A 277,900-nucleotide genomic window follows, 5' to 3' on the forward strand; every position below is an offset into this window, starting at 1 on the left:
GACATGTTAGGTTGGACTTGTTATATTCTCGATTTTGATTTTTAAATTCTGAACTGGTTGTGTTAGTTGGGATTTGTTATTTTCTCGATTCTGAACTGATCGTGTTAGTTTGGACTTGTTATATTCTCGATTTTGAATTTTGAATTCTGAACTGGTCGTGTTAGGTTGGATTTGTTATTTTCTCGATTCTGAACTGATCGTGTTAGGTTGGACTTGTTATATTCTCGATTTTGATTTTTAAATTCTGAACTGGTTGTGTTAGTTGGGATTTGTTATTTTCTCGATTCTGAACTGATCGTGTTAGTTTGGACTTGTTATATTCTCGATTTTGAATTTTAAATTCTGAACTGGTTGTGTTAGTTGGGATTTGCCATTTTCTCGATTCTGAACTCTGAACTGATCGTGTTAGGTTGGACTTGTTATTTTCTCGATTTTGAATTTTGAATTCTGAACTGGTCGTGTTGGGTTGGACTTGTTATTTTCTCAATTTTGAATTCTCGAACTGGTCGTGTTAGGTTGAATTTGTCATTTTCTCGATTCTGAACTGGTCGTGTTAGTTTGGACATTTGCCATTTTCGAATGAAATTTTATTGTGGCACGTTACATATTTAAATAGGAATTTTTATGAATTTGTGGCACGGACATCAAAAAAGGTTCGCCATCCCTGTCGTATATGATATAAAAGCACTATTTAAGTTATATTTGAATATGCGGCCCACATAAAAAAATTTTATTTTGAAAATGGCCCGCTGTCCGAAAAAGGTTGCCGACCCCTGTTCTACACGATCAACCTGATTCAGGCAGTAGCCGCCAAATTCTACTATAAAGCCCATCGTCATATGTTGGCCAAGATAAAAGACTTTGATCAATTAGTCAGCTATATTGATAAGCTATACGATGAAGCTCTTTGTTATGATTACAATAAGATTCGTAAAGATAGTCCATTGAAGAAACAAGAGCCACCGATGATATCGAATAGCACAGCCGCCATCACGACTAATTGCTGTTTCATTTGTGATAAATTGCATCGAAATAATTTTGAATGTTTGAAAAATTATGATGTCAAAACAGTAGCCAATCTTATCAAATCAAAAGGATTGTGCTTTAGATGTTTGAAAAGAGGACATTTAAGTAAGAATTGTCAAATGTCATCGAAACTTAAATGTGATAAATGTCCACGTCTTCATGCTACCGAAATGCCTGAAGTGATTATTGAATTGTTTCAAACGAAACCCAAAGTGATCGACGAATCTAGTCCAGCTACGGAAGAATTAACGGTTGGAAATACAGCAGCGATATCAGTGGTTGATCAATCGAAAAATGTTTTTGAGATCAAAAAGAATTCTAAGTCAGAAAGTCGACCGTTATTGTATGGGTCATGTAATGGAATTCAGAGTCGTATGCTGTTTGGTTATGGTTCGGATGTTTCGTTGATCGACAAAGAATTGGTAAAAGACAAATCAAATGATTCTGACAAAAATCGTATCGTCTATTCGTCGTCACCACTAGTAGGAACGGAAGCAAGTCGACGAAAAGTATCGTTGGAAAAACATAAAGCCAATTTATGTAATGTAAATATTTGTACCAGACCAATCATCGATTTGCCAGAAAATGAAAATATTGATGAACCAATTATTGAAAATGATAAAATTATTGATCATTCTATGAATGAATTATTTTTGAAATCTGATCCTGAATTATTGAAGTTTGAAATTGAAAATGATTTGAACGTTAACGACGAAGACGTTGACGATGATTTGAAAATTGTACGAAAAGAGAATGGACGATATGAGGCTCGATTGCCTTTTCTTTCAGATATTCGTCCAGCCAATGATTTTGATAAGGCTCTTATTGTATGGAATAAATCGTTCAAACAATCAGAAAATAAGAGCATGAAAAACGAATATGAAAAACAATTATTGGCTTATGTTGCTAACGATCAAGCAATGGTAACGGACGATCCAAACGGCTATTTGTTGCCGTACCATCCGATTTATCGAGAATCCGCGTCCGCACCGTTGTGTATTGTTTTCAACGGATCGTTTGGATTTGACGTTTCGAATCAGTTGCTATGGAAAGGCCATGCACACGGTCTTAACATTTTTGATCATCTCATGAAATTCCGCAAAGGAAAATTCGCCGTATCTGCCGATCTGTCAAAGGCGTTTCTGCAAATGAAAGTTTCAACATTCGGGTTAGTGTCTTCACCCGTGATATTGACATCGGTTACTAAAAAATTATTGTGTGAACAAAATTTTGGAACTATTGCTAAATCCCGAATCAAACAGCATCATGAAATGTTATTGCATGATGGTATTGAAACTACCATTCCTAATTTGTATCATATTGAAAAGAAATCTGTTTATTATAGTAAATTTTGTCAAATTGAAAAGCGAAAACCTGTCGATCAACCATTTACTCAATTACCATCAACCCGAACAAGTTTTGTTGCTATTCTTGAAGCTGTATGTATTGTTTTCTTTGATCTATTGCGATATCGGAACAGAAAAAAGTTTTTTGGTTTGTTGGTCATCGGTCTTGGTTCTTGTAATCATGATCTCTTAATGAAAATCGAAAAACTATGGAAGCAAAAGTATTTCGATTCATTGATTCAACGTAGACGTTGTGATTGGCCATTGAAATTCAAATTCTTTGAAATCTTCTACGATCGGTTACGGACATATCCTTTTGGAATCGGCGGGGGAGTGTCGTGAAGCGGGTCGTCCTCGATGAACGGGCCTTGCTTTTGGCGGCTAATCCTACAGAAAAAGAGCGAGCAAGTGTGTGTTCAGCCTGAAAAATTGTACATGTGCTTTGTTTTTGAAGTTTTTTGTATTTATTGTATTTATTTTGATTTTTGAATTGTATTAAGATACAATCATTTAATAAACTACGTTTATTTAACTAAGAAGTTTGTCTTGGTTATTTTTTCACAATTATCTTTATCTAAGTACAGTTAATTTGATCTTGATTGTCGAAAAGTCGGATTTTCTGAATGACTAGAATTCAAAGTGTTGTAAGACCATTTTATAATCCGAAAATGATAACAATTTATATTAGAAAAATGTAAAATGATCTTCAAATAACATTTTTAATTAGGAGTTATCAAATTAAAATTAGATCTAATTACCGCAATGATGATTTTCCGGTGATCCTATATATAGGATCATGGGCATTCAAAGTACTAAAATATCAACTTCTGTTATTATTGAAACCTATGTATTACATCGTAGTATCTCTTGTTTTCTATGTAGGACTAGCATATTTTTTCAAACAAAAATCTGTTTAATCTATTTATCAGTGTTTCTCAACCATAGGGTCACCATCAATACAAGACAAGACAATCAATACAAGATTATTACAAAAATTCCGGATATTTCCGGACTAAATCCAGACGTATGGTAACCCTAAGAATTTCTATGCCAAATTGTTAGAGTGCTATTCTTTTTATTAGTGAGAGAAACAAATTATTCAAACTCCACACCAGCAATAAGAATCGCATTTTATTCTGAATCTGGCCATTGAAGATCGACAAAGAAAGTGAAAAATTAGATTATAGTTATAATAAACTACGATGTTCCATAACATCGTAGTGATCGTATATCGATAATACGTTCGCAGTCATGATTGGGAATTGAACACTATTGAAATATTTGTGGATAAAATAAAGCTTTATTGATCAAGTATACGCAGATCATAGATCCCAGATACTCGATGGATAATGATAATTTGGGATGGGTTTATATACTAGATTACAATCAATTAGAAACATTAATTAGGTTATAACATTCATTAAATCAAAGTCGAACATTCCATTTAAAATATTCAAACATCACAACTTTGATCATTAACATTCCAAAACAATCATGTTTTGGATTTCCAACGTTACATAGTTTTGATAAGAAAAATGAACTGTTTCTTGTAGGTTGAAAAGATAATAAAACAGTATATGTTATTTCGAACAAGAGGATTATTCCGAACACAGAATTGACAAACTGCTGGCCAACGAACTGAAATCTATGTATGAAAGTAAAGTGACCACAGTGCTAATTGTATTGACGTGGGATGGTTTGGTCACAGGATACTTCAGAAAGGCCTGGGGTTAACAGAGAAATTCCAAGCGTATATCCAAGGTCAGGTGTTAAAGAGAACCATGGATAGCTCCCAGGAATAAACATGATAAAATAAACTGAATGTGTATTGGACCAAACTCTTTTATATGTAATTATTTGTATATATTCGTAATTTTAAGATTTAATAATATTGTAATGCTATTCAATTAGATGTAAATATTTTCAATGCTCAAATAAAAAGATATTCAGGCTTTCGAACAATACTGGAATCGATTCACAAATCAGTCTAAAACGATGGTCGTAACAACAACAAAAAAAACATGACCATCAAACAACCAAAGTTGATTGAGGATTATTTGAGTAATATGGGATATGTTGTTTAGTAAAATATTTCTAATTACCATTTATCAATATAATCGAGGAAGTAGTATTTTTTGCTATTCACTAATTCAATCGATTTAACCATTCATTCACCAATTCATACATTTTATTGTATTGTAGACCCAAGAGAAAAAAAATTTCTTGAATATAAAAGGTCAATTTCAAAAATTTATTTATCATTGGATTCATTTTCAAAATTAAAAATCTTGGTCGACCAAGACATTTTAGCCTCGGTGATGAATTATTAAATACAGGGAATCATTTCATCATCAAGATACAAGATCACAAACAATGGACATGCCATGTTTGTAAAAAAAAATCACCGTATCAATGGATCTTGTACAATAAAAGTTTCTGCTTAAATGATTTTAAATAATATAATAGTAAATTATAAAATAAATACACTACAAATTGATGTATTTCCAATTTGTAAAATGATTTCGAAGAGAAAAACCGAATATATCAATTGTATTTGATAAAATAACAATAATATCCAATATATCCAATATATGCAATTTTTGTTGTCTGTGTGCCCATCATCCTATATACACAGAAAAGAAAGTGCGCGAGTACTCGCGATTTTGGCGAGTATTTCGGCTATTTTTTGGTGACTATTTGAGTGTATATAGCCGAACAATCGAAATTTTGCGAGTACTCGCATTTTTCGCGAGTACTCCGACTATATCCACACAAAAAGTCGCTAAAAAATAGCCGAATACTCGCAAAAATCGCGAGTACTCACAAAGTTTCGATTGTTTGGCTACATACACTCAATTAGTCCAGCAAAATAAAGTGTAAATAGCCTGTTTACACGCAAAAATCGCGAGTACTCGCGGTAATCGTGTGTAAACAAAAGTTTTCGATTGTTTAATTTGATTTCGATGTTTAACATTTTAATTTTTGTTTGGATACGGAATTATTTCGAATCATAAACTAATGGATTAGAATTATGTCGATAAAAATGGTAATTTGGTACAAAACGATCCAACTATTCCAATTCAAAAAGGTCTTCAATGTGATGGAAAAAAGATTTCACATTTCATTTTTCTGTAAGTTGAATATGATATTTTCGTGCAGACATTTATGTTAATAATAATGTTGAATTTTATTTTATTTTAGTATTACGAAGGAAATCTTATAAATTCAAATGGCACATTTGTGCCGGATAATTATGAATTCCCGGTATTTGATGATGACTTAAACGTATTTTTGCTGAATCCGAATTCGATTGCCAGCTTTAAGATATTGAATTCAATTATTCTTTCGATTATCAGATCAATCGTTAAACATATTTGCGGAACAAGTAACGACTGCTTGTATATGACAAGCATTCCTAAAAATACGATGCTCATCATTTTAAATAAAATAGACGCCAATTACCCAATTTTACCCAAAAAATATAATGAACTAAATTGTGATGCAAAAAAATGGAATTTGTATTTCATGTATTTTTTCAGAAATTTGTATGGTACACTTATAAAAATATCAAACGGTCTAATGACCAAAAAAAGAAAGACAAATGAAAAAGAATCCTTTATAAATTAAATTGTATTTTTATAAGTCAATTATAAATAAAATGGTTACATTGTTTGAGCTTAATCGTTCATGACTATCATGATTAAGATAGAACAAGAAAAAGCGATGAGTGTCATACGATATTTTGTCCGAGGTCGACTATAAATTTATTTAATTCTAAGGAAGAACAAAGTGATAACTCTTGGTCATCTGTTGATCAATTCTGTTGTTTTTGCTTTTTGTTTTTAAAACACTCAGAATTCAAAATAAAGAAAATGACAAATTTCCAAACTAACACGACCTGTTCAGAATCGAGAAAATGACAAATTTCCAAACTAACACGACCAGTTCAGAATCGAGAAAATGGCGAATCCAATCTAACACGACCAGTTCAGAATTCAAAATTCAAAATCGAGAAAATAGCAAGTCCAACCTAACACGACCAGTTCAGAATCGAGAAAATGACAAGTCCAACCTAACACGACCAGTTCAGAATTGGTTGGCGATGCTTTATTGATTACTTTCCCAATGATTGTAGTGGTTTCGATTTGCTCATCGCTGTCCACAGTGATATTATGGTCCCACACCACGGCATTTTCTTTTGTCACTTCATCTTGTTCGTTTATTACTGCTGCTGGTGATTTGTCATTTTCACAATTCTAAACTGGTCGTGTTAGTTTGGACATTTGCCATTTTCTCGATTTTGAATTTTGAATTCTGAACTGGTCGTGTTAGTTTGGGAATTTGTCATTTTCTTGATTTTGAATTCTGAACTGTTCGTGTTAGGTTGGATTTGTCATTTTCTCGATTGTCACTGGATAGATTTCAACATCACACATATAATTCAACTTTGATTCAATTTTGTTGGTCATTATTTCGGTCTCATAAAAACCAAACATTTTTCAGAATCGATATATTTGTTTTCACTGGGTACAATCTCATTCTCATTCATTTCATTATATCTTTTGAAAAATATCATGATCATGATTTATAATATAAGATGGATAATGAGTGAAGATGGCAAAGTTACTAAAAAATTTTTCCATCTGTATATGGTCGTAAAATAATTGTTATTGATCTACATTTTGTGTTCACTCAATTTTTATCGGGACATGTAAAATTCAATGTTTACCTGCATTGGCTAAATTGGCTATCGTTATAAGACGTCTTGTTTTTGTGGTAATACTGCTCAAAGTTCTATTCATCTGATTTGTTTATTTGTGCGGAACGAACTTTAATTGAAAATCAATGTGATGTAAATCTACAAGATCGACATGAAGAGAATTTATGTATTTGGCTATAATTCTTTAAATATGATTTTAAAAATTTATAATTTATTTTCTTCCCCCATTTTTGAGGTATAGGGGTTTTTATTGAATAAATAAATAAATAGCTCGACTTTGAATGAAATAACTGTCCATCAATCAATTAATCCTGACAAATTGACACCAATTTATCAAACAGTGGCGAAAATTCTTTTGCTCAAATCACTAATCATCAACATGTGATAAAGAACAATTTTTACGTTCCATTGAAATTACATAATTTTTTTCATCAATTATGCATCTGATATGATAATATCTATCATATCATGAGTGGATTTTTTTATTCATTTTTCATGCTAAGTCTACAGCAAAAATAATGCATTCATTTTGCCGCCAAAAATTTCAACTCAAAGTACAACTAATGGGCAACTGCGCATAGTCAAATAGTGGTAGTGCAGCTAACTATTTTCAATGCAAATGTCGCGCGCTTCTTTTCCCCTTCTATTCTCCATACAAATTTGAATTTGATCGTTGGAAAATCGAACATTCGAACTCAACGGTCGTCGAAGACGGTTGTCCTCACTTCGAGCTATTTTTCGTGATCATGTCGTGATATTTTTTCATTTTTTTCTATTTTAATCGTGGATTTTTGCAGTAAATTTTGGAACAAAGAAATTAATCGATTCAAGATTATCGTTGTTAAAACATATTGCGGTCTAAGATCAAAAATTGGCCCCGAAATCGATGAAGATCGTTTGGTTCGGTCATCATGTAATTATGATTCAAGTTGGCGAACAAATCCCATTTTCGGTGACTTTCAAATGTATTTATGACATTTTGTTTTTCATCAAATTGTATTCAATCACATCCTTTTCAAGTTTTCTTTTTTCAGAGTCCATTATTATAATTGATGTATGATAATTGGAATTCGGATTAATATATGAAAACATGGTCAATGAGGTAATTTACATTTTGCCTTTGATTGAAAATGCTAACAATTTTCCTTGTCTTTTGAAGCATAAAATTTTCATTGATGATCAATGATCATTAGACATATAATTGGTGCCGTCTTTAGAAAAACGATCATGGTAATGATGCCGAGCATTACAAATTTATTGGTGGATATCTGGTCACTAACATGGTACGATGTCCAACGAAACATTATGTTCGTCGTCAGGTAACTTTGGAATTTCGTTATCAATCAATAATTCTAACACTTACATTTCTCAAAAGTCTATTCAGAACATGCCTGCATTGAATTGTCGGAACAACTTATTCGGTAAGTCGACATATTCATTCTTCATATCTAAAGATTGATAAAGATTGGTCTATCTTTTTTTATTAGGTTCGTTCCTGAAATTTTACAATCATCAAATTGAAATTCGATTGATGATTATGTTCGAGATCAATTCGGCGGTTCCATTGTTCATCAGCATCCAATTCAAGAATAGTTTGACCATGTTCAACACATGATATCAGGTTAGGCTAGGGTTAGATTAGGCTTTGAAACATGGTCTGAATTATTTCCTATTGAATTTTATGCTGATTGAATTTTTGGAATCAATGAAGCGATCGAAAACATTATTATAAGTCGAAGATTCATGGAATGGAACACATACTTGAAAATGATCATGGTAAGCAAATGAATAGATTAATTGAACAAACAATTAATATTTATTTTTACTTAGGATCGCCGGCGAACAATTGGGAAATTGAATCTCGAACCACGGATAGAATTTGGACATTGTCTTGGAACATGGACCGCGATTATGGATTTATTTATGTCAAACGGGACAATTAACGTTTTATGGCGCAATTTGGATGTGAAATATGCATGTATTTTTTTATTTAAAATTTTTAATAAATTAATATTTCAATAAAATCAATTAAATTTCAATATATATCGATTAAATTAATATGAGGGGTAAAGGGAATGAAAGGGGGGTCAAAATTGCTGCAACAATCGGTGAGCGACACCATCGATTATTTCGATATATCGAAAAAACAATCGGTCAGTCGGGTGGTCGCGAAAATCGCGAGTACTCGCGAAAATTGCGAGTAGACTATCGATATATCGATAGTCAGTCGGCTAGTCGTATGTCGTTTGCGAGTACTCGCGATTTTGGCGAGATTTCAGAACCACCCAAAATCGCGAGTACTCGCTGGCAACCACTTTTTTTTCTGTGTATAGGATGGAAGTTCAAAGTTCAATTTCTCGAAATATAAAAATTTTAAAAATAAATAAATGTCATATTTATTACTTGTAGCCATCAAATTTTTATAATTGATAACTTTTTTTCAAAAAAAAAATTTGGGCATTAATGGGTTAACCCAGGCGGCCGCGATGGGATTTGAACCGACGTCGAATGTGTTTATGCGTGTATATGTGTTAATGTGTGTAAATGGGGGGAGGCAAATTTATAAATGATGGGGTAAATTGATGGCACACTAAATTAAAGATAACATGAAATTTCGAGTAGATATTAACAAAATGAAATAATAAAAAAATCAATGTTCATCTGGCCGCCCGTTGTCGTCTTTTTTCGTCGTCCTCATCGTCGCTGCCCAGAAAACCAACTGCTGCTCTGTGATCACACCACGCTGCTTTCCATTATCTCGATCGCCCTCTCACGGGGTCCATTCATTGATGTCGTCACTCCTTACTATTTTCACCAATCACCGAGGCTAAAATGTCTTGGTCGACCAAGATTTTTAATTTTGAAAATGAGTCCAATGAGAAATAAATTTTTGCAATTGACCTTTTATGTTCTATAATAAAGTTGGATAGAGTACCGAGAGATTAATTAGCACGACATGAAAATAACGCAAGTTTATTTCATAAACGGAATAATTTTTATTTCAATTAAACACAAAGACAGAAAATATGAATATACTTCAATCAAGGCAAATCATTCAATGATCATATAATATATAAAAATTGGAGTGAGCTCAAAGAACATAATTTTAAACTATGAGCAAGAGAGTACATTCATAAATATCATTACACCCCCTTTTCAGATGGACTCTCTTGGTCTTTCACGAACTGGTACAGATCAGAATCAGAACAATCACCGATATACGATTTCATTTGATTAGCATGCACGATAATCTTTTTCTGATTATGACCAATAATTTCAAATAGCTTTCATCACTGCCGCCATAAAGCCTTTCTTCACTGCCGCCATTCAGCCTTAACCCGAATTGTCCTTGGGTTTGAAAAAGGGTTAGATTGTTTGTTCCAACAAAATTTTGCCCCATTTTGATTATGGTTGGCATTAGGAACTTTTCCCCGTGATTATAGGAAGTAAATTCTGCTGCCAAAGCAGCTAATTGTGCTACTTTTACTTCACGGTTAGCATCATCATCATTACGTTGAATGCAAAAATAAATTACTTTACGTTGACCGGGTTTAAACCCATCCGTCATTATAGATATTGATCGGATGTTATCTTCAATGTAATATTCAGAGTAATCTTTATAGATGAATTCTTTAAAAGAAATATCTTGTTTTTCAGGATTATAAAGAAAGTTTTGTTTTTCACCATTTTCCGGTTTAAGGTAACGTTCCTCCATTGCTTTTATTAACCATTGTTTTTTTGCCTTGAGCTTTTCCATACTAAATACCAATTCAATCGATTCATCATCTTCTTTATTATCATAACGGAATGTGATCCGATGGCGTTTCATGTCTAAAAAATATTCTTTGGCTTCGTGCGGAGAGGATCCAGCCAAAACTGTAGACAATCAAATGATGGTAAAAAATTAGAATATTAAAATAGAAAATCAAAATCGATAAAAAAATACCTTTATAATAACTGGTGTGGTATGAGTTAGAATTCCATGTTTTTTGTTTCCAATCTTTAAATTCGGCTAGCGAATAGAATGCATGATTGAAACTACTACCATTGCTCACCTTGATGACTGGTGTTATAAATCTCTCAATGAAATTTTGTTTGATCAATGTAGGCCAATAATAGTGGATGAAATTTATTATTAGACCTGTAATATGCGCACCGTCTGGATCTTGGTCTGTCATGATCATTAATCGACCGTATCGCAGTGATTTCATGCTTTCTTCTGTTGTATATTTGATGTTGTATTTTAGTCCAAGTATTTCCACTAAACATTTTATATCAACATTTCCCATTATTTGTTTTTTGTTAGCTTCTCGTACGTTTATGAATTTTCCATTCAAGGGGAAAATGCCAAATTTGTTGCGGTTAACAACACTGATTCCACTATTAACCATCGTATGCGCTGAATCCCCTTCGGTCACTATCAATGTACATTCAAGCGAATTCATTGATCCAGCATCATATGTATCTTCTAATTTTGGTATAGATATGATTTTGCTTCTTTTTTTTGGAATCAATTTCTCATCCATTTCAGTTTGTGGTTTAAAACGAATCCAGCTAAGGATTGAATCAAAAATACCAATTTTCATGGTTGATTGGAAAAATTTTTCACTTAGAACACATTTGAAAGCAAAATTTTCACTTTGCAAAATCATCATTTCTTTCGTTCGTGAATCGAATGTTTCATTTTCGATAAAACAATTTACAAAAACCCACAGACGATTACGTATTTGATCTGGTTTAAGTTTTTCTTTACCATTTTTCTTCGAGAACGTTTGGATAATTTTTTCAATAATTTGTTCCGTTATTTTATTGATGGCAAATATGAATTTTTCGAAATATTTTTAATAATTGGGATTCCATTTCCATTATTATAAATGGTTATTTCGTTGTTATCACTATATGCAACAAAAAAAAATCAATTTATCAATCAATCAATATACAAGACATAATCATACACTTACACATTAATATCGATTCTAATGCAATTCATTGATTTATCTCTTTGTTTATTATTGACAGCATTGACAAGTATTTCATCCAATATTTTTTATATAATCCCGGAACATATGTAATCTCCCGAAATATCATTTTTTCTTGGTCACTATCATAGACCCACATTTGCTAATGATAATAAGATTTATCAATTAAATGATTGAATTCTTAATGATCAAAAGATATCTTACCTTGGTGACTTTCTCAACGGATCCAATATTTGGACGTAACAAGATATGTTCTATCTGACATGGCTAATCTATTCGACTTTTTTGACTACTGCCTTGTGCCTGTGTGAATGGATGAAAAATTAGAAAATTAGCAGATTATCGAAGGATTTCATTACAATATTTCTGCAGACAAATTGTTGTTTATTTGATGCACTTCGAATAACGATCACAATTTAGTAATAATGAAATAGTTTATTAATAATGAAGAAAATAATGAAGATAACTGTTGGTTTTGTTATTGCAATTCTAATCGCACAATCACAGTTTAAAAGAAGATAGTTTTATTGATATCGAAGATTATAATAAAGATTAATAATGATAATGATAATCGTACAAAAATGAATGATAGATCACAAAAAGAATAAGCATTACAATTGGAGATCACGAGAGAGTGAGTGAGTTGATACTAAGACTAGAACACTCATGTTACGACCAAATCCAGCATGGTAGATCGAGCTTGTTCTTCTATACATGTGTCACCATGACCACACAGGCGCACTGACAGTTCATCGCATGATCAACGCTCAACGATTTACATTGTCGATGACTAATATGTTAACAATAACAATAATGAATCAATAGATGAAAGATAAATCACAAACATAAGCATAATAATACAATTAAGACAAGATAGAGAGATCAATCGAGAGCACAAAATCAATAAAGCCAAGAACAATCACTGAAAAAAATAGCACCCTCATTTGAGGATGAGGATTGTACAGCGATAGTTAGACGATGGGCCGAACTTAGAGCATTCCTCCTCATGTGGAGGAAAATTCATCCAAAAAACGTTTGATTCATACATTGAAAGTAATTTAAATTTCAAAAAATAACTTTGAATTGTGTAAATAATTTTTTCCCGTATCTTTTCATGCACAGTAACATATTTTTTGAACGATTAAAATTTTTTCAATCGAACTCACATTAATGAAAATTTTTCTAAGTCGAGCTCACAGCAATGAAAATTTTTCTAAGTCGAGCTCGACTTAGAAAAATTTTCTAAATCGAACTCACATTAATGAAAATTTTTCTAAGTCAGATTTTGACTTAGAAAAATTTTATCCGTGAAATATGAATTTTGCCGCTTTTTTTATTGTAGAAATAAACCCCTATACCTTTATAAATAGGGGAAAAAATTTATATACAAAAAATAACAAATCATAAACATTCATATATCAATAATAAAAATTCAATTAATTGCATAGGAAATTTAGTAATCCAAATCGACAAAGTTTCTTCATTTAAAGATAAACCACACCGGTTCTCAATCTGGAAACGAGAACACATAAAACGTGGACAATAACAAAATAAATGTATGGAATTTTGAGTATCCATTCCGCACCAACATGATGAGACAATAGAATACCCAATATTATATAAATATTGACGAATTTTGCCGCTATTATTAAATCCAATACTAAATTTTGTCATATCGTGATGATGATTCGGAAAGTAAATGGACTGCTAATTCACGGGCTTTTGGTTAACAACCTGAAGATTTTGTTTCAACATGTGAAATGGCCCTACAAACAAATTTGCTCCTACATACAAAAGAAAGTATTTGAATCAATTGGATCAATTATTGTTTTTGGAAAAATTGAACTTTTTTTGTTCACTTAAACTTTTAACAGCAAATCCTTTGTCACTAAAAATTTTAACTTTCATTCATTTTTTTTATAAATTTATAACTGGATTAAAACATAATCCAAAATTTATATGATAGTTGATAAAACTAACTAATTGTATTTTCCTTTGTTTTTTTATTAATATATATGTAACGAATTACGATGTTCCATAACATCGTAATGATCGTATTGATAAAAAATATAGTTCGCAGCTATGATTGGGAATTGAACACTATTGAAAATATTGGTTAAATATAAAGCTTTATTGATCAAGTATACGCATGGTATACAATCATGTTTTGGAATTCAAATATTTCATATATATTATATATGTAACACCAGCCCGAGAACAGGCGCTTCGCGCCTGTCCTGGTCTGGCCCTGCGGGGCTGACTCCTTGACGGTCAATATAACTGGATACCCGCAGGGGTGGCGGCTGCGCCGCCCCCCTGCTTGGTACCCAGTCAAAGGTATCAATCCTTGACGGTCAATATAGCTGGATACCCGCAGGTTGAAGGTGTCAATTTTATTGCACGGCGTGTTGCTTCCATTCGGTTTTGTACCGCAGGGTCAGCCATAACTTGTGCATTGCACCTGATATAAAGAACAGCTATTATTGCTAATCAAAATAATATATTTTTGGTATAGATAATTGTTGATATATTTCATGAACAAAAATCATAGGATTTTTATATCATTCCATACTGGTGTAGGAAGGTACACACTTATTGGAATTCAAATATTTAATTGTATATATTATATTTATGTAACATTATTTTTATATAAATTAAATGATAAAATTTAAAAGATAAAGTATTGCGACAATTTTGATTTGAATAACCTTGTGGGTTCAGACAAAATTATCGTATTTATATCGTAATATTATGAAAAAAGTATGTGTATGATAACAGCAATTATTTTCATACTCAAATGCAAAATGAAAAATCTACTATATAAGAGAGAAGAACTCTTTCTATGTTCTATTGACAATTGGATAAAGCTTTATTGATCAAGTATACGCATGGTATACAATCATGTTTTGGAATTCAAATATTTCATATATATTATATATGTAACATTATTATTATATAAATTAAATGATAAAATTTAAAAGATAAAGTCAATTTTGATTTGAATAAAGACAAAATTATTATATTTATTATATTATGTATGTGTATGTAACAGCAATTATTTTCATACTCTGCAAGTATGAAAAATCTACTATATACAGAGAGAAGAAATTACAAATGATTAACTAAATATCCATTCAATAAACAACGTCACCATACAAATATTATGAATAGTAAATAAAATTTACCGTTTTCGAACTTTAAAATCACATTGAAACGTGTTGATACATTTTCAATTGAAATTTTTTTTTTTGTTATTGTCATTATTATTATTAAAATTATATAATAATGAATAATAATAGAAATAACAAAATTGTAGGCCAAATGATCAAATCGATCATTGGCAAAATAAATCAGCAAACCGCCGATTGTAAGTATATTCGTTAATATAAGCTTTACTAATTACTTATAACAACTTAGTTATCACTTTGGTGCATTGTGTGGAAGCAATGACCAAACTTCGCGACATATCGTTGGCCGAAAAGTGGCTAAACTTTACTGTCTGCGAAGATAATTGGCGGCTTTTGCTTGGCCACATGGAAAGCCAGCTACCGAATGCTGGTGAATTATCAGCAAGATTGGCCGAATCATTGGAATTCGCAAAGGCCATTGAAAGCCGAATTTCATTGGTAAGTAGCTAGAGAATTAATATAAATTCATAATAACTATTATTTATTTTAGATTAAAAAAAACCGGCCATTCTTAAAAACCCATTCGCTTGTTTTATCCATGAACCGGTTGAAATCCAAGGCATCAAACCTGGAAGAATGCCTGGTTCATCGGAAAAAATTCAAGTCATTTCACACGATGGTTGAACATATCCGTGCCTTCCATCCGTAAGTTTTTGGTGTTGATAATTACAATGTAATATATATTTCTTTACTCGTATTAGTGAGGCCTACGAAGGATCATTGGATGAAAATATGCCAGGTCCGTCCAGGATGGAAGAGGTTCCTATCGTCGTCGTCGCTGATGACGACGATGTTATTGCAGTCCCCCCGACCGTTGTAGATTGGCCTTCTGCCATCGATGATAATGAGTCCAGGGGACAATCAAACGACCAAGAAGATGATGATGAACGAGATGATGATGATCGATCAGTAATTCTGATCGTTGTTGATGAAGATGATGATGATGATGATGTTGGCGTTCACGGAAATGATGATGATGATGATGAAAATCAATGCTGTAGTTCTGAATCAAGTTTATTCTTTGATTCAGTTGAAAAACTACGCATTATTAACATAAATCATTATGACAGGTTCCAGACATTCGCTCGTAAAATCGTGGAACGGCGGGTGAAAGGAACCAAGATTGATGATTTATACGAAATAACCATGGCCAGCGCTGATAATCCTGATGAAGAAGACTTCAACAAGTTGCGAATACAATTCGCAAAGTCGATGTATCTTCAGCGAAAGTTCATCAGGATGGGTCATGGATATATTCCACCTCGGGAGCTAACTGCTGAGTGTTTTGAAGGTAAGTTGAAATCGATCATGAAAACTAATTCTGATTCATAATTATTCTGCAGACAAAAGTTTGCATAAGTTTTATTATTCTCCGATAGAAGAATTAATAAAAACGCATCTTTTGTCGGAGGAAATACTCAGCAACATATTAAATGAACGCCCCGAGGACGCGTCACCATACATATTGGATTGCAATATGTTAAATACATTGCGATTAGTATTGTATGGTGACGATTTTGGATTCACAGGGCCACTAGGAACTGGAAGAAACACCCAAAAGATTTTTTCGTTGTATTTGGATACGGATAATAGTACCAAATACAGGAGTAAATCAGAAGATTTTCCAGCTGTCCTTTTGGCAAATAGAAAAACAATAAAAGCCACTTCGATCCAACAAATACTTTCGCCATTGGTTTCGGATCTGAAGCGGCTAGAGGTATGTTTTTTCAAACTTAATATAATTTTTACAATAACTTTGATTTCCAGGACCGAGGACTATTCGTCCTGGAGCGTGGCATCACAATAAAAGTCCGCTTGGCTTATGTGATAGGCGATAATTTGGGTGTGTCGGAACTTTTGGGTTTCAAACAAAATTTTTCCACCCATTTCGTCTGCCGGTAATTAATTTTTTTTCTTTTTTGTTTTTTGTTTTATCTGCATTAATTAATTATTATTTTAAAGATTTTGCGGCGCCACTTATCAAGAAAATCAGGATCTTCCAGTGATTTCCAGACCGCTGAACATAAATACCATGTAAATATTATATTAACATAAATATTAAATAGACATCTGTAATTTATTATGTAATTTCTTTAGCGAATACTCAGAAGCCAGACTTAGTCCTGGCCGATATGGTATTATGAGAAGCAGTGAGTTTTTTAAACTCAACTGCAATTTGTTCAAGTTGGCCCCTCCCGACCTCTTTCATGACATACAGGAGGGCATTTTGACTGATGTCACTCAATCAATTTTGATTGGGATGAAAGTAAGGAAGGGAGAAGTTAGGAGGAAGATTAAATCCATCCGGTGGGTCAACTACGCGGTAGAAATCGAGCCGAATTTTATAATAACGGGAAAGGCGATGCAAGTAAGTTTTTAAATGGTAAAGAAAATTAACTTATTCTAGTTTATTTCAGAAATTTGAATTTTTTTGCCGTCTTGTCGAACTCTTCCCGGCATTGATGAATGATCAGGACGAAGCATCACGAGCTTATCGTAACTTCCGTTACATGATCTTCTCAATGTATTCGGCTTCGAAAATGGAAGATCCTGAAAGAGTTCGGACAACAATTTTTGAAGTCCAACATGTAAGTGTCTTTTATCTTTTACTTTATATATATGTTCATTAAAATTAAAATTTTGATTTGATTTTTTAGTTTTGTTGGAACAAAAAAATCCGAACGGCCAAGTCACATTTCATAAGTCATTACTTAGATTTGTGGCTATATTATGGCCAATTATTCAAATATTCAACAGCGCGATTCGAAAGGCAGCACGCTTCCTTGAAACAGCACTACAAACAGAGCAAGAATTTCAGGAACGTTGCTAAAGCTTTGGCTCAACTACATCAGGAGTCATTGTTCATAAAAAAATTCTGGACTTCTGGTAAGTTAAGGAGTAATTAAATTTATTTACTAAAATTTATTTTCATTAGTCCAAGAATTACCTTTCGAATCGCCTAATTTGGCAAAAACGCTCCATCCGTTTTCATTGGGACATAACATCGTCCGAGCTGTTATGGGAGATGGACGTTCATTCATCAAAGCCACGAGCTTTTACACTCAACAAGGTGCCATCTTTGTTTCGGGACAAATTTATGAAGTTGAGTCCCAAACAGATGAGTTCATCTTTAGTAAGGCCGTGTGCAAAGGACCGATGTCAATTCCGGTCAATGAACTGTCCCATAACAATGGGTTTCTTTTTGAACATGATGGAGATTTTTTTATAAATTATATTATAAAAAAATAAATGTGAGTATTTGATCATCATTAATAGATTTATTGATTTTTAACTTTATTTTTTTTAACTATATTTTCACGCCACCACACATGAATAATATTAATCTGGTGTTTTCTTTCTGGATGTGAAACCAATTAATTTTAATTTGGATCTGTCATTACTGAATAATCTTGGATATCAATAATATGAATTAAAGCCATCATGTATCATAACCATCATCAATCAATCATTATAGCCATCATCATCGAACATTAAAGCCATCATCATCAAACAAGAAAATTATCATCAACATCATCATTGTCATTATCATCATCAATATCCCAATCAATATCATAACATTTTTTTTAAATATTTAAATTTTAATGTATATTTTAATTTTTAATTATTAATTAAAACAAATCAAATTTTAAGAAAAGTTCTAGAAAGCAATAGTATTGAAATGAAAGAAAGTTTCGGGAAAGCGCGCATTCAAGCCCGCATTTTTTAAAATTTAAAAAATTACGTACTATATGAACAAATCAATTGCATGCATCAATTTTTTTTTTATAATAAACTGCGCAGAATCTGCCTAGGAAGAAAAGGCGGAGCATTTTTTTCAGTGATTATGATCAACGTTCAACGATTTACATGGTCGATGACTAAAATGTCAACACAAATTGATAAGAATATTTTGTTTGCAAAAACAATCGCCATTGTTGTTGTTGTAGACATGAAAATAAACAATTCAATGACATCCTGAGATTTTATTAATCTAATTAATCGAATGGGATTCATTCGATCAGAATTTTTCTATACTAAATAATTAAAACAATGAAAAATTATATTGATGATGAAACTTCATCATCATCAACAGCATCATAAATGATATGATGCTAAATATGTTTTATATGGAAAATATTTGTATTTTGATTCCACTACCACTATCAACAATTTGATGATAAATTTATGATCAGTAATTTTCTATGAAACACACGCATACAAACCTTTGAAGGCGGACAATTTTTTACCAAAAAAAATATGTAACAAAAACGGTTTGGGAAAAATCACTTTTATTGAAAATCACGATGATGCGTGTTCAAATGTGTGTCGGTGAATGCGGACTCGGAATTTTCGGTTCACTCAAACAAGTAGACCCCATTTTTGGGGGAAAAATTAAGCTCCTCCCAAAATGTATTTGTGTTACTTCTTTTTGCGTACACAGAGAGAAAAGTGAGCAGGGTAAACTGGAAGGTTGAGTGCTAAAAACCCTCCAATTTTGCAGGTTACTATCCATGCTCACAGGCTACGCTTCTTATTATGAGGTTACGCTGCTTCGTTGCAATGTAAACTGCATATTTGCAGGTTATTTTGCAGGCTAAACTGCAAAGTTGCGGGGTTTTTTGCAGGCTAAACTGCAAAGTTGCATATTAACCTCCATCAAAGAATGGTAAATACACTTTCTAATAGGAGGTTAACCTCCAATTTTGAATTTCATTTTTAATCAGATTTACAATTTAATTATTGATAAATTCTAAAAAATAAATTTTTAAATCATGAAATATCAAAATATCACTTCACAAATGAATAACAAACAACCCATTATGGGAATAATCTTTGATTCATTCATTTTCAATGTAATTTTACAATTTTATGATTGTTGTTGTTTTAGTTGCCAAATATTATCGGATATTTTTTGTTTTTTTTGAGTTTTTATTCGTAACAGAGTCCTAATAATCTGAAGATTTTTGTTTAGGAAATTGAGGGGAAGATCAACAACGACCACAGTATTTATACCAAAAATATCGTATTTCTTCAACTTATCGATTAGCAATAATAAGTATGCTGTTCGGTGTACGCAACTTTTTCAAATCAGGTGCAATGCACAAGTGATGGCTGACCGGAAGCAACACGCCGTGCATAGAAACCCACCGTCAGGCACGAAGCGTTAAAATTGACACCTTTGACTGGATGCCAAGTAGGGGGGGCGGCGCAGCCGTCCCCACCTGCGGGTATCCAGTTATATTGACCGTCAAGGATTTATACCTTTGACTGGATACCAAGCAGGGGGCGGCGCAGCCGCCACCCCTGCGGGTATCCAGTTATATTGACCGTCAAGGAGTCAGCCCCGCAGGGCCAGACCAGGACAGGCGCGAAGCGCCTGTTCTCCGTCTGGTCAAAGTCTAAAATGCTATAAAATGACAATTTTGATAGCCTAGAAAAAATACCGATAGATGGCCGCAGCAGTACTATGAGAAAAAATAAAAATTTAGAATTCTAGACGCCAAACCAGAAATTGATTACGCCGGAAATATGCAAAAATTTTGTCGTGCCTACAGTGAGAATCGAACTCACGACCTTTGGTTTTCCTATTGGTTTCCTCCCCCCTTATTTAACCTTTGGAATTACCCAATCAAACAGGAAAATACAAGACCAACGTTCTGCCACTAAACTATGCAGGCGGATAGTTAACACTCTACCCGCTTCCGACTTTTGGGAGCCACTGACCAAATTGACAACTGTTTACAGACCGGAAACAATGAATCCACGTCAAACAGGATATTCACATTAACGATGAACAGAACGAAAAATTAGATCGTTTTGTTTTTCACTTAGTTAAATATTTCAATTCCTGGTCACTATGGTAACACATGAAATATTTACCTACTTTCTTTCAATTTTCAGATTGTAGTGTTTGTGATATGAAATAATAATAGCATTTACAGCGGAGTTTCTCAAACCAATAAAACACAATGATCAAAACAATGTCTTCAACTCGTGAACGAATTATAATGCTCAACGATGATGATGATGGTGATGATGATGATGACAATCACGGTGGTGATGATAATGAAGATCTATACAAAGGTTATAATGAATTTCATCCGGCGTTGGATACTCGTAATCTACAAGATGATGAAGAATTTCGTCAAACAGTGAATAAAAGCGGTTATGGTAGACAATTACAATCACGTTCATTACAATTACGTAGTGGTTTTCGTACAGCATTTTCCCGTTCACAAAATCATTCAAATTCATTGATTAAATCTCGTGGTACGGCTGGTGGTGGTGGTGGTGGTGGATTACGAACCGCTATTGGTACTGGTGGTACTGGACGTCCAGCAACAGCAGTTCGTGGTGCCGGTTATACATCACAATCCAGCCAGAATCGTATATTCGATCCACTTGGTCTGGCTAATGGCTCATCAGCAGGACAAAATTCGACTATTGGTAATGGATCAAAATCGGTATTTCATCTGCAGGATGAATCAACACCAGAATGGAAGATTAAACAGCTGGAAAAACAGATAATGCTTTTGTTGGATGAAAGTGTACAAGCAGCAGCTCAACGAAGACAAGATTTTGGCCAAGCATTAGATTTGGCCAAAGATTGTGTAGCCAAAGAACGGTAATTTCGATATTTTATTTGACTATACTCATATTAATACTCAAATTAATTTCATTTGTTTCAGATCGCTGAATCGTTTGAAAGAACAATCCGGTCTGATGGAAACATATGGACCAAATTCAGATCTAACATTGGCAACAATGTTCAATCTAGCCGAACGATATTCTGATGCTCAAATGTGGTCCGAAGCAATCAATACATATCATGCACTGTTGAAGAATCGATCATTCACTAATACCGGAAGATTTCGAATGAATATTGGTGAAATTTATTTCCGTCAACGACAATATCCAAAAGCGATAAAATTTTTCCGGATGGCATTGGATCAGATTCCACAGATACAGAATGAATTACGATTAAAATTAATGGCAAATATTGGCTTAGCATTCGTACGATTGACACAATATGCCGATGCAATTGCAGCATTCGAATTTATTTTGGCCGAACGTGGTGATTGGAATGATGCGGAAACCGTTTTTCATCTGATCGTTGCCTATTATGCACTTGGTGATGGTGATAAAATGAAATATTATTTCAATAAATTACTTCAGGTTAAAGTTGAAGATCAATTTGAAGAACGTTATGGCCATCACGAAATACTAACAAATGGCGGTATCATATTTGCTGGTGGCGGTGGCGGTGGTGGTGTTGGTCAAGTTGGTTCGACTGAGATTACCGAAACAATCGATAATCGAACATCCGCATCATCATCGATTAATCAGCGGCCAACATCTCCAATATTATTGATTCGTGATGAACAAGATCATTTCAATAATCTATTAATCGAAGCAATACGTAATGATCGTTTACGTCAATATGAAAAGGAAAGTATTCGTCATGTTGAATGGTGCATACTGACTGCGGCCAAACTGATTTCACCATTCATCCAAGTCGATCATGGTCCTACTGGTCCAAATGGATTGATGGTTATGCCTATCGATTCATTCAACCGAATTCAATTGACGAATGGTGAGCTATCGACAACAACAACAACAACTATAACATCCGGTTATGATTGGTGTTTGGAACAGATACGTCGTATGGCTTCAATCACATCAACCACATCGTTTGGTTTCAATTCTGGACTAAATTTTGTCCATTTAGCCGATGAACTTGAATTGTATAAAGCTACTAAACAATTACGATCACGTGAATTTGATCTAGCGATTTCTACATTAAAATCATTCGAATCAAAAGATCGATTACTTACAGCATCACGTACGGCTAGCGCTAATGATCCATCCAACCGGTTAAATATGATATCAACAATATCGTCATCGGCAACCTCTTCATCTTCGGTAGCACGAATGTCATCGGCTACGGCAAGAGTGACGGCAACGGCAGCTACAAATTTATCATTTTTATATTTACTACAACGTGATTATGAATCGGCCGGACGTTATGCAGATGAAGCGATTGCAATCGATCGTTATTGTTTAGGTGCCGTACTAAACAAAGGCAATATATTCTATCGACAAGGTGATTTTCAACGTGCAATCGAACATTATCAAGAAGTGATAGCAAATAATTCCACCATATTGGAAGCATATTTTAATCTTGCATTAGCTGAACGTAAACTTGGTAATTATGATCGTGCTTTGGACGCACTTTATCGTCTACGTACAGTGATTCGTATACCGAAAAATCGACCCAATATGTTGAATCAGAAAATAACCAATACAATCGAAGTGGATCTAATGTATCAAATTGGATTAATGTAAGTGATTCTATACATTTAACTAAGAAATCTAATGATTTTCGTTTGCTTTCATTTAGTTACGAATCAATGGGTAATCAAGACCAGGCAAGAGATTTTTTTCAAAAAGTTTTACAACTTGTGCCTACTGATGTTGGCCTTTTGATTAAAATGGCCGACATGGCTTCAGATGAGAATGATCGTAAACAATCATTGCATTATCTACTCGAATCATATCGTTATCTACCATCACATATACCGACCATTGAACGTTTAGCAGCTTATTATATTGAAATGAAAATGTATGATCAAACCATCAAATTCCTGGAACAATTGGCCATTATACAGTGAGTACATTGAATTTTCATGTGTGGAAAACTTTTAAATTGATATTGGAAAACTATCATTCAAACAGACCAAGTCAAATTAAATGGCAACTAATGATAGCTGCATCATATCGCCGATCGGGAAATTATCCACAAGCTCTATCTACCTATCAATCGATTCATCAACATTTTCCGGAAAATATTGATTGTTTAAAATTTTTGATTCGTCTTTGTTCGGAATTAGAATCAAATGAACCGAATGGATCATATGGGCAATTAGTTGAACAATATTCGGATCGCTTACGACGTTTGGAGAAAACGCGTGAATTACGTGAAGAACAAAAATTAACTTCCAGTCGTAGTGCATCACGAGCATCGACAGCTGCTGGTCGACAAACGGCAACTGCCGCTACTTATAGTAATCGTAATCTAAGTGGGGGTGGTGGATCGAGTTCACGGGAAGGATCAGCTGCAACAACATCATCAAATGGAAGTGGCAGTAGTGGTTATATGACCAAATCGATTACACCGACAAAATCAAGTCCACGATTGTTGATTGCAACAAACAATAATAATGCTGATGTGGTGAATGGTGGTTCATCTAAATCATCAACAGGTTCAATTAGTGCCATCGTTGATCAGGTGGTTGAACAATTCGATACGACCAATATGGAACGACCAACAACATCTTGGCGGGATCGTAATCTCAAATCATCACATGGACGTGCTGGCATGGGTCGAGGTGTTGGTGGTGGTGGTGATCTTGATGATGAAGATTTTCTGTTGGATGCCAATATCGATGAAATGTTACCCGATTAATAAATTATATTACAACAGATATATTCAATCAATTTTTTTTTTATTAATGTTATGATGAATGTTGTGACATTGCAATGAATTGGAAATATGCACTAATTTCTAAATAATTACACTTACAAATGATATACATTATTATATAGAATATATGAAATTGTTGTTATTGTTGTCTATAGACAAATATATATATAGAATGATTAATTTTCTTAAAAATTATCGGGAATAACTCCAACACCAACACCACCTTCATGTGCAACCATTGATGCAACCATTTCCCAGGAATCTTTTTCTATGTCATATGCTTCAACCGATGATAGATTCGATACACCATCATAGCCACCAATGGCAAATAAACGGCTACAATTAGCTACTAATGCAACTCTTGAACGTGTGGCACGCATTTTTGATATCTGTGACCATTTACCAGTTTGTGGATCAAAAACCTCAGCTGTTTGTAGAAATGTACAACCATCATATCCACCACAAACATAGATTTTTCCCCCGAAACAACAACAACCCACACGACAACGACGACTTAGCATGGATTCAACAAATTCCCATTGTTTAGTACGTGGATCATATCGTTCAACCGAATTGAATATCATCAGACCATCATGTCCACCAAGTGCATAAATATAGCCATCCAGTGATACCTACAAAGAAAAAATGGAAATATTTTAAATTGAATGATTATGATGATAACCGTGATTAAAATAACTTACCACACCAGCAGCCGAACGTTTAATATTCATAGGTGTCACCTCGGTCCATTCATTCGTGGTGGATGAATATCGTTCGACAACATTCAATGATATTGAACCATCATATCCACCACAAACATAAAGTTCATCACTTAGTGCAGCGGCACCAACAGCCGAACGACGATAATGCATTGATTTAACACGTTTCCATTGTTTTACTTTTGAATCATAAACTTCAACTGTATTTAGACGATCAAAACCATTATAGCCACCAATTGCATATAATTTTCGTTCCATAACGGCAACACCAACACGTGAACGCATCATACTCATTGCTTCGGCCATACGCCAACGTTTTGTTTGTGGATCATAAACCTCGACGGTTGACATTGAATCACCAGTTTTTGTTAGGCCACCAACAGCATAAATCGAACCTTGTACATGATGACCGGAACGTGGTCGGGTACGTTCACGTGCTATTGATTCACGACGTGCCGGTAATAGATGAAAATCTTTTGCTTCATCAATCAGATCACGACATTCCAATGATTGTCTGACTAGTTTATTTCCAAGTACCACATCGGTCAAATATTCGGGATATAATAATGGAAGACGAACTTGTCGCATTAGATCAGCAAGATTTTGTTGTCGCATTTTTTCGTCATGTGACGTCCATCGCATAACAGCTTCGAATACAATTTTTTCATTTGATACATTCAATTCATCACTACTGATAATATCAATCATTTCAGCTGAATCGAGTTGAAGGAAATCATCACTTTGTGCAATTTGTTCGAAATTTCGATGAATATAACGTTTGGATGCCTGCACAAGTGTATGGCAACCAAGTGCGAAAGCAAATGTTTTAATTTGTAATACATTTCCAACATTCAAACGGATTTTAAGATAATCCGAACATGCATGTTGAACATTTTCCAGACCCAAGAATGATGCACCAATCAATATGGACTGTACATTTTTTGAATTGATTGCAATCGTACCGGCGTAAGCATAATTGAGTAACGATTCGAATGCTTCACCATCCAATGAGAGACCATCATCACCATCATCATTGGATTTAATTTCAATTTCCATTTGATTACGTTCGGCTAGATCATTCGTAAACATTGCATAGAAATAAGGTATGGTTGCACATAAAACAATACGATGAGCAACAAAACGATGACCATCAATTTTGATGACAACATCACAAACTTGTCGGCGTTGCCATAGTTCACGAAATACCGGGAAAGAAGAATTCGCATGTTCCATTGATACATAGGTAAAATTATCGGCATTTACAATACATTTATTATTATTGTTCGTTACTTTTTCCATTGTTTCTGGTTGTTTGACATTGGTGGTCGTTTTGTTCATTTTGTCTTTATTATGTGATGTTGGTGTCGGTGATTTCAAATTATTATCCATATCGGACGAATGCATTTTTTGCAATTTAACCGTCCATGATCGTGGATGATTGTTATCATCACTCATTTTGATTATACTCGAATGTTCTGGATCGGTTAAACGACGATGAACTAAATTCGGATGTTTTTTCGATAAAATACCCATACTTTCATCATCATCATAATCATTTTCATCTTCCATCAATAATGATGATGTTGTAGCAGTAATAATAATGTCATTATTATTATCATCATAATTGTTATTGTTATGATTATTATGTACTTTTTCATCATTCGATAGTGATAAGCATGATTGATTATCACCACTCATATGATGATAACCGCCAACAATTAAACATGATTCAATGACCGGTGATGTGGCCAATGATGATGTAGTTGAATGAAAATTAACAGGGTCCAATTGTTGATGATTACAATTCGGATTTAAAGATGTTGATGATGATGATGATGATGATTGATCAGTCGATGATGATGTGCAAAGGAAAGACATTTAGCTTTCTTTTTTAGTTTTCAATTTAGAAAAACAAAAAAAAATTTAATAGAAACTTTCAATTAATCATCAAACTAACCAATTATTATTCGAAGAAAACAGATATGTAGGGAAGAGAAAATTATATGGTCACATGCCAATGCACTTTGATTTATTTTGCCTGATTTTTTTTTGCTGGTTTCCTGGTGATTAGATACTTTTACATTTACAGCCAACAGAAAAATATGCACATCAAACAGTTCAATATATGATCAATGGATTGCAATTGTTTGCATTGATCATCATCATGTTTATTATGGCGCCAGAATATGAAAATCCTTGAAAAGATAATGTGGAAAAAAAAATTTTTCTTTTCGATGGCCAATCCTGTCGTATTCGTACAATTTTTTTTCTTAATAGCGGCATGTAAAGGTAGTTGATGCACAATGATGGTAGGTACGTGCTAAGTGCAACAAATCATCAAGGACAATATATATTATCATCGATGATTCATTCAAAATTCACCTGTGTTTATGTTGATGAAAGAGAATTTGAAGAGAAAACATTTTAGATAGAAACTATTTAGATCCAACCACTTGTGTTGAAATATTTCACCAGACAGACTGACAATGATGATTTTGTTTCAAGCGCGTATTTTGAATATTCGAATTTTTTTATTTGGATTATATTTGGTGTGTTTTTTGTTTTGTTTTTTTTTTATTAAAATAAATTGCTATTTTCTAATGAAATTTTTTTTTCATTCTATTTATAATCCATATCAAATCAAATTAATAAAAATTTTATTTTGGTTGCCTGATTTATATGCAATTGTTATTTAACAATCAAATTCACTCATAAGATATGATATCAAAAAGCAGAAAAAAATTGGAAATAAACAAAAATTTAAAACAAAAAAAAGGCGTTATTCAAACAGCAGCAGCGGCAACAACAACAGCAACAACAAAACAACGGAACCAGTACATGGCCAATTATCATTTGATTGATCAATCAAATGATAATAATTGTAGACACGGCAGTAAGAAAATTACTATGACGACAAATAATGTATGAAAAACTGTTTTCTTTATGTTTTTGTTGTGATCAAGTGATGCAAATATATTATGATGCCATTAAAAACATTAGTTGCAACTATGACAATCGTATCCTATATTGAAAACGATGGCGACGTTGACGTTTTGGATATCATAATATATGTCTATGATGATGATGATGATGATGATAATAATGTAATTATCGATAGAAAGAAACATAAATGTGATTGAAATTGAAATATAAACCTAAACCATTTTGGGTGTGAGTAATATTGAGTAATGATTAATCTCGAATTTTTTTCATTTAATCATTAATTGAATTAAATTTATTATATTAAACAATAAATCTATATATTCCATCCATTCTGAATATAAAGGCATTAAAATTACAGAAACTTTTCTTTGTCAAAATTCGAGAAAATTCCAATTGAAAATGTCAAGTAAGTTTGAATTTATCATGAATAAATACAAAATTTTATTCGATAATTTTTTCACCACATTGTTTAGATCAACAATTTTATCCACAAGGACCGCCACCACCTGGTTATGGTTCTTATCAACAGCCACCTCCACCCCCTCCTGGATTTACACCTGGTGGACCACCTTATGGTCAACAAATGGGACCACCACCGCCACCGGGTCAACCAGTATTTCAACAGCAACCACAATATTATCAACCACAACCACAGGTTGTTGTTGTACATGATAATCAAAATAATAGAGGTGGTGGTGGTGGTGGAGTTTCCACATCCGAATGTTGTCTATTTGCATTATGTGCATTCTGTTGTGCTGCTTGTTGTTGTAATGATTGAAAAAAACAGAGCGTTGAAGACCGGTGTGTTTGTGAACCGAAAGAAAATAAAAATTTTATATTTGTTAAATCAATAGTGTGATTAAAAATACAGTAAACCCTGTAATGAATTATTAATCAAATTAAATTATCGAATTCGAATTAATCAATTATTAATCAATTTTTCTTAATCAACCGACATTGAAACATAATCAAATGATGAGTTGACAAAATCCACGAACCTAAAGACAAAGCGAAAACAATTCGAATGATGAGGGAGTGGAGATCAATTTTCAAATTGATCGACAACATGACGAATGACAAATTGAACTTGAATGAAAAAAAAGAAATAAAAAATACACATCAAAGTCAATCACAACAACAATAATAATATGATTAATCAGGTCGTATCACTGAATACAATGATTATTGATCAATCACTTAATGATTTTTTTCTTCAAATTTTTCTCCAACCATTCCACATTTATTTTTGATCGAATTTTTGTAATTCAATTTCATTTCAGTTTTTTTTTTTTTGATCTGTGATGTGTGTGTGTGTGCGTGTGTATTTCGAACAAAACTTTTAAATTTTGTCGTCATAACTTTTTCAATTGTTCGAAACGTATAAATAATTACTGTCCACTATAAACATTGTCCGTTTTCTGTGTCATTTAGTGTATGTTGTATGAATTGAAAATTCTGCTTCTATAGATCATCATCATAACAACAACAAAAGTAAATTTTCGATCAGGTTGGTAACAATTTTTTTCCTTGTTTTGTTTTTTTGTTGTTTATTGTTATTGTTAAATAGCAATACATTGTGTGTGATATATCGGTGTTTGATGATCCCGTTTTTTTTCCTTTTCATATTGTTCCACTCATTTCATTCTGCTGCTTAATTTTTGTTAAATTCCTATTAATAATTATGATGAAATGGATCTATGTTGATTCTCACGGGTGGGGAGAGATTAATGAAAAAAAAATTCAGAATGGGTTTAAATTCAATTTATTCATGTATCCAGAATTCTAAACTTTGTTAGAAATGTCCTATTTTTTCATTTACTTTTGTTCTGGAATTTTCTTTCACTTGGAATTGTCCAATTTGATATCCATTTCAAATCCTAATGATTTATCCATTTTTTCTATAGATAAAAAAAATTGACCATATAAATACGTCACGTACTTTTTGAACGTGTCGTGTCAAAAATAATATTTAACCAAATAATAATTTCATCATTGTTTAATGCTGCTAGCAATTAATGTGTGTTTTCGCGTCTCATCTGTGTGTGTGTGTGTGTGTGTGTGTATAACACCCATAAATGTTTTTGCTAATCCAATCAATCAGAAAAATTGGTTACAATATTCGTTGATTCTTTTACTACTACCCTTTACTAATTCCTCAATCAGTTAGTGCTACTACCTTTGAAAAAGAATAAGCGTTTTTTTCGTTGCCTATTTTCTATTACATTTGATTCACATTTTAACATTTTACCAGGGATAAAAACGCATAGAGACCACGCGTTATATTCATCCTTTCATTTTAGTTTGTGTTGACGACCGAATTTCATTGAATTGAAGAGTAAAAAACAAAAATTGAAACCATTTCGTTTCCGGTTAGTATCATGATTAATATATTGGTGATGATGAGAAATATGTCGTCATCGATGATGATTATTTTTAAGAGACGATATATATAATCTATAAGTAAAGAGCTAAGCCACATCGTCACCACACCAACTCCACGTGTTTTCTTTTTGGTGGCATTTATAAATTCAATAACTAATTTTCTCTTTGTTTAGTTATTTTTAGTTCTAATTTTATATTTGTTCATTGTTGTTGCTCGAAATCATACGGAATCATACTCATTTTTAATCATTCCTCTACGACCGTTGTATCCGTTGTTGATTGAATCATTATCGGCAACATATATATAAATAATAAAAAGAATCTTAAAATGGAAAAAAACGTCCAATTAGATGCAAGGTAATATTATTGTTTTCATCCTTGTTTTTGTTTATGTTGAATATTATATTAATATTTTCTCTAAAATACACAGCGGTCAAGATGCTGAAGTAATGGCACAGGCACCACCAAACACACGATTGGTATTGGCATTAAAAAAAATCACATTGGACCGTATTTCATTGGAGATTGAAATGCATAAAAAAATATTCCAAACTGAACTTGAATATCAACAACGTCTCAAAGAATTTGACGATAAACGACGAATGATTGTGGCTGGTGATTATATACCCACCGATGATGAATGCAAATATCAATATGCTGATCCTGAGGAGCCGGTTGTTGAAACCAATGAGAAAGGAATACCGAAATTTTGGTCAACCATATTTTCTAATCTTGATATATTAAGTGATATGGTGCAGCCACATGATCAGGAAGCCATATCATTGATTACAGATATTCGTTGTGTATTACTCGATAATCCAATGGTAAGAATATTTTCTTTTGCTTTATGTGTATTATAATTATTTTTTTTGGTCGATAAAAAAAAGGGATATCGTTTGGAATTTGAGTTTTCTGAGAATAAATACTTTAGTAATAAAGTTCTCACAAAAGAATATTATTTTGCTGATACTTTTGATCCAGAAGATCCGTTGAATTACGATTCGCTTTATGTTAATCGTTGTAAAGGTTGTAAAATCGACTGGAAATCACCACAAATGAATTTGACCGAGAAAAAAGTCGCGAAAAAGATGAAACATCGTAGCAGTAATCAAGTAAAAACGATTGAAAAGGTGGAAAAATGTGATTCATTTTTCAATTTTTTCCAACCACCAGAAGGTTCGTTTCTGTTTTTTATTTTGTTTTTTGTAATATTTCATTTCTTCTTTTAAAATTGTTTATTATTTTGTACGATAGAAAAAATTGAAGACGCTGATAATGACACCAAAGAGTTATTGGCAAGCGATTTTGATATTGGTGAAACGTTTCGATTGAATGTTGTACCTAGAGGAATTATCTATTATACTGGTGAAGGTATCGAAGATGAATATGATGATTTCGATGATGCAGATTTCGATGGCGATTTTGACGAATCAGATTTCGATGAAGATGATGATGATGATGAAGAAGAAGATGATGATGATGAAGATCTTGAAGGTGATGATGGCGTTAAACCTAAATCGAGCAGCCATAAACAGAATAAAAAATCACTAAAAGCTAAAGGTGCGCAAAATGGTCATCATGTTAGACATTCTAATAGACAACATAAAGGTCATAATGTTAAAGATAACAAAGAGGTTCCTCCGGAATGTAATACACAATAATAAACACTGATTGGTGTCATAGACAGAGAAAGAGAGAGTAGAAAGAAACGTTAACTTTATCACACCACCACCACACCACCATCTCATTCTTATTCAAACAACAAACTAAAAGATTTTTTTTTCAAATTTCTATCTGAAGCAGCATTTAAAACTTGAAAAAGATTTATAGCTTTATATCACTCGAATAGATATGACTAACATTTTTTTCCCCATCCACCCAATTTGTGTGTGTGTGTGCGTTACTTTTTTCAGAAAATTAAAACAATTTTTTTCATCTAAATATCTATTGTTTATTTATTTGAATCTTTTTTCACTTTGCAAATTTTCTTATCTGATGGTGATTTTTTTTCTCTTTTTCTTGTATTTTGAAAAATATTTAGGTAAAAAGTGAAATTTAATGATTGGACGATTTGAAGCTGTTCGAATTTTTTCCAATGATGATGAATTTATTATATCAAACAAATAAACAAAAACACATCAACAACTATCATATGATCCATTATTTTCTTTTTTTACAACATCCAATCAATGAAAATAGAAAAATCCATCACAACAACAAATGAAACAATATATATATATCTATGGCGGCTTCCACAATTCATAAAATAAATTGATCAAATGCCTTTTTTTAAAAACATTTTTCTGAATCATCACACAAAAGAAACGAATACGCATTTCCATGGATTCAAATCAAATCAAAAACATATTGGTCGCTATAATAATAAAATATATGTTGTCTGTGTCATCATCACATTGAAAATATTTAACTTGATTTTAGTTTATATTTTTTTTTTAAAATTTCCATTGTAAGGTTCCGTAAAACAAAACAAAAAAAATGTTTATTATATTTGCCCGAATAATTTAATTCTTTTCCTTTGCTTTCTTTTTTTTCATTCGCTTTGTGTGTGTGTGTGTGTGTGTGAGTAGTTGATCCAAATTTTGCTCCTTTTTCATTGATTGCTTGATCTTTCTCAAAAATTGATCGACCAATTGATCTTATTTTTAATGAATTTCAAATTATCAAACAAAACAATTATTTCCGTCATTGGCACGCACGCACACACACACACACACACAAGCATATACTTGATGTAACAATAATAATAAAATGCAGCTAAATTTTTGTTGAATTATAAGTGGTTGTTTTTTATATATATTATATATTATATTATTTAAATTAATATATCAGAAATAAACAAATCAATTTTTCTGACAACGTCATTTATGAATTTTTCCATTGATAATTTCCTAAAATCGAATTTTTAATTTTTCTGTCGCAGAATTTTGACTATTTGTTATTACGGCGATGATCATCATCATACATGTTTGTGATTCAGATTTTATTTTTATATATATAGAAAAACAGAAAAAAAAATTTACACAACCCAACATTTGTCATTGTCATCATCATCTGCCAAAGTATCAAAAAGATTCAATGTCTTTCTTCAATTAATTCAAACGCACACACACTCATTCTCAAATACTGATTTCGATAAGTCATAATTTGTATTGCATCTGTGATTGTTGGATGTATTTTGGTTTCTATTCTATAGATTCATCTTCTCAATTTCATTCATAACCTATTTACAGTTGGTGTCTGTGTTTGATATTTGTTTTGATATTTCCCATATACTTTTTTTCAAGAGGAAAAAGTTCAACAATGTTTCCGTCACATCAACAATATTATGCAACAAATTCATCACCATTTTATCCGGGTACAAGCTATGCTGTTGGACCACCACCACCATATGAAACAACACATGGTAATCATCAACCACCTGCTGCCGGTTTTAATCCAATTATCGTTACACAACAGCCATCAAGACCGGTAGTTGTTGTTGAAGAACCCGTATGTACACCAGCCGATTGTTGTCTATGTGCAATGTGTGCCATTTGTTGTGGCATGTGTATGGCAAGCCATCCATGTTGTTAATCCATAAACGTCATCATCATTATTATTGATTTTGTGGACGCTCAAAATCAACAAAAATCTTTAAAAATACAATAATCATATCCTTGATACACTCTTTTTTTATATAAATCTGTTTATAATTCGAATAATGGAAAAAATCAAAAAACATTTATTACAATAATCAATCAATAAATTTGCTAAAAAAAACAAAATGAAAATCAATTTTCTCTTCTTCACCGTTTGTAAAATCAATCAATCAATCAATCAGACAAACAAATTAATCCTAGGAATTTTTTCCCTTTATAAACAAAGAAAAAAACAAGTTACCAAAAAAGCTTAAAATGAACCGAATTTAAGAATTCAAAATATTTTCATATCACATCAGAATAAATGATGAAGAGCACATTGCGAATAATTCTAAAGTACAATTATATTTTGCATTGAAAAAAAATTTGCCCATCACATGAACAATGACTGAACAGAAAACCAAAAGAAAAAACGAAAATTCATCATCATTATTTCATCATTGTCACTTTATGATTGCAGCCAATTCGTTTTCTTCTTGGTGATTCTTTTATTCCATTAGCACCATTATTATTATCTAAAACAGCGGAAGAATTGATAGGAAGAACGGATGGATCAAATTCACAAATTCGAAATGGTTCTGTACGTATATTGCGTTCATAGAATGGACAAACTTGTAAATGATGAGCCATAACATTATCGGAATCCAGACGCCAACTACGTATCGGTTGCATTGCCGTGCTGAATAGCCATTTCTGTTTGGTTTAACGGAAAAATTTTAGAATTAAAATGTAATAACTGCAGATTTATCAAATCTTACCTTATAAACGACACGCCATTGAAATTTACCCTTTTCCATTTCGAAACGTTTCCATTGTAGTACGACATAACCTTTTTTCTTCACAAACGATTGTACAACCATTCGCATACGTTTCGACACGAATGACAGATTATTCAATGAGAATCCATCCAAATATTTGCAAATATTTTGTAACAACTATCAACAACAACAACAAAAAAATATTATAAATTCAAAAAACAAAGGCAAAAACTTCATACTTCAACTGGTAGATTATTCAATGAGAAATATAAAATATTGCTATCCGAGGATTTTCGTGATGATGTACATGATGATGAAGTATTGGCTGTTGTTGTTGATGTTGTTGTCGTTGTCGTCGTCGTTGTAACAGCAATACCGCCATTAATTCCACTTTTACCGGACATTAATAATAATGGAACGGATGAATTATTATTCGAATATAATAATGAATATGATGATGATGAATGTGATGTTGAATTGATACTATCACCACTAGTAGCAGCAGCATTTGCTCTACTTTTTCTTGCCGAAATAAATGGATGATGATTATTATCATCATCAAATGATGATGATTCTAATGAAATGGATGATGTTGATGATGGTTGTTGATGATTGAATAATAATTCATTTCGTCTATTATCATCATTCATCAATAGATCATCGTCATCACAACGATCCAATGAAACATTTGTTGTGCAATTCGAACGTACATCATCATGATCTTTGTTTATCGAGCAACAGGCAAACGTTTCTAATGATTCATTGTAAACAATGGTTGTTTGTTGTCGATTCCATTGATCAACATATGGTGGTTCATTCTGTGATAAACGTGGCCAAAGACGTCGATGTACAAATGTACAACCATTATAAAATAATGGGCAACGATATTCAATCCAACCATCTAGACCGCCATGAATATCACCATGTATATCTCGTGAATGAGCGGCTAATTCATCCTTACGGAAATCTAATCCACAACGAAATGTATACATTGCTCGAGGCTTCGGTTGATAGAATGCATACGAACGAATTGATATCTCCAATGATAATGTATTACATTTTGGTACAGGTGGTGGTACCGGCGGTGGTTGAGATTGAACTTTTTTCCTTTGATTCATACATTCTTTAGATTGGGCTTTTTCTGTTTTGGATTGTTCTTTTTCCGCTTTCATTTTAATCATTTCGGCCATAAATTGTTTATCTGCATCTGTTATTATGGGTAAATTGATGGATGATGAACTTGGATACGATTGTTGAATGGCCAATGTTGGTGATAATAATTGTGGGCTATTAGTGCTTGTAGTGGGGTGGTTACTTTCATCATCATTAATGTTATTATTCCCTTTAATTTGATTTGAATTGCATTTGGAAAACATCTGATGACTACAAATTGAATTTGATTTCTTTCTCGATTGTTCTTGCTGTTGTCGATAATCATGTGAACTTTCCATATAGATTCGGCGATAATATTGAGCCGTTTGTCGTAATATTTCTACCAATGATTCTTTATAGGCATGTTCAACCAATTTGGCAGCATAATTTAGATACTTTTCCTCTTCAATATTATTATCACAATAATAAGATAATTGATTGCTATTATTATTATTATTACTAATGTTGTTTATCGATGGATCATCGGTGGTTGTGGTTATAATGATATTGTTTGTTGTAGTCGAATTCTGTGCATTGTTGTTGGTTGTAGAACGAAATTCACGAAATGTTCGAATACCAATATAAGGCTGAAATTTAGATGACGAAATAAAATTCAGATTTAGATTTAGAATAAAAAATAAAAATTAGCAAGACAGATACCTTGATAGGAACAGCCGGATGTGTGGAAAGACGACCACGCATAATTCGTTTCATTTGTCTGGATGCTGACCATAATTGTTTGAGCATACGTTGATCACGTAATGCTAATGCTACGTCTAAATTATGAATATTCAAAGAATGTGGTGAACAAAATGACTGGGTTGTTGGACTTTTTTCACTGGAATACAGAGGCATTCGATTCCATTCAGCCGAACAATGTACAACATTGGCCGGACATTGATCCACAAGATGTTGTGACATCTGACCACGTAGTACTGTATATGGACATCCATAATGGCTATTTATACACGGAACCATTTGATAATGGCAAAGAAGAAAATGTTCTTTCATTTTACAATAATGCATTACCATTCCACATTGGCGATTTGTACATCGAACAACTGGACAGAATTCGATGGCATTATTTTCATCTTCATTTCTATCATAACCACCATTCGATAATTGTTGTAATCGTTGTTGTTGTCGATGATGATCCTTGATTCGATTATCATCATCATCACAATAGTAATCCACATCCAAAATCATTGAATATTTTTCCTCCATCGATAGCTGATAAGCTTCATTGAATGAAACCGGCATTCGAATACATTTTAGTGGCCGTATACAATGAAAACAATGGCTATGAATATGGCTGAACGATTTTAATCGATTACGATGTTTAAAAAGATTGAATGACGAACGATTCAATTGTTCTTGTTGTTGTAAATCCATGGATGATTGATTTATAATGGATTTAACATGATCAATTTGATCAGATGATGTAGCTACAACATCTATTGCTGTATTCGATGTTGAAGTTTTCATTGTGAATTTTGCGACAAATTTGGAAGATCGTAAAATTGATAATTATAATTAATGTCTTAATAAGTACAATAATCGATGATCAATCAAGTGTCACCAATGTTATTGTTATCATTGTCGTAGTAGATTGGAAAATTGGCCATTTAGAAAAAACCAAACATTTATAGCCGATAATTATTTAAGATTATGATGAAAACGATAATGTCCGTGGTGGATTTTCCACACAATGGATTGTAAATGATAAAAACGTTTCAATTATCAAAACAAGATCAATAACAACGACGAAGACGACATCAAACACAAACAAAACACTTGATGTATGTATCGTTGAATAATCGATTGTATCGCAATTTTAGAATCACATTGTAAATAATTATTGACTTGCATGCTCAAGCATTATTTGATTCGTTTTGATTTTTTTTCTATTTTCAAAGTAACTTTGTTTCACTTGATAAAAAAAATGATCCTTTCACCAGCCGCATCCGAAACTAAACAACAGATTGATGTTACAGCTGAAGATCAACAGATGATTAATCGTTTTGCGAGATTAAATCTAAAATCTGATGAATTACAGAATAAATATGGGGAATTAAAACGGCAGGAGGAGAATTTAGAAGAAGCTGAAAATGAATTGATGTTACAAGATGATTTTGGTGATGATGAAGATTTTGGCGATGATACGAATTCCGGCACAAAGCAGGATCAACAATCAATTAAACCAAGTTCTAATATTCAATTTGTTGTCGGTACGTCATTCATGGCCGTAAGCAAAACTGAATGCGAACGTCTTATCGACCAACGTAAAGCTGAAATTAAAAAAAAGATGAAAGACCTGGATGATCAATTGGCACCGATGAAAGAGGAAATGAATTCAATCAAATCAAAATTATATGCCAAATTCGGTAGCAATATTAATCTTGATTCAGAAGATTCATAATAATGATTTTAATTTCATTTCGAACATTTTGCAAACATTGGCTTTATTTTACAAAAGAATTAAAATAACTTGATTGATGATAATTCTAATTAACATTTTTTTTTTTGTCAAAACATTTTCACTGTTCTTCACCACATTCGATTCGAACGAAATCCAATACACTTGCACCAGAATTATTTAGAAATTGTTCAACGGTAATATCTTCGTTGAAGATGAATTTCTGCTTCAGCAACGCTTCAGGCTCTTCATCACCGGTCACTTGTTCTTCGAGAGATTGTTTTTGATTTTCGGTCGACAATGGTGCAACTATTTTAGGTGATAATCCAATAATATGTTGTCCAAGACGTGAGCCAAGTTCATCGATATTTTTTGACACTTGTGTAGTGTCCATTTCTTCATCTTCATTCATTAGAGGATTCGATTCTGGTGATTGTGTAACAGCCACTATGGTTCCATATTTTCCCAAAACAATATCTGGATCGTTTGATTCAATTTTACCAGCAACCGCATGTGCATATGGTAATAATCGAATCGCAGTGGATCTACCATTAGAAATCCTCATCAAACATCCACGTACAAATCGAATATTTTCCCCCAATTTTTGTATCATTTCCACCACTAAATGATCACCAATCTCTTTTAATCGTTCTTCATCTGTTATCCAGATTTTTTCAACGACACCATTCGATTGTTGTTGTTGACTAGCTTGTAGATTCGTTGTATAATTGTTCATCTTTTTAACTAGTTCCGATACAAGTCGAATGAAATGTTCATTACGGGCAACGAAATCGGTTTCACATTTGATTTCGACCATTGTTGCTTGTAATCGATTTGGATCCGTATAAATACCGATTAAACCTTGTCCAGTTGTACGTGACTATTGCAATTTTTTTTCTTAGATTAAGTTTTGAAGCATTCGTCATACAAACCTTGACTCGGTCAGCTTTTTCCCAACCTTGTTTAGCAGCTTCAGCTCTTAACCATTTCTCAGCTTTTATCACATCTTGTCCATTCTGCTCCAAAGCTTTACGACAAAGCGCAAAAGCATAACCGGTCTTTTTTCGTAATTTAGCTAGATCAGATTCAAAAACAATCGGACTTGTATGAATATTTCGAATGGCATTACGATTTGTGGCCATAGGAATGGGACCAATTCGAATCGTCCGAAAAATCGATCTTATGAATGACATTTTTTAAAAGATTAAGTTAACAAAAACCAATTCAAATAAAAAAAAATGATTAACATTCACATGTTTAATAGTTTTTTTTGCCGAGAAAGATTACGACCAAACATTGAAAAAATTTTTACGGAAATTTTTTTTGTCTTCGAATATGAGTACAAGCGTTCATTTGTTATTGAAAATTGTGAAAAAAAAAAATTTCTGGCATATTTTGTGATTGAATTTTTGGACGATAAACAAAAAAGTTGATTTTAAAGACAGAGAATAGGACAATATTGTTCCAATTCGACTTACAAATTAAAAAAAAAACATTACCAAGATGATGATCAAACGATGTTCAGTAATTTTAGCCAACCAATTGGCCAAATCAAATTCATCATCGGCAAATTTGCTCAAAAATATTCAGGTTTGATGATCGATAGAATCGAATGATTATGAAAACTAAAATAGTTCTCGAATTTTTCAGCCATTAAGCTGTAATGGTATTCGTTGGAATAGTACATTATTGATCGCCGATCATACGGAAGAAACACTTTCACCATTAACATTGAAAACAATAACCGCCGCAAAACAATTAGGTAATCCGATTACCTGTATGGTAGCTGGACCGAAAATTGGTCCAGCAGTTGATGCATTGAAGACAGTTGATGGTATTGAGAAAATATTGACAATCGAAAGTGATTCATTAAAAGGATGGCTACCTGAAGTGATGGTTAACGTTGTGATGGAAGCACACAAGAAAAATAATTATTCTCATATCTTGACAGGTGCTTCTTCCGTTGGAAAAGTAAATTATTGTTATTTTTGATGAATGATTTCTCATTAATTGATGGATTTTCATTTTTTTCTGTTGAAATTTATAGAATTTTCTACCTCGACTAGCCGCTCTACTTGATGTATCATTAATATCGGAAATTATTGGCATTAAAAGTCCTGATACCTTTGTACGAACAATTTACGCTGGAAACGCATTGATGGAATTGAAAGCATTAGATGCAATTAAATTGATTACTGTTCGTGGTACAGCATTCGATGCTACACCAATCGGTTCAGCTGATTGTCCTGTCGAAGCCTTTGCAGCCGAATCTGCTACAGCACCTGCTAATGTTAAATGGATTAAATCAGAGCTAACCAAATCAGAACGGCCAGAATTAACTGCAGCTAATCGTGTGATTGCCGGTGGCCGTGGCATGAAAAGTGGTGAAAATTTCAAAATGTTATTTGATCTTGCTGATAAATTAAATGCAGCTGTTGGTGCTTCACGTGCCGCTGTTGATGCTGGTTTCGTACCTAATGATCTACAAGTTGGCCAAACCGGTAAAATTGTTGCACCTGAACTATATGTTGCCATTGGTATTTCCGGTGCCATACAACATTTAGCCGGTATGAAGGATTCGAAAACAATCGTCGCGATCAACAAAGATCCGGATGCACCAATATTTCAAGTTGCCGATTTAGGTTTAGTCGCTGATCTTTTTCAAGCAGTTCCGGAAATCAATGAAAAAATCGATAAATACATTTCCAAATAGATAAGCTAATGATGATTTGATTGAAATTGTTTTAATCTAATATTTGTAAGATGATAACTGAATTAATAAATTTTTAATATTTGTTTAACCATTTTTGAATATGAATTATTCGCTGTTGACATTTTTGATGTAAATATTTAAAATATTCCTCTTCTTCTGATAGTCTTAATCGTCGATACGTATCGTCGTCATCATTGTCTGGATGTAATCGTTTAAATGTTTTTGGGAATAGCCAACCATTTTGGCTGATATCTTCATCGAAAATGGTCATTAACAACTGATTGATACGTTCGAATAGGCAGACAAATTTCGAACGTAAAATAAATCCACCATTTTCATCAGAATCTTGAGCACCGTTTTTAGAAAGTGGAAGAAAACGACCATTAAAATCAATTTGAGGTAAAAGTTTTTCGAATAATTGACAAAGAGATTCTAATGATTTAATGAGTAAAATGATATTGTCTTTGGAAATATATTTGGGAAAAATATCCATCAAATTCATATCGATTGTATCAATTAATTCGAATACTTTATATGGCATTCGAAAACGTTCATAAATGGCAACCATTATGATTGATAGATACAGTAGACGATAACTACCATGATATGCAATCTGACGATATTTTTCATATAATTGTTCAAGACGTTTGATTTTCTTCTCGGTTTGATTAGGTTTCAAATATGACGTGCGGTTTGATCGATATCGAATATAATAAACAATACGAGAAATTGGATTCTGTACATTTTCATTGTTCAAACTATCAAAAAGGCCAAAGAATTGTAATCTGATTGCATTAATTTTTTTCATTAATCCACATGCTTCATATAGATTTGATGGACGTTGACCACAAGATATACAAACGTTGTGTTTATTTAGCACTAATGGTCCTGAACATTGATCATCCAAACATTGAATAACATTTTTCATAAAGCAACACTCATTACGGCATGCCATACATTGACAATAGAAACAATAATTATAATGTAATTGCATTTGTCGTTTATCGATTGATTGTCTTGTAGCGTCTGTTCCATATGAAATGGTTAATTGTTCACCACGTTTTATCAACCGTTTTGCTTGTAAATGTATTCCTTTTGAAGAAAAACGCCAGAGTACATTCGGTGTACAGCTATGATTAAAAAATGATCCAATTGATTGTATACAATTGGCAATCATATTCGGTGTGGTCAGCCTTATAATTGATGATGATGATGATGATGAATTTGTTAAATCAAATCCAATTGGACCACTACTCCAACAGAAAGCGTTTGTTTGCATTCGCAATAAATCTCTAGCTAGATGTTCAGCACGATGGCTAAATTCTACCAAGTCATCAAGAATGTTTGCTTGAAGAATCTGTTTACGAACAAATAAATGTATCAAAACCCATGACATGAATATGGCGAAAGCTTCACGTAATGTTGCATGTTCATTTCGATGATGAAGAAATAATGTGATTAACTTGCAAGCTTGAAAACGTTCTTTATCCGACCATTCAGAAAGTGGTAATGATCTTAATCGTTGATTATGAATATAATCATTGCAAACTTTGTCATATTCATTTTGTTTACATTCATCGATCAATTGATGACCAAAAATTGCATAATATCTGTAAACATTACCGAATGAGAATATATCACCAGGACCGGCAATTAATCCATAGATACCACATTCAAAACTATGATATTGACGCCAACCCAGCTGTCGACAATTCGATGAACAATAATAGATTTCATCACATTTTTCACATGGCCATTGTTGTTGTTCACTATTATTGTTGTGATTCACATTCAATGAACAGTGACAGTAATGACAATAGGTTTTTCTATGGTCTTCATAGAATGTAAACAAAATTGGTCGTTCTTTAAGAAGAATTTCTCCTGGTAAAATTGAATCATTCGCTATGAAATGTCTACCAAATTGTTCGCTTTGAATTAGATGGCATTTTTTATTCAAATGAAAATTCATTGCAGACTTATTATCGTATCTGTTATCTGAACTGCCAACGATAGACGGCATCGATTCATCGGTTGATTGTTTACAATGTTTTTGTTCATATAAGTCACATTCTTTTTGAATTTTTTTGCCAAGTTTTCGAATTTGAACAGCATGTTTGCGAACAGATTCAAACATCATTTTAAATCCATCTTTTTCATTCGTCATCGGCGACGACTCTTTTCGATATTTTTCCTCATCATAAAGCTGTTGAAGTAAATTGACCGCATTTGAATCATTGGCCAGATTAAATTTGGGCATTTTTTCCATGGCAAAACAAATCAAAACAAAACTCTAATCTTGAATTGAGTGCTGGAAATTCGAATGAATTAGAATTTAGTTCAAAAATGGATCGATTGTTTGATTTGATTTCATTTTTGACCATATAAAATCGATTTCCAATGAATCATTCGAAAAAAGTTTTTTTTTATTTGTTCTTTTTGATTTATTGAACTTTATTATTTCTAATTTGAAGAAAGAATTCTCTCATGTCCTCCTCATCATCACCATCATCAAGTAATAATAATTCCATGTCGTCTAAACAACATCAATCATCGAGACATGGTGGTACTCCCAGTAATAATCGTAATAGACCTCGTCCTGTAACACCAACTGGTGTTGGAAGCAGTAGTAATAATGTAATACGGGGACCTGGTTGGCGTACAAAACCACCGGTTAAACCACGTGTACAACACGAATTTTGGCATCGACCATTTGCACAAGTTGGTACCAATCAACAACCACCACAATTTACACCTGTTGAAGAAGGTTATATGATTGGCTATATGGATAGTCGTGATTTTCATTTTCGAAAAATACAACGTAAGTGTGTGTACAAGTTACGAATCAAATCTTTAAATATTGTTGTATATGATTATCAGGTTTAATCAATTGGTTTCATCGCAATGGACCCGGTACATTTAGCTATGCACGTTATTTACATCGATTTAAAAATCTTCCCGAACCAGTACAAATCACGGTATCGTCTACACCACCATCACGAAAACGACAACAATCAAGAGGCGAAAGAGGTGTTGGTTTTAGAACTCGCGGTTATGCGCCACGACGTGGTTTCTATAGTGGTTTTAGACGTCAACGATTTGGCGGTGGTGGTGGGGGTGGCCGAATGATGATGCAACAACAACAACGTCCACGATTGCAACGTCGAAGTAATGGTTATTAAAATTGGAATTTTTTTGAATTTTTTTTATTCGTAGATGAAATTGAATTAAAAAATTGTTTGTTTGAAATTTGATTGTTTTTTTTTTGTGCAGTTATGAATATATAAATGTAGGATCGAAACATTGAACAATTGATTGATTGATTGGTGATGATGACAAAAGAGGAGGAACAAAAGTCAAAAACTGTTGCTGTTATTAAGATGAACGAATCGGAAGCTGAACAACAACAAAAACAACCAATTGTTGTTGTTGGTGATAATAGTGGTTTTCCTAAATTATGTTGTAAGACAACCGAAATTTCCGGACTAAGTTCACATTATAATCCTCATCACAAACAACAACTACAACGTCCACCGACAATGGTGAAGCAATCATTTTCTAATTATCATCATCATGATGATCATAAAACAATGGTGGCAAGAAATAACTCTAATTTATTACCATTAAATTTATGGACAACAAAGATAGCTCCTATATGTAAAAGTCGATTAATATCAAAGTTAGAGAAAACACCGCCCAAAGAAGCGGTTAAAAGCTTGCCAAATTCTCCATCTGGTAATAGTCGTCGTGAATTTGAAAGACGATTTAAGGAAACATTAGAAAAATTAGATCATTTTAAAGATGACGATGATGATAAGGATGAACATGATTATGATCCACAAGATCAATATGAAAAATTACGACCAATGTGGAAAGGAAAAGAATCCGAAAAGCAATGGAAATTCGTACCAAGATATTATAATGATATTATGGATGATGGTAAAGATGATGAACCGGATAACGATGATAATGATGATGATCAAGAGGCATGGCTTAAAGATTTAGTACGTTTAGTTATGCATTCTTCTACTGATCAACAACCGAAAGCACAACCAATTGTATGGTTACGATCATCACAACCGAAATCGGCTAATAAATCATTATTGAAACAAACAAAATCTGCACCAAAAATCATCATCACGCCAATTCAGGGGGAAGGAAAAATGATGAATTTCGATCGACAAACAACCACAACAAATCCAAATTTAACTACAGCAGTAATTCGTGGAACATTTTCTCGTGCATCTACGTTAACGGCAATGGTTGTATCATCCAATCAGAATAATGATAACAATAATCTAGCCAATCAAAATTCGAGATTAATGAACAAAGGACAATGGTCACCAATGAATCAGGCACCGCCTTTGAATAATGCATATAATTTGATTGCCGATTTTTTCCGTCGATCCTCACCATCTAGACGGCGACGACGACGACAACAACGTCAACAAAAACAACAACAACAGCCAAATGATGGAATACCAATGGATCGAAAACAACAACGTAATAATTATCGAGGAAATTATCGTCGATTTAATAGTTATTAGAATGGTTATAATATAATATAATCAATATATTAAAATTAATTAAAATCTGCATAATCCGATATGGATGGAAGAAAATGAAAATATATATGAAAAATGATGCAATCACACAATTCTCTTATCCAATTGCTTGTTTTTTGTGTATTTTTTTTTCTTCTAAAATCAATGCTATGTTGATAGCTAATCATTGGATTTATTGATAATAATAAATTTATTAAAGGTTAATAAATGAAAAAGCAGACGGATTTCCGATCTTTGTAAATTGTTTTTTTGGTTCTGTTATCAGTTGTTTTTGCGTTTTTCATTTGTTATTGGTATAATTATTTCTGAAGAATCAAATGATATGAAAAAAAATGAGAGAAAAAAAAGCCTATTAATAAATTTATATATTGAACTTTGGATCAAAATCGATCAAAACACACTAAAAACACACACTAAAATAAATTCTTATCATAAACAATTGAAATTAATCAAATCAATTCGAAAGAAATAAAAAACTATTTCACTGATAATGAAATTAATTGATGGATTAATTGTGAACAAAAACAACTCAACTGGATCATCATTATTTGCCCAATGTATCAGAGTAAAATGAGTAAATGATAATTGTTATTGATTCGATTAGAATTCTTATCAATATCATTTGTAATAATCTGAATAGAGTCAAGATATATAGTAGTTGATTAATCATCAACATAGGTTAAAAAAATCAAATAATCAAAAACATAAACGTCGAAATCATTATTGGATGATAATATCGTTGTTATTGTTGTTGATGACGATGACGATGAATGCTGAAATTGCGTCGTAATTTTCAATTTTTTTTTGTCTTTTTCTCTTTAGACTTTTGTGATGGAATTCTCTCTCTCTCTCGATTCATATGGTTCCTTTATTCGATAGATCGTAACAACAAAAACATTTACATTCCATTTGAATCTATAAAACGACCATTTATAGATGAAATAAAAATGAGATTTGCCAATTCTTCCATGTTTTAGCCTTTTAAATCTGAATTCAGATGAGTGTAACATTCATTTGCTAATTACATTTCTATGGTTACAAAATTTGATTTTTTTTTTGTTTTTGTTTTGGTTGTTGTTGTTCTGAAAAAATAAATCATTAATAAAATCAACAAGTGAAAATTTTTATCCTAAAACAACGTACATTAACCGGTTAAAAATTAATAAACTTTATTACTCATAACAAATTAGCGATGATGGAATTTTTTTTATATATATATTCTGATGACAACCACAGTTGATGGAATGTGTAATCAAACACAAATGGCTCATATTATTGTTATCACATATGAATGATGGTTGCTCATGGCAATTTTAAATAAATGGATTTTTTTTTTGATTGATGACCAGAATGAAATCGTCATAAAAAAACAACAACAACAAAACTAAAATGAACTTTAATCTGATAGGTTATCTATATAAACAATTCATGTCCATTGGTCAATGGTCATTGTATTCCGCTTTTGGTTATAAATACGTACTCGATTGTGATTAGCTGTAATGTAATAAGAGTTGTATATTTGCTCCGCCCATCCAAACTAAGGAATTATTCTGATGTTATGGATTCGATTTTTTTTTTTTTTTTTTTTGAAAATTCGTCTCATTATCAAAGTTACAAATGAAAAAAAATACGATAACAGAAAACAAAAAACAATTTTTTTCCTTTTTTTCAAATACCAAAAAGAATGTATCCAGGATATTCGATCATATAAAAGAAAACGCCCGATCATATTGTGTGTATATTTTGTCCTTCAAAAAAAAGGAGAAATGTTTGAAAAAAATACAATAAAAACAAGTAATCTAGATTAAAGTTTTTTTTTCATTGGATATGACTAAAAAACAACACGAAAATTGAAAATTTGAATGTAAATGTAATTGTCGATGGCGCCCAATTCATTATCAGTCGTCGTCATATTATACGTATATTCAAGTATTTAACGGCGCCAAATCATTCTAAATGATTTTTTTTACTGTAATTCTGTTATCTTGAATCTTTTATTTTTTGTTGTTGTTGTTGTTGTTGTGTTTGTATGAAATACCTGGGCGTCAAACAATACGATATATGATGATGATGACTATTGTTATCTTGAAAGAAATTTTTGGTTGCTATAATTTCAAAGTTTTTTCTCTCTCTCTCTCTCTCTCTCTCTCTCTCTCTCTCTGTGTATGTGTGTGTTTGTCCATGGAATTGTACCAATTTTTTTTTGCCTGTTGTTGCTTGAGTATTCAATACTGATGTAAAAAGCCATATGTAAATAATAGAGAGGTGAATGTGAATGAAAAAAAAAAATTGATAATAATGCCATAGCAGAAATTCATCCATAATCAGTCAATTTATTTCGATAGAAAATGGCATTGTATTTTTGTTCATTGTGGATTATTCTACTTTTTTTTTGTTTGTTTGTTTGTTTGTTTATTGATTTATGACTTGGGACTTCAATTATTCATTACAAACAAATATATTGTATTGTATGTATATGTTATTATTACCTACAGCCTATTTCACTCTTTCATTATAGTGTTTGATTGGTTGGTTCATCATTTATAATTATTATATTGAATGAAAAAAATGAATTGGTGCTCAAAAAAATTCAATTCGATTCAATCATGAAGCATATGATTCAATCGATTAATCTGTCTATATAGAACATGATCAAATACAAACACATCAATGATATCAATCAATCAAGAGTTGATAATATATATCGATCACTACTAGATTTTCCAAGAAATCCAAAGAAATCAAGCCAGAAATAGTTAATCCAATATTGCCTCATATCAATGGCTAGATGAATTTAAGTATAATCATCACCAATAATGGTAGCCATGGTAAATTTTTTGTTGTTGAAATTTTGATCTGAAATAAATCATAAAAAAATGGATAAAAAAAGATCCTTTTTCGTATCTAGGTTTTTGAGTAATTGAATGGTATCTGGAAATAATAATAATAATAAAAAAGAGAGAAAAAAAATGTCAAACACGTTATCATTCGAAAAGAAAAATTGTTCAGATAAAAACGCGTGCAATCAAATCAATTTCAATCATTAACAACCTGGATAGATATTTTCATTCCATATTTCTTTCTTTTTCTCTTTATTTTGGTTATCTAGTTATAAATATAATAGTCCGCTCAAGGTAAATATTGAATTAAAGATGGAAGAAGTAAAAAAAAACCAAAATCGATGTCGTTGTTGATAAGTGAATGTACAAACAAATAACAACAACAATTTGCTGAATTATCCTCATCATCAGCATCATATAGCCAAGTGTTGAGATTTTATTCAATTTTTTCGTATTCGCCATGTTTGTTCATGTATAGCCATTTCCGTATGTGAAAAAAAAACAACGAAGCTCCCTATATATATATTTACACAGAAAGTTCATTGAATTCGAGTATCTATGTGCTTACTTATACCTAATTCTATCTATTACATTATTGTGTGACATTAATTCAATGATTTAGATTATTTGCGAACTTTTTTTTTTTGGTTGTTCCGAAAAATTTCAACGAATACAAATACATTCATCCGAAAGTTGAAAATTGAATAAAAGAACATTTCAAATGTTTATGCTTTTGAGAGTGAGAAGACAAAAAAAAAATAATGATGATTATGATAATAACCAATGGTAACCATTCAGAATTGGTGCACAAAATCCATTATTAATTCAATAATGATAATAACCAATGTTTATCATCATATACATATGAAAAGGATCATCATATCGAACATTCATGCTATTTATATGAAATAATTTTGTTTATTACAAAATTTGAAATAGATGAACAAAATTAAAATTCTTTCCTTTTGAATAATAATCATATTATATTTACTAAAAAATGTAAATACATCATTCAATGGTTTTTTTTCCTGATTAGCTGCTGAAAATTGGATTTTTATTTAAGGATAGTCCATTTTTTTACTTGTAACATTGGCAGATGAATCATCAGATTATTTTATCGTATATATAATTAGCATAGACAAGTTGATTGGAATGATAAAAAAAAACTATTTACTCAATCATAATCATATTGCATGCATTTATACAAAAAAAAAAAAAAAAATACAGACAGATAAACACAATGTGACAATTAGTTTTTTTTTGGAAAACTTGGACTTTTTTTTACATTACATTAGCAGAGTTATTACATAAAATTTTTCTAATACACACCTGATGCAACCCGGTCACATAAGTTTGGAAATTATAAATTATACAGAGAAAAAATGATGTTTGAATTATAATAGAAAAAAAATTGAATGAAATTTTTCAAAAATTCAAATGATAAAAATGTTGATGATGATGTTTACTCATATCATTTCATTTCATTTTTTTTTTTTTTTGTTTGATTAATTTCTCAGTCAAATCCATACAAATTTATTCTACACCTGACATTGAGACAATGAAAAAAAAAGAAATGCTTGTTGAATATAATTAAGAGATTATTATAAAAAAAAACAATGGGGATGAAAATTTCCGAGAAAATATCAAAAAAAAATTTCTCTTAGATCTCTTGGATGATTTTTTTTTTCTTCTTCTTCTTCTTGTTGTTTATGATGGATAATAATCTACGTGAAATTTTATCGATTGTAACCATTGGTATATGAAATAGAGAGGAAAGAGAAATTTTTTTTTTTTTTTGATTGTCTAAAGCACATTGAAATCTCTTTTCTCTATTCATCGAATCTGTATACACAATATGACAAAAAAAAATTTTTCTGTACATCCGTAGCATTTGAACATTGGTTGTGTGTGTGTATGTTTGTGGTTACCATGATGATAATCGAAATGGAAAATTATTGCATCAATCCAAATCAAACCAGATAAAAAAAAATATATACCTTTTAAGAAAACGGCACACCTTTTTCATTTCAAAATTGAATTCAATTCAATCTAATCCATTGGTGTAACAAATTGAAATAACGAAAACACACACACACACATACACGATATATTTACGATTCTTCGTGTATGTATATGTTGTTGAATACTGAACACACCTGTACTGTACATCTATTCATATATATATATAGATATGTGAACACACCAATCCGAAGCCGTTATACCTGAACAACATCCTTAAAATGGGCGTGGCTTATGTTTATTAACACTTTTATTTCTTTTTCTCCTTTTGTTTAGTTATGTGCGTATTTGTTCGTTTTTTTTTTTGTTGTTTAGTACATGTATCGACATTTTTGATCAATTTTTTTTTGTTCTTATTATTGATGATGATGATGATTTTTTGTGCTTTTCCAATTTTCATCCATTTTTTGTTATATAAATGTTAGTGATTATTTCATTCATTCATTGTTTATCGTTATTTTTTTTTTTGAAGACTTTCTCCATATTGACTAAATTCGATTGAATGAATAGAAAAAAAATGAGTGCTAGAAAACGTAAATTGAAAAATTTCGAACAAATTATGGACAATTTAAAACAACAGAATTCAATGAATAATTATAATGGTGAAGATTATAATGATGATGATGCTGATGATGATGATGATGATGATGTTTATGATGTTGGAATGAAACATTTAAAATCAATGTCCGAACAATCAATATCATCACAAATGGCTGTTATACAATCCATTCAAGCTGATTTTCTTCAACAACAACAACAAATTGATACGAATAATAATATACAATTGATGACCATGAATGATGAACATCACCAACATCAACAACAACAACAACATCAACAACAACAACAACAATTGACAAATGATAATAATTCAATATATCGTGGCCTTTATCCAATCAATAATGTAAAACAATATTTTGAGAAAACAATAATTGATGGCAAAAAACGTTATAGATGTTTATGGAATGATTGTACATTCTGTACATGGAATTATTCACAACATATCTCCAGACATATTTATCTGAAACATATCGGTATTAAAAAATTACAATGCAATATCGATGGATGTGGTAAATTGTTTAAAAGACCAGAATCATTAGTACAACATATGAAGAATCATAATTGTGGTTTCGGTATTGATAATGATACGATGAAAAATCCGGATAATATTTGCGGTGTTCGTAATATACGGCGATATTTTTCTCGTACATTAGATAATGATATCTATGTATATCAATGTCGATTCGGTGATTGTAAATTTCATACACATAATTCCGGTAGTATACGACGACATGTACACAATCAACATGTTTGTCCATTTTCTGCATCCAATAATAATAGTAATAATAATAATAATAATATTGTTCAACAACAGCAAGAATATGGTGAAGCTAATCCAATTATTATTGATAATCATTCATATGATGATTCAAATGATCAATCATCATCACCATTATCATCGACACCGCCACCACCGGATGTTGAAGTGCAATTAAATGAATTTGACAATCAATTATATGATCCTGAACGACGACAGATTGTATTATCGGAACCCGAACAACAACAATTACCATCATCAAATGAAGATTCATCTGAAGAATTTCCTAGCGATTATTTCGATGATGATGATGATGATATTGATGATGGTGATGATGATGATAATCATTCAATTAATGGCCAAAATCAAATGATTGAACATTTACAACAATCATCGGCTATGATTAGTTTGCCAAATGTAGATGATGATGATGAAGTTGATAGTGAAATTGAATTGACCATTGATAATAATGATGATGATGACCAAATGCAAAACAGTAATAATAATGATGATCATGATCATGATAATGGCAATCATGAACAACAACAGCAACAGATAAAATCACCAACCAATCAACAGCCACCTAATGGTCTTTATAGTTTGAAAAATTTCAAAGGTCAATTCCGCAAAGAACGTAATGAATCGAATGGTGTCGAATTCATTTGTAATCGTTGTGGTTTTCGTGCACCATCTCAGATAACACTTGTACGACATCTATGGTCGGAGAATGGATATAAAAATTTCACATGTGATAATTGTGATCAGATTTTCGATAGTGAAGTTGCCCTATACAAACATCGTAAAACAATTCATCAACAAACGACGTCAACATCATCATTATCGCCACCACATCTTCCGGTTGTTATGGTTCCATCATCACATCCTACTTTATCTAATAATAATATTACTAACAATTCTGTTTGTTCATCTTATTCATCATCGCAAACAATTGTTCAACACATACCATCATTGAATAATGATAATTCAATGAATATTCCACAACAACGGCAACAACAATTTACAAATGATAATCAATTATCAGCGATTAATGATATGAATAATGGTGCTACATTAATGGCATTATTGATGATGCAATCACAGCTTCCTGATCCATTGTTGAAAACTAGAGAAAAATTGATGATGCTATTACAGCAACAGCAACAGCAGCAACAACAGCAACAACAGCAACAACAGCAACAGCAGCAACAGCAGCAACAGCAGCAACAACAGCAACAACAACAACAGCAACAATATCTGCATCAGATACAAAGGCAAACATTATGTCAATCATATTCATCAATGTTTGATAGGATCAAAAATTCGGATGGCTCTAATGAATTTCGTTGTCGAATATGTCCAACATATGTTGTACGTAGTCGACAATCGATAACGAAACATATGAAAAATTATCATCCCCTACACCAACAACAACAACAGCAGCAGCAAAATCATTTACAAATGTTAAAAATGGTATTACAAACACAAACACAAACACAAACATCATCAACATCATCATCACCACAACAGCAGCAAACAGATGAAGAAGAATCGGTTAATAATAATCTAGAAATTGATTCGAATCCCGATGATTCGACCGTTACTGCTGGACAACAAGTTGAACAACAACAACAACAACGTCAAAGTAGTGGACGTGATAGGAATGGTCTTTATTCATTGAAAAAATTTCCGGATTATTATCGTCGACAACGTATGCCTGATGGTTCACCCGGTTATCAATATGTCTGTCTCAAATGTATGGATGAACAGAGTTATGCAACCAAATCACAGGCATCAATGATACGTCATATTTGGCAACATAAACCACAGAATTTTCATTGCCCAATCTGCATGTTTCCATGTGAAAATGAATTTGCATTATATAAACATAAAAAACATAAGCACCCCGAATCAACTAGTCAACATAATCGAACCAAATCATCATCATCAAAATTAACTAATCGAAAATTGATGAATAATCAACAATCACCACCATCATCATCATCGTCGATTATATTTTCGGATAATATTATTCAACAGCAACAATGGATCAATCATCATCATCATCAACAACAACAACAACAACAAGAACAAATAAATCCAATCTCATTGGTAAAACATGCTGTTACAGGTGATGATGATGCACACACACAGCAGCTACAACAACAACAACAACCAGAAAAAACATCCAGACGAAGTCTTCAATTCAAGACGTATAAATATAATTGTCAATCATCATCCTCATTACAAATTGATGATGATTATAATGATGATGATGATGAATAATGCAAATTAACACTGATACATTAATTTATTTATTTATAACAATGTTTTTTAATTTTTTCAATTCTTGGCAATTTAATTCACCAAATCGAGTGCCTTAACAAATTTTTTTTCCATTTTTAATCCAAACATTGTGGTGGTGGCTAGTCATCATTGGGCTTGTTCATCTTTTATCTTTCATTTTTTTTTTTGTTTTTTTTCTGAAATTAAAATTATTTCTTTTTCTTGTTACTAAAATTATCATTCTTTTTAGCCATTGCTTTTGTTTTGATCAATCCATCAATACTATTTTTGACCAACGTCTTGGCTGCTGCTTGTTGTTTGATTCGCCGGCCAGATGATTTTTTCGATCTTCGTTTTTTATTTTTTGATATCTTTGACGATGAAGAAAATGGTGCCGAGGTTTTGGTTACCGTTTGATCGTCGTTGTTGGTCATCGTAATTTTGGTTGTTGATTCTTGTTTACCAGATTTTTCTTGTTGTTGTTGTGTGATCGATGGTGATCTAATCTTCAACGAACGAGCACTAGTTGACGATGGCATTTCCGATGGTGGCACAATTACTTTGACTTTTTGAATTGCTGATGGTGATCGTGGTTTTTTTCCCTGTTTCGTTTGTTCATGCTTTTTTCGTTTTGTTTTCGAGGATTTCGATGAAGATGATGTTAATGATGATCCGGATGGTGTACGTTTGATCACTTCGAATTTACTTTTTTCCAATTTCAAACGATCACCAGATGATCGTCGTCTATGACTTAATGATGGTGAGGATTTCTTCCGCAAAGCTGTTGTTGATTGATCCGTTTTCATTGTCTTTGATTTCGATTTCAATCGACTGGAAGATCTTGGTTTAACCTGTTCTATCTTTGTCTTTGGAGATATCTTAAACATCATCATTTTGCTAGCTACAAGGCTTAATGGTCCGGATTTTTTCCGATCTTTCGATCTATCATCGCTTGATTTTAATGCTTTGCGTTTTGACGATGTGGATGGAGATTTTTTCTTTTTTTTCTTCGATGATGATGATGATGATAATTTTCCTTCACTTTCGGTTGTTGTTGTTGTTGTTGTTGTCAAAGATGGCGATGATAATGTTTGTGATTTATGTCTTTGCAGCTGTAAACTCAACAATGGTTCATTCAATTTTGCTATAGATGTTGTTTGATGATGTTTGACATTAGTGACACCTGTTTTACCACCACCTTCTACACCAGTGATTTTAGATTCAGGATCATCAATTACATTTTTAACGAGGACTGGTTCAGATTTCTGTTCTTTCATCAGATCCAATGTTGATTTAATTTTGATTTTAAATTCATCCATTTTAATAGATGCAGATTTTTTCGGTAATTCTATCATTGGTTTTGATTTAACTCGTACAATTGGTTTAGATTTAGGTGGAATATTCGATTGGACCATATCATCGTTGTTGTTTTTAGAATCCTGTTTTTTTTGTTCCATTTTTTCTGGACCAGTTTTTTCATCGATAATTTTTTCTGCCGATGGTTTAGTACTTGTTCCCAATGATAATGCTCGATCAATCAATATCTGAATTGATTTTGGTTGTTTATCGAGCAATTTAATGGGTGGTGATGAAGTTGTTTTCATCGTTTTTTTCGGTGAGCTAAATCGATATACATCAACTGGTGCCGGAATCGGTTGTTGTTGTGGTTGTTGATGACGTTTTTGTCCATACAATTCTCGAATTCGATCTTTTGCTTGTTCAGTTTGTTTTGATAGTGGTGATATTGATATCGGTGTAACCAATGATGATGTTTCTGATTTGGTATTTGTACCTGTGGATGTGGATATGGTCATTGTTGTACGACTTGTATCTTGCGATCGTTTTTGTTGCCGTTGACTACGTTTTTGTTGCCGTTCAATCGATTTAAATGTTTCGGCAGCTGAAGCACGTTGTTGAAGTAAATCTAATCCAGAAATTTGAACTTCTGACATGCGACCAGCTTCTCTAATTTCGAATCCATCATCTTCGAACAATAATTTCATTGAAATTCGACAATTTAGGTCTGGAATCAATGCAATCCAGCGATAATCACAAATTATGACAGATAATGTTCCACACAACACTTCGACTATACAATCCGATGGAATACGATTCTCTTTGATTTCCCAACCATTTTGATCAGAATATTGACCAAGTAATAAATTACCCTTGACTTCTAAATGATTTTGATCATGATGAACATTATCCAATGTTTTAGCATCGAAACGAAATCCATAAAATGTTTCACCCAATACCGTCACTTGACCTGACTCTTTTGGTATGATTAATGCGGAAATCTGATTCGATTTATCAATCGTTTGAACAAGATAATTACGATCAGCAATCAGAAAACGATCATCAGAAATGAATGGTAACCATCCGATTTCACCGGTAGATCGTCGAATTCGATTATACGGTATGATTGAACGAAATTCATTAATCATTGTTCCATAGAAAATTCCCATTGGCCGTATAAACATTGTCGCCATCTTGTAGTAGACGATGAATTCACGATATAATGGCTTTTGATTGAAATGACTCATTTTATGTTTAATCATATCTAGATCAAATTTATTTTTCAATTGATAATAATAATCTTGTACACAGCGCTGTGGTGATGATTTTGATGATGATGATGGGATTGATGTTGTTGTTTGTGACATTTTTTTTTCTTTTGTTTCTATCGTTTTTTCACTCGTTTTCTAATCGCAATATAATAATTCAGTTAATACAAAAACTTATAAATCATTGGTCAACATTTATATTTCCGTTTGTTCGAATATAATCAAAAGTTTAATTTAATTTTTGACAATTAAAATCTGATTTTTAAATTATTCAAATTCATGGTTTTCATCAATTAATTAATTCGAAATTGCCTGATGAGATGACAACCGATTCGAACTGTTTTTGTCCTGAATTGTATCGAATCAAAATGATATTGAGCTTCGAATGTCGTTGGACGTTCTGGTCGGATATGACTATGTCATTAGAGAAAAGTATAAAATATGAAAAATCAATGATGAGAAAATAAATCTACTGTTTGCTTTTTCTTTCCAAAATTGTGTTGTGTTTATTTTTGGGTGCAAAGAATTTCTTGTTAAATTCACATTTTAATTCAATACACCATCCCTGTAACATCAATTCTATATCTAATCATGAAATCAATTTATTCGATATAATAATATTAATGTTGACCGTCATGTTGATCCAATTCGATAAATGTCGATCATGTTTATCACCTCATGGACAAATGACTTCGATTAAAACAACGGGATGTTCGAAACAAAAAACTTTTCATTCGAATTCATCAGTTTGCCATCTAAAAATGGTTGATACAGTTACTGTTCGAATGAAGTTTGTTCCAAGTAAGTATCTATAATTTTTTAAAATCAATTTAAATTTGTCCTTGTCAATCTGTTGAATGTGTAGACACTAGTGTTCATTCGTTGAAAGTTCGATGTACAGGTAATGCCATTTGTTTGATGTACCCATTCCACAAGAGTAAGTCAAGTTAATCATATAGATTCATTTGATGAATTGTTTCACATTCATTCTGATTTATCTATAGAAATGTATGCAGAAATCATGATAATTTCAATTGTCCAATAAATGCTGGTGAATCACGTGAGTTTACCATTAAAATTCCAGGACGATATGATGGTCAAATACCATCTAAAAACATGAAGAACGTACCGGTAACATTTCAATTGACATTGGAAGATGAATCCCACAATGTTGTTGCATGTAAAAAACTTCAAGCAAAAATTTGCGGATGAATTATTTGATAAATCAACGTCTCCTAATATCTTATTATATTATAGACGTAGACGTTAATCCAGTAGATGTGTTTTATTTAAGTTTTATGATGCCCGATAATAAATTTATAAAAAATTTATTTAAAAAAATGTCATCTTGTCAATGGATACTATATTGACTATTGTTTTCATTGTAATCATTGTTTTTGATTGCTGGACTTCATACCTTAAACCTATCTGTGTATGGAATTTTTTTTTCTTGTTAGCCTTTTGTTTGGACCAATAATAATTATTTGATATTTCAATCACAATGTTTATTTCCGTTGATCGTATTTTACGGATTAATTTCATAGCAAAAATATTCTCAATTAGCGGCCGTTCACCGATAATGAAATCAAATTCGATTGCAACAACAATCGATGATCAAACGGTAGTTGATGATGTAGAAAATGATGCAGCCGATTCTCTGCCAAACAAATCAAACTCATCGAAATCTTCTCGCCATCGTCCATTATTGATACCATATATGCCAAGACGTATTATTGTGTATAATTTTCTTCGACGGCCAAAAAATTTCCATGCAATCATGTATCATGTTTCTTTGATCGTTTTGATCATCATGGCATTACTTTGTTTTGCACTGGCTACCGTTCCAGGTACGTTAGTTGCTTATGATTCTATGATGAATAACAGATTGAAACATTTATATAGAATTTACCAGATCGATACGTCCTGGCCTAATCATAATTGATTCATTAATCTGTATGTTTGTTATTGGTGAATCAGTTGCCATTTATTGGTCATCAAGTTGTCAGCCAAAATATCAAGGCATATGGGGTCGTTTGCGATTTTTGCGTTCATTCTCAGGTTTATTCGATATAATGATATTATCCGTTACATTGGCTATTGTTTATTGCCATTTTTGCGATTATGGAAGTGGTTATTATCATCATGTGGATGTAGGTCATGGCACATTTTGGCTAAGACTTGGACAATGGTTTCATATATTACGCATGGGTGAGCGATTTAAACCATGGCGTGTGCTAACATCAGTAATATGGCAACAACGTTATCAATTTTTAATCACATTCTATATGTGCTTGGTATGGCTTATCTTTGTTACGTTTGTTATGTTTCTGGCTGAACAAAGTTATGATGAAACTGATTTCACATCCTTACCCAAAACATTCTGGTGGTCAATAGTCTCATTATTCACCATTGGTTATGGTGATATGACACCGGCCACCAATATTGGTAAAGTGTTGGCTTCCATTTTTTTCTTTCTTTTCATCTTTAAATTTGCGTTACCGGCCGGTGTTCTAAGTACCGGATTAGCACTCAAGGTATTTCATAACATTTCGATAATTGATTTCATTCCATTTGTTTGTCATAAATATAGATTCAAGATCAACGACGTGTTCGACATATAAGTCAAAGACGTTTAGCTGCTGCTCGTTTCATTAAATTAGCATGGCGTTATTTTCATTATCGTAATCACGAACCTGCCGTATGTCCACGTCGTCATCGTCATTCTCAATCTATGACGGTGAATGATGATTATCATCGACGTAGTTCAAGTATAAATCCACCGGAAATTGTTTGCATACGATTCATCATTTCCTTACAGTTTCTGTTGGCAAGACGACGATTTCGTCGTGCCATGCGACCATATGATTTTGGTGATATTATGGAACAATACAGTGTTGGACATGAAGAATTGATTGCACAAGTAGATCGACTCTATGTTTGCATAGATCGAATTGAAACACAATTGAAACAAAGTGGGCAAACGCTTCAACTTGTTGAACGGCAAACAAAGTGGATAACTAGAATTCTTGAGACTAAATTTATTGAAAAAAATACAGATTCTTCAATTTCGAAAATTTTCATTATAAAAGATGATCCAAATAAAATAGAATCCAATGAATGAATGTTTCGAATTTCGAATCGCTTAAATTTCAAGTCCAACATTCGAATCAATTTTATTCTGTCATACATTATCATTCGTTATCCATTCCATATATATGTTTTTATTGCATTAATGGTTATTACCAAAAGTTTATTCATAATTCACTTGAAGCAATTAGTTTAGTTCTATTTATCTGGCACTTTTGTTTTCATTAATGACTGGTTTAATGACAAGTTGATCTGTCGCACACAGCATTGAATAGATCAATGCTGATGATTCAAATGAGTAACGAAAGTAATAATCACGAAATATGAGCAAAATCGAAAAAGATCATACAATCAATCAATCGATGATTAAAATATATTAATTTCCATTTCACTAATAACCAAAGACATCATTCTCATCGTGAAAACAGAGAATAAAAGCGCGAACAAAGACATCCTTCTCAATCTATAAAACAATAATCATAATAATTGTCAACGACCACTACCACTACCATAATAAAATAATTTTATTATTTTCAGAATAAAAACAATTTACATTTATTGAAAAATAAACGATAAAATAAATCATACAATCATCAATTGTTCGGTATTCGAAACGGCGGTTTCACCACGTTCTGAAGTGCTCGAATAGCGAATCTTGGCAGCAAACAAAGAATCGGTATGACAACCAGAGCACGCAAAAATTCCACTTGGAACACTATGTTCTGTAACGAATCAAAAAAAAATCAATCAATGACTGTAAATGAACAAGCACATACATTAGACATTTACCATGAAAAGTTTGTAGTTGCGTCCACCCAGAATGAAGATTAAGGAATCTGAATAGTTGAAATCGAGAAAAAGCATTGATGAGGCAAAAAAGCCGATCGAAATGACCAAAGACAACAAAAAGTACCGGTTCCAGTATTTGTTTTCCATCGAAATCTGCAGCAGATTGGTCACAATAATTAGAATAAACTCAATGAGACCAAACTCGTAGACATCGATACTAGTCCCGTCAAACATTCCGTAAGCGGCAAAAAAGATAATACAACTCTGGTAGATTGAATCTATGGTGGTCACCCAAAATGATTGCGACGTATACACGGTCGAACGTCGGCCGCGTTCGTAAAGCGTTGGATGATCGATGAAAACTGATTCATGGCAGTCCTTCTCGAGAATACCACGTACGATCGCCGGTAATGTGGTGTAGAAAATGTTCACGGCCATCAGATAAACCTCGTCCAACAGCGATGTGCCGCTGAATCCACACAGAAATTGATAGAAAAAGAGTATAAATACGACCATAGTATTCTTGTAGAAAAAGTACTGTATGGTCAACGCCAATCTGTTGTAGCATAGATTTCCATGCAATAACAATAGTCTTTCGAGAAAATGAAATTTGGGAATAGCGAAATCGGAAGCCATGGCCGCTTGAGAACCTTCCAAGCCAACCACTCCAACGCCGATTGCGGCCGTCTGGATCATGGCTACGTCGTTGGCTCCATCGCCCACGGCCAAAGTAAGTACATTCAGTTTGTTCTTCACACATTTGACCACAAATGATTTTTGCGAGGGCGTCACTCGACAGCAAAGAACCGATCCACAGTATTGGGCTAACTGGATAAAGTAGTCAACGTTCTCCTTCTGTAGAACAAAATTCAACGACGGTCCATCAATGACCAATCCCCATCGTTGTCGGAAGTGACCACCACCATCTTCGGCACCAAAGTTACTATCTGCTCGAACTGCAGCAGATTCGGCATACGTTTTTTCTCGTTTCAGAAAGTGATAAAGACGTCTGAGCAACGTGAAACAACCATAATGGCGTTTATTGGTCATGCTGTTAAACGATTTCTCGGAAGACAAACTTCCGTTGAAAAGTTGGTCGTCTTCATCTCGACTATAATTTCTTACAATGTCCAGGTGTTTGAGCAGTTCAAACCGAGCAGTTTTCTGTTGTAAATGTAAACAACGTTTGTTAATCATTATCTGAACATTGAAAATTGGCTTACCTTGGATCGAACAGTGGTCAGATTGATGGTCAGCAGTCGCATGTTGACATTGAACAACAGACAAGACTTGGCGATACTGATGGCCGTTTCCATCTTGTCGCCGGTGAGTACCCAGACCATGATTCCAGCATGACGCATTGCACTGATAACTTGTGGTACTCGATGTTGAAGCCGATCTTCGATGGCTGTAGTTCCAAGCAGTTGCAATTCACTCTCTATTTGTTCATATAGGGCTTTCACTTGCTTGTCTCGATCATCGCTCGATTCAGCTCGATTCAATTTACCTAGCCAATCATCGTATTCTTGTCGACTTAACTTTCGTTTGGCAATGCAAAGGACACGTAACCCCTTGCTGCTATAATTGTGAAGGCATTGTTTGTTCAGTGTTAATTCATTTTCGGGATTGTCTTGCTGACATGTAGACAACTTCTGTAGGACAGTAAGATCCGATCCTTTCACGTATAGAATAATGTTTCCGGTAAAGGGACATTCGACAATCACAGACATTCGTTTTCGGTCAGAATCAAACGGTATGATGTGAAGCATTTTGTAACGAACGACCACATCGTTTGGCAGCGAAATAGTCACAAAATCTCTAGCACGTTTAACCAAACGATACTGATAATGGTAGGCAGCTGTGACCAAGGCCACTTCATCTGGACTTTCCGATTCATAGCAAGGTCCTTCCATTCGATTCTTGAGCGATGCAGCATCAGGTGATGATTTGGCAGGCGACGTTGGCATACTGCTTTGGAATACGTTGAACAAATCGAACGAATAACTTCGACTGCCAAGTTGCTGCAGCAGCAACGTTTTGCTCATTGGTGGTTTTGTCACCACAACCTGTTGTCCTTTTGCATTCAGATTATCTTGATGAACATTCTGACTGGTGGCCGAATTACAAATGGTAAGTGTGATGAAAAAATCGTGCATGGCCTGCTGTTCGCTATTGTTCAATTGGAATTTGTCGCTTTGATTGGGTTTAGTCCATTGTTCGTAATGATGGCCAATAGCTGTTACTTTATTCTGCAATTGGTTGTTCATTACTTTACGTTGTTGTTTATTGGCCTCTGGATGATCCAAACTTTCAACGGTGGATTTGTGTTCGTAGTTGATGCCTTTAATACAACAGCATTGAAATTCCATAATGTTCTCTGTCAGCGTACCGGTCTTGTCGCAAAACACGTATTCAATTTGACCCAGATCTTCGGTTATATTCCATGCTCGACATTCGCAGCGTTTTCCTGTGACCGGGTCGATGAGCTCTTCATCCCGGTTGATGAGATAAACCTGACCCAGTTTGACCATCTCGATACAAACGTACAACGAGATCGGTATGATCATCTGGTAGAGAATGAGAAATGTGGCAAACGTTTTCAATGGCCACACAAATTCCAACGATTCGATTGGGTTCTCGTAATCAGTATACGGTGGTCGTAAATGTAGTAGATCGGTAAATTGGTCCAACCAGAAATATTGGCCCATAAATCCGATGACGCACATGATAATCAATATGACTACACACATCACTATGTCTCGATTCATCATTTTCTCAAGCCGACTACGTTTATGGCGAGGACCTTTGTTGTTGAGCATCGCTTTGGTTTCGTGACCAGCGTAGATGACCAGGCCCTCGGCAAACCCGGTGTTTTTCAACGAACAATCACGCAGCAACAGGTTGTCCTTGTTGATGGCTATCTTTCGAGGTCGGCCATCATGATCATCATTGTAGACAAGTGAACCGTTGAATTTGTGCAACTTGAGATTGGGCTTTTCGCATTCGATCACGAATTCAAAGTTGGCCTCTTCCAATGGCTGATTCGGTTTGATAACATTGGCCACCACATAGCGTGGCTTTAGATTGCTTTCGCCATCCAGGTTAGAGGTCTCTACATAACATGTACCATAATCATCATTTTCGGCCGATTGAGAACGAAGCAGCAATATGTCTGCCGGTACAATCTCATTGCAGGAAAGATGGATAAGATCGCCTACTTGCACTTCTTGCCACTTGACACGTACAAACCGTTTAGTTCGAGCATCGTAACGACGTGTGGCCATGTTGTTGACTCGTTTATCGGACAAATGACGTCTGCGATCTTCGAACAAATCCTTGATGGCCGTCACAGACAATACAAACAACAGAGGCATCAGTTGTACTTCCCGCACAAACACTTCCATTCCTATCGATTCGTATGAAACAATTAGACACCAAATATCAACATAAATCCATGACATACCTGGAAGCCAGTTAAGTATCTGAATAAATAGAAAATAAAGGTTGGCAAATCGGTAGAATTGTTCAAACAAATTCTTCGGCAAGAATGTGATCCACGTGTATTTGGACGTATGAATACGATTTGTTTTGTATTGGTTTGTTTGCTTGCTTGGATCGACACTTGGTTCCACAACCAAGTTGGGCGTGACCAAACGGACATTCTTGGCGGGTGGTTCTTCACGTATAGGAGTTACATTAATTGTTTGAGCCATTGAAATTACACTGGAGACTGGTTAGACACTGGTTACAGATTGCTGAATCGAGAGGCCTTTATCAGCTTTTCGTTTCGAATAAATTCATAATTCATTTATCGAATTGTTGTTGCGAAACAATTGTTTGATTGTTGTGCAACTCAACAGTTGCCTTGATCTGGTTGTTCACGCTCGAATTCTGCTCGTAGCTGTCACCAATCATTTCATTGACATTGAAATCGGTCACTGAAATCAGATTGACCATTGGACAAGATAAATGGAAGCAAACACATTCATATAAAAGCTAGTCATTCATTCGAATAGGACATTCATTCGTTTAGTGGTCGCTCGACACGCAAGACACGATAACAACGACAATGCACCAAAATGTAAGTGTAAAATTGTGTCCAAAGGCTAATTGTTTATTTTGCTTTTTCATCAGTTACCGTCTCGAATGATAACGATGCTAACGATAGCCCTGATGCTGCTTATAATGATGACTTTGGACTCATCATCAAATCAGGTCCAAGCAACATTTTATCGACGATGGTATTCACCATATTATTTTGGCTATCCATGGTGGATTAGAGCGGGGGCTTACGGTTGGGGAGGTGGTTATGGCGGATATTATGGCTCTCCGTTTTATTTCGGCTGACACAAAAAAAACAATAATTTTTCAAAAATCACCTTTTAAATTTTTGAAATTTGATTTGACGTCCAACAGACAGCGCTGTTATTAAAAAAAAAGTTTTTTACCTGTTACAGGTGTGTTATCTTGATAATCTTTAAATATTCAAGTACAAGTATATATGTAAAAACACTTTCCTATTTGATTGAGACGTTGTGTGAAAATAACCGGTGAAGTACCCATTAAATACCAAAAACCATTTATATTTTTATTATTTATCCTCATCACATATCATTGATTGATTGTTTTTCAAAGGAAAATATAATTTACAAATGAAATTTCTGGATGTCACATTTAAAATGATGATGATGACAGCTAAATGATAAATTGATAAAAGGAAGGCAATATTGTGGTTGTTGCTATTGTGACTGTTGTTCAAATTTTTGTTCACTGTGAGGCATATTGATGATAACTGTCAGCAATGGAATCTCTTCCTTTATATGCGATATGTAAATCTTTTTGTACAAAAGACACAGATCAATTAGTAAGTAGAATAGACAGAAATAAATCTGGAAAACAAACCTTGATCGAGTCGGACACGTTCAACTGACTGATACAGGTCACTGGATTGCAGTAACGATAGGTCAAATTGGGCAACAAACAAGATATATGAATCACGTTCAAGTCCAGACGATAAATACTCGAATCGTAGTCAAATACCATCAACAGATCGGTGAGAAAATTGTTGTCAGCGTTGTTATTCTGTAGTTCCAACTGGATTTGAAACACAGGGCCAAGTCCAATTACCTGTTGATACAAAAAAAAATGATTTCACTTACACAATCTAAGAAAATAACATGCTCGAATGTTACTCACCTTGGCCGACAGTTTGATCGAGTCAAAATGCTTCAACGAGATCGGGTTGAGACTCGATTTGAATGCCTTAGCGTACGTCTTGAATGCCGACAATTTCAGTCGAATAAGTTCCTGTTCAAACGTCTTGTGGATGGCTGCAACAACCGGCTTATTAAAGACTGTAATTATGCACTTATGTTAGTCATACTCACACAGGAATTGTTCTCGTTCACGCATCGTCTGGTCGACAAAGAGTTTTGTCTTTTTCGGAATAACCAGTTTGGTCGTCGAACTATTCACCGTTGTGCCATATTTGTCCTGGTCATTCATCATTTGAAATTGAGCTGTTCGCTTGAGAATCTTGACTATAAGCGAGCCATTCTGAGTGACCATGACCAGAGTGTTGTCTTCACGCCCGAATCGACCATACTTCATGGCAACCACCACATCGTCAACATGAAGCATGTCCACGCATTTACGGTCCTGTGCATCAGTTTGAGAGATGATGATAATAATTAATGAAATAAAATAATCTTACGTTGTAAAACATGATCGTTTTGTTGGTAAGGGCGACGGCCACCAAGTTCAAAGCCTGCCGTTCCAACACAATCTCTTCCATGGTTGTTATGTTAGCTGCCTGTTTCATGTTCCAGGTGCGATTTCCTTTGTTCGTGTAGATACTCAACGTTTGATCCATGGCAGCCACGTAGATATTGGTCCCAATTCTGGCCAAGCCGACAGGCTGGGAATTGAGCTGGATACAGAGACGGCCACTATCGTACCCTCGTTTGATCAGATAAATGTGGGCATCACGACAGGCAAACAGAATCCTGTATTCGACGTCAAACAAGCCGCTGGCCTGAATAAATACCGGCACACTGGCAAGTGTTGCAGTACTGACCATGGTGAATGCTTCTATCTCAAGAATGTATACTTGTTGACTTTCCGTTCCAATGATCAAACAGGAAGGGGCGTTCGTCTCGGAAACGGTCTTTTTTAGAGAAGCCATACAAGTGATTACATTCAGCTTACGTAATACCTGATGCTTGTAGTGTTCGGCCAGACTGTTCTTTATGTCGGGCGAATGTGTGTTCAGAAACATCAATGTCCTGCATTATGAATCAATAATTATCAATCGCAATCACTCACTCACTCACTCAGTCACTCACTTACTCACTCACTTACTCACTCACTCACCTGGAAGTAAGTTGACGTCGGCCAATTTCGAGGCTGAGATTGTAGAGCATTTCTTCGAGTGTGGACAGGTTGATCTTACCTTCTTTGTATCTGGTCCATGCATCGAGCTCGACAGAATTGGTCTCAAGAGGAGGCAGTGAAAATTTGTAGAAAGGCTTCATGTTGCGATAGACGTAGAGATAGGAACTGGATGCCACAATCACAGAGGCAGTCAGCTCGGGTTTATCGTTGTGTACGACAACCACACCACACGGTAGATCGACCAACAGATTCTCTGATTGCAGGAATGTTCCATGATACACTTTCAACTTGGCCAATGCTTTTGTTCCAAAGAGTCCAAGGTCACCAATCAAGAGCCGGTAATCACCGTCATGATGGAGATCTGCCAGCGTCATGTTGACCGAAATGGTCGATATATGGGCCTGATCATCTTGGTTGGCCAACAACCATTTATCGGCTTTTTGCTCGCCACTTGTATCCGATGTCTTAAGAATCGATTTATGATTGCCTCCAGATGTTTCACTTCTATGGCTTCCAATTCTTTTTTTCAAAGTTGATTCGTTTGACTCATTGCCTACCGATTGCTGTCTGAAAATAAATCAAAATCAATAAGAACAAGTAGCGAAATCATAGAATAGGCTACCTCGAAATGTTGTCGTCCATCTGAACGATGATGATCACCATCAAACGATTCCTGTTTTGGTGACTGTGTCTATGTTTGACATTCACGAGATGGCTGTTTCTATGGCAACTAGCCAAAGCAGAAACAAACATAAACATAAATAACAAACAATTGATCGGAAACGCTAGTCGCCATTGTAATTCGATACTAGGATAATTTAGCAGTTTATCGTGAAAATTAACAAGATAGCGTCATTTGCCAAGTAAGCAATGAACAGTTTATTAGATTGGATTGTGTAATTGCATCAAAAATCATGGTCAATCAACACCGACCCTTACCATGTTGACGACCCATTTGTTCATTGTTTGAATGAGGTGGAAAAAACCATGAATGGCCAGTGGCAAAGACGTCATCAAAAACGAGTTTGTTTAGCATTGTTGATGCTGCAAAATGTAAGTGTTCATTATTATAAATGCTGTAACATTCAATAATTCCCCTCTATGTTGATAGTGTCGCGTGTTTAATAATTTTATTGACTGATAATAAAATATCATCATTCACTTGGATTGTTTACCATAATCACTGTTGGCTTCTAATTCTTCAGTTGTTGCAATTGTTTGTTTGTGCATAATGACTGTCATTGATAAGCACGTCATTCGACATGATTGCATTGCAATACCAACCAACATTTTCCTTGTTCATCAATCCGGTGTCCATGTCTTTCTCTCTCTGTACGTACTTGTATGGGGAATATTTGTCATAATGATCATGATGATGGCTGAGATTCTTTCTTTGTAATCAATCAATAGCAATCAGCTAGTGTGTAAGAAAACAGAGTTAGAAATTGTAAATTCGAACAAAGTAAAGCCTGCAATCACGATCCAAATGGATCATCGAGCATACTGGAGCAATGGTCACAGTCGAATGAACATGTCATTATGGATTATAATCATAACGCGGTTATGAAGTGAACACACAATCATGAGTATAGGGTCGACAAACCGGAAAATCTCTCGTTGTGTTTGTATTTTGTATTGAGAGTGGCATTCATTCATTCAGCTACCAAATATATGTCATTATTGTGTATCCATTAGACCAGTGAATTTCCGGCTCAGATCTGGCTCACACATGTAACTTGTATCGAGTCAAGGCAAATGTCTTTCATTACGAAACGTTTGGGAACATAGTTTGTTTGTGTGTGGATCTCACCTTGACTGAATGAATGAATGGAATGTGATTGTAGTCAACGGTCTTGTCCAGTGTTTTTTGCATTTGCATGTTTGATAAGCATCATGGTCACGAGTCTTTATTGACAGACCAGGGGCAATAAATCAACAATGAGGGAGACAATGCTATTAATTAGACATTATCGACAATGAAAATGCTCAGCAAGTAAACATTTACCAAATCACCATTGTTACGTCTCTCTCTCTCTCACTCACTCTCACTATCTATCTATCTATCTATCTCTGCATTCACACAGACTGTCCATTCGATCATAGTCTCATTGGCGTTGATGAATTCATTTAACGATCAATCTGGCAATCATCGATCATTGGCCAACGGTATCATCACCAAATTCAACTGTGAATTGATTGATTGTGTCAAGTGCATTGTCAAAGTGTGGATAACGAATTTCCTGGTAAGTTTATTCAAATCTCGAATGCAAATGTCGCTTATGCATGGCCACATTGTATGAGAAGAGTGGCACAGCAATAAACAATAGTGAACAGTGGTAGACATCAGCTATCAGCTATTAGCAATAAGCTATCATCCACACACACACACACACACACACACAAACATATCGATTGATTGATCATCATCCTGTTTCGAAGAAGGGAAAATGTTTTCGACCAAATATTACAATCGCTATTTGGACGATCACTTCGATCGACAGTACTACTCGGGACGGCTTAAACTGAAAAAGTTCGACACTGACGAATTTCAATCAATGATCAACGCCAATCAACCCAATTTGCTACCTATGGCACCTGAGCCAGGTCCACCGTGTATCGAGACACGAAATCTTTCGTTCCACTATAAGGCCAGCAATCCGGTTCTCAAAAACATCACAATCAACGTACCACAAGGCAGAATCTATGCTCTTCTTGGCTCGAGCGGATGTGGCAAGACCACATTATTGCGAATGATTCTCGGAATGCTCAAGCCGAAAACAGGCACAATTCGAGTGTTTGGAATGCAACCGGGAACTGCTGAGGTCAAAATACCGGGCCCTGGTGTCGGTTACATGCCACAAGACTTAGCACTGTTCCGTTTGTTCAACATAGAAGAAACGTTCGAATACTATGGCCGTCTTTACGGCATCCCGATTGAGACGATCAAAGAGAGAATCAAGTACTACATCGAATTTCTCAATCTTCCGGTCAAGACTCGTCTCATCACACAGTTAAGTGGTGGTCAGCAGCGTCGGGTCTCGTTAGCAGTAACTCTTATGCATCAGCCACCATTACTCATTCTAGACGAACCGACAGTGGGCGTCGATTCTGTGCTTCGGCTCAAGATATGGAACTACCTGGAAGAATTGTGTACCAAACTGGGTAAGTTACATTCATTCACAATGAATTGAAACACTCACTTGTAGTTATCGTTGAAACAGGCACCACTGTGATAATTACCACGCATTACACGGAAGAAGCTCGTAATTCATACAGGGTAAGTGTCAGAATGCTATTTGACCACTTTATTCACTTTATTCTGTACAAAAGGTAGGCTTTGTGGACTCTGGTATTATTCTGGCCGAGGACAACCCACAACGACTGCTGTTCAAATACAATTGTCGTTCTTTAGAGGATGTCTTTCTTGAATTATGCCTAGAACGTGCTCGTCAGCCAGAAATCAGCAACGAGAACAAACCACAAATCAGCCAACATTGTTCGATACCGGAAGTAACAGTGCAGATTATTGTTGAGGAAAGCAATGACAACCACCATGAATCAAGTGAGAATAGCAGCGACGGATCTATCGAACAAATCGAAATGAGCCAAATCCCCAGAGATATGAACAACAACAATAATAATAGCCAAACAAGTCAGGAGTTTAAGGCCACAGATGACACTCTCATTTCGCCAATATTACCAACACCACCCATACATCCAAATGCTCCACAAGCAAACATGGATGGGGCCACCAACACTAAATTGCCATGGCTTGATTATAGTCGTCTGCACGCACTACTGGCCAAGAATTATCTGCTTTATCGACGAAATCCAGTTTCCATCATCCTGATGAATATCATTCCATTGGTGCAGGTCACTCTCTTCTGTGTAACGTTCGCTCGTAATCCGGAAAATATACCGGTTGCCGTGGTCAATCATGAAAACCGAACTCAATCCCTGTCAAACGTAAGTATTATATCAAATAATAATAATATAATTCATTTTATAATCATAGTAATCATACCTCTCGTTGCACACAGTTGTTTATCGATCAATTAGACCAACAATCGTTGTCGCTTCACTATTTCGACAACTTGGACGATGCCATAAAATCAGTTCACGATTTACAAACACGAAATGTCATCACGTTTCCAAGCAATTTTTCTCGATTTTTCCGCAAAAGATTCTTGAAACCGGAACAGATTACTGACGAAATCATCGAACAGAGTCGAATCAGTCTCTATCCCGATACAACCCATGCCGTATTCTATCTTTACACTTACCAAAAAGTGCTCGAAGGGTTCGAGAAGTTTTTGACAACCGTAGGCAAAAGCATGGGATTCAATCCAAACTTCTTTGGCTCGCCTGTTGTGCTTACAGAGACCATGTATGGCCAGAACAGCCTTCAATATTTGGAATTCGTGACTCCTGGAATGATTATCGCCGTCGTACACGGTCTATCCATGCTGATCGGATCGTTTACAATCATCAGAGAACGGTTTGACGGCCACCTGGAGCGTGGTTTCGTTGCTGGAATTCGAACTACAGAGATCCTTCTCTCGCACATTATATTCTACTTGGTGCCACTGTTTACACAGGTGGTACTCGTCTTGTTTCTTACGTTTTACATATTCGACAGCCAATCACTGGGTTCCTTGTGGGAAGTGTTTCTCATGACCTTCGTAATGGCATCACAAGGCTTGATTTTCGGTATCACAATGTCGATCACATGCCAATCTCAAGTTGCATCATTGGTGAGTAATCACAATTATTGGCATTCATAATCAAATTCACCATATAATTACACACATATCTACACACAGTTGATGGTGTTCATCATGGAAATGCCAATGATATTTACGTCCGGTGTCCTGTGGCCATTGGAAAGCGTACCACCACTGGTGAAAACATTGGCCATGTTCAACCCGCTAACATTGCCTATCCGTTCTCTGCATTACATAATGTTACGTGGTTGGACTTTGATGCGTCCTGATGTTGCCGTCGGATTGATATCGGCAGTGTCCTACTTGTTTGTATCACTCATATCGGGCTTTGTCTGGTTCGAATTGTTTAAATAATGCACACCCTGAGAAAAAAAAGACATTAGGTTTATTTGCCAAAAATGAATTTTATGTAATGAGAACAATAAAGTATGCTTACATTTATTAACCATGTGGGTCCCATATATCCATAAACAATGGCTATAAATAGCCAGCCATTATTCTGATTGTCAAAGATGCACCTTTGTTCGGTTATAGCAGTCCTGCTGATTGCTTTTGCAATCGACGCCATCCATTCAAGCAATCTAAAAAGATTGTTCGACTTGAATCCAGACATATTTCGCACCACGGTTCGTGTTTCCTTTGATCAATTTCGCATCTGATGAATGACCCTTTGCTCATTGTATTGTGTAGCCAGAATTGATCACATCACGAGGTTTCGTCCCAGAGCAACATCTGGTCACTACTGATGACGGCTATGTTCTGGTAGTTTTTCGTATCATCAATCCATACGTCAAACAGGTTAAGCGTCCGATCATATTGTGGCATGGACTGGGCGTTTCATCCGATTCATGGCTCTTCTCCACTGAAGGTCGTATCAATGCTAGTGGAATCTATGTGGAAAACAGCTGGCTCATCAACGATTGTAATGAATCGGTAACCAACTCATTAGGATTTACTCTTGCATCATGTGGATGGGACGTATGTAAATAACTTCCAGTATAACTGTTATTTGTATCTGTATGTTAACTGTATTTTTGACTGTTAAAAGGTATGGCTGCCCAACAGTCGAAGTGGCCATTATTCAGTGGGACACGTCAAACTTGATCCAAACAGAGATCCATTGTACTGGAAGTTCAACCTAAACGAACTTGCACTGTATGACATTCCGGCAGTCGTAGAATTCGTGTTGCATACCACTGGTCACAGTAAATACAACATTAATAACAATATAACTAATCTCAACCGACATACTCACCGTTGTATCTTTGCGTTTCCGGTTAGAAACCGTTGGATACGTAGCACACTCGCTTGGAACAGATCAAATGTTTGCATTGCAATCACTGATACCAGAATCGGGCAAACTGTTCGAGCCATTTATTGCGTTAGCACCGGTTGCTTATTTGGGCGGAATTTGGAGTGTAGCCAGATTCGGTGTTCCTCTCGAACCATTGCTCAGGTTTGCTAATGCTTATGTATTCGTTCGATGCTGTAATTGAAGGTTTGATTGTTTCGGTTACCAGAGCATTTCCAGGTCCATTGGGCGTTCCAGCACCAATCATGCAGTTGATAGCAGTGGTCATTTGTGGAAACGAATACCTCAACGACATTTGTCTGGACACACTCAACCTGATCGACGGAGCTGATAATCCAAACTTTAACCGGGTAAGCACTGTTCATCATTGTGTCATCATAACATATAATATGTGCCAATAATGACAGTCGACAGTGACCGTAGAAGTGGCTCATTCGGCAGTCACATCGTCAACTTGGCTATTAGCTCATCTAGCTCAAATGGTTACTTCGAACCGATATCAGATGATGAACCATGGAAGAGTGGAGAATATACTTCGCTACGGTCAGAGTGAGCCTCCTGCATATCCGTTAGGAGATATAACTTCTCCCAACATAGCTTTATTTCGCGGACAAAATGACGCGTTGGCCGATGTTTACGATGTGCAACACCTGATCGACAGTCTTAAAGGTTAGTAGGTTAGTCTTGAATTGACGAGTCACTCATGACGAATGGAATGAATTACAGTGAAACTGTTGGACAACTACATCGTACCATATGAAAAGTGGGAACACCATGATTTTCAGGTGGCCATCACACAAGGATTCTACGTCAACCGACGTGTACTGCAGTTGTTGGCCAAGTTCGATCATGCTTCCTAGCTTTATTCATCATTCTTCAATAAATAAACAAATTGAACCAAATGCTTAATTATATTTATCAAATATGACAAATAATAATACTGTTAATGTTATATTCATTGATTACTTTGACTTGATATTTAATTCACCTATAGAACAACTTTTATCATTTTGGGTTACATTAGCGTTGATTAACCTGATCGAATGATGAGGGTCGTTTGATGATGGCAGCTAATGTTAGCTCATTCATTCAGTAATTGTGTTGTTCCGGTGCAACAAGAATGGCAGTCTATATAACCATCCATCATCAGTGTTCAACATGCGGGCGAGCTTTGCCCTGGTCGATTCATTATGCCCATATACATGTCTATATACATTGAACAATCGCTTAGAAAATACATGTACATACTGTCTGATATAAAGAATCAGAAAGAGATATAGAAAATTTTCTCCAAATCATCAGATCGGTTAGTGAATGAGTGGGCACCACTTTGCAAAATAGCACAAGCTATAGCACTATGAAACTCTGGGCATTGTGTTTGGCTTTGGCTTCTGCCATTTACGTCCTTATGTTGGCTCTGTCGTCATCAAGAATCGAGCACGAATGCCAAAAACAACATTAACAACGCAATTGAACATCGATTCTGTAAACCAGAAAGGCAGACATATCGTTTCTGATCAAATCTGAATCCGAATCAATAAATTCTGGCCGCCATAATCCTTTGCATACAATGACAATATATTATTCTTATTAAGTCAATAAAAGCTCAATAGCTGAATTGTCAACACCACCCACTCACCAGCCGTCAAACCTTCAACATTCAACCATTATCTATAGTCATGTCGAGTTCGTCGACAACATGCTAAGGAAATTCGTGCAAATACCATTTCTGCTGGTCATCGTTACGACCACAATATGCTATCAAACTGAACGATCACCATCTTTGACCATCAAGCAGCAGCAGCCATTTTCTCCGCAGTCATATCGTGACCAGGCCATCGGATGCCTCTATAGCGATTCCATATGTTCGCCAGAAGAGACCTGTTTTGATGGTGAGTAATTCTGATACAACATTCAAGTATAATCGTCTATTTTATCCAACGTATGTAGATCATGCATTCGGTCGTTGTGAACAATATGACCCCATCTCTGGCACAGTCAACAGTGATTACACCTACCGACTGGATAGAAAAACGTTCCAGCTACTCGAACAGGAAGTGACAAGACTTTCGTCACAAGGCTTTGATTGGCCTAATCCGTACACCCAATGTATACTCAAAACCATCCTCAATGATCGACCTCGTGTCGTCTACAATCCAGAAGCTTGCGATAACTACTTGCCTCTGGCTTCAACAACCAATGAACCAACAACTAGCGATGACTGGTTCCTAGAATTTCCTGTACTACTGACAACAACCAAGATAAGCCCACAATTCAAATCTGAACAACAACAACAACAACCTGGATCAAATAACAATCTGAACAAGGAGAACTTGCCACTGGTCATTGGACAATCACAACAATCGATCAGTTCAACTCATCAGCCAATTAGTGATACTAATTCCATCAATGATCGAGATTCAGATGACCATCAGCAATTGATGCAGCTGTCTCGGTTGCTTGCAGCAAACAGCAAACACAAGCGACAGCCCCAACTTCAAGACTACGACGATCAAGACGACAATATCAATCAACAATTTGTCGCCTTTCTCAAACGAATCATACAACAAGACAACCTTCAATTGGCTAAGGTAAGTTCACGATTTACTTACGAAACAATTAACCACCAATAACTTTTTAACAGTCACATGAAACCAACAACGACGATTTAGATGATGAAGACATACTGGCTAAATTACTGCGATTGAATGATCACATCTCTTACCGTGATGGCCAAGCAAATGTGGAGGAGGATGAACCACACGGCCATTATTCATGGTCATCATTTAGGACTAGGTCTGTACAACGGACACCGGAAATTCGTGTTTCTCGTGATACTAGCAATGATGACCATGATGATAATGATGAAAATATCGATTTGGCCGCTCTGTTTGGTACATTGCCACTAAATGAAGATGTGGTTGTCGTTAATCTCGACGACGATAGCGATGACAATGACCGGGATGATGACCAGAATGAACAAAAACATTTGCTAATAAATGAAGACGACGATGATGATCAGGACGATGGTGACCTGAGTGAGGAGGACAAAGAAGTACTGCTGGGCGACATTAACTACAGTAACAACTATTTAATGCCAAATTTCAACCGTAATCACCGTCATGATATCAAGAAACCAGGGCCAATCTACGTAGAACAATACTGGTTCCAAAGCGATGACCAACAGCCCAAGTCGACAACACGCCAATCAACCAATCTAAGTATGTCATCACTCAATGCTAGTTTCGTTATCAATTTCAACATTGTTCCGTTCTCACCACCCACACAAAGCCAAAAAAAACTTTAGCGTACAAGCAAATCAACCTGTGGCAGAAGGACCGGTCAAATTGGATTCCGAATCACATGACATGTTAATCATTCGATCGGCTGAACAAGGTGAACATACCAATCTAGAAGCAATAGATTCCACTCACACCTATGTCATCACTGACAAAATGTAAGTCAGTTACAGACATCAGTAAAAAAATCTAATGTCTATTTATTGATGATTATAGTCTTGGCGAAGAGGATTCCGATCGTTTCCTGCAAACCATTGAACAGGTGTTCAATTTACCTAGAGGGACATTCTCGAATCTAAGGTCAGTTGGGAATGTTATTCTCAATTGCATTGCTGTCATTTTGATTTAATGATCATATCTGTTGTTGTAGGAAAGAGAATTTTCAAATAACTTTCAAAGTGAATCCCAACTATCTTGAATTGAATGCTTCACAAGTAGCATCTCGAATAGGTTTGTATTACACACACACATGACGCTCACTCAATAAAAAAAAATTTCTTATCGACAGAGGACATGGCTCAACTCATACAGGATATTACTGGCTATTTGGTCAAGGAGGCGGGTATCGGTGACAAAAACAAATTGCCGGTATTATCGGACAAAGCAATCGCCCAGAACAACGAACAAATCAAGTTGATCACCATTCTGGTTTGCTCGCTGGTCGTATCGATAGTGTTGATTGCCTATGTGTTGATCGCCTACGTGTTTCGTGAACGAATCAAAGGACTAATGAAATTCTCAGGGGATTGGATCAATTTCGATTACCAGGATCTTTGTCGTCAACGATTTGGACAGAACAAGAGCTCAAAAACGGATGTTGAACAGGGTAAACAGTCCACAGACACGAAACCTATCAGTCAGCAGCAGCAGCAAGGAAGAGATGGCCAAAACAGCCCGGCCAGTCGATCATCGACGTCGTCATGGATAGAAGAGCCCGTCTCATCCAACATGGACATCACTACCGGACATATCATCTTGGTAAGTAAATCAAACTAAATTAATGATTGTCTTCACTAATTTCTACCAAACTAATTGAGCAGTCATACATGGAAGATCACTTGAAGAACAAATCTCGGTTACAACATGAATGGGAAGCTCTTTGTGCATACGAAGTTGACCCCTGTGCAACAAATGCAGCTCTACAAAAAAAGAATGCAAATAAGAATCGATATCCGACCATTTTGCCGTACGACCACTCACGTGTAATTCTCGACGACTCGGCCAACACAACCAATTCTGATTACATCAACGCCAATACGATTGTCAGTATCATAGTTTTATTTACTGAATCATATCAATCAATTAGATATTTATATTACATACAGACTGACCACGATCCTCGAAATCCAGCCTATATCGCTACACAAGGCCCATTGTCCAACACCAAAGCCGATTTCTGGCAGGTAAGAATATTATGTGTATAAATGTGAGAGTGAATAACCTACCATCATTCTCTCAGATGATTTGGGAACAAGGAAGTGTGTTGATCGTTATGTTGACTCGTCTTCGCGAGAATGGTCTCAACATGTGTGAACGGTACTGGCCAGAAGAAGGTTCTGAACTGTTCGACAATTATGAAGTTCATTTAGTGTCTGAACACATCTGGTGTGATGATTACCTGGTACGTAGTTTCTATTTGAAGAATCTCAAGACAGGTGAAACGCGTACGGTCACCCAATTCCATTATCTGTCGTGGCCAGAGAATGGGGTGCCGAGCAATATAAAATCGCTGCTCGAATTTCGCCGTAAAGTAAACAAGTCATACAAAGGTCGTAGCTGTCCAATCGTCGTCCACTGTTCGGATGGGGTGGGTCGAACTGGCACCTATATTCTAATCGACATGGTTCTCAATAGATTGGTCAAAGGTGCCAAAGAGATTGACATCGCGGCTTCCTTGGAACATGTACGCGATCAACGAATGGCAATGGTCAAAAGCAATTTTCAGTTTGAATTTGTTTTGTTGGCCGTTGCCGATGAAGTACAAGCCATACTCAAGGCACTATCCAACAACAACTGATCTAGACACACAAACAACAAACAATTATCCATCATGGTTGATAGACAAATTTCTATTTTTCTCACTCGATTACCAACATTAATTACAATCAATTATCAGTTATTGATTGAATCACACACACACCGACACACAATCCCCATCAACAAACCCATTATGTTATCATTTTATGATAAAAATAAATCAATTATCAATAAAAAAGACATGAAAATCCATTATTTCTCAACTTACCGTTTATCAATATTGATGAGAGAACTTGATAAATAGTTTGTCAAATTTGACCAAAGATTTTTCGTACATCTGATTCAAAGAATTCAAAAGTTTGCAGATTTTTTTCAAAATGATTTTCATCATCATTAATACCTAATTTCACATCTTATACGCACAAAAAAATCATTAAGAAACAATTACAAACAATCTATAGAAAAAGAAAGAGCAAACTTTTTTTATTTATATACCTTAATATCATCAAAATAAAATGTGTGTACATTAAAAATTAAAATGTGCAAATAAAATATTTTTAAGGGTTGTCACTATTTTAATTATCGCCATCTAGTGGTGATCACATGAGGAATTGCTAAATTGAACACGTGATATTTTGGGTACACAGAAAAGAAAGTAGGGTTAGTACTAACCAAAAAAGGTTAGCATTATAACCCAAATTGGTGAGTACTAACCTTAAAAGGCTAGCGTTGCAGGACGAATAACCCAAAAAGGTTAGTGCTAACCTTTGTGGGTTAGCAATCACCCGAATTGGTTAGCGCTATCCATTATTTTAAAAATTAATTTTTTTTGTATTATAAGATAAATTATTATTATTAATAATCAATAAATTAATATTTGTAGTGAAAAATAAATCAGAAAAATAATTTTCGAGCAAAACAACAGAGTAATCGATACATAATGAAATCAATTTATAACTAAATTATCCAGATTTATTATTATTTAATGAATATTATATCAAATACCGAAATGTAATTATCAAAATTTTAAAAAAGATGGTCATCATAAATCACTTTGGAGTGCGAAACAACGATGATGATAGCGATAATGATCAAGATGGTCATCCAATTCAACAATCAATGGCTACAAAAATGGCCATCATGAATCGTAATAATCCTGCTACAATGATTGATTCATCATCATCAATCGAATGATACACCAAATATGATGATAATGTCGCCACAATTACAGCATCATAATTTTCAACGCCATCAACAACAACAACGGAATAATGTACATGTGCCACCAAGTTTTTTAATCTGTAATCATTCATCCATGAATGCAAATATCCCACCACCATCATATCATTGAGATAATCAAACTATTGAAGTTAACATGTCAGCAAAATCTGAATTGAACTCGAATTAAATAATCAAATATATGCAGATTGACAATAGTAGTAACGTTATTGTTTTTGAATTCAACTTTGATTCAATTTTGTTGGTCATTATTTCGGTCTCATAAAAACCAAACATTTTTCAAAATTGATATATGTCAGGGTTTTGTTTTGTTTCTATGAAAATCATAACAATACCAAAAATGGAAATTGAAATGATCGATTAAACATCCGATCATCAGAGGATGTGGTGAACTCCAGTAAACATCGAAATGGAGAATTTCAATAAATGTAACAACATCCTATCATACAACAAATGATATATTACCAGAATGATAATGTGGCATTTGTACATCCAATTGTTAAATCAAAACAAATTATGAATCTAAAATTATTATAAAAGCGAATTTTAAATAATAATAAGGCACGATATTTTTTATATTTGAAAATTATGTGTTATTCTCGTCTATTTTAATAATCCAGCAAGATTATCAAGTATTTGATATATATTTGTTTTTACTGGGTGCCATTTCATTCTTGTATTATTGGCAATGAATTGGCTGACCAATATGTAAAAGATTTTTCTTATATTTCTCACAATCTTCGTCCAATTTCTTTGGCTTAATATCTATTGAAAAATATAGAATAAGATGGATAATGAGTGAAGATGGCAAAGTTACTAAAAAAATTCTTCCATCTGTATATGATCGTAAAATAATTCTTATTGATCTACATTTTGTGTTCACTCAGTTTTTATCGGGACATGGAAAATTCAATGTTTACCTGCATAAAATTGGCTATCGTTATAAGTCGTCTTGTTTTTGTGGTAATTTGTGTTCAAAGTTCTATTCATTTGATTTGTTTATTTGTTGCTGAACGAACTTTAATTGAAAATCAATGTGGTGTAAATCTACATGAAGAGAATTTATGTATTTGGCTATAATTCTTTAAATATGATTTTAAAAATTTATAATTTATTTTCTTCCACCATCTTTGAGGTATAGGGGTTTTTATTGAATAAATAAATAAATAGCTCGACTTTGAATGAAATAACAGTCCATCAATCAATCAATCCTGACAAATTGACACCAATTTATCAAACAGTGGTGAAAATTCTTTGGCTCAAATCACTAATCATCAACATGTGATAAAGGTCAATTTTTACGTTCCATTGAAATTACATTATAATTTTTTTCACCAATTATGTAGCTGATATGATAATATCTATCATATAAGTTGATTTTTTATTCATTTTTCATGCTAAATCTATGGCAAAAACAATGCATTCATTTTGCCGCCTAAAATTCTAAAGTCCAAATAATGAGAAACTGCGCATAGTCAAGCAGTGGTAGTGTAGCTAACTATTTTCAATGCAAATGCTGCGCGCTTCTTTTCCCCTTCTATTCCCATACAAATTTGAATTTGATCGTTGGAAAATCGAACATTAAAATTCAACGGTCGTCGAAGACGGTTGTCCTCACTCAACTTTTCGCTATTTTTCGTGATATTTTTTTCATTTTTTTCTATTTTAATCGTGGATTTTTGCGCTAACTTTTGGAACAAAGACTTTTATCGATTCAAGATTATCTTTGTTCATAGTTATTGTGGTCTAAGATCAAAAATTGGCTCCGAAATCGATGAAGATCGTTTGGTTCGGTCATCATGTAATCATGATACAAGTTGGCGAAAAAATCCCATTTTCGATGACTTTCAAATGTATTTATGACATTTTTTTTTCACCAAATTGTATTCATTCACATCCTTTTCAAGTTTTCTTTTTCAGAGTCCATTATTATAATTGATGTAGGATAATTGGAATCCAGATTAATATATGTGAAAACATGGTCAATGAGGTAATTTACATTTTGCCTTAGATTGAAAATGCTAACAATTTTCCTTGTCTTTTGAAGCATAAAATTTTCATTGATGATCAATGATCATCATTAGACATATAATTGGTGCCGTCTTTATAAAAACGATCATGGTAATGATGCCGAACATTACAAATTTATTGGTGGATATCTGGTCACTAACATGGTACGATGTCTAATGAAACTTTCAGGTAACTTTCTAATTTCGCTATCGATCAATGATTCTAACACTTACATTTCTCAAAGGCCTGAATTGGATTGGATTGTTGGAGCAATTATTCGGTAAGTCGGCATATTCATTCTTCATATCTAATAAAGACTGGTCTATCTTTTTTTATTAGGTTTGTTCCTGAAATTTTACAATCATCAAATTGAAATTCGATTGATGATTATGTTCGAGATCAATTCGGCGGTTCCATTGTTCATCAGCATTCAATTCAAGAATAGTTTGACCATGTTCAACACATGATAACAGGTTAGGCTAGGGTTAGATTAGGCTTAGGAACATGATCTGAGCTATTTCCTATTGAATTTGATGCTGATTGAATCTTTGGAATCAATGAAGCGATCGAAAACATAATTATAAGTCGAAGATTCATTGGATGGAACACATACTTGAAAGTGATCATGGTAAGAAAATGAATAGATTAATTAAACAAACAACTATATAATATTTATCTTCACTTAGGATCGTCGGCGAACAATTGGGAAATTGAATCTCGAATCACGGATAGAATTTGGACATTGTCTTGTAACATGGACCGCGAATATTGGATCTATTTCAAATGATCATGGTAAGCAAATGAATAGATTAATTAAACAAACAACTAATATTTATCTTCACTTAGGATCGTCGGCGAACAATTGGGAAATTGAATCTCGAACCACGGATAGAATTTGGACATTGTCTTGTAACATGGACCGCGAATATTGGATCTATTTCAAACGGGACAATTAACGTTGTATGGCGCAATTGGGATGTGAAATATGGATGTATTTTATTATTTCTAATATTTTAATAAATTAATATTTCAATAAAATCAATTAAATTTCAATATATATCGATTAAATTAATATGGGGGGTAAAGGGAATAAAAGGGGGTCAAAATTGCTGCAACAATCGTGTGATGAACGACACAATCGATGATTTCGATATATCGTTGCAACAATCGGCTGGCAAAATTGCTCATAACCCAAAAAGGTTAGTACTAACCGTAGAAGGTTATTTTTTGTCGATAAACCCAAATGGGTTAGTACTAACCTTTTTACTTTCTTTTCTGTGTAGTCGAAGAACATGATGATGGAGAAATTGTTTGCTGATGCGGAATGGAAATTATTGTTCCAAGGAGCCGAGTCACGTGTTTTTGAGGGTAACTATCAATCACAACGAGCCATTCTTAAGGAACGTTTTCCAAAACGATATCGACTGGTCGAACTTGACGAAAAGCTGACCAAGGAAAGAATTCGGGCTGAAATTAAAGCTTACACAAAACTATCTGCCAAATGTGATCCAGATCTATCGAATGTTTTGCCTTCAGTTCTCTTTTCGGATAATCGTCATATAATTCTCACTCGAATCGATAATGCCTGCACGCTCAACTTGTACATCAGTGAACGTCAACAGCAATCCGAATCGATTGAACGAGTATTGATAACATTGGCTAAATTAATTGCCAACATACATTCGATCGGGTTAATACATGGAGATCTCACCACATCCAACTTTATGGTCATCGACAGCCAGCCACCACAACCTAAACATCAAAGCTTAACCATAATTCCCATCGATTTTGGCCTTTCATATTCATCCAAAACTGACGAAGATCGAGCTGTCGATCTTTACGTGTTGGAACGAGCTATCCAGAGTACACATCCAAACGTCGATATTAATATCTTTTTACGAGAATACCAAACCCAAATGGGTACCGACAAAATTAACAAACGCTTAGATCAAGTTCGGTTGCGTGGTCGTAAACGTTCAATGATAGGTTAAATAAATAAATGAAATGTATGTATTCGTAACATTGTTTTTGTCAATCGCTACATTCATCATGGCGTGATAGAGATGATATTTCCATCCATCTCTGTACACATGTTCATTATGATAAACAATAGACAAAGCCAAAGAGGACCAAATAGCGCACCTTCCACACCATAGTATACAACTCCACAGGTAATCGCCAACCCCGTTAGGTAAGGATGTCCACCTCTGTTCCAAAACAAAACAGTTATTCCTCATTCATAAATTCATTGTGTATGTCAAATCACTTACTTGCCAATGTCTGAGTAGATGGAAGAATCGACCATGAATGATGGCAACATGGCCAGGCCAAACATTGACAATGATTTGACTAGAGCCAAATTACCCTCAAAGTAGTACAGGTATAGACAAGCCGGTAATGAAGCCCAGTACGCGTTGAGTAAAGGCACGGCTGCCAGAATAGCCGCAATCACTATAGTGAAAAATATAAAATCTCTTATGATTCGAGAATATTTCAAACACTAGACTCACCAGCCGGAATGTAACATATTCCTATCGAAAACAGGGAATGCAAGAGCCAAGTGTAGACGCCATAGAATGCTGATATCTTGATAGTGGCTGCAAAGATGCTGTTGACCACTTGTTCCACGTAATGACTGAATTTATTCTCCTCTTGATTCGATGTGACCAAACTGGCAGCCATATGATCCATCAATTCGATTGGTTTGTATTTATTTTGGCTGGATGACAACAGATAGAACAGAGCCAGTAAGAATATGATCTAAAAGCAATAAACAAACATTAAATTAAATTAAATTAAACTATTAAACTATATGGTTCACTTATAACTTAAGAATCTTACAAAATTAAACACAAAGCTCACAAGCATCGTACTGGAATCCAATATGACGAATACGAATGCATAGGAAACCGAAACAATAGACTTGACCATCGGCAGATAGGATGAAGCTTGCGTTCGTAACAGCTCGATTAGCTGACTGAAATTTTTGTAGTCGACTAATCTCCATAGTTTAGGCCATTGATTTAACGATAGCCATTCTAATCGGTCGGACGATTCTGACGTCAATGGAATGGATTGATGATCGTTGCTGCTGTTGTTCAACCATGGCAGGATGTTGTGTCTAAATTCGGCCAACATTTTGTTGATAAAAATCTTTTCATCGTCTTGCAGATTTAAACGGTCGTTGATCAGGTTATCCACGTAATGCGGTTCGCTTATCTGTTTGATTGTAATGTTAATGCTTTCCTGGATGAATTCGATGGTCTTTAATTCGTTTTGCAATAGGTATATCGTTTGGTAGCATTCTCCGTAGATCTATTCAAATGATTAAACACATTATACACAACAAACTGACCAAAAATAAACAAATACCTTGATCGATACGAACACGGTCGAAAATGTGACCATCAAGCCGACAATCACAAACAAACTGATGCTAGTCAACAAATCCAGACTATTTCTCAGGCCAACTTTAATCAAGCGATCACCTTGTCTAAAGAAATATGCTAGCATCCGGAAAAGAATGTCATCTTTGAATTTATTGGCCGTTTTTTCCATGACCAATTCTAGCCATCGCTTCCCGAACTCAATACAGGTCGACAATTGATCGCTAATGAGCATGGCCAACATTCGTTGAAGAATCAAATGAACAAGCACAATGGCCAACAGCAGATTCGATACGTTCATGTGTTCTGCTATGGCAAACGCAGAAACGGTAAACAATCGCGTTATGAATAGCTGGCCAATATTCATGTCCCTGCCATCAATGTGGTCGGTCGATTGTTGGTACTTATCGCGAATCCAAGTTACGTAATTTTCGACTTTGGTCCGAACATTCTCTCGAAAAACATTGACTAGGCCATCAAATGGTGGTGGCTCGGTTGAGCCATGAACAATGTTATAAATAGTGGCTATAAAACCGACTACAAACATACAGACAATCAACAGTAATGTGAGCTGACCAAAGATTCCCATATGATAGTGGAGAGCATAGACACAAGCCATCAACAAAACACTTGGCATCGATCGTGATAACTTCCGATGTTCAGGTGCCAAAGACATTGAGATCACAAAATGGACGATGATCACCACTAAAGCTATCACAATCGCTGCCAGGTGACCATCTTTGATGACCATCGGCAATAATTTCGAACTCAACCGTCTTACATGGCAGACAATTTGATATCGAAAATGAAACACAACGAACAAGACTAGATTGCTTGACATTAATTCTATGAAGCAATTGTAGAGCATCCAAGTTAACTGCATTGGCAACATCAGACACCCTAAACACAGCGATCGATTTGTCCGGTCAAGTTGATCCAGCCATTCGCTTAACAATTTTGCCAACCAAATCTTGAACGGGTACAGTGCTGAACCACACAATAAAGCCCACAACAATGCTTTTAGACATGGCAGAAAGATGTAGTACACTTGAGACAACAGAAACAATATGGTCACAGACAAGAGAATTGATAATGATTGTATGACAAGATTCTGTACGCCTTTTTGTCGATATGTGATCCAAGTGGACACCACATCCGACAGACGAGCCTTTACTCGAGGCGTTTTCACGAAAGATGGTGTCGATTCCATATGTACTAGCTTGAATTTCCTATAATCATTGATTGATCAATTGATTGATTTGGTCAGAGATTTAAACAACACAACAACAACATGAACAAATTTGATTTGAATCGATCGTAATCAAGTCACCATTCATAGAGAACGTACGAGTGCCGATTAAAAAATTGAGAAAATCATTTGTTGACAAGTCAACGCAACAGTTTGGCCATCGTTATCTGATATTCTTGAAACGACAATCAGAATGGATAAACTACGCAGAGTACTCAATGGCAATGACATGAGTGGCGATGAAGGCGAAGGTTTTGCCCAATTACCGGTATATGGACACTTGATGCTTAAGATTATTGATGATATTAAAAACTTTTCATGATGATGAACAGATTGGCGATTCTTCATCGCTTGATTGGTCCACCCGAATCAAAGGATTCATAATCTGTTTCGTGCTTGGTTTCATCATGTCCATAATCGGCACTGCGCTTATACCTTTACCTCGTGGATTGGCATTGTTCGCTTTGTTTTACACTCTCGGCAACGGCTGTAGCATTGCAAGGTAGGTGTTACTGGTTTGTTGTGTTACTATGAGATAATGATTCATATACTATTCATTGACATGCAGCACCATGTTCCTGATGGGACCTTGGCGACAAATGAAAAAGATGTTTAGCGAGAAACGAGTTATATCTACTGCCTTGGTCATTGTATTCATGGTTCTTACCTTATTGGCTGCTCTTGTTTGGAAAAAATCACTTTTGGCCATAATCTTTTGTTGTTTGCAGTTCTTTGCCTACATCTGGTATTCCATATCGTACATACCGTATGCACAGGAATCAGTTACCAAGGCATTCATGTCATGTATCTAATTTATGTCATTCAATCACCGAAAGCTTTGATTTATTCCATATGATCAATTAATTAATTGTTGTATTATAATGCAATTGAACCAACAATCGATAAATCGAAAATAACAATGGTGGCCAAAGTTTCCATATTTCATTGTCGAAATCATTTTACATTTTTAGATTTGATTGATTAATATATAGATAATAAATAGATAGATAGATAGATAATAAGATGGCCAAACAACAGGATAGAATACCTCGTCACGAATATCGGCATTGTCGACTGTGTCATAAACGTGGAAATGATTCGGAATTGATTCAACCATGCGACTGTATGACTGGATCAAATTACGTCCATGCACAATGTCTTGTTGAACATATGTTGTCCACTGATCGAATTCATTGTGAACAGTGTAAATCTCAATATCGTGGAATCAAGTACCGTTACACTCGAAAATCGTTGATCGAATGGCTATGGAAAGAACCGACAGCCCGTAACAGTCTATTATCTTGTATCAGTCTTTTGTGTTCAAGCCAGGTGTGTCTCTATTCGCTATGGCAGACATTGTTCACCAATGAACTTGACGAATTCCTCGACGACATAACTGACATCGATCTTAGCCTATGTATTGATGCTATTAAACACAATATGAGTATTGTGATGCTAATCCAGGTCAAAATCGTATTGCCGATCGTGTCCATTGTGTGCTCTATCAAACAACCGATGACAGTATGGAACGAATATCGCAAATATAGCCAAAACCATTACAACATCTACATCGAGGATGAAGCAATAACCGCAATCACATGAGAGTCAATACTTGACAATAAACAATTAATCATGCTCATATTTTGATCTAATCGCAAATCGATATCGCTTTATCACCATGCCAATGTCAGGGTGAGCGAACCAAATAGAGGATATACATTTGCCGATTATCATTTTGATTGATGACGAGTATCAATAATCACACGATTAATTAGCTTGCATTTTGCATTTATAGTTTGCTTGTTGTCAAATCAAATGAATCTTTAAATCATGCTTACTAAATGTTTGTTGTTACTTGTGTTTGTCACTGCGGTGGCCTGTTTTCCAAATGGAACTTTTACTGTTGACTACAAGAATAATCAGTTTCTCAAGAATGGTCAGCCATTTCGTTATGTTTCTGGATCGATTCATTACTTTCGAGTTCCACAACCGTATTGGCAGGATCGTCTTCACAAAATGCGTCTAGGTGGTCTGAATGCTATACAAACCTATGTTGAGTGGAGTTCGCATGAACCGTCGCCTGGCCATTATGATTTCGAAGGGCAAAATAATCTGGTCGAATTCATTAATCTAGCTCAGAAGGAAGACCTGTTGGTCATACTGCGAGTAGGTCCTTATATTTGCGCAGAACGTGATATGGGTGGTTTTCCATATTGGCTTCTACGGACGCCCAATATTAAACTACGAACATCGGATCCAAATTATCTGACACCAGTGGACCGTTGGCTTGAGATTCTGTTACCAAAGATAAGACCATTGCTTTATGAGAATGGAGGTCCAATCATTATGGTGCAGATTGAGAATGAATATGGCAGTTATGGTTGTGATCTCAACTACACGAGTCATTTGCGTGACAAATTCCGTGAAATGTTAGGCCATCAAGTGGTACTATTCACCACCGATGGCAATGGTGATGGATATCTTCGTTGTGGTCGAATTCCTGATGTGCTCACCACCATTGATTTTGGTTCAGGCACTAATGTAACTGAAGCCAAAGCCATATTGTATCGGCACCAGGAATTTGGTCCGTTTGTCAACTCTGAGTATTACAGTGGCTGGCTCGATTATTGGCAAAGTCCTTTCGTTCAAGTGGCCGTCAATCCATTTATTCAGACATTACAGCAATTGCTCGATCATAACGCATCGGTTAACATGTAAGTCATTCAATCATTCATTTATAGTCAGTCTTTAATCTCGTTGATCTAGATACATGTATCATGGTGGTACCAATTTCGACTTTAAAGCTTCTGGTAATGGTGGTAACAATTATCAACCAACATTGACAAGCTATGACTACGATGCACCCATCAATGAAGCAGGCGACCTTACCGACAAATATTATGCCATTCAAAAACTCATCAAACAGGTAAGTTGTTCAATTCACTTAAAACAGTCAGTTTCTTTTACTGTTTTTGTTTTTTGTGTTTTTTTCTGCTAGTACTTACCGGATACAATCGATGATAGAAATGTGAAAAATGTTAGCTCGAAAATGTCACTTCCTCCCGTTAACATGACCTTTTTGGCCACTATATTCGATATGCTACCATGGTTTGTCAAAATTCACAGCAAATATCCGTTAACGTTCGAACAGGCGAATCAGGCCTATGGTTTTATATTGTATCAGACCAACATAACATTCCAGCCAACAAATCCAGCCGTTCTGGCCATTCCAGGACTTAGAGATCGTGCCCACGTTTTCGTTGATAGGGTAAATGAATATTCTTTTTAGCAACAATCAATTCATCTAACTATTACTTGTTCATATACAGAGATTTGCCGGTATTCTTTCTCGAACCCAAAAATATTTCGATCTTTCCATATTGACTCATAATGGATCCGAATTGAGCATTCTGGTCGAGAATCAAGGCCGATGTTCGTTTAGCTGTTTCAGCGAGCAAAGAGGCATTATTGGCAATGTTACCATCAACAAAAAACATCTGCTTGTAAATTGGACTATTTACCGGATACCGTTCCAGGAACATTCGTTTACGGAGATCATTACACAGTTATCTCAACCAAAGACGAAATTTAGATTCGCCTCCAGCCATTATCGAATTCCCAGCATTTATTATGCTAACTTTACCTTACCAAATGTTCCAGAATATCCACTCGATACATTTCTACGAACAGACGGATGGGGCAAAGGAATAGCTGTTCTGAATGGCCATAATTTGGGAAGATATTGGCCGGTGGCTGGACCTCAGATCACCATATATGCACCCGGACCTTACTTTAATGAAGCGCCCGACTCAAATCAATTGTTTGTGTTTGAATTGGACGAAAGCCCATACTGGAATGATCCAAACAATAGCTGTCAGGTTCAATTTGTAAAACAACACATTGTAAATGGGGCATATGCCCATTGACATTGACATGAAAGTGAAAACACGTTGTTATTGATATAAACAAACAGAACACATTGAAAAAGTGGAATAATATAATATAATAATAAATAAATAAATGAATATATGAATATTTGAATGATTGTAATCAAATAGAATGTTGGGAAAGAGAGGGAGCATTCGGTTATATCACAGTGTGATGCGTGGCAATGGGCACACAATTCACAAATATGGCTGGTCTGTGTTTGTTGCTTTGCTTATAATCGAATAGGGCTGATCGTTGGCCGAAGTACATCCAGTTTGTTGCAAATGAACTTGCATCGATACCGGATGTTGTTGTTGTGGATGTCTCAAAGAATCATCGCTGTTGTTATTGTTGTTGTTGGCCATGGAAAGAGCCAACGCTTGGCAGTGTTGATTGTCAGCCAAACCTAACCCAGTAACGGAATTTTCGACGCTGTTGTTGACATTGGTATTATTGTCCACAACAAGCAATAAATCTCCCATACTACAACGAGCATTGTGGACTACTGTCGTTTGCAATGGTTCAGCGTATTCATGATCCAATCGGTGGAGATGGCTATGGCTGTTTGGATTAGTTAGCAGATTTTTTCGCTGAGGGGAAGAGTAGTAAGATTGTTCCATTGCGATAGATCCGTTTGCTTTGGCTTGTAGAAATTTCAATGTGGCAAAATTTGATGTTCCATGATCATTGTTCACGTTGCCATTCAACAGGTTTGATTTTGAATCACAGGAATTGGCACAGGATGACGACCCCATCACATTGTTGTTGACAGTGGTGGTGGTGGTGGTGACTCCATTGTTGAATTCTGTCATAGGATAGCACTCGAGGCTATCACGTCTACCATTGTTGACTAGCATTGTGGTGGCACCCTCTTTGCTACCATTATATCGGGCAAGATGCTTTGCACACAGATCTGGTGGTGGTATGGAACCATGACCTTCGACCGAATTGACCACATGATTGACATGTTGTCGTCGTAGACAACCGAACAATGTGGCCAATATTACAATCAACACCATCAACGATATCAACACAGGCAATAGGACAGTAAAGTTACGAAAGTGGACATTCGTATGACCACTGTGCATAGAGTCGATTCGATAAGGATCCATGGGCGATGCAGATAATCCAATACCACCACCACCATGAAGACGAACAACGGCCGAATCGTTGGGCGTATGGAATGTGTATTCTTGCTGAGTAACACCTGGTTCACAATGAGCACTCACCAGCAATTGGTAATCACGGTTTGGACTTAAATGATATACGTAAAAGTAATCTCGAACTTCCAAATATTCCACTAACGGTACCCACTGCTTCTGATGAATTGGTTTGTATTGTATGGTGAAAGCCTGTATTATACATCCACGAGCTTGCCATGATTTTAGCGACAAAATGGCTGTCGTCGAATTCGCCACAATGAATTCAGCTCGACTAGCCGCAATGGGAGTGTCTCCCTTGGTTCGAGCAATCACTGTTTCACCTGTTTTGCATTTATTCGATTCATTACACATTCGATTGTAGTGAGATTGTAATAAACTTACTTGGCTCTCCAGTGCCCAGACTGTTGGTGGCTGTCATGTACAGGTGATACTTTGTGCCACAACGAATACGACCCTGGCTATTTTCTTTATTCAAAACAAATTGGTTTGACTTTGCATAGATACGTTTCTGATGCCATTCGGTGGATGGTTTCTGGTCTTCACGGTAGTAGAGTACATACTCTTTTTCTTCAACGTCGTTCTCCATGTTATGACCGTGCGATTGCTGAAAACTAGAATCCCATTTGAGCATGATGCTATCGTAGGTGGTGGTAATAATTTCCAACAACGGCGATGTTGGTGGTTGAGAATCAAATGTCGATATTTTAATCTCGTCCGAACGAGGTCCTGGACCGACACTGTTGTAGGCCTGCAATATGACTATATAACTGGTCTTGCGTTTCAGATTCGTAATGTAGCTGACTTGCTGTGACTGATCGCTTATTGGCGATATGATTGGATCGTCGTTGACTACATCGACATTCTTGTACTGAAACGGATCATCAGAGGCGGCGACTTTGTATCCAATGTAATAGCCTCGAATACGGCCAAATTGTACGGAACGAAGCGGTGGCCGCCATTTAATTTTGAGCGATGTTGATGAAGTTGTTTCCACCTGTACATCGGTCGGTGGACCACCGGGCACTTCTTCTAACGTCTTCGTAATGATTGGATTCGTGCTATGTTCGGATCGACCGATTTGATTTTCCGAACTGACTTTGACCTCGTAGTAGCAATTGGGCATCAATCCTTTGACGATGAGTCTCAGTTCTGTGCCGCTATGTGTGGATTCCTCATTCCAAAAGGATTCCTCCTGCTTCATATAGCTACAATTCACTCGACGGTATTGCACATAGAACCTAATCAATGGCGAATTGCCTGAATAAGGTGATTTCCATTGTAGTTGGATACTTCTGCTGGAAACCTCGACTAATTCAACACCTGGAGGTGCATCGGGAACCTCTGTGATAAACAGAATGAATACGATTACTTAGTGATTGAATCGAAAACAAACAAACAAACCTTGAACAATGAGTTGTACTGAAGTGTTGTCATTGCCGTACTTGTTGTGGGCCACACAAGTGTAAATTGTTGAATCTTGCCTGTCTACGGCGACAATCTGCAGGAAAGAGATGACTTTCTGTGAAGAAATGACATCCTGTTTGATCGTATAGCGTTTGTCGTACAAGGTGTGCATCACAGAGTGGCTGCTGCCATTTACAGGTGATTCACTGACGGCCTTATTCGTTGATGATGATGAATGAATTAAAGCTCTGTTTTTGTACCAATGAATATGCAGTACTGGATCTCCTTGAACTTCGCACTCAAGCAAGGCCGTCTCTCCTTTGCTCACTGATTTACTCAGGAATTTGGTGGCAAAATAAGGTGGTGATTGTACGACCAACTGTATCACTTTGCTCAGCCCAGCCCCGATCCCGTTTGATACCTGAAAAAGTCACTTTAGAATCAATGGATCTGATAAAAAAGTCAACTTACTTCGCACATGTAGAATCCTGCATCGGACTTGTCCACCTCTTGAATCCAAAGTGTGCCGTTTGGATAGACTTGGATTTTTGCCGACAATGAGTCTATCGGTTCATTAATGCTATACTCTTCCGGTCCATTGATTGTGCTTGAACCGCTTGGTGTTGCAATGGATTTTTTCCATAAAAGTCTAGGTTTCGGATTTCCTTGGGCATAACAGTCGATGATAATACTGTTTCCCATCACGACTTGATAACTATTTTTTGGTTCTTTTAGCCAAGATGGCGCTACGTTTACGATCAGACATGAAGTTCGATTCACCGATTGGACATCATTCCACGCCCGGCATGTCCAGTTGCCAACATGACGGATGGATACATTTCGAAAGGTGAGCAAAGAATAATCTTCGTCTTCCTGCACTGATATACCTATAAAAAATTTAACTTTATTCAAATGAAATCACTGCAAAATAGTGTGATCTCCACAAGATAAAGATTGTCAGGCTCTGTGTTTTGTTTTTATGGTTTGTGTGTGAATTTTAAAGAATGTTAATTGATATTTTTTGTTTGTGTTTATTTATTATCCGATAGCTAAATTATCGGTTGTGTTTAAATGTTTAGAATTTATATAAAAATATTTATATCATTTAATTTTTATAATGTTACATACCCATCGCATGATTCGTAGTTACTGGACTCAAAACATTGGTTTGATGTTCATTATGCCTGAACCATTTGATACGAAGTGGAGGGTCACCTTCTAAAACTGAACATAAAAGCTTGACTTTCATGCCTTGATTGGTCACGGTCGTTGCCGGTATTAACTGTGCATCGATCAGTGGGGCAACACGGACAACCATTTTTACCGAACCGTGTACAGCCCTAGCATCAGATCCCTTTATGAATAAAGAGGGGATGAATAATCCATATTAGCAATATTGATGATGGAGAATCAATCAATCAATCAGACTATGCATGCAGCTTGCATTAGATCAATACATTTTTACTAACACACTCACACACACACATACACAGATAGTGAGAGTCTTATTTTCTTAAAAATGGGAGGATGTTCCAGATGTTGGTCTCATAATAACGTGGATAGCAGTTGAAAATCGTTTAAAATCCTATGTAAATATCTACTCTCTATATCAGGCATTCACTGAATCGAGTAAAGTGCCTGGCTAAAGATTAGAAATCGATAAATATGGAAACATAAACACGAATTCAGACAAGACAATCCACATAGACAAACTCAATCAATAAATCAGACTTGGCTCTAATTCCAAGACAATCTTCCATACACCAGGCACCGGAAATCAACTCGATTCTGACTCTCACAACCAACTAATGCTGGATGCTAAGATTGGTGATCAAAGCATCATTAACATGTTCATCTCATTGACTAAATGGACAAGTTTACACATTAATGGACTTGACTTACGGCGAATCTGATCAATTATTATTGATTTTGATCTGTAATGGCTATATTAAAAATGGTCATGTTTTCCACTAGAATCGCTCATATTAGGATCTCAAAAGACAATCTCAATCGACTGCTTACCTTAACGATGCATTCGTAGTCGCCTTGGTCATTGTCACGATGAACATTCTGAATGGTCAATTTGCCACCCACGCCGCCGATAATGGGTTCGATTTGATGACGATGATTGCTTGGTAATGTGACTGATCGATGTTGCCAAACCAATGACTCGATTGGATAAGCGATCACCGGACAGATCAAAGTGACTGATCGACCAGAAATGACCATTATCGAATAATTTCCACTAGATGAAGATGTCTTCTGAGATGAACTGCTTGTTGCAGTAGAAATCCAATTGGGTCGTAATGCAGCAGGCCCCATGACATTTATTCGAGCTGAATAGCTCACAATACCTGCACTATTGCTGGCTGTACATCGATACTGCCGAAGATTGAAAAAAGATGAGATTAACCATTCATTAACATAACATTACGGTAAACCCCTTACTTGGCCGCCATCAGTAACTTTGGCGTTGGTTATGTTGACAAAGCTCACCACATGGCCACTCGATTTTACATAATCGGCCATTGTCAATCGTCTCGATGCATAACCATCAATGGTTTGTCCATCCAAAAACCATCGAACCTGAGGAAGCAGAGTTGAACTAGCTGAACATTTGAGGGATATGTGGCTGCCTTGCTCAAACACCAAGCCGTCGGCAAATGTGTCGACAAATACGGGGGGACTGTCGCCCAATTTAAGCTCACCCGTGGCTTGTGTACTGCTGTGATCTTCTGCCTGAACGATGCATTGATAGCATCCAGCATCTTCGCGGACAACCGAACGAATGTTGAGCACGTGTGGTTCGATAAGACGAATTCGACCTTCGCCGTTAGTTACGTATACATTATTGGCCGTATTATGAACGGAACTAGTACCCGTCATCATTATTGGTTGGCCATCTTTTACCCATAGTATGGACAATGGTTGGCCTTGGCTCACGTTACAGACAAAGGTAGCAGGAGAAGTCATATCGGCCACCAAATATTCGGGTGACATGTTTACTTGAATCGAACGTATCACGTACAATTCAATGTATGCTCGTTCTTCGCCAAGTGAATTGTTGGCCACACAAATCCAATTACCAGAATGTTGTTCAGTTACGTGACGAATGTGTACTATGCTGTCATAGATCTGTACATTTCCTGATGGTCGAATCGGTGTGATTAGACCTGAATCAGATGCTTGAAACCATCTTGACCAATAAGGCGGATCATTAATCAACACTATTACGATGATAATGGATGATTCACACCTACCTGACAGTGGCTTGGGGCCAAGCTTTTGTCACGCATAAAAGTTGAGCACTATGACCCAACTGCGTTTTGATCGGAGATTGAGATGATATTCTTGGACTAACACCCGATATGACATCTGCATGTAAACACACATGCCAAATGATAAAAGTGATTATAGCGGACTAACTAACTCTGATCATATTTACCGTTCACGATGAAATGTCCTTCGACGGAACTGAGCATAGTTTCCTGTAATTTATGTATCGTTTGGCAACTATAATAGCCACTATCAAATCGGCTAACATTCCTGATCAGCAAATCGCCATTGTCCAATATGATGTAACGAGAATCTAGTCAATAATGACGATTGTAAAGACAAATTCAATTAGTGCAACTCGTTCATCATGGAGGTATATATATATGTTGGTCATCATTATCGATGGCCAATCATACATTGAACATCAGCATTCAATAATGGCATCGATTCACTCCATTTTCTCAACTCAATTTGCTTAATTGACTGGACCATCCGGTCTAACCAGGCCAACATGGCCGGCCAGCCAACTTAATAACTCATCATTATCAACTGTGAGTCCATTTGGTTTGTTATAACCCCTCATGATCTAGCATCACTCATCACTACTGTACCGTTTGGAGCCTAAATAGATGAAACGTAGTACGGAAATTGAGTTCCATCACCGGCCATTCATGGACAAACAACTGTGCAACGGATGCTGAAATGATAACAATCAATCGATTACGATTCCAACATTATCAGAGAAACCATCATAATGAAAGTTTTGTGCGCGCGCCAATGGGAATCGGTAATGAGATTCGATTAAAATGGAGATTCATATCACAAACACACACACACACAGTAATAGCCATGATGGCCAGCGTAATCGACTAGGCACATCTAAAACATCCACAACAGAAACAATTTAGCTCGACAAACACATTCGACTTGAATGCACTTTTCTATTCCGAATCATAAGTTAATCAATTCCAAATGCAATGGAATTGTTGCTTATATCATCTGCCTTATGGCCTTTTTCATCATCACTGAATTAAATGGCTTATTACAAGCAGCGATTCTAAACCGCTTTTTTCGACTTTTATTCATTCGAATAATTGAAAATGGTTCAATGAATTTAATTAAAAAAAGGTTGTCAATAACGTAACTAATAAATGATCAAATGAAATGATTCAGCAGCAGCAGCAGCGTTTGATACCGGTGTATTTCAATGCACAATTAGTATATGACAGTAAAGAGTCAATTTGTTGGCTACACGCTTACATTTGATAAACACTGTTCAATCGTAACAATAACATGGTCCGAGACATTGTTGCCAAAAGTTTTTGTTTGCTGCATTTTTGGCCATCGTATACCATATACACATGCAGTGAGCCGTATCAAATGTAGTATATATTCACCATTAGATCCAATGGATAAAAAGTTTGTCTCAACAACCATTGTCATGATAATGGGAAAGCCAGAAAAAAAGGGAGAAAGAGCAAGTTGGATCATGTAGATGATCCATCAAAGTATGAAGAATACCTCTCATAGCATAGTAGACAATGTCATTATGAAATGTGAATGAATCGAATTCTATCAATTACTTTTAGTTAGAGATGTCCACTACTATATATGCAATGGCAGCACAAACACATGCATAAATCATTTCCAATTCGAATGATTTCGAGGTTTATTCTGTTGACATTCTGAATGATGATCATCACAATCCGAATTGATGGTTCTTTATAAAGACAACAATCACATTTTATATGACCGCCAAAAAGAATGTTTTATCGCAATTTTTTTCGGTTGGTTGTTCGTTGACTTTGTTTTATTTGTGGCCGCCGTTTTTTGAATTTAGGAGGAAGCTTGTTATGCTTGGTTTGCCTATGTCCATCATCAATTCGGTGGTGAATTTCTATTCTAGAAGTTTGAGCCAGATCATCAATGGGTTTAATCTCCACGGTTTGTTCATCCAATTCGTATTTGATGGTCGATTCGTCATCAGGCTCCTCTTCAGTTGATTGAACAGTATCAGCGGCCTGGCGCATTTCGTTCATCATATCGATCATTTGTTTTTTTTTCTTCTCTTTGATTCGTTTCATTTCAGTTTTCAATTCTCGATTCAATTGTTCACTGGCACGTTGTCGTCGTTGTTGTTTACGTTCATGCAATCCCTTCAGATAGCTTTGGCGATCTGATTCATCAAAGTTAAGTTCGGTCTTTTTTCTAGACTTTATCTTTTTCGAATTTCCAGGTGGTCTGGATCGTCGTTTATCCATTTGTCGAATTTGTCAAATTGACCAAAATGCATCAAACACAAACACACACATGTATATCACACAACATGCTGCTTAAATATTTCGGCTGTTCATCGATGATGGTACATACCTTTTGGCGAGAATATTGGAGAATGAGTGGCCAGAATAGTATCGCCTTTTAGCCAAGCATTCACACGAACATGTTCTCGTACGAATGCTGGAATTTGACATTTAAGATGACCTGTATTACCAACGATTGCATATTCGCCATACACTTGGGCGCTATATGGCTGAGGAATCACTGTTTAAGTTCAATCAGAGAAGGTCAATCATTAGATAGATAGTCGAACAATGAAAACAGGGAACAATCATTTGTGAGGAATAATAGTCTCGTAATGGAAATCGGCAGTTTGCCAAATGAGCAAATGATGATGCTAATGGTGTTTACTGCTAATAGTTGTGGCGTTGATCATTTGATAATGCTAGATAGTGGTGGCTATTTACGATGAGCTTTCATCATCATCAATATGGAATTTTTTTTTGTTTGTTTGTTCATAAATCGATTGACTTGTGCATGTCATCATCACCAATCAGGTGTTGGTTGAACTCATTCGGTTAATAGGATATACATTTTATATTTTGATAACAACTAATAAGCCAAACACTAGATTCTGATCTAATTTGCATGTAACTCAATAAAGGCGCGTCTCGTTTCTCATTTGGACATATGGATGGACGCCTGCATTCGACAAGAATGGAAATGGACTGTGCTGAGTGTGCATCATTGATGAGTCAGTCTCATTGATAATTGATTGCATTCGACACTTACCAGCACGAACTTCACAATCCCTACTTCGAATGGTTCCCACTTCCGATGATGTAGCCATACATCGATAGAGCTGTTTTAGCGAAAATGTTAGTCATCACAAGACCATCATCAGTGTCATTCTCACTTACGGCTGAATGGACATCTTGTCGGAACAAGGATGGAGCAAATGGCGACAAAACCAGATCGCCATTTGGTCGAATCATACGTAAACCGTGTATTTCCGACACAGCTGTACCGTCGGAAAGCGACCACCAAACTCGAATTGGTTGTATTCCGGTCACTTTGCATGGAATTACAGCACCAGTTTCGTTAAGAAAATGAACTCTGCTTGGCGGTTCAATCAAAAAACCAAGACCAGTCCGTTGTTGATTGCTGCTGCTGCTGGACGAACCGGATATGGAGGTAGCTAGATCACTGGTGCTTACTGATGGTGAGGATGAGGCTGAATCGGACATTGAAATGGACAGGCAACCGTTGAATGCCGCAATTGTGATGGCCAACAATAGCCAGCGAACGGTAGATATGGATGACAAGGCTGTAAAATAATAAACATGCAAGCATTATTCATTGTTATACTGTTATATATACCTTGCTATAACTATCGATCCAAATTGTCTTTTGTCAATTGACTTGTCCAATCTAAACACACACTGACATACCATTCAATCTGATCAGACATGATTTTCTCTAGAGATTAAAGTGAAGAGTTGTTTTGCATATATGCTGTCTTTATTCATCTGCATTCTTTCTATTAATATAACATAATAATCGGACAAAGCTGGCTATCGATTGTGTCAATGTGTCAAACTCGATTCCTGTAATGCGTGATAGCGACAGAACATTTCAAACAGAGATCGGGATGGATATGTAGAGTTATTCATTTATTCACCATAGACACACACACACACACAGATACAGAGATATATATCGTGTCGTTCGTATCCACGCTTCTGGCTTGTTCATTATAATTATTGTAATAATAATAATAATTAATGCGTTTGATCTTTTTTCCATCTCATCTGCATCGATGGTTCTATTCGATTCTATTCATGTCGGACAGCAAACATACATTTGTGGAACTTTCTCTTTCTCTTTCTCTCTGAAAAAAGATTTTACAATTGTTTGTAGCACGTGTAATCAATATGAATACCCAAAACTTATTTCAAACATTCAATGAATTTAGCATTTTCAAATTGGCAAATCTAATTTGATTTTGCCATATCAGCAATATGAATGCAGATTATTGACGTTCGAGACTCGATTCATATCGACCAAATCATTTCTTTATTCTTTTTTTTTGATATCTAATAGATCCCCAACGGATTTGGTTATCACACTACACACACTATTCCCCATCGCCATAGAATACGTTAATTACAACCTGCCATTTTAATCCAAATTCTTAGGGCGTAATCAGAGACAAACACGCCCATCACAGAATAATGACCTAGCATATGACCTAATGTGCATTGACCAGTAAGCTTTATTAGTTTTGAAACAAACAACGGCTTAAGCTAGTCGAATTAAATACACACACATACACAGAGAGAAAGAGATACAAATGATGGGTTGTTGGCAGGGCGACTTTATTATCGGGAATTATTACCAACTCGACTTTTCATTTCATCGTTACAGACACGCACACACATACACGGACAGAGAATGAGATGGGTTGGTAGAAAACAATGACGATGATCAATCCGGATCATGACATTAATAAACACGTATATCGTCATCATGAGAAGGAAAAAAGGCGGCTTTATTTAATTATGGACCCATTAAGTGAATGTTGTTCGTAAACCTGAATGGTCAGTGGAGACATATGACCTATGGTTACGATAAAACAATTTGACTGATTGTTTTGATCCAAATGGCTTTGGGCAAAAAAAATAGATGATCGAGAAGAATGCATTACTTGCTTTCGCAAACAAAGCAAATGACTAATGGACCATATGAAAAAGAAACATTATGAATTGATAATGGCAACTTGTTCAACCATGGTAAATGGTTCATCTATTCATGAATGACATTGGTGGATGATGATGATGATGATGATGATCGAATGACCTAATTGAATGCAATCGACTGTCGCTTTTCATTCTTATTCTTGTTTGTTGTGCGTGTGCATGCCCACACCTATCATTATGCAAATGGTTCTATGTTTGCTTTCATATCATTTGATTGTCTGAATGTGTGTGTGTGTGTGTGTGTTTCAGTATTTATGGGCCATCATAATGAATTATTAAGAATTGTCATTCGAACCAGTCGAAGAAAGCGGTGGTTGATGGGAGAAAGAAATCCGTTTAGCGAAGACCGTAACTCAATAATCTGCTGGTCAGCTACACTGAATATCGTAATCACTCATCACCCAATCCATAGAGAACCAAGACGATTGTTGAATTCATAGCAATTACATTAGACAGATGGATATAGAGACAAGGTGTTGTCACCAGTCAAGAGTCATGATGATCGTTGATCATGGCACGCAATGCAGCCATTTAGCACCATTGTCATGGATCGGATATATTCTATTCACTGATTCACACATTGGTTTCGGTTACCATCTGCTATAGGTTTCGCTTGTCTTAGATTAGTTGTATAACCTCCTAAACACACAGAAAAAATGGATGTGCTTCTTGTATTCTCAACAACAAGCAGAATGAAACATCATTTAATCTTTATACTAATGACATTCGATGTCAATAAAAAATGTATGACTCTATTAAACAAGACAGACTTTTATCTCTCTTTCCTTTTGAACAACTGTGTGTTGGGAATGAATTTGAATGAATGAATGGATTCGCTAAACAAACAAAGTAAATGATTGGCTGACTTTTCACTCAGTAAGATTAGTTTAAATAATTATAAAATTAATTTCCACAACAAACCAACCAACAACACTATGACTATCACTGCTTTGGTTAATTGATTTTTTTAGCAGTCAATAACACATAGAGTCTATGAACTCATGAACGATTCGATTTGATAGTGAATTATGAAAGCCAAGCATCGACCGGATGTTGCAGGATTTTCATTCAACCGCCATACGGAAACGGTTTGGTTAACAAAAAAACGGTGGTAGCTCATTTAACGATGAGAATTTGTTCTACCGATAATACAATCAATTCGTTCACAGCCCACAATGTTAATTTGTTATATGAATTCGTTATGGATACTTTCAACGTTAACTCAATACAGACAATCTGGATTACTAATTGTGAAAAAACCAAAGTACCACCGTATAGTAAACACCAGTCATTGCCATTGATTTAATGCACACTAAACTGATGATATGATCCAGTAGAACTATAACAACAATCTGTTTGTGTGTTCCAGGGATCCAGTGCAAGCTGAAAAAGTGAATTTAAATAAAATTAAATTACGATTAATTAAGTCGATCGCTAGATTCAGATCGAAATGACATGTTGTCTGGTAATGAAGAATAATCAAACCATCCATCGATTTATATCTAAAGAATCGACCATAGCCAGTGGCCATATTCAGAATGCTGACTAATCGATCACATGGATGCCTGATAATTGGTCAAACAAACAATCGGATGACCAGATGGATCAAGTGTGCATTTGTTTAAACTGCCAACATGTGTAAATAATACCCTTCTCAATGTTCAGAATTGTGTGTGTGTGTGTGTGTGTGTGTGTGGTTGCCCTTATTATTGTAAGCAACCCTTCTAGTGACCAATATAAATGGTCCATACGAACCAAATGAATGATTCGGTTAGAGAGAGAGAGAGAAAGAAAGAAATGAGTCTCAAACTGGGCTAAACGAGCCGAACCAAGAATTATTAATTGTCATCATATACAAGCCACATATACGAACAATGAGTGAATGAAACACACAGTGGCACAATGAAACTGGAATAATGATAAAAGAATCCGATTAAGGGCCAATTGAAGCGAATCGACTAACTGTCTGTCTGTCTGTCTGTGTGTGTTGTCGCATCTTGTTTGGGCTGCAAATTACATGACACAATCAGCTGGTTGGTTGCTTGCTAGAACTAGATGTATCTCTGTATTCGATCCATTGTGTTTGGACCAAAATTCAATGGAATCATTCGAGCTGATAAGCAGACATTTATGAAAGAATTTATAAAGTTGAACAAATACACGACCAACCAACCAGCCAACAGAAATGAAACGATTATAAAGACAATGGCTCATCATCATGACCATAACCGATTCACTCAATTTATTGATTGATCGGTTATAATGAAAAAAAGCCTTAACTAATCGTAACATTTGCATCGATACCACAGATATTGGCAAATGTAGGCTAGCTAGTAGCTACCGATCATTACTATCAATCGATTGAATAGTGATTGATGTCTAATGATTGTGTTGACGACCAGCACAAATGTGTCAGTAGCCTAGGTTACCCTTTGTGGAATCGATCCAAAATGAACTGCTTTTAACGCTTATTATCGATAGCAATGATGTCACCTGCATAAAGCAATGGTTCACTTACCAGCAATGTGGATGAGAGATTGGATAACGCTAGAATCATGCAGACTTTTAAAATGATCATTGTGTATGGTGAATGATGATGATGTTGGCTTGGCCACCAACCGATCCATTGCAAATTGCAAACGAATAGAACCAATATGCGATATTCACTTATCAATGATGAACAATGTGATAAACAATTATGACACTCATTCGTCCGTCTATTAATCGATGAATCGATCAATTTGGCTCCCGATGCATCTTCCCGCTTTCACAAACACAGACAAACAGAGAGTGTCAATAATGGTGGTGGTGGTCGACAGAGATCAATTATGGAAATGGGATATGGTTGGCCAACAATGCACGCCCAATAGAATATTGTTATTCACTGATGCATTGTTTTACATTGCCTCGGGCATTTGGATTGCATTACACTATGCATCTTGGTCGTTGAGCAAACAAACACCACACCCACACATACATCACAATTGCCATTCATTAATTAAATTCATCAGCTTCGGGCAATAAAACAAGTAAGTCGACTTAGACAAACAAACGGGTTAACTCGATTATTTACTGATGGATCGATCCATCATAAATTCGAGTCTTATTGATTGAAATTGTCGATATTGAATAGCAGATGACACAGATGCAGCCGAGCGTTTCTTTGATGGCAAGTTTGTCGATTGTTGATGATTGGCCGCTAGTTGAACAAGATGGATCAGGATGGATCGATCTAATAGATAGATACCTGAGTAGATTGATTGACTGTCATCGAAAACGTTCAAACGAATAACCAAACTCAATTCAAGGGTTCTGCATCATTGATTCGAACAAATAAATGTCTGGTAGCCAATACCGATTTGCCGGCGATGATGTTCACATAAACATAACATCTATTAAATGAGTGAATTCATTGAAAAACCAATAAGGGAGTCAAGCAGAACAATCATTCGATCGTATTCAGAATCGATTCCATTGGCGCCAAATGGGCAACCACTGTCTATTAGTTATGTTGGTGTGAATTGATAAAACCACGAGGCTCAGATGGTGACTGGTTGGCCCGAGTCGAATGAATGAATAACCAACCGTTCGATTTGTGCAGCATGTTTTTTTCCCAATTCTGTGGTCGCCATCGTCACTGTCATCAATCGATGCTTCTACCGGGTCCATTCATTACTAGCTTCAAACATTCTGATCCGCTATATAGACAATTTATATATAGTGCTTGTTTTACATCAGACAAAGACACAGACATTCTCTCTGTAAGTGGAAATGCGGGCAGACAGAATGAAACATTTCCTGTTATACATAACAATGAATGTAGCTCGATTTGTATCGTTTTCGTCTTTTTCTTTCTGCATTTCTGACACGAAAGAATCGATACACATTTGCCATTCACTTTGGCATCAAGCAGTATTCATAATTGTCCATCCAGTTACATACATACATTGATAGATTCAAAGAGTTACACGGATCGCTGATTTGCCATTAGTCTATATTTCATTCGATTTGTTTCGTGGATCAATCAATCGTCTAATAAGAATTCGGACTATTTTACCGCTGAAAAAGATAGAGATCAACCGATAAATTACTGAAAAAAGTGACGTAATATTGCTGGACTTACCCTAAAAATGAAGACAATGTGTTGTCTGGTCGGTTGAATGTTAGATAGTTTGATACTATGGTAAATGGACAGCAGAATTTATGTTCATGCCGATTAGATGTCCGACACATAAACAGAGTGAAAGAACCAACACTGCTGGTCTACGGACATTTTATAGTCAGACGATTCGATTGCAAATGACAACAAATGAGTTTTATCAACAGCTTAAGCTTCTCGGCTAACGTAAACATCACATACACACACACATCCAAAACGAATGCAAATTCCAGCAAATCGTTCATTGCTATCTTTGTATGTGTAAACATGGCCATGTTGTAAATTTAGATTCATCAACAAAAATCGATTGCAGACCAGGCTGTGTTCATTCCACTCATTCTTTTAATCGATTCGAATGATGCAATGAACATTAAAGACATAGGCGTTCAACACTTGAGTGCATAGACTTATTTGCCAAAGCCGATTTACAGATTGCCTGGTGACAACTCGACTGCAACACTGTCGATAATGGGCTCGATTCTATAATCGGATCGTTATTCGTCGGTGGTCGTGGTCATTGGTTATCATATCAAAGTGAACATCATTCACCGATTGTCAATTTCTGTAGTCCATAATGATGGTTCTTCTCTGTACTACTTCAATGCAATTGCTTTCTCTATATTCTGGACTACTCACTTGTCAATTGTCACCATAAGTAACACCCGAATCGATATAATGGCCACCCTAAACTGTCAATTGCTTCACTGTAGGTCTATAGTCATTTCAATGGTTTTTTTTTGGTTTCTGTTTGTTTCTGACTGTCGTCGAGGAGAGATCATCATTTCGGTGTGGCAAACAAGAATTTAATTAGATTCAAACACAAAAATTTTGTATTACTTACTATGCAAGCATCGTAACGTGTCATCCAGTCAAATCGAACCAAACAGGCTTGTGGTCTGTGTATTGTTGATTGCAAGAATTTCTCAATGTCGTCTGTCAATTCAAATCAAAACTGCCAGAAGGCCATTCCATTTATGTAAGTGCTTACATGTTGTCTGGATCAATGTGACAAAATCGAATGTAGCCATATCAAAATGGATCGAATGTAAAAAATTGTACATTTGTTTGTCGGTTTGTTTCGATCGGAATGATGGGGTATTTCTTTTTTCGTTTGACAGTTTGACCAAATTGATCGATTCAGACAGCTGCCATAAAAATGTGATCAATGAACGATCAACGATCAATCAACTTGAACTGATCATTAATTCGAATTAGCAATGATGAATCAGGTGGTCATTAGTGTGAAGCCAACGACCATTGTTACTAATTATGCAATCATATAAAAATTGTCAATAGTGAAAAGCGATCGAATGACCGACCAACCACGATGCTAATCTACGGAATAAAAAAGAGTCTGTGTGAATGAGCATTGAAAATCCATTAATCATGGCTACTTGCAACGAGACTCTCTTACCAAAGCAATATCATCCCCATGGGTGAAAAAAATGTGCAACAGTATCGGCCCCATGCTTGTCTGATAGCCACTATCACACAGCAAGAACGAAAACGAGGCTTTTCATACATCTCGAACAAGATTTATCGATTCGACACAATTATACCATACGAAGAACGAAAACATTATGGCAGTGGCGAATCGTACAAACATTACACATTGACAGGCAGCCGGTCCAATGGTATAGCAAAGAGGATTCATAGACATTAGGCCTGATAGTGGGTGATGATGCTAGGAAAAAAGCAATATGATTAGAGTTGGTTCCATAAATTGTTATAAATAAATCAATGTTTCCATACCACAAACACATTCCTTTCGTGGATTAATCGATCGTTCGATTGGTAGCATCAAACATCAAACACCAGGTTGACCACATTACCAGAGGCAGTGGACATCATATTAGTTAATCACCCCATCATCGACATAAACATGAATGGGGCTCGATCGTAATCAAAGCAAACGACGATTGTTTCAACAATCATTTATCGATCCGTAATGATTATGTGCATTGTTTGTTGTTTGTCGTGTGTGTGTGTGTGTGTGAGATCATTGTGATTAACAAACACCTAGCCCGAAATGGCAATCGCAATTGTCGCCATTAATGAGGTGATAAACAAGATTTACGATCTAATTGCCTCCTCATACACACACACACACATACAATTAAATGGAAAACAATTAACCAGGGCACACACACACAAACAAGAAAGCAAACTTGTGTATAGAACAGGAATTCAGTGTGATTCAAGCTGATTGTTGTCTGTTGACATGTCAATAGCTATCGATTCATTGTTGTGTTCACATCAAACTCATCGATCATTGAATGGACACCTAAATGAATGAATGGTCTGCATGGATGAACTGAATGTCCATTGTCCGTTTTGTTGCCATGTTTCATGTTTGATGAATCAATTTGGAAAGAGAGATAGGGCCCATGTAAATGAAAGGAGATTAATTTCGATTGCCGAATCATCGTATTGCTGCTGCTGTTGCACAAGTCATTGTATATTACAATGATCAGCAAGTACGAACCTCGATACTGTTGGCGACTGGTCGAGCATAATAATGTCACGTCGGCCAGAAAAGATTTCATTTCATTTCACATTTCGTGCCTATTCTTCTTCTCTTAACTGTTTATATTGTAAGAATCGAGTTGAATAAAATGCAAAGAATGTTGTGTGAGATAGTGATAGAGAAAAAGCAAAAATGTTGCATACATTTCATGTGGTGGCCAAGAATGTTAAATCTGGCCCCTATGCTCATAAACAAAGCAGAAAAGGTCTGTTTGCCTTGCAAATGAAACTCAAAAATCGGCCTGCTGTTGGTGAATGAATGGTGGTCGTGTTCAGAATATGGACTAGCCGTAATCAATGTCATGTGATGTATCGATTCCGTGCAATGTCGTATGTTCCTCCATTCTTTCTCCCCCAACATCATGCCACTGACTGCCTGGCGTATAATTAATACGGCAAATCATCGAGTGATTCTGATGATCGCTGTGAACCATAATGGAAATCATCGTTTGTTTCAAATTGTTTCATCTCGAGACAATGGTCCTCGTTCTAAATTGATTTTCGACCATCTCAGCATCAGACATACACACACAGAAAAATCAAAAAGAAAGTGAATGACATATCTGTCTTGATCAATTAAGGGCTTTTATCTTGCAAAGAATGGTGGCTACCCTACATGACATTATTAATAATTAACTCAATGTCAACCGGTTATTGATACCAATACCAATTATGATATGTGATCATCAGCTTGTTGAACGATTGAAAAAAATCATAGCTTTCTATTGTCGATAAAAAAACTGAATAATTTGAAACGCACACACGTTCTATTAATAATATAACGATAACCAATATGGTGATGTGAATCGAATGAATTTGGCCGGATGAAATTGAAACTTTCCAGGCAAGAACAATTGCTGAATTGACAAACAGCAAACATTTTAGACTACGAATTTGGAATTACAATCAGAGACTCTTCCTGTGCTCAGTATATGTGATGACCCTTTATCCATATCATTTGATACATTCATGCGTGCATGTTTAGGCCTGTTTCATGGTCGAATATAATGGACTCCAGTCTATAACATCATCATCATCATCATCAAATAAAGTTTGCATGTGACCAATGCATCTACATAGAATCTATGTCATAGACCATTACCCGTTAAACAGTTTGAATGTTGTAATTTGAAACTATAACTACCGGTCGTCACTGTGGGTGTGTGAGAAAGATAGAGAGAGAGGAGAGAGAGTTAGAAAGGACGACAACATTTGAATTATGATTATTCTGGTGGTTAATAAGAAATAGACCACCATCATAAATATCACTTTAGAGATATACCTATAGAATAAAGTAGTGTCAATTTGATAAAATTCCTGCCTATGATGAGTGAATGGCCGGTTAGAATTGGAACGAACCGAGCGTATCATCATCACAATATCACCAGGCTCAATTTCAAATATTAAGAAACGTGACTGAGGTAGCAAACCAACCAACAGACAGAATTTGAATTGGTTTTCAAAGCAGAAATTGGTCGAATTGGTCGAGAAACAAAACTGGCAAAAATAGCAAAAGGGAAAAGTCAATTTCGATTCTGATTTTTTGGATGGTTCGTTCATCGGACAATTATCTCGATGCAGCAGCAGCAGCAGTATTGTGTCCAGGCAGTCAGGATTCGATTAAATTTATTAACCGATTCAATTCAATTCAATTCAATTCCATCATCATTGCCGATCATTGCGAATTGTTCGCTTTCTAATTGTTTGCATCCATGACCATTACATGTCTTTGTGTGTGTGTGTGTGTGTGTGTGTGTGTGGCTGTTTCCCTCACTTACTGGCTATTCTTAAATCTAATCAACTGGAAAAATTGAAAGACTGAAGCGAACAAACCGAACTAATACAAAAAAGGCAAGCACTCACTCACTCACTGTTAGTATTTCTTGAAATAATAAAACCGACCAAATTCTCAATTTCTAAATTCAACACAACAAAAATCACATGAGTGAGTAAGACATTGCTGATTCTAGAAATTTGTTTCGATTCCAATATTCGAATAACCGAAATCGAAAGCTAGCCAGCCACCAGTCTGATGATGAAATCTAATTCGATTGGACAACTGGCTCACAGAATCTGTTTTTCTTGATCAGATTGATTTTCTTTTGAATCTCATGGCGATTCTCAGTGTTTGCATCACCGAATAGGTCGTCTTGCACCGTTTTGTTTCATTTTCATTTCAATTCTCATTCATTTCATTTTGTTGTTTTCCTCACTCTCTCCGTATAGAATCAACACGCACATGCATGCATTCATTTCATTCACTTTACTCTTTACGATCGCCTCAATTCCCCACATTCTCCCATCTAAAATCACTGTTAAGACATCTTTTTGCATCGGACTAAATTCATCGTGGACCATCGACGTTCCACACATACATACAATCGACTTGGGACCAACGTAACCGTAACATACGTCAACCGATGAATACACACACACACACACACACACACTAAACACTCATATGAATACCATACATACAATCAGACAGACAGCCCGAAAAAAAATGATTGAAAGCCTACGATCGGGAAGAACACAACAAACAAAAAGAAAAGAAAAAAACAAAACAACTTGCCACACACACAAATAGGCGATCGATTCGTTTGGTTTCTTTTTTTTTTTTTTGTTTGTTTGTTTGAATCACTTTTGAAACAAACATTCACAACTACATTCAATGCATCTCATCATACATTCATATGGATACAACAAACATTCGACAACAAATTGGTGAGCCTCATGTGATGGCAATTCTCTGGTAAAAAACAAAAACAAAAATGAAAAAAAATTGCAAAATTCATATGCTCAAATCAGATTCTTGGAATTCAAACTCAAAATGAAACAAGCTCCAATTGTTTTTTCTCTCTTTCTTTCTCTGTGTATGTGCGTGTATGTGCCCTTTATAACCATATATTTTTGATCCGGCAATATTCAAGCAATGCAGTTTATTACTGTGATCATTGTTTGTCGTGGCTTCAGGCTCAATTCACCTTAGTCGACCGCCATTGTCTTGGATAATGATCAGGATGAATGGCGCCATCCACCCCTGTCTTCCCCACATTGACATCATGCAGATAGTATAGTTTGATACGAATTACTGAACGATGGAGACAAATTGAATTATTTTGTAAAGCAAGATGTTGATGCTATTTTTTTTCTCTCATAACTACAACAACAGTGCAAAACCAAATTGAAATGAACCTCAGTCACTCATTCTACACGCACATCATACACGACGATGAACAACACTCGGTTCGTCGTCGTCATCGTCAGAGGCGGCAATCACTTTCTGTTGGAACACAAGTTGGAACCAAATAAAAAATAAAAATCTACAATCTTCCCCTCTCTTTTACACTGTATATGTGTGCGTGTATGATTTGAATCAATTTAATTTAATTTAATTCGATTCAATTTATCAACTTGTAGGCAGGCAATGGCCAACATGGCAATCTTAACGATTCTATGAAAGCAACATGAATCCATGTCATAAGCTAAGCAACATTGCATGCACACAAAGACAAGTTAAATTTCATTTTAATTGATTCTCAACACAGACACACACACACACACATAATACACACATTCCTCATCGGTCCCATCTCCCTTATTCATAACTCCTTGTCCAAGTTTGAAATTCTCTCTCACACTTTTTTTCTCTTTCTCTCGACAAAACGAACAATATTCATTTGGTTAACACTTTACATCTTCACAAGCCTAAGATACACACATTCACCGATCTTTGGGGCAAAAGGGAGGGGAAATTAGATTTTAAAAAAGTGATTCTTGCCCTCCAACATCGACATGTAACCAAGCGATTTAACAATCGAGAGCTGATGTGCATTAACGAAACATTGCAATAGGGAAGTTTTTAGTTCAATCGATTCATGGATGCCTACCCAATCGACTATTTGCGAGAGAGGGGCCGGACAAACATGGATGCACAGATTTTAGCAATGGAATGCATATATTTCGATGCCGACCCTCTCATCCACTATTCAGACATTTCTGCTACAACCCACCTAACAATCGATAGTTACATCAACAAATTTTTCGCCTCTTTACATAATATTAGTCGCTCCATCGATGCTCGTGTTCCATAGATAAATTCCAAAATTTTTACTCAGTTTGTATGCCCTGCCATACAATTGTTTTTATATGTTGGCCATAATAAAAACAACAAAACTGTCAATGATTAGATTAGAGGCCAATGAATGATATTAGCATAACGGAACAACGATGCACGATAAGATCATAGGCAAATACCGGCACGAATCAACACGAAACCAACAAAAAACAGACTATAGGCAAGAGTTTATCAATTCAATCATAAATCAGAGATAGACTGGTTCATAACCGCAAATGGTAAACAATTTAATTAAATTGAATATAACTACCATTCCTTTGTTTGATTCTATTTGTTCCCTATTCATGTGGTTTAATGGCTATACATTAATCCAGATTCTCTATACATGTCGGGGGGGTAGTGGTGGTTATCTACAAGCAAGCATGAATTGATGCAAACTTTCAGCTCACTAACTGCATCGTTCTTGCTGTAGTCAGCTGAAAAGTTTGAACCAATAATATGTATGTGTGTCTGTTAGGTTCACCAATGGCCATACCGGGCCAATGATTCATGACTCTCGTCGCATTCGAATCTGTTTTCTGCTGTTGTAAAGTTGATTGTTTTCAATTAAATTTGTAAAATGAAATTCTTTCCGTTCGCCCGTACATGCAAGCAATCTGTTATTGTTTCCAACAATTCAATTATTCGCTTTATTTAACATAAATTGACCAAACATTTGGTCATTCCGGTAGTGGTGATGAACAAACATATAAACAGCCAGCAAGCTGAGCAACAGCCTCCGCCTAATAAACAGGCCAAACAACAACAACAGCCGACCGATGTTCGATTTAGCAAATTTCCTGGCTTAGCCATGAGCATCAAGAATAGCCAACAAAAAGAACGACTGATGCAGACCATTGCCAAAGCCATGAACAAGCAAGAATCTTCTTATTCTGATAAATATGTTCGAAATCTGGTCATCAAACAACAACCGAATACAAATGATACAAAACGAACTGGCGAACGATCATCGAAATGGCCACACCAAAAAGGTCCACCCAAACATCATACTCGATTCGTATTTAAGATAAGCAACACGATCAAAGAGGAAGCGGCCAAACAGTGTGACTATCTGCAACAGAAATTGCAAATTAAATCGGCACCCGATCAAGTGACCATGGTGGCCGTTCCCAACAATGATTCTAGTGTCGACAACCACAATGACCACAATGATCAACATGATAATCCTGATGCTAACCAATAAATGTAATTCTAGCAAAGAGGAGAGAATCGAGTTCCATTTGCTTTATCCATATGTGTCGTGCAGAGTGCTATTTTTTCGGACCAATTCACACCATCTCTTAACAACATTGAACACACAGGAAAATGATCTGATGTTGTTGGGACACTTGGTGTGTTGAAACATTTTCATTTTCAACATTATCTAGCCAGCCAAATTCACATTCACAAACACTAGTTAGAATCGAAATGATAATTTAGCGTGCCAAACATGAGACTTGTTTTATTATTTTGTTGTTAAAAAACACACGGCAAAATGAACATGCAATTCTCTATCACTATCAACACGACATAATCATCAATCCATTCATCGAATAATACAGAGCCAGTGAATGAATTCTAGTGAAACAGACTATTCTCAATAAGTCCAAAGTGTAGGAAAAATCTTCAACTTTTTTTTCTCTCGCTCTCTCTCTCTCTCTCTCTCTCTCTCTCTCTCTCTGTCTTGATTCACATTGATTCCTGATTGCTTTCCTTAAGCAGCAGTGTCAGTGTGAGCGCCCAACCAAAAGCAATTCTGTTGAGCTCAAGTTTGTGTCTCTCTCTCTCTCTCTCTCTCTCTCTCTCTCTCTCTCTCTCTCTCTCTCTCTCTCTCTCTCTCTCTCTCTCTCTCTCTCTCTGTGTGTGTGTGAATTGGATGAACAAGCAAAATAGTAAAGAGAGAAAAAAAAGTTGATTCCAACAAAAACAAATTCCTCAATTGCAACTTTCTTAGATCATCATAGAGATAGTGAGGGCAGCAACACACATGAGACAGACAAACATAGTGTTTGACAGTTATTGGCAAAACAGAATCATGTCGATCGATGCAAATAGAATGCATACACACACATTAAACACATTTATTAGGTGAATTGACATCATTGATCACCATCATGGTCATGACATCTTTCAACACATTCATAATGCTTAATCATATTCGATTTCTAGTATCCAATATATACAGACCACAACATCTCATATGTGATGTGCAAATTTCTTGTCCACAATACACAAATGTATAGTTGTGTTTTTTTGCTTAAAAACTTATTTCGGCCAAAGGATTATCGATATTTTGCAAACACAAACATACAAACAGAGTGTGTATGGGGATTGTGCAAGTTCCAATCAACAAACAACATTGAATGAATGGGGAGAAAAGTTGATGTTGCCAATAAAACAAAATTCACTAAGCCAAGAAGGGATAGAGCTCGAATTTCACTTGCCCCAAATACACATCCTGTTTGAATGAATGAGAATGACGCGTGAGATGATTCCATGAACAACAACACACAACCAATGAATGAATGAATGAATGAATAAATGTTCACATAGCGATCAGCCGAGAGAGATAAATTGAACAGAGGAAATGGATACAAATGACCAGCGTGCTTTTTCGATACGGCTCATTGTTAACTTATTGATCCAAACAAGCCTAACGAACGAACAAATTCGGAAACACACTTCCGATCGGGATCAATCAACTCGATTCGATTCAATCGTCGTTCTTATTGACTCGTTGGTGAAAATGACTTTGCAAGACATCATCTACGGCCCATAACTTTATTTGCCATCGAAGAATTCGGTGGATTTGTAGCTCGTGTGTTATTAAGCATTACCTGTTGAGATAAAGAATTTTGTGAATAACATAAATCAAACATGTACCAAAATGCAACGAAAACCTGAAGCGACCACACGAATAAAGATGTCCATTGAGCTGAATTAATAATTCATAAGATGGCCATCTCATTTAGGTTGCCCACACATTAATCCTATGATTTCGGGTAGCGGCTAGGATTATCGATTCCGGACCAGTCATGGTTTGGCTTCGGCTACAGTCTGACAACAACATTATTCAATTTGACTATACTTTTCCTCAATTCGGTTATGCTCACCATGAATAATTGAAGTATCATCATCTACTCATCTATATCCATAACACACACAATGTAACAAGGCAAACCTAATGATGATGATGGTAATGTGCGAACCACCAGCAACCTTTATGAATAATTCAATGTTCAATTCATTTCAAGTCGAACAAAAAAACTTTTGTGGTCTGTCGATCAGTCGGTTACAGAAATGCAGGTGTATGCGAGATATATGTGTGTGGCAATTATCAGTGATGATGACGCCGATATGGCTGCCAATATGGATCGATCCATCAATAAAGTGATGTTCATATCATTTGGTTGGCTAGTATCACTAGCAACAACAACAAATGTGGCCATGATGCATCACACAGTTGGCCGAGATAAATTGTCTTGCTGATAAGCTGATACATTCATTAAAGTCATAGCAATCCTAACCAAAAGCAAACATGTCATCTGACCGATTCGTTTTTGCCGCCTGCATTTTTGCCTGTCAACAAACTGTGATTCTGAATAGTTTGATCATGTCTGGCCTGCTATGCAGTCTGATTCATCATGTAAATGGCCTCTCTCTCTCTATTGGAATAAATGTGATTCTCTCATTCTTTTAGAGCGCCCACTGAGGATTGCCGATGTCGGCAATGATGGCGATGGGTTGTGATGAGGATGACGGCTCAACAGTGAACGTTGCCTAGTGTCACCAAATTGTTCGACTTCATAAATCATCAAATCAGATTCATAATCATGCTGATTCTCATTCTATTTATCTATCTATCTATCCATAAAAAGAATGTGATCATCCATTGTGAACGAATAATGGCACAGAACACAGCCCAAATAACAACAAAATAATGTCTCAATCTCAATATACATGCATTGTGAATCGAGTCCATTTCCTTTACAGCATTCATCTAATGTCAGTAATGATCATCATCCTGGACCATTGTTGTCATCGCGCAATGTAAATGTCTTGCTTGGTTCAATTCAACTTTTTGCTGCTAGTGATTAATTGATATGATCAGATTTAGAACAGACACATGTGTGTGTATGTTCCATCACATAACGATTGACACATTTGCCTTGTCCGTATCGGCAATCGGCAATTAATTAATTGGGATTTTACCAATACGAAACCACCTTTTCTTGCCCAATGGTCGTTTATTACCATCATCGCTGTGTATACAAATCAAAGCAACCATTTAGCGTTGGCCTCATGAACATGAACAATGAACATTTGGGCCATTAATTATTGTCCCAAACTCTGTTTCGAACAAAGGTGTGTGTATGTTAAATGAATGTGGCCAACATAATGACCAACATGTCCAATTGATTTGCTACAACACACACACACACATATATACAAGGAAAAAAACAGACAACTATTTTCCATTCCCAATTGGGTCGTGTGTGAATGTGGGAAATTCGACAGAAATAATGAGCATAAACAAACAACATGAACAGCAGCCAAGTAACAGACATGGTCACATGATTCAATATTGATTAGACAAGCTTCCATCATTTAATCATTCCATTAATCGCCACTGTTGGCCACATAACATAGATAATACGTTAGTTAATCAATGAAAAATCGTAGCGCTAGCTCCTGCTCAGCTTGCTTCACTGCGTTGCTTTTTCAATATTTATCCAAATGCATTGAAAAGTAGTCAACATTTGCAGGGTTGAAAGGGCGAAAAAATTAATAATAATAATCAGAATCTATGTGTGGTGTGTGTTGATTGCAATTTGTTGTTTCAACCGCAATCACAATTAGTGAAAAAGCTAGATGCAAATGACCGAATGGTCGTATATGGTTAATTGTGTAATGGCTTCATGATTTAATGATTATCATCACATGTTTGCTCATTAGGATGCCTCTGTGCTTACAATGTTCAGAAACATGATCCCTTTTATAATGTTCTCTCTCTCTCTCTATGTGTTTATGTATGTACAATGAACAATAAACCCAGATCTAGGTGCCGAATGAATAAGAGAATAGTAATGGCCATCACTATTGTAATGAACACCGAGATGCATTCATCCGAAACCTGAACGTAGTGCCGAGATTGCCACATTTGCAACATTTAACCCATTCTGGCTCCACACAGGCAGGCAGGGAGCCAACATTTATTTATACAAACACACACACACACACACACACACACAATGGATGGCATGGGCATAGAATAATTGGCTCAAATGAATAGAGCCATCAAATGAGCTCCATTCTTTTACAACTCAATTGTGTTTGACTTGTCACACAAAAAAAACCAAACAAAACGACAGACTAGCTAACATTGTTTTGCTGTTTGTTTTTGGTTGACAGTGAATATCGAATGAATGATGGATTCAATTTGATTATTCCAATCAATTCGATTCAATTTGATATGACCAGACCTATGTTATGAATTTCATTTCATTTCACTGTGTTTGTTCTGAGATTGATGCGAGAGCTAAACTAATGTATGGCCAGTTGGATTTAGTTTCATTAGACTAGATTCACATTTATATTTACTCATGGACAACCCAACGGGATAAAAAGTTCAACTTGGTCTGATTATCACCCACACACACACAAACACAAATACATACATACAATGGTATTAGATGCTTTTGTTGTGATATTTGAACAAGAAATTTGAGAGTGCCATGTTCGTTGATGAGCTACTACATCTTTTCAAAGCAAATCGGCTTTTTTGCTCACTCGTTCAAAAGTTGTTCCAACAAAAAATAACCTGTTATCAGTGGGCCATCTGTTCATTAAAACATGGCTGCAAGGCCTAAACATTGACACACACACACCCACAGAACCCAAAATGATTCACATTCATATGCAACAAAAAAAATTATGTTAGATTAAAAGTCGAGAAACAAGTTGTTAATTATAATAATTGTGGCGACAAGTCGACACTTGTGTCCAGCAAATGATCAGAAACAAAAATCAAAGGTTGAGATCCATCCAACAAACACATGAGGGTCATTAAAGTATCACATTTCGCCATGGCATGCAGTCTTGCAAGACAATTTCATTTCGCTTTGAGCCTTTTCATCTTTTCTTCTTTCATTTGTGATCAGCAAGGATGGCAATAAATTGTTATTTGTTTCATTTTCTATGCTTAGTGAACATCAAATTTCCAGTTGTTGGCGTGGGTTTTTTTCAATTCTCTGTAGCAATGTTTATGCACTTTTCTCAGTCACTTTTGTTGGCTGCATTATAATGATGTGAAGAAAATATTTGGACATGACCAGAATCCGGTTCAAAGAAAAATATGTGTCTGTGGTGAATTATTAGTACACAGTACGTGTGCACTATGCTCGTGCATTCTCCACACACAAACACACACATACACAGAGAGAAACGCACAATGGTAACTTGATCCAATCAACAATCGCAATCATAATGGCATCTCGAATAGAATCGGGTCTGATTGCTTTCATCCTATATTCATAATGAATTCGGATGGCAAGATTTAAAATAATTTTCTCTCTCATAACTGTAATCATTTCCATTCTCAATTTACAGGGCCAACAAAGGAAAGAAGGCAATATATAAGCAATAAGACGATGTGATGTGATGACAATGTTTGTCTGTGTGTGTGTGTGTGTGTTGTGAAGATGACATCGCAATTAAGTAGATGAATGGCAGGCTTTATTTCAAATCGTCATCTATTAATACCAACATCGGCCCGGCTTTTCTAGGCCTCGACAATTGATTCAACTGTGGTAAAGGTGCTTCTTATCTTGGGTAATCCCTGGCTGCTCGTTGCAATTTTCTAACAAAACCGATAAACAAATATAGCCAATAGATAGATAACAGTATCGAATAAAACCGATTCCCAACAAAAAAAAAAATTTAGAAACAAAATTATATAAATTTCTCTCATTTTTTGAGCCAACAAACACCAACAGAATGAAAACAGCATCTCTAAGGAGTTTCTGCCATATAATATAAACGAGTCGGCGTCAATTCAAATTGGATTCTAGCCTCAAACATGTATCGCCATCCAGTCAAATTGTCTTGTCGCCTGCAAATTTATCCTGTCCTTTCGTCTGTCAGTCAGTTAGTGTGTTACTATTAACAAGTCTCTCAAACCGAAACCAAATTCAAATGATTCCTATTCCTTTGTTTTTGGTTCGATCCAGTTGCAATTTTCAGTAACTGGTTTTATTGGTGTACCAAGTTTCAAGATTTTTTACCAACCGTACAAAAATTTACTTCCGATTCCACTTTTTATTGTCAATATTATTGAAACATGGTACCACCGATAAATATTATTCAAAAAATCAGCTGGATTGAACGCCAAACACAAACGAATAGAAACCATATGAATCCGAATTGGTTCTGAGATTCCGATGTTAGCATCAAACCACAGAATTCCATGTTAAGCTTGCTGCAAGTGATTGAATCAGAAAACTGACTGACTGAGTGAATGAATAGAATTCTTCATCCATAGCCAAATTGACAAAAATAAAGCCCAAATTTTTGGAATTGCAATTGCTCAATCCATGTTTGTGGCATCTCAATTTCATTGGTAGCACTTGAAAAATACGGGCTAATCACATTGTCGATTGTGTCGACAAGAAGCAAACTTGTTTGTCTAGTACCAATGTCGTGGTTGTTTGTCTATGAATTTGTTTGCAACAAACAAAACTGTGTGTCAAGTGTCATCTTGCCATATTTACACTGTACTCTGTACTGTAAAGAATATTATCCTGGTGAGAAGAGAATTGGAAAAAACTTGGAATTGCAAAATTCACTCACCCCCTTTACATCGTCGTCGGTATCCATTGACTTATAATATGAAGAAGCCAAGTTTTGGTTCGTTGTGTATGCGCTTCGTATCGGACCAGTCGATTATAATGAAGAATGTGCAATATTATTATTATGTGAACAAATCGCTTGGGAGGAAAATGAAGCTCATCTTGATCGTGATGGCCTCATCTCAAACTCTTGGTGTGAATAATGATCGTTATCCGTGCATTCGCATTCATTCACTAACAGTAACTAACAAACAGTATGGATATTCAAGATCATTATCTGGATATCATATCGAGACCATTACCCACACACACACACACACACATACAAAGTAACAGACATACAAATTAAGGTCAACTTGGATAATCTAACTCAATATGCTGATAGCATCCATTTACTTCAGGGTGTGTCTTTGTGGGGATAGTTTACAACACAAACAAACAATCAATTCAAGTGTGAATATCACACACATACAACTTCATTATTGTTAGCTGAGCAAAATTCGATAACAAATTGAATTATTCATAATTTATAATTATCGACTTACCAACCAAATAAAAGCCTTTTATTCTTTATTATGGCCCAAATTTGTCAATTCTTGATTGCAAATATGGATTCGAGCACAAGCAAAACCAGTAGAATCAATCAAAGACGGCTTAGTAATTGTAGTTCAGTGGCTGTTAAAAATTCATCCAGTCAAAAAAATGTTGTCAACTATTATGATGCGAATCATGAATGTCTTGATTTTGAAGAAACGCAGCTATGTTTGTCAATGAATCGAATTCGACGTATATATTTGTCTGGTGGCGTCATCATTCGTCATTATCGTAATGATCGTAGTAAAGCCAATTGTTATCAGGATGAGTTGGCATATCTTTATACAATATTTAAAGAGTATCTGATTCGAGGTCATCAAGACGATGGTCTCACAAAATCAAAAATCGAACAACAAAGAAAACGATTAAGACGTAACCAAACATCATATTTAGCTCAGTTTCATCCATATAAAACTAACAAAACTAACAACGATCAATGGCTACCCACATATGCAGTATCATACGAAATTCAAATGCAAACTAACAGCAGCAATACTAGTCAGAATCAAATAGGCGATGCCGATGATTCTGAAACCAGCGAGAACATTGTACAGATATCATTCCGTCCCATCACTCGACAATCTTTTCTATTGAATACGTTGGGTGCATTCAATAAAACTATATTCGATGAAACAATCCGACGATGTGTGTCTATTGAATTGAGTACAAATCCACAACATCGGCTAGTAATGAGACCATGTCAAATGTCAATCACTACTGACCATCAGATTATCGATCGAAGAATATTCTTGGTTGCTAGACACGGATGGTTGGCCGTATTTCTGAATGGTCGTGAAGATGCCTACCTATTACTCGAGAACGAATACCTAGTATTTGGTAGCCAACTCAAAGAATGGCCCATATTCTACGAACGTATCGTTGATACGAATCAAGCCAATCATGATCTGACCGAAATGTTCTATCGACGTACCAACATTGTTCAGGATCAGTATTCAGCCAACGGTATGATTGTAACACGTGGTGTCATTCAAAACGAATACAAACCTGATTCGTTCACAATGGTCGGTCTAGGAAATGCCATTGTGAACATGACCTATTTCCAGCAATTACTAACCATCTCATCAAATGATACAACTCATTCTTAAACTAGCCGATTAATCGAAACACACAACAGTTAAATAGATAATTTTTATTAATGTTTATGATAATTGAAAAAATAAAAATTCTTCAACATATTTTTCACGTTTATTATTATTAACAACACATCGCCATCAGTCATCATCTTCCGGTTCGTCATAATCATCGTCGTCGTCATCATCAACATCATCATCATCGTGTCTGTGGCGAGAGTGATGATGACGATTTCCAGCAGTCATATTATCGCCATTGTCTTCATCGTCATCATCATCACTAGCAATCAGATCAGAATCGGATGCAGCCGAATCATCTTCCGGCTGTTGATCATCTTCCTCTTCAGACATTTCCCATTGTGGATGTGAAACAATCTCTTTCGGTGCTTCTTTCACATCCAACTATATATTCACAAATGAATAATAAAACAAATTAAAATTAAAAAAATAAAACAAAAAATAGTATAGAAAAGAATGAATGTTTACCTTGAGTGTTTTGAAATAATCCATATCGACATATGAATCACATCTGACATTGACCATATATTGATAGGATCCAGGCTCTTGTGGTGCCATGAATTTCAGCTCTACTTCTTCACGGTCGACAAGATTGGTCATGAAATATGGTATCGTCTTTACTGACATCTTTTTCCGATCAGTTATGTAGATCCACCAATGTTCTTGTTTGTCTTCTGGGTAATAAGGACAATGCACACTGTGCGACATTTTCGATACTGCTTTGAAAATTTCTTTTTTCGGCAGATTCTGCTTAACGATTGACCAATCATCATCGTCATTATCATCGTTTGATTGCGTTTTATTATTTGCAGCACTTGGCCTGGCTACCGATTCCTCATTTTCGTCTGGTTCTTCACTTTCTTTGCCACGTTTGGTCGTCGGTTCTGATTCCTTTGCGTCGGAATCCGATTCAGAACCAGAATTTTCCTGGGAATGATTGTGATGATGATGAGCTTCGTTGTCGGAACAATTTTCTGAGACATTTTCCTCAGAATGTTGTTGCTTCACTTTGCTCCCATCTTGGGATCCTCCTTTCTGCTGTTGTTGTTGTTGTTGCGATCGTTGCTGATTCTGACGTTGTCTTAGTGGCTGCTTCTTTTTCGGTTTAGCTTTCTTTTTTCCTTTCGATTGCTTTTCCCATGGTTTGCTGCTCTTTTTCGCTGCAGATTTATTCTCATCCTGTTCATCAGGATCGATAACTAATTCACTATTGGCAGCAGGCGATAAGCTCGATGCAGCAAGATGATTGCTCGAATAAGTATTATTCTCGTTGACCAAAGACAAATCTTTAAACAGTTTCGACATTGGTTGTCGAGTGAGCTTAACAAACACAGTGACTAATGCGCCAGCTGTGATAGTGGCCGTATCTTCATCATCGATTACTTCCGACCGGACATCCACATCCAACAATGGCATCCGGCCAAGAACATTCAACAGATCACAATACTGTTCATCATTGAGTCGTGCCAACATTTGTCGACGATCTTCATTGGGTAATGAGGCCAATTGCTGCATGTTTCGAATATTACGACGGCGATTAATAAAGTAACGTAGCATATCTTCGGTTATGTGTGGCAATTGTAACATAGAATTCTTATTCGACCACATTGCCTGCACGACAAGAGCGTTCATTTTCATAGCATTCTCCATCGTATCTAACGATGGACATCTTGCTATTCGACGAGATAGATAGAGGAACGTCAATTGTGAGCTACATTGTACGAATTCCTGGATCAGATATGGGATTTTGCTAAGGATGTATTTTTTGTCCTGTTCCAAAGCCATCGATGGCAACGAAATTCGTAAAAGATGAGCGTACATTAGGGTTCGAGCTTTGAGACTATATTCAAAACACAGTGGACGTTCCTTATTATTCATGGCCAGATTCGGAATTTGTTTCATTAGTTTCGGTATCTCGACATTATCGGCGGGCCGTTCTTGTATCTCACCATTGTGTGATTTGTCAAATTCCAATGATGCACAGATGACCATCAACACACGACGAAGCATCATCTGAGGACTTTTGTTTATATAATACAAGTACAATTGTGAAGTGTCAAGAAGCACTTTGAAATCGCCATATTTCGACGAATTTGACCACCATATACGAACACAAACGGGCAATACAATCATTAACATGAGTACGTAGACCATCAATACGAACACTGAATTTTCCTTTTCGACGATCCATGACGGCAATGCGATACCGAATGACATAGCACCTGGGCCGTCTGGATTTCCATATTCTTCCCAGTTTTTACGAGCTTGTTCATCGGTTAACGCTGCATAAGCTTTTGTGATTTTCATAAATTTCTTTTCATCACCAGTCTCTTTGTCCGGGTGGTAGATCAAAGATAGACGACGGTAAGCTTTCTTGATTTCAGCACTTGATGATTGTGGATCGATACCCAATATCTCGAACGGATCAAATGTTACGTAGTCGGGCTGAATTTCTGATACTTTGTATGCAAATACAATCAATCCGATCCAGGAGACAATTAGCACAATTTTCGTTAACCGTTTACGAACCGTTCTAGATGGTTCTTTCAATTTCATGTAATGTTCTTTGATCAAACAAGGCTCACAACGGCACTGCTGTATGAACCGTTGCTTGTACGGTGAATTATTATCGATTGATTGGGCTGATTTTCGTTCCTTGTGAACATCATCTTTGTCTTTGTCACATGGCCAAAATAAATAGGTACATGGCGCAAGGATCATGGTAAGGAATGCCAAAACAAAATAGTAGAATGTCGTTCCACTTTCGTCATATTGGAATTTTGTTCCGGCCATGGCTAAACGATTTCAATCTCTAACGAGTTGATCAACAATTGACATAAAAACACTGAAAAACGGCTTAGATTAGAATAAGAAAAATGGACAATTCAATTCAAATTTACCGATGTGTGAATCAAAGAAAACCAAATGAATGAATGAATGGATGGTAGTAAAAATCAGGTGTGTTTCGTTTTGGTTCACCAATTCAGCTGTAGCTGATTGTTGTGATGAAATTGTGGCGGCCAAATTTTTACAACGTTTTAAACGATCTTATCAATCTGTCAAATTTTTAAATGAACGCGTGTACAAATGTAACCGTTAATGAACCGCAATGAAGAGAAAACACCAACAAATAAAAAACGATGCATGAAATACATACACACAAAAACCATCATGCATGCATAGAGCAGAGTTTTATAAAACTACCGACGCGGCACACATAATCAAGAATGGAATGGAATCATTTTCGAGTATACACTCGCATCATCTGGTGATTTGTATTCGAATTTATTTTTGCAAACAAAAAAAAAGTAAGAAAAAATCAAGCATTCAGCCGTTGAAATTGTAACCAAATATTGTCATAAGGTTTTATCAATTCTGCATGTGCATCCACTCGAAGCATTCCGTTTGAATCATATTGATAATCTCGTCCAGGACATAATTCGATTCGATAATCACATACTAAACGAGTGATTATAGCCCGTATTTCGGCCATAGCTAACGATCCACCAATGCAACTACGTTGACTTAAGCCAAACGCTAAAAATTTTGGATCATTAGCGGCCGTTATTGTTGTTGGTAATCCATTACGATCAGGATCAAAACGATAAGGTTTTGGCCATATTTCCTGATCATGGTGAATGGTCCAAACGGGCACTTGTATGGCAACATTGTTGGGCAAAATTTTCATTTCCGAATCAAGTTCAAACTCATAATTGTCACAATTGGTGTGATCACTGATTTCTCGTATGAGATAATCGATGACCGGAGGATATAGACGCAATGATTCATAAATGATTCGATCCAACAATTCACCATCCATCTGTTGTTGTCTCAATCGATCTTGTACATGAGTATGTCGAGCCAAATTGAACAAAACGAATGAAATAGCGAAAGCAGTGGTTTCATATCCAGCCATCAGAATGACCAATAGATTACCGATCAATTCATCATGAGAAAGATTGTTTAGATTGAGGTGATGAAGAACAAAATCCAATAGATTTTTACGCACACCAATGTCGAAATCATCTTGTTGTCCATAATTATTGTTATGGCATTGCTGTTGTTGTTTCTCGTAACGGAAAATCTGTTGCCTAAGATAACCGGTCAAATGATCAATGATTGGACCAGAACTAATGTGATCGTTGATGAATTTCAACAGATTTTTCATGAACGGATATATCATGGCTGATCGAACCAAAACAGTGTCACAATTGTTAACAAAAAAATGTTCCACCATAGTGAATAGTGGTGATTGTCTGTAAAAATCTTCATTGTCGATGGCAAATGCATAATGACTGATTGTGTCCAATGTATAGCGTTTTGACATTTCGCTTACATTCACGATTAATTTTCCGTTATCATCTGATTGAATTTGAATGTAACCGGGGCATGTTTCAGGTTCTTTCAAAATGGCCATTAGACGAAACACCGATTCGCCAATCATTTGGTTAGCTAAAACAGATGATTTTATTCTAGTCGAATTGAATGCCGGTGTTAATACACGACGAACTTGACGCCAGCGATCATCTGTCATTGTCATATGGATCATAACAATTAGAGTGAATTGCAACTGTTTTGTACAAACCTCTCAATGCCAGAATGGACGAACTAAATGGTTGCAATTCTAACATCAGCCGTAAACGATTGGGAAATTGTCGTGCCCGTTGAATGAATATTTGCTTTATGAGCGGAATATTCTTCGTCACCAATACAGCTCGATCACCTCGGAAATAGCCAAAAGTATGGCCATATTGTTCGAACCATTTGTCCATTGATCGCCATAGATATTGTTTGTCAAACAATCGAATATTACCAAAAAGAAAATTTGGTTTTGGTCCAGAAATTCCAGCCCGTCGAAATGTTTGTAACAATCTATACCTTTGGCAAGACCATTTTATCAATCTCCATAGAATGTACACTGTGATTGTCCATAGAAAGTATGATAACAATAATAAGGACCAAGGATGCATGATCTCCGTTTAAACAGGTGCTCAATGACGAACTGCCAAGAATTTTGTTTGTTTGTTCACATCAATGACAACAGTAGTAGTGACCACGACTGTATTCATGTGGTTCACCTTGAAATATGTCCATCAAATAGTAAAGCAACAATGTTAGCCTTAACTTTGATAGTGAATATGAAAATGAGTAATAATCAACACTACGTTACATTGTATAAATGAGTGAATTTATTTTCAAAAAATTTCAATTATGATCGATACATCGATTATCATGGTCATAAGTATGTTTGGATTATGTTGTTGTTGTATTCATATTATTATTTGTCAACGAGAACCAAACGTGACAGATATATATTAGAAATAAAGCAAAAAAAAGAACAAACAAGTCTATGATGTGTATGTATGGTACGAGGAATATTGAATAAAATAGGATGCTGCCATTTTGGAATATTGACATAATTATATCGTGCTTTGGTTAACATCATTATAATACTATATGCTATTACAATAGAGATTAGTACATTACACTCATCTAACCTATAGATTGATTCAAAAACCACGATAAAGCCACAGGCCATTCAAAGGAAGAAAAAGAGAGAGAGAGAAGAAAAAAAATTGAGTGGTACTGTCTATGTAGCAGAGAAAAGATGTGCTGTCACTGGATTCAGGACAAAGGACAAATAATAATCTAATGATGATGATGATGATGATGATGATGATGATTATGAAGATGATAGATGATCGATAACGAGTATGATTGCCTTCCATATATGGGTCAATGGGGGATCCGGTTAATTTAGTTGACATAAAATGTGGATGGTCGATTTCGGCTGAAATTTAGCACCAAATATGGCATGAGAATGGCCAATAATATGAGACAAGCGCCGACCAAATTGATGACAATACCAGCGTTGAGGAAAATGTTGAAATCTTCGATTCGCATATCACGATAATCGAATCTTCCAGGTTCGGTAAGCGATGGTCCAGCCAAACGAGAACGAGCTGTTTGTAAAAGGCCAGCCAAACAGGCAGCAATAGCCAACACAAAAATCACGACACCAAAAGTGATATGCGTTGGTAGGAATCGGGCTCGATATCCGGCAGTTGAACGATCACAACAGAGCAGAACCAAAAATGTGATGAAACCAAACAAAAACTAAACATATATTGTGATTATTTATTTGCACGATTATTTGATTTTATCATAGAACAACTTACCTGAAGGGCGAACAAAGCGCAGGTAGTTAGACCGATCCATGAATGAAGTGAATAAAAGTGCTGAACTTGTTGATCAGGACTTGAAGCGATCGATTGAGCCTGGAAACCGATAAGAAAGCCAAACGATACCAAACCGATCGAGATAACAAAGAAGAAAGCATGTGCTATCTTGTTGTATATTTTTTTACAACACAAATACGTCTTATAAATCAACATTGCTGCGGAATGTCAATCAGAATGAATATATAAGTCATAATTGAATGAATCGTCGATGTACTTACATTGTCCGTTGACAAAGATAAATCCGGTGAGCATCAGAAAGGCATGCAAATTGTACATTTTACGTTTATCATTCTGGTAAGCAAAACCTTTATCATATTTGAAGAACCAATAGACCAATGCAGCTACAGAACCGAATAGACCAATTTGTGCCAATAACCACAGTAGTCCATAAAGCAATTTAGAACATGTAGTTTGTGGATAAAGATCGTAATCATCATCATCATCAATGTTGTCGATCGATGTTTTCGGGCCACCATAGCCACCATCGATTGCCAATGAAGAACTGGAACGTTGTTGATGTTTATTGTTGGCTGATGCCATTTTATGATTGTTGGATGATTGAGAATTTAGTGATTGTTTGGAGCCTCCGCCGTTCAATTTGCTATGGATTCCCAATGATGAAAACAGTGATTGCTGATGCTTACTTTGCTGCTGCTGCTGTTGTTGTTGTTGTTGTTGATATTGGTCACGAGCAGACGGAACCTGTTGCTGCTGAGCGGTTGATTGTTGTACCGAGCTAATTATAGTGGATGTTGGTCGAGCTGCTGATGACGAACTAGTTGTGAATGTGGTGGGTTGACTTGCTGAATGATAGAAATGATTTCGATCGGTCAAATAGTTACGATATGGTTGGCTATGGATACCACCACCAGTGGATGCGGCGGTATACGTACTCGAACTGGAAGTGGTCGTTGTATACGACGTAGTATTCGATGTGTAATGATACGAACTTGAACTTGACACTATCGTCTTGCCAGTTAGACCGGATGGTGTTTGACGATAATCGCTATTACTGTTGCTACTCGACATGATTAGATTGTTCGCGATAAAGGATGGCAAGATTGATTAGAATCTCTGAATCTTTTAGAAAGCACCAATCAGATAGACAGACAGACAGAGCGATAGAGTTTGTGTTATTTCAATCAACCGATTGTGTCATTATTCATTTATGGAAACAAGATAGATTGGATGATTGAATCATACAATTTTTTAGAAAGATTACTGTTATGATAAGCAAAAAGTTATCGAAAAGTTTTATTGATGAGATATGATGCAATTCGTCCACTCGATAGACAGACGCATTGTTTCGCCTGTTTGGATGGGAAATCGTTAACACAATATTGAATTGGATTCTTGTTGCAAACAAAATGTGAGGCGCCAAACTATTTTCAAACTACGATTTAACTACCATGCAATACTAACACATATCAGACAGACAGGTTGAAATCATAAAAATAGAAGATGGCCAACGGTCACTTGTTATTGAAACACCGAACACGACGTAGTTAAACTGAATTAACTATCTGACTGACTGAATGGATGAATATTTGGCTGAATAGCCAATTTTAATGTTCAATCCTATCGTCAACTGTATTCAATAGCAAACAAACATACATTGAGACAAGAGACGACGACAAGGCGTCAACTACTACGGCAAAACTAGTCGATGCATCAACAAACACACACATCCTATAACCATCGTCATCATCATCATCATCATCATAAAAATAATAATAATTACGGTTCTCTTACTACCAACAAACCTCAGCAAAAATGATCATCACATCGAGTAGAAGCACACCACTTTTTGAGGTTTGGTACGATCTAATCATCACTCTGAACCAATCTCATCACTATCCAGCCTGCAACCAAATGGATATTGAATGTGAGAGAGAGAAAGAAAGAATGGTTCAGGTCACTGGCATTTGTCATTATGACACGATCCTGCAGTCAACAGAGTGAAAAAGAACCAGTTGACAACAACAACAACAACAACAACAATAGACATGAAGGACAGAAAAGAATCAGATACCATTGATGAGGTGAGGATAACATGTAAACCAGCGAAAGGATTGTTTGCAATATGTTCATACAACCATGTAATGGATATGAATGGCATGTAGGTCATGTATACTAAAAAAACGAGGAAGTTATCCAAAACATTCATTTCTATTCCTACGTTTTTTTTGGTCAATTTATATTGATCATCATTGATTAATGAATGGCTCAATGCCATTTGAATTATCACCATTACAGACAGACAGACAGACTGAGAAAGAATGGAAGAATGATGGTAATTGTCAATTGTCGAATAATAGACATTATTATTATTTGTTGTTGTTTGAATCAATTCACTACAAAAAATGGGGGTGTTATTTTCATCATTTTTAATAATGAATGATGTGACTGTGTGTGAATCAAGGACGAATCTCATTAATGCAATTGTAAAGAATTGTCGACAGAATTCAACTCAATCAAACAACTAAATTGTAAATTATTCTGAAATGTATGGGACAGTCAATTGACGATTGGTATGAGTGTGAGTGATGACCTAATCGATAGTGAAATCAAGCCCAATTCATGACTCAGTGGTTAAACTAGCATGATTCTAGAAATGAAATCATACGACCAACAATGTTTGCAATTTGCTATTTATCCGAATGACCAAGTGATCTGCATGACAATCATATTGATGATGATGATGGTGGCTACCATGCAGTATCATCAGTGTGTATATAATTCGAATCCTGAAGAGTTAGGCGCTAATTCAAGGTAAACCTGTTCACCTGTGATTGTTGCTGTCTATATTGTTGTTGTTATTCTAGCGTCGATTAAATAGCAGTCATGTGCCTAATAATGAATACACGTGTGTGTGTGTGTGTGTGTGGATGCTGCCATGTTAGATATGCACGACAAGCACGACGGCGACCAAATTTTAATAATAACAACAACAACATCCATCCATCAACAATTATGATCACCGAATGGTCATACTTTTGTGGCAGCATAGTTGCGATTTTTTATGTTGTTATATTAATAGTAGAATGGTTACATTCTATCATTCCATTATCAAAATCTGTTTATACCCTCAGCCCTTTCTTAATGATTATAATTTTAAGAATTGTTGTTGTTAGTTATATGCTATGATGGTCATTTGTCATTTGTATAGGCTACACACACAAACATACATAGCACTAATTTACAACAACCATCATTGATAATGATGAGTCTTATATAGCTTATATATTGTCGATTGAATATTGTTAGTACGACATAAACAATGATTTAATCAATCTATCGATCGATCGATTGGACATTAATCACATAATCATAATGAAAACATCGTGTTTCATTTGGCTAATTGATTGTAATCTATGTTTGTTTGGCCCAATGAATGAAAAAGGTCACCATTCATGAATTTGAAATTGTGGCCCATTTGAATTGAACTTGAATTAATAAACAATTGGCCAACTTGTTATATGTGTGTGTGATTCAATTAAAAATTATATCAAATAAAGCCATCAAGGATGAATCAATACAATTATTGCATATATGCATCACAATTGATTGTTCGTGAAAATCAAACAAATCTATAGCAATGAATAAAAAAATAAATAAATAAACATGCATAGAACATTATTATCGATTAGATGAGAATCATCTAATGAGATAAACATACAAGTTTGAATTACTTGCCTATTACTATTAAATATGGACTTTATGAAGGAATTTATAATGTTTTTCTCTGTTATTTATGGAACAAGGTCATCTAATCCATTCATTTATATGGTAGGGATAAATAAATGGATGGATGGATGGATGGATGGATAAAACAATAATAAACAAGCCAAATGATGATAGTGTGTAAATGAGAATTCAAGTGACGTAAACAAAGTTTTGTGTTTGGTGTATACATGGCATACTTATCATCTTCATCATCATCATAAACATGAATGATGGAAAAAAATCCATTATTGATGTATTTATACAACATATTCCCATCATCAAATTGATAGCTCTTGGCAATTATTAATGTGTATCATCAATTAATCGATCACTAATCGGTTATTAGTCGAACAGGTTACATATGATAAAATGTCCAATCTAGCCTGCATATACCCAATCAGATTAGATTGTAAATGCCAGATTGATTTTTTCAATATCGATAAAATACGAATATAGATCAATAAACGCCTCCACACAACCAACAACCAAGTATGAGTTATGCAACATTAGAAATTATGAATTGTTTGTCATCCAAACATCGAAAACGATCGTTACGGATGGAATGGAAGATCCATTTTTTTTTCTTTGCTTTTGCCATTTTCCATGTCCATACATTGTCAGTAACAACATAACAGTCGTGATGAATGTCATCCATCGATTGTATCATTTCTCATTGATGAAACTTGAGTTTGCATCATCACATCTGCATGATGAATACATTTCTTTTTGGTTTTTACAATATCCATTTGTTCGCATTGTTCGATTGTTCCCAATACAATATATATTCAATACAAAGTTCACAAAGTAAATAGCTGTTGTGTTCAGTTAGACAAGATCAATCGAGCCAAAGTAAAATTTGGACAAATTTGGCACCAAGCTAACCCGATGCCAAATGGATTGACGTCAATCAATACACACATTGGCTAGATATAATATAGAAATATGAGATTTGTATAGAAAAACGATGGATGCATATAAGCAATTTAGAAACAACTTGTTTGGCGGCCATCTCTGATTGATTATAATCAACAAGTCAGCTAAGCTCTATGTTTGTGTATGTATCAAATATAAAACGAATATTTTAATGGAAATCATTACTTCAAGGTCAAATAAATTGATTCCACAAACAACAATAATGACGATAAATTACATTCATTCACAATTATTTTTGATAAATTTTAAAATTTAGAATATGGCTCAATATTCATTCATTGTAATATTTTGCCAGATTCATTATATTTATAATACCGATTGATCAACACAACTGATTTGGCCGAACAAACCGGTTGATTTTTTTTTATATTCAAGTGAAAAAAATTTCTAAATCGTAGTAAAAGATCATTATGTTTATAACATCAATAATAATATACCTCTCTCTCTCTCTAAGGTTAAATGGCAATTTACAACACTGAAAAAATCGACTGACCGAGGTCAATGGCAGAGGTCATTAAAGAGAGGCAACCTAACCGTCAATGAGAATCAAAGATTTCTATCCATAATAAATGAATGAATATATATCACAGGCATCAATCTATTTGTAGGTTCAATGAATCTAAACAAAGGCTCAAACATACTCTCTGTTTATATGCTTACAAAATTGCAAAAATTTCATGGCCAGATCAAAGACAAGAATCGTATACGATGCATTCTATTCATTATCAAAATTCAACACAATGTATCTGGCATTCAAACAAAATACAAAAATTTCTGGTCATCATCTATATCATACATACTCATCACTCATAAACTAAACAAAACTAAAAACAAACAAAGCAATGATTCGATTCTGTTGGATGATTGTATGATAGCTAAATTTAGAAATTCGACCCATGCGACTAAATTACTTGTGAATATTATGGTTTTATGGTTATTTGGCAACAATTGATTCAAAACAGGCCATCATTAATTGAGAATGAATGGCAATAAATGATGATTGATGTGATCGAACATTAAACAATGCAGTTCTATTAATATTCTCTCTATAATTCTACATATGTACTTTATTGATAATTCCAACAACAAACGGAAACGGATAATTCAAACATGCAGGTTAATCTATTAGCTGGAAATCAAGGACGAAAATGCATGCAGAAAAGACACAAAACTGAAATACTTACCAAGTTTTTTTTTATCGATGAACCAGATTAATGGATGATGATATTCACTATATTTTTCTCGGTTACGTAGTTGTTACTAAATCTATTAGATCAGAAAACGAATCAAATTACAATATGCATAAACAGATTAAACACACACACACATTCGAATTCACATTGATAATTGGATAATCCTGGTGTACTTTCACAATGATTATGACCAAAACGCGTAGATGAATGATGATGGCGATCTCTTTCTTCGACCAATGGTTTGATCGATGGTTAATGGCGATGGTCGTTTCCAAGGACGCAAATAAACCAATCCCGGAAACCAAAACACAGCATACACAAGAAACACAGTAGTAAAGACCACTTGGATACTTTGCTTAGTTACCAATCACTTTGACGGACAAAACGATTCGATTTGAAAACAAACCCAAATACACTGACAGAAGTTTACAGAATATGATGACTGGACGCACACTCGGTAATTTTTCTCATGTTTTCAAACAACTATTAATTGACAAGTTGAACTACTTATCAATGTTATCGTTTTTTTCTTTTGGCTTTTCATAAATCAATAATCATTAATCGTTATCCAAAACTGATTGATTAGAGCTTAGTGAGGTTAATTCACTTTCTATCATAAACAAACACACACACAAATATAATACAATACAATGTGATAGAGTGATGCCCGAGGGATGTGGTGGATAGTGAACCAACAGGTTGACAACAAACAAAAGTCAAGCAGTTATATTGTTTCAACAATATAAGTCGTATGTAAATGACAAACCCCTTGCCACCTCTTTGGTCGCGGTTCGTTGCTTATTGAGACAAACAAACATAAACAGGAGAAAAGAGGATCTATTGAACAAATCTTAAATCGACACATACGAATCGGCTGATGGCGCCTATGTGAATAATGTTGTGATCATACCAACACTGTATTATGGCTTCCACACAACAAACACACACACACACACAAACGAATGTATATTTGTCCATGGGAAGGAGGAGGAATCCATCAACTAAAGTTTTCTCTTTTTCACTATTTTTCTCTCTTGCTTGATGGATCTAAACTAACGGACATTCTGTTCAATGCTGATGCATATATTGATGAAAATGTATGCATAAGCAAGTACTGGACACCAAAATAACAAGCGGGAGGATAGACCATCTTGAATGTGATTATGATACGAAATTGAGAATACCCCTGGCTGTCGTCAAATTCGACCAAGCGCGACTGCTTTATAAACACACTGCACTGCAGTCATTACTACTCCCTTTTTGGTTGTTTATTACCAAAACATTATATAAGATTCTCAACCAATTACATAACCTACCGAAAGCATTTTGATCACGTGAATGAACGTAATAATGATGATGATGATGAGTAGATCATGCAGATGAGTTTAGTTTAATGTTCAGTTACTGAGGTTATAATGATGGGCACAAAGTTTTTCTTTTGGTTTATGGGCGCCAACAAGTGCTTTGTAACCTAAAGTCAATAAGTGGTTTATTATTCACCTAATGGATATTTCCATGTGTGCGTGTCTGTCAAACAACAATATTTTCTTTCTGGTGGTTGGTGCCAATCGGCCAAAACAACAAAACCAGCTTTTACCATTCAATAGTGGGTTGTATAATAACACACAAACAGGAACTAGCAACTATGATCAACTCCATAATGACCAAAATAGTTTTTTACCATTCATCAGATAGCTAAAGCTCATCATCGAAAAATCCAAAAACACACCCAGTCACATATAGGGACTCTGATATAGTTGTTCCATGGTTAGATATGGAGAGACTGCAGTCATTACTCACTCAACTCACACAGTGAATAGATAAGCTAAACGTGACTGAAGACAATCTTTCGGGTTGAAGGTATATTGTTGTCCAGCAGTAGCCCAAACGGCAACCATCTGGAACCACATTTAAAATTTAAAATGTATTCATTTTTTATTACTTCTTACTGCATAGGTTAAAGGGCGTCGGTTAAAGGTTCATTGGAGTTTAGCTGGATTGATAGTCTATAATTACGTACGACCATTGTACAATACAATAATACCGTCATGTAGATTGGTCATGTCATTAGAGCATCAGATAGTAGTAGCTTTATTGTATGATTTTAGGTATCATTAAAGATTGTTGGCAAATCTCTAATGATAGTTGATAATTAATGATGATGACAGTCAGTCCGTGTTGACCCTGTTGACGTTTGTGTTTGGATTCAAAGCGAAATGCCTAATTGTTGCAGCAAACAAACATTATTTGATGATTGCATCGTTGGCCATAAAAAAAATCGATAAACAAACAAAACACAATTTAACAACAATAAAGTCATAAGGCAAGATGAACAACAAACAACCACAATCAATTGGTTTCTATTTGGTAATCGATTCATTCATTATGGTTGATGTTTGAATGTCATATGGTGATACAAGTATAATTGATCAAACAACAATTACATAACACACACATTGATGAACAATCTATTTGTCAACAAACAAACTGTTATTGGTCAATTGGTCATTTATTAATAATTCCCTTCAAACAAGATATTGGAACAAGTTTTCAATCGTGGGTAAGTGTTTCACTGATTTACAAAAATAGACACCAAATCAACCTGAAATGGTTGTTGTTGTCGACATACATTCAATATTCACACCAATCGAAGTGAATGAATAAAAACAGTGACAAAACCGAGTATCGAGATAAGACGTCCGGATGATATTTGTTGTTGTAAAATCGAAATTATCATCAAAAAAAAAGGTCAGCAACATTTTCGAATGGCCATGACAAGTGTGTCTGTGTTTGTCCAATAGTCCAGACTGGCCTTAATCGTCTTACCTCACTGAATTGACCTGGAAAACCGGACGCATGGTGGTCGATTCGATTTCACGTGATTCGTTTTTTTAATTTTAACTTGATGTGTTGATTTAATACTTTTGTCAGTGAAATTCTTCACTGGGCAATGAAATTAATTTTAATCAAGATGGGTGAATTTTAGTTAAAAAAAATTCGACTGCCAAAAAGATAAATTGTATTGACCAAAAAACAAACACACAAGTTTTTTAATGTCAAAAAAGTACTGACAAAAAATTAAAAGTTACTTAAAGAGTTGCTAAATTTAAACACAGAAAACATGATTGTGGCGATGAGAATAGCAATCACAAATGCCATTCACTCATACAGAAACTGATGTATCAATCAATCAATCATATGATAGGATAATTGTCAAATATAATAAAGCACCATTTCCGTTTATAGCTGCTGCTATCTATTGTCAGAAAATCACGATCAATACATTGAAAAATAAATACAGTAAGACCTCGACTACCTCGATTTTGGTGATGGTTTCAGTTGAACAAGAAAAAGAATTTGCAGCAAAAGAATTGTCAAAAAATATATGTTATTAAAGATAAAGAAAAACGATTCGCCGATTTACATGAAAAAATATTCACAAGTATTGGCTGAAATTCAGGAAATAATCAATGAATAGACCACTATATAAAAAAACTCAGATCATACATACATTACACAGTATCATCTATTGTTTTTTTTTGGAAGTGAGCGGACAATCTTGTTTTCATCTATTGACATTGATAATTTCGAAAACGATAAACTATAGAAAAACTAGCCGATAACATAATCAATTTTAGATTCAGTTCACTCGAAATCAAGAGTCAAAAGTATAAGTAAGTGTTGTTGAATATATCTAAATATGCATTTTTCATATCAATTTCAATCATTTCCTTCTAAATAGAAATTCGAATGTTTCATGAGATTAAACGAATTATTCTTTGACGAATACCATTTGGATAAATTCTGTGAGAATGAAATTGGAAGTTTACATCTTTACTAAATGGTTACCAGTTTTTGTCGACTGGCATTAAAGACAGAATTTGATTCAAATGATTTGAAAAATGCGAACAATTAATCCAAAAAAATTGGAGTCAAAATCTGCTATATTCTATTTCTATATTCTAGGAATTTATTAATCACTTTTTTGACGGAAGTAAAAATTTTTTCAATCTAACAAATTACACAATTCCAGAAATACCTAAATATGTGAATTTATCTTGCATTGAAAAAGATGCCCCATATATTTTCAATAAAGATATAATCACTTTAATCAAATCAATCGTTAAACAACTTATTGGTAATAATAAACCATACAACTTTTATATACCTCAGTCAATTTTTCGACGTATTATTCATCTTATTGTCGAAAAATATCCAATATTGATAATATTTTTAATTCTTCATCTCATGTTGAGATGAAGTTCCTTTCTTTTTTATCTTTTATCTTTTAAAATAATTTATATTGTAAGATTGTCTTCATTTTTCCTTATGATCATTGTTGTTTGTGACGTTTTTTTTTTTTGTTACACTACAAATATTGCTGAATCAAAATAAAAACATTGTTGAAATATGTTGCCAACAAATATTTGTGATAGAATTATCTTTGGTTTTTGAAAATATTTAAAAGAATATTTTTGCAAACTGTTATTTTATCAATTTTTAAAATTATTATGATAGGTTTATACATGAAAAGTACTTGTATGGTGTGTATGAAAAAAAAGTAGGGTTTATGAATACAGCACCATATATTTTTCGGTTTTGAAAACTGAATTTTTCGTTGCCAATGGCAACCTCGACTCTTTCATTGATTGAACATGAATTGTTGACTAAATATATTCATCAATGAACATAAGTCATTTTTGACAAATCATATTTTGATCACTAAAATCTAACTCTGTTAAAAATTTCTACATGCGGCCATTCAAAATTGGAACAAATGGCCACAACAACTATAGACATTGCCGATCCAACATTCCTGAAATGTTTCCAGAATCATCGTTTCTCCATCAATTGGATTTCATTCTCACCGAATTCTCAATATCTATGTTCAGCTTCGGATGATAATAATGCTATGCTTTGGCGTCTAGATGATGAACAACGCACAAATACATGCTATAAATTTGTTGGTCACAAGAATTCCGTTACTTCAGTTGCAATGACCGATAGTTTTATGATTTCTGTATCCAAAGATTGTACGGCACGACTTTGGCGAATCAATCAAGATGATGTTAGCAATTGTTCATCCGATTCGATACAATACCGATGTCATAAATCGCCCATAAACAGTGTTCATATCAATATGGATGGTAGTCAATTCTGTACGGCCAGTGATGATCAAACGGTGAAAGTATGGTCCACTGCTTGTGCCAATAAATTACTATTCACCCTAAGCGGTGGCCATTCCAATTGGGTTCGTCATGCTCGATACTCGAAATTAAATGCTAATCTTTTGTCATCCTGTGCTGATGATGGTACGATATGCATTTGGGATATTCGATCCAAAGAAGCGGCCATCCGCCTCTCATCGAAACGACGATCCACTCATTTTCTTGGCGTTCAATGGCATCCAACATGTGAGTACATAATGTCATCATCAAGTTCGGATTGTCTTTTACGAATCTGGGATCTACGATACGAAAAAACGATACAATTCTATCAGCTACACAATGGTATTGTATCGTCTAGTGATTTCCATCCAAATGGCAACTATTTAATCAGTTCGTCGATTGATCATACTTGTAAAATAATCGATTTACTCGAAGGTCGAAATCTGTTCACGCTAAAAGCTCATACCGGACCAGTCAATTGTGCTCAATTCTCACCTGATGGAAAATATTTTGCAACTGCTGGTCAGGATCATGTCATTCTATTATGGCAAAGTAATCTGTCTAACATTGATGCTAATGAACATTCCGATAATGATGACGATGATGATGATATCAGAAGCATTGGTTTTGATCCAACTCAACAAATGAACAATGCATTCGATGTGACCACCAAAAGCAGTAGTAACACGATGACGTCGAAAAAAATGAATGGAAATTCATCAGATGATTTACTCGGTGAACATTCATTAAAAGTGACCAATTCTGTGAGCATACTAAAATGCATACTTCAACAATTGGAAACTATGACTGATTCGATATTGCAGATTGACCAACGATTAACGCAGCTCGAGGAGAAATTTCAATCCATTTCGTTCACTAAGAATTGATCTCTAGATTTATGCCAAGTTGGGTGCTATTCATAAAATAATTTAATTTTTTTTTTGTTAACATATCTTATATTTTCATGTTATTGTCATTAGTCATTTACAATATAAAGAAAAAATTCAATGAACAAATCGTTTATGCAAAACATTAACAAAATGATTCCGTAATCGAATTCGAAAATGATGATACCACTTGATTAGTTGAATTCGTTTTTTTACACGTTCACGTAAATTAAGAGCATTGTATTGTGTCAACAAATCTGGTAATTGTTCAGTCCAATTGCGAACATAGATGAATGGAGCATCGAATTGTTTGAATAATCGTAATATCTGTATTCGATCACATTGATTGTGGTCATTGGTATTGACAATCTCTTCGATCACGGGTATGGATCCATATTCGACGGCTTCCAAAATTCGATAACATTCAACATTTAAACCCGAAGGACATAATGTTAAATCCGATGAATGTAAAGCTTGGACATAACTGTCCATTGATTCTACATTTTCATTGGCCATCCATTTTGAACGAGTTTTGATTAAGCAGCCATGATTCCAATTGTGGACTTTGTTGATGAATAAATTTTGAAGCTCTTGACGGGAAGAATTTTGATAAATAGTGGCGATAAAATTACAAACATATGGCCTCGATGATTGAAGATCAATCTTATGGTCATCATCAGTTGTATAGGGAGAAGGAAAATGACGATATGTTGCAACGCCCAATGGCCATTGATATATCAATTGGTTATCGATCAATGGAGAGTCATATACCAGAAACAAGAAACGTAGATTCCGATATCTTCCATTATCGACGTATAGATCGGTAAACCAAGTGTTGTTACAGAATTCATTTCCCAATGCTATGATGCCTACATTAGATGGCACACCACTCAGATCCTCGAATAATGTACGAAGCCATTTATTAGCATAATTGATTTTGTCAACACTACGCCAATTTAGAATGAGCACCAAATTGGCTGGCCTGAATGATGGATAGCTTTCCGGTTTGAGCGATGGACCAGTTCGAAAATGAAAACGCACCGGTCCGATAGTTTTCCAACCTTCCATGTATAGATCATTCATCATTTTTGATTCGATATGTCCACCGAGGATAGTTTCCCAAAAATATTGACCAATAGCAGATTTACTCCATACTTCTACATTGATGGGTGATTCCTGGTGATCACCATTCACAAGTGATTGATCCATCCATCGATCACAATCATCATCATCATCGAGACTTTGATCAACATTAGTGGCCAGATAGACAATAAAACCAATGTTAACAGCAATTAGAATACATATTGTACACAAACGACATTTTACCACTGTAAACATCCGATATGAATGATCAATGAATAAAAATACCGTGAATCGGTAAATTTAAATTGAAACGAATTATTTTCGGTAAAATATAATCGGCTATTTGAACATGATGGTCGTATGTTTGAACATGCAAACTTTGATTGTGGTAGTGGTTGTATTCGACAATCTTGTATATATGCCTCTACCACTGTTAATGTGTGTGTGTGTGCCTGAGTATGGCTCGAATTATAACTGACTGTTGGGAGCTGTTCACCCAATTGGTCATAATCATTGCCCAAGAATATCGTCCATCATCTGATCATCGATTCAATTGATCAATGATCTGACTGCTCAGTCCGAGGACAATCAATGACCAGCAGACATATGGTCTAATGTGAATGTTTGTCTCTGTCTGTGTGTGTGTTCATTCATTCATTCTATTTTGAACAGATATTGATCGATCGTTCATAAGTTTGTAATAAACATCGATATCTCAAATTTTGAACCATTCACACTGACATTCGAGACATCTGATTGGTTTTAGATAACATTAGTGCATAACCGGTATGTATGTTAAATTTCCTGCATTGGTTGATGATAGTGTCTTATTATCGAATGTTTTTTTCTTTCGTTGACCATCAATCGATAACAATGACAAGTCACATGCCATAATCTCTGTCACTGATCGATTTCCATTTTCTTCTCTTCATAGTTAAGTTTTAATTTTAATTTAATTAATTATGGTCATTCTTGTTGAATCTATAGGCTGACAACAATGATCACATGATTTGTGTGTTTGTAAATTGTTCAGATCTTTATAGTGATGATGATGATTTGGCGGCCAAATCATACATGTGATTAAAATTAATTAATCTTAATCCAGGCCATTGATGGTAACAAATGCATGTAGTTGATATTTAACAAAATGCAATCCTCACTCCCTTTCTCATATTCAGACCATTCATGTGTGTGTATGCTTATCAGTGTTAAATGGGGCCCCGATTCTTCGTTACATAGGTTACATAGATGCGTTCTGTTTGTGTGCGTAGATTAGAACCGAGATCTATATAATAGGATTGTATCACTGGGCATAACCAGAACGACAAACCCAAACCCAATCACGATGAGCGATTAAATGTGTGTGTGTGTGTGTGTGTGTTAGAGTGAGAAAATGATTTTTTTTTTGTTTTGGTTTGTGTAATTGGCAACCACACACACACACACACAAACAACAAAAGAATGGATGTGCTGATTTTGAGATTAGTTTATATATCATTATGAGATTCCGAGACACTACAACTCTGAATCAATTCAAACACAATATGCTAATTATCTAACCCTTTTTTTCACTTTCCTTTCAGTCCAATCAATCCATTCAATTTCAACCGACAATTTTGTTAATTGAATTCTAGAGAATCGATTCTGTGTGTGGATTCTAGTCTTTGGAAAATTGAAAATTCGTTTTTGAAAATGTCATCGAATCATTCAACAACGAAACCAATGAAAGTGAAGACAAAACGTTTCAAGCCGAAACATCAGAAAGCGAAATTGTTTCGTGCATCGGAACCATTGTTTTCTGTATTCATGTGGGGTATCAATCATACGATCAATGAATTGACACATGTGAACACCCCGGTCATGTTGATGCCCGATGATTTTAAGGCTTACACAAAGGTTAAAATCGATAACCATTGTTTCAACAAGGAGAACATGCCTTCCCATTTCAAAGTGAAGGAATATTGTCCACTCGTCTTTCAGAATCTACGTGAACGGTTCCATATTGACGATGTTGACTATATGAATTCATTGACCAAACATCAGCCGCGTGAACATCTTGTATCAGGCAAAACGAGCACCAAATTCTACGAGTCCTATGATCGATTATTTCTGTTAAAAATATTGACCAGTGAAGAAGTGGAATCGATGCATCATCTACTGAAGGAATATCATCCGTACATCGTGGAAAGACATGGCAAAACATTGTTGCCTCAATATCTGGGCATGTATCGTATAACAGTGGATGGAACCGAAACATACATCTGTGTGATGCGAAACATTTGCTCTTCACAATTCATCAATGTTCATCGAATCTATGATCTCAAAGGCTCGACCGTCGATCGTGAAGCAAGCGAAAAAGACAAAACACTTGATGTGCCCATCTACAAGGACAATGATTTCACTCGTGATGGTGTACGTATCTATGCAGAGGAAGAATGGAAAAAGAAATTCTTCGAAATGCTCGAAGCAGACACAACGTTCCTGATGAAAAAGAACATTATGGACTATTCGCTTTGTGTTGCCATACATGATTGTGAACGAGCCGAACAAGAAGCCCAACAACGACATGCCGAAGGTCTAAACTCACAATTCAGCGCTGAAGATGAAGAAGCCGAAACAAGTGGCGATAATTGTTGCCAAGATCAAGCCCCGAATTCGATGCTTTCACCACCGGATTCACCAGAATCACAATCACAACCAAAAATGTCTGCCGATTCGGACAATGTGCTTCTTTATTCCAGTGAGAATGCTATCGACTCATCCAGAGACATTTATGCTGTCATTGCCACCAAAGGTTCGTACCTCGATTGAATCAATAATCATTTACAATATATTACGACATGACTAACATTATTATCTCACATTTTATCAAAATAGATTCGCCAAGGCGAGAAATCTATTTCATCGGTATAGTCGATATTCTTACACAATTCGGTATTCGTAAGCGTACGGCATTAGCAGCCAAAACGGTTAAACATGGAACGACAGCTGAAATATCTACAGTCCACCCGGAACAGTATGCCAAACGTTTCTGTGAGTTTATCACTAAAGTGATTCAATAGTAGTTCACTCACATAAACCCACACCCATATACACATCACCATTGAACGTAGAGCATTAACCAAAATTCATTTGATTTGCCCGATATCGGGCCAATACTCTATATTATCTCATCAAATCATCATTGGCTCATTGACCATCCCTACACTCACTACCATTATCCACATCGGCCACAGATCAATGTAGATTGCATTCACAAAGAAGCATTCAAAAAAAAACAACTCATTTTGCAAATAAAAATGTACAGATAAAATTCAATGTCAAGCTCATCACAATGTTGATTAATGTAAGCAAACAAACAAACAAAATGTTGACAATGAATCCATAACAAGAATTCAAGATGCTAATAAAAATTTGCTGTGTGATCAATCCAAAAAAAAATCCACGAATCCAGAACTTTGGTTGCAATATTTATTCTTTTTTTAAATTCTAGAAGTTATTGTAATACAAAGGGCAGATTAAATGTTTTTTTGTGTAATGATGATTGCTTCTCTTTTTAGAATAAATGCGTGTTCTGTTCATTTCTTTTTAATTTTCTCGATAACCAATGGAGGTGAATGATGATCACGTATGGTGGAATGGCCTTCCTGGATAGATTTTTGTCGATGAGTACCATCACAGAATGGTGGGTGTCGTGTTTGTTTACAATTACAGAACCAATATTCTTTCGTTTCGGTACAATCCCATCGGAGTGGTTTCAATTTGATTTGTAAATGTTGATTACGATGTGTACCATCACAGAATGGCTTTAAACATTGAGATCAACAATCAGTTAGTTCATATAAAACATTGAAATTGTAGCAAATAGTTACCTGTTTATGACTAAGGCCACAACTACACCAAAAATATGCTTTACCAGCGATGCATTGATATTTGAATGGTTTCTTATCAAACACGATTCCATATTCGGTTTGTTCATATTCTGGATATAATTGTTTGGCTTTCAAATCGCTTATCTCTTGTTTCGTTTGTTTTGTCTTTGCATCAGAATCGTCAAAGAATTTGCCTTTTGAACAAAATGATCTAACAGGATTGTTATTGGTAATCAATCGAATGAATAGGGAACGAACATAATTTTGGGTGATCATCTTGTTTATCTCAATTGATGGATCGGTTAAATCGGTTATTAAATCACTATAAACGTGATCAATGTTTTTGCAAATCAAAACAATGACAGTCTCGCCATCTATTGATGATAGTTGTCTTAACATGTGCTTATTTCAGCTGACTGTTTTTAATAAAAAAAAATGGATCGTAAAAAACAACGTAAAATTCAACGACAAGAGAAAAAAAAGATAAAAAATCTCTATTACCGACATCGACAAACAAACGAGATAAAATCGGAGAACGATAATGTCGAATCGAATCAAAAAGAGCCAGTCAAAGCAATTAAGAAAAAAAAGAAACGAACCACCGATTCAAAAACTAATCCAAAATCCTCGGCCCTTATCGAGCATCAACGACGTTTAATACTCAAGGAGGAAAGAGAAATAAAAAGATACGAGAAACTGTTGAAACTTCGTAGCTATACTAAACGAAACAAATTACCCAAATCATTCCATCTGGATGGATTGGCCGATCTGATTGAATTCTGTGATGACCGAAATGAGAACGACGGCCATGAAGATGGTGATCGACTCGATGATCATGACATGGAACAATCATCAAATGAAGAATCCGAAAATGTAGAGCAAGAAGTTAATAGTGAATTGAATGATGAAAACGAATCACCAGTTGAATATAGTGAAGATGAAGATGACAGTGATGAGAAAAAGTCTGATGATGGCAAACTTCGTGAAGATATTTATGGTTTTCTTCGTGATAAACAAGGAAACATTGTTCCACAACAAGACAAGCGAATGGATCATGCTCAAAAAGAGCAATTCATTTCGGATGTTGTAGTCAATGAAAATGTACAACGGAAATTACGAGGTCTTCTCAATCGACTCACCTCATCGAACATTAAGGTTATAAGTAACGATATTATCAAACTCAATGTCAACCACAGTCGACACGTCATCAACAAAGGAATAATGAATTGTTTAGATAAGATTGTCATCGAATGTGAACATAGCTTACCTTCCAAATTGTTCGCCGAATTAGCCATGTTGATTGCCATTCTAAGCTTTGAAATGAGCGATGATGTCGGTGGATATTTCATCCATACTTTGGTTTGCCGATTTGATGCTGCTTTTGCCAATGTTTCCACATGGAATGCATCCAGTAAACGATTAAACAACATTCTCACGCTCATCCTTAACATGCATTCTACTGGCCTGGTCGATTATCAATTAATCTACGATATAATTGACAAATTCAGCGAAAAACTTGACAATGAAAAATCCATTGAAATCATCGATTCCATTCTCAAAACATCAGGTTTTCTCTTACGTAAAGAAGATCCGGCTAGAATGAAATCACTCATCTTACGGATACAAACGTTAAGCCAAGGATTGAGCGAACAAATGGCCAGTGCTGGAAGTCGAGTGAAATTTATGCTCGAATCATTAGTTGCCATCAAGAACAACAATGTGGCCAAAATCAAAACAAACGAAACTGTAGTCATGAATGATTTAATTGAATCGACGTTAAAATCAGTTATCAAAAAGCCCAGAGTTCCATCAATACCTGGACAATATTCGGCAATATTACAGAGTTCGCATTGGTTTTCTTATACCAAACAAATTGTTCCGCTTGAATCGATCAAAGGTGGTCAACAACAACAACAATCAACGACAACGATGATAGATGAACAAATTACATTGAATGAAAAAGTGGATACAGCCAAACTAGACCGATTATGCCGTGCATTACGTTTGAATACACCGTTACGACGTCAATTATTTGCCGCCATATTTACTTGTGGTGATTATCTGGATGCAGCCGGTAAACTCATATCGATCGGTAAAAAACAATCATCAGAAATAATCAACGTTGTGTTACATGTTGCCATCAATGAAAAATGTTACAATCATTTCTACTTTTACCTACTACAACATCTGACCAATTTGGATAGGAAATATCGATTGGCATTAGATTTTGCCATACGAGACAAAATAACCGATTTGCTATCATTACCGGCGAATAATCGTACGAAACTTGAACAACTAATGTGTCACTTGTTGGTGGCCAATTGTCTGAGCATTACCTGTTTAAAAGTGATACAATTTTCTGATATGAATGAAATGTACGTTCAATTCATTCGTAACATTCTTCAATTCGTTTTCGATCAATCGGATGATTCGATCGTCACGATGGTACTGGGAAAGATACCGAAAAAGGATAATTTTGCCAGTGCAATCAAATTGTTCATTGCATGCTTTATGGATGCTCAGGCTAAAGATAGGGCTTCCAGTATTAAACGATTACAATCACTTTCTCATTCATATTGACAATAAAATCTACTAATTCATAAATCATTCATTCATTGATCAGTTTAGGCCAATGATAACTTTCATTTGATTTTTTCAATGCTATCTGTACATTTGAGACGTTTATGGTGACCTTACCACCTTCATGGCTAATATAATCTTGAAGGGTCCATTCTTTTTCAAAAATAACCAGACCTTCATGATTGATCAAACGAGCAAACAAATATCGGCCACCTCGAATCGAAACTTTGGATCGATTTTGTCCATCACGAGATTCACGACGTGCACCTTTTAATCCATATAAAGCAATGGTAATCATACCGCCTGTTTGAAACCAATTCTCTTTGTGTTCCACTTTGGCTATAAGTATATGATTATCTGCTCGAGCACATGGTGTTAATTTTTGGAAATCTTCAAAATCGGAAAACTTTTTATGTTGGCAACAGCTCCAGAATTTATAGGCATCATGGAAACTATAATCAGATGAAATCAATTGTTTGTAGCAAAAATACAAAAATCAGTGGTACTTACATTTGAACTCCTTTATGGTAAAGACAAGAGCCATCTAGGTTCAATGTGGACTGTTCATTTTTACAATTTTTGCAAATCATAATTGTTTTAGGAACCGGTGGGGCTGAAGCTACGTTGACCGATTCAAATATTTCAATCTCTTGTTCGTAATTGGGATCCGGTGGAACGAATGGTTCGATTGTTTCCTTGGGTTTTACATTCTCATCGTCATCGTTTTGAATGACCGATGGACATTCGGATTCAATGACAGTTGGTGGTTTGGCTGGCTCCTCGGGTTTTACATTCGAATGTCGTCCTTTTGTGCCTTATGTGATAGCAATAATTGATGAATTGGTAATCGATTGCAAAGCGTGATACTTACATCCTTTGAATCCCATGAATATTGAAAAATCTCGTGAACGCATCTTACAACAGGTCCATTCTTTGTAACCATCATGGAAGTACGGTTTACCTGAATGATATTGGCAAGCCAAATCATTATTCTCATTTTCATGATACGTTTGACCACATGAAATATTGTAACATTGAAGTGGGCCAGACATTCTGATAAAGAGAATAGGATCCGAATAAAGGAATAAATGTCAACAAATAAGAATATTGAGAAATTTCTCGAATCAATATTTCTCAACATTCGAATGTAACCATATGGCAACACGTTGTTCATGAATGTTACTGCAAAACTCATGCATTCATTGTTTTGATTTATTTTCGATTCTTATTCTTATTTTTGTTTTCGGGTATAGAGTAAAATTCATCAGCGAAAACAATGAACGAATTGGAAAAACTTCAATATCTGTCTCTTGTATCGAAAGTTTGTACCGAGCTGGAAAATCATTTGGGTTTCAATGATAAAGATATGGCCGAATTCATTATCGATTTAGCCGAAGAGAATTCTACTTTCGATTCATTCAAATCTGCATTGATTGCCAATCAAGCTCAATTCACTGATTCATTCATTGCCAATCTTTTACGTATCATTCAACATATGCGACCAAAGAAAAAATCAAAAGGCTTTAATGATAATGATGATCAAAATGATGATGTTGATGACGATGGAAATGATGGTCGAAAAAAAGATGACAAACAAATGAAACGTGCTCTTTATCCATGTTTGGCTTTGCCCGATCAAGAACTTGATCAAAAATACGGAGATGAAGTGGAAAAAGAAAATCATCAAGACATGGACGACACGATGAAATTGTTGGAACAGTTGTCCGAAAAAAATAAGCAAAACGATGATGATGACAATGATAAACGGCAAAAAGAAAAAGACCGGGATGATAGTGATAGAAAAAGAAGTTCTCGAAGATCCGATTCCAGAAAACGAGATGATCGAGACAGAGATCGGCGAAGTCGAAGCCGAGAACGCCGGCATCAACGTGATTATCGTCATGAATCAGATGATTATGAATCTGAAAAACATCGATCTCGAAACAAGCATTCAGAATCAAAAAGAAGATCCGATTACGATCATCATCACCGTGATGATGAAGATTCACGATCGTCTAGTAGTAAACGAGCGAAATATGAAGATCTGCCTGAGATTCCAGCCTTAGGAATGATATTAAACGGTCGTGTTACGAACATTATGCAGTTCGGCTGTTTTGTTCAGCTCGAAGGTCTTCGTAAACGACGAGAAGGCCTAGTTCACATATCACAATTGCGACGTGAAGGTCGTGTTAATGATGTTAATGAAGTTGTGAGTCGAGGACAACGTGTCAAAGTAAAAGTATTGTCGTTCACTGGTCAACGAACTAGTCTTTCAATGAAAGAAGTAGATCAAGAAACGGGTAAAGATCTAAATCCAAACACTCAACATACATCTCGTGGTAAAGCTAACGATGATGATGATGATTTGTCTGAATTCAAAAATCCGGATAGACCTTCGAATTTGCCACCATTACCTGGCAGCAGTATCAAATCTACGACTGGAGAGGATTCTGTTGATGACTCGGAAACTCGTCGTCGTATTATACAACGAATTAGTTCACCAGAAAAATGGGAATTGAAGCAAATGGCCGCAGCAAATGTCCTCGATCGTTCTCAGCTGCCGGATTTTGATGAAAAATTGGGCGTCCTGCCTAGAATCGATGAAGACGATGATGAAGATATTGAAATCGAATTAGTGGAAGAAGAGCCTGCATTTCTTCGTGGACATGGTCGATCGCATTTGACTGATTTGAGTCCCGTAAGAATAGTAAAAAATCCCGACGGATCACTAGCTCAAGCCGCAATGATGCAATCTGCATTATCGAAAGAACGGCGTGAGTTAAAACAGCAACAACAACAGTCCGAAGTAAATAAAAATCGACCCGAAGATTCGAAAGATTGGTTCGATCCAATGCCGCAAAACGCTGCAAAGGAAACAATTGGAGCTGGCTGGGGTAGTAGTGGTGGCGGTGGTACTGGTAACAGTGGAATGCCAAACGAAATGCCGGAATGGAAACGATATATAACAGGTGGTGCTAAAGCTTCGTATGGCAAACGTACCGAATTAAGCTTGATGGAACAGCGGCAAAGTTTGCCAATTTATCAGTTCAAAGATGAACTAAGCAAAGCGGTGGCTGATAATCAGATATTGATCGTCATCGGTGAGACTGGATCTGGAAAGACCACTCAAATAACACAGTATTTGGCGGAAGCTGGTTACGTAACTCGTGGTAAAATTGGCTGCACCCAACCACGTCGTGTTGCTGCAATGTCGGTGGCTAAGCGTGTGGCCGATGAATTTGGTTGTCGATTGGGAACGGAAGTTGGCTATACGATTCGTTTTGAAGACTGTACAAGTCCCGAAACAGTTATCAAATACATGACCGACGGTATGTTACTTCGTGAATGTCTTCTCGATGCCGATCTACGTGGTTATTCTGTGCTCATGTTGGATGAAGCTCATGAACGTACTATCCATACAGACGTTTTGTTTGGCCTGTTGAAAAAAGCGGTAAAGAAACGACCCGATCTCAAACTGATTGTTACATCGGCCACATTAGATGCGGTCAAATTTTCTCAATACTTTTTCGAGGCTCCTATATTCACTATTCCTGGCCGAACATTTCCGGTGGAAATATTGTACACGAAAGAACCGGAAACTGATTATATGGATGCTTCCCTATTGACTGTGATGCAAATTCATTTGACTGAACCACCGGGTGATATTCTTCTCTTTCTCACTGGTCAAGAGGAGATTGACACTGCTTGTGAAGTGCTTTATGAACGTATGAAATGTCTTGGTCCAGATGTGCCTGAGTTGCTCATCCTGCCGGTTTATTCGGCACTTCCTTCCGAAATGCAAACCAGAATATTTGAACCTACACCTCCTGGATCACGAAAAGTGGTGATTGCAACAAATATTGCCGAAACTTCACTGACAATCGATGGCATCTACTATGTGGTCGACCCGGGTTTTGTCAAACAAAACGTTTACAATCCGAAAACCGGTATGGATTCATTGGTGGTAACGCCTATTTCACAAGCACAAGCCAAACAACGAGCTGGTCGCGCTGGACGAACTGGTCCAGGTAAATGCTTCCGGTTATACACCGAAAGAGCGTATCGTGATGAAATGCTTACCACTCCAGTTCCTGAAATTCAACGAACGAATCTATCGGAAACAGTTTTGCAGCTAAAAGCTATGGGTATCAACGATTTAATCAATTTTGATTTCATGGATGCTCCACCAGCCGAAGCTTTATTGATGGCATTAGAACAACTGCATTCGTTAGGTGCATTAGACGATGAAGGACTGCTCACACGGTTAGGTCGACGTATGGCTGAATTTCCGCTAGAACCTCGTCTCTGTAAAGTGCTGCTGCAATCGGTTCAATTGGGATGTTCAGAAGAAGCATTGACCGTCGTTTCCATGTTGTCCGTGCAGAATGTTTTCTATCGGCCTAAGGACAAACAAGCGTTGGCCGATTCAAAAAAGGCCAAATTTAATCAACCGGAAGGCGACCATCTAACATTGTTGGCCGTATATAATGCTTGGAAAAATAACAAACTGTCTACTGCTTGGTGTTATGAGAATTTTGTTCAGGTTCGTACATTGAAACGAACACAGGATGTACGTAAACAATTGCTGGGTATCATGGATCGCCATCGATTAGATGTCATATCGTGTGGCCAGAATACAGCCAAATTGCAAAAGGCCATTTGTTCCGGTTTCTTTCGAAATGCATCGAAAAAAGATCCTCAGGAAGGCTATCGAACATTGGTCGATGGCCAAGTAGTCTATATTCATCCATCATCAGCACTGTTTCATCAACAACCAGAATGGGTCATTTACCATGAGATCGTGTTGACCACCAAAGAATATATGCGTGAAGTGACTACCATCGATCCAAGGTGGTTGGTGGATTTTGCACCGACATTCTTTCGATTCTCTGATCCAGCTAAGCTCTCCAAACACAAAAAACAACTTCGACTCGAACCATTGTATAACAAATATGAAGAACCAAATGCATGGCGTATTTCTCGTGTTCGCAAACGTCGAAATTAATTCATTCATTAATTGTATTCCATCATTTTTGTAATTATTATCATTGTTTTGAAATTTAAATTGAATTTAAATCTAAAAATAAAAAGCACTTTTACATCATTCTAATTTGTGTCTAGTTTAATCTCCAGATGGAGTTGAAACTCCAAAAATTGCAGTTTTGTTTATTTTGCAGTTTAGACTTTTTTCTAAGTATAAAATTATAGGTCACTGTCAACTGATTTGGTGGCATTTGATTAAATCTGCTTATTGAATCAAAAATAAAACATGTCAACCGATCCGAAAGGTCATTATCCATCAGCATTGGATCGATGGCTTCTTGTCCGATATAAAAAATATGCTACTGCTCAGGAGGTCCCTAATATGGTCAGGTGTGTGTACCTGCATGTTTTTGATTTTTTCAATGTTAATTATTTTTTCTCAACTCAATTTCACAGCTCAATCATGATGCGACGAATTCATGAAAAAGCTCGAATTCATACGGCAATCGTTATCATGATTTTATCCGGAGTCGGCATGTTCACCAATGCTATGATCGGTAAATATCAAGCAAAACAAGGTTATTCAGTCGAAAAAGCCGCCTCAGAGTATCAACAAGAATATAATAAACGTAAAGAGAAAGAGCTGATGGCACAAATGACGAAATAATGAACGAAATCTTATCATTAAAAAAAACTCTAGATTTTTTTTATTCATAAAATTCTAAGTTGTTATTTACTGTTGTTGTTACTTGGATGATATCAAAATTGAAATAAAAAAAAATTTGTAGCCAGCATTCTTCAACAATGATCATAATCATATGGGAGGCGTACTAGTCGCTGGTCGATAATATGCCCGACATCTTTCATGGAAAAACTAATCATCGAACATACAATTAAAAATAATCAGTGGAAAATGTTAAATTCAATAAATTGTTGGTCATCTTACCTTAAGGCTTCGGTCACGGACCACTTCTTCCACATGTAATTCATTTTGCATCATTCGAAGTTTATTTTGTTCTTTACGTAATTGTTTTTGTACCTGAAAATCGGCTTCATTTTCATCACGGCGTCGTTTTAGTTGATGTACGGATTCTGATACTCGAATGATACAATTTTTGATTGCTTGTTCACGATTTGTATGTAATTCCATGAGCTAAACAACAATTGACAATCGACATTATTCGCGAACCATCTATCCATATTGATATAATACCTGTTTGTATAATTCCTGGCATTGTTTGGTCGGATCGATTCCTTTCACAGCGAACGATTGTGTCGGTATGGTCGTATTAAGGCTGTGTACAATGTTATCATCTAATTTGCGAAGATTTTTGAGTACATCCTACATTGTATTGGATCGAAATTTGAAAAAAAAATTAAAAAAAAAAATAATCATGACACAAGCACTGTATGTATACACAATATTCATACCTCAAATGCGAGAAAATCCTCGCACATAGCTTCCATTTGGATCGTATTCGATCGAAATGAAAAGATTTTTGCTAAGAAAATGAATGGCAATCAGAGATACCAAAAAATCAAGTCACGTTGTTTAATTCAAAAAACAGCCGATCAAAGACCAAGCAGTGAACGTACGGATAGAACGTTACAATCAATGCCTATGATGTGTGTGGAGACATTTTGTTAAAATTAAAATTTTATTAATTAATAATATTGCAAAATAATAATTGTGTCAAATAAAATTATTTAGCATCAAATAAATGTTTGTGTCTGAAATGGACAATGATAATGAAATACAAATTTAGTGAAATAAATTGTCTGATGAAGTGGTGGGATTTGGGTTTAGAACTTTATTTCGATTGTTGTTTTTGTTTCTCCATTTTGGACAAATTTGATGTGACTGAAATACTGGATATTAGTTGACTAGAAATGAGGATATTGTTTCTAATAAATGGAAAACAAAATATCAGACATAAAACATCATTATAGATGAATAGTACTTACTCGACGAGGAAATCTTCGACATCTTTTTCATCAAAATCGGCACCAAATTCATCGCCAAGACTAACAAAATTACCAATTAGTTCACCGTTTTTGTAGATTAATAGAGCGGGCACTCCATATTTGGTCTGTTGGAGAATGAAAAGCAAAAGCGAAAAATGATTAATCAAGGATTGTATGTACGTCAGTGTGATTCACTAACAAATTCACGGCTCATGCCAACATTGATAGCATCGAGTGAACAGAATAGAACATCGGGATATTTACGGGCCAATTTATCAAGGCAATTGTTCATGATGTTACATTCGACAATCTTATGATTGTAGATATGAGTTACGATCAACACGGTTCGTAATTGAACATCATCAATGTGTTTAAGGAATGCCTCGCCACTAGGTAAATGTTTAAGCTCGCCGAATTGTTTGCTGGCCGTTGATCGTTGATAACGGTCGAGCATTTCTTTCATTCTTTTTGCAATGTATTCATTGATGAACGGATCATTCTCATCGTCGAGATCATTCAAATCACCTGCAGTGGTGGTTACATTAGTTGCTGGTGTCATTGCAGCCACATTCGTCTTTACTGTTGATGCCGATTTTTTCATTCTTTCCAATCGCGCACGTACACGATTTGCACGTCGTTCATTTTCGAATTTTTTATAACGTTGAAAATCTTCGATTACACCTTTTGGTCCAGTCTAATTATGGAATCGAAATGGACATGAAAAATTGAAATGGATGATTATAGTGAATGATGATACTTACATTACAGCTGGTTCCTTCCCATTTGATTTTGCTTTGAACACTAATTTCTCGATAATCAGATCGATCATCATCATCATCATCACTGCTGCTACTGCAATAATAATGATTCTTTTCACCCAATAATTTATTGTCCAGATTCGACATTTTCGTATCAAAAAAAAAAATGAATCTTATTATTGTCAACACCGAAATTGGAACGCTAGAATTAGTATCTTGAATTTATTTATCAGGCTAAAATATAAAACGTCTTTGGCCTGAATCCGGGAATTATACAAGGCTGATGACAATCAAATACATGTAATAATAATAATAATATAATAATAGTGCACAGCGAATGAACCAAATAGGTGATCCAAAAAGGGAGTACACACAAATATAAACACTTTTACTTAGACGGGATCAATAATTTTATAACAGTCAGTGGACTATGATATCGAGCCAAAAAATGAAACTTGCGCATAACAGGATTCTATTTTCATCCTCCTCTTGATTCTTGACTCTCTCTCTCTCTCTCTCTCTCTTAGACGCCATCTATGTTTGACCAAAACAAATAATCTGAATACAAAAGATGATTCAATTATTTTGATGATGTGAACTTTAATTTGGAAATCGATGAATGGATGATCATAAAAATATATGTTTTGCATGTCCTATTTGTTTACCAAACATCGTTGATTATTATCGAAGATGGCTGCCACTGTACAGATTCTAGGCGTCAGATGTATCCAAAAATATACTCATTTAAAGAATATATGGCTGTAGTACATGGTTGTCTTCCTGATCGACAATTGAATGGATCATTACACGATCAGTACACAGGCCCAGGTATTCTCACACAAATACAAACAGCAGTAGATATGAATGCAACGAACCGAAGTTTGAAATACGTAAGACAATAATGGTGGTAAATGATTATGGTTGAATGACATGAATTGAATGCTTCAATGATAACAATAGCCCAATTCGACTGCTTTTCTTTACAATTAGCAGTAGTAGTTGTGATCCCGGTTAGATTGTTATCCTGCATTCAATTGGTGGATCCATAATTATGATGGCCTCTAGCCATCCTTTCATCACATTGCTATCGATTGATTGATCGAATGAGCCAATTAATTCGTTCATTATTCGTATTACAATCCATGATAAACTTCCGGTTTGTATTGGCCAATTGGTCAATCATTGATCAATCACTGTCATAATGTCTATAGTTTACTGTATCCGTTTCCTATTGGCAGCCATCAACAAACAATAAATCAATCAATGATCATCAAATATGACCTCCATTTTTTAAAGGGTAGTTCTATTCACTACACTACCTATATATTGAATGATTGAAACAAAACAGTAACAGAAAAAAATCCGATTCAAAGGTCATTTTATAGTCTATACGAATATATCTTGTTGGCATACAAATAACCATCAAAACGGTTGTATATGATGATCACGTAACGGTTTGTTGTTGTTAGAATATGGCAAATGTCCAATGGCAATAGACAAGTCATACTATAGTTCATAGTTGATAAAATTGGCGGAGAGAGAATAATCTATATTCAGTCCGGTCATTTCATGAATCGACCCTGTCCATTGAGGCCAATCATATATCAGGTGTTTAAGTGGTCATCCCCACATATGATACCGTTATTGATACAACCACTACTACTACTACCACCAACAACAATGGCCATCGATATATCTGAAGAATAGGCAACAAAAAAGCCAAAGAGCAAAACAAATGTCTAAACGAAATGGCAGCCTACCACACATACAAAACGACATCGACATAGGTAACTAACTATACATTGTTGCTGACAAAAAAAAATAAATAAGGTGTACTGGCAGCAATTATCAGAGAGACATAGAGTGATAAAAACAACAAGTTTCCAGGTATAGCAGAATGAATAAAAAAGGTAGCCGCTGCTACCTATGACGATCGGCCATCATCGTTCCTATGCATCCATGCATAGCACAGATTGTATTAGATTGTGTTGTTGTGGCCATCTTCGAGTAGAAAAATAAGCAAGATTTGGCCAGCCAGCAAGCCATCAACAATAATAATAATAATGAAAAAACATCATTGCGTTCGATTCGTCGTTCATGTCCATTCAATGATCAATGATGGATGGACATGAATGTTTCGATGATTATGATCATCATTATATTATTATTATTATTATGGGGATAACCAGTCTAACTTGAATGACTACTACCTGCTTGCATGTTTCCACTTGTTGTTGTTGTTCCATACACATATTCATGATGATGTGATTTGAAGAAAAAGTCCGAAATTAGGTGAAATACAAGCTATACATGCAGCCAGCCAATCGTATGTTCATCAAGCATAATAATCACCACAGCAAAAAAAAAACAGGAACGGTTGTTTCGAACGCCGTTAAAAGTCGACCAACAACAACAACAGGTTGGCTTTCCAACAACAAGTTTTTGCATCACTCCTCCCAATCACATCGGGTTGTTGTCATTCCAGTCATTCAGTTGTCCGTCGTCATCATCGAGCAGAGAAAGAGCTTGTGTATGTGTGTGTTTAAGCATTGGGGATATGAAAATCGGTTTTGAAAATCATCATAAACAACGATTCACAAATCAAAAAACTGTTCTTATTTCCACCATCCTCCTCCTCATCAATTCGTAAAAGACGGAAGCAGAGTGTATGCGTGTTCGATTTACGAAACAAGTCTTTGAATCAACTTAAAGAACAGTTATTAAGAACAACAACAACCACCACGATGATGACGACTACGACGACGATAACGAAAGAACTTGTTGGCCAACACCACCACACTGCCGCTATCGAAGTCTCCGAATAACTTGTTATTGGCCACCAACAACACACACACACACATCACCCGAACTCCATTTGCTATTTTTTCACAAACAGACTCGAACACAATTCATACACTCTTTTGCTCTCTCTCCAGGTATACAATCGCAATCATTCCATTTCATTTGTTGTTCATTTCAATCCGTTCATCGTTTGACCTCATCCATCGACGTCTTCGTCATCATCATCATCATTATTGACGAGAGCAGCAGAAATTATTCAATCTCTTTTTCTTCTTCTTTTTTATTGTTATTATTTTGCTCTCAAACTTGTCAAGATTATTCTGGGATTATTCACCTATTATACATTACCATCATAAAGGTGTGTGTATTGTGTTATGTGTGTGTGTGAATATTATAAACATTAATGAGTGGTGGGTGTGTTTGATTGATTAAATGTTTGATTCTGATTCTGGTTTTAGTTGTTCATATTAATGTTCAATCGATTGATTATCCGATGCCATATTCGACTACAATCTACGAACCACCAGAATTGGATTCGACAATTACTAACACGGATTCATTGATTATAGATGATGATAATGATGGTGGTAATGGTTATTGTTTAAGTAATAAATCCTCACCACCTCCACCATTAGTACCGTATGATTTATTAGCAACGTGGCAATCACCATTCTTATCCACAACAAACATTGGTGAGCATTTGATTAGTGTTGAACAGCAGCTAAAGCCGACCACGACATTATCATCAACGACAACGGCGATCCAAAAGCAAACATTATCTATTAATTATCAGGAACAACATTCACCATCATCATCATCATCATCATCAGCATTGTCGATGAATGGTGTTGTACATCATGGTACAGCCGCAGTGGCTACGGCTGCAACAAGCGGCAGCAATGTTGTTGGTACGGTTGTTGGTGATCTAATTACAAACGCTGATATGGGCCAATATCTACAGCTAGCCCAGAAAATTCAATTATCCAATGTGGTGGCCACAACCACAACAAACACTAACAACGTCAACAACAACAATAGCAATAATAATAATAATAACAATTGTTCATCGTCCACATCATCACTATCATCATCATCCTCTTCGTCGTCATCGACGACTACGACCACTGATGCAACAACAATAATAACGACAACCGGTAACAGCAATAATAATACTAATAATAATCTGGTCACTACGGCCACCAATTCACAACAATCATCTCCGAATAGTTTCGATGCTAGCCAGATTCAATTCATACTAAGTCCATCCGGTCAATTTCAAACGGCTCAAATTGTATCTAGTAATTCATCAGGAGTTGTCGATTGTAATAATAGTTCGATTGTTTATTCAACAAGTGCGATTACCGGTGATGGTGATGGCAAAACAATTGGCACATTGGCATCGGCTTCCTCAATCCCTCAAACGAATAATGCATCGACACCAACAGCAACATTGTTAAGCAATGTGGTTACTTCCGTTTCCACATCTGCAAACACTGCGACCAGTACAGCTGCCGATTCTTCATCTGCAGCATCGGTTTCAGGTTCGAATGTTGTAACCAACAACGTTCAACAACAACAACAACAACAAATGGTACAATCAGGCCTCGTGCAACAAGTGATCTCGAATTCTCATAATCCACAACAACAACAACAACTTCATCATCCACAACATTCACATCTGACCAATGATAATGGCAATAATAATGTTCAATCATCTCATCAATCATCAAACAATGGCAATAATCAACAACAACAACAGCAGCAGCAGACAACCGAACAAATGCAGATTCGGGATTACCTGAGTGAAATCAATGTATTACAATCGGCTGCAGTCAACAATAACAATTCCAATCAACAACAACAATCTCAACTACAGATCGCAACCAATAACCATAACAATGGCCTTATCCAACAACAACAACAACAACAACAGGGAACAGCGACAACAACATTGCTTTCATTGGATCAAGCTGCACTTGGTCTACCACCCAATACTACACTTTTGACGAATGCATCGTTCCTGGATGGACAACAGCAACATCAACATCTAATGAAGAATGGCTCGATTATTATTGATCCATCATTGACTGATCCATCTAATCTTAATTATGTTTACAGTACATTACAGCTACAATTAGCCACAGCTGATCATCAAAACAAAACGGCTACCATTATGGATCAGGCAACAAAATCATCACCAATATTTGCTATTGCAACATCGGCGACAAACGCCGCTGAACTTTTGCAACAACAACAACAACAACTTGGTGGCCACCAAACAACCAACAGTATTATTCAACAACAACAAAATGGTGCCCAACAACAATTGACTAACCAAAGTAATTCCAACAACAACAGTGCAGCTTCACGTAGAGGTCGAGGTCGTCCAAAGAAATATTCCGATCCATTATCATTAGCCGTTGAACAATGTCTCGAAAATAGTAATAGTCCCACTCAACAACAACAACAACCGCAACAACAACAACAACAACCGCAACAGACACAGCAGCCTCAACTTCAACAAATTCAACAACAGCCACAACATCATCAACAGCAGCAGCAGCAACAACAACAACAACAACCAACAGCGACAACAGTATTAGTTACGACGACCAATACTGGTAATGGCCAACAACAACAACAATTAACTCAATTTGGTGGACCATTAACGGTGACAAGCAGCACTACAAATACGAATCAACAATTGTTACAAGCAACGACGTTAACTGCGGCTTCGACAACTACGCCACAAACGGCAGCAACAACGACAATGATGATGATGGCCGCAACACAATCAACCAATGTACATCATTGTCGTTGGCAAGGTTGTTCATTTGCATCATCCGATATTTTGGAATTTCGTAATCACAATCGTACACAGCATCGTGATGAATCGACAATCATACCGTCACGAAAAGGAAAATCATCCTCATCGAAAGAACCGTTAATATGTGAAGTACCGGGATGTGGTTATTCACCAAAATATCGTCGTTTATTGATCGATCACCAAAATGCTCATAAAGGATTACGGGCACATAAATGTTGTTTTTGCGAATACAATTCCTCATATTTCGGTGATATTCGTAAACATATGATCAAAAAACATCCGGATCTAGCACAAGAAATAAAACTAAGTAAACTTAAACTCAAACAAAACGGTGGTTTAGATGGCAAAAAAGGATCGAAAAAAGTTCGTGTCGATGAGATGGGCAATAAGATTGAAACGAAATCAAGAAAATCATCACAACATGCCAGCAGCAATGATAATGATCCAAATGCTGCCGGTGGTGGCAAAGGCCGTAAACGCAATTATAATCGCAAGAATTCAAAAAAGAATAAAAAAGATGAATCAAACCCATTAAACACTGCTGCTGCTTCCGCCGCTGCTGCTACCACGTTGACATTGCCAAGTGGATTAACGTTGGCCTCGCCCAATATCGCTACTGGTAACAATGGTAATCAACCACAATATCAGTTCATTGGAACGCCCACCGGATATCATCCACTACAATTGAACAATGCTGCTCAGGCCGATTTGGCCACGCTACATTCAATGGGGCCTAACTATGGTACAACTGCTTCGGCAGCCACAACACCACATGGCCTTATGCCACAAACTGCAATAATCTATCTACAGACCAGTCCTACTTCCGGTAATCCATCCACCATACAGATTTCCTCTAACGATATGAATGCCATCAATCAATTGATTGCTGCAGGAGGTGCAACCTATGCTACTGCAGCCGATCTAAATTCTCTGACCAATGGCCAATTGACAACCTTATCAGCCACCACTGGTCAACCTCAACATCATCATCATCAACAACAACAAACACAGTTTGTAACACCCACTTCCTCATCGGCAATACTTACGGCCACATCTATTTCCGGTACATCAACCACTGGACAACAACATCATCATTTAGTGCAATCATCCACACAACATCAACAAGCTCGAAATGATATGACCACAGCCGTTGCAACTAATGGTTTCGCTACGATTGGTGCTGATGGAACACTCACATTTCTTACTGATCCAACGGCTGCTGCTGTTGCCGCTGCTGTACAACAACAACAACAACAACAAACTGGTTCAAACACTTCCGGTGGTACAACAACAACATTACAGCAAGCTGCAATCACTGGAACAACATTGTTCAAATGTGATTATCCATTATGCTATTTTCAAACAGATCAATATGAAAGTCTATTGATACATAAACATCGTGATCATTCGACCACGACAACTAATTCAACTGTCCATTTACAACAACAACAACAACAACAACAGCAGATACAGTTACAGCAGCAACAACAACAGCAACATCAACAACAACAGATTACGATAATTGATGCGGCCACATTGGCTACACTGACAGGGCAATCAAGCAATCAGAACGGTGGTGGTGGACAACATCAATTGATTCAACATCAACCATCAGGTGTGTATACATTGGCAAATGCACAGCCATTACCGACATCATCATCATCATCATCATCAAATTCGGTGATTAGTTCACAAGCTCAACAGCAACAACAACAACAACATTTCATATTGGATGCCTATGGTGGTATGATCACAACAACTGCAGCAATTAATCAATCAGCTTTACAGGTGGCCGCCGCCGCTGCTACCGCTTCTGCTACTGATCCAAACAGCGGTACTAATTGTTCGAATCTTGTAAATGGCACAACTATACTGAACCTTAATCAAATTATCTCATCATCATCTTCATCGTCCGGTACGACCACCAATACAACAATGACTAATAATAGTAATGGATCACCATCATCGTCGGATATGTTGGTAAAAGGACAGAAAAGTAGTCCCATATTGATCAATAATAATAATAGTACCGCTGGATCGGTAGTGATCAATTCGACTTCCAATGATAATAATAGCCATCTTCAACAACAACCACAACATCAGATCGTTAATGTTGGTGGTCAACCGCATATGATATTCACTGGTGACCCGAATGCATTGTCATCATTCTTCACTACTACACAACAACAAGCAAACACCAATAACAACACAGGAATTAATCAACAGGGTCAATCTTCGACAAGTACTGTACATCAAGTCGTGGCCACAATCAATCAGAATGGTATGGCTACATTGACTCAACAACAGCCACAACAAAACAACAACAACAACAATGTTAACAATAATAATGGTAATACACAGAATGGTGGTTCCAATTCTTCATCATCAACAGTGATTCCAATACCGAATTCATCAACATCATCCATTGTGACCACCACATCGGTAGCACAATTAGCAGCCACATCTCAATAAATGAATAATAATTGAATCGATAAACACACCCACACACATACACACCCACTCCCATCGATATAAACTTTTATTTTATTTTATTTTATTTTATTTTTTTTTTGATCACCAAAAACATTCGATCATACTCGTACTCTATAATCACATATTAGCATTAAGCATCAAATCCCAAACTATGTAGCTAATAATATTTATATTGATGAAAACATTATTATTCAACCACCACCCACCCACCTTATGCGCATCCACTGCAATCCATTCCATTGCATTCATTTGATAGTCGTGCATGTTTTTATTATGCATGCATATACTGTACAAACAGAAAAAAAATTCACCTGATTCATATCGACCAAATATTACCGATTTATTGATTTTTTTTTTACTTTATCGACAAATGTTTTTTTTGTGTGTATGTGTGTATTCTTTTTCTCAGTACAATTAATTTATTAATTATCATTTTTTTTAAAGAAATTTATTATTTTTTAATTAATTGATATAATCATCATTTATATTTACTCAAATACACACACACACACACACGGATACAGACAGACATGCAATCCAAATATAAATGATTCATTTGTCGTTCTTTGTTTCATCATCATCATGATCATCATCATTGAAAAAAAAATGTGGCAATCACTCATTCAAATTCATTTTTTTTGTCATTCATTTATTCCCAACTTTCTTTCAGCCGAATATATATTATTATTATTATTATTGTGGAATAAAGTTTGGTCTCCAATACAAAAACAACAATAAATCAATGAGAAACATTGTCCAATGGATATAATATTCGATCAATGGGTATATCGAATTCATTGACTGGAATTTGATCGACAATTTGTTCAACAAATGATAGACCGATTGTAATTGGATATCGATGATTTTGATCGGATGAAATTCGTTGTCGACATTGATTTAACCATCGATCATAGTATCCTTTACCATGTCCTAAACGTAGACCATTACATGTGAATGCTACACCAGGAACTACAATTAAATCTAATCCACCTGAATTCATGGCATCTGATCGTGTAGAATCATCTAAAGATGGCTGTTTGATTCGATATTTTGGTTCGATAGGCATTTGTTCATAATCATGCCAACTATAAATCTGTAACATCTGCATATTAGGATTATCCGATGAATATCTGGGCACAAAACATTGTTTACCACGTTCAAAACATTCACTTAATATGGCCAGGGTATCGATTTCTTTACCATCCATACTCAGATAGAGACCAATACGTTTAGCTTGTTTGAATTCGGACATTTGAAATAACATCTTATGTATTATTTTTGATTGTCGATCAATTTCCTGAGCGGATAATCGTCCTAATCTTGAGGCCATTTCTTTACGTAATAATCGTTTTGATTGTTGAATGGCCATTGTTGCATTTGAATTGTCCATTCGATTAGAAACAAACACATAAAAAATATTTGCCTGTGTTTTATACACGTGTGATGATTTAAGCACGAATATAATAAACACAAGAGTATGAGTGAGCAAGCTATCATCACAAATTAATGGGCTGTTATTTCAATCGAATGCAAACAAACAAATAAATAAATCAGCTCATCATCATAGTGTAACAAATTATTATTATTATTATATTTCTATGACCTTGATTCTTTCTTCAAATCAATTTGATTATTTCGATAGCTAATGTTTCTTATTCCACCAGCACCACCGTTATTGTACAATGATTTTTAAGCAAACACAAAGAACAAAAAAAAAATCTTCGCCCAATTCGTATAACCAGTTTTTTCCACCAAAAGATTACCGATGGATTTAGGTCACAGTTATACACACATACACATATAAATACAGTATATATAATATATGGTTGATATTCAACACAACAAACACCCAACGTTTAAATCTCGTTAATCGGTCGGTACCTGTGGCCATCATTGATGGTTAAAGCGAAAAAAATGGCAATTAACCGGAATTAGTTTGAAAAAGAAACCTGGTTTGTTGATGTGATGTGTGATGGTAGGCCATCACATAAATCGAGATCGATTTGATTGCTTACCTGATTGGGTGATTATCAGTTACCAATAATAAACATTCATTCTATTGAATATAGCCACAAAAGAACTTATAATCAACAACCTGGCGCCAGGTTAATTATCCTGTTCTCTATTTTTTCTTCTTTTTTTTATTTACCGTTATATATGGTGAGCCACGATTAGCAACCTAAACTCACTGACATATTGAAAATGTAGAAAGAAACGTAGAGAGAAATATAGAGGCAGACTTATCTCCATGAATGTTTGGACTGAAAGATTCATGTCAATCATGATGCCCTGAAAAGATTTTTTTTTCTTCAACAACAACAACAACAACAGCAAAGATATTCAACTTCAGGTATACTGTCTCAATATTGGCCTCAAATGATGTTTCGCATGATCAAATTGATGAAATGAATGAGAAAAGTATTCAAATTCGTCAATCTGGACAATCAGTACAGCTGGTATGTGTTTGTATGTTTGAGACCGAACACATAGCGGACAACAACATTGAACTTTTTTTTCGACAAAAAAAACCCGACTTGAAATATCGTTATGTTAAGATTCTAAAAAAAGATTGGCTTTGTGTGTGTGTGTGTGTGTGTAATCAACTTTCTTTTTAATGAGCCAAAACGTTTCTCATTCAATTTCGACAGAGATTCATTTCGAACATCCAACAGAGGAATGAAGAACCGGTCAGACTTATTCAGCTTCATTCATTTTGGTAAGCTTGTGTCTAAACTTGGAAACCTAATTTGTCAATAAAAAACCAGGTTTTTTCTTCTTCTTAAAAAAGACGACCTCGATTTGGTGATAGTGAGAGAAAAAAGAAAGAAAGAAATGTTCATGTGTCTTGTTCCGGCAAAATTACATTTATTAATTTCATTTCTTTTGGCACAAAACTTTTTCCTCATTCTTGGCCAGCTTTCGATTATAAGACGATTATCTATCATAATATCCGTATGTTATATGGACACATTATTTTAACAATTACTTTTGTGGTTTGGTTATTGTTGTTATGTTCCAAACAATCTCATCATCATCATCATCACTTTAATGACGTAGTCCGTTATTATTATTTTTTCTCAAGTTCATCATCATCATTCGGTCAGCCATAGATTGAATAAAATTTGTATTGGCAATCAAAACAATATATGACTGAAATTGAGGGCAAAAAGTCGTTCAGTTGCCAATGAGAGAGAAAAAATGAGATTCGCCAAGGCCAATGCATGCATACATCCTATGACACAATGGAACAATGGATAGCCATTTAGCCATTAGTCATTCAAATTTCATATATTTTTTATATGATTGACGATATATCGTTAAGGCGCCAATACAAAACAGCCTCAATCAACCCTAACAGTGTTATAATGTTTAAATAGATTTAATTACCTTAATGACATGGTTGGAATCATAGGTTTTCATTGCGAGCAATCTATATGTGTTCCTATTCATATAGTAAGTAATTAATAGTGTAAATTGTTGAACATTAATCAAGCATTATGATACAAGGTAATAAGGGTATATCATGATGATGATTGTTGCACGTACATACATCAATGCTGCAGCTGATTATCGGTAATTGCGTGTGAGTGTGTGTGTGTGTTTGTCAAACTCAATTCATTTTCGTCTCGATAATTTCTTCATAGTACCATTGTTTTCTTATGGTTGCTCGAATTCTAAAGTAAAGATCAAATAGCTATAGATCCATCTAATAATTCAAATGGGCGTTGCTGATCATCCATACATGAATTGATGTTCGAAACTCTTCTTAATTTTCATCGATCAATGCATCTGTGGCCAAAAAAGAGGACAATATAGCTCCTCCATTCTCTCATTTTATTCATTACGATTATTGAGAGACTGGCTACTGTTTAAATTTCTCCCCCTTCAAAAAAAACGCTTTCACAAAAGAAGAATTTTATAGATATTCAAACGATTGATGGTAAGAAATTACAAAAGTGATTTTCATTCATTACTCATTGATAAACACTGTGTTTATGACCGAAAATTATAATATAATTTATATATAGTGATGATAATGGTCACCAATTGAATCGGATATAAATACACAAACAAATATTGAAACAAATCAATCTATAGAAATTGTATGTATGTATGTGCGAGAGAGAAAGTGTTTCATCAATAGGTAATCCAACACTGAAAACGTATGATAAACACAACACAGATTTATTATCTACATATAAATAAAAATAGAATGCTCAAACAAAGCAAAATAAAAAAAAAGAAGAAATCCAATGCCAACAACGCCAACAATGATTGACAGAAGCTAATAGAACTATTGATATTGATATGTTTATTTATTCAATTTGTTTTTTGAAAAATTTATAGTTAACAAATCAAATTGTGAAATGAATGAACCAAGATTAGAACAAACAACATTGTAATAATGATGATTATGATGAATGAATTAGAAATTCTTAATGTCCAAATATTGTTTTGTATTCCACATTTAGAGACATCAATCACTGGTTAAGCGAGAGTAAAATGAGCCTTTCATCAACGCCAAATGTTCGATTGAATTCGGGATCACGTTCTTCGAGCCAAAACAATAATCGCCTATCATTGGGTTCATGGTTCAATCAGGTTTGGATTTTCATATTAAAATTCAATGTTTAAAATATTTAACTGTATAAAAATTCGCCCATATCTAGAATGATGGATATGATTTTCTCAAAGTTGAACATCGAATTCATCGATCCAATTCATTGAAACAAAAAGATAATGTCGGCCAAAATGCAAATCAAATATCAAAATCAAAAAATTTTATCGAACCCGATTCGATATCCGAAATGGGGTTTCCGGCCATCACTAAACGTTTATCAAACCATGTTGTTTCAAGATTTCGACGAAAACAACGCGCCAATAGTGTCAGTATAAATCCGGCTGATTTACGTGACGATATACTCACATTTGATGGTGTATTATTCTATCTTTCCATGTCGAATGGTCTGGCCGGATCGTTGACTGCTAATTCGAAAAAAATATCATTCACATCTGGTCTAGCCGAATTGACACGAAACAGTAGTAATCATCAAATGCGTAAGCATAATTTTCTCAAGCAACCGGTACCGGTGAATCCGATCGACACGGAAAATCAACACATCGAAATGGAGTCATATGAAATCGATTTGTCCAACATTGCCGAAGTTTCGTTGGAAATGCCCGCAAATCAGGCCGAACGAAGCATCATCTACATACATTGTCGAAATTTCAAACATGCCAAAATTGGCCTCAAACAATCGTCAGCCGAATCGCTTTACAATAAATTGATTGTCGATCATCAAAGAATGAACAATCAACAACATTCTTTATTATCATCCGATACATCTTCATCCTCATCAACATTGATCATAGCAGATTGTCGGCCTTTGCTTTGTGAATATCTTCACGATAATTATCATTACCGTGTTCGCTCTGATTGGGTCAAATATGAAAAATGGTACGTTAACAATTTCAAAATTCAATTCTCCCAATTCAACGAATTGGATTGTGCCTGTCCATCGTTACCTGAAATTGTAATTGTTCCGAGAAAAGTTGGCGACAAAGAATTGGAATCGATAGCAAACATGAGCGATGGACAACGTGTACCAATCATAACTTATTTGCATCGTAACAATGGAAATATGATTATTCGAAGTACAACCTATAATTCAAATCGTTTACCACTACGAGATTTATACCATGAACGAATTTTTGATGATAAACGAAATTCGCTTTTTGAGTTGAACGTTATGGCTAATGTACCGTCATTGGAAGATGTTGAACGTGCACATACCAAACTAAGGAAGGCCTGTTTCAAGACAATTAAAATCAACCAACAACAGCAACGAAAACAATACAATGAACAACTTGAGCTTCACTATAATATCGATTATTGTAAACATTTCTGGAATAAATGTTCATCGTGGCTACATATGATGGCCAAACTGTTGAAATTAAGTTCAAGATTGGCTGAAATTGTTTACAAACGAGAATCGATTGGTTTGGTCGAAAAATTCGATTCCAATTGGAATTGTCTTCTTTCTAGTCTTGTGCAAATATTTCTAGATCCAGAAAGACGTACGATTAAAGGTTTTCAACAATTATTGAGCAAAGAATGGCTTTATTTATCCGGCTATAAACGTATGGACCGTAGATTTGGCCATGAAGATATTAAATATAGGCCAATGAATTGTCCGAATCATATTCTTTTCTTGCTATTTTTGGACACTGTTCATCAATTACTGCAACAAAATAGCCAATCATTTGAATTTTCTTCTTTTTATCTGATACTTCTGTTGGATTATCAGGTTAATTCCGATCTACCCACCAAGGAAAAATATCTTGAATTCGAAACGAATCAATCTCATCCGCTAATGATGAATCCATTGTTTACGACGACGGCGACTAGTTCAAAGCCATTACGTATCAAAACACATGTTACACATATGCGATTCTTTACTAAACTATATTTTCGTAGTCTTGGCTCACAGATTCCGTCACGATTTACAGCCGAAGAATTTCTTTATTTAACCGAATTGGATTCAAGAAATTTAATCTAGTGACCATTTTTTTGCTTGTTTATTTGATTGGCGTTCAAAAGAAAAAATTGTTTATTTATTCATTCAAGTCCAAAATATACTATTTTTATATCATTTATTTTTTATCATTGAAATCGGTGATTCTTGGTGTAATTTTATATAATAATAAAGAATACAAATGGTGATGAATAGTGAAATGAAACAAACAAACAAACAAAAAAAACAATGAACAAAGTTTCAAAGATCAGGTGCTATCCAATCGATCACTTTCATGGCTACTTCGTAGCCAAAAAAACAGGCTGCATTGGCTGGAAATGCACGAAGAAAAACGGCCATTGCTCCACGATAGAATCCACCGATGCCTTCTTGGCTAACAATCTGACGGACAACGTCACGCATTCCGTTCGGATATTGATTCACGGGTGCCGTTTGTAATCGTGATTTAATCACATCAGCTGGCAGGGCAAAAGACCAGAAAACTATACCGGACATACCACCGGCGAACAATGTTCTCCATACGCCAAGTTCGTGTTCTTGTGGTTGACTGGAATGTCGACGATCATCCGTCGTCGATGGTGAGTGATGTTGAAGATGTCTTTGAAGTAGCTCGTATGTGACGAAATACGCACCACCAGCCGGGACATCCCGACATAGTGTAGCAATTGTGCCACGATAAAGCGATCGAAGGCCACCATCTCGATATAGTTTAAATGCACAATCAATTGGACCATTGAATACAGGTTTATTGCTATTTGCTTGTTGAATCTGTAATAGGCATTTAATTCGTTCTCCAGGTGTTGTAATGAAATTCGTAAACACTGAAGACAGCATACCGGCGTAAAATATCTGTATAGCCGAATGATGATAACCATCGGCAGGTCTTTGTAATTTTTTTCCCAAACTATAACCGAAAAAACAGACTGAATACAACGGAGTTACACCAATCAATGGTGTGGCCATTCCTTTGTAAAATCCTCGTATGCCTTCATCGATGAAAATTTTTTTCACACAATCCCAGGTTCCCGAATAATGTGTTCTTGCCAATGATGGAACTGATTCAAGCTGTGTGGCTGAAGCGATTGACATGGTCTGCATGCGAACTTTGACCGTATCTAATGGATGTCCAGCTGCAACCAAACAAATGCCACCGAAACCACCGGCAAAAAAATTCTTTATCGTTGATATTTGTTTCGGTTTGTGACGATGTTCATGGCTCGCGGATTGTTTATTTGAATTTACCGTCATCCTGATCGATCAATGATGGATTGAGCATTTGATCGTATGTAGAAGAAAAAATTAATATGACGAAACTTGTTATCAGTACATGTATATCATATTATTTCGTTTTGTTTTGTCGATAATTTCCTATTGGAAAAAAACATTTGTTTTTGTATATGATGATGATTCTTTAGATAAAAAAAAATTGATGTGAACATCTTTGAAAATGACTATTTCAACCTATTCATTATACGAATATGTTATACACGTGACTGGCAAAATGAATTCATGATTGCATGGTGATTGGTTACGATACACAATAAACATTTGATTGATCAACAATGAATCTCAACGAATTTCAACTAAATATTTTTTCAGGAGATTTTGGTTTGCCATCAATTCACCGTGATAGTCTGTTGGCAATTGCCTATTGTTCATTGGCAGGAATCAAACAAATCAAAATAAATCTACGTGATGACCTGTATTACAGTAAACTTCCATCACTTTCCACCGAGTTGAATGAAAGGATCGAAGGTGTCCAAAATGTGATCGATTATTTCGAAACCACTCAATATAATACTGAATTTGTCAAAAGGAATGGCCAACATCAGTTTGATTTTCTAAGCTATAAATGCCTATTCGATAGCAGACTAGAACCATGTTTGCTTTATCTTCATTGGTATGATGAAGAGAATTACAATGAAAATATCAGCTGCTGGTATGCCAAGAAAGCTCCATTTCCAACAAATTTTCTTCTTCCTCGATTATTACGAAAAGAATATATTGGCAAATTAGAGAAAAGGTTTCCAATCAAAATACTCGAAGACGATAATCGTGCTAAATTGATTGAGAAAAAAGTGATTGCTGACGCTATTCTATGTTTGAATTCTTTGTCCACCAGACTTGAGAATCGTCCATATTTATTCGGTTCGAAACCCACTAAAATTGATGCCTATCTTTACACATATCTGGCTTTGTTGTCACGATTACCAGTTAAAAAAGAAATGATACGTGCCCATATACGTTCATCACCACATCTGCAACAATATTTGAATCGAATCGATCAGATGGATTATCTTAAACAATTTTCTGCCAATTCGAATGGCGTATCATCACCATCTGCTAATGATATTATCCACCATGATAGCTATTTGACCATTAAATGGACAGATGTATTGTTTTCCGGTGCAATTGCCGCAATGCTCATGGTTTACTATGCATTCTCGATTGGAATCATTTCAACATCTGACCAAAATGATGATGACGATGAAGGTGAAGAATTGCAGCAACAAGAACAACAACAAGAACAACAAAAATCTGAAAATTAGTTTTCGAAAATAAATTGTATTGTATAGCATTTTTAGTGTTTTATATTGAATAAATGAATGATTAAAAGAAAAATGTTTGAGAAAAGAGAGACATTTTAAAAAATTCAAATTAGCCTATCGGAAAGGCATTCCTATCGTTCTAATGGTGTAGTCGTCTGACCACGTAGAATCTTTGCCCAACCAATTAGCCGCCAATGACGATCAACACGACGACTGAGGGCAATCTTTTCACCAATTTCAATACAGACAGGTGTATACAGCGATATTTTGGCCATATCACCTTTGATGGCTACCACTTTGCCACCGGTTGATAATGAACCGATGTTCAACATGAGAACTTCATTTTTGGCCAATTTCTGTACTTTGGCACCCTTCTTATCGCCTTCGGTTCGAACGCCCAACAATCGCCGTAACAGGTAGCAGGTAATTTCGATTTCAACATAAATATCAGGTAATGTACCAACTGCTCCAAGTACTTGGCCAACCATACGATCGCCACGCGTTAACATTGGATCGATTTTTGTGCCAACACCGATCAAACCACCAGGTACGGCATATTGTAAATCATTTTGATCAGCATACAATGAAACGATTTTCGATCGAATTGGATAGCACTGGATTTGTTGATTTTCACCTTTGTCGATAATGCCAGGACGAACTTCGATTTCCATACCTACGGTTAGTACACCTTTGAGTATTGAACCGCCTGCAACACCACCTTTTATATCTTCCACTTCACTTCCAGGTTTGTTGACATCGAATGATCGGATTATGATAAGCCTTGGTGGCGAAACAAAATCACGATCAGGTATGGGGATTCTTTTCGTTATATACTCGCAAAGTACATGGATATTATACTTGAGCTGAGCACTGATCGGTATGATTGGGCAACCTTCGGCCACCGTTCCTTGAATGAATTTCCGAATCTCTTCCTCTTGGGCTTTGGCCTGAGCTTCTTTAACCAAATCGATTTTGTTCTGCAAGATGATCAAATGTTTGAGTCGCATTATTTCGACAGCGGCTAAATGCTCCGAAGTTTGTGGCTGTGGACAGGATTCATTGGCAGCGATCAACACTAACGCTGCATCCATAACGGCCGCACCGTTCAACATGGTAGCCATAAGAATATCGTGACCAGGACAATCGACGAATGAAACATGACGCAACAGACGATACTTTCCATTACAATCGGGCCTTTCACATTTGAATTCGTCTTCTTTGTTGCTCGAGGCTGACACGTAACATTCGGGCCGTGGACAATTGTCACATTTGAATATTTTAGCATTGGCATATCCTAATTTGATTGTGATATTACGTTCCAATTCATTTTTGAAACGAACAGTCTGCACACCCGATATCGCTTTGACAACTGTCGATTTACCATGAGCTACATGGCCGATTGTACCAATGTTGATCGTCGCTTGTCTTGAAATCACTTCAGGTGTAAGTGGTGTCAATTTTGTCTTATCTAGAGTGTCCAAATTCTGCACTTTTAGATGGCCAGACATTTTTGTCTCGTTTGTGAATGATTATTTGCTGGCCTGATGACAATCTGATGCAATCTTTCACAAGTTCATTAACACGTGGACATCGAACACAACGAGCCAAATGCTATACTACCGGCTGATGAAAATTTAGCAAAACTACTTACAACGTATATACATTGTTCACAATCGTCATATATATCGATTGCTCACAATCGATATCTGTAAGCTTTCGGAATACTCTTCAGGCAAGGTGATATCAAATGATTGCCAAGGCGTCATAGTAGTAGAATAACGTAGGATAGTCATGGCGATTGTCCGATGAGCCAGTCTCTATCTCCATTCATATAGCATTATTTTTTTGGGCAAGGATCAAACTGAATTCAGAACTCTGAACCATATGGATAACGATAACGAACGTATCCAGAATGTGTTAGAATTTTGGTTCGGTAAATCTGGAGATGCTGATTATCTTAAATCACGTTCATTCTGGTATGGATCCAATAAGACTGATGATGATTGTGTTCGTAATGGGTTGGGTCGTGATTATGAGGATGCTAAAAATGGCCGATTAGATCACTGGTCAGAAACATCGGAAGGTGCATTAGCTTTAATCCTGTTGCTCGACCAAGTTCCACGTAACATTCATCGGGATACACCGGAGGCCTATGCTACTGACGATCAAGCGTTGGTGGTGGCAAAAAAAGTTCTAGAAAATGGTTGGGATAGTGGCCAACCAAATATCATCCGTCGATATCTATATTCACCATTTAATCATTCAGAAACATTAGCCGATCAAGAACAATCCGTTAAATTGTTCACCGAAATGGGTGATAGTGAACATTTGTATTGGGCAAAAAATTTCTACAATATTATCAAAACACATGGCCGATTTCCACATCGTGATCGTATTCTCAGGAGAATGTTATGAAAATTCATTCATTGATTTTACTCGATTATTATCATCATATTATATATGGGTACACATGACCGATTATATTATATATGAAAATGACAAACAAAAAAAAATATGACAAATGTTATTGATTAGCATAGTTGAATGCATCGTGATTACGGTCAATAATATCTTGGGCCAATTGAACATCGGCTATATTGCTGAATTCATGATGTTGGATGCTTATCAAACATTTTTTCAATTCGAATGCTTTATGAGGCTCTTCAGCATATTGTGTATTCTTCAATATGTTGGCCGTCAATTCCAGATAATATTTTATCCGCTACATTAATTAAATGATTTATTTTGTTGTTATTATTATTATTATTATTAAAAAAACCAAATCAAACTTTAACTTACATGATCACCAACAGGCAAATTGTTCAATTGACTGATAATTATGTCAATGATGACACGAACATCATTATAATAGAATAATGATGATACAACTTTATCGGCAAACATTTCGATAAGGAATTTCAGAACCGAATTCTGATTCGAATCATAATTATTATTGAATGTAGAATTGGAAAATTGATGATGTTGTTCCAAATGATCATCGAATGATTGTCTGGTCAGATTACAACTGGTCAGTATGATATCTTCTTCCCAATTTAGATAGGAAATAAGATTCTCAGTAAAATGACTGGCATTTGTTCGTTTTCCCAATGCTTTAAAGATGACATTATCACCAATATCTGTAATGTGCAGATTGAATGCTAATATTGGCGATATTACATTTTCCGATGGAATTTCACATTCAATCGTTTGGCCGTTGATATCGAAACCTTCACAGAGATCAAATTGATGACTAAAAAATTGTTCATTTATATGTTCATAAATGTTCACCGGTGGTTTGTGACCAGAACTAAATATCAATGTAAACAATGTCGATGCTTTGATCCATCGTTGTTTGTCTTGTACATAATTTTTCATTTCAACAGCCAATTCACCGGGCAACACTGTCGTCAGATAAAAATCGGCTGGCACACGTCGATATAATCGTATGAGGCTGTGAATCATTAAATGTACAATTTGATAAAAAATTCAATGAGATTATGAGAGCAATCAATTTACCTTATGAAAATGTCCATCAATTTCAATCGTAACGAACGTCGTGTTTCCATCTGAAAATATTGAATCAAATTGGATAGATTTTCATGATTCTGTGAACAAATCTCCTTTTCAAGAAATGATTGTTCAGTAGTGGTCAACAAATTCATCAATTCATCGAGATAGCTCTGGATGATATCTTCATCCTGATAGACCGGCCAATTACGTTGTTGTGTATCATTCTTACAGAACCAAAGACGTTTGAATATGCATTTCAATTTGGATGAATAAACATTCTCGCTATTCACTTTTTCCTCAACATATTTTTCCATTATGTCAATGATTCGTTGACAATCTTTGTTCCATGGCTGTATATTTTCCGATAATGTTTTTATCACAGAATTAGCTACAACAATTGCTTTCGATTCGTTTAGATTCGAATCTAATTTTACGTTTTCGATTAGATTCGATATTAATTGTTCATTGATTTCGTCACCAGCGGAGGCATTTATACCTTGTTGTTGTTGCCAGCAACAATGCCGACATCTTTTCAAACATTCATCATTTGATGTGTCCACTCCATTACTTTCATCATCTTCTTTGTTTTCCTCTTGAATGACGGATAATTCGTTTACACCGGACAATACACCAACTGGTTTTGTACTCTGTTCCATTTTGATCAATGTTTCGGTTATTTCACATCGCATTTGTGCTAATTTGCTATTTAAGAATAAAAAAAAATCAAACAAATAAAAATTACTATTATTTCAAAACGTACATTTGAGCGTGTTTCAATTGCCGATCGGTTAGAATCTTGTTTTGTTCATTATTCTTCTGATCTAGCTTGGAAGCAATTGAATCGATAAGCTGAAGCAATTCTTTAATGTTCATATTCTAGATAATAAAAATAATAAATCAACATATCAATAAACAAAGCATCGAACCGGAAAGCATTGGATTAGGTCATAATATACCTCTTCGTAGATGACGTACGAATTAGGAACATAACCGATTTGTCCTTTTTCATTGATAACATAATACCAATCGGATGATTTATCCGGATCTTTGATCATAACAAAACGTTCATCAACATTGAATGTCAATATTTTAGGGTCCCGATTTTCCATATATTCAAAGACCGATTTTAATGTGAATATCTGTGGAATATCCGTTGCTGTTGTTGTCGTTTTAATTTTCGAATCCATGTTGAACACTTTTTATTTTCGTTTTGACTAGAAATAGTTATGTAAGGATTAGAAGAAAATAATTGTTGACTGTTTTTTTTTAGATGAATATCATGGAGATTTTTTTTTTTTGGAAGCGTCGATTATTGCAATAAATAAAAAAAACATTCACTCGATTGGAACGATGTAAGAATGATCAATGATCATCATCGTGATGTAATAACAAAACTCATCATCATTTAAAATCTGGATCCAAAACAAATGTGAAGAGCAGCGTTTGAGTTTATGATCCTGATGATATACGCCCATTAGAAAAAAAAAATACGAAACTACGTCATTTTTGAAAGGAATATGATTCCCTCTTTTTTTTGCTAGTGAACGGCTCACATTGATGCATGTTGAACAAAGTGTTTTGCGTGTGTTTGTGTATTATATGATTCACATTCGTATTTTTCATTCGAAAAAGTGATTATGGAAAAACCATTGAAGCATATGAAAATGGAACCAGTATCGACAATAACCGACATCAGTAATGTTGTTGAGAATCACGTTCAAAATGTTGAGACGATGATTGATACGAATGTTGTCGAAATGATCGTTGTGTCCGAGCAAGAACATCAATCATCAGAACAACAATTGGGGGATGATCATGATATGGAAACATCGAATGAAGAGTTTGACGCAACTAATCATTCATTACGAATATCTCGCCATTTTATAACATTGTTGGATGAATATCGTTTTCTCATGTCATGTCTGATGAACACCTGCAATTGTCATTCGAATTTTGATTATCAATTTTTTCTACGAAAACTTGAAGATCGTTACAATAAATTAACCAATCTAGTATCTGACGATTCATCCGTTTCCGAGCTATTGAGTCAACATGAAGAAACGACTATTGAACAATTGATGGAACAATCATCGATAAATCGTATGCAAGATCATAAACCAATACCTGCTTCATTCATACATCGAGTTCGAATTTGTGAACGTCCTAAATCATCGTCGATAATGAATAAAGATATCATTACTATCGATGATGATGATAATGATGATGATGACGATGATCAAAATGAAGAAAATAATGATGAAGGTGGTTTTTTTGAATTGCCCAAGTTTGATATATCTCTGAAAGATGCTCAAATTGCCTACAAATGTAGCCATTCAAAATGTGAATTTCTTAGCTTCAGCCAGGATGATCTCGTCGATCATCTAAAAGATCATTTATCTGGTACATCGACAACGATTAAAGCTGGTGATATCGAAGCAAAACGAGAAATAGTCTATGTTTGCGATCAATGTGGTAAAGAATTTGCTGGACAAAAATGGCTTGATAATCATATTGACAATGTTCATACATATACCCGATTGTTTCATTGCGATTTTCCGGCCTGTACGTATAGTTCTAAATTCCGTTGTGTAATGGAAGATCATAAACGTCGCCATAAGAAGAGCAAAGATTTTAAATGTACATGGCAAGGTTGTGATTCGGAATTCGTTACCCGACGTGATATGGTTGCACACGTTAATTTCTATCATAAAGGTATCAAAAATTATCAATGTGCATGGCCTAGTTGTGAGGCTAGCTTTAAGGATTCGAATCGTTTGAAACATCATTATTATACACATACAGGTGAAAGACCATATAAATGTGATGTTTGTGATGCCAGTTTCAAACAAGCACCACATCTTCATAAACATAAACGTATTCATACATTAGGCATACAACAATCAACAACAATGTCAACACGATCATCATCCGGTATGTATATCTGTCCAGAACCTGATTGTCAAAGAAAATTTCGTACAGCCAATGATCTTGAACGACATCAGAGAATGCTGGAACATCGTTCGTTGATTGTCAAAATGGAAGATGATGTACATCACATCTATCAATGTGTTATGGCTGATTGTCAACAATTATTTCATAATCAAGATGATCTTGAGCAACATATAAACGATAAACATTCATATAAATATAATAATACAATCAAAATAGAATCGGTGTAATATGTAGATTTATGTACAAATACTGGGACAACATTTATTCAAAATTCCCAAGAAAAAAACAACAAACATTAACAGGCCATTATGATGGAAGATGAAAAATTTGTGTGTAAATATTAAAAAAAATGATGATGAATATTCATCGATTTCTCAACCCAGCATCCAACTATCAATATTACATGTTTGGAATTATCAATCCATCATCATTGTATTTGTTGCTGCTGCTGCTGTTGTTGTAGTTGTTTGGATAAACGATCAATTTCAAGTGCTAATGTATTGAGATTTTCCTGTGCCGTGTTAAAAAACATCAAAAAAAAAGAATAAAGAATGATTCATATGAATTATGGAAAACAAAACATGTTCTGTTTTTGTGTTTTTAAAATACCTTTAGTGTCATATTCTTTAGTAATGTATCCTCAAGTATGGCATGTAATTTATTGTTTATTTCCAATGATCGTTCCAATGTCATTGTATCATCTGTTAATGATGAATTGTATAATGATGACATGATGCCACCACCGCGTTTCGATATGTAAGCCTATATATGTAATTCAATTCATTCATTTATTAATTACAAATAAATTTTTCGATCAATATATAATAATACTTATATTACCTTATTCTTGTCCATAGATTCTGTGGCCAATGCACCGGTTTCCTCTTTCAATATATAATATTGTAATAGTTTGGATTTCTTTTTCATTTCACCAATCAATTGTCCATTATGTTCTTCAAGAAAATCAATTTTTTCATTACGTTTAATTAGTTGACGCTGTAAACGAAGAATCCTTTCGATCAATGTATTTTTATCGATATCGTTTAATGATGTTAATTCGTGGTTTGTTGTCGTCGATGAAGATGACGATGATATTTGAGACGTATCAATCGATAATTGATCACTGTTACAATTGGTCGATGATGATCCATTACCTATCGTATCAGTATTTGGTTCATTATCATTATTCGATTGTAATTGTGTTCGCGAATAGATCATTTCATTCAATGAACTCAATGAATTTGTACGTGATGATAAGCTCGATGAATTGGTGGCCGTCTCACTCATCGTCGTCTTAATCGATGTTGTTGATGGAGCATCAAGCAATAGTGGCTGTTTCTGTTGACTCCGGCGAAGCTGTTGGATCTCCTTATTTAATTCTTTAAGATTTAATATGTGTTTTCGTTTCATAATGTTGATATCATTCTCAAGTTCTTCGATTCGTTTTCGTAGATTTTGTGCATCAACATTTTTCTCTTCAATTTGAGCATGTAATTGTTGGATTTGCAATGATTGCTTATCGATTGTTGATTGTAATCGTTGTTCCAATTGATCCCGTTCATTAACGATACGATCATAATCACAATGATATCGATCTGATTCACATTGTAATGATCGAACTTTTTCTTGCAAGGAATTATGTTCACATTGTAATGATACCATTTTGGCTGTTAAACGTTCCGTATATTCAAGTAATTCACTTTCTTTGTGTTTACTTGAATCGGCTTCATTCAACAATTCTCGGTTCATTTCGTTTACTTTGTCGAATTTTTTCTTCAAATCATTGATTACATCCTGTTGTTTGATCAATTCCTGTTTTAATGATTCAATTAGGTTAAGATTTTGTTGAAAATTTTTTAGTTGTTCACGTGATTTAGCTAGCTGTTCATTTAATTGATCAATTTCTTCTCGATAGTGGGTAATTTGCGTTTCGAGATCGACGATTTTATCGTTGAGTTTATGATTCGAGTGTGTACATTGTAGGTATACATCAATCCATTTGTTTTGCTGTTTTTTGGTGTGTGGTTCTTGTTCATCACCATCACTATTCAGAACAACACTATCATCGACCAAATTTAACGTTTCCAATGCTGATTCAATTTCCAGTAATTTAGATGATGATGAATTGTATTTAGCACTGATATCATCGAATGAAAGCTGTAGCTGTTGCGTCTGCACCTGAGATTGTTCCAATTTATTGACAAGAATTTCATTTCGATTTCGTAATGATGCCGATTCCAATATTTGTCGTTCGAGTGATTGTAACAATTGTTTCTTTTCTTGGCTTAATTCTTTGGTTTTCAATTGTAATTGATCGCGTTCTTTCAATAGATCTCGATATTTTCGATCGATATCATCGAAACGTTTTTTCACATCGATTACCTCTTTTTCCGAAGTAGCATATTTTATTACCATCGATTGTAATTCGGATTTTATCTGTTCAATTTGGCGATTTGAAGCTATAGATTTCTGTCGATAATTCTGAACCATTCGATCTAATTCAGTAATTTTTGTAGATAATTCTTCATTATCACGATTAAGACGATCATTATCTACGCTTAATTTTTCCAATTTTTCAGCCATCAATTCTTGAGCATTGATTTGTTTAGCATTTGATTTTTGGTGGTCGTCTGATGGTGCATGAATCGTTGATGAATCGCCATTCTGTTGCTGTTGATCTGATGAATGATCATTCAATTGTTTATCATCATCATCATCATTAACGGGTTGGCTCATTTTTTTTTCTCTGAAAAAGATCAATCAAATCAAATAACCGGTACGTCAATATTCGTTGATATTTTATTTGATTGGTATTGAATTATGATGAATTACATTTCCATATTGATGGTAATACTGTGATAATTAAATGCATATATGATGTATGTGAAATAAATAAATAAACAAGATAATATAAACATAAAAAAAATCAAATTCAACAATCATTCGATGATATCAGTTTTGGCCTTGTATTTTGATAAGATTAAAAACTTAGAGCAACAGTGATCGTTTCTGGCAGTTCCATTCATTGTATAAAATCGCTATATATATCAAATATCATGACGAAGGGTATACTAAAATCTGGTTCATCATTTCATCATATGTGTCATTTTTTTTGTTTTCGTTGTTCTGGCCAGCGTGTAAACATTGTTAACAACTATTATGGCCGACAGATGGAGAATCATCATCATAATAAATGCAGTAGATCCGCGGTTAACGATAGCCTATTTGCGGGTGATGGACTATTGTTTCATTCAGTCATTCAACAAAAAAAAGAAATGTTTATTGTTGTTGTTGTTGTTGTTTTTGTGGCTGTTTTGTTGGCCAATTATGCAAATTATGGAAACATGATTAATGCATATACAAGTCATGGCCAACAGCAACAACAAAGTCGACAACTACTCAATCCATTCATTATTATGATTATAAATTTTTATACCTATTGTTAATTTTCAACAAATGTTGTCCAACAATTATCGTTTAAAAGAAAATTGGCTATAAAAAATATGTTGGAGCCACAAAATTCAATCGATGAAAATGATGTAATTGTTAACAAACAAAAATATCTATCATTGGCCGAAAAGATACGTCAACGATCTAGCCAACATGCTTATGAGAAATATGATCGATTCTTTTCAGTGGAATTTTTTCCCGCACGTACGCCTAAAGGTGCTTTGAATTGGATTCGACTTGTCGAACAATATGCTGATGGTGATCCATTATATTGTGATATAACATGGCATGTTGCCGGTAATCCTGGTTTGGATTCACCAACGTCTTCACTAACGATGGCCAATGTAGCACTTAATTATTGTCAATTGGAGACAATGTTACACATAACATGTATCGGATTAACATGTGAACAACTTGGCAAACATTTGGAACGTGCCAAAAATTATGGTATTCGTAACATATTGGCCTTAAGAGGGGATCGACATGGTAAGTGTGTGATTAACTGTCATATATCTCTGTGTGTGTGTGTGGGATTTTTGCCAGCCCACATATTATCTTTTATCATATTATCAAGTGATAAGACTGCCTGATATCTGACAGCTGTCTGTTCTTCTTTTATTACAGAGGATTATGACATCAATGATTTTCAATATGCAGCTGATCTTGTTCGATTTATTCGTCATCATTATGGACAATTTTTTACCGTCGTTGTTGCTGGTTATCCGATACCACATCCTGAATCACGTGATAAACATCATGATCGTCAATGTTTGAAGAAAAAATTGGATGCAGGTGCAGATTATATTATTACACAGTTATTTTTTCGTTGTGAAGATTATGTTCGATTTGTAGAGGAATGTCACGCAATCGGTATCACAGTGCCGATCATTCCGGGTATCTGTGCTATTAATAGCTATGAATCAATGCTGAAATTTGCTGAGTTATCAGCTGTTCCAATACCACCGGAATTATTACGTCGATTAGAGCCAGTACGATCTGATCAACAAGCTGTACAAGAATTGGGCATCCATTATCTAACCGATCTTTGTCGACAACTATTGGCCACAAATCTTTTTCCGGGCATTCATTTCTACACATTGAATCAATCTTCCATTATGAAAGTGATCAAAAATTGTGGTTTATGGCGAAAATATTCAATCATACGGCCCTTACCATGGCGACAGGCTTGTAATTATCAACGTATCGATGAATCCATTCGTCCGATTTTCTGGGCAAATCGCCCAAAAAGTTATATTCACCGAACAAGACAATGGACCGAATTTCCCACGACCTGTTGGTTGGTAAATTTTTCTATGGATCTTGATCCATGTTTGGTAAATTTTCCATCATACTTGAATTCAAATTTATCCGCCGATGCAAAGAAATGTCTATCAGAGTGTGAAAGCATCGAACAGATTTACATTCTTTTTAATCACTATTATTCACTGATGAATTGGTCGACATCTAATCATGATAAGAACAATAATGATTTTGTAAATGGTGGAAAATCGCAACTATCATTACCATGGATAGATAAAATTGATGGCCAGCATATCGGTTTGTTTCTCCTTTTTTTGTTAATTGGTTAAGTGATTAATTTATTTTTCATTGATTTTCGGCTTTTTTCATTATATAGAGTCATTATATCGACAATATGGCCAGTACATATCGAAAGGTTTAATGGTTACTAATTATCTGCCTGCCATAAATGGACAATGTAACGATTATAGTATTGATAGTATGATCCCGTGGTCCTATGGACACCAAGCAAATGGATACATTTATCAAAAGGAATACATTGAATTTTTCATCCATATCGGTCATTTATCTTTTTTACAATCATTGCTACTGGATATAGATCATGATGAGATTAGTTTTATGTTATGTAATCGAGATGCAAGTATCCGATTAACAAATTGGTCATCATCGGCGGAACAATTTCCACTTGTGATTACATGGATAAAATTCATTAGTAAGTACATTTTTTATTGCTTTTTTTCTTTTCAAAATAAAAACTAAATTTAAATTCACATAAACACACAGACCAATTACGACCGGTTTATATAGCCGACATAAAAACATTTGATGTATGGCTTAATGAAACCTATTCACTGTTGGATACATTGATCAATGAGACACCAACGATAACTACAACAAGTGATATGGATCAAAAAAATATTAGCAGCAAAGTGTTGGCACATGTTCGAAATGAATTCATTCTAGTCTGTTTGATTGATAATCGATTTGGCCATTCATCATCATCGTCATTTAGCCAGATATTCGCCCACCTTTTTTCAAGTGACTAAAAAATGAGACGTCATCATCACACCATTATTGTTATCAGGTTAATATGAATGGATGACATTCCAATTTTTGTTCCATTTTCAGCATAATCGATTTGTTTGTCAAATCAATTTTTAATGATTTAAACCATTGATCGATTCTTGATTGAAAAATATGGACAAATTTATTGGGTACAGTAAAAGAATAAATAACGTATGATTCATTCGTTTGGACATTCATCATTCGGATCGTATAATTACGTAACATTTGATTGGCAAGACAATTACCATTATTCATTGTACGATTACAATAGATGATTGGATAACCAAGTAGAATGCCCGTTATTGCACATAGATCCCAATAATGGCTACTTGAATCTTGTAACAAGTGATTGCCAATATGAATAATAACACATGGTTCATCATTATTTCGCTTGTTAACATTATTTTGGCTGACAAAAACAAGTTGATCACGAATGTGTAGGAGGCAATATTTTAGGCTATGCATTACATTTTTCTCTTCCTTGTTCTCGACGTTGTTGTCATCATTTTGGTGTTGAATAATTTTAGGCTCATTCAATACAGCTGAAACGTCGATCAAATATGTATAAAGTGGATGATGAAAGACGTCTTTATTATTATGGTGATGGTGACAATCGGATGCATGATTATTGTAGCCATGAATCCAAATGTCGAGTTGAATTAATGTTAAATTAATGTTCTCGATCATGTGTCGAATGTTGCCATAGAATATAACAGGCATTGTTGTTTGTTCATCATCATCATTACTGTTAGATGGTGAATGTTGTAGTGATAATTTTACTACATTCAATGAATGGCCATTGTCACCAATCATAATGGGCCAACTAACACCACCAAATGAAGTAGGGCGACAATCTATATTTATCTCATCAAGTATACGGTAGATTTGATGACAATTTTCCTCCGACAAATCCCAAATATATGATGCTTTTAAACCCAAACGAACGGTTAATATTTCCAACCATAAACGTTTCCGATGTTTCTGTGCTTGTTTATACTTATTATTATTATTGCGGGATTGCCATTCCATATTGAGAAATCACCGAATGATCAAAATATTTCAACAAGAATGATCAACTAGAATCATCAAGGACCAATGGAAATATTTCATAATCATTGATGCGTAGTACAGGTAAAATAAAGAGTAGTTGCTCTAATTTTGCTGATGATTAAATTGAATATAATGATAATGATAATAATTCGATTTATGATTCATAACGACGACCATAAATGAAAAATCGACCTTCGACTTTAGTAACAAAATTATATATTATATATCGACAAACAAACACAAACAAAGGGCTTGTTATGGCCCTGTCATCTGTCATGGAAAATAAATCTAATTTTACAAAGAACAAGAAAAAACAAATTGAGTTAATGATCTTCAAGTCATCATCAATGATGCTAAAACATGTTTATTGGCCAATCCGTAGTTGATAATTTATCCAATTAATTAACGACACGTTCTATATGAACGGCATTGAAAAAAAAGTGAAAGCAAGAAAAACCGTTGTCTGTTGTTGTTGTTGTTTTTGGCATCGCATTTGCAAACATTGAATATAAAAAGTTCGTTGTCTCTCTCTTAGTCAGTATTTCAAGCAAAAAAAAAATGTTTGCCCATGTTGGGAACCACTCTTTAGCCAAATTTGGATGATATGACTTTATTATTACACATTCACATCATTCATTCATTCACACACACACAAACAAAATTAAATACATTGGCCTCTCACCACCATTTGAATCACATTCGACTCTAATTCTGCATATATAACAAATTAATGTTTTTGTTGTTGTTATTGTCAACAAATAAAGTATTTTGAAAAAAGCTATCCATTTTTTTTTGTTACTAAAATCATCATCACGTTATATTGTGTGTTTGGTCTGTATTACAATTTTTTTTTGCTATTTATTTTCAATCATTAACCCATTGCTCGCCAATCGCCATTATGATTTTATATTTCGACATTTTCTTCATTCAAGCATTTTCTACGTCTTCCATACGGAAAAAGTGATTTCTTCCATTCACCACCTATATGAAATTGAAGAAAATTTGCAGCCATAAAAAAAGAATAAATATTTATTCATGTGTCTGGCTGGTGAGATGTTCTAGTTTTACATATACTACAACAACCAGTCATAAGATCGACGAGAAAAATTGTGACAAAAAAAATGTGATTTCATCATGATGACCGCAAAACAAAAAAACTGATTTTGTTACCAAAAAAAAAATTTATGTTAATTTAAATGCTTGCAGCTACTACATTATTATCGTTTTGTTGTTGACATGTAAAAAATTAATCAAAAATATATAGACAAACAATATGGAGTCATTGGATGAATTTCAAATACTTGAATCAATGATTCAAAAGGTAAGTCATCTTGTTTCCATGAGTATTGAATTTTAATTCGAAAAAGAATCAATCCAATCCAAAGTCAGAAGAATCATTGAAGCGAAATAAAAAGGCGCCACCATCGCCTGATACGAAATCAAAAATTGAACCAAATCTTGATGATTCGAGACAACAAATGGAATTGTTACAGAATATCATATCGAATGAATTGGCTAATCACGAAGAATTGAATGATCGAAATAGACTAATAAAAACGCTTTGCACACGATTACATCAAGCATTACAGAATAATGAAGAGATACGAAAATCGGAAATGGCCATCACGCAGCAACTACAAGATATGAAACATGAAATGCAACAATTCTCAACAATGATGTTGACAACGACGACGACAAAATCCAGAGCAGCAACAATAAACACAAATTCTTCCAACATAAGCGTTGACAATAAAAATGATGATGCAGAAGAATCATCATTGGAATTATGTCGAAAACAAATTCTAAACCAAAGTAGTTTTCTAAGTCAAATTGATTACAATCATATCGATATGTCCAATTCGGCTTTTGATTGTGATAAAATCTCGAATCATAATCATCATCATCATCATCATGATAATGATCAACAACAACAACAACCAAATGTACAGATGTTGATCGATCAGATTCGAATGTTGGAGAAAAAAATTGAAATGGAACGTCATTCATATCTGGAAGAGAATGAACGTTTAAATATTGTTATTGATGAGAAACAAAAATTAATTGATGATTTATTGCTCAACAGTGATGAACAGATGCCCATGTTAATGAATAAAAAAATATGTGATGTAGTTGTCGATCCAAATAATCCATTACAAGGGTAAGTTTGTTTTTTTCGTAATTTTTTTTCACACATTTCATATTCATGGAGAAACGCCGATAGTTGATGAGAGTAGGCGTGTGAAAGAGAGAGATAGAGAGAGAGAGAGAGAGAGAGAAAATGTGAATAATTTTTTTCCCCTTTTTGATAAAAACAACAAATTAGTAGCCTCTACGATTGGCATATCGAAGAGGAAGATGTCAACGAAGATTTAATTGACGATCCAATCGATGTTCACATTGATCACGATGATAATATTCGTCGACTGGAAATGTCGAGCAATTCGTAAGTTTTACGCACTCACCCTTCCGGTGTATGGTCTGATTATTGATTGGAATTTTTTGCTGAATGGAATGGCTGTATGAATGATGATTAACCGCTTTTGGCTGATAATTTTTGCATTGACTCATGCTGTAATTTCATTTGATTAATAAATGTTTTTGTTTGTTACAACCAATAGATACAATCGACAGACCGACAATCGATTATTAGTAGTGCTATCTGATTTGGTTAAAACATTTTTGGACACAGAAAACGATATACAAAAACAGCTGGAAACGTTGGGCTTGGAATCGAAAAATGGCCAAGGTAAATGTTCACCAATGAAAAATGGTCATGCCGATGATTCCCTGGATCGTGGTTTTCCTTCACTTGAACCTGATCAACCGGAAAGATTGCTTATGTCGACCACTAGTGAGATTGCTACATTTGATTTACTTTGTGAAGATGGACCAGATCTTACCACACCATCTGAATTGATCTATAGTAATCCGTTAAGTTGTTCAACTACGATCGCCGGTTCTGGTTCGACAGCTATTGTTAATGGCACACAATCGAATGATATCGAAGATGATGTTGTACTTGGTGCCAGTCGTCGATTACGTTTAGCCGTTGAACGTGTTCTAAAAATTCTTGCCGATACGTTGGAACGGCAGAAACAGGATTTCGAAGAATTAAGGCGACAAAAAGACGAATTACGGATGGAATTTCAGGAAGAATGTCAACGTAGTGATAAATTAACTCGTCAGTTAATGGAAAAAGAACAGTTGGTGAAAACGTTGGAAAATGAAAAGAAAATTCTCAACGATCAATTGATTGATTTTAATGAAATGAAATTACAACAGCAGTGTTTACGCGACAAATTGGAAGAATTTGAACGTGAACGTGATCGATTTGTAACGGATAATAAACGTTTTGAAATGGAACGAAAATCATTCGATAAAGGACTACCTCAACTACATCAGAGTAAGTCATTATTGGATCATTGTCATCCATCGATTCACATTATTATGCATGCTTGTTTCCTATGTTTTTCATGTGGGGTGGTATGATGTTTATAACAAAAAAAAATTCTTCACCATTATTTGGATACTTGTGGACCTTTTGATTAATCTATCCATTCCTATCGAACTGTGAACCTACAAACTTTTTATCCAAACTTTTCAATTGACCCACTCATTCATTTTGAAACCCTACAGAAAAAGGTATCACATTTAGTTTATGTTGCCTAGTTCATCTAGCATCTTTTAGTCTTAGTGTTGGTTTCATAATCTTAATAACTAATTGTCATTTTTTTTTGTTTGTTCAAATAGAATTATTAAATGAAAATGAGACACTTAGTCGTGATATTCGAAATTTACAACAAGAGAAAAAGAACCTCTTGTCAAGGATCAACAATCTAACTGCCGAGATGGAAGGTATTCGTTCGGAAAAGGAGCTGATTGATGAAAACAAGAATGCTGAATTTGAAGAATTACTATCACAGCTTGATGCTAAAGAAAAGAATCTAAATTCATTGAAACGTTTCATTGATGAACAAACACAAGAACGTGAAATGGAACGTGATGAATTCAACAAAGAAGTCACCGGATTAAAAGATAAACTGAAAGATATGGAAAAATTGGAAAATAAATTGCGATCACAGTTACGATCGATAGAAAATCAAATGGCGATGCTGACCGATGATGGCAAACAACGTGATGAACAAATCGATGAATTAAATAAAACGATTAAAAATCTGAATCAAAAGTTATCTGAATCAAATTCAACAAAACGCCATCTGGAAGGTGAAGTTGAACGAAATAATCGAATTGAAAAGGATCTACGATCCCGGCTGAAAAAATTATCCACCGTATTGCAAGTCAGATTGAACGATGAAACCAATTGGAATGAAGTGATTGCCGCTATCGATCAATTTGTCTTGGCTAAATCATTGCAATCATCGACAGTATCACCACCGGCCGTAAAAGTTTTTGGTCTTCGAAAATCGCAACAAAAAACTGCCACATTGGATGATAATGATTTAGACAATTCCATATTTACGACAATCAAATTGATGGATGATAGGATCAAAGATCTGAATACGAATGTTGAATCATTACAAATGACAAATGATCAGATGAAAAATGATTTACAAGCGAAAATGGAACTGATTGATCGATTGGAACAGCTAAAACCAAAGGTCGAGAGTTTGGAACGGAATATACAAGAGCTAAACAAAACGAATGAACTGCTGCAACAGGAAATCAATGCTAGCCATATGAAATGTTCAGAATTGAAAGTAAAATTAGATTCATCAGTCGATATACAGGAATTCAAACATATCGTACAAGAATTACAAGCTAAATTGAATGCCGAAAAACGACAGACTGAATCGGTGGCAATGAAATTAGAACAAGCGAATCGTCATGTCAATGATTTGACGGAAAAATTGGATGCTTATAAGAAGGAAATCCGTTCGTTTAAAGAATTGCTTAAATCTCATGATCATTGTAATACGAACAATAATAATGTGGATAATAATAACAGGAGAGCGCCGGATAAATCATTCGATCGTCGAAATTCAAAAGATTTGGCCCTAGAAATGGCCAAAATTAATGATCAGCTTGAGATGAAAGATAAGACCATCTCAATGTTGGAAAATAATATTGAAATTTTTAAAGCCAAACTGGAAACCACGCAACAAGAACGTGATATTTATCATGAACGACTTAAATCGGCTGATGATTCGAGAAACAAAATCACTATTTACGAAAAGAATATGGAAAAATTACGGCTGCAGAATAAAATATCAGCCGATAAAATTACTTATCTAGAATTGGAGATTCAAAATCTTCGGAAAAAGATTGAATTATTGGAAAAGGAAAATGATCAACTTAAAATGGAAAATCAGAAATTGATTCGACAAAAACAGGAAATGAATGCAGCAGCTATGTTTACAGCTGCCGTTGATTATGTCGATACGGCTACCGAACAAGATTTAGTCATTACCACCAATAATAATAGCCAACATCTGAATGGATTCGAAAAAATGAATCATATTAGCTCAAATAATCTTTTGATGTTAAAAGTTCGCCGTCTATTAACACAGAAAGGTGCATTGATTTATCAGAAAAATTATCTCATCCATGTGTTAAGTAGCTATCAACGTACCGAGAATGATACGCTTGCATTGTTGGCCAATTTCAATAATTCCAGAGGTAAGTCTCATTACTCAATCTTATTGTACAAAAAAATATAATCTTTGATTACACCGATAGATGCCGATGAAGACGATGAACACGGTAATCGAATGCGTGGTAAATCTCGTTTCCGTTCAGTGGTATATGCATTGATTGCTATAAGTCGAATGCAATTCATGGTAAACGTTTGGCAATGTCGTAAACGACAATTATTGTTTCATAAAACTGCCAATTCGATAGCTGCATTACAGAATGTTCCTTTACCACCACGACAAACAACAAAAGATGGTAAAGGCCATTTGTCATCATCATCATCATCATCATCATCTGTACATACAAGTCCATCACGACATCATGCTATTATCAATGTATCAAAACAGGTCAACAACCATCCAGCAATCAATTCGACACTCAAAGATTATGTTGATCGATTACATGTAGTACATGAAACATTGGGCCTTTATACCAACAAACGTTTATAAAAAAATAATGAATTTGTTTGTTTTCAATATTATTTATTGTATTTTTAAAAAAAATCATCCAAAAGAGAAAATTAAATTTTTTTTTTACTCATTAAGAATTTTTTTTTGCATTCTTTTCATCGTTTCACAAATGAAATAATAAAATGAAGGAGAGACAAAGTTAATATGTAAACAGAGTGAACAGCAGATACTGTATGTTTTTACAGAAGGCGGTTGTTTTTTTTCATTTCATTGTTTTTTGTAGATTGATCCAAAAAAACAATTTGGTTCATCTAACATTGAATTTTTTCTCCAATGTTGTCTGTATAATGTTAACCATTTCATGTTTCACATCATTCGGTACCAGATCTTTGGCTTTAGGCGTTATACGTTCAACAAATGCATCGACAGTGATGTTATCAACACCTATTTCGGACAATAATTCACGGCAACAAATTGTGACTTTGTGTTGCCAATCATATGCTTTTAATTTATCATTGAGAATTTGTACTAAACGATCACGTTCACCCGATTCGACCAGATAGCGATGAGCATCACGACGAAATTTCGTTTCTTCATCTTCAATATTTTCAACGTTCATTTTGTATTTGAATTGAATGTCGTTAACAAATTTAAATGCCGGCTTTTAATTCAAGAATTAAAGGATGAAAATTTACAAATTGAAAAATTTTTTTTTTGACAAGTTTGCAGCACATGGATTGTTCATAAATGACAGATTGTCTGTTAGGAAAAATTATTGTTTATTTAGACATGCGTCTGCAGCGCGCTCAATTTATATACATACACACAGAAAAAAGTGAGGTATGTGAACTTGCAGGGTAAACATTGAGCATGATTAACTATTTTACAACACATGTCATGTCATTTATGAATAGTAGAATCGAATATCCGTTTTTTTTATTGTATACAATAGCCATTCATCATAGTGGACACCCATCCATCCACTCAATTATCCATCATCATCAGTCATCATCATTCATAATTCAATTCAAATCTTTTTTTACAAAAAAAAAGAAGAAATTATGGACAATTGAATTTCAATCAGATTTTTCTTCATATTCAAAGACAATAGAAATGAAATGGTGAATGAAAAAGGGTCACCATATATATCTATAGATAGAAAGCGATTTACGTTCCTATTTGTTTGGTTCAATTCAATCAATTTTATTTTATTTTTTCTTGAATTCAAAAATCAAAATTCAATTCATCATGACACATTCATCATCATCACTGTAGCCAAACAACAACGGTAGCAATTGTAACAACCGAGAAAAAAATTAATCGAATCGATCATCGCCCATTATCATCATCATCGTCGTCAATCGATATAAAAATCAAAAAAAAACTGTATGAAAAAAATTCTCATTTGAAAAAAAACGTCTAACAATTTTTTTTTTTACTGATGATGAACAATAACAACAACAACGTTTTTACAAGATAATATCAAATCAAAATAGTAGTCGTAGATTGAAAAGAAAATCGGATCAATCAGTCATTCACTTGATCGATTGATTGATCAAATGGATGAATGGTGAATAGACATTTTGTTTGACAATAATGAAGAGTGCTATTCTTTTCATATATTTAGTTTTTTTTCCAACAAAATAACAGGTTGATAAAATCGTGTATGAAAGAAACGAAAAAATAAAAAAATCCAGAAGCTTAAATGCTTTGTGTGGATCTTGTGATCAACGAATATCTTTTGACGATGATGATGATGATGATGATGGGAATGAACCACAGATATCGCGCGATGAGATTATAACCAAGAAGAAAACAATTGATCGAATCTTTTTTTTCAAACATTGATAGTTCAAAACATCCAACACACACACACACATTCATTTATCAAATTTCATCTCAATTTATTTTATTTTATCAAGAAATGAAAACAAAATTCAATGATCAAATCAACATAGATCAAAAAAAAAGAAACAAGATTTTCTTTTTTAAAAAAACAAACAAAAACCACCACATTCATTAGAAAAAAAAATTCGTATCATGTTATTCATGTCATACATGTGTGTTGAATGTCAATTTTTTTTTATAATTCACAATCTCTATACATTAGCATGATGATAATGATCATCATCATCATCATTAATGATTTCAAAAACGAAATATTTTGTTGATAGGATAATTATCAACATCATAATCATCAACATCGAAAACAACATCAATGATCATCATCATCATCATCATTACAATTAATATGCATAAAAGTATTTTTGTTTCATATATCAAAGTGGATCATCATCATCATCATCATTACCAAGAAAAAAAATTCCCATCAGAAAGAAGAAGATATCCATAACCAGATTAGCTAATCTAACAACAACAGTAATTCAGGCTATAAGCCTCAAGTCGAAATTATAATGAAGTAAGGCATAGGAAAATAGAAAAAAAATCACCAATTTTTTTTATACCAAATGTAAGATAGATAGATAGATAGAATGAATGGATTTAAAAAAAGATTTCATCATTCATAAGTGTTGTCCACAGTTCATTTTGAACGTTTTTTTTTGACTATCAAGATTTTTATTTTAGTTTGTGTAAGTTTAATTTTTTCAATTTTTGGTGTGGTGGTGATGATGATGTATTTGTTGTTGAATTGCAAATCACATATATATCTGTTTTTAAAATTTGAATAATAATGGTAATGAGAAAGAGTAATTTGTGAATTGAAAAACAATAAGGTGTGTGTGTGTGTTATTTTGTTTGTAGGCGTTTTTTTGTAGTAGATTCATCAACCATTTATCAATGGTTTTTATGGCCATTTTTTGATTTTTGTTGTTGTTGCTGCTGTTGTTTGTTTTTTTGAAGAAAATCCTTTGCTTTCATTATGTTATTGTCGCCATTATAATCGAACATATGTCCATTATTATTTGGAGGGGTGTTATTTGATGAAGCTTCTTGTTTTTGTCGCTGTGTTTTATTTATCTTTTTTTTCACATTTTTTTGTTTATCATTATAATTATCATCCGAAGACGACGACGAAGATGATGATTCTCTTGATCCTGATGAATTAGTTCGATTTTTCGTCTTGCCATTTTGATGATCGTTTGATGAATTTTGTTTATTGTCATCATCATTATTATATTTGATTTGTCGATGACACATTGGAATATATTTGACTTTGGTCATAAACCATCTTGTACGGACTAGACGTTCAATATAACCGTGACGATTAGCATCGGATAGAAATTCATCAAGAATTTCTCTTGAATCAAATCGATACCATTTAGGTTTTAATGGTTGTGTTTGTTGATATTGTTGCATTGGTTGAGAATCCAATGGTTTTTTTAGAAATTCTATTTTTAATAAATTTTTCTTCAAAATTTTTTCCGGATCTTTTACATGTGAATGATGATGTTGTGTCGATGGAACATGTAAATGTTTTGTATTATTTAATCGTAAATTCGGTGACGCTGGAGCTGAATTTGAAACATTTGTTGTTGGTGGTGGTCGAATCTGTATCTGAGAATGATGTAAATCTTTTAGCGATTCCGAATCACCACCACCACCAGTAGAATCGACATTTTTCTTCTTTTTTATTGGCCGTGATAACTTTTTCGGTACTAATTCACGAATTTCATCCCAACGCCATTGGCATATGATTGATTTCATCTGATATGTAACCGTTATCCATTCCGGTTCAGGAACAAGAAAACAAGGTTCTTCCAGATCTTCGAATGCACGATATTGACGAATCATTTTTAGTGGTCGTTGTTGTTGACGTTTATTTGTTTATCATTCAACTTATTTCATTGATGTAGAATGTATCACGAATATATGTCAATTCACAATGAACAAATAACAGAACAATAATCAACAGAACAAAAAAAACTACAATAATCCAAGAGATAGTAACGAACACTCTGGATCGGTAGAGAGAAGCATAAATAAAATGATTATGATTTTCTCTGATTTTCGAAAGTCGGGTCATACACCATACACACAGGCCATATATAATGTGGTTGCTGTTGTTGTTGTTGTTGTATGGTCTAAATTTAGAATTTGATATGAGCTTCTTTTTTTCGTTGTTTCTTCTCTTCAATAAATTTATTTCTAGTTGAATAAATTTTTAGTTGTCGTCGTTGGTTGGTTAGTTGTCGGTTGCCGAAGAAACGATGATGATGATCATGATTGTCCGTCGGTTTTGGATTGAATTCAAACCGTATGTTTTTTTTCTATTTGACAATCACAAATATAATCAAAGCAAGTCAAACGACAGTTATATGATGAGAAAGTGGAGAGAGGATCGGTAATTTCGAATGTCAATTGGCCAGTTTCAATCTATCCATCTGTCTGTCCATGTTTTTTTTTTGCTGGTTATTCTGGCTATATAAATTTAGCTCGTTTGCTAGACGCACATAATGAATGTTTTATTAAATCGGATTATTATCCTTGTTTTAGTAGTAGCAGTAGTAGTAGTGGTTAAACACGCACAGTTGATGAATTTCTTTGTTTGAATAAATCGATGCTACTACTACTACTATTTGTAAACTATATATATACCACTATTTTTATGGTTTGAAAAAAAATGAAAAATGAGAATTTGATAAATCGAAAATTTTTTATATTGAAAAAAGAACGAAAAAAAAATCGAAAAATTAACAACAATAAGGCAAAATAAAAAACGACGATAATTCTTAAAGTTATCATCAATCGTTATTGGTTATTAAATTAAATATAATTATTATTTATCATTGTGATTCGTAATGTTGGAATGTGATTGTAATTTTGATTTCAATTCACTCGATACGGTGTGAAATGTTTTCGATGGATTTGATATTTTTTTCAATGTTGTACGACCCAATTTTGATAGATTTTTTGATTTTGTTGCCGAATTTTTATCATCGTCAACAGCTTCGATCGATCGACAATTGTTGCTGGATAAATCATTGGTTGATGTTCGTAATGATGGACCACCATCACTAGTAATCGATTCTGAACTTTCATTAATACTTTTACCATCATCATTATCATCATCATCATTGACCTGTACACCGTCATCACCGTTTTGTTGATGTTTTTTATGTTGTTTAAGTTTGGTCTTGATTTTTTTGTTCAACTTTTTCAATTTATGAAATGGTTTCAGATGATAATTTTTACCATTAGTTTTACTATCATTCATTGCAATTTCATTGGATTGTGATTTTCGTAGGCCGCCGCCAACTTTACCAATCATATTCTGATATTCTTCAATTTCTCTGTGTATGAGGAAAAAATTCAAATCAGAAAATGAAAATAAAAACTAACATTTACGAACTTACTTATTCTCATCTTGAATCATATTCTCAATGATATCATTACGTTCATCGATAATTTCCATCATTTTCTTTAATAAACGTTGTTCTTCATCACAATCATCAGTCGTTTTTTGTGCATCCTGTTTTGACATTATAACACGTAGCTGATATTCCAATTCTAATTGTGTTTCTTCTAGTTTAAGTTCACGTTTCCTGTGAATAACAACAAAAATCACATTTTAATAATACAATGAACAAACCATGTATGCGGGGCAAATGTAACTTACATGTACATCAATTCTTTTTGCTTACGACAAAGTTTACATTTTTCTCTTGCCAATTCTAAAAATCGTTCCAATTTCTGATCATATTCCATTATTTTTGAATTTTTATCCATTGGATCTTGTTGTTGCTGTTGCTGCTGTGGTTCTTCGGTTTTCAATGATTCTAATAGCCATTGTTCAAGTTGAGCTCGTTCAATTTCGATAACGGGTAATTGATCACCAATTTCATTCAATTCTTTATCCATATCTTCGGTTGAAGTTTTTAATTCACGTTTGAATGCCGGCCTTGGTGGTGCTGGTCGTTTTTTATTTTTAATCGCTTTCAATTGTGCTTGTACCGAATTTGTACTATCACCATTACCTGTAGCCGCTGTACCATAAGAATCAATCAATATATTATTCGTCGATGAAATGGAAGATTTTTGGCTATCATCTTCTTGATGATTTGAATGAATTTTACTTCGTCTTGGCACAGGTGTTGGTGTTCGCGTATCCGAATGTATACTATGTCGACTACCAAAGGAAACATTCGATCCTGTATCGAAATCAACATTCGATGATGATGCATTTGATATGAATGAATCATACATTTGTGAGGATTCCGATTGTGTGATAGGTTTATCCGTCGCCATAGATATTTGATCCAATGATTGATTGGATTTATTCGACAATGATGATGGTGGCAATGGTGCTGGCCGTTTTTTTCGTTTCGATGTTGGTGTTGGTGATGGCTTCAATGATGATCGTCGTTGTTCTGGTGAATGATGATTTAAAATTTTTGATTTAACAATTGGTTCTTCATCTTCATCATCTGATCCGAATGGATTTAATGAACTAGAATTTTGTTTGGAAATTTCAACTTTGCCACTATCAATATCATCACCAAATGGATTTAAATCGGCCGGATAATGTTCAATTTTAATCACAGTTTTGAGTCCAGATGGTTCATGAATTTCTACAACATTCGTATCACCATCATCATCATCATCACCGAAAGGATTAAGATCATCTGGATAATCTTTTGTCTTATTTGTGGATGATGATGACATTTTTTCAGATTGTATTTCAATTGGTTGTTCAATTTTGTTAATCGATAAACATTTTGATTTTCGTTCTCTTGGTTTCGGAATTTCAACAATTTTCTCCACTGTAGAAGACGTTTCTTCATTTTTAATTTTCTCATCAATTTCCAACATTTGTGGTGCTTCGAAATTATCATTATTGTTGACTGATTTGAGATCATCCACCACTACGTTCATCGTATTATTATTTGCACAATTTATCGAATTATGTTCAGATCGATCATCATCAACAGACGGTAATGAATCTAGCTCGATTTGATCCAATGTTTGTATCAAAGATTCAATTTTTTCACATTCCAAATCTAGATTAACGAATTTTTCTCCATCATCATCATTTTCAAGTTCGATTTGAACATTCTTATCATCAACAATTTCGTCATTTTTATCAATTCTACAGGAAAAAAAATCAATTATTAATTTCATTTGATCCATAAAATAGTAAAAAAAAACTTACTTGCACTCATACTCAACATTCATTTTAGATGATGAAGAAGAATCCTTTTCCGCTATCGGTTGTACATTATTATTATTATCATTATCATCCATTTTCTCATTCACCGTCAATGGTTGCTGTTTTTGTTGTTGGTCATCAATGTCATTGTTAATGGCCGACATGTTAGATTTTTCGTTTGTTATTATCATGGTATGATTCATCATCATCATTATCAATATATGAAACTTCTCGGGTGGATAGCTGATTACACAAACACACACACACACCAAATTATGATCACTCAGGCATCGAAGGAGGCACGTATATAGTAGTTTAAATAAAATTTTCTTTTTTTCCGCTTTAGTGATTAATAATAGAAATGATTTTTGAAGTGGATAAATAACAAATAAATAAAAAAACAAAATTCCAGGTATCACAGGTAACACACACACACTCACACAAACTCAGGTATGGCAGGTACAAAGGCGATCGATGGTTATAATGAACTGATGAAACCAAAAAAAAAAAAAAAAAAATAATAATGAGGTGGATATCAATTCACAGAGAAAGAATATCATCAAATAGAAAAAAATATTTTTGTCGTCGTTATTATTATTGTTCTGGATGTGATTTTGCTGTAGGAAAATTAGTGTTTAAAAAAAACCCAAGATAAAAACAGCAGACATCAATGTGGTTGTCAATCAAAAGGGCGTCATTTATTGATTCATTCATTAAATTAAAATCATTTTTTTTCTTTAATGGTTGATTAATGGTTAATATCAGCTGATTGATTGTTGAGAAAAAATTGCTAAATCATAAAAAACCCTGTTTAGAATAATAATAAAAAAAAAATATATAATTCAAATTCGAATTGCACTTAAATTTTGAATCGTTTTTTTTTTGTTTTGTTTTTCACGTTTCACATTATCATTGGTTTTTTTTGTAGTCGTCACCATCATCATCAATAATAATGGATAATAATAATCGTTGACATCATCATCATTACATCGTTGACTTGAATTGAGCATACGGATATGAGAACAAAACAAAACGAATAATAAAAAAAAGAGAACAAATCATGATGAGAATTGAAAAGAGACAATTGTTCCCATAGGTGATGATGTTAATGGTGAAAGGTAAACTCTACTCTATTTGATTTGTCAAAAAACACACGCATACACACATTTCCTGTGTGTGTGTGTGTGTGGTTTTGTATATCAAAATAATGGTAAATTGGATTGTGCGTCATATCATATCATCACCATCAAATTAAATTTTTGATGGCTCATATATTTATTGTATTGTATTGTTTGTTGTCAATACGTTGTTGCGTGTAACGGAGAAAGATTTAGAAAAATATATGACAAAAAGTTTGATCGATCACAACTAGATGGCAAGATTGTTGATTTCAAATTTTTTTTTTCACATTTTTAAAATTATTTAACAATTTTCTTTTGGTTGTTTTTCCCATTAAATAATTATAATAATTAATTATTAAATGAATTGATTCAAATCAAAATAATGATTTTGTATAATTTTAAATTCATATAGGCAAAATATAATTGTCTCGTTTTAAATATGTATGTGTTTGTGTTGTTAATAATCAGAACATATTTTGCTGTTTATAAAATATATTATATTATTATATAATTATTCAAGACCAAAAACATAATTAACACCTTGTACGGCAAACAATATAAGTGGCTGCCATGCAATCAGATAACGTATGAAATCCAATAGATTTCCATAAAGATAATGTGGTTTCTGAAATGGTAATGATGAGAATAATTTGTTGAGATCAACTTTTTCACGACAGAATGGACATAGTTGTTTTTTACCAACTAAGCACCAACCAAATATACAATATTGATGGTATGTATGGCCACATGTTAATGTATATGTTTTTTCCTGTAATGATGGATCAATTGTTGAATTATTGTTATTACTACCATTGAAACAGTTAATATTATTTAGATCGGATAAAGAAGGATCCATATCGTGTGCCAACAGACTTGATCGAAGATCTGTATCATGATGATGACTATTGATTGACATTGATGTACGATGTATACCACCATGTGGACGGCCACATATTGCACATGTTTTTGAATTTAATTGTTTACTAGGCAATGATGATGATGGTGAATAATAGCCAATATTTGCAGCTAATATATCGACAAGAAAATCGGTAAAATCTCTTGTTAGGACACCATAATAGATACCATAGAATAATAATAATATTCCAATATCTAATGTATACATTGGTTTTATGCCCAACAAAATATTGACACCCAATAATGTTAACATTATAATCGTATAGCCAGTAACAGCAATCACTGATGATATTGAATATAAATAAAAGAACCAACGATATACTTGTCGTGGAATGGATGAACCATTAGAGTTTAGATTCTTATAGAATAATGGTCGAAATATTAATAACATTGTCATCATTGAAATGAATAACCAAACGATAACGAAACGCCAATAATGATGATAGGCTGATACAAATATTGGTATGATCCACATTCCTAAAAATAATTAAAATAAAAATAAATGAATGAATCAATTAAATACAAAATTAATACAAACCAAACATTGAAACATTTTGATATGATTTAAAATGTTTTTTACGCCAATAGATGAGTATGATCTGTGCAATAAACATTGCTACAATCAATATCAGTAACATGATAGCATGCATTGATTCATGGCCCCGATGTTTTTCATGCATAAGTAAATGTTCTTGTTGACTTTTCGGTAATGAACTAATGTTCACTTTGGTTATATCGATTCCATGATAAATATGTGGACCATCATCATTCATATGATGACCTCCGTCATGATGGCCATCATCATGTTCTAAATTCATTGTTCAATTATTCTTTTTGTTGTTGTTGTTATTTTGTTTGAGAAGATCCACAAATCAAAAAGAAACTACGATGACTATGTTGAGTTTTATCAAATAAAAATATAATTTAAACGATATCAATATTCACCACCACTACCATCGATTGATTGATTCAGATAATAAATGCTATAACATAATTTTTTGTAAATTATTATTATAATAATAATGATGAATTAAATTCTAAACGACAAGAAATATTCCAAACAAAAAAAAACAACAAATCGACGGCGGTAATCAAAAGACCACGCAAACATTTGTGAGAATAATTTTTTTTGGAAAAAAATTCACCACAAACAAATGGATAATTGAGAAAATTTCTGGGAAAGAAAAATTCAATTTCTATTTAGATTATCAGGTGGCGGCAGTGGCAGAGTGTGTGTGTTTGTGTGTGCACATTTTTTCTCTGATTTAGTAAATCCGTTTTTTTTTCGCGAAAAGAATTTACATTGAAATTCGATGACAAAAAAAATGTGCAAAAAACAGAATTTAAATTCAAATTCACATTTAAATTTCAAATCGAACAAACAAACAAATAAAAAACAATGGAAATTGGTTCAACAAAATCGTAGCAATGTGTTTGCGTGTATGAAATCGATTCTGATTAGTATCAGTGATTATTACTACGATCATCATCATCATCATCATCAATGATATTATCATCATAATAAAGTCTTGAAAAATCGATTGTCAAAGCAACAGAAAAAAACTATTTTTTGTTGTTGTTGTTGTTGTTTTTTCCTGAAAATAAATCCTCACATATATATCAATGGTATGAAATTTTTTTTTTAAAAAAATTGAATCATCAACGATTTCGTTCCATTCTTTGGTAAGTTATGATGATGATGATGAACATCAGGATGGGGTAAGTAAGTAAGTAAGTTAGTAGAAATAAAAACTTTTTTTTCATACCATTATATAACTGATATATAAATAGCTAATAATGTGTATATACACACAATGAACATTACTGCTGTTTTATTTTTTTATTTTTCTTTCACATACACACACACACACAAAAAAAACACCAGAGCTATTCAATGCAGAATTTCCTGTGTATATATGTGTATGTGTGTGTGAAAATATTCATCCTGTCTTTTATTATCATCATCACTGATGATGATGATGATGATGATGATAATAGCGGCAAAAACTTATGGGTGACAGATACACACAAAATTTAAATGTATTGAATGTATGAATCAAATATGAATACTTTTCCAATGTGCATATCTATCTATTCTCTATCTATATGATATGATGATTGGTGATGAATGAAAAGTTTATTTCTCAAAAAAAAATATCGTATTCAATGTGTTGATGATTCAATGATGATGATGATGATGATGATGATGACTACGATGATCATCATCGAATCATTGAATCAATCACATATCGATTTTTTTTTCACAAAAATCGAAATATCATGACAATATTGAAACGATAATCGATAACAAAGAGGAATAAGAATAAAAGAAACAAAACTTTTTGATGTCGTTATCATGTTGTGTTGCGAAGAATTTTTCTCTTTTTTCTCTCCATTCTCATCCGGTTTTTTTTTACTTAGCATAAACATTTTCAAATTTTCTTCTGAAAGAAAGAAATTCTTAAATACTGACGATTCAAATTTTTTTCTTTTTTTTCACCAAAAAATTACCGAGAAATTTTCTGCCATTTTCATTCATTATACACTTCATCAATCCAATAATGAACAGTGTGTGTGTGTGTGTGTGTGTGTATCAAGATCACAAATCTACAAATGATAATGGCTGCTGATCGATAAATATATTAGATAATAATAACAAACAAGATATTCACATTAAAATCGATTAACCCCTCTACCTTCATTCCCCATTCGGGTAAAATTTGTGTAACCGCACATCAAACGTCCACAAACACACACACAAAACGGTAATAACAATAATTGCAATTGATATACACTTGATTAGATGATAATTGCTTTCTTTTTTTTTACTTTTTTCATAGATTGCTGTTGATTTTATGCATTTAAAGTAAACACATCACTTAGTTGTTGATTATTATCACAAATGATTTTTCAATCATTATGAATCGATTATGTATTAATGAATGAATGAATGAATGGATGAATGAAAAAGAACATGAATTTTCCATTTACTCAACATAAGAATATAAATAATAATTTGACAATAATTGGTGACTTAAAATGAGCAAAAAATTAGTTGATTGATTGATCGATTGACTAATTTATGTATTAATTTTAGATAAAATGTGTGAAAATATGTTGTGTTTGGTATATAATTTTAAATCCAAATTGAAAATGTGAAAAATATCATCATCATCATCATCATCATTATCGAATTAATTAGTAAAATAATACTAGAACTGGAACGACGAAAACATGTTGTTTTATTTGTTGTGAGAATGAAACAAAAAAAAACTTTTTACTCACAACAGATTTTTTTTTTGCTCTTCTTTGTTGAAAAATTTTTTTCTGGTCAAAACTAAAAAAAAAAATTTATTTATTCAATATCCCAATTTTTCATGATTTCTCCAAGGATTTTTCTTTTCGAACCCAAGAAAGAATAAATTCAACTGACGACATTTTGTGAAAAAAATGTCGAATATATTTATTATTTGTGTATATATATATATTAAACAAATTCTATTCGCGTATTTTCTATTTCATTCATTCATCGAATGGAATTTTAACCATTGAATCTCTCATTCTATTGTGTAAATGTGTGTGGATTTTGTAGTACACACAGTATATTTTATATGGAAAAAAGTTTTCTGATCCAAAGTTTTTTTTCTCTCATTCTGTTACTGGATAAATCAAATCTCTCTTGCTTATTTTACCATCCGGTTATTGTTTTCCAACCATTGTTTATATGTATGCTATTTATGTATGTATGTACCAAAAGAGAGAAAAAAAAGTTTCCGAAACTAAATCCTGAAAATGAAATAATATAAAACAATAAGTAATCACAACTATCGCAAATGAATCAATGTGAATGTATGAATGGAATGCAAAAAAAAAGTTCAATTCCAGAATATCTAGTTCACAAAATCAACTTAGACTTTAGTTGACTAATTTCCATTCAAACGAATGGCCAGAAAATTTTATTCATTCATTCAATCCATCCATTCATCCAATCGTATCGTATCGTATTGATTGATCCAATAGAATCTGTATGTTTAGTGTGAAAAAAGAAAATTTCAATATGCCTACATAGAATCAAGATTATATCCACAAGCAGTGTTCAGCAGAATATTCTCTTTTTCTATATATATCCAATGTGTTTATTAGTCCGCAATATCATCATCATCATCATCATCATTGATGAAATGAATGACTAAACGCGAAATAATAATAAATAAAAATATTGTTATTGAGTCAATATTTACATTTGATCCATCATTCTGATATGATATTTATATATAGAATCGAATTCATCTATTCATTGGAATTCAAATTCAATCTTATCGAATCAATATATTTCTACACATTCACACTATGAGTTTTTTTTAGAATTTGATGCCCATTTCAAAACTCAAAATGATGATGATGATGATGATTCTTGTCCTTTATTCAATGTGATTTGATTCATAAAATTCAATTTATCGTATATTTCACTATTCTTGTGATTTTTTTTTCGATTTGATTTGATTACATTCGATTTTATTGCATCCAAATTTTCTGGTCGATAAAGATGATCTAATATTTGGTGATGGAGAAAAGAAAAAACATTCAAAGATCATTCATCCAATGATGATTATCATCATAGAAAACAATACTAATGAAAGTGGATGGCAAATATAAAAGTCTTGCAAAAAATATTCATCATTGAATGCAGCAGCAGCAGCAGCAGCAAAAAAAAATATTAATGCCCCCTGTCAAGCTAATAATAATATTGGTTTTATTCATTCTGAATTTTATTTTATTTTATTTTTTCATAAGATATTCTCCTGAAATTCTGTTTCTGGATTATGTGGATTTCATACACACGCACACACATTCATTTACGGCTATTATTATTAGGCTAGCGTTTTTTTTCCATCGGTTTTTTTTGAAAAAAGAACGATAAAGAATAAGAAACGAATTCCTTTGAGAATGAATGAGTGATCCCAAAATTTCGTTTGTTATTTTCTGTGTGTGTGTGTGTCATACATTTTGTGTTCACAATTGGTTTTGTATGGTATATCGGTTATGTGTGTGTGTGTGTGTGTGTGTGTAAAGAAAAAGTGTCATAGTGACAAAAACTTACCGAAAAGAATCTTTCAACAACAATAACAAACGTTCTTTTGTTGTTGTTGTTGTTGTTGTAGTTGGATCCCCATCACACACACACACACACACACATACACATCTTCAGAATGATAGAATGCTCTGTTTAGTTGAATTATGGCTATCTAGGATAGATAGATAGATAAAGGATAGAAAACTTTATGATTTTCATCATAAAGCTATCACATTTTTTTCTGGTTGATGAAATTTTTTTTTTTTTTGTTTTGTTTGTGATAATATGGTTTATACGATGTGGATGGATTTAAAGTGAAATGAACATTTTTTACGAAAAAGTTTTGTATGTTTTCAAAGAATAAAAATTTTCTTTTTTTTTTCCTTACACCAAAAACTTTTAAAATATTATGACCTTTCTATCCACATAAAAATGATGTTTCCAAAAAAAAGACCAGATGTGAAATCCTTCTATTTTTTTTTAGATATCGATATTCACATTGGCCACCTTTTTTTCTTTCTGTTTCTCTCATATACCCACCAGTGAATGATCATAATGATGATGATTATTGAACAGGGTGCTTCACCTCCACCCCCTCACACACACACCTACCTACTTACCTACTATTATTATGATACATTATTGATCATGATTATTAACCAGTAATCTATGAAAATGATTGATAATTCAATTATTAATTGTTGTTGTTGTTGTTGTGCAAAAAAATTAATAATTTAGAAAGTGAAAAAAATTCTCCATATTCTGTACCACTTACTATTACCACACAATATAGAGAATAAAAAATAGTGTTATTTATTGTTATTACTGAATTATGTTGATGATGGAAACCAATTCAGAATATGTGAATTTTGTGAATGTATGGATGCCATTGAACAACAGGGTTATACAATTGAATTTCACTTTACAATTCACGCAATCTATAGTAGTACTGAAAAAACCAGACACCATTTTGACTAGCACACATAAACAGAGAAAGCAAACACCATTTTTCCGATGATTGTTTGGTTACCGAATATAGAAAAAAAAACCTCGAAACGGCTATTTGTCAATGACAAATATATGTATTTTTCTCTTTTCTTTTCGCTATTCAATAATGATAATAATAATTTATGAAAAAAAACAACACGCAATAATCCTATAACGACGTCAAATAAAAAAAATGGAATTAGTTTGTGAATGTAAAGTTTCAAAGTTTTTTTGTTTTGTTTTGTTTTTGTTTTTCTCAATGTAAATCTTTCGTGAGTCAATTAGAATTCAATTCGATTCGATTCGTTGCATTTTTCGTTGGCAGCTTTCATTTTTGTGTATGTGATCATCATAAAGTTACGATTATTGATGATATATCACTCTCTCTTTCTCGCTTTCTCTCTCTCTATGTGCGTGTTTATCTATGTGTATTATTTGGTAATTCATGTGATTCATATTTCGAAAACGAAAAAATTTCTATAATTCTTTAGTATCATATATATATTTAACTAATCGTTATTGTTATGAAATTATTTTTTTTTCTCTTACAACAAGATTGATTTTGCTATCTTCGCATCGGTTTAAAAAAAACAATTCTGGTCAATTGATAATAATAATAATGATGATGAAACTAATCATTTTCATCGCCTTTTTCCCTCTTGATCATGATGAACACCACTAAACACACTTGTTCATTACACCCACACAATGATGATGTAGTATGGCTGTGGTCGTATTTAGATCGAATTTTTTTTTGTTCCCTTTTATTCGTGTAATCACACACCATCCAACCAACCACACACACACACACACACACACACACACACACACACACACACACACACCGATATCGATTCTTACTTTAAGACAATTGTGATCCAATTGAATTCGTTGCCCAACCCCAATTGTACAATGTATCATACATTTAATAAGTGTGAGTATGTGTGTGTGTGAAAAAAATTGTTTCAAATTTCAAACATCAAAAAAAAAAATTCAATTGAAAAAGAAATTGAAAAGAAATTTTTCAACAACATTTGTTATTGTTCCGAAAATCAAATCGAATCCTTAAAATTAATGTTCTAATTTTTTATTATTATTTTGCAGTTCATAATGTTTTCGAGTACAGACAGACAGACAGATAGACAGACAAAGAGAGAAAGAATTGAAATCGAACAAGAATTTGACATGACGTAAATTTTCGAATCGAAACGGAAACACAAGAATCGAGACAATAATAATAATAATAATAATAATAACAACAACAACAACTAAAACGACGACGACAAAGAATTGAAATTGAAATAAAATCCACCCATCTTGTCGTCGTAGTGATTGGTGAAAAAATTCAATGAGAGAACAAAACGAAAATTAAATCAACTTGAACATCACCAGCCCTCAAATGTAGTAGTATATACAATTTCAATTCTTCGATAAATTGAAATTGAAAATTGAATGAATGATTTTTTTCTTCTTATTCTTTATTTCTTATTCATTCATTTGAAAATGAATAATAAAAAAAAAATGAAAACGAAAAAAAAAGTGTTTCCGATCAATGTAATTCTTTGAGATATATATTTTTTTTTCTTTATTCATTTATTCCATTTCAATAACGTCACCATTGCAATCATCATACTGATGATTGAACAAATACTTGTATTATGGAAAATGATTTTTGCAACAACAACAACAAAAAAATTTGTTACCCAAATTTGAAATGTAAAAGTATTGCTTTTCTTGTTTTCATAATCATGATCTACGATTTCATTTATCAAATTTCGATTTTTTTTAATCCTTTTATCTTTTTCTGTTGTTTATTTGTGTGTGTGTGTGTGTTTAATATAAATATTTGGTCAGTTAATAATAAAAACAAAACACTAGTAACTTTGGCCAAAATGATGATGAACTTGTTATCCAATAAGTCTGACACACAACACACACACTTACTGAACGAATGTGACACATCATAGGGAATTGAAAATCATTATTATGTAATTGGTTGCACCAAAAAAAAAACCAGGCAGTCAGAGAAAAACCATTAGAATCCATTAGAATAATTATAATTTCATAGATGGATTTGACCATCAATTTCAAGTGAATGAAATTGAATGAATTTTTTTTTCTTCTTTGCGTTATTATTAATTGTGATTGTTTGCCATTTGTTTGTTTGTTTGTTCTGGTTGTTTGTTTGTTTGTTACTGTTTTATAATAATCAACAGAATTGATTTTGGTCAATTTCGGCCAAATAGCAATCGCTCTTGATATAAATACACTATCGCCTTGAATTTGATCGATTATATTGATCAAAAAAAAAATTTTTTTTTTTTTGAATTTCAAGATTTTGCCCATTTCTACATTCTTCGATATGATGATGATGATGATGATAATAAATATTCATTGATGTTGTTCATATGTTTCCCACAAGAAAATGTTTACTTAGATTATGGATTTTTTTTTCTTCAAAAAAATAAAAATTTATATTCATAAAAGTAATTTTACTCGTTCGGTATAGGAAAAAAAACAATCCACAGTCAATAATCGATAATGATCGATAAAAAAATTAAAAAAAATCCAAATTCCAAACATTTTAAATAATGATGATAAATATACTGAAAAAATGACTACGATAAACAACAAAAACGACGACTACCACTACTAAGAGTGAGGGGGATAATCCAATTAAGCTATCAAAATGAAAATGGTAAAAAAATGGAAAAACCGGAAACTTTTTTTTCGGGAAAATTTTCCCCTAAAAAGATTTATCCACAACACCTACGCCCAAGTACTTTATTGTAGTTTTTCAAACAAAAAAATAAAAATTCTGATTCTGGTTCTAGTCTAATCATTTTCTATAATATATCCATTCATGGATGTTTGTAACTTTATTTGTAATAATAACAATGATTATGATCGATGTTTCAAAAGCTAAACCAACATAATGAAAGAAAAAAAAAGTTGAACAATAAAATTATGAAACAATCAAGATGAAATGAAAAAAAAAACGAAATAAGACATCCAATGTGTGATCCTCCCTCACACACACACACACACAATTCTGTAAACTTTTTTTTTCCTAATAAATCATTAAAGAAAAAACGCACACAAATACAAGTATTGTATATCCAATTCTTTAGGAATTATTGTCATCATCATCATCATCATGTGGCTATTATTATTATTAATTTTTTTTTTTCTCTCTCTCTCTCTCTCTTCATATTATGGAATATTTCTCAATATTCTCTATAGGATTATTGGGCGAAATTCTTTTATTTTTTTTTTTTTAGATTTGGTTCATTATTTTAGTTTGTATATTGTAGTTAGTTAGTTAGTTAGTATGTTAGTAAGTAAGAATGAAAAAAAAGATGATATTCTTGGATGGATGAATGTATATACATTATATGTTATTATTTTATTTTATTTTTTTTTTGAACCAGAATCTATCGAAAAGATTGATGGTACAGGACAAAACGTGTGTGTGTTACTCATTACCGTTTTCATTGTTTTTTTTTTTGTTTGTTTGTTCGAATAGAATCGATCCCACCAATATACGATGATGATGAGTAGAAATAGAATCGAATTCTTGGGTAATCATTTTGTTGTTGTCATTTTGTTGGATGAGTTATTAATTTATTTTTTTTTTCTTTGTCTTTATTCTATGTGTGTGTGTGTGTGTGTGTATCTAAAAAAACCTCATCATCATCAATGGATGTTTCGAATGTGAAACCCGACTGACTGAAATTCATCATAATCGTATCGAAGAAGAAAAAAAAATGAATGAATGAAAAAAAACGTGACTTGAACCTCTATAATCTGATCCGATCTATGTGTATGATTCAAGCCAATTTCAAACAAAATTGATTCAGAATAAAACAAACCTAGCATCATTTGGCTATCATCATCCATCAAATGGGGAAATAATAATAAAAAAAATTCTCTGCCTTACTGCTCGATGAGTCTTGAATCAAAGAAAAAAAAATTATTTGCTTGCGTTTGATGCAAGTTTGGTGGTGGTGGTGGTGTGATGGGTGACTGGGTGTTGGAATTTATGATTCCGAAATTTATTTTTTTAAGAAATAAATAATAAATTCAAGCTGCTGCTTGTTTCGTTAGTCGGTTGGTCGGTGTGTTTGGTCCATAATAATTAAATTCTTTTTGTGTCATCGAATTTTTTTTCAGCTTCATTTTTTCTGGTTACTCACCATTCTAAAAAAAACGTAAGTAGTACAACGATGATTTTGTGTGAATCATTAATTGTAAACTTTTGTTTTGTGGAAACCAAAATTATTTTAATTCAATTTTGAAAAAAAATCCCTTGGAACATTTCTGAAAAATTCTGATTTAAAAGTTCGAATGGTTTTTCTCACTACCAATACCACCAATATCGATTACCCATAATTAAACGATTTTTTTTTGTTTCTCTTACATCCACCAGCACCACCACCAAACTTGCATCAAACGCAAGCAAATAATTTTTTTTATCGTATAAATTTTTTATCCATAAATGTAAAACGATTATTGATCGATATAATCATTGATTGATTCTCTGAAAACATGATGGTGTTTTGTTTTTATTTTTTTTTTTTTTTTATTCTCGCCAATGTTCATGAGTCTAGATCGTGGCTGCACACATCAAAGAATAAAAAAAAATCATTGGCAAATGAAATGGAAACTAATAGCAAAAACAGCATTAACAACAAGGGGAAAACAAGCAATTATAATAGGGTTTTGTAGCTTGTCTATTCTTTTTATATTTTTTGAATTATTAATATTAGCTCCATTAATAATGGTTTTTTCTCTTTCACTTTACCCCTCCGGTCGTCCCTCTCTCGCAGAACAAAACACATAGGCACACACATTTCCAAAATTGGATCGAAATTGAAGAACAACAACCACCACATCAATAAATGAATGAATCAATAGTCATCATTATTTAAAAAATTTTTCCGGCTCAAAACAAAACTGAAAATTTTTCGTAGGATTTTTTTTCTTCAAAGTTTTTTTTTTAATATTTGAATGATGATGATGACAAACACTTTTTGTCAATTATATTGGGCCAAAAGTTTTTCGATTGACTTCGATATGATTCCCTTCTTTTCCCCTCTCCACTTGTACATCTATTTCCATATAGCTATAATTTATCTATAGATTCAATGAAAAAAAAAATACAAAAATCAGTGGTTCTTAAATTGTTCCATAAATATAGTGATGATGGTGATGGTGGTGGGCGGGGTGGGGATGCCAAAAAATGCCGCATCATTTATATTAATCCATACCAATGAAAACAAATGGAATACTATCAAACGAACGGATTTTCGGTTTAGTTTGGTTTGAAACAGACATTGTTCATTTAGATTTTATTTTATTTTTATTTTCAACAGTGGGGGCATCTGTGTATGTTGAAACAATAGTGGATGTTGATTCTTCTCTTCCAGATCATATGAATAATGCGTGAATATAAATGATGATGATGATGAAGATGCAAATTGGATAATATATTTTATATGTATTGTAGACAACAGTGACTACGACAACGACGACATCCAATTTGTTTTGTCTAAAATGCAAACACCCATCCACACACACACACATTTAGAGACAAAAAAAAGAAGCAAATATAAAGTACTGTATCCATTATGACACGCGACCCTTACACCATACAAACAAACAAACAAGCAAAAAAACAAGAATAAAATGAACAGTGAAACGAAAAAAAAACAACCAACGAACCATAAAGAATATATTCTATTAGTAATGACTAATACTTGAAATCAAAAAGAAAGAAGAAAATATTTTATTTTGAAAATGAATCATGGAATGATCCATGATGCATAGACGTGTTTTATTTCTGTTGTTGTTGCCATTTGTTTGTTTGTTTTTTTTTTTTTTTTTTTTTTTTTGGTTATGTAAAAAACAGTATGACAACAAAACCAAACATTGACACCATGAAAAAAGAACAAGAGAAAAATAATTGAAGCAATTATTTATTGGCCAATTTTTTTTTTCTTCATATCATTGGTGGATGATATTCGTGATTGGTTATAGATGAAAAAACTAAAATGAAAAAAAAATTCTTCTAGAGGAATCCAGAATATTGATCAGACATTAACAACAATATCAACAATCCTAATTTATTTTTTCATTTGATTTAATTATTTATTTTCGACTATAAATTGATTGATTTGTCAATTTGTTGTCAACATTACGCATGCCGGATATGTTTTTTTTTTTTGATTTTTTTCTTGAATTCAGATAAACAAAATTTGAATTGCAAATTTTATGTTTAATATTTTTTTTTGTTTTGTTTTATCGTTTGAAAAAAGTGACGACACTGATATTATTACATCACACACAAGTTATCGTGGTTTTGTTTTGTTTTTTTTTTCTCGCCAATCATTTACATCATGGAATCTGTTAAGAAAAAGTTTTCATTTTCTTTCGTGTTTTTATTTAAAAAAAATTTTTATTCAAAAACGAAAAAAAATTCTAGCCAAGTCCAACAAGATATCCAACGTGTATCTATGATATATTTATTTACTTTCAAATAATGGCAATAAAGCGATAGTTAGCCAGAGCGAGAGAGAGAGAAACTTACTTGGAATCTCCATACAACATTTTTCTAACGAAATGATTTATAAAGTGAACAAAAATGATATCAAATTAACTTGGAAAACTTTTGATAATGATGATGATAAAATGATTTACACTCACACACACACACCCAGAGAGCTAGAAAACAAAGTAAAAAAAAGAATAAAAATCCAAAAGGAAACGAAAAAAAATTATAATGATACTGTAACCAGAATATTCTTGTATGAATGAATTCCATCATTTAAATTATTCAGGTTTTTTTTCCTTTTGTTACTGTTGTATTATTCAAACGAAAGGAAACGAAAAAAAATAACTCTTTGTGTGAAAAGCTTATCATTGTATAGAGATTTTTCAAAGAAAAAGTATGAATAAAGAAACGAATGGAAAGACCACATTGAAAATTCTTTGATTTCAGTTTAGGTTTACTGTTACGATTTTTAGTTGTGTTATTATCTAATACTATACTGTTATATATATAAAATATTGCTACATAAGTGTGAAAAACGAAACGGTAGAAAATTTCAAGATTCTGATTTGAATTTGAACAGATTTCTGATTGATGTGACGAAAAAAAAAACCGAATGATGCGAAAAAAAAACTTCAAAAGAAGATGATGAGAAAAAATGAACAAAACTAAAAGTATAGCTCTCTTTTTTCATTTGCACATACTACAAATATTATCATTATCCACATCAACATCGTTGTCAATATTGATATACCATATGTGTGTGTGTGTGTATGTGATGTATGTGCCATACAACCATGATCTACGATAGAATTTTTTTGAATTTAATTTCTATAATGAAAAAGTTTATGTAGAAAAATAGAAAATGTGTTTAAATGATGAATTTTGTATGAGCATTTCTTCTTTTTTTTTCATTACATTTCAAATCAATTCAATTTAATTTCATTTCAATAACATTTGTATATATATAAAACATGTGTGTGTGTGTGTGTGTATGTGTGTGTGTGTTTCCATCCTCATCCATTCATGTATTCATTTAATTCAATGGTGAAAGATGAAGAAAACTTTGATTCAAATTGAATTAGTTTTTTTTCCACTTTCTTTTCACATTTTCCAGAATCCGTATCAATCATCATTCATATATATTGATGATAATGTTATCCGTTACATATATACACCCATATCAATAGTGAAAAAAATGCATTAAAGTAGGTGTGTTCGTATGTGTATCTTGTGATCATTCAATATCTTGAATTGATGAATTGATTACCTGGTTTAACACACATAAAAATAGGCAGATGAGTAGTTTATTAAATTTTTTTCAAAAAAACTTTTTTTTCATATCTGGAATTGACTTGAATCAAATAAATTCATCCATTTGTGATTTGTACAATTTAAATGAATCACATATACCCGTATTATGAATCAAATGGAACATTTTCCGAATAAAAAAAATGTTCATCAATGAACTACTAGTGAATGAATATGAAACAAAAAAATATTTTTTTTTTTATTAAAATTTCTTATCATTTTCATGTTTTATCAAAAAATAGTGGCAGTAGTAATATTAGTATTCTTTACATGTTATTTAGTGAGGTGGTTTTTATTTTGTTTTTCATTTTGAATTTCAAATTCTAATCTCATTCAATATGATGACGATGATGATGATGATGATGTTTGATGGTTCTATATTCTAGATTATTCTCTAGTTATTTATTATTATTATTATATTTTACATATACAAACAAACAAATAAGAGAAGCAATCAGAATAACAATGAATGAAACATACACACACACACACACACACGAAATAACAAGAATAATAATAACAACAACAACAACAAAATATCGAAAACCAAACAACAACAACAACAACAATAACGACGACACAACGGTTGAATGAATCCATCCATACATCCATTTGTACATCACACAAAGAGAGAAAATCATTATTATTAATATTAAACGAAATATAAACAACAACAACAACAAAAATCAGCTTTGGTGAAATATAACAACAGGAAAAAAAACAAAACATTCGAACATCATCATCATCATCATTGTTGTTGTTGTTTTGTACGCACAAGTTAACCCACCGACGGAATAATGAAGAATTTTTATTCGAATCCAAAAAATTCACCCGAACGAAACGAAAAAAAAATCCAGCAAAAAATACAACATCGCCATAATAATTGTAATTAGCATTCTAGCATCAATTAGTGAAACAGAGGTAATGATAACAAACAAACAAAAAAAATGAATTAAATATAGGAATACAAACACGACACTATGACGATATTATGAATAATTCTCCGAAAATATGTATCCGGAGAAATGATTGAATTTTTTTTATTTTTTTTCTCTCCACTGGTAATTTAATATTTTGGATGCTAGAAAACAGAAATCATAATGAACAAAAACAACGACAACAACAACAACAGCAGAAAAAAATGAACATACAGAAGCCAGAAGAAAAAAAAACTTCTCTCCTTGTGTGTTATATAACATTGACACTTTTCTCTTTTTTTTTTGTTTGTTTCACTGTCTGTTTATTTTTTTTTTTTTTTTTTTTGTTATTGGCGATGCTAAATTCTCTTTGGCACACGCATCACACACAGTTTGTAGTCGGATCATATGGTGGATGTCAATTTTCATTTGATTTTAGCTGTTTTTGTTTTTGTTTTTTTTTTTTTTTTTTTGTAGCAAAAAACAGATTTTTTGATGTTTTTTGTTGTTGTTGTTGTTGTTGTCGTTTTTTTTTGTTCATTTCTTTAGGGATTAAATTACATTATTAATTACAACTACTATGGATAGCTGACACAATCAATGTATATATATCCATGACTGAATGAATGACATTACAAAATTAAATGTCAAAAAATATTCGAGGAATTTATTTATTTTTTTTTTATTCATTGGATACTCTCAATGTTATGTTTGTTCGCATTAACTTTTTATGCTTAAAAAATTGTTGATGGAAAAGAAAACATGTTCGTGTGTGTGTGTCTCTCTCATCTTAAAAGCTTTTTTTTACATTTGAAAATTCTTTGTTTCTTTGTTTGTTTGTTTGTTTTTTTTTTTTTTGGATCGAATTGGAAAATTTCAAGAAAAATGAATAAAACCACCAAAAAAAACATTGATAATTCTAGTAATATGAATTTTGTTTTTTCCTTTTTGACATCATTGCACACAATACAATTGATCGTATGAATATATGATATGATAATGGTTAAGGATGTAATATCAATTTTCAAACCATTAAGATTGTTGATATTTCAGTCAGTTTTGTTGTTGTTGTTGTTGTTGTTGTTGTGTTTCATTCAATTTCACTCAATGATTTGTTTGAACATTTGTGTTTGTTTATTTCAAATAAATATATTTTTTATTCATTCAAAATTCGAATGAAATTCAATCTCGTCTCTATCGATCGATGCGAAAAAAAAATGTTCAGTAGTTGTTTTCAGATTTTTTTTTTCATGTAGATTTTGACATATTTTGTTCAAAACGTTTTAATTCCATATGAAGAATATCCACACAATTGTCTAGTAAATCTTGTTTAAAATTATCAATCATTGCATATAAATCTTTTAAATTGTTTAACAATTGTTGTTGTAATTCAAATTCACTTATCATTTGTGTTGATGATGATGATGATGATGATGGTTCTACAAATTGGCCATCACTATTATTATTTTGTTCCAAAACATTAGTTTTATCCGTTGTTGTTGTTGTTGTTGCTGCTGCTGCTGTTTGTTTATCCATCATTTGATCCATTTCAGAGATGTGTTTCTGGAAACGAGAAAAAAATTAGTAGTCAAAAGTAGAATGTTTTTTTTCGACGAATGAAAATTTATTTAAATCCAAATGTATCATGATCATAAAGAGTGATGATGATGATTATGATGATGATAAATGTTTATTACAATTATTGTAATACAAATTTTGATTCTATATTCACATACTGTGACACAATTACCTCAATTCAAAAGTTGTCGGCAAAAATAAAAATAATGTTGTCGTTTGTAAATGATCACTGCTCGTAAAAGGCAAATATACAATAGAAAATAGCGATTTTCTTGTTTTTTTTTGGTGAATTTTTCCTTTATAAATTTGATTTTTTTTTCGAATTTCGGTAATTTATTTTGTTTCATGAAAAAAATTTTCGAATATTCAATGAACAATGAACAATGGATAAATTAATGTAGGAAAATTTTTATTATAATTAATTAATCACAAATTTAATTCCATTCGACTATCGTTCCAGAGAACTCTATTGATTCGATTTGGATTTTGTCAAATGGAAACAATGAACCATCGGCAAAACCGGGTGAAAGAATAACCCGAAAATTGACTGAATTTTTGAATTCATCAAACATAATGAATGAATCCAATTAACTACCCGTGCAACCACCACCATCATCACCACCACCACCACCACCACCACCGTCATTATCATCAATGGTGATGAGCTAACGGAAATGAAAATGACATACCGAGTCAGAAAAAAAACTAAATTCTATTACAGAATTGAATTTTTGGTACGAAAAAAAGAAAAAAAAATTCATTAAGCATAAATTGTTTCATTTAGATTTTGTAGGAAAAATTCTTTCACTACACGTGTGTATGACAGTAGAATCCGGAAACATTTGTCGAAAAAAAAACTACTTCGTTCCATAACAATAAAGATCCGGAACGATTTTTTTCATTCATTTTAAATTCTTTGTTTTTTCTGTGATAAAAAAATTCAACTTTAAAGTATCACTGTTTTTTTTTTGTTGTGAAACAATGAATCTGAAAAAAACAACAACAACTCAACACAGGAAACAGATTTTGTTGTTGTTGTTTTTCTTTGGGTATGAAAATCGGTGAACCGAAAAATCACAACAACAACAACAACAACAACAAGATGTTCGAATGTTCATTCTTATCATTTGGTCAAGTCATTTATTGTTAAAATTTTTTTTTTAAACCGGACAGGTTCAAAATGTTTATTGTTTCCGTTTTTTTTTGTTTTGTTTTGTTTTGAGCTTTTTTATTATTTTATTTTATTTTATTTTCGAAAATGAAAATTGGCAGTTCATAATAATATTTTATGAAAACTTTTCTTTATTTTTATTTGCTTCCTTTTTTTGCACTGACCATAATTGTGTGAAATGGAATGAAAATGGACATACAAAATTGGACAACAACCGAAAACGAAATTAAAATAAAAGTTAACTTTTCTTTAAAATAGCCCGAAACAATAAATGTCAATTTTGTTTGTTTGTTGTTGAAATTTTTTTTTTTGGTTCCAGAATCTCAAATCCAATTGAATGAAAAATTTTGTTGTTGTTGTCGTTTTCTAAAATCGAAAAAAAGAAAGAAAAAATTTGTCATCGAAAATAATTGTGTGTGTGTGTGTACTTTCAATTTGTTTGATTATATTTATATATAGATTCCCGGAAATTCCATTTAGCCATTGTCGTTGTTGAGGTTCGATCGAAAGCAACCAGCCAACAACAACAACAACGAGATTCTCAATTCGGATCAACAATTGAAATTGAGTGGTACACATTCGCCAAAAATACATACACACATTGAATGAAATGAATTTTTTTTTTTTTGTTCGTTTGAGTGTGTGTGTATGAGAATTCTCAATGAATGAAATGAAATGAAAAGAAAACAATGTTTTTTTTTTTTTTTTGAAAAACGAAAATCTGTCAAACCGATTGGTATTGTTTGTTTGTTTGTTTGTGTGTGTGTGTGTGTGTGAGATGAATAAAATTAGGTTTGCATTTTTTCTTTGGCAAAAAAAAAATGAAAGGAAAGAAAACAAATTCTCAACAAACACATATAAAGTGTTGATGGTTTGTTGAATTAAAGTGAATATAACGTCACATACACAGAATTTGTATCATTTTTTTTCTTTTCTTTTGGATAACGTCAAGTGGACAAACGATTGTACAGTAGAGTATTTGAGAAAATATCCGAAATATTTGTTGTTGTCGTTGTCGTCATCGTCAATGAATACACACATTTTGAATAAATTGAATTTGTCATCTTAAGAATATAAACAAGACACTTTTATATATATAAAGTGTTTATTTATAAGTAACTTGGAGCCACAAAATTTTCTTCCTCTATCAATTCAAATTAAATGGTCCGAGAATGTTTTTTTTTTTGGGACAATTTAATGAATACAACATAGAAATTGAATGAATTTCAACAGCCAACAACAATTTAACACTTTAACACCTTTTCACATACTGTTTTTTTTCTGTTTGTGAAATTCATTTTCATCAATACATTTGTCTGGATCATTCACACGAAATATATGATTGATGTGATGATGTATATATACAATTTTTATTGCTTTAAGAATTTTCTATTCAAAAAAAAAATAAAGTTTACAAAATCATCAAAAGTTTTCATTATCATCATCATTGGTTTTATTTTCATCTGTTTTTTTCTCGAAAATGCAAATTAATTTCTGCATCAATGATTCCATTGTAAGTACATCACCAAAAAAAAAGAAAGGGAGAGAGAGAGAGAGAGAAATAAAGATTCAATCTTTTTTTGTGCGTGTGTGTGCGTGTGGGAGTATTCACTATTCCATTAATTTTATCTATTGTTCATAGAATATTCTATTTTAAAATTCGTTTCAGAATTTCAAACACACTAAGTATATTCAAATGAAAAAGAAAGTCAAACGATTTTCGATTTTTTCGGTCCCAATTTCTTTATCGAAATTGGGATCGCAAAAAAAAATTAAAATTTTTATTCCTCCCCATTGAACTAAATATTAAATGATGATAATGATGTGGATCATAAATCTTTTCACCATAAAAACCATACGGTCAATCAACCGAATGATAATGAATGATTTTGATGAATTAGAATGAAAGATTCGTTCTTTTTCGTGGATGAATGGATGGATGTGTTGGGAATATCATAGATTACCGGGAAATTTTTTCGCACAATTTTTTAAAATTATAAAAAATTTATGATCGATGATCTAATGAAGCTGATGATTAGAATATGAAACATACACCCACCTAAAACGATAAAATTTGTCGAGTATAAAAATGTGAAGTCAACAAAAAAAATCGTTATACTTTAATCCTTTTAATTTGGAACAACTACAAAAAAAGAATTCTTAGATTCGCCAAACATTGAATTCTCTTTTTTTTACATCTCGAATTTGTTCCTGTTACTGTGTTGTTGTTGTTGTTTGCAAATTGTTTCGGAAAAAAAATTCTTATTTTTCTAAAAAAAAATTAAAATAAAAGTTCAGTTCAATTTTTCTATTTCATGCTTCATGAATTTTCCATTGTAATTTGTCATCATCATCATCATCATCACGATGATGGTTTCTCCAACAATTTTCATTCAACCAACTTTCATTACCAAAATCATTTACCATATCATTATCATTATCGCCATCATCATCATCATCAGGACAAGATTTTACAATAATGTGATGACAAAAAACAACAACAACAACAACAAATGAGAATAGAGAATTAATCGTACACAAAGTAATGATGATGCGACAAACCATTAAATTTTAAAATTCGTTTTTTCAAAAAAAACGCAATTCACTATGCTACTTTTTTTCAAAGATCATTTTCTTTTAGAATTTTGAAAAAAAAATTAGAATCTAAAAATTTCCTCGTTTCTAACAGAGAAAAAAAAACACCTAGAAACACCAACAACATCAACATAAGACTGGTGATTGTGAATCGAATTCATATACCAAAAAAAGAAAAAAAAACCGAAAACACGGTAATTTAAATTTTCAATGTTTTTTGCTTTGAATTTAAATATATTCATGAAACAATCATTATCATTATCATTATCATCATGAACAAATTATCATCATCATCATCATCATCATTTTCTACATACAGGGTACATTTAGGGTTTTACTTCCTTTTTTTCCATTCATTCATTCTTTTTTTTTATTTTTTGCTCTCGTACTTATTATTTTTTTGCAAGAATTAGAATTAGCCAGCAAATAATGACAATGATCGTCGTCAAACATTTCGTCATTTGACAATTATGGAATGAAATGAAATGAAATCAAATCGATCCAACAAAAAAGTATGACTACGTGCAACCAAAAATGAAAAATGCTAGTAACGGCAGACCACATATGACGACAACGACGACGACGATGGATTAATGGTTGTTGTTGTTGTTGTTGTTTTGCATGTTCAAAAGTTTAAATTTGGAATTTTAAAATTTTCATTAATGAATCAACTTGGTAATTGAGTATGTTTTTTTTCTACGTTATTATTGTTGTTGTTGTTGTCGTTGTATGTGTTTTGAATCTAAAAACTTTAATTTTCCGGGTTTTTTTCTTCAAACGCATACACACACGCACACACACCCATATTTGATCATTAAAAACAGCAAAAAAACGAAACGAAAAGAATTCATTTTCTTTTCCTTTTCAATTTTTTTTTCAAGAATTCATTTAGACTTTTTTCCGTTTGTCGAAATGTTTTTGTTGTTTTTTTTTTTTGCCCGTCCCGACAAAGATGGCCATTTTATTTTTCACCGACAAAGTTGTGTGGTGGTGGTTGGTTGAAAAACTAAATTCATCAAATCATCAACCGGATTTCTGATATCAACGAATGAATGAAACGAACCGCAATGAACATTTTTTGTTTTGTTTTGTTTTGCTTCTTGCTCGTCTTTTTTTTACATCCGCATTTCACAATTTGGAAAGAAAGATGAGAAATTGAAAACTGAAATTTTTTTTTTCTTGGTTTCATTTTCTGAATTTTAAATTAGAGACTTTGTTTCGTGTTTGAGAAAAATCCAGAATTGAAACTTTTTTTTCATTTCAGATATGAAAAAAAAATTCAAACAAAAATATCATCATCATCATTGCTATATATCATGATCAACGAGATGAATGTGAATGTGAATGAATGAATTCAGTAATGGAGAAAATGTGAAAAAAATTGATGTTGTCATCGTCGTCGTAGTGGTACTCTTATTCGATTTCATCTTTTACAAATAACCATCCATCCATTCTTAACAACAATGATAACAAATAGAAAAAGAAAAAAAAGAAAAGAAGAGAAGAGAAAACTACAAAGAAATTACAATTCCAAATTCCTTACTAATGTGTATATGTGTAATGTCTTATTGCATTGGGCTAAGCCTAGTGGCCTAGACCAGTCCCAATCTCATTTCATGGATTTTTCCATTTCTTTCACATTACATTAAAATACAGTTTCTTTTTTTTTTGGTTTGGTTTGTGTGGTCTGGTTTAGGTACAAATGTAAATGTAAATGACGAATCCATTTACGACTGCTATTTTATCATCATCATCATGAGTGTATTCTTTTGATTTTAAAACTTGGAATTTTTTGTTCTCTCTCTCATTACTAGAATTTGTCATTTATATTTGTGTTGAACAGAAAAAAAAAATTTAGAATTTAGAATGTTTTTACTTTTTTAAGTTTTTTTTCTGTTGCCATCATCAATGGTCATTAATGACCACACACACACACACACACACCATCATCATCAGCAACATTAAATGTCAAAATGATTGTATACACGTTGTTATGTCGAACAATTGGTGAAAATTTTGACTGAAAACTTTCTCGTTTTTTAGATCTAGATTCAAGAATAAAGTTTTTTCATTTCGGAATTTTTCTCTTGAATTTTTTCTTTTCATTTGATGAACGTTTTTTTTTTTTGGTTAACACTTTGTAAGATTTTTTTTTTGTTTTTGTTCCTGATTTTGACCATTGCTGCACACCACTAGCAACATCAACCAACTCTAATGAATGAATGAAAAGTAAAAACAAAAAAGTAATGAGCCTTGAGATAATGTAAACTAATGGATCGACAGGCGAAACAAACACGCACATAAATATAGATAAAATGGTAGAATGAAACAAAAAAAAAGTAATTAATGTGACTTTCGTTAGGATTCTTTCGTTGTATATGTGTGTTTGTTTCAAAATGGTAATTCTTGGATAATTTTTTTTCTCTTGTTTTATTTCGTTTTAGTTTTGATTCTTTTAATTTCACTTAATTTTGTCGTTTTTTTTCTACATTCATTTAGTCTGTCTAACTGTATATTTTATATTTTCTATTATTATTAGTTTGTGATTTTTGTTCTTAAATCTAATTATAATAGATTGGATCGTTTCTGGGGTGGTGGTGGTGATCGTGAAGGGAAAAATTCCTCGACAATGTTTCAATTGAAAATGATTTAGAATCTTTTTTTTTCTCTCTCTCTCTCTGTTTATCGAATTTTTTCATGAAACAATGAATGATGTGAACTGGACTCAGTATGAACAACATATTGGCCAAAATTGGTGGAATCATCATCATCATCATCATTCGAGTAGTTAAGTATTATCAAGCATTTATTGAATTTCATTTGATGAGGATTACCTGTGATGCAAAAGCAAAAGAAAAGTAGAAGAATCACTAATTAATTTACCATTTTTTTTCTTTGTTTCTCGATTCTTAATGTTTTTATATCTAATGGAAAGAGGTGGATGGGTGATATGGTGATGATAAAGTAGAAGATAAAGCATAAGTCATTTGGTTTTTTAATGTATTGATTCTGGATTGACATTGGAAATTTGTTGTTGTAGTTGTTGTTTTTTTTCACTGGAAATATTTCAGTGGACATTTTCCATTTTGATTCCATTTTTTTCACTCTACGCTTTTTTTTGCTTTTATTCATCATTGTTCCATGGAAATCTACACGCACATATTTGGCATCTAAATTCATATTGCTTTTGCTTTTGGTATTTTTACATTCATTCATTCATTCACTTACACACACACACATACATTTCTCTCTCTAGAGGCTTTAAATGCAATTTTATATCATCATTCTGGATCTATAGTTTTTTTGTTTCATCGAAATTGTTACACAAACGCACACACACACACGGCACTTTATTCATTTTTTTCTATATTTTTTCTAGTTCAGTTGTTGTTGTAGTTGTTGTGTTGTTTTTTTTTGTATGATTCCTAATGATTTATTAGCCATTTGTTTGTTTGTTTGTCTATCTGTTTCTGTGTGTAAATGTCTGTGCCAGATCAACTTGTCACCTTTCAATTTGTGTAATAGTACTATTTGTTGTTTTTTACTTCCCATTTTTCTCATCATTGTTGTTTTTGTTGTTTCTGGATTCCATTTTCATATACAAAAAAAAATGACCCGATTACATTTATGAAGACACAAAAATGAAACACACACACACACACATACACAAACAGTGTTAGAAAATTAAAAAATAAAAATGTAATAAAAGCCATTTCAAAGTGCTACTGATGATGATGATGATGTATCATGCAGTCAAAATAATAATATTTTTTTTGAAACGAAACGAGAAAAAAAAACAATCAACAAATTTTGTATCTCTTTCTCGGTGTGCGTGGGCGTTTCGTGTTTTTTTTTTGTTTTTTTTTTGGTTGAATTGGAAATTAATTTTTTTTTCTTACGAATCAAATTCTCTCACCAAAACAAAAGTTAAATAACAAAGAAAAAGGTAGTGGTAGTCAGAATCATAATCCAGAAAAATGTGTTTCAATATAGCCAAAAAAAAAGAGAAAAAATGAGAATTTCTTTGTGAAATTGTCCGGATTTCAAATCGATCGACACAAAAAAACCCCTGGAGTATCATTTGTTCAATCTTGTTTTGGTTTTTGTATTCACATTCATGTTTGTAAGTTCTAAGATCTGGCAACATTGATGATAAGCTTACTAACTACACCACTAAATGTTGAAACATTCAGAGAAGAAGCCTTCAAGCAAAATTTTGCAAAAAAACTATACTGTAATTCTGGTTTGTCCAATGATGTTGTTGATAAACTTTTTTCTTTGTTTTTGTTTTTTTTTTTTCTTTTTTTTTGGATGGCCATTGACTAATGAACCGAATCATATATAATTAGTGTTGAACACACACACACACACATAGCTCAAAAACTAACTAATTTTTTTCTGGAGGTTGATCCAAAATCATTTTTTTTTTCACAACCCCCATCTCTCTTCAGTCCATCGATGACTTTTGTTCGGATTTTTTGGAACGTTGTTGTTGTTGTTGTTGTCATTGTTTTTCTTTGCACGGTATTGTGATTTTCAATTATTTTTATTTGATCGAAAAAAACGGAAATTTTTTTTTCTCTCCATTATCACATACACATGCATGTTACCGTTAATTATTTTTCTGTGTTTCAACAAACGGAAATTGCCTGTTGTCAGTTGTTTTTTTTTTTTGTAAAATTCATTGTTTTGATGATGATAATTCGGTGAATGAATTTAGCGGCGACAACAACAACAACAACAAAAAATTGGGCAATTACATTTCAATTGTCGTTGTTATTTTTTTGGTTGCATAGCCACACAATGTCAACAAAAACAAAACCAAAAACGGTTTTCATTTTTTTTTTCTGTTGATACAGCAAAATCAATGATGATCATATCATACTTTAGATTCTTTTTTTTTTTTTTTTTTTTGGTTTTGATTCTAATGCAATCCTTATTTTCACTTTCAATCGGGTTCATACACTGATGATGATGATGTTTTGGATTCTGTTCACACACACACATTGAACACAATGGACATTCATTCGAAAGAAATACCAATGAAAAGAATCCGGAATCCTGAATAAACCATAAACAAAAAAAAATAACAAAGAAAAAAATCGAAGACGATACATTTTTTGTTGTTATTATTGCTTTTCCTGTTCCTGGATTTTGTTTGTTTGTTTGTTTTGTTTGTCTGTTTGTTTGATTTTTTTCTTTTCTGGGTTTTTGTTTTTTGTTTTGTTTTGTTTTGTTTCCAAATCATTACGCGTATCATTCTTTAATTTTTTTTTTCGTTTCATATGGATCAAATATGTATTTGTGTGTGTGTGTGTGTGTGTGTGTGTTTGGTGTGTAAATTGCAAGAAAATAAGACAACGACAATGACAACTTCAAACCGAAAAAAAAATCTAAACTATGGCTTGTTATCCGGTCCATTTGTTACCAGTCGTCTCTGTTACCATTTTTTTTTTGATCATTTTTATTGATCATAATTATTGAACGTTATGGTTATGTCATTGTTTATCAACAATTTGTATGATCAGCCACACACAGGCACACAAATCGAAAGAAATTAATTATTCTGATCATTGATCATTTTTTGAATGAAGAATTCTGAATATGAATCTTTTTTCTCTTTCTCTTCTTTGTACTATCACGAACTTTGTTTAATTTTTAAAAGAAATTTTTTCCTTTTTTTCATTGCAAACTTATAGAAAAATTAATTGATTTACAACAAAGCGAAAAAAAAAACAAAATTGAAATGAAAATAATTTAGAAATCAATCAAATTGCCGTCATCATCATCATCATCATCATCATCATCATTGATTTGTTTCGAATAAAAATAAATATGTATAGAGAGTGAAAATCCAATTTTCAAAATGGGAGAATGAAAATTATTTTGAAATGAAACCAGAATAAATCCCAATATATAATTGCAAACGTCACCATCATCGTCATAATTATCAACAGCAGACAACAACAACAACAACAACAGATCCGATTTATTTCATCATTCACTCACTGCAATCATACAATCAATTAGAATCATTCACACCAACACATAACATGAAAAGATAGATAGAAACTTATTATTATCCATTTTACTGTGTACAAAATGTATTAACATTCTTAAAAGTTTCTAAATGGAAAAAGAAGAAGAAAAAAAAATTTTCTTTGAATTCAATTAATGATATCACATTCGTATGATAATGATGATGTGTCAAAAAAGAAATTTTCTTATCAAACACTTTTTTTGTCGTTTTCTTTCCTCTAATTTTCACATTGCTTATCTCATGCACACGAATGACAGATCAAATATGTGTGTGCACATGTGAGTGTGTGTGTGTGTATTTCGTTTGAATTGAAAATCTGGTTCCATGTCCGTCGTATTGTCCTGGATTAATTTTTCACAAAAAAAAAATACTGTGAGTAAGAGAAACGAAACGAATTCTCTTTATCACCATCATTTAAACTGTCGTATTTTTCTATCTTTTGAATTTGTGAATGATTATTATGGAAAAACAATCTCGAATTTGAAAAAAATCGAATGATCCAATATAATGTGTGTGCGTTGGAATGAATTTGATATACAAATATCACAAACAACACATCACTGACGACGACCATATTACATTTGTGGATACAATTTTGAAACATACGAAAACATTTTTGAACGAATTGAATTTGATCCAATTAATTGAAATGTCAAAACAAAATTTTTGTTCTGTTTTTCGTTCATATGTAGTATTAGCTTTGACTATCACACACACATGGTCACATCTTAAGACCTTATATTTTTCGCTTATTTTTTCCATTAATGAATTTGTCTTTCCAATCATCATCATCATCATCATTAGTAGAAGGAAGAAGAATATTTCAGAAAAACAAGGTCATTTGTTGTCAGTTTTTTTCTCTATTTGTTTTTATCACATACTAATTGAACGTGTCCAATTAGTAAGTGACAGTCAATAAGTTTGTCACATTTGCATTGTCGTTGTTGTTTTGACGCAATCAGAAACAAAATGCTTAAATTTCAGTCTTCAAATGAGAATTTTATGATGGAATGAAATTCGATACAATTTTGACAACGAATAAAACATTATTCTTCCTTTTCCATTGTTTTCCCATTTGGGAATCATCATCATCAATCCTTTGATGACCATTTTGATATTGATTGAAAGAGAAGAAAAAAAACCGAGGCAAAAATATTCTTCTAATTAGCGTACTTCACATTCATAGTAACAGCAGAATGTATGGCCAAGGCCTAATTTTCTATTCTTTTACCCACTCATCAAATAGCCAGAAAAAAAGCAATGAATGATCACCCTCCCAATCAACAGAATATACTTCAATTAATTTAATGAACACACATATATATACAAAAATGAGACAGAAAAAAAATCATCGAAATTCTCTTTTGTTTGCGTGTGTGTTTATGTATGTAATATATTTACTCTATGGCATCTAATCAAATAATCTCAACCAAAATTCGTTTATTCGGTATACGAAATGAAATATGTTGGATTCTCAATTTCGATTTCAAAAATTCTTTTCATACGTACACATACACATTGCTTTTGTGTGTGTGTGTTTGCATGTGTAAGTGTTTATATATTAATGTTTTTATCATTGTTGTGTTAATTGTTATTATCATCATCATTCGAATCAATTAAATTTACTCAATATGATTATGTTGTTGTTGTTGGTTTTCCCATGTTCCTTGATGATGACCATATTCAATTTACAAGAGAATATACATAACATTATTCAAACATTGTGTGTGTTTTGATCCAAAAACCCAAAAAAATGTGAAATTATTCACTTGATATATGGCCATTTTGTTATTATTGTTGTTGTTGTTCCACATTCATTTCATTTATTCTCTACGGTGTTCGCGTGTTTTTGTGTGTGTGAAACATGAAATTTTTTTTCCCATTTTTTAAATTATGAATCAACCAAAATTCATCAGATTTAATTATATTAATTAATTTTGATGATGATCATCATAATAATCATCAGAATTAATTAAAAACACACACACACTTTAGTCATAATATTTGAATGTTGTTCCATAATACTTATTGGTCCGTTTATATTTTTCTTTCTGTTGATTATAATGATGATCCATCCATAAAATGTCACAACGTTAATTTGTTCTCTCTCTCTCTCTATGTCTTTCGCGTCACAAGAGTCTATTTAGAGCTGAATGGGTTGAAAGGAAAGAAATAAAATATCTCCCAAGTTTAGATACAATGGATCATCATCATCATTGCCATTGCTATTGCTAAAATGACAATCCCAGTTGTTACCAACTTATTAGTTTGTGTCTCTATGTGTGGGTTTTTTGTTTGTGAAAAAAAAAGTTTTTCTGTTTGTTTTTCGTTTTATTTTGAGCCGAAAGCACGAAAGGATTAATTTTTTTTTGTCTCGTATTTTTCGTTGTTGTTGTTAGTTAGTTAGTTAGTTAGTTAGTACATTCGTGTGTAGCATATTGACTTGATTTGTGCGTTTGTTTTTTTTTTGTTGGAAACAATTTGGTTCGAAAACTTTTCTCTCTTTTTTTTTGCTGCTAGGAAATTTCTAAACACACACACACGCACGCACACACACGCCCTGTCAGCCGATTAATTAATGAATTGCTTTAAATTTTTTTTTAAAATATAATTATTACCGAAAAATTAGATAAAAAAAACTTTTTCTGCTGAAACAAAACAAAACAAAACAAAAAAAATTTCATAATTATCCGCATAGGAAATCTTTCGGATTTTTTTTTCAAAAAAAAAACTTTTTCTCTTGAATTTTTGGTCGATTTTTGAATTATCCCCAAACGAAACAAGAAGAAGAAAATGATGATTCCCCAAAAAAAAGTTATCTATTTATTTTCCAAGAAAAATTTTTTTTTGCCGCTATTTTTTCTCTACGTTATCATAAATAAATCCATTAAACATTTTTTTGTTTTGTTTATTTCGTTTGTCAAAAAAACAATATATTCCACGACATTTGAAATTTTTTTTTAACAACCAAATGATCCAATTGATCCATAAGATAATTCCCGAAATGGTCGTTTTGAATATTATTATTATTATTGTTGTCATAAAGCAAAAAAAAAAAAAAACAAACGAACAAAATTGGATGCCAATTTCAAAAATTTAATCAGTTGAATTTCTCAATTCACAATTGAAATTCCATCATTATGTCTGTGTGTGTGTGTGTGCGTGTGCATGTGCGTGGGTGTGTGTGTGTGGGTGTGGGTTTATTACACAACATCGAATATAATACATTAAAAGATTATAAGAATTAGAATACATTTATCATGTATGTATATATATGCTATTTATTTGACAAATAAACTCAAAGAAAACAGAATCATTCAGAACGAGCACGTACTCAAAAAAAACAAAACATTGTTCTAGTGTTTTATATTTTGGTTCCCAAGAGTCTCAAAATGGTCCAAAACAATCATCATTGACATATCTTAAATATTAGTTGTTTGGGTTCGATAGTATGGTTAGGTTTATGCTGATGTTGAATCTTTATTATTATTATTATTATTCAGAATTTTGTGTACAAATACCATTTTCATTTTCTTATTTATTCATTTTTTTTTTGTTCTTTTGGTTTATTATTTTTCTATTTCAATTTATGTGAATGAAAAGAATTAGAGAGAGAGAGAGAGAGAAAAAAAAATGGAAAATTATTCGTTGTTTACCGAGTGTTTTTTTTCCATTTAGAATTTTTTTTATTATATTACCGGAAATTGATTTTCAAAATAAAATTGAACATACGTTTTTTTCCCACCAGTAATAAAGATCATTATTATTATTACATGTGTATGTGTGTATGTTGACTATTCTGCGATTCTGCGATTTCAGTTATGTATGTATGTATTTTATCTAAAATCAAAGAATTGCTTTTCTTTAAAAATGATTGGACAAAATGTTTGCAATGGAAAAAAAAGAATATTGTTTTCTATTTGAAATGACTTTGATTTTATTGCCATTATCGTTATCAATGACATGAAGAATTTGAGAATAAAATGAAATAAACTTTGATCATTAATTTTTTTTCCCTCTCTCTCTCTCTCTTTTAAAATTTTCAAACGATTCAGGTCCAGTGTTTTTACCCATTCTGAACAGTGCTAATAATAAAATTTCATTTCAATCAAATTAAATTTTTCTCATTTTTTTGTTGTTCTCAATGATCGACATCAGTATTTATATCCATTTATTCGGATTGATCTGAACCAAATGAAACCGTATACTATCGATGTTTTATCATTCTAAATTCTTGTGTGATAGAATTGTAATAGAAAAAAAAGTGAAAATGACATTGAAAAACCGTTGATAACAAAGAATATAAACACACACACATACAGGATCATTAATAGCATCAATGATCATCATCATCATCATTGTCTTGGTGGTAGAAAAAGAATCAAAACGGAACTTTGAGATAGTCGAAAAAAAAGCATCGCTTGATGATGATGAACCTTAATGATGATGATGATTTTTGTTTGTGCTAAATTTTTATTCTGATATTTTGATATGTGGCCATGATAATGATGATGATGATGATCGAATTGAACATGTTTTTGATGTCATTACAAACTTTTTTTTTGTATTTTTGCTTGCTGCTTTGAAAATATCATTCCAAGATCTTTTTTTCACATTTCCTTTTCCCCTACACTACCACCACCACCACCGCTGCTTGATGATAAAAAGAATTTTATAAAAATAAAGAATAAAAAAAATGTTTCAAATTCCAGATTCTATGTTTTTTACAGACGTATTTTGTTGTTGTTGTTGTTGTTCATGAGAAAACGTATGACGAATTTGACATGATGATACGATGAAAACAAAATGGACATTTTTTCACTTTGGTTATAGTTCCAGTAAACGAAGAAAAAAAAATGAAATAATTGCTGCACATTTTTTTTTTGTCGGAATTTGTCATCATCGTTTTTGTTTTCGTTGTTGTTATTTGGGTTATAATTTGGACCGTACTTTATTTCACTGTTTGTCAATAGTGAATGTTGTTTGTGAATTTGGAAGTTTGTTTTGTTGAATTTTTTTTTTTTTTTTTTGAAACAAACAAAATAATAATAACCCGTCTAATCGATATGGATCAATGATAATTGTGTGTGTGTGTGTCTATGTTGTAGGCGTTGGATGTGTTGAACATTTGATATTCGATTTTTTTCTTTGATCATCTCAAAACACACACACGCCCGATGATTTAAAAACTAAATGGAAATTTTTCACTGTTTTCCATTCTTTCATTGAGCTTGAATGGTTACATTAGATCCACAGACACACACACACCATTGTTATGTTTAAAGTAATGTGTCTCAATACATAGAAAAATATGATGATGGAAATCGATCGATCGATTCATCGATATTTTGCAACAAATAATGTGATGTGTTAATCCCAAAAAAAAATTTCATGCATTGACGTGACTCGCACACACACACACTCACACATAGATCATATTGTAGAACATTTGAACTAAATTGTCAACTTTTTTTCTTTTGCGGTCAGAGAATGAATTTTTTTTCAGACAGAAAAATTCATAAATTCTGTTTATTTATCATCATCAATATGGACACGTTTTGGTGGCATAATGTCGAATATTTTTTTTTGAAAGTGATCAAACATATTGATGATGTCAATCAGGATTTATTCAAAGGTTTCATCATTAATTTGGAGTTTGTTTTCCAATTTTAAATTGTCAAAATAATGACATTTATTTTTTTCCAACAATTCATTATTTCATTTTATCCATCCACATTCTTTTGTCAAACAAATCAATCACACAAGCACAATAACAATAAATTTTTTTCCTTTAAAGTTGTTGAAATAAACAACAAAAAAAAATACCGTTGATAATGATCCAGGAACAAAAAAAAATGAAAAAGCAATATTTGTATACAATGATAACAATGGCAGTCAATCAAATCAACCTTTTTTGTTCGGTCCCATACACACACACACACACACAATGTCATCATCATCGACGTATTTTTTTTGTTGTTGTTCCTTTTTATTCTCCTAACAAGCGAAAAAACAGAATGAGTAAAAAAAAACTTTAGACAAACATGAATTTATATTTAGTGTTTTCGGTAATCGGATTTGTTTTAATAATTTTTTTTTCATTCATTCATTCTAAAATAACCAAAAGAGAAATGTTGAAAAATTCATTCACTTAACGGATACTGTTGTTGTTACTGGCGTTTTTTTTTTGCCACTGGAAACAACGTTTTCAACAAGAGTTTTTATTTTCTTCTCTACTCCATGTTTCAATGTCGATGATTATAATGATGTGTGTGTGTGTGTGAGTGCCTGAATGTAGCAAGTTTTTTTTCCTGTTTTTTTTTTGTTTGTCTTTGTCTTTGTATTTTATCTTTCTTTTTTTTGTTTGTTTCATTCGTTCATTCATTTTGTGAATCGTAATAATAATAATAAACGATTTTTTTTCAATTACATTGATTGTAATGATAAAACACGAATCAGAAAAAAAGAAGAATTTACTTTCTTTCTAATTTCAAAAAAAACTAGAATTTAGAATCTAGAATTGTTGTTGTTATACTGCTGCCCCGCACACACACATACACACACACACACTGACCACTTGTCTAACATTGGTGCAATCAAGTTTTTTCTCCACCAATAAACATTGGTGATTCTTATTTCTTTTCAGTTTTGATTTTTGATTCCTTAAATTCTGGATTCTATCACATTATCATCATAATCATCGTAGATAAAGTACAAACTAAATAACTAAAATTAGAAATTCTGAAATGAAATTGAATTAGATGAAATTAAATTCTTTTTCATTCAGTTCAATTCAATTAAATTAATTTTTATTTTGACCAATGATGATTCTTTATATCCAGTGCTGTGTGTGTGTTCTTTTTTTTCCTTTTTCTCTGTTTCTATGATTTGATCAATGTCAAAACCAGAAAAAATAAAATTTAACAAGTAGAATTTTGATTGTTTATAACGGGAATTACCGGGGCCCGTTTGTCGGAGGTTGATAATTTCAGAATTAATATCCGGTCCACTATTTATTTATAGAATGAAAAATTGATTTATTTGAATGAACTTTGTGTGTGTGTGATGTATGTAGTTGGCAACAATTTTCCGTTAACCTAAAATAAGAAATAAACTGCAAAAAAAAATAAAATAAATTTGGCCCCGAAGGTAGAATAAATAAAAATAAATTCTACAACAACAACAACAGCAATAACGAGAGATTGTCATCGCCTTTTTTCAGGTTTAAACTGATGAAATATATTTTCATCAGTTTTCAAAAAAAAATTTCAATTTTTGATTCTGATCTTATGCACTTATTTGACTTGTGTGTGTGTGTGTGTGTGTGCATAAGACGAAATAAAATTCAGTTCCGTTTGTACTACCAGTACAAAGTACACACATTATTTTCATGCCCGCTGGCAATAGTGAATTGGAATGATTTTTCGCAATCGTCGTCGTCGTCGTCGTCGTTGATATTTCAATGTGAAAAAAGTTTCAATTTTTTGCTTTCTGATCACTTCAATCATTTTTTTCTGTTTTGGTGTTTTTTTTTGTATTTTCATTTTCAGTTTCATTTCTTATCAAAACTTTTTCTTCAGTGTATTTATTTGTCCAATTTCAAGTCAATATATACTATAGAAAAAGAAAAAAAAATCATTGTTTCCCTTGAATCGATCCATCAACGACGATGACGATGACGATTGTCATCAATCGCACCAAAAAAAAAGATGTTAGCATTAAGCCAGTAACAAAAAAAAACTTGATGTTCTGATTCGATGATGAAAACCGAATTTGGATGATGAATTTTTTTTTTCATTTTGTTCAAAATATGTTCCAAAAATCCATTACATCCATATCTTTTCAAAAATGATTGAAATTGAAATTGTGTGTGTGTGTGGGCAAACATTCCAATTCTTCATGTCTTATAGTGAAAAAAAGGATGAAATAATAATTTCACTTGAATTTGCCTGTTACGATGATGATGATGAAAATGCTTTTACTTTTTGAGAGAGAAAAAAAAATCACTTGAGTTTATTATTGATATTGGCAATGGATTGCTGCTGCTAAAAGCGATTGAATTTTCCATTTTTTTTTCTCTCTTTTCCATTCTTATATTCTTTATATATTTCTTATCATTATTTTCATCACAAGTATTTCAAAATTAGAAAATCTGAATAGTTTGCAGTTATTTCATTTAACATTCTAGCATTACATCTTGATTTTGATTTTGATTATTGTTCATTGTGTTTGCATGAAGAAAGTGAGAAGTAAAATCAAATCAATTATTATTGTTTGCAACCAGAATTTGACAAATTTCTAGTGCTTTTTTCCAATCTCAATTCCTAACAATTTTTTTTTCAATCATCATCATATGAAAAATTATTAATAATACAATAAATTGAATTTAATTTGGTCAGAAAACATAACATGGTTCGTATATAATTATGGACCATTGATAATGTACAGTGATTGGTTGATAATCGAATTGATGGAATACTTAATCAAGCAAGCACAAATAATCATTGATAAATAGATGAATGAAACGAATAAATAATTTTCAATTAGTATTTTCAAGGGGAAAAAAATTCTTTCCACTAGAATTTTTCGTTTGTGCACACACACAGACATAATGCAAAAACAACAACAACAACAACAACAGGACAAAAATATGTGAACAAGAATGAATGTAGAAAAAAAAAATTCCATTCATCGACACAATTTTTTTGTGTGTTTCAGAAATATTTTTCTATATTTTCCATCTGAATGATTCTGAGCCATTTCATTTTCCAGTGCTGATGATGATCACACTGTGTGATTGAGCTCATCTATTTGGCCATAACAACCAATAATGGCCATATGGATTTGTTTGAATATTTGAATTAGAAAAAAAAGTCTGTCCTTTTTTTTTGCCCATCAATTGTTTGCGAACCAAAACATTATACATTGAAATGTGCAATACTCAAAAAGAAAAAAATTCTCATTCATTCATTTCTAAACACAAACAAAACAAAAATAAAACATTTCAAAATCTTTTTTTTCGATTCTAAAGCGCAATTCTAAAGCTAAACGAAACAATTTTGAATTGAATTGTAATCAGAATGATTCTTTTGAATTTTCCATCCATCCACTGTCTGTTCTACTACTGTGTTACTAGAATACTTGTAATCAAATGACCAAGTGGATCGTTATGTTGTACTTGTAGTTGCAAGTAGTAGCAGTAGTAGTAGTTTGTATATCAAAATAAATGGACATTTAGATATTTGATGTTTTTTGTTTCTTTTTTGTTGTTGTTGTTGTTCGGTTATCAAATTGTCTCGTTTTTTTTTCTCTTTTCTCCACTATACTCTATCCGATCTTGAGTTCATCACAATCATCGGTTACACATCGATATCGTTTTGGATACAGATAGGAAAAAAAATTGTCCCATTTTTTTATTGTCAAATACAATGAACATCGCCGTTACACACATTGTCATTGATGATGATGATGATGGCTATCAGTACCGGAAATAAAAGTATCCGATACATGTTTAGTTTCCGAATCAATGAAAAGAAAAAATACAAATTGTCTGTGTGTGTGTGTGTTTTGTTCTGTTTCCTCGAATTTTTTTTTTTTTTGGTTATTCATTGAATTTTTTTTCTTTATGTCTCTGTCTTGTTTTATTCTTACTGCTTTTTCATCTTGGAACAATGATGCATGATTGATCTGTGTGTTTGTATGTTGTTCAATCAGAATAAAGAACAAAAGAAAAAGTTCTCGATTTACTTATACACACACGATACACAATTCGGTTTATTCGTTTATTTTCTTGTTACTTCATTTACAATTCTTTATTTGGCCGTCATTCAAATTAGGTTGATGATTTGAAAATACGTTGTTTGCTTTATTCGATTTTTGATATTGTATTAATTTCAATTGATTAAATGATAATGATGATGTTTGAATTTATTTTATTTTTTTTAAATTCCATTTGAATTCAATTAGATTTGTTTGGTTAAATCATTCATATGGATGAAAATATTTTTAGCTGCTGATGATGATTTTAAATGTTTTTTTTTTGCAATTTGATCAAATCTGTAAACAAAAACCAATGAAAACAGCGAATTAATGAGAAAAAATCAAAAAAAGATGTTTATTCAAGACAATCGACAATTTACTCTTATCTATAATTGTATGAAAGTAAAAAAAAAATGAATGAATGTCTCTTGGTTTTTTCCCTTGTTCCACCATAACCATCACCAATTCGTGTATGGATTCTATATGGAGAATCGATTTCGGTTGATTTGGTTTTTTTTCTTTTTGTGGTCAATGATTGAATTGACTAAGAATAAAGAGAGAGAGAGAGATAGAAAAAAAGAAAAGAATTCTACCGAATCAAAAACACATTCCACAAATTCTTTATATGGCTATTTCATTAAGAGAAATTCTTCGATTTTTCTTTTTCTTCCTCTTTTTTTGTTGTTGTCGTTGTTGTTGTTGTTTTTGTTTTCATTTGAACTGTTCCATTGGATTTATTGTTCATTATTGTCTAATGAACAATAACCACAACTAAACAATTGGTAATTGATTATTCATTTGGAAGCAACAACGATTCTGATTTCAGAAGTATATGTATGTTTAAACATTGAACAAATTCATTGATTTCTGTCATTTGCAGTCATACTATATTTCTAATTTTAATTCCATTCATTCATCCATCCATCCATCCATTCTTACATTTATATGTGAATCAATGGAATTTTTTCGGAATCTGGGTCAGAATTTCTTTCTAATGAAAATTCTATATTTAAAAAAAAATACAAAAAAGCCAATGAACAAATATTTGTGAAAAACACAAAACAAAAAACAGCTAAATCCTCAATTCATCATCATCTCATTTTATTCATTCATGTACATAGAATCAGAAAGAAAATGATTTTGTTTTTTCTTCTGATTAAATGAATTTTTTGTTTCTCGCACTCACACACACACATTTTATCACTTTGTAAATTCTTAAGCAAAGAATCTCTCGTGAGAATATCCTAAGGACAAGACAAAAGGAAAAAAAACATCAACGTCTCATCATTTCTCATATTCAATCATCGTCATCATCTTGTTTGTTTTCCTGTTGATTTTTTTTTTTTTGATTGAATATAAACTAAAACAATGGCTAAAAAAAATTTAACAAAGCTAAACTTTTTTTTGTGCAGAATCAGCTGCCTTAATAAAATTGTTGTAGTTGTTGTTGTTTATTCTTCTGCTTTTAGCCTGTCGAAATAACAAGCAAAAAATAAAAAAAGAAAAATGCTAAACTAAGAATATGATCCAAAACGATTCAAGTACACACACACACAAAACACCTCGTCCAAACACAGACACTTGTCTTGTTTTTGGAACGCCTTGCAACATAATTTTTACAATTTTTTTTGTTTTTGTTTGTTTGTTGTTTTAGCTGTTAAAACTTCTTGAATATTTGTTTTTCTTTCCAAAATTCTTGTATACAATGTTTGATTGAAAATTGAACTTCATCATCATGATAACATCCTAAACAGAAAAAAAATCTGTCAGTACTATATTTTTGTGTGTGTGTGTCATGTGAAGAAAATTCAAAGAATCCACCATAAAAAAATCTACACACACACACATTCTGATAGTTTAAGGTATTTTGATAAAAGAAAGAAAAAAGTTTTCCAGAAAAAAAAATGCAATGAAAAGTGCAATTTTTCATTTCGGAAAGAATTCTATTCACCTTTTCCACTAATTCACTTACTCTTTATCTATTTCTCTTGTGTGAATGAGCGAAAGAGAGAGAGACGAAGAAGAAACTATGGAAACAACCAATCAACCACATCATGATCGTCATCATAATGAATAATGAATGAGATGAGAGAGAGAGAGAGAGAAAGCATCAGTATTCGAGTGATGGACGAATTATAGGCGAAAAAAATTTTTTTTTTCGGTTATTATTATAATCGTCCAACAATAATGATCATGATGATGAAGATGACGAGATAATGATGATGATGATGATGATGATGATGATAGCATTAGTAATAATGATTATTATTATTTATTAATAATCATAATCATAATCATAACAACTGTTCATTTTAATAAATAAATGAATAGAATAGAATGTGTCAATCCATTTGTTTTGTTTTTTCAACACCATTTTATTATTATGTTTCGTAATATATGTTGAAATCCCATCATCATCATCATCATTGCTGACGATTGAAAGCATAGGAAAGCTAATTTTCTAACCAATTTTATTCCATACATCGATAGATTCTTTCAGTGTTGATGAGAATCAACGCTTATTATTATTATTATTATTGAATGTGTGTATATATATCAATCAGTCAGTATAAATTTGATGGGTAAAAGAATATAAAAAAGAAAAAGGTTTTGGTTGCCTAGTTCGATTCTGTTTTTTTTTTTTTTTTTGGTTCAGTTGATTTTTTTTTCAAATAAATTATGAATGATATTTCATTCAGTTTTTATGTTATTTTTTCTGGAGCAAAGAAAAAAAATTGCAACATATATTTTGGGTACAGCTCGATCGTTACCATCATCAAATCCATTTGCTGGAACTGGTTTGTTTTCTCTCTCTCTTACTCGTTTTTATTTCAATTGAAAATTACGTTGAAATTTTTCTTGTGTTTTTCATTTTTTTTTCTCTTCCTGGTTGGTTGGTTGTTCCCTTGATACTATTTTATGGTCGTTCATCATCGTCGTCATGATCACATTTCAAATTTTGGAAATTTTTTTTACGTTTTTTTTCTGATTCAAATAAATTATTAAATCATCAACAATTTAAAAGAAATTAACAATTTTTTTTCTTTGGCTGAAATAAAATGAAAAATAGACCACAGTGCTCGATAATCTTGATTCCATTGAAACACACATTGATGCGATTGTATCGTTCATCATAATCGATTATTATCCATAATCATTGATTTCTCCATCAATATATTACGAATGACGATACTTATTATCATCTTCATCATCAATGGGAATTTTTGTTTTATACCCAAAATATCACATCTTCAATTCAAAATCATATATTCAATAATGAATAAATAAATAATAATCATAATCATGATCATCATCTTTGTAAACAAGAAAATTGTATCCTCAAAAAAAAGCTGGATTAACGCTAATGATAATGATAATGATGATGATCCTTTTTTTTCTAGTTTCGTTTCATTTCATCCATTTGATCCCCATCATTTTTTTTTTGTTTGTTTGTTTATTTTCATTGTCAATAGAATTCAACCAGAATTCTCCTCTTGTGTTGATATGAGTGGTTCTGTCCAATTAATAGTAATACCAGCGGAAAAAAAAGAAATTTCCTGGTAATAATCTAATAAACGCAAAAATATTTTCGTTTCAGGACACACACGCAAAAAAAAGGCAAAGTTTAAGACCTTATTTCGCACACTTTTTAATAAAATGAAGATATATGAGATTCTCATCCTCTATATGATGATGATGATCTTACCTTTACCCCGTGAAATGGAATCAAATATAAATCAAGAAAAAGTAAATCAAAAAAAAATTTCATTCAAAAGAGCTATTTATTTTGATTAGTGTGAACGGGGAAAAAAAATTTTCCAATAATAATAATTTAGATAGATGAATGCATGCAATGGAATGATGGTTTTTTTCTCTATTCCAAAAAAAAATAAAAAATAAAAACATGTTCCAGAATTCCGGCTAAAAAGCGAGAGAGAGAGAGAGGTAATTTACTTCACACACACGCACACATAAATCTAGTTATAGTACATTGTTGTATATTTTGTTTTCATGCATCATTATTATTATTATTATTATTACACATTTTACCGTTATAAATCATTGATAAATCGATTCTGATGCCTGATGCCTGGATCACCACAACAATGCCCTTTATCACCTTTATGTGGATAATAAAAAAAAAATTTTTGCATTTTTGTTCGTGAAATGTATACTTTTCGATTTTGTTTTTTTTCCCATTTGAATCGACGCATTTGATGATGGATCGAATTTCTAGATTTCCAGTCTGTGGCTTACTAGTCCTTTTTTTATCGAACACATAGATCCAATCACAAACATTTTTGGTTGTTATGTCAATATCATCGCCAAACACACACACACACACACAAAAAACAGAATAAAATGTGTGTGTGTGTGTGTGACGAAAGAAAAAACCGAGAAAATCACACAAGGGATCAACATCCTTTATTTTCTGGATCGATATTTGTGATTATTATCAATGATGAAAAAAAATAGGCAACGAACCAAAATAAAAATCTATCGAAAAAAAAATAAACCAAAAGTTCTAAACCGAAAATTCCAAATCAAAACACTAGATGAACCGAAACAAACCGACAACAACAATAGATTCTTATTTTTTTTATTTTTATTGAGGCCTTGTTGTTTTCCACTTTTTTTCGGTGCTGATTTTTTTTTGTTTTTTTCTGAGATTTTCATATTTACACTATATAATGCATTTGTTTTGTCTGTTTGGATGGAAACAACACAGTCGGTGGTCATCTGATATTTTTTTTTCCTTTTTGGATTTTTTTTTACAAATATTGAAATATGAAAATCCGTAAGGATAATAAAATATCTAAAAAAAAGTTTTCCATAAGAAAAGAAAATAATAAGCCACAATCACACGCACGACTGTCATCATTCTCACTACAACATCATCATCTATGTGTTTTTTTTTTCTTCTAGTCCACTCAAGTTTTTTTTTTATTATCAAACGGTTAGTTATATCTCATTTCTTGTATTGTGTTGTGTTGATATTATATCCGATTCCTGCTGTGACCTGATGTTTAAAATAAATGAATGAATGAATGAGATGGATGAACATTTCTATTATATAACAAAAAAAAAGATTAACCCTGAATATATCTTGACAATAGAAAAAAAATTGTTTGACTTTATCATCGATGATAATATGGCCTTAAAATTGTTTTTTTTTAATTTTATTTTCCACACACACACACACACACACACACACACACACACACAAACACATTGAAATAGCATTGCTATGCAGAAATTATTTTTTTCCCCTTTATATGTGTTCATCATTGATTCATTTTTTTTTTTTTTTGCTATTCACATTCAATACGAAAAAAAATTCGTACATTTCAAAGATAAAAGATAACATTACATAATGTGTGTGTGTTTGTGTGTTTATATAGCTAAATGCTAGGACACAATAGCTGAATTTATATATTATATCGTACAAATAACGGTAATGATTGTAGTAGCAATGTTTTGGTGGTGGTATGTGTTATTTTCATGATAAATAAAATGGAACAGAATGAATTATACACATTCTTCTTTTTTTTCCGGATTCCAAATACTGCTGCTTCTGCTGCAAATCATCATCAAAACGTTTACACATTTTCTGGCTGTTGACTGCTGATGCTGACTGTTGTTGGAACAATTTCCTTTATACACACACACACACACACACGCAAACAACAAACGAAATACAAGTCGATTTATTTAGTCGCTTTCAGTCATCATCATCATCATCATCATTGTCGTTAGTGGTTGTCTATAGAATATGTGTGATGCTAAACACTAAAAGAATGGCGAAAAATTTATTTTTTTTCCGCTTTTTCATTCGAAAATATGCGCGCGTCATTTATTGTTAAATGTCTGTGTATGTGTGTCTGTGTGTATGTGTGTTGAAAAAAATTGTTCACCACCACTAACTATCATCGTCATCATCACGATTCTGGAACCAACCGTTCCAAGATTCAAATTGGTAATCGTCATCAAAAAAAGAAGAAGAATCTAAACATTCATTCAAAAATGATTGTAATTTGAAATGAAATAAAAATAATGTGATGATACAGTACTGTGACATAGAGTCGAGTCAATCGTTTATCGTGAACACCTGAATCAGTCATCATTCAACATTTTTTCTAATTTTCTAGTTATCCACTAATTTCATTGTTTGTTTGTTTGTTTATCTATGTGAAACAGCGTTTTTTTTCTGTGCTTGTGCATTAAAGAATTTTTTTTCAATTTTTCATTCTACTAAAAAATTAAATTTTTTATCATCATTCATCTGTGTGTCTGTCTAGCGAGCAAAAAAAAATTTTTTTGATTAAAAATTAAACAAATTATCATATTTGACATCGAAAAAAACGAAAGGTAATAAGGCGTCGTGTTTCTGGTCTTGAAATTTGTAGGTGTTTTTTTTTGCAGTTCACAATATAACATTATTATTTCATTAAAAATGAAATTTTTTCCATTTTTTTTTGCCAGAATATTCATCCATTTTTATTATTAAAAAACAATATTAGATTCACACTTTATTTTTTCGTTGTTGTTGTTGTTGTTGTTGATCGATCACTTTTGGATTCCAATTATTATTTTTTTTTTTTTTGCCAATAAATAATCCTGCCTACAGCTGATAGATTGGAATTGACTTTTTCTCACTTTATTCCCCCCCGCCCTGTTTACACAAAACGCGTGTTACGTGTGTGTGTAATATAGTTAATGAAATTTTTTTTCCTTTTCTTTTTCTCATTCATTTGTTTTTGCTTAAATTCATTTGATTTATTGCCACCACCATCTTGCCATTTTTTTTATTCAAAATAATAATCAGCGTTTTGTGGAATGGAAGAAAAAAAATTCCTTTCAAAAAAGGAAAAGGAAAAAATAATTTTTCTTCTTCGTCGATGTTGGTGCTTAGCAAAAAAACATTACTAAAATTCATTCCTTGAATTTACATGAGAATTTCATTTTTCAGACATTCATTCAACCAAACTTAATCAATGTTTCCGGAAATTTTCTATCTTTTTTTTGTTTTTTGCTCACATTGGCTAATATAATGTTGATTTTCATGTATTCCCTTTCCATATTCCGGTGAAGCAAAGAATTGCCATTCAAATTCAATATTTCAATTTAATTATTTGAGAGAAATGAAAAAAAAACCATGAAACTTTAGAATAAATTCAAATGAATAATATTTTTTTTTCTATTTTTCTTTTCATTGCCCGTTTCAATCTAATTTTATTTTAATTAATAACAAGACATTCTAGAGAATCGGATAAAATGGCAATGGATTTTATTTTTTTCTCCAGGTTTCATTAGTCTAATAAGAGAATATATATCATTTGTAAATGTACTACATTCAAAAAAAAAGAAAGAAAGAGAGAGAGAGAGTGAATTACGACTAGAAGAAAGAATAAGAAGAAGAAGAAGAAATAAAAAACTCAGATGCTTAATGTAATGAGCCAATGATGATATTGAAGAATTTATTTTTTTCCAGCCATTAAAATATACGGTTATGTAGAATTGTGTGTGTGTGTGTGTATACAGTGTCTACTTATACCTACTATTAATTTCATTTTGAGAAGGAAAAATTGAGAATTTTTTTTACAACGAACCATTTCACAATCATCAATGAAACTGGTTTCGTTTCGTTTCATTTCATTTCAATGCTTATTTCAAATTCTGTTCACTCTGTGTGTGTGTGTGTTTGTGTAGAAACAAATTCTCTAATATTGTAGAGAAAAAAAATTATTCATTGAACATTTTGAAAATTCGTACATCTAGTTATCGTTTCGTTTTTTTTTTTTTTAATTTCAAAAATAGGAACAACAACAACACATCATTTCAAATGAAAAATTTTCGAAAAAAAAAGAATTGAGAAATTGATTTTTTTTTTGGTGAAAAAAAAACACAATTTGTCATCATGTTTCCATCAAGTGATTTTCTTTCATCCACCATCATATTCTCGGCTATTGGTCCAAATATTCATCATCATCATCAAAATAATTATTATAATCGTCGCCATAGGCTTTATAGTAGCTGTTTATTATTATTATATCATTCTTGTCATCGAATGTCAACCACACCATCATCATCATCATCATCATCATCATCGAATAATACAAAACAACAACAACAACAATATCATCAATTAGCCTGTGATCATCATAATGGCCATTTTATTGATCATAATATTGATTCTTCAATACATCAAACAATGTTTATGAATAAGATTTTTGAAAAATTTAATAAAAAATTATCACATATTTCAACCATTATGATAAACATAATTAAATTGATAATGAAAATAATTTATTCACCATCGATGATTTTATTCATATTGATTATTATTTCATATTGGCCAACATTTTATGCTGAACTTGTATTTGATGATCGTCCAGCAATCATACAGAATGATGATCTACGATCATCGAAAACATCATGGACACAGCTATGGTTTAATGATTATTGGGGTACACCATTAAAATCGGTATGTTGTTTTTTATTTCAACAAACTTTTTTTTTCGTGAAATTTATGATGATTTGTTTGTGGAACAAACAGACAAAAATAGATTCTTAGCATTTTTTTAGGACAACTGTAAATTTTACTTGAAAGTTTCTTGGGAATTTTAATTTAATATAAAAAAAAAAATAAAAAACTTCACAGGCGTATTATCATTGCCATAAATTTTGACCACAAAAAAAACACACAAAGCAGTATAATATTTTTTCATTAAATTTCAAAAAGTGGAATTTTTTTTCTCAATAAAAAAACAAAATAAACAACAACAACACTTGAAAAAAACTAAAATTCTTTGAAAATGAAAATATATATCACATTCCTATTCCAGTATCATTCGAGTAGCCATAATTCATAGACACACACTGGGTTAGTTTATTTTTTCATTTTTAATTTCCTTTCATTCGTTTTTATTGTTGTTGTTTTTGTTGTTGTTGTCAACCGGAATCGTTCAGATTGATTTCCGGGAAACAGAAATCAGAAATCTAAAATGATCACATCATATTGGTTTAGAGTTGCCACAGTAGTTTATATTTCGTTTCATAGAGACCAAAAAAAAAAAAAAAAACAAATAGAAATTGAACAAAGGAAAAGTTGAAACAAACAAAAAAAACGAATTTAATTTAGCATAGAAAATTGTTATTTACGATTATTGTCACCCGAAAAAAATATATCACTTTGTTGTTTTGTTTTTTTTCCAGAAAATTTTTCCCTTTTTTCTTTTTGTTGTTGTTGTTGTTGGGAGCGAAATTCCATGTTTCCGTAAAGTGAAAAATTTTCACTTTCTCAGCATATAAGTTGTTTGTTTTGTTTTGTTTTGTATAATTTTGGAGGATGTGAAAATTGAAATTGACATTCACATTTATATAAATTTAAGTGACTTTGTCTGCTCTGTATATATGTTATGTATATTTGTTTAATGGCAATGAATCTAAGAATTTAAATTGAATTTTGTTTTTGCGTGGGAGTGTGTGTGTGTGTTTGAACTATATTTTAAAAGCAAAGAAAAAAGTGATCGGAATTTGAAAATGAATGAATTTCAGAATTTAAATTTTCAAAGAAAAATTTTTTTGATTTGATTCTCTTGTTTGTGTGTGTGTGTGTGTGCGTGTGTGTTGAAAGGCTAGAATTTTATCAATAAAATTCTTGCCCCCAAGAACATTTTTCGGGTTTCATTTTTTATTTTATTTTATTTTGTCTCATGTGATTTTGGTAGCTTTCAATCAAAATTGAAAATTTCACTTCTGTGGTTTCAAAATTCATCATTGAATTGAATTTTATCACTATTCTAGTTCATGAAAAAAAAATAAACAGAAAAAATTCAATGGAGAAATTTGAGAAATTTCAAAAACTTGAAACTTTGAATTGTTTGGTTTTTTTTTCTCCGCACACACACACACACACACACACACATAACATCTAATCAGATGATCAACAATAAAGACCACCACCAGTAAGTGAACATTCAATTAATGGTTACACAATAGGAACCTTGGAGCAAAACTTGCACACACACACACACACACGCATGAAGATACAATGTTTGTGAAAACATTGAAATACAAAGAAAAAAAAAGTTATGACAAATTATTCTTCAACGAAAAAAAAAATAAAGTTTGAACTAACTGAAACCAAATATAAAATAATAATGAAAATGAAAACCATTTAACCGTATTTGATCAGGCAGAAAAAAAACTTGAATGATTGAATGAAATGAAATTTGAAAAAAAAAGTAGTGAATCAACTTGATGATCAAGTTTGTTTTTCTCTTTTGGCTTATAAACTGTCACTTCATCATCATCATCATTATTGTTATTGACATTTTGGAAAATTGATACTTTCATCATCGATGATTATATATGATGACCTCAAAAAAATGACCAAAATGTGTGTGTGTGTGTGTGTGTGTGTGTGTGTGTGTGTGTTATTCTGTTTTCAGAAAGATATAAAGATATTCAATTTTGAGATTTTGATATAGAGATAGAAAAATCTTGGATTTTTATTGAATTATCAATATCAATATTATTATTATTGATCCGATTGGCCTAAAATAAATTATTTTTATTATCGATTAATATAATGATTCAATACACAAATTTGGTTTCTTTTCATTTCAATGGAATGCGCAAATCTAAATCCATAAAACAACAAGAAAAAAGATTCCCGGTTTTCCAAAATACTGACACACTTATGTATATAGAAGCATTTGAAATGAGAGAGAAAAAAAATTCTTATTTCATGTTCTTAATTCTAATACAAAAATTCATCCTTCCGTTCCATACTCTGATATGGTCAAAAAAAAAGAAAAGTTTTTTCTCTGTAAATGATTTTCTTCGTTTTTTATTTGTTTGTTCCGTTTTGTATTTTTTTTCTCTATCTTTCTTCTCCAGTTCACTATTTCATTTGTTTCCAAAAATGACCTAACAACAACAAATAACGAGGCTTTTTCGTTTTTCGTTTTCTTTTCATTTTTTGTTTTTGTTTCTTCAGGGAATTCCTTTTTGTTTTTGTCTGTGTATTTTATTAGAAGAATAATGATGAGAATGAAAGTGATCGTTTTGTTTTGTTTTTCTGGTACAAAGTTTTGTTTTTTTTTTTTGTTTTTGTTTTTGTTTTCGAGGTTCTCAAAAAGACTAGACTATATTGTCTTTGAGGACATCAGCAACATCATCATCATCATCATCATCATCATTTTTTTCTAGGATTCATGTTGGTAATTTGAAACTTACTTCATTTATACTGGGAAAAATATATAGGCCATGACTTTTGTTGTTGTTGTTTTGTTTTGTTTCCAGTATACGGAAAATTTCAATGATTTTTTTCACAATTATGAAATCATTCTATGCAAAAATTTTATTTTTCTATTTTTAACTTTTAATTTTTTTTTCTATATACATATATAGACATTAAGCCATAAAAGTTATCGTCCATTAACGGTATTAACATTTCGTATAAATTATATCATCCATCAATTACGACCATTTGGTTATCATTTTGTCAATATTTTATTACATTATTTTGTTACCATTCTATTCTATCGGTAAGTTTATTTCGATTGAAACCAAAAAAAACTAAACAAACAAACACGTTCATTATTATCATTGTCATGGCTATCCAAGGTTATGTCAACGATTTTATCGATTCACATCTACGAGTTCCGTATCCGGCATCAAATCATCATCATCATCAATCTTACCGTCATCCACATCATGGCTACAATCAACACCATTCATAATGGCCGCATTGTTTGCCGTACATCCTATACACACTGATTGTGTAAGTTATTTATTTATATACAAACCTAATCAATCAATCGATTGATTATTAATATTTTTTTATATTTTATGGTTTTTTTTTCGTTTTGTTTTCATTTTGTTTTATCACAATTTGTTCATTTTGTTTAATTAATTATTTAATAACCAAAAAATAATGATAATGATGATAATTAGCCTTGATCGAAAATTGGCAAAAAAAATCGAAATTGATTAATTTTAAATCTATAGAAATGTATAGATCGTAAATTTTTGAAACGATAAAAAAAATCATTAATCATCACAACGAAGACAATTATCCAGAGCAAGAAAGAGAAAAAGAATAACATTTGCAATTTGTTTTTGATCCATGTTTGATCAATGTGATGAGAAATGAAAGTGAAAGCAAAAAAAAAATCGATTTTTTTTCTCACTTCATTTTCATTCAAATAGAATTCATTTGCTGCTGGTGATGATGATTATTATTATGGCCATATTCATTAGATTCATCTGCTTATTGATTGATAAAATGATTGATTTTTTTTTGTGTGTGTGTGTGTGTGTGATGGTCTTGATCGTGTAGCAAGAAATAATACGAGGTTAATGAATTTTTTTTTTTCATTCAATTTCATCGATTCTCAACACTGAAGCAGCAGCAGCAACAACAACAACAACAACCACTGAACAGACTTATCGATATATAAATTTTTATTTTTATCATTGTCAAACATCAACATACGACGAATGATGAGGAATTATTCATAGATAATTATACTTTTAGATAGATTTAACCAAATACGATAGATACATGGAAAATACAAAGATCCAAATGGAACGATCCAAAAAACAAAACAAAACGAAAAACAAAACGAAAAAAAGAAAACAAACATCAAAAAAATATTGGTGAATTGTATGCACATTGTGGAATACATTCATCATCATCATCACTATATCAACATTAGCGAATTGAAATCACCAATAGAAAAAAAAGTGAAGAATAAAACTTCTAGAATACTGTGTGTGTGTGTGTGTGAGTGTGCACATATTGCATACTATCTTTTTCACACACACACACACACACACACACTTTTGCTTGCATTTCGTCGTTGTATATGCATTCGTCATTAATTTCAATTCATAACCCATAAGCAGAAAATATCCACGAAATAACCAAAATGAAAACGAATGAAATACTTGGTTTATCGATCATATTATATATATATGTAATAATGGTAATATAGAAATTATTATTTGAATCTAATACATTCAATGTTTTGGTATTTGGTTTCTACGGATTTTTTTACTTTAGCAAAAATTATAATCATTATTATAATATAACCGAAAATTAATTCGATACAGAATATGAAACATATATATATATTTTTTTCTCGTTTCATTCGCCCATTTCAAAGAATTTTTCGGTGTTTTTTTTTGTTGTTTAATTATGACGATGATGATGATGATTATTGACATAATATTATAATGGTGGGCTGTACGAAAGGAAAACAGAATTTTTTTTTTGTTGTTGCCGGTTTATACAAAAAAAAAAATTCGTGAATATTCTATTGCTGTCAATGACCATTTTTGTTTCTTTTCATTATTTTCAATTCATTGTCAATATATATGTGGTGATAATCAATTCATCGATTGATTAAATGGATGATTTTTTTTTCTCATTTTCTGTCTGTATATGCTATTGTTTGTGCATTGTGTGTGTGTGTGTATGTGTGTGTGCGTTCCATGGAGAAAATTAAAATTTTAATTAAAACTTTTCCGATATGAACGTCATTTTTTCATTCATTCATTCATTCATTCTGTAAAAATGATAATGGTGAATAGCGGTAGGAAAAAAAGAAGTGGAAAAAAAATCGACAAAATTTAAACACAACACAATTGCCAAGATTGGCTCGTTTTTTTTTTTTTGGTATATATGCAACAAAATATTCTCCCATGGTTATTATAAATTAAATGACGCACAATTGTGTGGTGTTTTGATCCAAAACGACAAGTAGAAAAGAAAATGATAATATCATTATCATCATCATCATCCTTCATCATTCATAAATTATATTAATAACAATAACAACAGAATACCGATATTGAAAAACTGGAAAAGTAAAATATCAAAGCAGAACAAAAAAAATCCTATTGTGATTCTGTGGCTTTTTTTCTATTCTCTGTCTCTCCACCATTATCACTCACAACACACACACACACACACTCAACCCAAAACACACGATTATATTATTACCATAATCTGAGATCCATGATCCTATTCACACACAGACACACACACACACACACAAACCAAAAATGGTTTTGAAGAGAAAAAGACGGTGAACCCACACACACACACACACACTCACACAGACACAAAAAGAACAAAACAGAATGGATAAAAAGAAAAAAAAACTATATTCTTAATATATACGGTGTGGTTTTCGTTTTGTCAAGTTGATTTAGATTTTCGAGTCGTTTTTTTTCCACTCTATTTTGGTTATTATTAATATTTTGTTTGTTATTGTTGTTTTCTTTCAACATTCTATTGTTGCATTCATTTATTCAATTCAATGAAAAAAAAAATCAAATCATCTAGATTCTAGATGATGATAATGATGATAGAGGGAAAAAAACAATATCACACCAAAAAAAAAGAGAATATTTTCCTGGAATCATAACTGTAACGTAATCTATCTCTGAAATTACTAGACGATTCAGACAAACAAAAGTAAACGTTTAGTAAAATGATAAATTTGTACCAATAATAATCAAATTTCGAATGTAATTCCACAAATACAGCCGGTTCAAACAAAGAGAGATTTGCTAGCAATTATTGGTAAATTCTTCGATCCATATGGAATTTTTGATCCTTGGAAATTGAAATTGCGTCTCTTATATCGTACTGTCATAAAAAATGAATGGGATAGTCCAATTTCGAATGAAATTAAAAATCAAATCGATCTGCATTTGCAAGATGCAAATCAGCTATCGAAATTGAAAATGGATCGATGTGTACCATCGAATGGCGAAATACACGGATTTTCTGACGCATCAACTTCAGCTTATGGATATGTCGTATTTTTGAAAAAAGATGATGAATTCCACTATTTATTCGGAAAATCAAAGTTAGTACCATGTAAATTAAAGACAGTGGTAGAATTAGAATTACTGGCTATCTACGAACTTGGCAAAATTTTATATCGTATCCATTCTATTTACCAGAATAAAATGACAATCTGGTCAGATTCCAAAATTAATTTGTGTCGTTTTAATCTATCACCAAATGGACAGAATCGAAAAATTGCTTCTCAATTAATGAAAACTTTGAAAATTATTAATGATTTGAATATATCGATCAGACACATTAATGGCCATCGTAATCCAGCTGATCTGTTCAGTAGAATCGTAGATACGAAACAATTTTTGAAACTTTTCCGATTTCGTATAAATTCGAATGAATTTGATTTTTCTGATGCAAATTTGTTTAATGTTTATCGAATTTCTTCAATTGCCATCAAGAATTTCGATTATCAGAATTCAGTTGACGATTTTGAAAAGTTGAAGTCTATGGATCAAATTATTGATTTCGTGAAAAAATTATTACCAACTGGAAACACTGCTAATGATCGTTGGAATTTGATTCATAGATTAGCCCAATATGGTCACGATTTGGAAGAAATTAAATTACCATTCATTCCCGGAGAAATTATTACGATAAAAACTCGTGATCCTAATTTTTGCCCGATTTGGATACCTAAACAATCTTGTTTAACTCAAGCTTTGATTAAAGAACATCATGAATCAACTATGCACGGAGGAATCAGAACAACCATGGCTAGTATCCAATCTAAATATCATATACAGAATTTATATCGCCTGGTGAAGAAATATGTTTTTTATTGTGAATTTTGTCGAAAAGAAAAGCGGAAGCCTATAATTCAACCTTTCGCTCCTTTACCATCAACACGAACGAATTTTGCGGCACCGTTTGAGGCTATTTGTGTCGATTTCTTTGGTCCTTTACACTATCGTAATAATAAAAAATTCTATGGTTTGATTGTAACATGTTTGGTTACACGAATGATCAAGATCGAAATTGTTAATTCGATGAATGCCAATGTCACATTGACAGCTCTCAACAACATCTTTCTTCGTTGCGGAACTCCTTTAGTGATTTATAGTGACAATGGTACCAGTTTCGTCCGTTGTAACAAAGAAATTCAAAAATTTTTTGATCATTTACAAAAAATTAGCGAAGTAGATAATCGTCGTATCGAATGGAAATTTTCGCCTCCGAATGCTCCGTGGTATAACGGTACTGCAGAACGGTTGATAGCAGTCGTCAAGAGATGTTTACGAACTTTGGACAATGAATTTAAATCTATTGAAGATGCGCACAACATGTTTTTGAAAATAGAATCGATTATAAATAATAGACCGATTATCCAGAATGATGAACGTTGGATCTCTCCTTTTGAATTAGCATATGGTCGTAAACAGGAGCCCCTAATCAAAAATGATCTCGAAATTGGACCAAACAATAATTGGTTGAATCATTTGTCAAATATTCGTAAAAAATTTGAAAAATTTTGGAAACACCAATACTTAGCTTCTCTAATTCAATCTAATCCTCCATCGCCTACCGATATAAATATAAACGATTTGGTCTTGGTTCCTTCTGAATTCCGTAAACGAAAAGATTGGCCAATAGCCAAAATTACTGAAGCAATTAAAAGTTCTGATGGTGTTGTTCGAGCAGTGAAAATAAAATTTTTGGACAATAACAATGAATTTATCAGACCTACTAATGGTCTCGTCTTATTGAAATTTGTTTAGTTTATTATTTAGTGGCTTACATCGCCAAAACTAAAAATACAATTAGAATAAGTTTTTCATTGAAATATTAAATACATTTTAGAACATAGAATTAAATTTTAGTTCGATTATATCGTTGACGTGTAATAATGCAATCATGACTATTATGCAGTCGTTTCTTAACACATAACGTATGAAAATGGTAAATTTTCTTTTCCATCTTCTTCGTTTCGTTGATATTCTTGGATTTTTTTTTGTTTTGTTTGGGAACAAAAAAAAAGTTTCATTTTTCCAAAAAGAAACATGATTCATTTAAATTCTACACCACCCAATGACAGTTTATATATGAGAAGAGATGTGTGTGTGTGTGTGTGCGTTATATGGTTATTATTGCAATATTGCATAATAATAATGATGATAATTATCATATCGTATGTGAGAGAAAGAGAGAGAGAATAAAAAAATGTGTTATTATCACAATCATGATTGTCAAATGTTTCTATTTTGTTTTGTTTGTTTGCTATATCAATATAGCATCATAAACTATGCATATATAATATTATATTTATATGATAATAATAAATGTTGACAATTTTTATTTGATATAAAAATGATAGAATGAGTTTTGAATTTAGAATATATGTGAGAATTATATTATTGTTATTTTTTAATAATAATAATTAAGATGACAGTTTGATGTTGATGTTGATGATGATGATGATGAAAAGTGAAAATTTGATTTATTCACCAAAATTAAATGTGAATAGAAAAATGATTTGGTTTGTCATTTTTTTCTTCTTCTTCTTTTACTCACTAACCAACTAACCGATAATATTGTTTGATATTTTCTTTTTGTTGTTTTTGATTTTTTTTTTTTTTGGATTTGGTTTTCGTGTGTGTGTGTATGTGTTTCTGTATTTTTTTTCACCCTGGTTTCTTTCCACTTTTATCAAACTGCAACTTTCGTCGTCCATCATTTATTCATTTATGATTCTCTTTTTTTTATATTGTAAAGACAATCAGACAAAACACACAGAATTTTCAAGAATGAAAAAAAACAAAACAAATTCGTGCTTAACGATGGAAACAGAAAACAGAATTGCTGTCATTGTTTTTTTTTTTTTTTTTGTTCTTTCTCCTATCATCATCATCATCATCATCATTGGGTTTTGTTGTTTCTGTTTCTACTTTATTTTTTTACAGTTCTCGCTAAAGCTAAAAATGATGTTGATGCCAATAACCGAATAAAGAATGAACCAAAATGAAATGAATGCATATATAATAGCTCAGGAAGCTTGCTTTCAAATTCAAGCTTTCCATTTATTAGAAAATAAAATAAGCAAACGAAAAAAAAAATTAACAACCAGAGTATCGAATGTCACGTTTCGATTTTCGAAACTTGAAACAGAGAAAAACGAATGGAAAAACTAAAAAGGAAAAAGTTTCAATAATCATATTTATATATAGAGGCGTAGGAAGATGGGTGTGATGATTTTTTTTTTTTTTTTTTGGTTCCAAATTCTCAAATTGGCAATGTAGACGCCTGTCATGTTGAACAAAAACTGACGATGAAATATTCTCTCTCCCGCTCTCTATCCGTTCATTTTTTTTTACATTCTGATAAATGAAATTCGGGATAAAAAATGAATGAATGACCAATGTTCATTTTTCTATATCACAACGATGATTCGCGAGAATCATTCACCATTCATTTATTTTGTTTTTTTTTACATTTCTAGTTTAGCACCAAAAAAAAAACAAGAAAGAAAGAGAGAAAAAAAATGTTTGGTTTGATTAAAATTAATTTCGTTTTTTTTCCTTTTGGTTAGTTAGCCCAAACAACAACAACAAAAAAAATATGAAACTAACCGTTTCGGTTGGTTTCATTTTCATACCCGGGATGGTCATCATCTTCATCGTTATGTGTTTTCACCTTCATCAAGATAATCGACATTCAATATATTTATTTTGTTTTTTTTTTTTTTTTTTTGGTTGAGAATTTGGGGTTCCCGATTTTTTTCTGGCAAAGCATAATAAATGATCAGAATCATTTCCGCAAAGAATAAAGGTTAAAACACACACACAGAGAGAGAGAGAGAGAGAGAGAGAAAAACTTATGGACATTTGGCATGAAAATGTCATAATCATTGCTCGAAATGATTTACATTATTCTATATTGATGATGATGATTACGATGGCAATGGCCATTGAAAAAATTTTTTTTCTTCTTTTGGTTACGTTATTTATGAGTTTATATGATTGAATTTTCTTTCAATGTGTTTTTTTTGTTTATTTTGATTAATTTTTCTTTTTCATTTTTCAATAATTATTATAATTAGGTTTGTTCGATAGTTGGCCGTGCTGAATTATTGTCGGCAATATTTTATCTATCATCCATACTATTATGGGATTATTCCGAAAATTCAACATCAACAATTACAAGAACATTGAAATCTTTTACAAATGAATCGAATTATAATCAAGATGAAAAACAATCACAATTACTATCATCATATCGATGGTGGTGTTTGTGGTCACAATTACAATTATTTATTGATAAATATCATCGATTATTATCAATAATAATGGCTTTATTTGGATTTCTTTGTAAAGAACAAGCAATATTTGTATTGATATATTTAGCTATTAATCATTTATTCATCAATAACAACAACAACAACAATAATGATTATGATCATCATCATCATCATGATAATAAGATAATTCGACAACGATATCAACAACAACAACAACAACGACGACGAAAACATCGATCCATTTTCACATCATTATCCTCATCGTCATCAATAAACTATGGATCATCATCATTACCATTGATGATTATTATGACCAGAACAAAATTAAGAATAATCATTATATTAGCGGCCGTGTTTATAATAGCAACGTATATACGTTTTATAATGATGGACTATTCGTTACCAATATTTAACAGGTAAATGAAAAAAAAACAATCCAAATTACTATTTCCTAACCATTCGACATTCCTATATATTTGGATAACAAGATGAATTCTTGAAATTTGAGAATCTTGATTATATTCCAGATAAATGTTTTTTTTCTCTTTCAAAAGTCTCATTAGTATAAAATGAATGAATGGTGAGTGAACAAACCAGAATGAAAGATGTCAAATGATATTTACCCAGTACCAGAAAAAAATAGTAGTAGTATATAGCTAATTTGAGCAATAACAAAAAAAAGTAAAAGATTCGGACGATTCTTCATTTTATTCCTTCGTGTTTTCAATGGAATTTTAGAGTGCTAGAATTTTTTTTTCATATTATTTTTCCATTTTAGAATCACAAGGAATAAATTGAAGAATGGAAAATGAGAAAGAAAAAAAAAGTTTTTTCTCTTATGCTCACACGAAGAGAAAGAGAGAGAGAGAGTGAATAAAATATTCCCAACAGAGATTCGTGATGGAATGAATGTCTGGTTCTGTGTGTGTGTGTGTGTGTGTCTGAGTGTGTTTTTATCTTCCATCATTTTTTTTCTTTTTGTAATTCTTTTTTTCCTCTCTGGTTTGAAGAACACCATCACCTTTTACGAAGACCAAAAAAAAAAAATATTCAAATATCAATGATTGAATCATTTTAATTCATTTCTTTTTGTGTGTGTTTCTGTCTCATTTGCAATACTCTCATTATTATTATCATAATATGTTCACTATATACAACCAACCAACCAAACAACCAACGAGAGAGAGAAATGAAACATCAATTAAATTTAAAAGGTTCACAATGGTCCGGGTATTATATGCTGTTGTCGTTATTGTTGTCAGTATGTGCCGAATTTTCATTTTATTTTTTTCCATCTTTCTCATTTTTTGTCGAAAGGAAAAACAAAACTTTTATTTTTTTTCCACAAATGTTTTGTTGATGTTTGAAATTAAATTTCATTTTTTTTCTCTTCTTTTTGTTGTCGTTCAATTTTTTTTTTAATTTTTTAAATTCTTTGAATTATTATTTGAATAAAAAAAATAAATAAATAAATAAATTATCTTCAATAGACAACGGCGCAGACAAAATCCTTGATCATCTCAAGGTCTCTATATATATTTTTTGTTATATATGACACACACACACACACATACTGTTTGTAAAATGATAAACGCAAAAATAAGGTCATCTGGCAGGTTTTTTGTTTAAAAATTTTCTGAATACCAGATTCTCTGATTCCAAGATGAATGGAATCAAAAATAAAATATGAACCAGGCAACAAATAGAAAAAAGGAAATAAAACATATGCATTACACATACTTATTCGTCTTTGTTGTTGTTGTTGTTTTTGTTGTTGTTGATAAACCCAAATGGATCAGGCAGGCAACAACAAATCTGACGAATATCATTTACCAGAAACAGTGAAAAAAAATATTGGCCATTTTTTTTTCTTTCACTATGTTTGGTCGGCATTCATTCATTCAAATCTCGTTTGTTCTGGACATTCTTTTTTCCCTTTACTCCATATACTGAATTATTGCTTTTTTATGGTAATTTTTTTTTTTGCTTTACATTTCTCTCTATACAAATGTTGGTTGCAAAAAAAAATTGAGAGTTTTCCACTTCCCCATTTTTCCACCCACATATCAATATCGTTTAGTAGAGATAATTTCGTTCAATGTGTATGGTGTGTTTGTGTGAATACATTTATTTTATTCAATTTTTTTTCGTTCTACTTCTGCTTCTCTTTTAATCATTCATTCATTCATTCATTTTTTTTTTTTTTTGGCTTGACCATTGATCGTAGATTATTTTAGCATGTTTTAGGTTTAATTTTTTTTTCGTCTTGGTTTTCACTGTTGTAATTTTCATTATTATTTCATTTCATTTGAATTGAATATATATATATGTAACATTATTAAAATTAAATGATAATATTTTTTATAAATTCCAAACATTTAAACACAACCAATAATTTAGTTATCTGAAAATTAATATACACAAACAAAAATATCAATTAACATTCTTTAAAATTCACACACAAACTATAAAAACTAAAACACAGAACATGACAATCATCTTTTGGAGATCATCCTATTTTGAAGGGATTTCATTTGAATAAAATAAAAACTTTTATAAGCCAGCAGGATCAAAATCGTTTGATATTCAAGTGAAACAACAAGAAATTGATCAAGAAAACCAGGGGAAATAAGTGCTGAATTTGTAACAAAATGCAAGTTTCCCAAAGTATACCAGATCAACAATTTCAACAATTGTTAAAGTGCAAGAAAATTTTTGAATCAAAATTGAAAACGATTTATCAAGAATTGGAAGATAAAAAAATCAGTGAGCTCCAATTTACGTATGAATTCGCTCAATTGATGTTGCGAATGGAGTTATATGAGAAAGATATCAACCAATTCACTCAGACATATGCTGAACGATATGATTGTGCAACTTTGAAAATTGAATCAAGTGAAACCAAAACCATCTTGAATTACTTGCAACAAAAATTCAATGCAATGGATCAAGAGGGTTTGTACAATTCAAAGAATACTATGGCTCATGTAGAATCAATTCAACGATCTCAGTCGATGATGAATATTGTCAATCATCAAAATGTTCAGAGATTGAAGGCTCGACCGATTTCTGCGATGGAGACGGGGGAATTGTTGACACATTCTATTTCAAATGGTACTTGGCAACCTAGAGATAATCAACAATTAAATCGGCAATTATCGAATGAAAGTTTGCTAAATCATCAACATTTCCTGTCAGAACCTCGCCCTCGAATGGCATTTCAATCACATGAAAATCACGATGTAAATCAACCAATACGAAATTTCACCGAAAGACGCATTCCATTTAAAGCAAACAGAGTGCAATTCATAAACAATTTTGATGGCAATTTCAGGAATTTTAACGATTTTTTCCAACCTTTCTGTAACAATGTTGACAAAACCGATTTAGACGATGCAACAAAGTTACAAATATTGAAATCGAAATTGGACGCAAAAACAAAGACATGGCTGGATGGTTATTCCGGTGATGATGATTATGAAAATGCCAAACAGACATTATTACGACATTTTCATTCAATGTTTGCGTTAAAAAATGATGTTTTGAAAAAATTTGCAGAGCTTCAGCCACCCGAAGATGATCAGGATTTAGATGGATTTCGACGAATAATGATATCAGCACGAAGTTCATATTTAAATCTAAAGAGAGCTGGTGCCGATGCTTTTACGGTCACTTTGCTTACAAAACAAATAAAGGGAAAGCTTCCACCAATAAGGCTTTCCATTTTGGAAGAAAGACAAGACAATGATAATATCGAAAAAGTGATCAAATATCTTGAAGATGTCGTGAATAGATTGCAAGACAATGCAGATCCTTTTTTGGTAAATAACAAAAAATTTGGAAGAAATACAAAAGATTCACTTCAAGAATTTCAAAATTCCTGTAATTTTTGTGGTGATAGTACCCATTCAACTAAGAATTGTAATCGGGTTAAGACATTTGCTGAAAGAAAACAGTTAGCACGGGAAGCAGGGCTCTGTTCCGCTTGCTTCCAACCGGGACATACATCCCGTTTTTGCAAAAATATGGAATATTGTACAAGCTGTAATGGTTCACATAAATTGATTAATTGTCCTATGAACCAAAATTGGAGGTCGCAAATGAAACAACGACCAAATAATGATATGACAAAAGAACAAGCAAAGCCAAATTTGATAAATTCAATTGGTGCCACAGCAACAAAGTTAAATAATTTGGATACTCCTGAAAATTCAGAGGAGTCAGATCATGAACAAGGTGAATGTTTTTCTGTCAATAACAAGAAGAAAAAATCCATATCGCAGATATTGACATGTGCCCACATAAATGATAAAGAAGTTACAGTTCTATTAGATCCGGGCTCAAACATCAATATTATTTCAAAATTACAATGCAAAAAGTTGAAACTTAATGTTTTTAAGAGAAAAATTTCGATAAAAGTAACCGAACATCGATTTAAATCATTTCAAGCTTGTATGGCTAACATGAAGTTGGGAACGATAAAACGCAAAGTTGTTTTCCAACTTGTAGATGATGATGACATACCAATATTGTTAGGACGTAACGATATTCATGGATTCAAGATAACGTTGTTCCCAGGTGATAATGAATTAATTCCGATGCAACTTTTACAACGATCAAAAACTAGCAAAATCAGTAAAAATTGCTATCATGTTGAAGCTGAACATAAACCAACTGAAAAACAAAAATATTCGTCACAACAAAATGGAAAGGTTTCAGCAAAAATTAAACCTAAAATTGGAAAAATTCTTACAGAAAAAACCACTGTCGAAGACACTTATGTTGAAACAAAAATTTGTCCAAATCAACAAAAGATTGATTCATTGTACGAATGTTTGTCCAAAGTTGTTGAATTGCAGCATAAAATCGTGGATATTCAAGGAAAGTGTGCTACAGAAAAAGTAATGGAATCTCAAATCAAGAAGATAATAGGATATCATTCGTTGATAACAATTATCATCTTTTTAATGTTTTTTTTGATTGTACGTCCAATCATGACACCGGTGGCTAATCCCGTCATTCCAAAACAATCAAATGATGAATTTTCTCAAGTCGAAAAAATATTGAAAAATCAAAATCAACTTATTCAAGAATTTACCGATCATTTGAATGAACGTATCATATCTTTGACAAATATTGAAAATGTAATGAAAGAATTGTCAAAGTTCAATGACAAACTAAATAAAGTACAACCTCAATTGAAGACATTTTTACGTCAAACGCAAATAACCGGAACTGGATATCCCCTTAAAACCATTCAAGAGATGGGGGAAGATCAAGGGTTTTTATGGTATAATAAACTCCGATGCATGTTTGACAATTCAAAATGTGATTGTTTGATGGAATCAGATATACAACCGAATATTTTCCGTAGAGAACAATGCGAACAAAGTAAATACCACCGACATTCAAACAATAAAATCATGGTAAAATCAAACTGGACCAAACTTGAGCTAATGTTATGCGCTTTGATCAGTCTGATCGTATTGCCTAATGTTATCGTCATCATGATGGTCTTGTGGTCTAAGTTTTGTCGTTCTACAAGAAATATGGAATATCCTACAAACATTAATCATGTTGATCATAATACCGAACCTACAAAACCATCCCTAGGAACTTTCTTGGGGAGGGCATGTAACATTATTAAAATTAAATGATAATATTTTTTATAAATTCCAAACATTTAAACACAACCAATAATTTAGTTATCTGAAAATTAATATACACAAACAAAAATATCAATTAACATTCTTTAAAATTCACACACAAACTATAAAAACTAAAACACAGAACATGACAATCATCTTTTGGAGATCATCCTATTTTGAAGGGATTTCATTTGAATAAAATAAAAACTTTTATATATATATATAGATTTGATAATCCAGCATCACGTATGCCGTGGCCAAGTCGTCATCTAACATATGGTTATCTGATATTATATCATTATTGGCTTATGTTTTATCCACAACATTTAAGCTGTGATTGGACACATTCATCATTGAATCTTATTGATTATCAATCAAAATCTAATAGAGATAATAATGATCAATACCTTTATTATCGTATCATGATGGTTATTGTTTGTTTTACAACAATCATTGTTTATGTTTACAAATGGATTCTATTGATACTTCGGCAGCAAAAACAACAACAACAACAACGATATAGATATCGGAATATGTTGAAAGCATCACATCATTCTATCATTAATGATAACATCAACAACAAAAATAACAATGATGGTAAAATATTTGACAATCAATTCTATATGAATGATGGTAATGGTCACAAACACTTTTACTACAACAATAACAACAACAACAACAACAACATAATCATTGATAGAAATTTGAAATCGAAAACAAAATCAAAAACATCGATAACAACAACAACAACAAAAACAATTCAAAATAACCATAACAATCAACAATATGAAAATCAATCGATGATGACAATGATGACTATGATATTATTATCATTATCATTAACAATAATACCATTCATACCCGTATCGAATATATTGTTTCCGGTTGGATTTGTATTGGCCGAACGTATACTTTATCTACCATCGATTGGTTTCCTATTATTATTCGGTTTCGGTATCGATTATTTATTATTATTTTATAATACATTTCCATTTCCATTGCCATCATCATCATTGTTGTCATCGTTATTGTAAGTTTATATGTATAATAATAATAATAATAATATTGAAAATCTACGAGAGAGAGAGAGAGAGAGAGAGAGAGAGAGAGAGAAATAGACTTTAGATAAAAAAAAATTCCTTTCCAAAGATTTGAATCCACAATCTAAAATAGAAAAGATTCCATTATTTTTTTTCATTTTCTTGCCTATTTCAAATGAAAGAATATTCTTCTTTTGTGTTTTTTCTGTGTTTTTTACATTTATTTCTTCGACAAAATTTCAGTTTCTCTCTCTCTCTCTTCCTCTCTTTTTCGTACTACTTTTTTTCTCTTTACATTCAAGAATCATTTCTCATTCTTTTTCAAATTTTCTTTTTTCTCTTTCTCTTATTCCATTTTTCTTATTCTGTTTTTTTTCTCCCAATATTTTTTCTTCCTTTTTTATTCTTCTTAATAATAAATCACCGCCAACACTGCCACCGACATCATCATCATCATCATCATCATGGGACCTTTTTTTGTTTCTACCAAACAAAATGTTTTTCAAATGGAATGAAAATCAAAAAAAAAAAAAAATGAAAAAAAAATTTCCGTTTACTCCTGAATTTTTTTTTCTGATTTTGAATCAAATGGAAAACAGTTCGTTGTACAAACGACGACAAACATCATCAACGAGATGTGACCATAATGTTGTTGTCGGTAAAGAAGGAGAAGGAACCTATTGTCATCAACAACCTTGTCATAAATCTTCGGCTTGTAATGTTGATAGTACTACATCACATTTTTATCACACATCGTTGTCTTCCTTTGTTACGAATAATGAAAATCGAAATGTAAAATGGAAAATTCATCCAATACAAATCGCCACCATTATGTTAGTAGTTATATTTTCAGCTAAAACATTTTTACGTTCATTCGATTGGTATGTGTTATTCGCTGGATTTAATTCATTAATTTTTTTGTTTCGAAATTTATTTTACCGTTTTTCTATTCATTTCATTCATTCATTTATATAATTAGGACAAATGAATTCGCTCTCTATGAATCTGGTCTCAAAGTTAATCCACGTAATACAAAACTATTGAATAATTTAGGACGTCTTTATGAAACTACTACGGCTTCGACGATGAAAGAAAATTCATCGGAAATAGCAATCGAATTGTATAGGAAAGCGATTAGGTAGGCAAAATTTCATTTGTTATTCCAATTTTATTAATTAATCAATTACTTTTCAATTGCAATCAACATTTCAAACAAACAAATGAATAGTATTGAACCATACGATTTACGTAGCTATTTGAATCTTGGAAATATTTATCACAAACATTTCAATGATACACGATTAGCCGAACAAATCTATCGACAAGCATTAGATCAATTTGATCAACAACAATATCTACAACCATCATCATTGATTGAAATCGATCGATTATCATTATCACCATTATATCTAACCGTATTGATACGGATTAACAGAATTATTATCATTGGATTCAACTAGACAAAATGATTTGAAAATAATACAGGATAAATTGATTGAAACACAATTTCTATTTGATCCATTATCACTATTGACGACATCTTAGTGATCAAGAATGTAATCATCGTCATAATAATAATGTATTATCATCGATCCAATTGGATCAATTATATAATGTAAGTATATATGGATTGTATGGACTTTTTTTCTCTTGATATTGACCTTTTTTCATTTTCATTCTCGTTATGTTATATTTTCCGTCTTCTACGAACTGTTTGAAAAAACGGACAAATTAATCAAAATATTCCCGAAAAAAAAAACATACAGTTAGGTGTGGTCCATTATCAACAAGGCCGGCTAAAAGAGGCGTTCAATTATTTTGAACGTGTATTATCTATGAATCCAAATCATGTGGATACATTGCTGACATCAGCACGTATTATACAGGATGAACATTTGGACCAACTAAAACATATTGCCTATGATCGTTTCGATCATTTAATACGTTTGGGAAAAGATGATGAGTCTATATATTTTAATCTGGCTACATTGGCAATCAATAATCAACATTTTGCTCGAGCTAAACGTTTATTTGAAAAAGCTATTGCAAAACGTGAATCATTTGCCGAAGCACATTATAATTTAGCATTATTATTGGTGAAAGAAATGAATCCAACAACGCCCAACATTGGTCAACAACAACAATCATTGGCACAATTACATGAAGCAATCGATCATCTTCAACGAGTTTTGCTGATCAATCCAAAACATATGAATTCAATGTTTATTTTAGCCGAATTATATTCGGAAGAATTACGACAATATGATCGGGCTAGATATTATTATCAATTGATTTTAGATCGTATTGATCGTAATAATATACAAGCCAAACATAATCTATGTGTATTATGGCATAAACAGAATAATATTGATGAATCGATTCATTGTTTTGAAGATTTATTACAATATCTATCTTCGTCATCATCATCATCATCATCATCGCCACAGATAATCGATAAATTATCAATAAATTATTGGCAAATCATACAGGAACAGATTACATATCTATGGAGAATTAAAAATCAAATTAATCAAACAACAACAAAATCTATTGAAACTGGTGATTATTCAACAACAACAATTGTTGATCAACAACATTGTAAAAATGTATCGACTAATTCTGATATGTTACGAAATCATCAGCATTCAAGTCATCATAATCATCATCATCATTATGAAAATTATATGTCAACAATGGCCAAAATGTGCTTTATTTAATTCATTCATTCATATTTATTTATTTATTTTTTGCAAAAATTGAAACAATGAAAAGCCTGTATAATTTTGTTTTCTCCATTTTTATTTTGATTGATTCGATTAATTCCAAAATCTGAAACGATATTTTTGTAAAAGAAAAGTTTTTATTTTTTTTTGTCTCGATTTAAATGTGATTTATTTATTATTTGCAACAATTAATAAGAATTTAATAAGCAATGATGATGAATTTTTAATCATTAAGAGGTTTTCGAAATGATAAATGTATTTAAATTTTTCAAAGTAGCAATACTGCCATTTATTTATTTAATAACAGAAAAACCCACTTGGTTCATCGGTCCTATAGAATACTGGGAAACTTTCCATAAAAATAAAAATTTTTTATTCTTTGGAATATTTTCCGGAAAAATGTTTTGATGTTTGTTTTGATCGAATATTTTTTTTGGAAAGATTTAATTATTTGCAGAATTGTAACAAATGTAAAAAATGACTTATTCAAAAAGTGATCATCATTATAATGAACAAGAATTTCAACAATCACCAAACATGATAATTGATGGTAATGATGGTCTGTTGTGATTCAAATTTGTTGTTTCAATTTATTTTTTCGTTATTTTTTAATTTTCTATAGAAAATTTTGTACCAAATGCTGAAAATCAATTGGCCAATATACCGGAATTCCATAACGGTCCTCCACCTGGTAAGTTTTTCGAAGATAATGAATCGATGTTAATGAATCCATTTAAAATTGAAATATTCCATAAACCACAGACAATGGCGATGATGATGATGATAGTATATTATTATGGAAACCTAATCCCGATCGAATCGATGATCATGCAGGTAATATTTTTTTTTTCTCAATTTACAATAAAAATTTTTAAGACCCCTGAAATTTTCATTTCAGTTGATATGTTCGTACGTCAAGCATTCGATTATGGTATCAATGGTGATGGTGCATTACATTTGCTATATGTTTGTAATTATGATAATAATGTTGCCCTTAATCTCATACGCAATACTATTGTTTCGATATTTTGAAACAATCAAAGTCAAAATTTGTATTATAATAATTTCGAAAAACTTAATTTTCATTAAAATTAAATTAACTTTTCATAAAATGTTATTAATATTATTCGTGCATATAAATAATGAATGAATTTGTGATGGATGAAATCATTATTATTCCTTTAAATTGTGAAGTAATTTTTTTTTTGAATTCTTTTTAAACGATTATTTTGATTATTTTTTTAACGGGACATTTTTTCGAAAAAGAGAGGAACGTCGTTAAAAACAACAACAACAACAAGAATGGAAGAACAAATCGAACGTTTACGTAAAGATTTTCATGATGATGAGAATAAATTACGAAAACAATATGAAGAAGAATGTCGATTATTGGAAGAACATATGGAAAAAGAGATTGCAATGGAGAAAACTTATATGGAAAATTGTACAGAAATTGAAATTGGAAAATTAAAAGAAGAAGTTGAATCTAAAATCGATACATTGAATAAGAATCGTTATCAATCATTATCAACAAATGAAACGGCTAGTGACGGTGAGAATAATGAGGTAATGGAAAAAAATCGTGGACGTATCGACCAGGAATTGGCACGTGATCGTGAAATATTTGAACAACAATGTAAAGAACGACGGCAACGTTTTGAAGATCAGATGAAAATATTGTTGGCCGCTGCTGATCAGAAACGAATCGAAACACTTAAACGAGAAATAGTTCCATTAGTTAAAGCCAATGGAATGATTCGAATAACTGATGAAACACTACTGGAAACACGTTATCGATTGAAATTTACACGTAACGCCGTTAAATCCGGTCAATCATGGGCATTGTATCGGGCACAATTTCAAGATAAACAGGTTGTTTGTCGTGTAACGGTTTTATCGAAAATTCCAAATGAAATTAGGTATAAAAATTTTGATTTTTTAACCAATAATCACATTTACCATCTCTCATTTTTTTATATTTTTTCAGAATGAATCTCGATCACTCAACAAAATGTCAACGATTCTTGTGTGAAAAACAACGACAATCGGATTCTAATTATTTTGTTCAATTACATGAAATATTTTCAACTGAGCAGAAAATCTACGTCATTCAGAATGAATTTGATTCGATGACATTGTTGAACGTTGTACAACAGCAACAGCAGCAGCAACACCAACCACGACGTCAATCATCACAACGATCAGCCACAACGATTATAAATTATGATGAGGAAGACGTACGAAAATGGCTTCGACAATTATGTGATGCAATGAATTTTATGCATTCAATGGCTATAGCACATCTAAATCTACGTTTGGATAATATTATATTCGATGAACGGCGAAATATTCGATTGATTGGTCTAAGCCGTACATTCTGTTATTTTAATTTGGACCAGGAAAAATTCATCTAAAGCTAGTCGTGTATCACCAAGTATTTTCTATGATCATTTACCAGCGGAATGTTTTGAAGGTGAATTCGATCCATGTCGGGCTGATGTTTGGAGTTTTGGATTGTTGATATACGAAATGGAAACACATGTGAATCCTCGGAAACAAGCATTGACGAAGGATAAATCACGTGCAAGCCGTACAAGTTTGAAAAAAAATATTGATCGTCGTGAATTTAAAAATCCGACATTTGATTTTGATAAGATTCGTAATCAATCATTACGACAATCGGTACGATTAATGTTGGATAATCAAAGTGCTTGTACTCGACCAACTTTTAGTGAAATTCGTTCGAATGAATATTTTCAATCACAGCAGCAATAACTGAATCGAAATGCCGTCCAAATTAATTCAGCAATGGCGAGATATACTGAAGATGTGCATTTGCATATAGAAAAGAAAAAAGAGATGAAAAATATTCAATTTAATGATATTCAAATGAATTGGATTAAAATGTAAATTTTTTTTTAAAAAATTAACTAAACTGTTTATTTTAGTGCATTCACACCACCACCACACACGCAGTTAACAACATACTAATTTGAATAAGGTTGATGACATGAATATAATGGCCAATGTACAATGACAGTTTTATTGAATAATTTGTTTGTACGATGTGTGTGTGTGTGTGTGTGTATGTGTTTGTTCCGTTCATTCATTTCCGTCAATGATGCATTTTTTCTTTGCCAACAGGCTTTTGGATGAAATTGATTTCAATTTCTACACACACACACACACACACACACATACACACAATCGATACATTCATCAATCATAATTTGAAAAATATTTTCATATTTTTTTTCAAATGTAAAAAATTTAAAATAATAAAAAATTCGAATTTGAATCATGATTCAAATTCGAAAATTTTCATCGAATATTGTTGTTGTTGCTGCTTTGGTGATGGGTGTTTGTTGGTGTACCAACAACAACAACAACAACAAAAATTCATGTATACAGCAGCAACCAATTTTATCAATGAATTTATCGATTATTGAAAATATAATTGATTATGGTGAAACATTTTTGGATCTACAAGTTGGTTCAAATCTAACATTAATCTGTACAACGGATATTAATAACAACGATGATGATAATACTACGGAAATTAGCTGGATTCTACCCGAATTTCATCCGGTAAATAACATGATAATGATTTATTTATATTAATAGAATATTTTTTCTCTATTTATTGACCAACTTCTAACAACATACTCATACAGTATTATGATACAATTCTACCTGAATATATTCAAATTGAAGAACGAATATATCGTAATCAAACGGGAAAACCATACAAACGGGAAAGTCGTTTAACGGTAATCGGTGTCGAAATAAATGATGTTGGATATTATACCTGTACATATCGAAAATATTTACATCTTATTCATGATGAATCGATTGCTTTCAGAATTCATGGTTCATTGAATACTATTTATCTTTATGTAACCGGTAAAATAAAACAAAAAAAAATTGTTCATTTCAGCTTATTTTTTTCTGTTGAAAAATATTGAAATTTTAGATTTTGAAAATTTATTCATAAAATCTTTACCAGTTATGATGGCCATCTATGGTCGTCCAGGTGAAATTGGTTGTCGACCATCATCATCACGTGCATTGATTGAATTAATATCGGTGGATGAATCATCACGTACACATCATCAGATTTCCTATGATAAAAATGATGATTATGAATGGACAAATTCATCATCATCGATGGTTATTTATAATTCACGTCGTGGATTTCTATTACCAAATCTAACTAATGATCATTATATTTGTCGTGTATATCTTACTAAATTCATTGAAGAATCATCGTTTAATATAACATCTGATGATAATATCGTAATTCATTTTACAAGTTTGTTGATAATTTTTTAGTTAATTTTTTTTATTTAAAGAAACTCTCTAATCCACAATTGAATAGATGGCGTCGATTATGCAACGAAACCGATAATTATTCCTAATGGACAGTATCCATATACATTTGTTGGACAATCATATCGGTTAAGTTGTTCAACGGAAAAATCTCATTCAAGTCAAATTTTTATTAAATGGAATTTCGTGAATCAAGCTTGTTATGAAGTTTGTTATCATTTCGTAATCATATTATTTTTTTGAAAATAACCGATGAATTTGTTTATTATTTTTTTGGTGTAGCAAAATTCATCATCATCATCATTGTCGACAATGATTAAAATCAGTGATGTTGAAACAATTATTCAAAGTAAAGGAAAGGAAAAAGTTCGTCAAAATATTACGTTCATCAATGTGGATCGCCGTTATGATGATGCACAAATCGAATGTATTATAACCGATGTATCAATGGCTAGAAAAATGACATCATTTTCATTGAAAATATATGGTAATTATTCATAAACCCTATGACTTTTTTTTTCATTTGATCTTTTCACCCAATGTTTTCCATAAATTTGTACCCGGAAAAACAAAGAAAAACCATTCCTGAAGATTATTCCATTATCACAACCAAATCAAATTTATCGCTGTAATTCTAAGTGGCAGTATGAAGTAGATATAATAGCAATACCGGATGATATTGATTTGATACATCTATATTGGTATAAACAGCCAAATGTTATGAATCGATCCATCAATTATGGTGATACACGTATTGTATTATCAAAACAATATTCATTAATTATTGATCGGGATCATAAAAATCACACAATAAATAATGATAATATTTTTGATCCATATCCGAATCGTTTAATACGAGCAAGTATCGGTATAAAATATTTATCGCCATCCGATAGTGGTGATTATCTTCTTATTGTCGATTTGATGGATGGTCTTTTACGTCATAATCAATTGTTTGAGTTGAAAGTTCTTGATTGTCATATAAGTATGTACACGAAATTATTTATTTTTTTCATATTTCTCAATCATTATCATCATATTTCATTTGATTTTTTTTTACGGAAAAAATCCTTCACTTTTAGGCGATCTAGATGATAATTACATTGTATATATTTTAGCCATTGCTGCCGTCATATTCATAATGTTATTGTTCATATTTTTACTTGTAAATCGTATACGTATTGAAAAGAAAGCTAAACAAGAGCTAGAAATTCTTAGCATCAATCTATTACAATCTTCTAATGTACGAAATAATAATAATGATAATGATGATGGTGGCCAAAATGGATCAAAGATTCGAAATCTAATTGATCCAAACATACCGATACATGAACAGATTGATCTAATCCGTTATGATCATCGTTGGGAAATATCATTGGAAAATATTGATTTTGATCAAACACTATTATTGGGACAAGGTGCATTCGGTAAAGTATATAAAGCAATTGCATATGGACTTGATCAACGTTATACGTCGTATGCTTATAATACGATGATGATGATCAATAAAAATAATGAAATGAATACCGAAAATGATGAAAATGATTGCGGAACAATAGTTGCTGTGAAAATGTTAAAAAATTCTGCTACAATGGAACAATTGAAAGCATTATCCATTGAATTGAAGATAATGAATTATATTGGTCATCATATTAATATTGTCAATTTACTTGGTGCATGTACTTCACGTTTAATCAAAGGTGAATTATATGTTTTAATGGAATATTGTTGTCATGGAAATCTACAACATTTTCTACAAACCAATCGCGATATATTTATTGATATTAATTACGAGGATGATGATGATGATCATTGCGATGATGATGAAAAACCAAAAACCAATCTAATATCATCATTATTCATTGATGATGAAGAATTTAATAATAAAAATGATGGTAAGTGATGATGAAACCTAACAATCTAATAAATCCATCATCTAAATATAAATTATGAATTTGTTTGAAAATTTCATTTCTAATCGCAATTTCTCTTATTTTCATCTTTCCCTCTCATGGGAAATTTAAACAGAAAGAATTTCATGGATAGAAATGAAACCTTATCCAAATAATAATTGTTCTGATAATAAGAACAAAAATAAAAACAACAAAAACTTTAATGAAAATGAATGGAAAACATTGTCAACAAAAGATTTACTTAGTTTTGCATATCAAACCGCTAAAGGAATGGATTATTTGGCTAGTAAAAAGGTTTGTTTGTTTTGTTTTGTTTTGTTTTGTTTGTCAATGCAATTGTCTGTTTTCATTTGTATACACAAATTATAAGCTAATTATAACTAATTGATCTTTGCTATGAATGAATGAATGAATGAATGAAAACTAAGAATATTACTATTTTTCTTGATTTTCATCTTCAGGTAATCCATAGAGATTTGGCCGCGCGTAACGTTCTTTTGTGTCAAAATGGGATTGTAAAAATATGTGATTTTGGTCTTGCACATGGTGGTGGTGATGTCGGCGATGATGATGATAATACTGTAAAATTTGGTGACAATGGTAAACATCATAATGGAACAACATTGCAAGAACGTTTACCAGTGAAATGGATGGTAAATAAGTCATGTGAAAAAAAAGAGAAAAATCGAATGAGTTAATCAGTTTTGAATGAAATATTCTGATGGAATTTTGTTGTAATCATTATGGTTGATGTCAGTTTAATGATGGTGGCTATATTTTTGTTTTCATTTATTTGCAAAAAATAGGCAATCGAATCATTATTGGAAAGAAAATTTAATACAAAATCTGATGTATGGTCATTTGGTATATTTCTTTGGGAATTATTTGCACTTGGTATGGCACCATATACTGGAATAAATTTTGATGCTCGGTTTTTGGACAAATTACAATCCGGTTATCGTATGAAAAGACCTAGATTTGCATCACAATCAATGTTTGTACAATTAATGATAACTCTTTACAAAAAAAAATCGATTAATTGATCAATCGATTTCGGTTCGAAATTCTCATATATAGCTATGAATTAATGTTGAAATGCTGGTCGATGGATGCGAATAAAAGACCCGATTTTTCAATGTTAGCCCAATTTTTTTGCCGTTATGTAAATGAAAATTTTCTCATGGTTTGTATTACTTCATTTAATCCAATTAATCATTTTGACATAACAGCAAATTCAACAAAAAAAATCAAATTATTCATTTTCTTACATTTTTTTTTTTTTTTTTTTTTTTGAAAAACAGAATTACGAACAAATTTCACGATTATATAGCCATATTAATGATGATGACAACGAAGTGATCACCAATGATCGAAATGAAACACATTTCTATGAAGGATTAGATCCAACAATGACAACGGCGATGGCGAATAATGATAATGAATATTTATACATGTCGGATAATCAGAATAAAAATATTCAATCAAATAAATTTTGGAACAAACCTTCATCATCAATCATTGTCGATTGTAATTATGTTCGTATGGAATCATCGACCATAGTAACAACAGCAACAACAACAACAACAACAAAAGCCGCAGCCACTAAATCGAACAATATTATTATTCGGAATTAAGCAACAAACAAACAAAAAATTATACATGAATTTATATATTTTTTTTCTTCAGATTTTTAAAAACATCAAATTATAATTATCATTTTTGCTTATCAATCGATGTCACTGTTGCTGTTTTTGTGATCGATTCCATCATATCATTGGATTGGGATCGTATTCTTTTCAATTTATCTATGATACATACGACAAATGGATGTTCAATGATAAATTGTTTTGTTGCCATAAAACATTGTTTCATTGAAGCCATCAATTCGGTTACGGTTAATTCTTTGTTTATGATTTTAACAACAATTATACGTAATAATTCATGTACAATGTATACGAAAACCAAATAGACAATGAACATACATTTAGCTAAACAATTATAATGATTCCAATCACTAAAGGCCATTATACGTGTAAAATGTAACCATATAATCGGTGCCATTACAATCATGACGGCAAATGTATTCCAATATTTGTCCACTAAAGCAATCCAATATTCTGATGGCATCATTGCTTGGATTTGTTTTTTGAGAAAATCAAGCATTTTTTTCTAAATAAGGCACAACACACACACACACTACTCACAGCAAAATACAAATGAATAAACTTTCTTTTCAAATAAAAAACTTTCACGAGAAAAAAAAATCTTTTAAAATAACAAATAAAATTCTGAATGAATGGGTGAAATGATGTTTGCGCGTTTTTAAATGTAGAAATAAAAGAACAATTCAATAAAATGAAAAAAAATTCGAAAATGAAATAAATTTTATATGCTTTTTCTCCTCACCAAAAATGAAAAAAAAATAAAAATATTTTCATATACAATATTCTATGTGAGCAAATATAATTTAAATGTGCTTGTGTGTGTATAAAATATTCGTATACGAATAAACTGCAGTTAGATTTTTTTTTTACAAAAACAAACAAATAAACAAACAAACGAACAACAATCATAAATATGAATGGAAATGGAATTCATTTTTTTTTTTTTTTTGGTTCTGTTTTTTTTTGTTTTGTTTTGTTTTGGATTTGTTTGCATATATGCATATATGAATATGTTTGGTTCATTTTTCCAGACATCATTTGTGTATCTGGTTCATGTCTGATTGCTGGTGATCCATTAGTTTCATCATATAAAAATCCTGTCTGGTATTGTTATTCTGTGTCTGAACGACAAATTAAATTCACATACAATTCCATATATGGTTTCATTTTTTTTTATTGTTGGTTCCATTATGATTTACCACCACAAAAAAAAACAAATGAAAAGAAATTAAAATAAACACAGCATCAATTGTTGATGGTGGTGGTGGCAATGTATATGATGTATGTGATAATCACAATTCTGGTTGAAAAATGACAAATTTCATTGTGCCAATTTTTTGTTGTTGTTGTTGTTTCTTCCGGTCTATAATAATAATAGTAACATTGATATTAAAGTTGTGTCAATAAAATTAAAAAAAAGAAATGAGTGTGTATGTGTGCAATATATCGAAAAAAAAGAAAAAAAACAGAATTGATTTGCGAGAAACAAAAAAAAAATAACAACAACAACAACAAATAAAAAGAAACAGGAATGGTTAATGTAGAATAAACAAAACAAACGGAAAAAACACTGAATCTTTTTTTTAATGACGACGACAAAAACATCTGCATGTAAATGCAATATTGTCAGTGTGTGCATGTAATGTGTGTACTTATGCAATATAATTATCTATCATCTTGATTGGTGTATTTGATGATATTTTGATGATGTTTGTTTTTTTCGTTTTGGTACCGTGTTTGAAATTAATAATGGCCTAAAGGATTTGTGAGAAATGGGCAAAAAAAAATGTTTATAATCGAAAAACAACAAGAAAAATAATGGAGAATTTTTATTTCAAAACAAATCATCATCATCACATCAATAATCAATAACCGCATCACATATACATGTCAGAATACTGTGAAAGTAATGCAAATTTTTAGTGCAATTGACAATCGGCTTCAAATGACAAATGAAAATTTGTTGAAGTTTTTCGTTGAAGGAAAACGTCGGAAAATTGCGAATGAAATTATGTTCTTATTTCCACATTTATTTAACAGCACCGAAAACTACAAACAGTGGGAATATATGGGGTGTGAAATAGTAAAAGATCAATTATTGACATTGGAATTTTTGACACCCAACAATTATAAGAACATAGACATCTTTAGAGCACAGCCGTTTATCATCTTCAAAGAAGAAGATAGTAATATCTGTAAATACGAATATGGTGGTCCAAAATACATGATCTTTAATTTGGCTAAAGATTGTGTGAAAGAATTAAATATCGCCCCACATCAAGAAGTTTAAACAAAGTTTCTTTATTAATCAACCTGAAACATGTGACGAAAGTGGGACATCGACACAAAAATACTGGAAACAAACTTCATGTCAACCAATTGGATTGGTTGATGAAACAGACCCTGACGAAATTCAGATATTACCAAATGACATATTACCAAATGGTAATGTGGCATTTGTGCATCCGATAGTTGAATCAAAACAAATCATGAATTTCAAATTATTATAAAAGCGAATTTGAATTAATAATAAAGTACGGTATTTTATATGTGAAAATTATATGTGTTATTATCGTCTATTTTGATAAGCCAGCAAGATTCGAACTTGCGCTCCCAATGGGAAATGGATTTCAAATATATATGAATTGAAATGATGATGATGATGTTGATGAAGGCGAACAAAAATTCGATTTAATTCATATGTGCAATATAAAATGAAATTATATTCCAGGAATTTTGGATCAAATTCTAAAAAATAATGATGACAATAAAACGGTGTTGATGTTTTGATGTTTTGATGTTGATGAGAGAGAGAGAGAGAGAAAATGTTTTAGAGTGAACTGATAAATTATTAAATTTTCATTCATTCATTGATTGTTGATTTTTCATCATGATGTAAATTGAATGTGATTTTCACTTGAGATTCATCATCACTATGATCATTATCATCAACATTCGAATTGATCATTTGATTATTATCATCATCAACAAAACGTGTATGGCAAATAATTTTACAATTGAATTTATCACAATTTTTTGGCACATTTAAATTTTGATTATTATCATCATCAATCTTATTTATTTGTTCATTGTTGTTGTTATTGTCATCGATGAATTTTTCTTTAATTGGTCGTAATATTTGATTATTTAATCGATGATGATAATGGCCATGAAAACTATGATGAAGTGGATAATGATGATGATTTGAATGTTGATAGCCAATTGTTTTCTGATTATTTAATAATGATGGTGACGAATGTTTCCTATGTTCATCATTACGATCACCATCATCCATTACTATAGCTGGTTCAATCATTGAATGACGATTTGCTACTTGGATGGTTGCTGCAGCTACTGTTGTCGTAGCCGTTGGAGTTGAACGACGACAACGATGTTGTTTCATACAAAGAATATTCAGATAACGTACTAAATGTTTAATCTCCTGACGATAATGGTGATTGAGCCAAAAATAAATGAATGGATTATAACACACTGATGACATTGCAAACCAATGACAAATGAAAAATATATTTGGATCACTAATACGATTACTTGATGAGAAATCTGAATTTAAATGAAATATATTCAATGGTAACCAACAGATTGAGAAAACAGCAACAACTAATGCAAGCATTTTAATTGATTTTCGACGTGATCTTTCACGTAATGTATGGATACTAGCATGATATTTAGATAAATTTGTCAATGCTATTGATCGATGTTTGCTTTGTTTGTTTTGTGAATGATAATTTTGTTGTTGATCATTATTATTATGAATAACCGTAGGCACCATTGCACTTTCGATGGAATCCTTTTTAAAAATGGCTGCTGCTGAATGATTATTATTTGATGCTGCTGCTGCTGCATTTGTTGTTTTTGTCATTGTTTTCATTACGCAATTATTATCATTATCTAAATTTTCATCACTTGTGTTTGGTCGTATTAATTTATGCCATATATAAAAACTAATACGAATATATGCAATGGCCGTTATCGATAATGGTAATGCATATTGTGTTAGAAATGTAAATAATGTTACATAACGTCGATAGGATAATACTGGTTTTGGATATATGGCACGACAACGGTTTAGATGGCCACCAATTTGTACGACACGATTAAATATAACATTTGGTGTTGAAAATAATGCAGCAGCAATCCATATTACAATAATTATTGTTGATGTTCGTAATGTTGTTGTTATACGTTTATGTAATGGATTCAAAATTGCCTGATAACGATCAATTGCAATGATTGTCATTGTTAATGTTGATACATATCTATTTTTTTTTATAAACATATAAACACAAACACATACAGGAAATGGGAAAATAAAAACAAATCGTTAGTATTATATATGCAAAAGATGTTAAAAATAAATATTGTTATATATATCAAAATGAATAGTTTTATTTTGACAAACCGAAGCATAAAACAAACTCATTTCATTTCATTCGGATGGATATCTGTCTATTTGTTCCTGTATCAATGTCATTTCCGTTTTCTTTTTCTACTTGTCTTCTTTCAATTTTTTTTTGGGGGGGGTTTTGATAAGCTCCATTAGCCGTCAAAAAAATATAACCAAAATTGATTTAATTAAATACATTTTTTTGGATCTTTCACCAAATTTTTTTTTCTCATTCATTCACTACTGCTTTATCATTTTTTCATGGCAACAATATTTGTAGAATACGTAATA

General features: G+C 33.3%; 63 protein-coding genes, 4 long non-coding RNA genes and 1 other non-coding gene across 91 annotated transcripts in view; 36 read left to right on the forward strand and 32 right to left on the reverse strand.

Annotated features, from left to right (window-relative positions):
• The first annotated feature begins 5,272 nt into the window (after positions 1–5,272).
• On the forward strand, positions 5,273–6,053 carry LOC124490092 (uncharacterized). The gene is made up of 2 exons (XR_006958834.2): positions 5,273–5,503; positions 5,574–6,053. It is a non-coding gene; the product is annotated as an uncharacterized LOC124490092 (long non-coding RNA).
• A 1,412-nt stretch (positions 6,054–7,465) lies between these two features.
• Positions 7,466–9,125, forward strand: LOC124490094 (uncharacterized). The gene is made up of 6 exons (XR_006958836.2): positions 7,466–8,057; positions 8,113–8,194; positions 8,252–8,411; positions 8,468–8,513; positions 8,580–8,868; positions 8,923–9,125. It is a non-coding gene; the product is annotated as an uncharacterized LOC124490094 (long non-coding RNA).
• A 939-nt stretch (positions 9,126–10,064) lies between these two features.
• On the reverse strand, positions 10,065–13,079 carry LOC142597441 (DNA topoisomerase 2-alpha-like). The gene is given in 8 exon segments (XM_075729965.1): positions 10,065–10,968; positions 11,039–11,903; positions 11,906–11,987; positions 12,054–12,139; positions 12,142–12,213; positions 12,276–12,329; positions 12,851–12,861; positions 13,010–13,079. Coding segments are annotated over 8 exon segments (1,890 nt in total). The 3' UTR covers positions 10,065–10,318.
• A 2,303-nt stretch (positions 13,080–15,382) lies between these two features.
• LOC124489833 (uncharacterized) lies at positions 15,383–19,060 on the forward strand. The gene is made up of 12 exons (XM_075730543.1): positions 15,383–15,438; positions 15,489–15,697; positions 15,750–15,904; positions 15,961–16,550; positions 16,603–16,976; positions 17,027–17,157; positions 17,222–17,293; positions 17,357–17,627; positions 17,677–17,847; positions 17,917–18,145; positions 18,195–18,510; positions 18,696–19,060. The coding sequence occupies exons 1-11, from the start codon at positions 15,393–15,395 to the stop codon at positions 18,506–18,508; spliced, it is 2,562 nt and encodes an 853-aa protein (XP_075586658.1). The 5' UTR covers positions 15,383–15,392; the 3' UTR covers positions 18,509–18,510; positions 18,696–19,060.
• Positions 19,061–20,805: 1,745 nt separating this feature from the next.
• On the reverse strand, positions 20,806–20,937 carry TRNAT-UGU (transfer RNA threonine (anticodon UGU)). The gene is made up of 2 exons: positions 20,902–20,937; positions 20,806–20,841 (listed from the first exon to the last, which is right to left on the reverse strand). It is a non-coding gene; the product is annotated as a tRNA-Thr (tRNA).
• A 235-nt stretch (positions 20,938–21,172) lies between these two features.
• On the forward strand, positions 21,173–24,749 carry nompB (intraflagellar transport protein 88-like protein nompB). Its single transcript, XM_047052342.2, has 4 exons — positions 21,173–21,884; positions 21,949–23,601; positions 23,661–23,927; positions 23,996–24,749. The coding sequence occupies exons 1-4, from the start codon at positions 21,229–21,231 to the stop codon at positions 24,723–24,725; spliced, it is 3,306 nt and encodes a 1,101-aa protein (XP_046908298.2). The 5' UTR covers positions 21,173–21,228; the 3' UTR covers positions 24,726–24,749.
• KLHL18 (Kelch like family member 18) lies at positions 24,747–28,010 on the reverse strand. Its single transcript, XM_075730106.1, has 3 exons — positions 27,420–28,010; positions 25,445–27,348; positions 24,747–25,375 (listed from the first exon to the last, which is right to left on the reverse strand). The coding sequence occupies exons 2-3, from the start codon at positions 27,338–27,340 to the stop codon at positions 24,929–24,931; spliced, it is 2,343 nt and encodes a 780-aa protein (XP_075586221.1). The 5' UTR covers positions 27,341–27,348; positions 27,420–28,010; the 3' UTR covers positions 24,747–24,928.
• A 519-nt stretch (positions 28,011–28,529) lies between these two features.
• LOC124490084 (uncharacterized) lies at positions 28,530–29,327 on the forward strand. The gene is made up of 3 exons (XM_075730119.1): positions 28,530–28,633; positions 28,749–28,811; positions 28,879–29,327. Exons 2-3 carry the CDS (start codon positions 28,805–28,807, stop codon positions 29,181–29,183), a joined length of 312 nt encoding a protein of 103 aa, XP_075586234.1. The 5' UTR covers positions 28,530–28,633; positions 28,749–28,804; the 3' UTR covers positions 29,184–29,327.
• A 108-nt stretch (positions 29,328–29,435) lies between these two features.
• Positions 29,436–33,664, forward strand: LOC124490010 (nucleosome assembly protein 1-like 1). Of its 4 annotated transcripts, XM_075730111.1 has the most exons (7): positions 29,443–29,912; positions 30,657–30,774; positions 30,961–31,144; positions 31,218–31,611; positions 31,675–31,963; positions 32,042–32,347; positions 32,829–33,664. In XM_075730111.1, the coding sequence occupies exons 3-7, from the start codon at positions 31,116–31,118 to the stop codon at positions 32,837–32,839; spliced, it is 1,029 nt and encodes a 342-aa protein (XP_075586226.1). In that variant the 5' UTR covers positions 29,443–29,912; positions 30,657–30,774; positions 30,961–31,115; the 3' UTR covers positions 32,840–33,664. The 4 variants fall into 4 exon arrangements, with proteins under 4 accessions (XP_075586227.1, XP_075586226.1, XP_046908429.1 ...); XM_075730112.1 differs by lacking the exon at positions 30,657–30,774 and having other exon boundaries at positions 29,436–29,912; XM_047052473.2 differs by lacking the exon at positions 32,829–33,664 and having other exon boundaries at positions 32,042–32,728.
• An 849-nt stretch (positions 33,665–34,513) lies between these two features.
• LOC124489928 (F-box only protein 30) lies at positions 34,514–38,118 on the reverse strand. The gene is made up of 4 exons (XM_047052353.2): positions 37,017–38,118; positions 35,444–36,943; positions 35,205–35,381; positions 34,514–35,139 (listed from the first exon to the last, which is right to left on the reverse strand). Exons 1-4 carry the CDS (start codon positions 37,839–37,841, stop codon positions 34,876–34,878), a joined length of 2,766 nt encoding a protein of 921 aa, XP_046908309.1. The 5' UTR covers positions 37,842–38,118; the 3' UTR covers positions 34,514–34,875.
• Positions 38,119–38,186: 68 nt separating this feature from the next.
• Pfdn4 (prefoldin subunit 4) lies at positions 38,187–38,858 on the forward strand. Its single transcript, XM_047052543.2, has one exon. The coding sequence runs from the start codon at positions 38,224–38,226 to the stop codon at positions 38,773–38,775; it is 552 nt and encodes a 183-aa protein (XP_046908499.2). The 5' UTR covers positions 38,187–38,223; the 3' UTR covers positions 38,776–38,858.
• Positions 38,773–40,051, reverse strand: mEFTs (elongation factor Ts, mitochondrial). The gene is made up of 2 exons (XM_047052483.2): positions 39,705–40,051; positions 38,773–39,652 (listed from the first exon to the last, which is right to left on the reverse strand). Exons 1-2 carry the CDS (start codon positions 39,963–39,965, stop codon positions 38,894–38,896), a joined length of 1,020 nt encoding a protein of 339 aa, XP_046908439.2. The 5' UTR covers positions 39,966–40,051; the 3' UTR covers positions 38,773–38,893.
• A 38-nt stretch (positions 40,052–40,089) lies between these two features.
• wal (electron transfer flavoprotein subunit alpha wal) lies at positions 40,090–41,573 on the forward strand. The gene is made up of 3 exons (XM_047052477.2): positions 40,090–40,362; positions 40,423–40,743; positions 40,820–41,573. The coding sequence occupies exons 1-3, from the start codon at positions 40,276–40,278 to the stop codon at positions 41,483–41,485; spliced, it is 1,074 nt and encodes a 357-aa protein (XP_046908433.1). The 5' UTR covers positions 40,090–40,275; the 3' UTR covers positions 41,486–41,573.
• Positions 41,574–43,647: 2,074 nt separating this feature from the next.
• Positions 43,648–44,744, forward strand: LOC124490058 (uncharacterized). The gene is made up of 2 exons (XM_047052530.2): positions 43,648–44,303; positions 44,363–44,744. Exons 1-2 carry the CDS (start codon positions 43,970–43,972, stop codon positions 44,662–44,664), a joined length of 636 nt encoding a protein of 211 aa, XP_046908486.1. The 5' UTR covers positions 43,648–43,969; the 3' UTR covers positions 44,665–44,744.
• A 6,664-nt stretch (positions 44,745–51,408) lies between these two features.
• LOC124489923 (uncharacterized) lies at positions 51,409–54,741 on the forward strand. Its single transcript, XM_075730099.1, has one exon. It carries the CDS (start codon positions 51,409–51,411, stop codon positions 54,505–54,507), a length of 3,099 nt encoding a protein of 1,032 aa, XP_075586214.1. The 3' UTR covers positions 54,508–54,741.
• Positions 53,441–57,170, reverse strand: LOC124489941 (uncharacterized). The gene has a single exon (XM_047052370.2). The coding sequence runs from the start codon at positions 57,168–57,170 to the stop codon at positions 54,717–54,719; it is 2,454 nt and encodes an 817-aa protein (XP_046908326.2). The 3' UTR covers positions 53,441–54,716.
• Positions 57,171–57,268: 98 nt separating this feature from the next.
• LOC124489976 (potassium voltage-gated channel subfamily KQT member 1) lies at positions 57,269–60,193 on the forward strand. The gene is made up of 6 exons (XM_047052427.2): positions 57,269–57,503; positions 57,596–57,872; positions 57,937–58,008; positions 58,076–58,918; positions 58,974–59,605; positions 59,662–60,193. The coding sequence occupies exons 4-6, from the start codon at positions 58,573–58,575 to the stop codon at positions 60,190–60,192; spliced, it is 1,509 nt and encodes a 502-aa protein (XP_046908383.1). The 5' UTR covers positions 57,269–57,503; positions 57,596–57,872; positions 57,937–58,008; positions 58,076–58,572; the 3' UTR covers position 60,193.
• A 1,950-nt stretch (positions 60,194–62,143) lies between these two features.
• Positions 62,144–65,039, reverse strand: LOC124489915 (phospholipid-transporting ATPase VD). Its single transcript, XM_047052337.2, has 2 exons — positions 64,411–65,039; positions 62,144–64,353 (listed from the first exon to the last, which is right to left on the reverse strand). Exons 1-2 carry the CDS (start codon positions 64,658–64,660, stop codon positions 62,144–62,146), a joined length of 2,460 nt encoding a protein of 819 aa, XP_046908293.2. The 5' UTR covers positions 64,661–65,039.
• A 470-nt stretch (positions 65,040–65,509) lies between these two features.
• On the reverse strand, positions 65,510–68,117 carry BBS1 (Bardet-Biedl syndrome 1). 2 transcript variants are annotated; one of them, XM_047052392.2, is made up of 7 exons: positions 67,963–68,117; positions 67,320–67,907; positions 66,661–67,231; positions 66,335–66,605; positions 66,144–66,277; positions 65,850–66,074; positions 65,510–65,782 (listed from the first exon to the last, which is right to left on the reverse strand). In XM_047052392.2, exons 1-7 carry the CDS (start codon positions 68,097–68,099, stop codon positions 65,687–65,689), a joined length of 2,022 nt encoding a protein of 673 aa, XP_046908348.2. In that variant the 5' UTR covers positions 68,100–68,117; the 3' UTR covers positions 65,510–65,686. The 2 variants fall into 2 exon arrangements, with proteins under 2 accessions (XP_046908348.2, XP_075586222.1); XM_075730107.1 differs by lacking the exon at positions 67,963–68,117 and having other exon boundaries at positions 67,304–67,391.
• A 1,670-nt stretch (positions 68,118–69,787) lies between these two features.
• Positions 69,788–72,509, forward strand: LOC124489939 (ABC transporter G family member 20). 2 transcript variants are annotated; one of them, XM_075730105.1, is made up of 5 exons: positions 69,788–70,502; positions 70,562–70,621; positions 70,675–71,306; positions 71,381–72,094; positions 72,164–72,509. In XM_075730105.1, the coding sequence occupies exons 1-5, from the start codon at positions 69,788–69,790 to the stop codon at positions 72,416–72,418; spliced, it is 2,376 nt and encodes a 791-aa protein (XP_075586220.1). In that variant the 3' UTR covers positions 72,419–72,509. The 2 variants fall into 2 exon arrangements, with proteins under 2 accessions (XP_075586220.1, XP_046908322.1); XM_047052366.2 differs by having other exon boundaries at positions 70,562–70,617; positions 70,671–71,306.
• LOC142597451 (uncharacterized) lies at positions 72,288–79,288 on the reverse strand. Of its 3 annotated transcripts, XR_012832183.1 has the most exons (5): positions 74,625–74,757; positions 74,343–74,582; positions 73,320–74,250; positions 72,501–73,260; positions 72,288–72,426 (listed from the first exon to the last, which is right to left on the reverse strand). It is a non-coding gene; the product is annotated as an uncharacterized LOC142597451 (long non-coding RNA). The 3 variants fall into 3 exon arrangements; XR_012832184.1 differs by lacking the exons at positions 74,343–74,582; positions 74,625–74,757 and adding an exon at positions 78,921–79,288; XR_012832182.1 differs by lacking the exon at positions 74,625–74,757 and having other exon boundaries at positions 74,343–74,613.
• On the forward strand, positions 72,577–74,299 carry LOC124489999 (gastric triacylglycerol lipase). Its single transcript, XM_047052459.2, has 7 exons — positions 72,577–72,690; positions 72,755–73,042; positions 73,113–73,269; positions 73,346–73,520; positions 73,585–73,726; positions 73,784–74,045; positions 74,103–74,299. Exons 1-7 carry the CDS (start codon positions 72,577–72,579, stop codon positions 74,234–74,236), a joined length of 1,272 nt encoding a protein of 423 aa, XP_046908415.2. The 3' UTR covers positions 74,237–74,299.
• Positions 74,782–78,915, forward strand: IA-2 (tyrosine phosphatase IA-2). Its single transcript, XM_047052346.2, has 10 exons — positions 74,782–75,268; positions 75,327–75,967; positions 76,021–76,597; positions 76,668–76,833; positions 76,892–76,975; positions 77,046–77,125; positions 77,184–77,653; positions 77,716–77,937; positions 78,001–78,078; positions 78,135–78,915. The coding sequence occupies exons 1-10, from the start codon at positions 75,076–75,078 to the stop codon at positions 78,690–78,692; spliced, it is 3,069 nt and encodes a 1,022-aa protein (XP_046908302.1). The 5' UTR covers positions 74,782–75,075; the 3' UTR covers positions 78,693–78,915.
• Positions 77,936–78,424, reverse strand: LOC142597452 (uncharacterized). Its single transcript, XR_012832185.1, has 2 exons — positions 78,294–78,424; positions 77,936–78,236 (listed from the first exon to the last, which is right to left on the reverse strand). It is a non-coding gene; the product is annotated as an uncharacterized LOC142597452 (long non-coding RNA).
• Positions 79,289–79,311: 23 nt separating the features above from the next.
• LOC142597450 (uncharacterized) lies at positions 79,312–82,954 on the forward strand. 2 transcript variants are annotated; one of them, XM_075730117.1, is made up of 9 exons: positions 79,312–79,354; positions 79,536–80,854; positions 81,594–81,744; positions 81,799–81,881; positions 81,939–82,090; positions 82,146–82,181; positions 82,241–82,529; positions 82,588–82,693; positions 82,748–82,954. In XM_075730117.1, exons 2-4 carry the CDS (start codon positions 80,686–80,688, stop codon positions 81,824–81,826), a joined length of 348 nt encoding a protein of 115 aa, XP_075586232.1. In that variant the 5' UTR covers positions 79,312–79,354; positions 79,536–80,685; the 3' UTR covers positions 81,827–81,881; positions 81,939–82,090; positions 82,146–82,181; positions 82,241–82,529; positions 82,588–82,693; positions 82,748–82,954. The 2 variants fall into 2 exon arrangements, with proteins under 2 accessions (XP_075586232.1, XP_075586231.1); XM_075730116.1 differs by lacking the exon at positions 79,312–79,354 and having other exon boundaries at positions 79,434–80,854.
• Positions 82,955–83,178: 224 nt separating this feature from the next.
• Tcs5 (TP53 regulating kinase) lies at positions 83,179–84,686 on the forward strand. Its single transcript, XM_047052519.2, has 2 exons — positions 83,179–83,907; positions 83,963–84,686. The coding sequence occupies exon 1, from the start codon at positions 83,194–83,196 to the stop codon at positions 83,890–83,892; it is 699 nt and encodes a 232-aa protein (XP_046908475.2). The 5' UTR covers positions 83,179–83,193; the 3' UTR covers positions 83,893–83,907; positions 83,963–84,686.
• On the reverse strand, positions 83,889–86,521 carry LOC124489944 (uncharacterized). 2 transcript variants are annotated; one of them, XM_047052374.2, is made up of 5 exons: positions 85,274–86,521; positions 84,764–85,216; positions 84,412–84,661; positions 84,172–84,352; positions 83,889–84,108 (listed from the first exon to the last, which is right to left on the reverse strand). In XM_047052374.2, the coding sequence occupies exons 1-5, from the start codon at positions 86,495–86,497 to the stop codon at positions 83,949–83,951; spliced, it is 2,268 nt and encodes a 755-aa protein (XP_046908330.2). In that variant the 5' UTR covers positions 86,498–86,521; the 3' UTR covers positions 83,889–83,948. The 2 variants fall into 2 exon arrangements, with proteins under 2 accessions (XP_046908330.2, XP_046908329.2); XM_047052373.2 differs by having other exon boundaries at positions 84,743–85,216; positions 85,274–86,497.
• Positions 86,522–86,663: 142 nt separating this feature from the next.
• LOC124490069 (vesicle transport protein SFT2B) lies at positions 86,664–87,476 on the forward strand. The gene is made up of 3 exons (XM_047052541.2): positions 86,664–86,804; positions 86,869–87,038; positions 87,105–87,476. The coding sequence occupies exons 1-3, from the start codon at positions 86,730–86,732 to the stop codon at positions 87,346–87,348; spliced, it is 489 nt and encodes a 162-aa protein (XP_046908497.1). The 5' UTR covers positions 86,664–86,729; the 3' UTR covers positions 87,349–87,476.
• A 34-nt stretch (positions 87,477–87,510) lies between these two features.
• On the forward strand, positions 87,511–90,571 carry Ect3 (Ectoderm-expressed 3). Its single transcript, XM_047052398.2, has 4 exons — positions 87,511–89,250; positions 89,303–89,462; positions 89,535–89,804; positions 89,866–90,571. Exons 1-4 carry the CDS (start codon positions 88,367–88,369, stop codon positions 90,460–90,462), a joined length of 1,911 nt encoding a protein of 636 aa, XP_046908354.1. The 5' UTR covers positions 87,511–88,366; the 3' UTR covers positions 90,463–90,571.
• LOC124489906 (cell adhesion molecule Dscam1) lies at positions 90,471–120,726 on the reverse strand. 6 transcript variants are annotated; one of them, XM_075730094.1, is made up of 17 exons: positions 120,537–120,726; positions 106,916–107,185; positions 106,343–106,836; positions 105,466–106,259; positions 103,861–105,401; positions 99,504–99,910; positions 99,376–99,445; positions 98,677–98,847; positions 96,476–96,619; positions 96,291–96,405; positions 95,479–96,226; positions 95,053–95,412; positions 94,159–94,384; positions 93,502–93,917; positions 93,028–93,451; positions 92,008–92,967; positions 90,471–91,946 (listed from the first exon to the last, which is right to left on the reverse strand). In XM_075730094.1, the coding sequence occupies exons 5-17, from the start codon at positions 103,967–103,969 to the stop codon at positions 90,661–90,663; spliced, it is 5,436 nt and encodes a 1,811-aa protein (XP_075586209.1). In that variant the 5' UTR covers positions 103,970–105,401; positions 105,466–106,259; positions 106,343–106,836; positions 106,916–107,185; positions 120,537–120,726; the 3' UTR covers positions 90,471–90,660. The 6 variants fall into 6 exon arrangements, with proteins under 6 accessions (XP_075586209.1, XP_075586210.1, XP_075586212.1 ...); XM_075730095.1 differs by lacking the exon at positions 120,537–120,726 and adding an exon at positions 107,254–109,021; XM_075730097.1 differs by lacking the exons at positions 105,466–106,259; positions 106,343–106,836; positions 106,916–107,185; positions 120,537–120,726 and adding an exon at positions 99,964–100,062 and having other exon boundaries at positions 103,861–103,911.
• Positions 120,567–121,781, forward strand: LOC124490009 (uncharacterized). Its single transcript, XM_047052471.2, has one exon. The coding sequence runs from the start codon at positions 120,567–120,569 to the stop codon at positions 121,689–121,691; it is 1,125 nt and encodes a 374-aa protein (XP_046908427.1). The 3' UTR covers positions 121,692–121,781.
• Positions 121,721–124,875, reverse strand: Sec63 (translocation protein Sec63). Its single transcript, XM_047052359.2, has 3 exons — positions 124,595–124,875; positions 122,163–124,539; positions 121,721–122,078 (listed from the first exon to the last, which is right to left on the reverse strand). The coding sequence occupies exons 2-3, from the start codon at positions 124,485–124,487 to the stop codon at positions 121,818–121,820; spliced, it is 2,586 nt and encodes an 861-aa protein (XP_046908315.2). The 5' UTR covers positions 124,488–124,539; positions 124,595–124,875; the 3' UTR covers positions 121,721–121,817.
• Positions 124,876–124,935: 60 nt separating this feature from the next.
• Positions 124,936–126,788, reverse strand: LOC124489972 (cytochrome P450 3A40). The gene is made up of 2 exons (XM_047052420.2): positions 126,280–126,788; positions 124,936–126,221 (listed from the first exon to the last, which is right to left on the reverse strand). Exons 1-2 carry the CDS (start codon positions 126,662–126,664, stop codon positions 125,014–125,016), a joined length of 1,593 nt encoding a protein of 530 aa, XP_046908376.1. The 5' UTR covers positions 126,665–126,788; the 3' UTR covers positions 124,936–125,013.
• Positions 126,789–126,860: 72 nt separating this feature from the next.
• Positions 126,861–135,873, reverse strand: LOC124489982 (uncharacterized). Of its 2 annotated transcripts, none has more exons than XM_075729834.1 (5): positions 133,923–135,873; positions 133,780–133,861; positions 128,155–129,016; positions 127,874–128,091; positions 126,861–127,811 (listed from the first exon to the last, which is right to left on the reverse strand). In XM_075729834.1, the coding sequence occupies exons 3-5, from the start codon at positions 128,963–128,965 to the stop codon at positions 127,452–127,454; spliced, it is 1,389 nt and encodes a 462-aa protein (XP_075585949.1). In that variant the 5' UTR covers positions 128,966–129,016; positions 133,780–133,861; positions 133,923–135,873; the 3' UTR covers positions 126,861–127,451. The 2 variants fall into 2 exon arrangements, with proteins under 2 accessions (XP_075585949.1, XP_075585948.1); XM_075729833.1 differs by having other exon boundaries at positions 128,155–129,246; positions 133,923–134,736.
• Positions 135,874–138,389: 2,516 nt separating this feature from the next.
• LOC124489998 (uncharacterized) lies at positions 138,390–139,972 on the forward strand. The gene has a single exon (XM_047052458.2). The coding sequence runs from the start codon at positions 138,566–138,568 to the stop codon at positions 139,841–139,843; it is 1,278 nt and encodes a 425-aa protein (XP_046908414.2). The 5' UTR covers positions 138,390–138,565; the 3' UTR covers positions 139,844–139,972.
• On the reverse strand, positions 138,513–141,263 carry LOC124490005 (ribitol-5-phosphate xylosyltransferase 1). The gene has a single exon (XM_047052467.2). The coding sequence runs from the start codon at positions 141,179–141,181 to the stop codon at positions 139,961–139,963; it is 1,221 nt and encodes a 406-aa protein (XP_046908423.2). The 5' UTR covers positions 141,182–141,263; the 3' UTR covers positions 138,513–139,960.
• A 113-nt stretch (positions 141,264–141,376) lies between these two features.
• On the forward strand, positions 141,377–144,514 carry PIP4K (phosphatidylinositol 5-phosphate 4-kinase). 3 transcript variants are annotated; one of them, XM_075729836.1, is made up of 4 exons: positions 141,397–141,712; positions 141,808–142,041; positions 142,510–143,720; positions 143,804–144,514. In XM_075729836.1, exons 3-4 carry the CDS (start codon positions 142,619–142,621, stop codon positions 143,986–143,988), a joined length of 1,287 nt encoding a protein of 428 aa, XP_075585951.1. In that variant the 5' UTR covers positions 141,397–141,712; positions 141,808–142,041; positions 142,510–142,618; the 3' UTR covers positions 143,989–144,514. The 3 variants fall into 3 exon arrangements, with proteins under 3 accessions (XP_046908405.1, XP_075585951.1, XP_046908407.1); XM_047052449.2 differs by lacking the exon at positions 141,808–142,041 and having other exon boundaries at positions 141,377–141,712; XM_047052451.2 differs by lacking the exon at positions 141,808–142,041 and having other exon boundaries at positions 141,397–141,716.
• LOC124490060 (uncharacterized) lies at positions 144,384–145,212 on the reverse strand. Its single transcript, XM_047052531.2, has 2 exons — positions 144,799–145,212; positions 144,384–144,732 (listed from the first exon to the last, which is right to left on the reverse strand). Exons 1-2 carry the CDS (start codon positions 145,195–145,197, stop codon positions 144,505–144,507), a joined length of 627 nt encoding a protein of 208 aa, XP_046908487.1. The 5' UTR covers positions 145,198–145,212; the 3' UTR covers positions 144,384–144,504.
• Positions 145,186–147,402, forward strand: LOC124489948 (nucleolar MIF4G domain-containing protein 1). The gene has a single exon (XM_047052382.2). The coding sequence runs from the start codon at positions 145,234–145,236 to the stop codon at positions 147,376–147,378; it is 2,145 nt and encodes a 714-aa protein (XP_046908338.1). The 5' UTR covers positions 145,186–145,233; the 3' UTR covers positions 147,379–147,402.
• On the reverse strand, positions 147,273–148,557 carry mora (cysteine and histidine rich domain containing protein). The gene is made up of 3 exons (XM_047052500.2): positions 148,250–148,557; positions 147,889–148,192; positions 147,273–147,830 (listed from the first exon to the last, which is right to left on the reverse strand). The coding sequence occupies exons 1-3, from the start codon at positions 148,428–148,430 to the stop codon at positions 147,407–147,409; spliced, it is 909 nt and encodes a 302-aa protein (XP_046908456.1). The 5' UTR covers positions 148,431–148,557; the 3' UTR covers positions 147,273–147,406.
• A 24-nt stretch (positions 148,558–148,581) lies between these two features.
• Positions 148,582–152,488, forward strand: pea (ATP-dependent RNA helicase pea). The gene has a single exon (XM_047052338.2). It carries the CDS (start codon positions 148,655–148,657, stop codon positions 152,381–152,383), a length of 3,729 nt encoding a protein of 1,242 aa, XP_046908294.1. The 5' UTR covers positions 148,582–148,654; the 3' UTR covers positions 152,384–152,488.
• A 61-nt stretch (positions 152,489–152,549) lies between these two features.
• LOC124490082 (UPF0389 protein CG9231) lies at positions 152,550–153,155 on the forward strand. Its single transcript, XM_047052554.2, has 2 exons — positions 152,550–152,751; positions 152,818–153,155. The coding sequence occupies exons 1-2, from the start codon at positions 152,648–152,650 to the stop codon at positions 153,026–153,028; spliced, it is 315 nt and encodes a 104-aa protein (XP_046908510.1). The 5' UTR covers positions 152,550–152,647; the 3' UTR covers positions 153,029–153,155.
• On the reverse strand, positions 153,040–153,947 carry Ccdc58 (Coiled-coil domain-containing 58). Its single transcript, XM_047052546.2, has 4 exons — positions 153,793–153,947; positions 153,575–153,703; positions 153,308–153,514; positions 153,040–153,235 (listed from the first exon to the last, which is right to left on the reverse strand). Exons 1-4 carry the CDS (start codon positions 153,826–153,828, stop codon positions 153,176–153,178), a joined length of 432 nt encoding a protein of 143 aa, XP_046908502.1. The 5' UTR covers positions 153,829–153,947; the 3' UTR covers positions 153,040–153,175.
• A 53-nt stretch (positions 153,948–154,000) lies between these two features.
• Positions 154,001–155,532, reverse strand: LOC124490036 (phosducin-like protein). The gene is made up of 4 exons (XM_047052503.2): positions 155,088–155,532; positions 154,526–155,020; positions 154,327–154,451; positions 154,001–154,266 (listed from the first exon to the last, which is right to left on the reverse strand). The coding sequence occupies exons 1-4, from the start codon at positions 155,229–155,231 to the stop codon at positions 154,173–154,175; spliced, it is 858 nt and encodes a 285-aa protein (XP_046908459.1). The 5' UTR covers positions 155,232–155,532; the 3' UTR covers positions 154,001–154,172.
• A 1,557-nt stretch (positions 155,533–157,089) lies between these two features.
• On the forward strand, positions 157,090–163,666 carry LOC124489908 (uncharacterized). Its single transcript, XM_075729838.1, has 2 exons — positions 157,090–158,244; positions 158,345–163,666. The coding sequence occupies exon 2, from the start codon at positions 158,380–158,382 to the stop codon at positions 163,183–163,185; it is 4,806 nt and encodes a 1,601-aa protein (XP_075585953.1). The 5' UTR covers positions 157,090–158,244; positions 158,345–158,379; the 3' UTR covers positions 163,186–163,666.
• Positions 163,667–163,945: 279 nt separating this feature from the next.
• Positions 163,946–164,858, reverse strand: Mthfs (methenyltetrahydrofolate synthetase). The gene has a single exon (XM_047052527.2). The coding sequence runs from the start codon at positions 164,594–164,596 to the stop codon at positions 163,946–163,948; it is 651 nt and encodes a 216-aa protein (XP_046908483.1). The 5' UTR covers positions 164,597–164,858.
• A 1,884-nt stretch (positions 164,859–166,742) lies between these two features.
• Positions 166,743–169,879, forward strand: LOC124489952 (uncharacterized). Of its 2 annotated transcripts, XM_047052388.2 has the most exons (4): positions 167,217–167,350; positions 167,554–167,605; positions 167,679–167,808; positions 167,877–169,879. In XM_047052388.2, exons 1-4 carry the CDS (start codon positions 167,320–167,322, stop codon positions 169,764–169,766), a joined length of 2,103 nt encoding a protein of 700 aa, XP_046908344.2. In that variant the 5' UTR covers positions 167,217–167,319; the 3' UTR covers positions 169,767–169,879. The 2 variants fall into 2 exon arrangements, with proteins under 2 accessions (XP_046908345.1, XP_046908344.2); XM_047052389.2 differs by lacking the exons at positions 167,217–167,350; positions 167,554–167,605 and adding an exon at positions 166,743–167,146.
• LOC124490023 (mitochondrial carnitine/acylcarnitine carrier protein) lies at positions 169,845–170,990 on the reverse strand. Its single transcript, XM_047052487.2, has one exon. The coding sequence runs from the start codon at positions 170,988–170,990 to the stop codon at positions 169,983–169,985; it is 1,008 nt and encodes a 335-aa protein (XP_046908443.1). The 3' UTR covers positions 169,845–169,982.
• Positions 170,991–171,304: 314 nt separating this feature from the next.
• On the forward strand, positions 171,305–172,364 carry LOC124490025 (metaxin-1). The gene has a single exon (XM_047052491.2). It carries the CDS (start codon positions 171,305–171,307, stop codon positions 172,289–172,291), a length of 987 nt encoding a protein of 328 aa, XP_046908447.1. The 3' UTR covers positions 172,292–172,364.
• LOC124489984 (eukaryotic translation initiation factor 2 subunit 3) lies at positions 172,288–173,799 on the reverse strand. Its single transcript, XM_047052436.2, has one exon. The coding sequence runs from the start codon at positions 173,797–173,799 to the stop codon at positions 172,423–172,425; it is 1,377 nt and encodes a 458-aa protein (XP_046908392.1). The 3' UTR covers positions 172,288–172,422.
• A 376-nt stretch (positions 173,800–174,175) lies between these two features.
• LOC124490067 (uncharacterized) lies at positions 174,176–175,089 on the forward strand. The gene has a single exon (XM_047052539.2). The coding sequence runs from the start codon at positions 174,176–174,178 to the stop codon at positions 174,704–174,706; it is 531 nt and encodes a 176-aa protein (XP_046908495.1). The 3' UTR covers positions 174,707–175,089.
• Positions 174,687–177,278, reverse strand: LOC124489960 (uncharacterized). Its single transcript, XM_047052399.2, has 5 exons — positions 176,758–177,278; positions 176,562–176,677; positions 175,808–176,503; positions 175,091–175,742; positions 174,687–175,013 (listed from the first exon to the last, which is right to left on the reverse strand). Exons 1-5 carry the CDS (start codon positions 176,986–176,988, stop codon positions 174,816–174,818), a joined length of 1,893 nt encoding a protein of 630 aa, XP_046908355.1. The 5' UTR covers positions 176,989–177,278; the 3' UTR covers positions 174,687–174,815.
• A 77-nt stretch (positions 177,279–177,355) lies between these two features.
• LOC124489974 (uncharacterized) lies at positions 177,356–179,578 on the forward strand. 2 transcript variants are annotated; one of them, XM_047052425.2, is made up of 2 exons: positions 177,356–178,513; positions 178,604–179,578. In XM_047052425.2, exons 1-2 carry the CDS (start codon positions 177,439–177,441, stop codon positions 178,978–178,980), a joined length of 1,452 nt encoding a protein of 483 aa, XP_046908381.1. In that variant the 5' UTR covers positions 177,356–177,438; the 3' UTR covers positions 178,981–179,578. The 2 variants fall into 2 exon arrangements, with proteins under 2 accessions (XP_046908381.1, XP_046908380.1); XM_047052424.2 differs by having other exon boundaries at positions 177,356–179,578.
• On the reverse strand, positions 178,989–181,896 carry Golgin104 (coiled-coil domain-containing protein 186). The gene is made up of 3 exons (XM_047052383.2): positions 179,594–181,896; positions 179,363–179,515; positions 178,989–179,264 (listed from the first exon to the last, which is right to left on the reverse strand). Exons 1-3 carry the CDS (start codon positions 181,487–181,489, stop codon positions 179,181–179,183), a joined length of 2,133 nt encoding a protein of 710 aa, XP_046908339.1. The 5' UTR covers positions 181,490–181,896; the 3' UTR covers positions 178,989–179,180.
• Positions 181,897–182,034: 138 nt separating this feature from the next.
• LOC124489958 (methylenetetrahydrofolate reductase (NADPH)) lies at positions 182,035–184,726 on the forward strand. The gene is made up of 4 exons (XM_047052396.2): positions 182,035–182,689; positions 182,828–183,760; positions 183,840–184,175; positions 184,247–184,726. The coding sequence occupies exons 1-4, from the start codon at positions 182,257–182,259 to the stop codon at positions 184,507–184,509; spliced, it is 1,965 nt and encodes a 654-aa protein (XP_046908352.1). The 5' UTR covers positions 182,035–182,256; the 3' UTR covers positions 184,510–184,726.
• LOC124490020 (uncharacterized) lies at positions 184,544–185,938 on the reverse strand. The gene has a single exon (XM_047052486.2). The coding sequence runs from the start codon at positions 185,555–185,557 to the stop codon at positions 184,544–184,546; it is 1,014 nt and encodes a 337-aa protein (XP_046908442.2). The 5' UTR covers positions 185,558–185,938.
• On the forward strand, positions 185,904–191,774 carry LOC124489913 (uncharacterized). Of its 3 annotated transcripts, none has more exons than XM_047052332.2 (5): positions 185,904–186,899; positions 186,964–187,736; positions 188,197–188,981; positions 189,329–191,215; positions 191,276–191,774. In XM_047052332.2, exons 1-5 carry the CDS (start codon positions 186,852–186,854, stop codon positions 191,677–191,679), a joined length of 3,897 nt encoding a protein of 1,298 aa, XP_046908288.2. In that variant the 5' UTR covers positions 185,904–186,851; the 3' UTR covers positions 191,680–191,774. The 3 variants fall into 3 exon arrangements, with proteins under 3 accessions (XP_046908288.2, XP_046908286.2, XP_075585955.1); XM_047052330.2 differs by having other exon boundaries at positions 186,203–186,899; positions 186,946–187,736; XM_075729840.1 differs by lacking the exons at positions 185,904–186,899; positions 186,964–187,736 and adding an exon at positions 187,908–188,021.
• On the reverse strand, positions 191,746–192,383 carry LOC124490083 (transcription and mRNA export factor ENY2). The gene has a single exon (XM_047052555.2). The coding sequence runs from the start codon at positions 192,257–192,259 to the stop codon at positions 191,948–191,950; it is 312 nt and encodes a 103-aa protein (XP_046908511.2). The 5' UTR covers positions 192,260–192,383; the 3' UTR covers positions 191,746–191,947.
• Positions 192,384–193,535: 1,152 nt separating this feature from the next.
• LOC124500493 (uncharacterized) lies at positions 193,536–195,997 on the reverse strand. Its single transcript, XM_047064573.2, has one exon. It carries the CDS (start codon positions 195,391–195,393, stop codon positions 194,437–194,439), a length of 957 nt encoding a protein of 318 aa, XP_046920529.1. The 5' UTR covers positions 195,394–195,997; the 3' UTR covers positions 193,536–194,436.
• A 239-nt stretch (positions 195,998–196,236) lies between these two features.
• On the reverse strand, positions 196,237–200,088 carry LOC124491300 (uncharacterized). Its single transcript, XM_075729842.1, has 4 exons — positions 198,752–200,088; positions 197,219–198,688; positions 196,956–197,144; positions 196,237–196,892 (listed from the first exon to the last, which is right to left on the reverse strand). The coding sequence occupies exons 1-4, from the start codon at positions 198,958–198,960 to the stop codon at positions 196,379–196,381; spliced, it is 2,382 nt and encodes a 793-aa protein (XP_075585957.1). The 5' UTR covers positions 198,961–200,088; the 3' UTR covers positions 196,237–196,378.
• A 42-nt stretch (positions 200,089–200,130) lies between these two features.
• LOC124491207 (E3 ubiquitin ligase Rnf121) lies at positions 200,131–201,905 on the reverse strand. Of its 2 annotated transcripts, XM_075729843.1 has the most exons (3): positions 201,323–201,893; positions 200,953–201,261; positions 200,237–200,895 (listed from the first exon to the last, which is right to left on the reverse strand). In XM_075729843.1, exons 1-3 carry the CDS (start codon positions 201,600–201,602, stop codon positions 200,381–200,383), a joined length of 1,104 nt encoding a protein of 367 aa, XP_075585958.1. In that variant the 5' UTR covers positions 201,603–201,893; the 3' UTR covers positions 200,237–200,380. The 2 variants fall into 2 exon arrangements, with proteins under 2 accessions (XP_046909795.1, XP_075585958.1); XM_047053839.2 differs by having other exon boundaries at positions 200,131–201,261; positions 201,323–201,905.
• A 40,596-nt stretch (positions 201,906–242,501) lies between these two features.
• LOC124500599 (protein O-mannosyl-transferase TMTC3-like) lies at positions 242,502–265,505 on the forward strand. The gene is made up of 11 exons (XM_075729966.1): positions 242,502–243,135; positions 244,585–245,251; positions 248,185–248,321; positions 248,401–248,557; positions 255,687–256,300; positions 261,759–262,562; positions 263,172–263,453; positions 263,552–263,710; positions 263,801–264,010; positions 264,118–264,187; positions 264,339–265,505. Exons 2-11 carry the CDS (start codon positions 244,685–244,687, stop codon positions 265,287–265,289), a joined length of 3,951 nt encoding a protein of 1,316 aa, XP_075586081.1. The 5' UTR covers positions 242,502–243,135; positions 244,585–244,684; the 3' UTR covers positions 265,290–265,505.
• Positions 251,493–253,526, forward strand: LOC124490606 (uncharacterized). The gene has a single exon (XM_047053132.2). The coding sequence runs from the start codon at positions 251,533–251,535 to the stop codon at positions 253,366–253,368; it is 1,836 nt and encodes a 611-aa protein (XP_046909088.2). The 5' UTR covers positions 251,493–251,532; the 3' UTR covers positions 253,369–253,526.
• Positions 265,506–265,614: 109 nt separating the features above from the next.
• LOC124490607 (uncharacterized) lies at positions 265,615–266,416 on the forward strand. Of its 2 annotated transcripts, none has more exons than XM_047053134.2 (4): positions 265,615–265,854; positions 265,918–265,986; positions 266,058–266,129; positions 266,194–266,416. In XM_047053134.2, exons 1-4 carry the CDS (start codon positions 265,773–265,775, stop codon positions 266,325–266,327), a joined length of 357 nt encoding a protein of 118 aa, XP_046909090.1. In that variant the 5' UTR covers positions 265,615–265,772; the 3' UTR covers positions 266,328–266,416. The 2 variants fall into 2 exon arrangements, with proteins under 2 accessions (XP_046909090.1, XP_046909091.1); XM_047053135.2 differs by having other exon boundaries at positions 265,615–265,845.
• An 81-nt stretch (positions 266,417–266,497) lies between these two features.
• LOC124490860 (uncharacterized) lies at positions 266,498–268,230 on the forward strand. The gene is given in 3 exon segments (XM_047053425.2): positions 266,498–267,214; positions 267,283–267,706; positions 267,708–268,230. Coding segments are annotated over 3 exon segments (1,404 nt in total). The 5' UTR covers positions 266,498–266,597; the 3' UTR covers positions 268,071–268,230.
• A 256-nt stretch (positions 268,231–268,486) lies between these two features.
• LOC124490861 (uncharacterized) lies at positions 268,487–273,801 on the forward strand. The gene is made up of 12 exons (XM_075729845.1): positions 268,487–268,883; positions 268,970–269,198; positions 269,269–269,607; positions 269,674–269,831; positions 269,907–270,111; positions 270,199–270,609; positions 270,707–271,519; positions 271,653–271,831; positions 271,999–272,190; positions 272,344–272,531; positions 272,615–272,720; positions 272,839–273,801. The coding sequence occupies exons 1-12, from the start codon at positions 268,596–268,598 to the stop codon at positions 273,169–273,171; spliced, it is 3,441 nt and encodes a 1,146-aa protein (XP_075585960.1). The 5' UTR covers positions 268,487–268,595; the 3' UTR covers positions 273,172–273,801.
• Positions 273,251–273,700, reverse strand: LOC124489856 (uncharacterized). The gene has a single exon (XM_047052251.2). It carries the CDS (start codon positions 273,698–273,700, stop codon positions 273,251–273,253), a length of 450 nt encoding a protein of 149 aa, XP_046908207.1.
• LOC124490247 (uncharacterized) overlaps positions 273,752–277,900 on the reverse strand; it is an 8,098-nt gene continuing 3,949 nt past the window's right edge. Inside the window, exon 2 of the mRNA XM_047052718.2 lies at positions 273,752–277,481. Within this exon, the coding sequence (XP_046908674.2) occupies positions 276,065–277,481 (1,417 nt within the window). The 3' untranslated portion in view covers positions 273,752–276,064. The remainder of the gene's footprint in view (positions 277,482–277,900) is intronic.

This window comes from Dermatophagoides farinae, chromosome 4, assembly GCF_024713945.1.
Source record: "Dermatophagoides farinae isolate YC_2012a chromosome 4, ASM2471394v1, whole genome shotgun sequence".
NCBI lineage: Eukaryota > Metazoa > Arthropoda > Arachnida > Sarcoptiformes > Pyroglyphidae > Dermatophagoides > Dermatophagoides farinae.

Excerpts from the sequence above, each read along its gene's own strand:
- LOC124489952 (XM_047052388.2), top strand. The coding sequence starts at position 167,320 with ATGTGCGAGAGAGAAAGTGTTTCATCAATAG. Across the intron at positions 167,351-167,553 it reads AGAAAGTGTTTCATCAATAG|TTAACAAATCAAATTGTGAA; the intron begins GTAATCCAACAC and ends AAAAATTTATAG. Across the intron at positions 167,606-167,678 it reads AGATTAGAACAAACAACATT|AGACATCAATCACTGGTTAA; the intron begins GTAATAATGATG and ends TTCCACATTTAG.
- LOC124489939 (XM_075730105.1), top strand. The coding sequence starts at position 69,788 with ATGTTTTCGACCAAATATTACAATCGCTATTTGGACGATCACTTCGAT. Across the intron at positions 70,622-70,674 it reads TCGTAATTCATACAGGGTAA|GCTTTGTGGACTCTGGTATT; the intron begins GTGTCAGAATGC and ends TACAAAAGGTAG. Across the intron at positions 71,307-71,380 it reads GAACTCAATCCCTGTCAAAC|TTGTTTATCGATCAATTAGA; the intron begins GTAAGTATTATA and ends CGTTGCACACAG.
- Ccdc58 (XM_047052546.2), bottom strand. The coding sequence starts at position 153,828 with ATGGAAGCTATGTGCGAGGATTTTCTCGCATTTGAG. Across the intron at positions 153,515-153,574 it reads GCCAGGAATTATACAAACAG|CTCATGGAATTACATACAAA; the intron begins GTATTATATCAA and ends ATTGTTGTTTAG. Across the intron at positions 153,236-153,307 it reads TCCGTGACCGAAGCCTTAAG|TTTTTCCATGAAAGATGTCG; the intron begins GTAAGATGACCA and ends TTCGATGATTAG.
- LOC124489908 (XM_075729838.1), top strand. The coding sequence starts at position 158,380 with ATGCCATATTCGACTACAATCTACGAACCACCAGAATTGGATTCGACA.
- BBS1 (XM_047052392.2), bottom strand. The coding sequence starts at position 68,099 with ATGTTTATGTTTGTTTCTGCTTTGGCTAGTTGCCATAGAAACAGCCAT. Across the intron at positions 66,606-66,660 it reads AAACGATCATGTTTTACAAC|GACCGTAAATGCGTGGACAT; the intron begins GTAAGATTATTT and ends ACTGATGCACAG. Across the intron at positions 65,783-65,849 it reads ACGTGTCCGACTCGATCAAG|ATTTACATATCGCATATAAA; the intron begins GTTTGTTTTCCA and ends TTGTACAAAAAG.
- LOC124490005 (XM_047052467.2), bottom strand. The coding sequence starts at position 141,181 with ATGTTTACAGTGGTAAAATGTCGTTTGTGTACAATATGTATTCTAATT.
- Mthfs (XM_047052527.2), bottom strand. The coding sequence starts at position 164,596 with ATGGACAATTCAAATGCAACAATGGCCATTCAACAATCAAAACGATTA.
- LOC124490009 (XM_047052471.2), top strand. The coding sequence starts at position 120,567 with ATGGCCCAAATTTGTCAATTCTTGATTGCAAATATGGATTCGAGCACA.
- LOC124489984 (XM_047052436.2), bottom strand. The coding sequence starts at position 173,799 with ATGTCTGGCCATCTAAAAGTGCAGAATTTGGACACTCTAGATAAGACA.
- LOC124490082 (XM_047052554.2), top strand. The coding sequence starts at position 152,648 with ATGTCAACCGATCCGAAAGGTCATTATCCATCAGCATTGGATCGATGG. Across the intron at positions 152,752-152,817 it reads GAGGTCCCTAATATGGTCAG|CTCAATCATGATGCGACGAA; the intron begins GTGTGTGTACCT and ends TCAATTTCACAG.
- mEFTs (XM_047052483.2), bottom strand. The coding sequence starts at position 39,965 with ATGTCATTCATAAGATCGATTTTTCGGACGATTCGAATTGGTCCCATT. Across the intron at positions 39,653-39,704 it reads AAAAAGCTGACCGAGTCAAG|TCACGTACAACTGGACAAGG; the intron begins GTTTGTATGACG and ends AAATTGCAATAG.
- LOC124500599 (XM_075729966.1), top strand. The coding sequence starts at position 244,685 with ATGTTTCCATCAAGTGATTTTCTTTCATCCACCATCATATTCTCGGCT. Across the intron at positions 256,301-261,758 it reads TCGTTACCAATATTTAACAG|ATTTGATAATCCAGCATCAC; the intron begins GTAAATGAAAAA and ends ATATATATATAG. Across the intron at positions 263,711-263,800 it reads TTGTATAGGAAAGCGATTAG|TATTGAACCATACGATTTAC; the intron begins GTAGGCAAAATT and ends ACAAATGAATAG.
- wal (XM_047052477.2), top strand. The coding sequence starts at position 40,276 with ATGATGATCAAACGATGTTCAGTAATTTTAGCCAACCAATTGGCCAAA. Across the intron at positions 40,363-40,422 it reads ATTTGCTCAAAAATATTCAG|CCATTAAGCTGTAATGGTAT; the intron begins GTTTGATGATCG and ends CGAATTTTTCAG. Across the intron at positions 40,744-40,819 it reads GTGCTTCTTCCGTTGGAAAA|AATTTTCTACCTCGACTAGC; the intron begins GTAAATTATTGT and ends TGAAATTTATAG.
- LOC124489833 (XM_075730543.1), top strand. The coding sequence starts at position 15,393 with ATGATCAAATCGATCATTGGCAAAATAAATCAGCAAACCGCCGATT. Across the intron at positions 15,439-15,488 it reads AAATCAGCAAACCGCCGATT|TTATCACTTTGGTGCATTGT; the intron begins GTAAGTATATTC and ends ATAACAACTTAG. Across the intron at positions 16,551-16,602 it reads AACTGCTGAGTGTTTTGAAG|ACAAAAGTTTGCATAAGTTT; the intron begins GTAAGTTGAAAT and ends ATTATTCTGCAG.
- LOC124489906 (XM_075730094.1), bottom strand. The coding sequence starts at position 103,969 with ATGGATCGGTTGGTGGCCAAGCCAACATCATCATCATTCACCATACAC. Across the intron at positions 99,911-103,860 it reads ATCTCTCATCCACATTGCTG|CCTTGTCATCCATATCTACC; the intron begins GTAAGTGAACCA and ends ATTATTTTACAG. Across the intron at positions 96,620-98,676 it reads TCCAATATTCTCGCCAAAAG|ATTCTCGTTACATCATATTG; the intron begins GTATGTACCATC and ends ATTATTGACTAG.
- LOC142597450 (XM_075730117.1), top strand. The coding sequence starts at position 80,686 with ATGAGTGAAGATGGCAAAGTTACTAAAAAAATTCTTCCATCTGTATAT. Across the intron at positions 80,855-81,593 it reads TAAGTCGTCTTGTTTTTGTG|ACTTTTATCGATTCAAGATT; the intron begins GTAATTTGTGTT and ends TTTGGAACAAAG. Across the intron at positions 81,745-81,798 it reads ATTTTCGATGACTTTCAAAT|TTTTCTTTTTCAGAGTCCAT; the intron begins GTATTTATGACA and ends ATCCTTTTCAAG.
- LOC124489913 (XM_047052330.2), top strand. The coding sequence starts at position 186,852 with ATGGAGTCATTGGATGAATTTCAAATACTTGAATCAATGATTCAAAAG. Across the intron at positions 187,737-188,196 it reads CCAAATAATCCATTACAAGG|ATACAATCGACAGACCGACA; the intron begins GTAAGTTTGTTT and ends TACAACCAATAG. Across the intron at positions 188,982-189,328 it reads ACTACCTCAACTACATCAGA|AATTATTAAATGAAAATGAG; the intron begins GTAAGTCATTAT and ends TTGTTCAAATAG.
- LOC124489958 (XM_047052396.2), top strand. The coding sequence starts at position 182,257 with ATGTTGGAGCCACAAAATTCAATCGATGAAAATGATGTAATTGTTAAC. Across the intron at positions 182,690-182,827 it reads CTTAAGAGGGGATCGACATG|AGGATTATGACATCAATGAT; the intron begins GTAAGTGTGTGA and ends CTTTTATTACAG. Across the intron at positions 184,176-184,246 it reads TACATGGATAAAATTCATTA|ACCAATTACGACCGGTTTAT; the intron begins GTAAGTACATTT and ends ATAAACACACAG.
- LOC124490060 (XM_047052531.2), bottom strand. The coding sequence starts at position 145,197 with ATGTTAAGACAACTATCATCAATAGATGGCGAGACTGTCATTGTTTTG. Across the intron at positions 144,733-144,798 it reads GTGGCCTTAGTCATAAACAG|CCATTCTGTGATGGTACACA; the intron begins GTAACTATTTGC and ends CAATGTTTAAAG.
- LOC124490023 (XM_047052487.2), bottom strand. The coding sequence starts at position 170,990 with ATGACGGTAAATTCAAATAAACAATCCGCGAGCCATGAACATCGTCAC.
- mora (XM_047052500.2), bottom strand. The coding sequence starts at position 148,430 with ATGTCTGGCCCACTTCAATGTTACAATATTTCATGTGGTCAAACGTAT. Across the intron at positions 148,193-148,249 it reads ATTCATGGGATTCAAAGGAT|GCACAAAAGGACGACATTCG; the intron begins GTAAGTATCACG and ends CTATCACATAAG. Across the intron at positions 147,831-147,888 it reads TACCATAAAGGAGTTCAAAT|TTTCCATGATGCCTATAAAT; the intron begins GTAAGTACCACT and ends ATCTGATTATAG.
- LOC124491300 (XM_075729842.1), bottom strand. The coding sequence starts at position 198,960 with ATGATGATGATGAATCATACCATGATAATAACAAACGAAAAATCTAAC. Across the intron at positions 197,145-197,218 it reads CAAAAAGAATTGATGTACAT|GAAACGTGAACTTAAACTAG; the intron begins GTAAGTTACATT and ends TGTTATTCACAG. Across the intron at positions 196,893-196,955 it reads ATGATTCAAGATGAGAATAA|AGAAATTGAAGAATATCAGA; the intron begins GTAAGTTCGTAA and ends CCTCATACACAG.
- LOC124490861 (XM_075729845.1), top strand. The coding sequence starts at position 268,596 with ATGATTCAAATTCGAAAATTTTCATCGAATATTGTTGTTGTTGCTGCT. Across the intron at positions 269,199-269,268 it reads TATTTATCTTTATGTAACCG|ATTTTGAAAATTTATTCATA; the intron begins GTAAAATAAAAC and ends TTGAAATTTTAG. Across the intron at positions 271,520-271,652 it reads ATTTAATAATAAAAATGATG|AAAGAATTTCATGGATAGAA; the intron begins GTAAGTGATGAT and ends AAATTTAAACAG.
- LOC124489974 (XM_047052424.2), top strand. The coding sequence starts at position 177,439 with ATGGAAAAACCATTGAAGCATATGAAAATGGAACCAGTATCGACAATA.
- IA-2 (XM_047052346.2), top strand. The coding sequence starts at position 75,076 with ATGCTAAGGAAATTCGTGCAAATACCATTTCTGCTGGTCATCGTTACG. Across the intron at positions 76,976-77,045 it reads GGGACATTCTCGAATCTAAG|GAAAGAGAATTTTCAAATAA; the intron begins GTCAGTTGGGAA and ends CTGTTGTTGTAG. Across the intron at positions 77,654-77,715 it reads CTACCGGACATATCATCTTG|TCATACATGGAAGATCACTT; the intron begins GTAAGTAAATCA and ends CTAATTGAGCAG.
- LOC124489982 (XM_075729834.1), bottom strand. The coding sequence starts at position 128,965 with ATGTCGAGTAGCAACAGTAATAGCGATTATCGTCAAACACCATCCGGT. Across the intron at positions 128,092-128,154 it reads TATCTTTGTCAACGGACAAT|CAATGTTGATTTATAAGACG; the intron begins GTAAGTACATCG and ends GACATTCCGCAG. Across the intron at positions 127,812-127,873 it reads GCGCTTTGTTCGCCCTTCAG|TTTTTGTTTGGTTTCATCAC; the intron begins GTAAGTTGTTCT and ends ATATATGTTTAG.
- LOC124490607 (XM_047053134.2), top strand. The coding sequence starts at position 265,773 with ATGACTTATTCAAAAAGTGATCATCATTATAATGAACAAGAATTTCAA. Across the intron at positions 265,855-265,917 it reads GATAATTGATGGTAATGATG|AAAATTTTGTACCAAATGCT; the intron begins GTCTGTTGTGAT and ends AATTTTCTATAG. Across the intron at positions 266,130-266,193 it reads TCGAATCGATGATCATGCAG|TTGATATGTTCGTACGTCAA; the intron begins GTAATATTTTTT and ends TTTTCATTTCAG.
- LOC124489928 (XM_047052353.2), bottom strand. The coding sequence starts at position 37,841 with ATGAAAACTTCAACATCGAATACAGCAATAGATGTTGTAGCTACATCA. Across the intron at positions 36,944-37,016 it reads ATCCGGCTGTTCCTATCAAG|CCTTATATTGGTATTCGAAC; the intron begins GTATCTGTCTTG and ends TCTAAATTTCAG. Across the intron at positions 35,140-35,204 it reads AATGGCGTGTCGTTTATAAG|AAATGGCTATTCAGCACGGC; the intron begins GTAAGATTTGAT and ends TAAACCAAACAG.
- Ect3 (XM_047052398.2), top strand. The coding sequence starts at position 88,367 with ATGCTTACTAAATGTTTGTTGTTACTTGTGTTTGTCACTGCGGTGGCC. Across the intron at positions 89,251-89,302 it reads CATAACGCATCGGTTAACAT|ATACATGTATCATGGTGGTA; the intron begins GTAAGTCATTCA and ends TCGTTGATCTAG. Across the intron at positions 89,805-89,865 it reads CCCACGTTTTCGTTGATAGG|AGATTTGCCGGTATTCTTTC; the intron begins GTAAATGAATAT and ends GTTCATATACAG.
- Sec63 (XM_047052359.2), bottom strand. The coding sequence starts at position 124,487 with ATGGCCGGAACAAAATTCCAATATGACGAAAGTGGAACGACATTCTAC. Across the intron at positions 122,079-122,162 it reads ATTATTTCAAAACACTCAAG|TTGGATGTGAAAGAAGCACC; the intron begins GTAAACATTCAT and ends GTGAATATATAG.
- LOC124491207 (XM_047053839.2), bottom strand. The coding sequence starts at position 201,602 with ATGAATTTAGAACATGATGATGGCCATCATGACGGAGGTCATCATATG. Across the intron at positions 201,262-201,322 it reads TCAAAATGTTTCAATGTTTG|GAATGTGGATCATACCAATA; the intron begins GTTTGTATTAAT and ends AATTATTTTTAG.
- LOC124490010 (XM_047052473.2), top strand. The coding sequence starts at position 31,116 with ATGGAAAAAAACGTCCAATTAGATGCAAG. Across the intron at positions 31,612-31,674 it reads TATTACTCGATAATCCAATG|GGATATCGTTTGGAATTTGA; the intron begins GTAAGAATATTT and ends GATAAAAAAAAG. Across the intron at positions 31,964-32,041 it reads TTTTTTCCAACCACCAGAAG|AAAAAATTGAAGACGCTGAT; the intron begins GTTCGTTTCTGT and ends TTTGTACGATAG.
- LOC124489944 (XM_047052373.2), bottom strand. The coding sequence starts at position 86,497 with ATGGAATCGACACCATCTTTCGTGAAAACGCCTCGAGTAAAGGCTCGT. Across the intron at positions 85,217-85,273 it reads CCGTGTTCGTATCGATCAAG|ATCTACGGAGAATGCTACCA; the intron begins GTATTTGTTTAT and ends TCATTTGAATAG. Across the intron at positions 84,662-84,742 it reads TGAGCTTTGTGTTTAATTTT|ATCATATTCTTACTGGCTCT; the intron begins GTAAGATTCTTA and ends TATTGCTTTTAG.
- LOC124490020 (XM_047052486.2), bottom strand. The coding sequence starts at position 185,557 with ATGGAATGGCAATCCCGCAATAATAATAATAAGTATAAACAAGCACAG.
- LOC124490606 (XM_047053132.2), top strand. The coding sequence starts at position 251,533 with ATGGATCGATGTGTACCATCGAATGGCGAAATACACGGATTTTCTGAC.
- LOC124489856 (XM_047052251.2), bottom strand. The coding sequence starts at position 273,700 with ATGCTTGATTTTCTCAAAAAACAAATCCAAGCAATGATGCCATCAGAA.
- LOC124490069 (XM_047052541.2), top strand. The coding sequence starts at position 86,730 with ATGGATAAACTACGCAGAGTACTCAATGGCAATGACATGAGTGGCGAT. Across the intron at positions 86,805-86,868 it reads AAGGTTTTGCCCAATTACCG|ATTGGCGATTCTTCATCGCT; the intron begins GTATATGGACAC and ends GATGATGAACAG. Across the intron at positions 87,039-87,104 it reads AACGGCTGTAGCATTGCAAG|CACCATGTTCCTGATGGGAC; the intron begins GTAGGTGTTACT and ends ATTGACATGCAG.
- Pfdn4 (XM_047052543.2), top strand. The coding sequence starts at position 38,224 with ATGCTCAAGCATTATTTGATTCGTTTTGATTTTTTTTCTATTTTCAAA.
- LOC124489972 (XM_047052420.2), bottom strand. The coding sequence starts at position 126,664 with ATGCATCCTTGGTCCTTATTATTGTTATCATACTTTCTATGGACAATC. Across the intron at positions 126,222-126,279 it reads GTCCATTCTGGCATTGAGAG|ATGATCGCTGGCGTCAAGTT; the intron begins GTTTGTACAAAA and ends TGACAATGACAG.
- LOC124490058 (XM_047052530.2), top strand. The coding sequence starts at position 43,970 with ATGTCCTCCTCATCATCACCATCATCAAGTAATAATAATTCCATGTCG. Across the intron at positions 44,304-44,362 it reads TCATTTTCGAAAAATACAAC|GTTTAATCAATTGGTTTCAT; the intron begins GTAAGTGTGTGT and ends TATGATTATCAG.
- LOC124489998 (XM_047052458.2), top strand. The coding sequence starts at position 138,566 with ATGGCCACAACAACTATAGACATTGCCGATCCAACATTCCTGAAATGT.
- pea (XM_047052338.2), top strand. The coding sequence starts at position 148,655 with ATGAACGAATTGGAAAAACTTCAATATCTGTCTCTTGTATCGAAAGTT.
- LOC124489948 (XM_047052382.2), top strand. The coding sequence starts at position 145,234 with ATGGATCGTAAAAAACAACGTAAAATTCAACGACAAGAGAAAAAAAAG.
- LOC124490036 (XM_047052503.2), bottom strand. The coding sequence starts at position 155,231 with ATGTCGAATCTGGACAATAAATTATTGGGTGAAAAGAATCATTATTAT. Across the intron at positions 154,452-154,525 it reads TTGGCATGAGCCGTGAATTT|ACCAAATATGGAGTGCCCGC; the intron begins GTTAGTGAATCA and ends ATTCTCCAACAG. Across the intron at positions 154,267-154,326 it reads GTCGAAGATTTCCTCGTCGA|AAACAATATCCTCATTTCTA; the intron begins GTAAGTACTATT and ends TCCATTTATTAG.
- LOC124489915 (XM_047052337.2), bottom strand. The coding sequence starts at position 64,660 with ATGGCTCAAACAATTAATGTAACTCCTATACGTGAAGAACCACCCGCC. Across the intron at positions 64,354-64,410 it reads GATACTTAACTGGCTTCCAG|GAATGGAAGTGTTTGTGCGG; the intron begins GTATGTCATGGA and ends ACGAATCGATAG.
- LOC124489999 (XM_047052459.2), top strand. The coding sequence starts at position 72,577 with ATGCACCTTTGTTCGGTTATAGCAGTCCTGCTGATTGCTTTTGCAATC. Across the intron at positions 72,691-72,754 it reads CAGACATATTTCGCACCACG|CCAGAATTGATCACATCACG; the intron begins GTTCGTGTTTCC and ends TGTATTGTGTAG. Across the intron at positions 73,727-73,783 it reads ATAATCCAAACTTTAACCGG|TCGACAGTGACCGTAGAAGT; the intron begins GTAAGCACTGTT and ends CAATAATGACAG.
- LOC124500493 (XM_047064573.2), bottom strand. The coding sequence starts at position 195,393 with ATGATTCGTCAATATCGTGCATTCGAAGATCTGGAAGAACCTTGTTTT.
- LOC124490067 (XM_047052539.2), top strand. The coding sequence starts at position 174,176 with ATGGATAACGATAACGAACGTATCCAGAATGTGTTAGAATTTTGGTTC.
- PIP4K (XM_047052449.2), top strand. The coding sequence starts at position 142,619 with ATGTCATCGAATCATTCAACAACGAAACCAATGAAAGTGAAGACAAAA. Across the intron at positions 143,721-143,803 it reads TGCTGTCATTGCCACCAAAG|ATTCGCCAAGGCGAGAAATC; the intron begins GTTCGTACCTCG and ends TTATCAAAATAG.
- LOC124489976 (XM_047052427.2), top strand. The coding sequence starts at position 58,573 with ATGTTTATTTCCGTTGATCGTATTTTACGGATTAATTTCATAGCAAAA. Across the intron at positions 58,919-58,973 it reads TGCACTGGCTACCGTTCCAG|AATTTACCAGATCGATACGT; the intron begins GTACGTTAGTTG and ends ACATTTATATAG. Across the intron at positions 59,606-59,661 it reads GTACCGGATTAGCACTCAAG|ATTCAAGATCAACGACGTGT; the intron begins GTATTTCATAAC and ends TCATAAATATAG.
- Tcs5 (XM_047052519.2), top strand. The coding sequence starts at position 83,194 with ATGATGATGGAGAAATTGTTTGCTGATGCGGAATGGAAATTATTGTTC.
- LOC124489941 (XM_047052370.2), bottom strand. The coding sequence starts at position 57,170 with ATGTCACAAACAACAACATCAATCCCATCATCATCATCAAAATCATCA.
- KLHL18 (XM_075730106.1), bottom strand. The coding sequence starts at position 27,340 with ATGTCTTTCCTTTGCACATCATCATCGACTGATCAATCATCATCATCA. Across the intron at positions 25,376-25,444 it reads AACGTTCGGCTGCTGGTGTG|GTATCACTGGATGGCTATAT; the intron begins GTAAGTTATTTT and ends TTTTCTTTGTAG.
- LOC124490025 (XM_047052491.2), top strand. The coding sequence starts at position 171,305 with ATGAATCTCAACGAATTTCAACTAAATATTTTTTCAGGAGATTTTGGT.
- LOC124489923 (XM_075730099.1), top strand. The coding sequence starts at position 51,409 with ATGAATAGAAAAAAAATGAGTGCTAGAAAACGTAAATTGAAAAATTTC.
- nompB (XM_047052342.2), top strand. The coding sequence starts at position 21,229 with ATGATCAAAACAATGTCTTCAACTCGTGAACGAATTATAATGCTCAAC. Across the intron at positions 21,885-21,948 it reads GATTGTGTAGCCAAAGAACG|ATCGCTGAATCGTTTGAAAG; the intron begins GTAATTTCGATA and ends CATTTGTTTCAG. Across the intron at positions 23,928-23,995 it reads GAACAATTGGCCATTATACA|ACCAAGTCAAATTAAATGGC; the intron begins GTGAGTACATTG and ends TCATTCAAACAG.
- LOC124489960 (XM_047052399.2), bottom strand. The coding sequence starts at position 176,988 with ATGGATTCGAAAATTAAAACGACAACAACAGCAACGGATATTCCACAG. Across the intron at positions 176,504-176,561 it reads CAATTGAAACACGCTCAAAT|CAAATTAGCACAAATGCGAT; the intron begins GTACGTTTTGAA and ends ATTCTTAAATAG. Across the intron at positions 175,014-175,090 it reads ATTTGCCTGTTGGTGATCAT|CGGATAAAATATTATCTGGA; the intron begins GTAAGTTAAAGT and ends TAATTAATGTAG.
- LOC124490083 (XM_047052555.2), bottom strand. The coding sequence starts at position 192,259 with ATGAACGTTGAAAATATTGAAGATGAAGAAACGAAATTTCGTCGTGAT.
- Golgin104 (XM_047052383.2), bottom strand. The coding sequence starts at position 181,489 with ATGAGCCAACCCGTTAATGATGATGATGATGATAAACAATTGAATGAT. Across the intron at positions 179,516-179,593 it reads AATCTATGGACAAGAATAAG|GCTTACATATCGAAACGCGG; the intron begins GTAATATAAGTA and ends TTACATATATAG. Across the intron at positions 179,265-179,362 it reads TAAAGAATATGACACTAAAG|GAAAATCTCAATACATTAGC; the intron begins GTATTTTAAAAA and ends AACACGGCACAG.